The sequence below is a fragment of the Sitophilus oryzae genome, unplaced genomic scaffold (assembly GCF_002938485.1).
Source record: "Sitophilus oryzae breed Bouriz unplaced genomic scaffold, Soryzae_2.0 scaffold_1179_pilon_pilon, whole genome shotgun sequence".
Taxonomy (NCBI): Eukaryota; Metazoa; Arthropoda; class Insecta; order Coleoptera; family Curculionidae; genus Sitophilus; species Sitophilus oryzae.
Genome location: NW_022145814.1, coordinates 1,952,285 through 2,240,642, shown reverse-complemented (window position 1 = coordinate 2,240,642; position 288,358 = coordinate 1,952,285). Strand labels below are relative to the sequence as shown.

At 32.6% G+C, this 288,358-nt stretch overlaps 7 protein-coding genes across 8 annotated transcripts; 4 read left to right on the top strand and 3 right to left on the bottom strand.

Moving 5' to 3' along the window:
* Positions 1-11,348: 11,348 nt before the first annotated feature.
* LOC115891334 (structural maintenance of chromosomes protein 3-like) lies at positions 11,349-47,711 on the bottom strand. Its single transcript, XM_030911783.1, has 18 exons — positions 47,599-47,711; positions 47,425-47,539; positions 47,173-47,312; positions 46,842-47,000; positions 39,823-40,116; positions 38,217-38,445; positions 37,115-37,340; positions 36,835-37,065; positions 35,860-36,011; positions 35,312-35,565; positions 32,944-33,094; positions 32,641-32,883; positions 30,190-30,524; positions 29,988-30,122; positions 23,692-23,907; positions 23,495-23,631; positions 17,124-17,332; positions 11,349-13,261 (listed from the first exon to the last, which is right to left on the bottom strand). Exons 1-18 carry the CDS (start codon positions 47,611-47,613, stop codon positions 12,891-12,893), a joined length of 3,612 nt encoding a protein of 1,203 aa, XP_030767643.1. The 5' UTR covers positions 47,614-47,711; the 3' UTR covers positions 11,349-12,890.
* Positions 47,712-52,018: 4,307 nt separating this feature from the next.
* Positions 52,019-53,113, top strand: LOC115891004 (cytochrome c oxidase subunit NDUFA4). Its single transcript, XM_030911391.1, has 3 exons — positions 52,019-52,176; positions 52,746-52,889; positions 52,989-53,113. Exons 1-3 carry the CDS (start codon positions 52,135-52,137, stop codon positions 53,037-53,039), a joined length of 237 nt encoding a protein of 78 aa, XP_030767251.1. The 5' UTR covers positions 52,019-52,134; the 3' UTR covers positions 53,040-53,113.
* A 490-nt stretch (positions 53,114-53,603) lies between these two features.
* LOC115891324 (phosphopantothenate--cysteine ligase) lies at positions 53,604-72,499 on the top strand. Its single transcript, XM_030911772.1, has 5 exons — positions 53,604-53,931; positions 54,166-54,394; positions 54,608-54,822; positions 54,893-55,078; positions 71,662-72,499. Exons 1-5 carry the CDS (start codon positions 53,803-53,805, stop codon positions 71,839-71,841), a joined length of 939 nt encoding a protein of 312 aa, XP_030767632.1. The 5' UTR covers positions 53,604-53,802; the 3' UTR covers positions 71,842-72,499.
* A 12,052-nt stretch (positions 72,500-84,551) lies between these two features.
* Positions 84,552-97,756, top strand: LOC115891312. The gene is made up of 6 exons (XM_030911763.1): positions 84,552-86,040; positions 88,541-88,635; positions 90,389-90,584; positions 93,132-93,272; positions 96,155-96,327; positions 97,448-97,756. The coding sequence occupies exons 1-6, from the start codon at positions 85,009-85,011 to the stop codon at positions 97,590-97,592; spliced, it is 1,782 nt and encodes a 593-aa protein (XP_030767623.1). The 5' UTR covers positions 84,552-85,008; the 3' UTR covers positions 97,593-97,756.
* A 3,537-nt stretch (positions 97,757-101,293) lies between these two features.
* Positions 101,294-270,917, top strand: LOC115891281 (tyrosine-protein kinase Fer). 2 transcript variants are annotated; one of them, XM_030911731.1, is made up of 15 exons: positions 101,294-101,944; positions 134,343-134,533; positions 217,763-217,859; positions 224,554-224,749; positions 228,299-228,436; positions 239,639-239,881; positions 240,280-240,469; positions 245,114-245,299; positions 248,671-248,868; positions 254,181-254,357; positions 259,900-260,113; positions 260,512-260,664; positions 260,729-260,851; positions 267,349-267,471; positions 270,401-270,917. In XM_030911731.1, exons 1-15 carry the CDS (start codon positions 101,749-101,751, stop codon positions 270,553-270,555), a joined length of 2,580 nt encoding a protein of 859 aa, XP_030767591.1. In that variant the 5' UTR covers positions 101,294-101,748; the 3' UTR covers positions 270,556-270,917. The 2 variants fall into 2 exon arrangements, with proteins under 2 accessions (XP_030767591.1, XP_030767595.1); XM_030911735.1 differs by lacking the exon at positions 245,114-245,299 and having other exon boundaries at positions 101,296-101,944.
* LOC115891305 lies at positions 117,951-119,864 on the bottom strand. The gene is made up of 2 exons (XM_030911753.1): positions 119,830-119,864; positions 117,951-119,521 (listed from the first exon to the last, which is right to left on the bottom strand). Exon 2 carries the CDS (start codon positions 119,519-119,521, stop codon positions 118,706-118,708), a length of 816 nt encoding a protein of 271 aa, XP_030767613.1. The 5' UTR covers positions 119,830-119,864; the 3' UTR covers positions 117,951-118,705.
* A 1,887-nt stretch (positions 270,918-272,804) lies between the features above and the next one.
* Positions 272,805-287,696, bottom strand: LOC115891295 (translation initiation factor eIF-2B subunit alpha). The gene is made up of 8 exons (XM_030911744.1): positions 287,484-287,696; positions 287,325-287,426; positions 286,952-287,094; positions 286,612-286,728; positions 273,402-273,514; positions 273,200-273,344; positions 273,014-273,139; positions 272,805-272,960 (listed from the first exon to the last, which is right to left on the bottom strand). The coding sequence occupies exons 1-8, from the start codon at positions 287,494-287,496 to the stop codon at positions 272,808-272,810; spliced, it is 912 nt and encodes a 303-aa protein (XP_030767604.1). The 5' UTR covers positions 287,497-287,696; the 3' UTR covers positions 272,805-272,807.
* Positions 287,697-288,358: the final 662 nt, after the last annotated feature.

The following is a 288,358-nucleotide window of genomic DNA, read 5'->3' as shown; positions in this document are numbered from 1 at the left end:
ACGAATTACGCCGAGATCTTTTCGTGTCCTTATTTACTGGATTATAATAAATCTGTAATAAATGTAATAATTTTATTGAGAAAGAGAGATATATAGTACCGGATTTAAATTAAATGTATTTTCATACAGTTATAAACAGCAGTTGATAATTGCTAGCTAGAAAAATGTTGTTAGAAGATGATAATCTATCGAGAGCCTCAGTCTTTCACAAATGTTATTTTTAGATCTAGGTGTATCATCAAATAAACTATATATAATGTATTTGTATATCATATACCCAGATAAGATTATACACAGTGTGCTACAAATTCGAGGTACAAGCACTGGTATCTCGGAAACCGTAATAGATACGAAAACGGTTAAATTGGGGCAAACTTGCGCTTTGGGATGTTCACCAAGATCAGTGCCGGCGGAAGGGCCGGGCGACTGCCCGGGGCGCCGAATGTGAGGAGCGCCGCACCAGCAACTAAAATATTAAAAAAAAATGTTCGTGGTATTTTACTTATAACTGAAAAGCTATCAACTTTTTGTAAATAACGTTTCTTTCTATAATTCTTGTTTTTATAAAATTTCTCTAAACAAACTGTTTTGGGTCAAGAGCCAGCAAAATTGACAGTTTTAGACTGCTTGTTGCTCAAAATTGCACTTTGTCTACTACCCACACCTATATTTGTTAATGGGTGATCTGCCCTAAAATTATATGAGACAAATAATCATTCGCAAGAAGCTAAATAGGATCCCGATATCCTTAATATCAATAAAAGCTTGTAAGTTTGCCTCATTAATTTATTAACAGTAGTGGGAAAAACGTCAATCTTTTGGTGATTTTGATTGTTCTGGATTGAATATGTAGTAATACATGGTAAATGGTAGCAGAATCGTAGAAATTTCTCATTAGAGCAAGACAAATAAATGCATCTCAAATCTGAAACACTGGCTGATCCTCATTTTGAAGCCGACAGAACCGTATACTGATTTTGCACGAAATAATTGATTGGAAAAAGAAAAAAAAATTCTTAAATTTTTATAGAAAAATAATGCTATTGCTTGCAACTAAATAGTAATGTTTTCAAAGATCACTTATACTTATCATTTATATACCGGGTGCGTCTCAAAACTGGCTCACTCCTATAACTTGTTTATTTTTTCAGATGGAAAAACGAGATTTGGTATGTTAGTATACGACATAAATTAGGATTAATTGACGTATTCAATTGTTTTTGATCACTTCCTCTTTCACCGGAAATTAATAAAACTTTTGATTTTTAAATGTCAACCTCGGTATATTTCTACTTTATACGATAGAAAATGACAATCTGAAAAGAATGACATATCGTATGTCAACTTTTGATATTTTCGCATATGGATTATTTGAAATTGTAACATACGGTTCATAACGACAATTTGACTCGAAATATCAAGTGTGTGGTACAAAATTATTCGTAAAAAATTCTTTTTCCAAAAATGCAAATGAGCCACTTGTTCCATTTGAAAAATTGGCATATGATTAAAAATACGATTTGGGCATTTTTTAACCGACCAGGACAAGACACGAAAAACATTAGACGATCAAATCTATTTTTCCAAGGCTCCTTGTTTAAAAATTAGTGTTTTTAACACAGCCATGGCACTCTAGATTGAAAGGTAGGTAGGGTATTCGCCCGGTCTCAATATTCCCTTCCGCCGGCCCTGACCAAGATGCCATAAAAAAAGCTTTAAAAATTCAAGCATTGCTGAGTTTTTTTGAAAAAACGGATTTTTTTGAAAATTAATTTTATTTTTTCCTGTAGTTACTTTTTTAGAAAATCAAAAAACTAATTGCACATTCTCATAGCCACTTTATCGCGGCTATCTGATAGTATTTTTAGATTTTCAAATTAGCTGATAATATGTGAGATAAATAGGCCAACCTAATTTTTAGCCGACCATACCAATAGGTATGGTAGGCTATTAAGATTATTTAATTATTAAGATTAAGCTTTTTTAATTTCACTCAAAATGAGTTATTTGGGTCATAAATGACCTAAATACAAAATATTTTCATGGTGTCTGTCTGTCTGTCCGTCTGTAACACGATAACTCAAAAACCGCTAAACCAATTTTAACCAAATTTGGCACAAAAATACTGTGGCACTCGAGAATCTGGCCATTAGTTTTTGGTTGGGGTGGGGGGTTGGTAAGGGGGTATGGCAGGGGGTTAAAAATTTTTAAAAATCGTAATTCCAAAATTACAGTAGCTAGCGAAACGCGGTTTTCAATTTAAGATTAGGAATAATATTTACAACAAAATTTGTAATAACATCAAAATCAGTCAGTCGCAGTTTTTGAGATAAAAAAATTGGAAAAATTCCTTTACTTTGAAACTAAAAGAACTGCCTACCAACTTTTTGTTAACATATTTTAGTATGGGCGGTTAGGTGCCCCCCGGCGCCATTTTTTTTTAAATACGGACCAGCATTTTTATTTCAGATTTTGAAAGAATTCGATCTACTGAGTACAATAATATGCCACATTGTCTATGATGACTTAATAGGGTAGTATCTTAATCTAAAGGTAGTATGATCGAAAAGATTTTCAGCTTCATATTTTTTTTATTGTACAGTACCTAATTCAAGTGAGAGGAAAAATAGAAATTAGTCGAATTGCGGAAAACAGTAAACTTTGAGATAATTAATATGGAAGAATGACAAATTCATTTTGGCATCCTACGGGAACATGGATTAGGAAAGGACATGTTGAAGTTGACAAGCGACTGTGGCGAGCTGACTTACTGCGGGCTTCACTGTCACAAAGCTGTGACTACTCACGCCTTAATTTTGTGTAATTAAAAGAGTGGCTGCAATATAACCAGACAGCTCCACTTTTTTACGAAAATTATTTTTTTACTGAATTACCCTTTAAAAATAGGCCGATCGTACATATACATAGTTATACCAGGTGCGTCTCAAAAGTGGCTCGCCCCTATAACTTTTTTATTTTTTCAGATAAAAAAACGAGATTTGGTATGTTAGTATATGACATAAATTAGGATTGATTGACGTATTCAGTTGTTTTTGGTCACTTCCTGTTTCACCGGAAATGACTACAACTTTTGATTTCTAAATGGGACCCTCGGTATTTTTTTACTTTATTCGATAGAAAATGACACTCTGAATAGAATGACATATCATATGTCAATTTTTGCATTCGCATATGGTTTATTTAAAATTGTAACATGCGGTTCATAACGACAATTTGACTCGAAATACCAAGTACATATGTGGTATCAAATTATTCATAAAAAAATGCTTTTTCTAAATATGCCAATGAGCCACCCTCGTTCCATTTGAAAAAAATTAGATATGATTAAAAATACGATTTGGACATCTTTTAACCGGCCAGGACAAGACACTAAAAACATTAGAAAATGAAATCTATTTTTTCAAGGCTCCTTGAATAAACATTAGTATTTTTAACAGAACCATGGCACTCTAGACTGAAATTTAAAATACAATTTTGTTTTAAACGAAAATGTCAAAAATTGTCAATCTATTCAGAGTGTCATTTTCTATCAAAGTAAAAAAACACCGAGGGTGCCATTTAAAAATCAAAAGTCGTAGTTATTTCCGGTGAAACAGGAAGTGACCAAAAACAATTGAATACGTCAATGAATCCTAATTTCTGTCATATACTAACATACCAAATCTCGTTTTTATATCCGAAAAAATAACAAAGTTATAGGGGGTGAGCCACTTTTTCTACACCCGGTATAGTATAGGTACTATACCGAAAAGGAAGCTTTAAATCTTACAAGTTGATATGAACTTTTTGTTTTATTTTTGCAAGTTCTATCGTCTATTAAATTTTCCCCATTAAAATCTGAGACACCCTGTATAACCTATACCGATTTGGTCATTTTAGAAGTGTGGTCTGGATTTTAACGTGTAAGACACTGATGTAGGCAGCTTATTGGAAAATCAAATGTATTAAAAAAAGATAAAAGTTGGGTTGATACATTTCTTCTATGCGGTATTGCCGGACTGTGCATTTTTTTTTCCTTTTGGTTCAAAAAGAGGATTTTTTCCATCACTCCATAGAATTGGTGTTAAATCATTTGATGCAGAGTTGCAGCATCTCGAGGTAAAAGCAAACATCCCAAGAGGTTTGCAAAATCTCATTAGGAATATAATTAATAGGAAAATGGGAGTTTCATATTCACATTCAGTTGATGGCATCTAGAGAGAAAAATCAACTATTATTTCTTCTTAACCGAGGCAGACAGGCTGATCGGCAACTCGTCAAAAGGTGTTTGGTCAAGGGAGTTTCAATAATCGGTGACGGTTAATTTTTGTGAAATATATACTCATAGCAGCCGATATTTTATACAGGGTGTTTCAAAAAACATGTGCCCTCTCTCGTGGTGAGATTCCTCATGTAAAAATAAGATACCATATATAGTCTCGCAACACAATTCTACTATAAAAATTGTAAGATCTCATGTAAAACCAAATTTATTTTATTTAATATCTAAGCACCTATTCAACAATTTTACTTATAAATTGTTAGTATTAATATTTAACATCTTTACTTCTGTAATAACTTAGCAATTGCACGGCGCCATAATTATAAAAAATAATCTACCACGATGACCTTCTATTACTAAGTAAATCTAAAGAGTGCAAGTGCCAGTGGCGGCTCGTCAGGGTAGGCAAGGTAGGCGGCACCTACCCTAAGATTTTGGCAGAATTTAAGCGATTTATTACATTACATTATTTACTATTAATGTTGCCAATACATAAAAATACTGTAATACACGGAAGTGTGTTTTAATAATCAATATTATTTTAATATGTGTGGTCTTGTATATTAACATATTCACTACCGCTGGCGTACGCTGACGCTGACTATACCGCTGCGTTAGAAAACAAAATAATTTTGACCGTTGGAGTTGGACCTTTGTTCGGCAATTTCTACATCGCCTACTATCAGAGTCGATGCACGACGTACGGCAGTCTTCTGTCTCTGTCTAACTCATCGTGCGGTAGCGACGCGACGTAAGTCGGAGTTGTATCGTATTAAGGCGGGGCTTAGGCGAAATCTCCGGTCGCCTTCGCATGAAATCGTGAAGACTCGGTAGGCTTAGAAGTTAAGGGGATATTACCGATATTTCATAAGGAGATATATCACATTTGTTAAGGCGATATTTCATATGATTCATTATACGTAGCATTTAAAACTTTTATATGAAAATTCAAAAAACGTTTAATGCAAATTGGAAACATTTTTCGGGCTTGTCCGAGATTATTAAAAATGATATAACCGGTTGTATTTAACACGCCACAGAAATAAAATAATCCGAAAAAAAAGCGCGTTATTTTATTCGGTGCAAGAAGACGATACAACAGATATTACAGAAAAGTCTCTGTGCTATTTCAATTCGATATGTTAATAAAAGCAGCTAAGTCAAATATCTTTGCGAATTTTATTTTATGAAATATTAGATCTAGAAAATTGTTATACATTTAGAAATAAGGTTTGCAGATAGGTACTCGTATGTCTCAATTATTTTTATTTATCTCTTGCGGATCCGAAATTTAAAGAATCCTATAAAAAATTTCCAACGCATTTAACATCTGATTTAACAAACTTGTTATATTGATACATTTCCAACGCATTTAATAGTACAATAAAAACACTAAATCACCACAATACACGAAAACACTTTTACTTTTATACTGGACGCGTGTTTCGCTAACCATGTTAGCATCATCAGCAGATGATTATAAACTAAAAACTTTTTTAGTTTATAATCAAAAAATTTTTAGTTTATAATCATCTGCTGATGATGCTAACATGGTTAGCGAAACGCGCGTCCAGTGTAAAAGTAAAAGTGTTTTGGTGTATTGTGGTGATTTAGTGTTTTTATTTTGCTGTGTAACACTAAAGGTTCCAACCCTCAACTGTAAGCATTTAATAGTGATTTAACAAACAAAAAATGTTATTGACCAACATAAATTAATCAATAAATTGCAGGTGTTAATAATAGATATGATAATTATTTCGATTATAAAATTATTTAAGGACAATAATCCTGGAAATACAGGGTGTCTCAGATTTTAATCGGGAAAATTTAATAGACGATAGAACTTGCAAAAATAAAACAAAAAGTTCATATCAACTTGTAAGATTTAAAGCTTCCTTTTCGAGATACAGGGTGTTAAAGTTACTTAAAAAAGAAAAAAAAATTAAGATATTTGAAAAACTATTTAATCGATTTTGATATAACTTGACCCGTTTATAATACTGTGGGACTTAATTTGATGTAATTAGATTTTAAGTTTAATGGCCAGGGTCGGCGGTGGAACATCACTGTTAAACTATTTTAAAGGAAAAAATAGGCACGCCACTGCTTTTTTAGAAGTTTAATATTATTTTTAGATTTAGTAATTAAAAATATTATTTTTTTATCTCCTGACTTTTTTTGTCTATCTTGCTTACCTCTTGTGAAAAAAATTAAATTCTAATTGGTAATTAATGTTATAATTGGTATTTTAATGGTACCCTGTATCTCGAAAAGGAAGCTTTAAATCTTACAAGTTGATATGAACTTTTGTTTTATTTTTGCAAGTTCTATCGTCTATTAAATTTTCCCGATTAAAATCTGAGACACCCTGTATATTCCCAGAGGCTTTCAAATTGTTTGTTTTGTTTGTTACTACACCATTTACAAATACTTGGATTGAGAAACAATTTTCATGTTTGAAATGCATTAAAATTTATAGTAGAGGTTCCATGAAAAATAAACGTTTATCGCCACTTGCCTTATACAGGGCGTTTCAAAACAAATGCCAAACACTTCAGGGGGTGATTCCTTGTTCAAAATAAAGGGTTGTTTGCTTTATAAACGTTGGGTCAAAAGTCAACCATTAGGGAGATATCGGTACAAAGATGGCGGAAAAATAATGTTTTTATTCTTTATCTTGAAAACGAAAAACGATAGACTAATGAAATTTTATGGAAGCATTACTATTATGAAAACATACTTTCTGGTAATTTTCTCACTTTTTTAAAATGAGTGGAAGGTGTTGAAATAAACTACCCCTATCATTGTTAACGAAATTAAAAAAAAAGCTTATCAAACACATGCAAAAAAATTAATTTGGATAGTTTAGTTTGTTTAGAAACTTTTTTATCTCTTGTGTTTTTTTGATAAAACTCACCAATTTGAAATTAAAAAATAAAATGTAAAGCATTACATATCAGGACAAAAAATATTTTTAGATAAAGAATCTAGTGGGCTGCTCTTTGGCTGCTCTAATTCTTTTAGGAAAAAATCTAGTCGGCCGCTGTCACTTTTTAGGATGTTTCTAATATTATTTTATTGACATTACTCTACTGCAATACGTTATTATCTAGATTCTTATTATTATCGTTATTATCACTAGATTCTTTATCTAAAAATGATTTGATCCTGACATGTAATGCTTTACATGTTATTTTTTAATTTCAAATCGGCGAGTTTTATCAAAGAAACACAAGAGATAAAAAAGTTTCTAAATAAACCAAGCTATCCAAATCAATTTTTTTGCATGTGTTTGATAAGATTTTTCTTTAAATGTCGTTAACAAGAATGATAAGGGTAGTTTATTTCAACCCCTTCCACTCATTTTAAAAAAGTGAAAAAATTACCAGAAAGTGTGTTTTCGTAACAGTAATGCTCCCATAAAATTTCATTAGACTATCTCTTTTCGTTTTCAAGATAAAAAATAAAAACATTATTTTTCCGCCATCTTTGTACCGCGATATCTCCCTAATGGTTGACTTTTGACCCAACGTTTATGAAGCAAACTACCCTTTATTTTGAACAAGGAATCGCCCCCTGAAGTTTTTCGCATTTGTTTTGAAACACCCTGTATATAATAATAAATAACTTTTCTTTATTAAGAGACCGACTTATCAATTTAATATACAGGGATGTTCACCACATACGACACGGAGTATTGTAGCTAAACGATTAGATTTTTACAAATTGTAAGTTTTGGGTTCGTTGAAGGACTATTAGAGCTACAATTTAAAAATATTTTTACAAGATACAGAGTGTCCCAAATAAATAAAAAATATCAAAGTTGTATTTTTTTTAATGGAACACCCTATATATTATTGCATTTTTAGTTTCTACGATTAAAATAAAGTAAATTTAATTAAGGTTTATTACACTTAAACCTTACCGTTTTTTAAATATTTTCAATATTGTAAAATTGCAATATAAATTTTAAGGCTTCATTTCTCCGAGGGTATCAAAGTTTTTAATATTAAATATTTACTGAAGTTTATTTATTGATCAGTTATTGTGTTGCCATAATAAAAATTATACTACCTTATACAGAGTGTCTAAAAATTTATTTTAAATAATTACTAGCTTTAAACGGCAATAACTTGTTTAATTTAAATGGAATACCCTGTATATTTTATGAGAATCAGATGCACAATTTGCACTTTTTGCCTATCCCTTCAAGTTTTCGTAGATAATGCATTTTCTTATAATTTAGACCTCATTTATCAATATACCCATGGAATATTATGGCATTTTAGATTGTTTTTAAAACAACAAATGTACGAAATGTACATGCTAGTAATATTATCGTTTTTAGTAAAACTATGATATTACTAGCCCATTTGTATGCAAAAAGAAAACTATTTAAATTTTTATAAAAGAGTATTCCATTAATTAAATATACCACCAGTATTTCCGCCAAAATACGAACAATTAATTAAATACTTGATTGTGTTCGTTAATAAATTATTCTAAATAAATGTGGATTTGAATCAGAAATCAATATAATAATAAGTTATGAAAATGAACGTCTCTGTCGTTATAAATAAGTATTTGTCAAAAAATGAAATATCATTTTTAAGGTGTTTTAGGTTTTTTTTAGGTTAGTTTTTTTTACCACACTATCTAATACACATAAATAATTCAGTTTTTTAGTATTTGGAGCAATTATTATTAATCAACGCAAACAGTCAATTAATGTAGTTTGAATACTGGAATCATATTAACTGGTCCTCTTTAACAAATATTTAAACAGTTTTTTTTTATATTTTTAATGAAATAAATGAACTATATTGAGAATATTAGGATCTGTACTCTTTAAAAATTTGGTACATCTTTAAAAATAATCTAAAATGTTAGTATTCCATGGGTTTATTGATAAATGCGTTCTAAATTACCAGAAAATGCATTTTCTACGGAAGCTTGAAGAGATAGGTAAAAAATGGTATAATACAATTTGATAGACAATTAAATTGTGCATCTCATTTTCATAAAATATACAGGGTGTTCCATTTAAATTAAAGAAGTTATTGCCGTTTAAAGCTAATAATTATTTAAAATAAATATTTAGACACTCTGTATAAGGTAGTAAAATTTTTATTATTGCAACACAATAACTGACCAATAAATAAACTTCAGTAAATATTTAGTATTAAAAACTTTGATACCCTCGGAGAAATGAAGCCTTAAAATTTATACTGCAATTTCACAAAATTGAAAATATTTCAAAAACGGTAAGGTTTAAGTGTAATAAATCTTAATCAAATTTACCTTTATTTTAATCGTAGAAACTAAAAATGTGATAATATACAGGGTGTTCCATTTAAAAAAATACAACTTTGATATTTTTTATTTATTTGGGACACTCGTAAAAATACTCGTATAATTTTTACACTAACTTGTAAAAATATTTTTAAATTGTAGCTCTAATAGTCCTTCACCGAACCCAAAACTTAAAATTTGTAAAAATCTAATCGTTTAGCTACAATATTCCGTGTCGTATGTGGTGAACAACCCTGTATAAAACATAATTATTATTCTTTCTCTCAATAGTACCAATTTTTAAGTTTGCTATACTACTAGAATTTTATTTATTTAATAAAAATAAAATAAAATTCTATGATGTAGTCCATGTAGAATGTAGAATGTTTAGGAGAGGAGTTAATCACCGCGACCTTATAGATCTATTGTGTGTTCCCCTTTCTTGAGTTATTACGAGTTATAACTCATCATACACTCTAAGAGCTTTAACAAAAGCCAAGTCTCCATCCTCGACATCAGACGTACCAAGGTTCATGGCACGAATGGTCGTCGTCTCGGCGCACTCAGTGATAGATGTACTCCATAGTGAATCCATAGTAATAGATAAAAAAATAATAGATAAAATAGATTAATAAAAACTAAAAAAATATTTTTGCTTTAGTTTTGTCAAAATATTTTTGAGCTATGTTTTTAACCCAGAGATAACATATATTTACAAACTTTGCTAGGGTATTATGTAAATTAAGGGAGGCAAATAGACGCAACTAAAATTTTGTCGCCTACCCAGTCACACGAGTCACGAGCCGCCACTGGCAAGTGCAGAGGCAGACAGGCTGGTCGACAACTCGCCAAAAGGTGTTCGGTGAAGGGAGTTATTCTTAAGTAAGAATAAAGTTTTTTAATTAGTAGAATATCATATTATGCAATTGCCAAGTCATAAGTATTACAAAAATAAAAATGTCTAATATTGATACTAACAATTTATAATAAAACTGTTAACTAGATGCTTAAGTGGAAACTAAATAAAATAAACTGACATGGTTTAACTTTTTATAGTGGAAGAATTATTGTGTTGCGACATTTGGCATTTTTTACATTCTATGTTTTTGATTGGCAACTTTTGATCCGCATTAAATAGCCTACACAATTTTGCTCACAAAAGAAAAGTCAGTGGCGCACATATTTTTTTACCAAAATATTTCAATATTAATAATTCCTTATATTACTAATGATATCCCATATGCACGTACCTGGCGAATTTATCGACACTTTTTAGCATTAAAATATACATATATGTCGCACTTATATAACTTTTACCCTCAAAATTTCATTCGAATAGCTAAAAGCACTTGAACGAAAATTATAATCAAAAAAAATTGAGACTTTATCCACCTGTATCTACTAAACAATGCAAAATCAGAACTATATCGATCTAAAAAATAAATTTTTTGGGTAAATATTACTACTAACAATTTATAAGAAAAATTAAAATAAATTTGGTTTTACAGGAGATCTTACAATTTTCTATAGTGGAAGAATTGTGTTGCGAGACTTGATGGCACACGTTTTCTGAAACACACTGTATAAGTAGAACGTGGCAAGTAGGGTTGCGGGATAAGCTCTAAATATATCGACTTACTTGCCTATCTCACGCCTTATGTTGCATCCTAGAAAATAATGTAGAATACTATGGACAAAAGCAAGGTATTCGTAAAACAAACCATTTGAAGATCTGCAATAACTTGTCATTTTTCAGTAAAACACCTTCAATTTCATAAAATCTTATTTATTTAAATGTTCATGAAACCTCTAAATAATACCGTATGATCGAAAAAAAATGGCGTCCAGTTGGCTTGGAAGTGACGATCTATGACATTTCCCATATACATTTACATTATAAAATGACAGCGATCTTCATTCCATCGCTGACGCCGTTTTTATTCGATCATACGGTATAACTAAACCTATACTAGCGGAGTACATTTGTGCGCTTAAGCATTTTTATTTGAGTAAAAAACTCGTTTTAAACTTTTAAGTTTTTCTACAGATGGATACTGAATTATACAGGGTATCCCAATATTCCTTGGACATAGAACTACTACGTTTTTTGGAAAGAAAATAAGTTCATTGGTCAATTTACCTCGATACAAAAGTGCTTCGTTACTAGAGGGCATCAAACTTTAAAAAAATAAACACATTTTTCAGATATTTTAAGAACCATTATTGCGATTTGAATGAGATTTTGGGTGTCTATGTTTTGCTAAGGTCACATTTGACATTTAAAAAACCAAGAAAATGTACGGGAAATATAAATATTTTCCAACTCCACCGACGGCGTCGGCGCTGGAATTTATGCTATTGAAGCCTATGTGCACCTGCTGGTAGAGCGCCAATACAACGGGAAACAATAAACATATTTTCGCATAGTCAAGCCGCGTTGAAACCGCCTGAAGCAACAAAATGCACGTCCATGACGATTCTTTATTGTAAAACTACTCAATTTTCTATGAGATAGGAAGAAAGTGTCGTTGATATGGATGCCAGGACAAGTCGGCCTAAAGAGAAACGAATGTGCTGACTCCCTCGCCAAAACAAGTACAAGCATGTCATTCGTGGGTCCAGAACAGACATTTAACGTTCCAAAAAATTTCGCAAGAGACCGGCTCTGTGAATTTGTTAGGTGCAGAACGTTTCAAAACTGTAATGACAGTCCCAGAATGGAACATACTGAATCTCTCTCTTGTATGGAAAGTGACGAAACTATGAAGCACGTTATGTGTACCTGCCCCGCTGCTGGGAGCAGGTCCAGGTTTCATTTGTTTGGCAAAATCATGCTAGACTTATTAGATTTTGGGGACATATACTCCTCTCTGACCTAAAAACCATATTAAAAGGTTGGGTCTTACGGGTAAATTTTAATATTTTTTTAAGTTTGTAAACTGAGCTACAATAGACCCTAGCGGCCGCAGTGGAACCTGGGACCCACTCTTAATAAATACAATACTTACTAGAGTGGGCTCTATTTCTCTTATAGAATATCTATTGATTTATTGGATACCTTTTGAGCTTATATCTATATATGTATAGGTGCCCGCTGGTGAAGAGGTACAGCTCTGATCAGGAATGATCGTGTACACGATTTTATATATGTAAATAGTTAATACATGTGACTTATTTTTCTTCAATCAGTACCCATCTTGATTATGAAACCTATTTATCTCATCTGACCTTAAAAATTTACTACATAACGATATCTACTAACTTATAAAAAATTACCTAAAACCGATATTATACAATCTATAAAATAAATTACTCTCTAACAATGCGTCTGGTCGTCTTCGACGAAATCTCTAGCTATATCTCGAGTAACGCATTCGACGTGACTGACTTTATTTCGGAATTTAACACCATAGAATTTGTGCGCATGTTCCAACAGTTCGGGTCGGAAGGTAGTGGTGATAAACTGGGCATCCTTGGACAGTTCGTGGATCATATTAGCTACCGCTTTACGATGCTGGGCATCTAATGCTTGATCGATTTCGTCGAACAAATAGAATGGTGCGGGATCGCATTTTTGAATGGCGAATATGAGAGCTAAGGCGACTAGAGATTTCTGGCCTCCTGAAAGTTGGTTCATTTCCTTCATTTCCACATCCGCGTCAGTAAATGATATTCTGACCCCAATACCTATACAGAAATTAAAATATAAGTTTCTTGTATTAATCACTTAAGTTCAGATTACCAAGATTTCTACATCCGCTATAACCGAGTACTCTGAATATTTTTTCAACCTTTCATAAGGCTATCGCATATCGCTGCTTTCCGACAAAAGCGGCACAACTCAAAATTAATAAACTTTACAGTAGAGGCAATAGAAAATTTTTGAATCATGTTATGCTTTCTTCCACAATCATTTTTTAACTAATCTTTAAAATTGGGTAATAGTAAATAAGTATAGTTTTAAGTTTTAAGTACATTTTTAATACATATTGCCTTTAAAAAGTTAAGTATTGAATATTAAAAAAAATTGTGTGTGCACTATGTGCGCATATTTGAAGCGAAACTTCTTACTAATAGCTATTAAATTGAAGGATATATTTTTTATAAATGCTTTTTATAAACTTCAAAAAAATTAGAGTAACCGTATACTATTCTAGCGTTATAATTATATAATGTTTTTTTAATCAAAAAACGATAATTCTATAACTCGGCAGGATATCCTGGCAGCTGCGGCCATTAAACCGAAAAACTACATTGGCGTCTACCCGTACCGTGCAACTCTTCAACTTCAACCCATGGTTCCAGCGCATGCTTATTGGAACGGCAGAAGAAAGTAATGCTTCATATAGTCTGGTTTCGAAAGCAGCGTGTAGCTTCGTGGTTGAGGCTGCCGCTTCGGGAGCAACGGTACGGTGGATCGATCCCCGGCAGAGGTAGAACTCTTTTATTTTTTTACAGCTGTTTTTATTTTTTAAAGCTGTTTTTATTTTTTTATTTATTTAGATCTGTCGGTAAGAGCTACTAAAATACGCCGTAGGTGTATTTTAATTGCGTTGGTTAGGCGTATTTTGATTGTGTGGGTTAGTCTCTGATGTAAGTTTTTTTTGTTTATAGATTGCTCGCGAAATACCCGATCGATTTTATAGAAGTGTTTTTTGAAATTTAGGTTAAATTATGCTACTATTACTTAAGAACTTACTCTCGAAAATTACAAGGTTATAATAAAAGACAAGAAAATAGCCTACGATTTAAATTTGGCGGGAACTGTGGGTTGGAGTTGAAAAGTTGCACGGTACGGCTAGACACAAGTAAAATACTACTACGTCTATATCTCTGACTACTACTAAATACTTTGAATAAGAACACTAAGGAAGGAGCATATCAAAAATATTAGGGCCATCCGCGATGGGACTCAAATATGGCCGACTTAAATTCCGGTTTATCAGTGCCGTTCTAATTTTATTTAAAAAATGTAAAACTATGATGTAGGGTAGACGTGTGGTGGACTATTTTTCTTTTACGTTGTGAATAAATGTTGGTAGTTATTAAAATTGTTATAATAACATATTATTATAATAAAAACAGATAAGTTTTAATATTGGCTGAAAAATTCATCTGTCAGAAATTTTATCTGTCAAAAATTGCAGCCAATAGAATTACTGGAAATCGATTTAAGGTCGTTACGCCGTTACGCCTATACGCCGTTTTTAGGAGTAGTGTGGATGCACCCTAATAAGTCAAATTGAGGTATCTACATTTTTTGACATCTAGTCTTTGACAAGTAGTAAATAAAAGCAAAAATGCAAGAAAAAATATATAATTAGTTAATTTAAGTGAATTTCATAAATGATCGGTTTACTACACGTATGTATATTATATAGTCACTTACTAGCGAAAAATTGTTCGATTATTTCACTCGATTTTTGCCGAGATCTACCGCATGCTACACAACCAACTATTTTAGAGTCTTTTTCGATAAATCGCGATAGTGTCACTGTTAATTTAAGTTCTGCCACAATTTCCATCTAGATTTACTACCTTTATACAACTATCAGTAGTAGAATAAATAATAAATAGCATAAAATAAGCTCCGTAAAGACTGACAAATCCACAAAATTTCAAATCAAATTCAAATGTGTCAAATGAATCGTCAAACAGAACTGTCAAGGATCCCCACCCCAGAGTCCTTTTTCCGCCCACCATGCATGAATACATGGATAGCATTATGCTCCTTCCTTAGTCTTCTTATTCAAAGACTAAATGCTACTAACCAACAATTTGTTTTGTGTGGTCTGTGGGATTGCGTTGGTTAGTCAAACAGAACTGTCAAGGATCCCCACCCCAGAGTCCTTTTTCCGCCCACCATGCATGAATACATGGATAGCATTATGCTCCTTCCTTAGTCTTCTTATTCAAAGACTAAATGCTACTAACCAACAATTTGTTTTGTGTGGTCTGTGGGATTGCGTTGGTTAGGCATATTTTGATTGCGTGAGTTAGTCTCTGGTGTAAGTTTTTTTTTGTTTGCACGCGAAATACCCGATCTATTTTGTAGAACTGTTATATATTATTATAATTTGTACGTTTTTGAAATTTAGGTTAAATAATGCTACTATTACTTAAAAACTTACTCTCGAAAATTACAAGGTAATAAAAGACAAGAAAATAGCCTACGATTTAAATTTGGCGGGAACTGTGGGTTGGAGTTGAAAAGTTGCAGAGTACGGCTAGACGCAAGTAAAATACTACTACCTCTATATCTCTGAATACTACTAAATGCTACTAACCAACAATTTGTTTTGTGTGGTCTGTGGTCTGTTTTTGTTTAAATGTTTTGTTCATTTTTCATGTTGGGGATTTATTTTTAAATTAATTTTAAAAATAAATCCCCAAAAGTTAATCGTTAGGCAAACTCATAGAATATGTATTTCTTTTGTATAATCAAAATTGTCACTCGAAATCGCTGTTTTTTTTAGACAGATGTCACTTGTCTTGTCATTATTCGAATGAACTGATTATTCGAGTTAAGAAAAGTTTCATCTTAAAATAAAATTGTATTCAATCACAATTGTTTTTCTCCATCATTTGCCGGATTAAAAATACAGAAATTACAGTTCAGCTACAAACAATTCATTATTTATAGTGATTTACAGTAATTTTATTAAATTATACGAATATTCTCGTTGATTATTGGTTTGAAATAAATATGACAGTGTCCTCCAATGAAAATGCGAGTTACTAAATTCTAATTCTGAGCTGGCAAATGAGCTAGATACTTTACCTAAATCGTTATTCAGAAGCTACAAACCTATCGATGAAAATATGCATGAAAATTTACTTCCTAGCACACAAGGTTGGTACAATATCAAGTTTATTATAGTGATTTTCTTAGCCGCATATGGCACAGATCGTTACCCAATGTTGCCACAAGCTTATTTTTCATCGGGATAGATTATCACGAGATAGCGGGGTTAAACTGTTTTACCACAAAAAATATGATCAAATATGCACAAATGTCACGACACAACCATAACGCAACTAAATTAATAGTCTTCCATGTTAATCTTATTCCAATAATCAAAAAGTGACATTTAGTCTGGATGACACCTAGCGGTGACTTATTTCATTTTAAATTAGGACGGTTTTACTCATTAAAAAGGCGATTTTTTATTACTATGGGTTAGAAAAACCCAAAATCACAAAATTTTGATTTGTGTCACTTTTGTCGGAAAGCAGCGATATACAAATCTAAGAAAAAAAATGTCCATTGTGGACTTAAAGATAAAATCCAGACCACCAATTTAGAATAAAAAGGTATATATAGGTACTAAAAATGTGTCGTTCCAACCAGATTAAGTACAAAAAGACGAATCAAGGGTTGAATCGATTCGGAACTATATATCAAAAGCAAAAGTATCACAATGTGATATTTCTTAAAATAGCTTTACCTTTTATTACTTGATATACTTTAAAATTAACCTTCACTGGAAATCGGTTAATTTACCTTTAATTCTCTCTTAGAAGATGAAAACTTTAAACTAAAATATACCTTGGAAAATATCGGAATTTGTATCTTCGGGAGTGATATCGCGACCCTCATCACTATCAACTGTTCTCATAACCAATTTAGCTTTGCCTGCAGGAACCAACTTTTTAAATACTTCTGCAAAAAACTTTGATACTTGTTTGAAAGTAAACTGAATGGCTTCAAATTTCCTCGACTCTAAAACTTCTATGAGTTCTTGAATTCTTTTACCACTAAAAACGATAAAAAAATCATGTTAATAAATGTGTTGGTAATATCTGTATGGCTAATATAAACTTTAACTGGCGATCTTGTAATACGTTCTATTTATCATAGAGAAATATATAAAGTAAATAAAAACATGACAGTTTATGTAGATTATAGATGTTGGTTAAATTAACTATTTTAATTCAATTTTTCTCTTTTCTCTTTGGTTAGGTGATTATAAATTAGTTGCGTTATATGTATTCGTTAATCAATTAAATTATCACATTATACCATAGTGCGTTAAATATCAGTATGCCATATACATATATAGGGTGTCCCAATATTCCGTGGACATAGAACTACTACGTATTTTTGGAATCAAAACAAGTTCATTGGACAGAATTTACTTCAATATAAAAGTGCTTTGTTTGTTAGCTAAGGGGCATCAAGTTTTAAAAAAATAAATACATTCTTTTATTTTAAGAACAGTTATTCCGAATTGAATGAGATTTGAGGTGCCTATGTTTTGCTAAGTGACACATTTGACTTTTCCAAAAATCAAGAAAAACTACGCGAAGGGCGAAAGCTACCCCCATCCCTACATAAATTTTAGTAGAAGTATTTTCAAACCCCACCGGCGACTGATTTTCTTTTCGCAAAATGGTCCTTAGTATTTACATTTTTTGTCTCTTGAAAAAAAAACGCTACCGCGCATACTTTTTCAAAATATGGAATTTTATGTTAATATCACAAATGATACTGACAATATAAGCTTCATAAATTTTAAATTAATTAACGTTCGGATTCATTTTTGATTGCTGTCCCTAACGGATAAACGAAGCACTTTTGTAAGAGGTAAATTGTGTCCAATGAACTTAGTTTAAATCTTAAGATATGCTGTAGTTCAACGCCAACGCGATATTGCAACAGCCTGTATTTATACAGATGGAGAATTTTCTTTATAATTTTATATTGTATGGGGTTATAATACTTAGGGCTGGCAAACGTTAATCTTGGGTCGAGATTTCTGTATGTAAGAAGAGTATAATGCGTTTATAATGTACCGAACAAAGAGAGAACAGTAAACACGTTGCCAAACGTATGAAATAAACTAAGAAATTGTGCGCATTGCTAAGAGACGTGGAAGGGGATATAGCAGATTTGTCGCAGTCGACCGGTCAACCGGGTCAACCCAATCAGTACCTCTGTCAGTACTTAGAGTTCTAGGGAAAGGTGTACATCATGCGTTCAGCTTCACGATTTAATTACGTCTCGTGATACTTTATTTGTTTATTTATTAACAAGTCGTTGTAATTTTCTCTATAGCTTAAAAACTTTTAAGTGCAAGTTAGAAACTCTTGCATTTTTGGTAAGTGGAATCGAGTTGGTGTTCGACAGTGGTCGCGCTATTAGAACTCTAAATTCCAAAGTCGATTTCTCGAAATCTATTAGAAATAATTGATTGTAGTTTTTTCAAAAACTTTCGTATCATTTCTGCTATATTTTCTTCTCAGACAGTATGTGAAAATCTTTATAAATAAAAAGTTACACGATTGCTAAAAATTGCTATTCACTAAAAGTAAATGGATGGGTTGTTTAAAATTTTTAAATGGAAAAAACAACCTTATCGAATTTTTCTGATAAACATATTGTAAAAGATGCGGCCTTCAAAATAAAAAAAAGTTTCAATATCTAAGCCATGGCGGGTTAAGACGACACTAAAACTCACGATACAAAAAGCACTTTAAAGAAGATTTACGATTTGTGTTGTTTCACTTAATTTTGTGAAAAACACTATAATAAGAAGAAACGTATTATTTGCCCACTGTGTACTCTAAATATGGTAGTCTGTATAGTTTCTGGAAGTTGCAGTATATTGCAACAACCATGAAGTAAAATTGTTAATGGAAACGCATATCTTTGCCTATGACTTTGCTACAAAGGAAAGTTAAACTGTGTTACGAAAAACAGAAGATCAAGATAAATTATGCATTCGCCAAGTCAAGAAAATATAATGACTATGTGGAAAAAACTTACAAATATTATTGTTGCGGACCCGTGCCGTGTGAACTCAGCCTTAGGCTTGGCCACTCGCCTATGACTCATACGCCCAGCGATGCCGACGTTCTAGAACGAATAAGAATTGACTAGATAAATCTGGATTGTCTGTTTCTCTCCTATATAAGCAGACGCCTGGGGCCTAAGGAGGACAGAGATAAATAACCAATCGACGCGTACAGTTACACAATCGCCGCGCTAATTCAAAATAAATTTCTGTTAGATAAATAATTAGATAAATTGTAAATAAGTTATAAATAGTTCTTTAAGTATTTTAATCGTTATTGTTTTTGTTAATTAGTGTTAAATAAATTGTGTTTAAATAAATTGTGACTTTCTATCCACACGGAACCGACAAAAAAACGTAACATTATTGTAATCATAGTAAATCAGCAAGGTAGGTAAAATAGAAATGATAAAAAAACACTATGCCAAATAGTCTCTTTTTATTTTTAGGAGACATCAGCAATTATTGTTCTAAATGAACAGAGAAGGCCAGTAGTTCTATAAAAAGACCATATAAATAAGCCATAAAATAAAAGGAAAATGGATAAGCAAGAATTATTCCCAACAAAGTGAAAGAGGTTATTGGTCTAAGGCTTTATTTATTTTGTTTTTGGTCTTACTAAGTAAATATGTATTGACTGTTGGTTAAGGGTTTTATATATATTTTGTACTACTTACTACTTACTATAGTCTGTGAAACGAATAACTTTGAATTTGACAGTTCCCGCGGGCTTTTCTAGTGTTAATTTTATTAGGTTAGCAACCTGCGGCCATGCTGACGCAATGCCGTCTCTAGTAGAACAGCCACGAAGCGAGATTTATGACGTCACGCTAACATAATTATTCCTTATATTTGACTATGGCTGAAATCATTACTCCATAGTCAATGTAGATAGTTTTAGTGTTAAGAATAATAATTTTAAAAAAATATGTGGTCATCTTTTGACAAGTTTATATTAGTTTATTAATTGCAGTAAACATTATGTGGTTTGTGGTGTGAATATTTTATATGCAATTTTTGGATTATATTCGACACTATTTTTTTTATATGACACAACACTGATGAGAGGCTATAATGTTAGCCGAAACGTTTTTAAAAAAAAAAATAATGAAAAACCAAATGAAAACTTAATCAGCGTTTTTCCCGAACCTAAATCCCAAGAAAATCAAAAATTTTATAGAATAATTTTACATTATAAAATGACAGCGATCTTTATTTCATAGCCATCGCTGACGCATTTTTTATATGATATTGTATTATTTGCAAATATAATTTTTCGAACATTGATACTTACAAAATATATGTACATATAAATTTTGTGAATGCAAATAATAATACATCACTATTAGTAGATATTGAATGTTTTTTGTTAAATTTGGTCGATTTTCAAACCTCGAAATTTAAAATATATTTTACATTTTCCCCATTATCTTATGTACCTACCTATTCATTATTTGTATATTATAAAACATTTGCTGAATTTGTATGGTTCATAGTTTATTTGCCAAAGTATTTATTACTATAAATAGGTATATATTATATTTATTAACTGTATATTTCATGTAAACTATATCATTTTTAAAATACAAACCAAAAATACGAGGAATAATTATGTTTTCCATGTATTCTACAACATCCTACTACAACAATCCGTATCTAATTAGCGTGACGTCATATATCTCGCTCGAGGCTGTTCTATTAGAGACGGCATTGGTCTGATATTTAGAAATGTCAAAAGCTGATGACATTTTACTTCTGACAATTATGCGATTTCGTGTTGATTTTTGCAAGAAGAGGAAGAACTGTCACTTGTTTTATTATTTTCCTTTTCTATTTCACGAAAGTAAAAAGAGTTACCTATCTGATTCGTTCAGGCACTCAATTTAAAGAATACTTAAAGAATATCAGTAACTTTTTTGACAGAGGGATTTTATATTTGTCATGTTGGTAAAAAATAACGGTCAAAATTCAAAGTTATTCATTTTATAGACTATACCTGTACCATGTGGTATTGTTTATTGTTAAAATTATTGTATTGTAATGTTGTAATTATTGTATTTTCTTGACATAGAACACCCATAAGTTTCTTTTTAGTCGGCGCTCTGCAGCGCCACGAAATTCTATGCTGCTCGAAGCAATTCCAAAAAACAACTAGTATGGATGGAAAACATGTTATTTCGTCAACCATCGATACAGGCGGCGAGACAACGGACAACGGAATGGGGAATGCGCTACGGCGAACGTATCTGCTTCGGTCGATGCCGTCGATGGTCGTATTGGGTTTGCAACAGCTTAAAAATAATAGGATATAAAAGAAGCAGGTTTTTTGAAACAGTTGCGGGCATAACGCCTGGCGGTCGAGATAACAGGAGTGGGAAAGGAACGCTGCTGCATCGGTCGATTGTCGATGGAGGCTCGCAACGGGTTGGAGAATAACGCATCAGTTGTTTTAGATACATTGTTTTTCAACCTGTTAGGAGCATAACGGGCGGAGGTCGAGATATTATGGCGCTGTATGTCTCAGTACTTACTTATTAAGTTTCAATATTTAGGTATTTATTTATTCTGAAAAATTTTCAGAATAATATTTTAAGATTTTTTAAAAATGTATACAGGATGTTTTGAAAAATCTGGTCATTGATTAATCACGATCCTGCTTAAAGCCCTTGACGTAAAAAGCTGATTTTTGGAAAACGGATTGACTTTAGGGTGTAGAGGTTCAATAAGAAAGGATTTTTCGAAACTCGAATTGTAAGGGGGCGAAACTACCCTCAAATATTAGAATATTTTTTATTTAAAAACCGGTGAGTTTTTCGGAAAAACTCTTAAAACACGTATATTTTATTATGTTGTTTTACATATTTTAAGATTGTTTAAAAATATATACAGGGTGTTTCATAAAATATGACCATTGAGTAATCACTATTCTGCTTAAACTGCTTGACGTTTAAAGCTGATTTTTGTCAAACGGATTGACTGTGGGGTTGAGGTTCGATAAGGAGGGGTTTCTCGAATCTCAAATTACAACAGGGTGAAAACGCCCCTCAAATATTACAATATTTGTTATTTAAAAAACGGTTAGTCTTTCGGGAAAACGCCTGGACACGCATAATTTATTTTGTTTTTTACATATTTTGAATTTTTTTAAAAAATCATACAGCTTATTTTTGGCAAATGTGAGAAAATTTTATCCAGTTTGTATGTTAATGGAAATTCTTGTTTTGCTTTATCATCACCATTAGAAATTATTAATTCGACGCGAACGAAGTCGCGGGTACACGCTAGTTTAAGTGTAAAATTAATTCGAACTCTGGTGTGTAGTTGGTTTACTTATGAAGAATATACTACACATTTTCTTATATTGCTATTTTTTGACCGCAAATGGTAAAATCATAACTAAGAGCTTCTCGCCCGTCGAGTGAGATGCACCCTGTACACTGCTACGCAATTCAGGATCTACGCGGATCGAGGGGCAGGGCGTAGGTATGACCGCCTCATACTCTTTCAGATATTTAGCAGTAAAATAAAGAAACCTGTTATTTTTAAGCTGTTATTTTAAGCTGTTTTTTATAAATAACTATAACAGTTTCAACTGTTATCTAAAAATAACAGTTTTGCCCATCACTAATCCGAATGCTTCCGAGGTTTTCGTGAGTTTTAGTGTCGTTGTGTTAAAATGTTTTGAAATGTGTTTTTAAATTATCGCGATTAAAAAAATGGACACCCTAACGATATCCTTATAATTCCATTTCAGATGCTCAGAAACATATCTAATGATTTTATCTAGTTATCATTTAACTTATTTTTTTTTAAATAAGCGGTTTGCCATCGTGACTTTACTTTACTTGATAGGGAAAGGCGTATCGGCAACGCCGCAACATCACACCGTCGCATTTCTCTCACTCTGACTTAATAAGATCCCTATGCGATTTACTTCCGCACATGTAACTACCGACCCAAAAGAAACAGATTCCAGCACGGTATATCACTAAAGGGTCGTTAAAACGTGGTTAGAGCAACGTACATTTAGTCAATAGAATATTTTTGAACAAATTTTTACTTATCCGCCCTAGATAACAGCAAAGAGCAGCAACACAAGTTTAATATTGAAAAAAACACTTACCCCCTCTCTAGTTCCTCCATTCTTTTCTGAAGTTTTTCCTTTTGATCTGAAAAACTCATAAATTGATCCAAAGCTTTCTTATTGACGTGGCTGAACTTCTTCAATTGATTGTTAGTTTTTTCCAATTCTTTGAATAACTGTGCAAAAGAAATTGATTTAGACAAATTGCATTTAGATTATGAAATATAGTAGCTTACTGCTCTAGAAGACATTTTAACATATTGGCCATAAAGATCCTGTGCAGGTAATGCGCCTAGTTGATTGATCTTCTCCACACTTTCTTGAATTTTTGTCTCTAGCAAGTTTTGCTTAGATGCAAACTTTTCTAAATGTTTTGCGTCCTCATCTATTTTGTCTTGAGCCTCTTTTTCTTTAGCTTTCCAACTTTCAAATTCAGTTTGTTCACGTTTCAACTATTTTTTAAAAATTATTTTATTAAAATATACATGGTATACAGAAGCGTAAAAATTATTTTATTCGCTGTCTTTGTCGGATTTGTCCGTTATTATTGAAGATAAAGAATGATTATTTTCGCAAACTTTTTCGTAAAACTAATCCCGTAATCATAAATATCATACTCTGCTTCATTTATAAAATACAGGGAGAAATTGAAAATATTTTTTTTATGGGATCCTCCATCTCGGTTATCCTTTGACATACTGAATAGCTACCAACAGATTGTTAAATATTACTCATAATAAGTTGTGCTTTGTTTAAATGAGACAGCCTGTATATTTTCTGGCACATTAAAAAAAAACTTGCTTTACTCTCCTATTATTACCCTATACACTAGGGTGGGTGAAAAAAATCGACCATTTTTTTTTCGTTTTATACTTTGAAAAAAAGGTTAGTAGACATCTCAAAAAATTCTCTCCATGTATGAGCTCTTAATTTTAATAGGAAGGTCCTCCGCCTTTCAGTTTTCGATTTTTCCTTATTATTAGAAAGAAAAAATCATATCTCGGTATCTACCAGAGCTGCAGGCTCACAGAAAACTTAAGTCTTTTTTTGACTTAAATCATTTTAATGACTTAAATCATTTGATTTTAAGTCATATTTCGAGAGCCGACTTGAGACTTAAAATTTAAGTCATTTTCAAAATGACTTGTGATTTAAGTCTTTATTCCAAAATAGAAAAAGATTTAAGTCATTAAAAAAAGATTTAAGTCTTTTAAAAGATTTAAGTCTTTTTAGAAAAGATTTAAGTCATTAAAACATATTTAAATCTTTTTTTAATGACTTAAGTCATTTTACATAAGATTTAAGTCTTTTTAGAAAAGATTTAAGTCTTTTTAGAAAAGATTTAAGTCTTTTTAGAAAAGATTTAAGTCTTTTTTTAATATGTTTTTACCATAAAATTTTAACAGCTGCATCAAATATGTTTTTTATCAAATATCTTTAGTTTCATAAAAAAGTAGCAACTGGGAAAACCGTATCTTTGTACCGCTGCTCATAAACGAGAAACATTGTAAAAAACACAAAAATGGGACAACCTGTACAAAGAACCACGAAATTTATTTTTATTTAAGTTGTTGATGTTTTTATGTCCTTGATGCGTTTATTTTTTTATTGTTTATTATAGTTGTTTATCTAATATTTTATCCTAATCTGTATCTACCATAAATTAATATACCGGGTGCGTATCAAAAGTGGCTCATCCCCTATAACTTTTTTATTTTTTCAGATAAATAAACGAGATTTGGTACGTTAGTACATGACATAAATTAGGATTGATTGACGTATTCAATTATTTTTGGTCACTTCCTGTTTCACCGGAAATGGCTAGAACTTTTGATTTTTAAATGGCACCTTCGGTATTTTTTTACTTTATTCGATAGAAAATGACATTCTGAATAACTTTTGACATTCTCGCTTAAGAAAAAATTGTATTTTAAAATTCAATCTAGAGTGCCATGGCTATGTTAAAAACATTCTTCATCAAGGAGCCCTGGAAAAATAGATTTGATAATGTTTTAGTGTCTTGTCCTGGCCATGTCAGTTAGAAAATGCTCAAATCGTATTTTTAATCATATCTCAATTTTTTCAAATGGACCGAGGGTGGCTCATTAGCATATTTGGAAAAAGCATTTTTTTACAAATAATTTGATACCACACACTTGGTATTTCAAGTCAAATTTTCGTTATGAACCGCAAGTTATAATTTCAAATAAACCATATGCGAAAATGCCAAAAGTTTACATATGATATGTCATTCTATTCGGAGTGACATTCTTTATAGAATAAAGTAAAAAAATACCTGGGGTGCCATTTAAAAATCAAAAGTTGTAGTCATTTCCGGTGAAACCGGAAGTGACCGAAAACAATTGAATACGCCAATCAATCCTGATTTATGTCATATACTAACATACCAAATCTCGTTTTTTTAAATAAAATAATAAAAAAGTTGTAGGGTTGAGCCGCTTTTGAGACGCACCCGGTAGATAATAAAAAAATCGGTAATGGGTAATACCTTTGAATAAAAAGATTAGGCAATAGAAAGTTAATATTAACATTTAAAAATTCTGGTTGTCTTGACTTGAGGGAAATTATATTGATTTAAGTCATTTTACTGATTTAATTTGCAGATTATCATAATTTAAGTAAAAAAAAGACCTAAGTAAAAAAAACTTAAGTCAAAAAAAGACTTAAATAACGTTATATTGATTTAAGTCTTTACAAAAATGACTTGACATGAAAGAAAATAACTTAAGTCAAAGACTTAAAACTTAAGTCATTTGGACTTTATATTGAAATTGACTTAAGACTTAAATCATTTTGATTTTAGAAATGACTTTAGACTTAAGACCTTTTAAAATTGTCTTGTAGCAGCTCTGGTATCTACTATCTGGAAAAAATAGCTCGTCTCATATATTTGTAGGAAATTTATTATTATATTGTAAACCTCACCATGCGAAAGTTATTAAAGGTTGAAATTTGATTATTTTAAATCAGTTTTCTAATTTCTTATGAATTTTATAACTCGTTAACAAAAAAAATCATTATGATGCGCGTATCCAAACGCGTTCAAAAACTCACGGTTTTGAAAGAAATTCACTGCTCTACAAAAATGATTTCTTATTATTAGTCAATTAAATTAACCGTTTAAAAGATATTCCGAACTGCAATAAAGACAATTTTTTGCAGTAGAAATGTACGATTATATTAAAAATGTTAAAAATTATATCTCAATTGATATTAAATAAAAAAAAAACTTTTTGATAAAAATTGAAATTTTTTTTCTTCTTCTAGATCAGGGTTTCTTAAAGTGGGGTCTTAGGGGTCCATAGAATGTGTATCAGGGGTCCCCCCCGCGGTTCGCATTACGTCAGTTAACTGTAAACATATTTATTTAGAAAAGAAATAGTGTAGGGCGGCGAATTCAGTAGGTATTTTTTTATTTTCAGTAGGTATTTTTTTATTTTTTTTTGATCACTTAGCACTACGCGATGCGCGTAAGAATCAAAAAAACAAAGTTGAACCTGTTCCCTTATCAAACGATGTTATTAATTCTAGAATTGTTGAAATGTCGTCAAATGTTTTACAAGTTGTTGAAGAATTGATTGATTCACCGTTTCCATTCAGCATTCAATTAGATGAAAGCACAGATGTGTCACAATGTAGCTAACTCTTGCTATTTGTCCGTTACGTACAACAAGACACACGTAGTATTAAAGAAGATTTTCTTTTTTGTAATTCACTTTTGGATTTCACTTTTTTGTAATTCACTTTTTTTACAAAGGCTTCAGATGTTTTTGAAACGACAAAAAGGATTTTCAACAAACAAAATATAGACTGGAAGACTAAACTTGGTAGTATCTGCACCGATGGAGCTCCCGCAGTGCTTGGTAATACGTCTGGTTTCGCGGCTTTGGTCAAGAAAGAGATCCCTCATGTCACAATAACTCATTGTGTCTTACATCGACATGCCTTGGCTTCGCGGACTTTACCTACATTTCTGAAGGAAGTTATGTCTATATGTGTCAAAATAATTAACTTCATCAGAGCAAGAGCCTTAAACCACCGCGGCACCGCCTGTTTAAAAGACTTTGTCAAGAAATGGGGTCAGGACAAGGTCAGAACATGAAGTACTCCTTTAATACACAGAAGTTCGTTGGATGTCAAGGGGACAGGTCTTAAAGCGATTGTTTGAGTTGAGGACAGAAGTGTTCATTTTTCTAAAAGATAAAGGAAATTCACTGTCTGAATATCTTGAGAGTGAAGATTTGCGCAGATATTTGGCGTATTTGGCAGATATATTTACTCAATTGAATGAAATTAGCTTGTCTCTTCAGAGCTCTGCGGTAACCATCGTGGATGCCACTTTGGAAAAGGAGGGTGAAATCTGGTAACTTTACAAATTTTCCGATGTTTGAAGAGTTAATAGCACAATGTGACGGCAACACGATATCAAAAATGCTACAGAAAGAGGTGTCTAAGCATTCGGATACATTGCAAACTTCTTTTGAAGGCTACTTTAACTTGGAATCGTTTCAAAATGAAACGTGGGTGCGGGGTCCATTTATAATCGACAAGGATAATATCTATATATAATATAATAAAATAATATATATTAAAGATGACTTAATTGACATGAGATCAAAAGAAGTTTTGAAAGCTGAATTCCATGCAAAAGATCTTAGCGAGTTTTGGTGTTCTTTAAGTCAAGCTTACCCTCTCCTCGCTTGAAGCTCTACTTCAACCGAGCTATGTCCGTTCTGATACCATTTGCTACTACGTACATTTGCCTCCCGAGGTAGGGTTCTCGGTTCTTTCTGATATCAATAAAAACAAAAAGTCGCAACCGATTGAACGTCGCAGATGATATGCGCCTTGCCTTGTCGAAGATAACACCACAATTTAACGTTCTCATTGAGGCTAAACAGCAGCATCCTTCTCACTAATTTACTAGTGTGCGTGTAATAAATCTACTAATAAACCTTTTCTTTTTATGTAAATAAGGCTTTTTTAAATTTTCTTCTATTATTTCTGATAGGGGTCCGTGGAATTGTACAAATTGCGAAAGTGGTCCGTGACTGCAAAAAGTTTAAGAAACCCTGTTCTAGATCAATACTTTTTATATTAAATTTGTGACAAAAACGTTATTTACTCGAAGTTTAATGAATCAATGGGCCTGATGAATAAAGAGAAGCAATTGCTTTTTCTATAGAACTATCTTTGTTGGTTGTTTACAAATTGTATAAGTCTATTTCAAGAAATTTAAGTGAAAGCATTTGCTTAACTTTTATTCATAAGACCCATTGACTCTAAGTTAGAAAAAACGCAAGCATTTTTTGTTTCAATGTACCCAAACATGCTTCGGACTAAAAAAAATAAAAAAAAGTTTAAAACATTTCTTTGTTCATAGAAACTCAAATTTGTACAAATTTTCCCGAAACTCCCTTCGAATCAAAAACTGTTAAAAAATCTTTTCAACGGTTAATTTAATCGTCTAATAATGGTACGTATACATCGCCGCTCTGCGCCGCAAACGCGCGGCGCGCGCTCACCAATTCGCCTGTATTTGTACGTGTTTTCAAGCGAATCATCTTCTGTCGGTTTTTCGACACTCCGCTTTCTATGTTCGTTGTTCAATTGGGACGGCCGTCGAAAACAGCGCGCGCATGCCGCCCGCATTTATCGGCTACTTTGTGTGTTTTATTTGAAAAAATTGTCTCTATGTTTTCTTTGAATATTGTATGTTAATTTGGTGATCAAAGAGCCGCACTACTCTTCACTAAAATTGCTTAGTTCTCAGACGGTCTCTATCGTATGATTAACGACTAAACACATGTTCGCGGGATTTCTATGGATAGCGGGATGTTCGTTAAAACAATAAAAGTAACGCGCGGCCAAAGCTCGGCGCGCAGCGCACCTATGTATACGTACCATAAGAAACCAGTTTTGTAGAGCAGTGAATTGCCTACCAAACCATGAGTTGCGCCTATCATAATATTTTTTGTTAACGAGTTCTAAAATTCATAAGAAAAAAGAAATCTACATTAAAATAATCAAATTTCAACCTTTAATAACTTTCGAACGATGAGGTTTAAAAAAAAATTGTAAGGGACCTTTTTTTGTGAAGAATTCAAGTTCCCACAAATATATGAGACGAGATATTTTTTTCCAGATAGTAGATACCGAGATATGAATTTTTCTTTCTAATAATAAGGAAAACATCGAAAACTGAAAGACAGAGGACCTTCCTATTAAAATTAAGAGCTCATACGAAGAAAATTTTTTGAGGTATCTACCAACCTTTTTTTCAGAGTATAAAGTGAAAAAAAAATAGTCGACTTTTTTGACCAACCCTAGTATACACAACACTTACACAATATTTTAGGCATTAGCCCAGTATTTTTGTATTTACAGTTTTTTAGTAATGTTTTTACTAGTATAGGTTTTATCTTCAACAACGGAGATATTTGATAATGACGACGAAAATGGAACACTGTGTACAGTTGTCAGTATGCCTATAATGAAGAAAAGAACTTACCTTTTTAGTCATATCCTTAATTTTGGTTTCTATGGAACTCAATTCTTTATTAACTTTATCGATTTTTTTATCAATTTCCTCAAATTCTGATTTACAATTTGTTAATTGTCGTTTACGGTCTTCCAACGATATTTCCTAAGAAACAATAACAAAAAAGTTAAAAAAGTGTGTTTATATCAACACTATCTACTAATAAAAATACCTGAAGAGCATGTAAAAGTTCATCTCTCCTACGAATTAAATTATTTGTTAACAAATTCTCCAGTTTGTTCTTTTCTGCTTCTAATTTCATCCTGGTACTGAAAGCCTCTTTATTTTCCCGTTGCAGTCTCTGTATATCATCATTTAATGAATCAACCTGTTGCTGATCAGCAACTGATAAGGATGAAAGTAGTTCTTGGTGTAATTCAGATTCCAATCCTTCTCTGGTTGCTTGCATAGCTTCCAAATTAGATTTGCACTGAGCCAAGGAACGTTCTTTCGGACCTCTGAACTTTTCTATATTTGAAAGTTCTTCTTTCATAAGTCTCAATTCGCCTGGTAAAAAAAAAATATTATTAAAAAAATCATCAAATGTGTGCAATGCAAGATGTAACAAATGGAAATTTATTTTATTGAATTATTGAAAAAAGTTTATGTGGAATTTCTTCAGCATAACCCAATAACAAAAACAAATCATTATCACACACACGGTTATGCAACGTCCAGTTCTGGTGCCGATTTGAGTGTGTACGAAAAGTACTACAGTCAATGTGTTCAGTACAATAAAATGTAGTAAACAAAGAGAGAAAAGCAAGTATTTTCCCAAGCGCATGAAATAAACCGCCGGATTAAGTGGTTATGTAATAAACACTTCGCATTTTTCTCTCTCCAACTTACAAGATCCTCATAGCGATTCACTCCTAGGCATGTAAATACCCATATACGTATAAATAAAATATACTCAGTGTTCCCTATTTAACCCCGTGTTTCCGTTAGGTTAGGACAAAGAAAACGACAACATAACTCAGCTCCATATTAATGCTGCATAAGTCTATTTCACTCGGATATCGATAGAACTGCGATTGCGCCAAACTCCGATTGATTGTTGTTTTGGTTCTGTTTAGATTACTTTTTATTTGTGCGTGTAAAAAGTGATTTTGTTTAGTTTATTGTTTCTAACTATTTTTTTGATATGTTTCCAACTCCATGATAATGTGTTATAAATATTAAATAAAATAAATAAAATTGAAGGTTAGGTGAAATGTCAGTCAACCACTTCCCTTTTTTTTTCCTGTCCAGGAGTACGAACGTTCCACGCTGCAAACGTAAAACACTGACGCTGCTTAGTTCTCCGATGATACGCTCGAGTAGGCACCCCCTCCGGACGATGATTTTGTCCCACTCGAATGTTCCATCTTTGATGAGTGTTAGATGCGTAAAAGGGTTCAACTGTGACGGTTACGCTGCTGCACAGTTTGGCTGCAACTGTAGCAAGGGATGGCTATGGCACAGTGAGGACTGAGACAATAGTTCCCCTGTGCTACGTTCTCAGCCGAGTAGAAGTAGTCTACTTCTCCTCTTCCCCAGAAAGATGACAGGTCTGGGGGTTGTATAAGGTTATACGGCCTATACGAGCCTCGTTTGTGTAAACAGGGTGTACCACGTGAAAGTAAGGTTGACTTTTGGGTAAGTTAGGCTATATGTATATATATATATATATTATTATTATATATATATTATAGCATATATATTATTATTGCTGGCAACAACCATTATTAATAGCACATATTATTACATATATATATACATATTATTACATACATACATATTATATTATTATTATTATATTAGTTATTATACACTCTGCTATTATATATATATATATATATATATATATATATATATACAGCTCACTATATATATATATATATATATATATATATTATTATATATATTATTATATATATATATATATATATATACATATATATATATATATATATATATATATATATATATATATATATATATATATATATATATATATATATATATATATTATATATTATATATATATATATATATATATATATATATATATATATATATATATATATATATATATATATATATATATATATATATATATATATATATATATATATATATATATATATATATATTATATATATATATATATATATATATATATATATATATATATATATATATATATATATATATATATATATATATATATATATATATATATATATATATATATATATATATATATATATATATATCGCTTAAATACCCCTTCCCTTTAAAAACACCAACCAATGTAATTAATTTAATGTAAATTTCTTTAGGTGAGGCATGCGCAATTAAATGAATATCTGGAGTATATTTTATTTATACGTAAATGTAAGTACCGACCCAAGACTCTCGGTTGCCTATGATAGTATGATAAATGTCAAAATGATTTTTTCTGTTACTAAGGTCATATGGTGTATTTAATATTATAGACTGCCCAACGAGTTAGGGAATATTTCAGCAGATATCTAAAAAATGACAGAAAATACAAATTATGTGACAAAAACAACTGTCAGTATGTTTGGCTGTATCCCCTAGTTGGACAGACTATAGATAATTTTGTTATATAGCTTACCTTTAACTTTGTCATATATACCCTTAGCTTTACTATTCTTAGTCTCAATTTTTTGCATGTCGGATACGATTGTATTAATTGAAGCTTCTGTCTTTGTCAATTCACTTTTCAAATTTTTTAATTCTTGTTCACACTGTTGAATTTGAGAAATAGTTTCCGTTCTGTTCTTTTGCATTTCTAGACGTGACCTAGATGTATTAAAGTATCCTCCGGTCAAAGATCCTTTAGAGGAAACTTGATCACCTAAAGTTAATAAAAGGCGTATATTTTAAAGTTCTACTAGCGTATATTTGATATATTTACCGTCTAATGTAACACAGTCCAAACCAGTACTTCTAGCTAATTTCGTAGCGGCGTCCAAGTGTCGACAAATTAAAGTTTTTCCAAACAAGTATCTCATTGCTTTGTCATATTTTCGGTCATAGTCTAACTTAGAAACCATTGCAATGGCATCCTAAAACATTAACTTGTTCATTCTATAGAATATAGGAAATAATAAGAAAGAGAAAATTTTACACAAACTTTACTTTATGTCAGTTTAATACCTAATATATTTTTCTTACTTTTGTGTTTAGGCGTAAAAGTGCTTTACTTTTATGCCTCGGCGTTAAAATTACTTTTTTATATTGTCAATCACGTCGCAAAAATTAATACTTTTGTGACATTTGAAAAAAAAAATATTACAAAATCATAAACTAGAAATAAGCATTTATATTTAGAATGGAGAAGGTAAACATAATATATTATATAAAACTATTGTATACAGGATGTTTCTTAAAGAATTGCAATTATTTTGACTGATGATTTTGATGTTTTAACTGAAAGATTTTAAAGCTGCAGATTCATTATCCTATAACATATTTTGACGCTTATAGAAGCTTTGCAATGTTGCCAACCTACGTTACCCAAGTATTGAATACAGGGGGGTGACAGTGAAATAGGAAAATTTGAAACAGTCATTAGTGTCAATCCTGTCATCTCCTGACGACAAGTATGGCCGCCTAGACAAGGACAGCAATGTTTCTGTCTAACTATTGTCTAACTTCACAGTTTAAAATTGACAGATTTCAGAGACAACTTCAGATTTGTTCTAGAACAAATTTCAACGCCATTTTAATTCTCTCCGGTTAGTTTTGTTTTGTAAATTCAATTTGATATTTCGGCAGAAATTTATAAATATAAAGGTAGTAAAGCATATAAAATACATTATTACATGAACAATCCTGGAGAAAAAGACGTTTCTGCAGTACTAGGTATGTCCCATGTATATTAAAAATAGGTAGTAAATAAACACTATTTCTGTATTTTTTAGATGCAAGAAAATTTTGTTATGTTTATGATCGGCGATTTTTTTTTGAAAATGGAAACAATTTACAGCAAGGTAAGATCATTTTAACTATAGCCAACATTAGTTATCTCCAGTATGTGCGATTTATTGTCAATAACGCAGTAAATCTGACTGATACAATCTGATTGTTATCCGACTAAAAGTCTCTTTTGCTTCTTTTGATTTACAAACCAGGTCTCTTTGGGAATAATGGACGCTTTTTTAAAAACAGTATATTTATATTTTATACCTTGATATTTTTACATTGTTAATTTTAGTATAAAAATTTGTTTTTCTGTTTTCAGATTTTTGTATAAGGCTCCCGTTTTCATGTCTGCCCCCGTTTTCTATCCTTGATGGCTGTGAATACGCGTATTTATTTACAAATTACTGTAAGTCATGCTTATACCTTACTAATTTACGTTAAAATTGCATATAATTAAGTAATTGCTGTAGAAATAATTCAATTCTTTATTTTTTATATTTATTTAGTCCCGTTGTCTCATATTTCAAATAAATATGTTTGAATAAAATTTTGTTTTGTTTTATTTATGATAAGAAAGAGTACAAAATACATTTAAACTGAAAGAGGGCCCGCCATTGAATAACCGGAAACGGAAATAAAAATGAAGCCATCATGTCAACCTGTCAATTGGTTTGGTTTGGAGTTGACACTTCTTTCTAGTTAATTATTTTATGATTGAATATATAACGGGACCAGTGGCGTGCAGTACAAATTTTAACAAAGTAGGCAAAAATTGGCAAAATAATAAAACAAAAATATACTGTTATTTTACGACTCAGGGAAGATTTCGACTATAAAATAAATACTAATTATTTTTTTCTTTAAACACCACCACATTGAATCCAAACGGACACCAGCTTTTCAGTAGTTTTTTACTGGTCAAACAAATTTTCTTAACTGACTAAAAATGTTTAAGGTTTTAGGAGGTATGTCTTCCTCCCGACATCAGAAAAAAAAGAAAAGACTATTTAAAATGTTTAAAAACAGCTCTTCAAGAACAGTTTAGTTTTTAGCAGATACGCCTATTATAAACCAGTGACATTCTGTTCAAATGACACTATGTGAAGTCTTGAAGTTTGACTACATGTAGTGTCATCAACTGTCTAAAAAATTAGTAATTGTTAATTTGAAGTTTATTAACAATTACTATCGTTATTGTCGGTTAGGCAAATTTATTTTACTAGTAATAAGCCACTGACAATCTGGTTTCCGTTTGAATTCAACTCAGTGGTGATTACAAATTTCAAAATAACTGCAAAATTGCAAAATAACTTTTTATTTTGAAGATTTACCTTCCTATAAAGGGATAAATAACTTACCGCGTCATTTGGGTAGTCCATTTCTCTTACATTTAATCTGTTCAATGGCATAAAAGTAACTTCTCCTGGCAAAGTCTGCCTATTCATTTCTTTAAGAATCATTGTTCCTACTTTATCATTATCAATAACGTGATGAAATAATCTGTTACCGGCTGTTACTTCTACTGCTATGTAAATACTTTTTTCACATTCAAAATTCTCAATTACAGGACCATAATAACATTTAGCTATATCGGCTTCTCGTCCTCCGCGAGCTAGAATATTTATTTTAAGTGAAAAAGAATAAACGAAGGTTAAGAGGAAAAACTGACGATGTCACAAAACTGACTTGCACAGAGAAAACTGATTTAATGTTGTCAAATACCATGTTAAAGATACAAAAAATATGACTGTATGCATTATTATTTGGATATCCTTTACAATTTAGCATGTGTTTAAGATTTGGGATTCTCAAACAGATTAAGTTGATTACTTAAAAATTCCTATAAAATGGACATCGTCGGTTTTTTCCCTTACCCTTCACAAATGTCAAATAAAAATAATTATACCTATGAACGTATCTAATACTTTACGAACACTGTCTCGACCATTCAATATTGGCTTACCAACCATTGATCTCAATTGCTGATCAGCTTTAGCCAATTCTTCTTTAAGCGATGTCAAATTTGCTTGAACGTTATTTTCTTTACGCCACAATTCCCTGTTAATTAAATTATATTCACTAACTATTGCTAAGTAATAATATATATTGAGTATGTTAAATTGAGAATTAAATTTAGAAGCATTAAAGCACACTTCTACATATTCTAGAAGACCTCAACCGCCTTATTTGATATAAACTTCTTGGTTCGAAAATCCGACATTCAACGGCGAATGATCCTCCACCAAGGCAATGTATATTCCCACGTAGCTCGAAAAACAATTAACTTTTAAAACAAGAAAATATCAAATCGTTGAACCATCCTCCATATTATAGTCCCAACCTATGTCCTAACGACTTTTTACTTTTCTAAAAATTAAGAATGAACTGCGTGGTCAAATGTTCCACTGCCCTGAAGATGCACTCAGCACCTTCAAAAACGCGATTTTGAAGCTACCAACAAGCGAGTGGAATAACTAATAATGACCATAGGAACTTCTAAACTAAAACAAGATAAACCTACCGTGTTTGGGCGCATTTGATTTGCCGCTGCGCATGCCAATTATGTTGCCTTTAGTCGAATAAGAAAGCTTAAAAGGAAAAAAAAAAGTTTTTGACAGCAGATGATGACTTAGCCCTTCTAAGAGAATTATTATATTTCTTTCTGCAGACCTAAGTGTTTGTATGTTTGTTTGTAAAATTATTAATAAAATATGTTAACTTAAGTATTGATATGTATTATTTGTATTCTAATATTGATATATTAGATATGCAAAATCCGGATTATCCGAGCCGCCAATTATCCGAGCTACGGTACTGCCCACGTTAGCTCAGATAATCGAGAGTCTACTGTACTTCATCATGTTTGTTTATAGGAACTTACTTTCTGGTTGTCTGAAATTGATCCTTGTTTTTCTTTAGTTCATAACACTGCTTATTATATTCATCAATATAATTTTTCTGTCTTTCCAATTCTTGAGATTGTTCTTCAATTTTCTTTTGTAAATCAATGGTCTTTTGGGCATCCCTTTTAAGATCGGCTTCTAATTTATCTCTGTGGTCCCTTTTATCCTTTAATTGTTTACTCAGTGATTTTAGTTCATTTTGGATCCACCTAAAAAATCTCAATAGTAAAAAATAGAAACAGTGTTTAATTAAATTACCTATCGCGGTCTTCCTTAGATGCAAACTGACTTCCCCTACCTTGCTTTGCATACAGTTCTTTCCTTTTTTGTTCCTTCAATGCAAGTTCTCTTGTACACTCTTCTTCTCTTGCTTTCTTTTCTTCATATAAAGGTTTAATTTTTTCTAATTCTGTTTCTTTTTCTTTGATGGTTTGTGTTAAACGAGCTAACTCATTTTCGGCTCGCTCTTTTGATTTGTTATCTCCTACGAAATGTCAAAATTCAAGTAACATATTCTCAGTACACCGAGTGTGTCTCAAAAGTAGCTCATCCTGATAACTTTTTTCAGATAAAAAAATGAGATTTGGTATGTCAGTATATGACATAAATTAGGATTGATTGACGTATTCAATTGTTTTTGGTCACTTCCTGTTTCACCAGAAATGACTACAACTTTTGATTTTTAAATAGCACCCTTGGTATATTTTTACTTTATTCAATAGAAAATAACACTCTGAATAGAATGACAATCGTATTATATGTCAACTTTTGACATTTCCGCTTAAAAAAATTGTATTTTCAATTTCAATCTAGAGTACCATGGCTGTGTTAAAAACACTAATTTTTAATCAAGGAGACTTGGTAAAATAGATTTGATCGTTTAATGTTTTTCGCGTCTTCTCTTGGACGGTTAAAAGATGCCCAAATCGTATTTTTTATCATATCTCAATTTTCGTTCAAATAGAACAAGGATGGCTCATTATCAAATTTGGAAAAAGCATTTTTTACGAATAATTTGGTATCACACACTTGGTATTTCGAGTCAAATTGTCGTTATGAACTGCATGCTACAATTTCAAATAAACCATAATATGCGAAAATGTCGAAAGTTGACATATGATATGTCATTCTTTTTAGAGTGTCATTTTCTATAGAATAAAGTAAAGAAATACCGAGGTTTTCATTTAAAAATCGAAAGTTGTAGATAATTCCGGTGAAACAGAAATTGACCAAAAAAATTGAATACGTCAATCAATCCTAATTTATGTCATATACTGATGTACCAAATCTCGATTTTTTTTATGTTATTTATAGGGGTGAACTACTTTTGAGACGCACCCGGTACAGTAGAAATTTTTACCTTGCACATCATCTGATAAGTCTTTAATTGTTAATTCTAGTTTTGCCCTTTCTGTGATTAAATGTTGGTGATCACTGTTTAAAATTTTCTTTTCATCTTTAATTGAAATAAGCTCCTTATTCAAATCCTTGCTCTTTTTGGCCAAAACTTTAATATTATCTTGAGCTTTTTTCAGCTCCTGAGCTAAAATTTTTTGCTCGGAACCTGACTCATCTCGCTGTTTTTCTAACTATAATAAAATATCAGTTAAATGGTTATTTAAAATACGTTATAATGGCGCATTCTCACGACTGGTGTACTTGACAAACATTTGTTATTGGAATATACTTGCCATGTCGTGAGAACGGTTCCTTGGTCACTCGTCGCGTCCCCACTCTCTGTCAGTAAATATAGGCCGAGTCAAAGGATCACAATAATTATTCGTACACTTGCCAAGTGTACTTGGCCAGCCTTGTCTATACTGGCCGAGGCGCAAAAAAACAACTGCGCAAATAATTGTACTGTTATAGAGTATGTCCCGTTTATTTCCGGATCGTATAGTGTTTTTCGATTTAATTGCGGATAATTTAAAACGTTAAAACAATAATAGATTATATAATATCAAATTTACATTATAACTTCAATATTGGCGACATACCTAAATTGTTCTCACAGCAATAAATAGAGTGGACAAATGAAGACTACACGAAAAAAACCCAGATATGTCACATTTTCATAGAAATTAAGATAGCGATACAACTTTATAGGAAATGTTAGCGTCATTCGAGAAAAAATAAAGCAATAATACGCTTAGTCCCAGAGATATTACAACTTGGTTATTTTGCCGTACAAGGAAAAAACCAGAGTAGTCCACGCATAAATGGCAAAAATTAGAAGTGTCCCTACGCATGGTCGACAAGCATGCATCTTGCAATTAGTATTATATGTTATAAATTTATGTATTGTAATAAAAAGCGACTTAAATATTAATTTTCTTCCTACAACAAAAAAATAATAGTTCAGATTTAGGTTTTATACAACCTTTAATTGGACATCCCTGTTTTGTTTTGCATTTTGACATTTTTATTTCGGTACCTATAAGGTAGAATATGGCGATAATTCACAATATTAATAATTCAGAATTGGTAGTAATATATATTTTTCTAATTATTCAACAGAAAATAACATATTTCTTTAAAAACACTAAATTGCATTTTTCTCGGCTCCAATTAAAATGGACAAAACTGTTTTTTCCCGTGTAGTCTTCAAATGATATTGTTTTGGAATTTATGGATTTATACGAAAATGAGGCCTTCATATGGATGGCCAAACATAAAGAACATATAAATAGTATTGCAGGGTACAGTAAAAGAACTTAAAAAGAAAAAAAAAGAATCACTAGCAACGATAATTTCGGGACGACCGGTATCTATCGATGCGACTATAGTGTTTACTGGCCAAGGATTTAAACGTTTGTGCTGGCGTACTTGTTGAAATGGACACGTCGCGCGTCGCGTCGTGTGAGCGCCTCACTTGCCGATGTTGTGAGAATGTCACCAGTCGTGAGAATGCGCCTTAAGATCAATTATATGATTATTTAAAGTAATCAGTTTTTTAATAATAATACCTCTGATAATTTCTTTTTGTTTTCATTCAATTCCACCTCATGAATAATATATTCCAACGCCCTTCTGATTTTATCATAATGCTGGTATTGCCTTAATTCTTCTTTTTCCTCTTCCAATGTTGATAATCTCTCTTCAATTGTAGTTAAAAATTCATGAATTTTTTCAATTTTGCCCTCTGTCTCTTTCAAAATAGTCACAGATTCTGCCTTACGTTCATCATAAACTCTAGTACCAGCTACTTCACGCAATAGTTTCAAACGGTGAGTGTCTGGAGCTGTGGCCATTTGTAAAATCTACAATATTGTTAACATTTTGTCTTTTTAGCAGAACAAAAATTTTCAGAGAATTTAATTCAAAAAAGATTCAGAGAATTTAAATTTGAAGTAAGAATTTATAAAATCAATTCTTATGTAATTTATTTATGTTTTACTTATATTCGAATGTCTTCAACCCCATCAGCGTCGAATTTTCAATGTTCGAAGCGTGCATATAAAGGGTGTCCCAGGCTGTGCGTGCATTATGAGTTTCTAGAGAACTACAACATCTAGATCGGATATTTTTTGCACATCGTTGTTTTACAACGAGATCTATCGATTAAAAATCATTTCAATATGATGGCATCTTCGGAACTACCGAAAGTTGACAGCAACTTTCTTAGTTTAAATGGGTATTCATTTAAAATATTTTATTTTTAATTGCATACTTAAATTCTCCGTAAAATTTTATCATTTTTCATAACTTGCCGTACACTCATACAAAAAAATATTTTAAATTTTTGAACGAAAAAAGCTGCCTGTCAAAAAAATGTGTATAGCTTAAACCACAAATTTAGTGATTACTACTGTTACTACAGCCCCTGTAACATAAAGAGAAGACATGTGGCTATCTACTGCAAAAATTAAATTGTTCTAATGTCAGATAATATCCTAAATAATTTTTTTTTAAATAGAAACCTACTTTTTTATTTCACTGGTAACAAGGTTTTTCAATTCGTTTCTTTTTATTACGCATCCTATACCTAAAATAAATCGTTTGTAAGTTATTTAAGATATAGTTTGACATTAAGTGCCAAACAATCAGACAATTTATTTTCATTTGTCAAAAAATTAATTATTAGAATTTCGTATATTATAAATACTGCTGCCCTAAAACTTTATAAAGTGTATATATAAAAATATATCTCGTACTTCCGCTCTTTATTTATATCTAATAATAATAATAATAATAATAATAGCTCCCGTGTATAGCGTCTAACGCCTTGGGAGTAGCAAGGTACAGCTTACCATACTAGAGCCGTTCGGTATACAAGGAAGGTAATGTGGCTACCACTACGCTTCAACCGCCTATTATTACATCAAGATTGTGAAAATCCCAAGTACTACTCATTTAAGGCTGAGTCGACGTAGGTACCCAAACTATTTTTATTTTAATAAAAATAGTCGGCTGATGAAATGCCGGGTGTGGGATTCGAACCCACTACCTTCAAATTGGTAGACAAGATCCTGTACCTCTACGCCACCGGGCACCATATATTTATATCTAATAGTTGATATTATTAATAATACACTATATGAGACGGAAAAAAAACGGCCCAAAGTTGTCTTGGAAATGACGATCGATCATATGCTTATTTTTTAACAAAGTGTTACAAAATGAAATGGTTGGATATACCGGGTGAGTCTCAAATGTGGCTCACCCCTATAAGATTTTAGGTAAAAAACGAGATTTAGTATGTTAGTCTATGACATAAATTAGGATTGATTGACGTATTCAATAATTGTTTTCAGTCACTTCCGGTTGAAAACACCGGAAATGACTACAACTTTTGATTTTTAAATGACACCCCCGGCATTTTTTTACTTTATTCGATAGAAAATGTCACTCTGAATAAAATTACATATAATATGTCAACTTTTGACATTTTCGCATATGGTTTATTTGAAATTATAACTTGCGGTTCGTAACGAAAATTTGACTCGAAATATCAAGTGTGTGGTATCAAATTATTCGTAAAAAAATGCTTTTTCCAAATATGCTAATGAGCCACCCTCGTTCCATGTGAAAAAATTGAGATATGATTAAAAATACGATTTGAGTATTTTCTAAACTGGCCAGGACAAGACACTAAAAAAATTAGACGATCAAATCTATTTTTCCAAGGCTCCTTGATGAAGAATTAGTGTTTTTAACATAGCCATGGTACTCTAGATTGAATTTTAAAATACAATTTTTTATTTGACATATGATATGTCATTCTATTCAGAATGTCATTTTCTATCGAATAAAGTAAACAAATACCGAGGGTGCCTTTTAAAAATCAAAAGTTGTAGTTATTTCCGGTGAAACAGGAAGTGACCAAAAACAATTGAATACACCAATCAATCCTAATTTATATCATATACTAACATACCAAATCTCGTTTTTTTATCTGAAAAAATAAAAAAGTTATAGGGGGTGAGCCACTTTTGAGACGAACCCGGTATAGTTTTCCATCGCTTGACGTTTAAAGTTATAGCTAATGGTTAGAATCAAGAAAAATATAAGCTTTAAAACTAAATCTTAAATAACTTAAAGATTATTTATTTTAGGTATAGGAACATGTATAATCAAAAAGCAACAAACTAAAAAACGTTTTCACTAGTTAAATAAAAAAGTACGTTTCTATTGGATAAAAATGATTTATGATAACTTTATAATCGCTTAATTCCACGACAGTTACGGCCAATATTATATGACATTCAAACAATTTAATTTTTGAAATAGATCGTTACATGTCTTCTCTTTATTTCACAGTGGCTGTGGTGATCACTAAATTTGACGTTTAGACTATACATATTTTTTTGACAAGCAGTTTTTTCCTCCAAAAATTTTAACTATATTTTACAGTTAATGTTAAGTATAGAGTGTTTTTGTTTTTGTATTATTAAAAAATCAAAAAAAAAACGTATGGCAAGATCTTGTAAATAAAATTAATATTGAATATGTCGATATTAATGAAATTGCTATTCTAAAATTTGTATCTTTTGTTCGTAATTTTTGGTGTTATTAAATTTTGTAAATATTCAAAGTCGGGTTTAGTCATTCTTGTAAAGATTTTGAACTGATCATAGCCCTCCTCAGACACTAAGTTGTTGCAGTAAATTATATCGATTTCTAAAAATTTGGGTTTGCCACCAGCGACGATGTTTTCGATTTTTCTCCTTGTTAATAATTAAGCTGTGCATAACAATGACTGCAGCCTCGACTATTTCTTTGCCGTCCATTATTTTCGCCAACACAACTCTGCCGTGCGCGCACAAATGGATTTTCATTCATTTCATTCGTCGAAAAATAAGTTTTTAATTTGAACGGAGCCGAGAGCGCGAACGAATGCCGTGCGCGCACGCTCAGCTCGTGCGTGCTCAAGTCTAAACGCACCATAAGACTAAGACAAAGAGAAAGAATTGACTTACATCATAGTAAGGTGACAGAGACAGAAAAAAATGCTGCGTTGCTGGTTCATGTATGTGCGGTAAGGAAAATTAATGACAAGTAAAAATTGAATAAAAAAAATTTTTTTAGAAAGAGATTTTTGTGTCTCAAAACGTTCTATTATCCTTTCTTAACCTCTATATAATTAGTGTTAATTTTGACAAGTTTTAAAAGTATATTGAATTATAGTACAATATGATCGAAAATAAAACGGCGTCGTCGATGACTATGTAATGAAGATCGTTGTCATTTTATATTTATGTAAAATTATATAGAGAATGTCATCAGAAATAGTCATTTCCAAGCCAACTGACTTTCTTCTCTTGTTAGCAAAATTTTGTAAATTGGCCGTTAATTCCGATAAAAAGTTGTATCTTGATATTTTGTTGAATTCGATCTCCTCTCTTGAATTCGATATTTAAGATAATTACAAAAGACCTATTTTTTAAAACTTTAACATCCTGTAACTTTAATTAAAATTATGCATTTCCGCACTCATCTTTATAGGAACTTGTTTTTCATATTATTTGATGAGGGACCAATGAGTACTTACTTAACACTTTGGCCGGTTAACAGCATTAAATTTTTTTAAGGTTGCTATTAGCACAGATTAGGTATACTATATGTATACAGATAAAAATCTTATCCCTAATTCGTGGTACGAAAGTTGTTTTTTATGACGATGTGCAAACGTGTTACGCACATTTTGTGTGCGCAAAAATAAACTCGCGTAAAATATCAATAAACAGCGTAATAGAGAGATATCGCTAAACCGAATAGCGTGCATGGACGTTAATAAGGCCAGATGTTATTTCCTTTGCGTGAGGTGGTATTAACTCTCTTCATTTATAGTTATCGGATCGGAAAGAATTCTGTTCGCTTCGCGTCCGCTATTTATACTTAACCTAACTTTGAATTTAAAACTTTGAAATTGTTTTGTGTATTATGTATTTTAAAACTAAAGGGCTAAAGTGCTTATTTCCAGTGCTTTATTGTTCAACGTCTGCCAGTGGGTTTAGGGCAACAAGCAACAAATTCTCTTAGAAGGGCTAAGTCGTCATCTGCTGTAAGCCTAAGCCTCTTTATAGGTTCTTTAATATTGGAAGAGGTGGAATCCATATTTTGGGCCATATTTATTTAATTATAACTAATCCCAGCTACTTAAATATTAAATTATCTAATAAAACTAAAGTAATAATTCAAAACAATTCAAACATAACTTAAAATAAAAGATCTCGCCGGCCGGCTCCGGTTGTCAAATACCCGCACATGCCCATTTAAGCAATTTTTAAACGTTATTTAGAAATAGCACTTAGTGTAATTGATCTGCAAATTACGTCAGACGGTAACGTTATTAGCGGGTGTTGCGTTAAAAATTGACTCGCGCATATCGTAACCATGATAAGGTACGCGTAAATACTGCATGACGCTATTCGGTTTTCCGATATCTCTCTAATAACTGTGCCGGTCAGGAGCAAGAACAGTTAACCTAATAGGACTGCTCATTCAGCCTATAGTGTCCGCCAGGTGCATGCGAAAACTACTCGCATTGTTACGTCATTGTAGTCCTTGTCATGGTTATTAGTCCTTATCCGGCAACCAATAATACAAACACGTGCATTATTGGTTGCCGAATGCAAAACGTTCATTATTTAGTTTATTTATTTAAACACCTTATATGTATGCAGTATAGAAAATTAACTGTATAAATCGTATTAAATACTCGGATAATGCATTTTTTAAGAACAGCAGTTCCCAGCATCACCTTTTTTATATTTTTTTGGTATGTAGTGTCTTGTTCTTGTTTGTTTTGTATTAACACATACCGTTTTTATTGAATAAAATAACTCGATTACATTTTTTCAGTTTTATACAGTTTTTTTCACAATATTTTGAAGTAATCACTTGTCATCTTGTCAATCAAATTTTAAATATATCGCTATGCATTCCAGTTGTACCAACTTATTTCTTTGTAAAATAAAATAAACTACTTTGAAATTAAAATGACAGACACATCTATCACTGTCAAGGATCTTCTCGTTGGACAGACTATAATAATACACACTATCATGACAAGGCCAACAAGGCTTTGACAAGGACTACAATGACGTCTTATGAGGAGGAGCTGAACGGACGTCTTATGAGGATGAGCAATCCTATTAGTTTACCGTTCTTGGGTCAGGCGCTGTGCATAATTTTAGAGGCCATAAGTGGGCGTGCTATGTGCGCAAACTAGTAACCTAACTAGTGCCCGATTCCGAAAATTGGAACCACGAAAAACAATAAAGAAAAAACAAAGTTTATATAATCTGTATAATATGTGCTATTAGTCTTGGATCAAGGCAAATTAATAAAATTGTGTTTATCTTATCAAGAAGACTGAAATTGACAAAATATCTATTAAGCGCCATTAAATAATGGCCTACACAATTATTGTACTATCAAGAGAAAAAAGTCAGTGGCGACTGTTTTTTTTTACAAAAATATTCCCATGATAAGCCATATGCATGTCCCTGGTAAATTTGTCGACATTTTTTAACATTAAAATATGTTGCACTTATAGTAACTTTTACCCCCCGAATTTCATTTGAATCGCTTAAAGCATTAAGAAAATTACATTAAATTGAAAAAAAAATGAAGATTTTAAATCCCTGTAGCTAGAAAAAAAGCAGAATCGGTTTGGTTTGGTGTGATGATATATGTCTTTTCTTATTTAATCCAATTATCTTTTTATTATTTGTAATAATAGTGAATCTTCTGGACATGTGCTACACCTCCCAGGGTATTTGTATGTCACAATTATGACATAATCACAATCATTGTGACACAAACCAGATTAAATCACCGTAATGTGACATAGTGTAACAAGCGGCAGGGGGGCCAAAAGTTTTGTGACGTAACATGTTAAAATTTAAAATAGTAAAGCACGAAATTTATATATTATGTAAAAAAAGCTTTAAAAAGTTGCTACTTTGATCTATATTTATTAATAATTAAGCACTTTCGCTATGAGGTTATCTCACGCAACAAAGTTTAGTCTTTATTATTTAGGTCTTTAAATTCTACCAATAAAATTAATATTGTATCAACGTATCGTCGAACAACGGATGCATGAAAATCAAGCTTTAGTCGTAAAAATAAGAAAAATAAAATAAAATAACTGTTTTGTTTTAATGATTTTTTAATACATGCATAAATTTGAAAAATATGTGACGTCACATAAGCGGGGAGGGGGTTCTAAAAATGTGACAACCTGTGACAAGGACCGGGGAAGGGGTTCAAAAGTCCTAAAGTTTCATGTGACATAATTTATGGATGGCCCCCTACTTCAAACTTAGTCACTAGCTACTTTGTAACAAGCCAATATCATGATCAAACCATAAATAATGGTAATTCAAGCATTTAATAAACAGGCATGAACGTCTAGCTACCTTAGGCCAGGTGGGGCACTTGCCCATACCTCTAGAAAAAAGTATGTATATATTGAGTTGAGCCAACACTAAAGACACCCTAGAGAAAATTGTAAATAGGCAAAATAGAAGCATACCTTTCCTTGTTTTACAATGTAATATGGGTTAGAACTTGAAAACCCAGCGGATTCCAAAAGATTCATAACTTCACTTCTTGGCACAACTTTCTTATTTAAAAAATATTGATCTTTCTTAGCACCAATAACACGCCGGAGATAAATTTCTTCATGTTCAATCTATAAAGAGAAATTTAAATATGATTTATGTTTGATAAAAACAAAAATTACAAATTTAAAATAAGACAGTGTAGTACCTACTACAAATCTAAAATATCAAAATTTATGTGTACTGCGAGGGATGTAGTTATAGTAGTCATAATAGGTATGTTATTATACATAAACTACTTACTGGTACTCTTGCATCAGAATTATCAAATATTATTTCAACATAAGCTGTTACAATTCGTGGGCCAGTTCCTTCATGTAATAAAGACTGCCGCTGTTCAGGTTTTAAATGAGAATATTCATCACTTAGGACAAACTGTATAGCTGAAATATTAGATACAAATTACTAGAGGCAATATTATGGCAACCACACACTAGCAAATAGATTGCAAACGAAAATTATTATATCCATAACATATAAACATAGAGGACCTACCATAAAAGAAGTTACTTTTTCCTGATCCATTACGACCTACAACTACATTGTGGCGTTTATCAAAAGGCTCAACAACAGTTTGATCTCGGTAACTTTTGAAGCCTTGTATGATCACCTATTTACGTAGAAAAATAAAATTAATTTTGTTATTATTCCAAATAAAAATTTACAAACCTGTTTAATATACATCTTACAATGTTGTAATTAGAAATGCACTGTTTTTGGTATTTTTATTTTTAAAACTCTAATCCAAACATTTTTATTTGTTTTTCTTAGTGACAGTTGTACTGTCACTTGTCAGTCTTCTCTTCTTTTTGATTGGTTTTACGGCCTAAGCTGCCCGGATTATTCGGCCGTCACAATGACACAATGTAATATCCTTCTACATAGTTACTGGACACGCCGCAGTAAATACGTATACATTCGGTAACTATCCCACATCCCATATTACTTCACTTTAGCAGTAACGAGCACGAAGAGAGATATCAGAGGATTAACAGCCTTTATCGCGAGTGGAATAAGTATTCGAACAAAGTATACTTTGGTGTACTGCATGGGGGTGGCACTTGTATGGGAAAACGGGCAACAGTCAAATTTAAACGTGCCAGGATAAACGACAAAGAAAGCAACATCTGCCAGCTTTAAACAGGGGGGTGACAGTGAAATAGGAAAATTGGAAACAGTCATTAGTGTCATTCCTGTCATTCTCTTCACGACAAGTATGGCCGCCTAGACAAGGACAGCATTGTTTTTGTCTAACTATTGTCTAACTTCACAGTTTAGAATTGACAGATTTCAGTTTCAGAGACAACTTCAGATTTGTTCTAGAACAAATTCGAAAATATTCGACGCCATTTTAATTCATTCCGTTTACTTTCTTTTGGAAGTTCAATTTAATATTTCGGCTGAAATTTATAAATATAATGGTAATAAAGTATATAAAATATATATTACATGAAGAATCCTGGAGAAAACGACGTTTCTGCAGTAGTAGGTATGTCCCATGTATATGAAAAATAGGTAGTAAATAAACACTGTTTTTACATTTTTTAGATGCAAGAAAAGGGTATTATAATATCTTTGATCGGCGATTTTTCTGAAAATGGAAGCAATTTACAGCAAGGTAAGATCATTGTTAACTATAGCCAACATTAGTTATCTCCAGTATGTGCGATTTATTGTCAATAATGCAATAAATCGGACTGATAATCTGATTATGTTATCCGACTAAAAGTCTCTTTTTGCTTCTTTTTGATTTATAAGCCAGGCCTCTTTGGGAATAATGGACGCTTTTTTAAACAGTATATTTATATTTTATACCTATTGATATTTTTACATTGTTAATTTTAGTATAAAAGTCATGCTTATACCTTAACTAATTTACGTTAAAAGTACATGTAATTAACTAATTGGTATTGAAACAATACAATCCTCTATATTTTTATATTTATTTAGTCACGTTGTTCCATATTTCAAATAAATATATGTGAATAAATTATTTTTTGGTTTTATTTATGAAAAGAAAAAATACAAAATACATTTGAACTGAAATAGGGTCCGCCATTGAATAACCGGAAACGGAAATGAAAATTTAGCCATCATGTCCTTATCATGTCAACCTGTCAATTGGAAAATTAGTTCTCCAGACGACAACGAAGGCTTTCGGTGGCGTATCGTGTTTCCACGATTTAACACAGTAGTTAATTATTTTATGGCTTTAAATAAGAAGACTAGGAAGGAGCATAATGCTATCCCAAGTAGAGATGGGCGGTTATTGGTAAAAAACCGGTTATAGGCTAACCGGAATTATCTTTAAAAAATAATAACTTGACAAAATTAACCGACACATATTAACCGGTTATTCAAATAACCTAACCTAGCAAAACTAAATATTTAGTTTTCCTATAGGTTTACTTACCTCTACACTCCATAGGTCTACTTCAAATTTAGATAATAAACTTAGTTAAATCGCATGATTAAATAGAGATTGTAGCAATGTAAGTATGTATATGTACAAAATGAATTTAAATAAAATGCTAACCTCACTTTTTGAGTAGACATGGATATGATATTAAAACTAGTAATTACTTAACGTTCAAATAAACCACACAACTCCACAAGTTCTACAATCTACAACCAAGTTATTTTAATCAAATACCAAAAGAAAAATAAGGAGACTGAATGAATAGTTAATGAAATATTATCTTCATTCATTACTTGAACTTCAATTTTGTATTCTTTAGTCTAAGCTTCAAGAGAGACTTCAAACTACAAATAAAATATATTTACGGCGAAACGTGGGTGAAACTGGGCGAAACCATGGAAAACTTTTGAAGAATCGTTGAAAATCCGTTAAAGTCGGTTAAAATTTAAATATAGAATTTAGAGAATCTATTTGAAGTTAGGTTCGTATCATGATACAAAGAATAAAAGGTATGATATTGCGCAGGTTGGTCACTACGTCACAGGTGATAAACGGTACCATTGGTCGGCAAGCTCCGCGCGCCAATTTCAAATTGTCAAACAGATGACACAAAAAATGTGAAAATAATTTTTCAAATGTCAAGCTCAATGATTTGACATAACTTTTGGGGTTATGTCCTAATTCTTCCCCCTATTTTAGGTTTTTTTTTTTATTAGTGGCAATTGAACAATACGGATATTTTTTTTGTATGGCGTATGACGTCACAGGTGGTATGCGCAAACTTAACGAAATTGGAGCCGCTATCGATCATACCTTGTTTTCTTTGTACCATGGGTTCGTATCACTTGGCTAGCTGGTGGCTAGTAGTAGTCTATGCCATTAGTACTTTGTTTTACGGCCTGACCTGTCAGGGCCATTCGGCCGTTGTTTTGATTATTATCATCAGGGTTCGCCTGATGCCTGATTTAATTTTGACATTTGATGTTTGATATAGATATTATATTTTCGTTTTGGGAGTGGGAGCGGGATCTCCCGTTATCGTCGTAATATCTGGAAGATCCGTGCCGTTCGCTTCTTCGAAATTTACGATTCAAACAGTTAATATTTAATGGTTACTTGTTTTAAACAAGTACGATTTTTTAAAAAATAACCGGCTATAGGTTATTGAACGTAATGCAAGGTTATTAGGTTAACTGGTGAAAAAAAAACTACCTTTAAATAACCGGTTATTTTAGAGGAAAATACCGGTTATTCAAAAAACCGGTTACTTTTGCCCATTTCTAATCCCAAGGACTGTATACATATATATGTATATTCTACCGTATGGTACCGTTCTAAAGCCCCGTTCTCAGAACAGCGACTGTCGCCAGCGACACGTCAAGAGGACCAATGAGATTTGTACAAAATTCAAACAGCTGTCAATTTTAAATTTAGTACAGCTCCCATTGGTCGTTTGAAGTGTCAATCAGTGTCGCTGTCGACACGACGCAGTTCTGAGAACGGGGCTTAAGCCTTTGGTTCTAAACAGAGATATAGAGATCTATATCTCTGGTATATCCTTGTTGCTGCCAGGGCTAATCTGGACAGGGCTTACTTTGTTTACGCGGAATCCGAACAGCGGTCTTCGGCCATTTCATGGTCAATGGCCTAATGACTTGGTGAGTGTCTAAAAATCGACTCTTACTCACGAGATATCCGATCTCAATTCGTCTTCAAACCGGCGTGAATGAGCAGTGTGTGTCCTGTGTGCGTGTCAAAAAAATTTTACAGACAGAGACTATTTCATTTTCTGCCGGGCACCATTCATAACAGAACCGTAGCAGGTCATAGTTGGGCTACAAAATATTTTGCAAAACCGCCAGAGTACCAAGCCAAAAAAAAATTGGAAGAAGAGAATTTACTTATACAAGACCAGGGTTCGGAAGTAGTTAATTAAGACGTAATTTACCTGATTAATTACTTGTAGTTTTTCTTCAAAAACTACGTCTTTTCCCGTTCATTAACTACATGAAAAGGTAAAAACTACGTTAATAAATTATGTATTGATATTATGAATAATTTTCCTTTGTATGAGGTGTAATCGAGATAATATGATGTAAATATTATATTTAAAGCCATATTTCTTCTGTTTTCTTAAACACATAATGTGTTTTTAAAGCTGCAACTTATTATAACCTCACTTCAAACCTTTGATATTTGAGGGTGCAGCCACACTTGAGCCACACTATCCTAAAAACGGCGTATCGGCGTAACGGCGTAACTACCTTGAATCGATTTCCAGAAATTCTATTGGCTGAAATTTTTGACAGATGAATTTGACAGATAAAATTTCTGACAGATGAATGTTTCAGCCAATAGAATTACTGGAAATCTATTCAAGGTCATTACGCCGTTACGCCGATACACCGTTTTTAGGATAGTGTGGCTGCACCCTCAAAGTTACCTACATAGGTGACATAAACTACACCCTCTACATAAACTACATTAACTACATGTAATGTAGTTTATGTAGTTTTTAAAAGTAACATTGTAGTTTTCCGAACCCTGTACAACTGCTGTACAAGACTATTACACAGGCCCAAAACACAGGCCGGCTTTTATTCAATGGGCCGGATAGTCCTGGTAGCTTGGGCTTTTAAGATAGTTAAAAAAATTACTGTCAAAATTTTGACTTTATGATTTTGACTTTGTGATTTTGACATTCAATGATAAGTGACTGTCGATTGCCCGATTACTTAATCATTTTTATTAAATTCTTCAAAAGAAATTTATAAAAGGCAGACAACATGCAGGGAATGTCTTTTCAATCCCTTAAAAAGCACAAAGCTGTAAGTATCTATGGATAAAATTAGGAAATCGGTTACAGATTATTATGTGGTTGCTATTTTCATCATAAGTACATACTCATGTACCTAAATATCTATGTAGCTAATAATACTCTTCTCCTTCAAATCATTGATTGCCAGTTCATATCGAATGTATTCGAAATTATTAGCACTGAACTATTATTAATGTATGCTATATTATATTTATAATATATATCTATATTATACAATTATTAATGTATGCTATATATATATATATAATATATATATATATATATATATATATATATATATATATATATATATATATATATATATATATATATATATATATATATATATATATATATATATATATATATATATATATATATATATATAATAATATATATATATATATATATATATATATATATATATATATATATATATATATATATATATATATATATATATATATATATATATATATATATATATATATATATATATATATATATATATATATATATATATATATATATATATATATATATATTGTATAACCATGTTCATATTTTATCTATTAATAGTTGATCCCTCTGTATGTTTGTGTTGGACTTGGATGTGGCGGTGCTCTCCTATACACAGCCAGGCTAGCTCTTCGTAACCCAGATGTCCAGTGGAACAGAACTGGTGAAGTATCCAACGAACAATATAGAGCTAAACAGTATAAGGTGTGTATGTTCATATATTTACCAATATTAACTCTAAGAACGTTAAATGTATTTGAATATGCCTAAAGTTTAAAGTATACCTACAACTTTTTGTTTCAGTTTTATGTTCCTAGTGGAAGTGCACCAGAAACACCAGCACCAAAATATTAGATGGGAGAATTTTCAATATAATTTGTATAGTTTATTATAGAATACTTATTTAAAATAAAATTGTAAAAGTGTAATTTGCTGTTTCTTATAACTAGGCTATAACTTATTGTATCTTATTTTACTCAATTTTTTGGCTAATTAAAAAAAAATGTATTTCTAAGACAACCAAAAAAGTGTTGTACCGTTGTACCTAAGAGAGAGGTACTATAGACTTGTAGACTAACTTATTAGATTGATTGAGATATACTGAAACTGTATTTTAACTAAGTTTGAATAGGATTATATACCTATTATTATACCTTGTATATGAATTTTTAATGGAAAGTACTAGTTATTCAGATATTTTAAAATTAGTAAATACCAATTACTACTATAATAGTAATAATACCCTTGATAATAGGTATAAATTAAAATTAAACGTTGTAAACTTTGTTGTAATCCAAAGTTTCCAAAGGTCATTGATTTTTCTTATATTGGTGTTAAATAAGGATTTTTCATTAAGCAGTCTGGCATCGTCGCTGCGTATTATCTATTTTTGAATTGGAACATCAAATTCAATAACTTAATGGACAACGTTGTCATTGTTGTCATTTGGTTACAGAATATACCGAAATTGTATTTGGGATGTGAAATGTGAACCATAGATGTGAACTATTGACTATTGACCATACCATAGCTATTGACTATGATGCGAACAGGTGAATGTGCAGGCATGTAAAAGATTACTGAAGAAACTTTAATTATCCCATTTTTTATTTGGAAAATGTCTTCACACTGGGAAGAGTTCTATGCTACTCATTTACCTCCAACTGATTTTGAAGATAACAGGAAATTACTTCAAGAATTTTGCGAAAGGCATAATAGAAACAACGAAAGAATAGTTCTAATAACTGTAAGTTGATAGGTTATGCCTTTATTTTTCTATTAAAAATTGCTACATTCACTTATTTTATAGTTAATATGAAAGATTTCAGAAGTGATTTTGTGTTAGAAATGCATTCAGATATAACATAAGAAACTTTGCTATAGAATTTATTTAGTCATAAAATTTCATGTTTTCTCCAATCTTTATAGCTTTCTTGAATTAAAATATTCTTTATGTTAAGAAACGTGTATTCGTTTTCAGTCTGGAGGCACAACTGTACCACTCGAACACAATACTGTAAGATTTGTGGACAATTTCAGTGCAGGGACAAGGGGAGCCGCTAGTGCAGAATATTACTTGGAACATGGATATGTTGTTATCTTTATGCATCGTCTTAAAAGCCTCGAACCTTTTACCAGACATTTTAATGGACAAAAGTTTATGGATATGTTGGAATTACATGAAAGAGGACCTAATACCACTATTACTGGTACGTTATATATACTTAGGTAGTTAATATACCTATTTTATTTTAATATACATTTTATTAAGTTTATGATTGAAAAAAAAGGCGTCCAGTTGGCTTGGAAATGACGATTGATGACAGTCTCCATATAATTTTACATATAAAATGACAGCAATCTTCATTTCATAGCCATCTATGATTCCGTTTTTTTTCGATTATATTGTATATTTGTTTTAGTTAAACCAGACAGTGTAGATGTTCTGGCACCTATTCTAGCCAGTTACAAAGCTGCACAAGAAAATGGCAGAATTTTGTATGTTAGCTTTACTACCGTGTCAGATTATTTCTGGTTGTTAAGGGCAGCTTCAGAAAGTTTAGCTCAGTTTGGATCCAGGGCTTTACTCTTTCTAGTTGCTGCGGTTTCAGATTTTTATGTTCCAGCAAATCAAATGGTAACTAACTTAACTAACAGTTTTAAAAACATGCATTCATATTTTATGTTGTCAACATTCTAAATTTTAGCCAACACACAAAATTCAGTCAGGTGGAACAGCTCCAAATATTCAATTACAGCTTGTTCCAAAACTTTTGGCTCCCCTAGTAAATTTATGGGTTCCTCATGCATTTGTCGTTTCTTTTAAATTGGAAACTGACGAGAGTATATTAATTACAAAATGTAGGGAAGCCTTAAATAAATATAAGCATAAGGTGAGTGTGTTTTTTTGTATCTACATGTTTTCTTAGATAAGTAAATTATGGCCGTTTTCCCAGCACTTATTAAGGTTACTTCAAGTTAAGTATAGCTTTGAATGTGATTTCATTTGTGACTTTTTAAATTTGCTTGTCATTGGTTCCAATCAATTTAAAGTAACCTTAATAAGTGCTGGGAAAACGGCCATTAGATAACTACCAAACGATAAAAAAAACGGCGTCACCGATGGTTATGGAACGAAGAGCGATGTCATTTTATATGGTCAGTTATATGGGGAATGTCATCGATCGTCATTTCCAAGTAGTGGTGGGAAAAACCGTTATTTTTAAATAACAGTTGCAACTGTTACTGTTATTTATAAATAACAGCTTAAAATAACAGGTTTCTGTTATTTTTTGACTTTAACGTTAAACACCTAAAGTAACCATAAAATCTTCATATTTATTTCTTAATAAAAAATAATATACTTAAAATTCATAAGCAAATTAAACTCTGTTCTAATTTTTAGAATATGTTTATTATATTATTAATAATTAAGAAAATAATTATTAAAAAAATCAATATTACTAATATTAAAAAAAATAGCTTAGACAGTCTTTATTTATTTAAGTAGTTGAAAAGCACTTAATATTTCTAATCACAAAAGTTCTAATTCATTTAATAGAGAACAACGGCATACGGTCGAATCGGCCTACAAACACGTAAACGTTTACGTACGCATGCGCATTTCCTATATTTTCTATTTTTTTATACACGTAAAGGATTCTTTACGTCTACGTATACGTGCCAGGAGCGGCCGACTCGACCGTATGCCGTTGTTCTCTAATAACTAAATTTCTAATCACCATTAACAATTTGTTGATATCATTATTGGTCTAGTAAAATTTGTCATTGAAGAGTTTTTAAACGTAGCAAAAACATATTTTAAAATTTTAATAAAAATAACCAAGTATCTTAATAACAAACTTAATAACTATATAGGAGTACTGAAACCTCGACTGAAACTTACAAAACAAAAACTTTAAAATGTGAATAAATATATAGAAATAAGTTTGCAGAAAGCAAAATAGTAAAATAAACTTGCTCAAAACGATTCTAATAACAGAAGCTTAATCAAGACAATTTTCTTTAATTCAGTTATAATTAATAATTATTTTTATTTACCATGCATTATTGATACCAAAAAATAGCCAGAAATCCGATAAAATAAAACCACTTTCAAACTATTTTACGAAAAAAAAAATTATTAAATATTAAATAATTAAATTCTAACGCCACCGTACACCGCGATCGACCTACACAGGCGAAAAAGCTATTATTTTCCAGGTCCGCTTATCTCAGCCGCCGCCCGTTATGCTCGTAACAGGTTAAAAAACAATGTATTTAAAACAACTGTTTATTTTCTATACGTTATTCTCCAATCTGTTGCGGGCCCAACAACTGATGCAGCAGCGTTACTTCCCCACTCCGGTTATCACGACCGCCATCACCGCCACGCGTTATGCCCGCAACTGTTTAAAAAAAGCTGCTTATTTTATATACTGTTATTTTTAAGCTGTTGCGAGCCCAACAGGACCATCGACCGATGCCGCAACGTTTGCCGTAGCGCATTCCCCACTCCGTTGTATCTCGACTGTCGGCGCGCCGTCCGTTATCGATGGTTGTCGAAATAACAGATTTCATACTAGTTATTTTTTGGAATTGCTTCGAGTCGCATAGGATTTCGTGGCGATGCAGAGCGCCGACTTCGTTTCGCGAGCGGTCGATCTCTACGTGTCGTTATTTTATATCTGTTATTTTTTAGAAGTAGCAACGGTTGCGTTATGTTATTTCTAAATATCTGTTTCACTTACCAAGCCAACTGGACTCTGATTTTTTTCTATCATACAGTATTAGTAGATATTAAATCTGATTTTTAAATTACCTTGGAAATTTACACAGGTGGGATTGACTTGATTGAATTGACACTGCAAAGAATGTTTATTTGAATTAAAAAATGCTAAAAGTGCTGTATGATCTAAGAAAAAAATGTAGATCAAAACAAAACATTCTACAATTCTAAACACACCATATTTGGTTCGCGCCTGACAACAACTAAAGGCAGAGAACTAGCTAATGCCATTCACGAAAAAAACTACTCTTTTCTTTCAACCGGTACCCCTACTTATTGGCCAACTGATCATGATAAAATTCCAGACGTCTTAAATTTTTTCATCACAAACGGTATATCCTCTAATTACATGGAAGTTGTTTCAAGCTCAAGATTCAACATTGGATGATGGCGCTGTTAAGTCGATGACCGCGTGCTTGTGCAGCTCCAAATATTTTCTAAATTTACTAGAGTCATACCTTTAAATAGTTAATATAATTCGGTGTTTTCTGTGCCAGTTAAGTTAAAGTGCCGTTTGGTTAATCGTTGGTACAATGAATGCCCGTGGAAGAATAACTAGAGCAAGTGAAGCAACGCATGTGGCAATGGCGGGTGAAAATCTCAGTACGAGAGTCGAAAAACTAGCAGTGGAATTTAATCAAGGATTAAAGCTTTTACATGAAGAGTTCACGAAATTTAAAGGTACTCAAAATTTCATATCTACCTCAGAAACTGAAAGCAGTGGCTCCACATTTGAAAACCAACTTAAAACATTCCAAGATAGTTTGAATGTTTCGATGCAATCATTAATCAAGGACATCACAGAGGTAAAAGCAAACGTTAAGAACATCCAACAGCAGATTAACAAAATGCAATTAGAGAATAATAATTATTATTTACTTATTCATGGTATCGAAGAAAACACTCCTGATGTATATGCAACCATCATTGATTTATTTATAAACAAATTAAATATTCAGATAAATAAATTGGATATATCAAATATTTATAGAATTGGAAAAAGGGACGCAACAAAAAAGAATTCCAGGCCAATTGGTGTTCAGTTTTGTCGTCGATGGACGCGCGACCTTGTTTTTCGTGAAAAGAAGCGTTTAAAGGGCTCTGGTAAAGTTATAACCGAGATGTTAACGCCACAAAATATGCATCTCTTCAAACTAACTAGAAATATTCATTCTAAATCGGCGTGGACATATAGTGGTTTGGTGTACGCGGAGGTTTCCGGAGTAAAAATGAAAATTAAAAGTGAGGCGGATCTTACTAATTAATCACAATATCCCCAGGTTTGTGAATCCGAATGCAAGGTTAGTGATACTGGCTAAAAACTGATAATAACATAGTAACAACTTTAATAGTGAATTTAAACAGGTCTTTAATTATCATCATGTTTGATAAAAATAGAAAATTATATTTATTTTGTAACTCATCTCTATGTGCAATTATCTTGAAAATCAATTCCTCAAATTTTTTTTTTTGGATGTATGATAAAGAATAATGCCTATTATTTGGATTTATTATTGTTCTATTGTTGGTATAAAACTTTATTTGGATAGTGTGTTGTTTACACTATATGTTGTGTTGCAGCCAAATGAATAATTTTAATTCTTAATTAAACTCTAAATCGGACTCAAATTATATTATCCTCATACGAAATGAAAATTTGGTGTAATAATTTAGAAAATTTTTGTTTGAGTAACAGTATAATAAAATGAAATCCAACAATTTGTTAATAATTTTTTAAGTATGGGAAAATGCTGTTTTATGCCCATTGTTATGGTTTGTTTGCTGTGTAGAATTGTATTCAAAAATAGGCTGTTCTGTGTCAACTACGTAGTGGGGAAGAATAGCATATTTTTTCATTCTGGTTAAATTCTAATTGCAATAAATATAAATTTGTTACGTAAAAGATGGAAATGTGGTATAAAAAAAATTAGTTCTTTTTGATTGATTCAGGACTCTTATGTTTTTTTTAATTATAATTTTTTGGTACATTGGACTGCAGAATAAGCTGTGGGTGGACTTCCGTATATTGTGCTGATCTTTTGATCATTTTTTGCACATTTTTATTGAATAAAATTTATTTTAAGGCCAAATTACATTAACTTGTTTTTAAGATTTGTTAACTTGGAATTGAGTGGGGACTCTTGATTGTGGGGCGATCTTTATAGTGCGCGGATATTTCTATTTCTTTTTAATATAAAATATATAATAATTTAAAAAACTTTTTTTTCTATTGCTTCAATTGTTTCTTTGTTCTGAGGGTGTCTTGTCATTTACTATATATCTCTCATTTGATTTAAATTTTATTTTTCTTTAGTATTAACATCTTATCACTCACTCTATGCTACTCTAATAAATAAGATATATACTTTGATATTGTAATGGTTACAGAGACGTGGTTGTCGGCTAGCGATGATATCGGATTGATATTTATTCCCGGTTATACAATTTTTAGGAGAGATAGGCTGCGAAGAGGAGGTGGTGTTGCGGCATATGTGAAGTCGCACTTGGGCGGTGAGGATGTTTTGTTGGATTTTATTGATAATAGTACTCTTGAGTGTTTGTTTTTGAAAGTAAAATTATTTTCCAGAACTCTAATATTAGCGGTCTTTTATAGACCACCAAATACAAATATTAATAGTTATATTCAAGATTATGACAATATTTTATCAAATTTAACACCTACTTGTGACGTATTTGTTTGCCTGGGTGATTTTAATGTAAATTTTTTAAGTCTTAATAATCCCATATCAAATTGTTTTGAATCTTATGGCCTAACACAACTGTTAAATGAACCTACTCGAGTTACGGACAGGACAAGTACTCTGATCCTATTTTTATTAACGATATTAATTTTGTTGCCTCTTTTGGAACCATGCCCACAGAGGATATATCAGGCCATAAATTAGTATATGTAGTGTTGAATTTAAAAACAATCAAACCACCTCCAAAAATTATTACGTTTCCGAGTTTTCGTAATTTTAATTTAGACCATTTTAGACAGGACCTGCAAAGTATATCTTGGCACCATTTATATAACGAACAAGTTGTAGATAATAAGATAATTATATTCAATAATATCATCACAACATTATTTAACAAACATATACCAAAACGAACCGTTAGAATTACTAAACCACTAGGTTTAGTAGTTTGATCAAATTTGGTTGACAAATGATCAAAAGATCAGCACAATATACGGAAGTCCACCCACAGCTTATTCTGCAGTCCAATGTACCAAAAAATTATAATTAAAAAAAAACATGAGTCCTGAATCAAGCAAAAAGAACTAATTTTTTTTTATACCACATTTCCATCTTTTACGTAACAAATTTATATTTATCGCAATTAGAATTTAACCAGAATGAAAAAATATGCTATTCTTCTACTAAAGGAGTACTAACTCCATGGCTTACTAATGAAATAAAACATTTCAAAAATATTAGGAGGAAAGCATTGCAAAAACACAATCTGTAGCAGACCGTGATTATTACAAAGCATTAAGAAATCGAGTAGTTTCAATGGTAAGAGCGTCTAAAAAAGCATACGTGGAGTCACTTTGTAATCAAAACAATCCGCGGAAAACTTGGGCTGCTCTGAGAGATCTAAATGTACGGAGTTGTAAGACAAATGTTCTACCAGCCAATCTATCTAATCCTGATAATATTAACAATTACTTTGCAGATTTTCTACAAAATACTAATGATAAATGTAAAAATCAAATTTTATTTTGTAACACAAATTCTTTTAACATTAATTTCAAATTTAGTTTTTCCCTAGCTACAATTGAAGATATACGTAACGGGTTACATAACATAAAAACCAGTGCGTACGGGACTGACGGTATATCAGCGCATATGTTGAAACTTTGTATGCCAACTATAGATATTGTAATATTACACATTATAAAGTGTTGCATTGAGAAAAGTTATTTTCCTGATGCATGGAAGACTGCTATTGGCTTGCCGCTCCCTAAAATTAAAAATCCAAACAAAACTTCCGACCTGTGTATAATTAGCATTCTGCCAGCTATTTCAAAAATATTAGAGAGTATTCTCCACAGCCAAATGTTTGAGTACTTTAACTCAAACGGCTTAATACCAAACAATCAGTGTGGCTTCAGAAAAAATTATAGTACTGCAACAGCTCTTACCACCGTTCTTGATAATATTATTTGCTCCTTTGATCAGGGTCTATCCAGCGTACTGGTTTGCTATACGCAAAACTCAAATATTATGGATTTAACGAAAACTCAGCTTCACTGATAAAATCTTTTCTCTCCGACAGATATCAGAAAGTTCTCTATAATAACAATGAATCAAAGACTATTCGAATCCTCTCAGGAGTACCGCAGGGCTCAGTGCTGTCACCGCTACTTTTTATAATGTATACAGCTAAAATCTTAACCTCTTTGATACATAGTAAAATACAGGCGTATGCAGACGACACACAATTATTTCTTTCATTTGATGAAACAGAACATTTGCAGGTGTCAACTAAAATTAATACTGATTTAGAAAATATCAGATCTCTTTCAGACGAACACAACTTAAATCTTAATGCTGCCAAGTCCAAAGTTATGTGTTTTGCTTCTAAAAATAAGCGCACCTATATTAAAAATAATTTAGATATTAAAATTAGTAACACTTCTCTTCAATTCACTGAATCTGCAAAAAATTTGGGCCTCACATTTGATGAAGACTTGCGCTTCACATCATACATCAAAGAACTTGTAAAAAAAGCATTTGGGTCTCTAAAACTTATTTACAATAATAGATTTATATTAAATCGCAAATTTAAAAAAATGCTTTGTGAGAGTCTCGTGTTGTCCCACTTCACGTATTGTGATTTTCTCTATGGTCCCTGCATACTTCAACACGATGCTTATCGTATACAGAAAATTCAAAACGCATACTGCAGACTCATTTTCTCGATTGGTAAATATGAACACATTTCGGAGAGGATTAACGAAATTAATTGGTTGACCATGAAAAATCGCCGTCTGCATCATCTTGGTAATTTTGTTCATGCGCTCCTTCAAACTAATAATTTTTCTCATTTATTAAAAAATAAGTTCAGTCGTAGAAGAAGTAGACATGACCGAAACATTCGATTTAAAAATAAATTATCTCTGCCACGTTATCGGACAGCCATGTTTAAACGAGGATTTTCCTATAATACTATCAAATTATATAATTCACTGCCGGACGAATTTAAGTTATATAATATCAACAAATTTAAGTATAAGTATCGTTCATTGCTGCTTAGTCAACAGGTTAATGCCTGAAACGAGTATTGGTTGGGCTTAGTTGGAGCCTTTGATAAAACGATAAGAAGGCAATAATTGACAGCCCTCTGAACAAAATTTACAGTACCTCTGCTTCTTCCCCTCAATCCCGAGTAACTTATTTTTCATATTGTATTTTATAATTTGGCCGCATATTTCAGCGTTTCTAAAAGCATTGTCTTTTCGTTCTTGAGGATCAAGATTGCCCGAGCGTTGAGTAAGAGTAGCCATTTAGGCTAGACTTCGCGCAGCCGGGTGATCCAACCCCTCAACAATTTTATGTTTTGTATAATATGATATAAATTGTAATATTTTTTTCTTCTTTTAAATAAAGACTTTTTATTATTATTATATTATTATTATTTATCCTCCGACCGTTCTCCAATAATTGCTACAGTCAGTAGCTGTGTCATTCATAAGGACGCTACTCCTAGACTACACAATCGAAGAACAAACTGGGATGATTACCGCAGTAAAATTGAAAACAAAGTTAATCTTAAAGAAAGTCTTAAAACAACTAACGAAATAGACGAAGCAGTTGCGACCTTAGTCAGTGTCCTTCAGGAAGCAGCTCAGCTATCCACTCCACTTTCAAAAACACAAAGCAGTGTTTTTCATATTCCACTTGAAATAAAAAAACTAGTAGCAGAAAAAAGGAAGGCCAGGGCAATATGGCACCGAACGCATGCACCAACAGACAAAACTGCTTTAAACAGAATTAGTAATCAATTGAAGACAAAAATCAAAGAAGCCAAAGAGAGGTCTTTTGCAGAGTACGTAAAAAAATTAAACCATTATGACAACTCCATATGGAAACCAATTAAACGTTCAAAGAAACCTAAAACTCAATCACCTCCCCTTCGTAACGAGCTAGACCTGAATCTGCCGTGGGCCAGAAGTGATAAAGAAAAAGCACACCTTTTTGCAGAACACCTCGCAAAAGTATTCTCACCGCATAACAATGACTTAAATCATGAAATAAAAAGAAGTGTGTCAGTTCTCCCATTAAACTTATCAGCAATCAAGTTTTTAACAGTTAAAGAAATTCAGCACGAAATTAACAACCTAAACCCTCGTAAGGCACCAGGAGTGGATAAGATAACGTCAAAAATGTTAAAAGAACTACCAAGGAAGGTCTTAGTACTTATCACATATATATTTAATGCCATCATAAGATTGAACTACTGGCCGCGTATGGCATACAGGACTACTTTACAAAATTAAAAATTATCTTCCCATGTCCTACTTTCCGATATTGAAATCCTACCTAAATGGTAGAGTGTTTAGAGTCAGAATAGGTGAGGATATATCTGAAAATTACAGCATAAATGCAGGTGTTCCACAAGGTAGTGTCTTAGGACCACTACTCTATGTCCTTTTTACAGCAGACTTTCCCACAAACAACGAAACAACAACGGCTACTTTTGCAGATGACACAGTAATTATGGCTGTCAACAAAAAGCCGGAAACAGCTTCCTTGATATTACAAAGACATCTAAATGTAATAGAGGCATGGTTACGTGATTGGAAAATAAAAATTAATTCATCAAAATCGCCCCAAGTAACTTTTACTTTAAATAGAGACCAGTGCCCTCCAGTATATTTAAACAACACACTAATTCCGCAGTCTTCCTCTACCAAGTATTTAGGCATGCACTTGGACACTAAGCTTACCTGGAAAGAACACATAGTAAAGAAACGTAAGCAAATAGATTTAAAAATAAAATACTTATATTGGTTAATGGGAAGAAGATCCAAACTATCGCTAGAGAATAAACTTCTTTTATACAAAACCATAATAATACCTGTTTAAATATATATACCTGTAAATCAGATATAGCCATAATACAAAGGAGCCAATCTAAAATTCTACGGATGATAACTGACGCACCATGGTATGTCTCCAATCACACTATTCATGAAGATTTAAAAATTCCGTACGTCAAAGAAGTCATCCAAACTCGGAGTAAAAAACATTTCATTAGACTACACGATCACACCAATACCTTACTTCAGCCTCTACTTGAACCAGTACCTGCAAGAAGACTTAAAAGACAATGACCATCTGATTTGAAAGAATATTAGGAGGATTTTTCACTGGAGAAGACCTCATCAAGTTAACTGGAGCGTCATTGCTCTCAAGTCATTAAATTAGCCCATAGAATTTCCTTGCAAATATTCTGATTGCTAATAAATCATAATAAAAAAAACAAAACATGACACATAGATCAAAACACGCGAAGTTGTGCAGCTGAGTAAAGTGTGTCATTTGTGCAATGAACTATTAAAATTCAATTATTATACTTTAATAAAAATTTGATAGTGATAAACAGAATAAACCGTCAAAAAATTCTTAACATTTGAAGGGTCCAGTGGAAAAACATGATAAGCGCCATTTTACCAATTTTACTGGACTACTTGTGGTTATCTAGTTCTTTCCTTGTATGTATATTTTTCCTTTGCACATATCATAGGATTTAACAGCTTATCGCTGTGATGGGATAACTCGAGCAAAAATTCGCTCGAGTACTCGATTATTGAAATATATAACTATTGCCCTGCGGAGTTTAAACATTTTGTAGAGACCAGTTAAACGTACTAGAATATTGAAAAACTCTAAAATTAAGAAATTGGCGCTTATCATGTCTTTTCCCTGAGCATTTCAGGAGGTATATATATATATATATATATATATATATATATATATATATATATATATATATATATATATATATATATATATATATATATATCCCTCCCTTTGCTTCTATCTCTTGGTTGAGTCTGCTCTTCAATAGATGTTCGAAGACTTTCCCGAAGCAGTTCAGCAGACACAATGGCCGGTATGTAGTGGTCGATTGGTCAGTTTTGCGGTGTTTCTCAAGTAGTACTAGCCGAGCTACTTTCCAGATTTTCGGAAACTCACCCAACTGTAATTGGTAGTTTAGGGTCTCAAGACATTTTTCCGGTATACTTCCTATTGCGCATTTCACAATTTTGGGAGGGATGTTGTCTGGGCCAGGTGCCTTCTTGGTCTTAAGTATGGTCTTAAGCTGTTTGACGGCGACATCTAGTTCTTCTCTAGTCAAGAGTGGAAAGCGCTAGACTTCGATATCCGACCAGACTATTCTTTGGTGTTTGAGGAAGAGCTTATTTGCTTCCCGCATCATGACTTCCTCAGGCACTGTGGTCTGCGCTCTTCCAATATGAGCTCTTCAATCTTCAGTTTCAGTCCTTTCGTTACAATTTGAAACCCCATGCCCCACACATCATTTTCAACGTCCCGCGTGACACGCTCCCAAGCCTCTCGTTTCACTCTTCTTCTTTTGAGATCACTTCTTTTATGTTTATATGCATTCTGCACGGCTTCTCTGTCGTCTGTCGTATTTTCGGCTCTCCTAGTTACTGTTCTTTTTATGGCTAGACACTCTTTCCTGATTGCATCAATCTCTGGTGTCCACCAATATACTGCTTTTCTATTTTCCCTAGGTTTGGACCTCTTCTGAAGAGTTGCATTGCATGCGTCAGTGACATGTTTTGTTAGGTCTTCTGGTCTGAGTTATGATTATAAATAGTAATTTATTAAATGATATAAATAAAAGAGACAAAAAAATTTTAACATTTCAGGAGGTATACCTCCTCCCGTCGTCAGAAGCACAAAACAATCCTGGAAAATTAACAGGTTCCGACTTGAAAAGGCTTCCTAAAAAATTTGAAACCAAGTAAACAAAATAAAATTAGTACTCTTATTGATAACAAAGACTCGCAGTTTGCTGGAGTGTATCATCATCCCGTCCACTGCTGAAAGTAAAAAGTCTCTCTTACATCTAGCCAACTCTTTCTATTTTGTGTCACTTGAATCAAATTTTCAGCCTCTCTTTATATCCCTGTCCATCAACTAGGAGGTCGTCCTCTGCTTCTATAGACCTCGTGTCTTGGTCCCCATTCCACAAGTTTCTGTGTCCACCGTTCATATCTCGCTTAGCCACATGTTCTGCCTAGTTCCATTTAAGATGTAAAATAGAGATCACCGTATATATACCCTTACTCCTTTTCGATTTCTTACGCTATGATCGTGTATTTTATCTCTAAGAGTAACTCCCAACAACGGATCTTTCCAATGTTGCATGACATGTATTCTATATTTGCTCTTTTTTGTCAAAGTAATAAGTGTCTTACCTCTACAGACAGCAAGACACATTGGTTAAAGATCTTTATTTTTAAGTATACTGGAAGATCAGATCTCAGTATATGCTTTAATTTACCGAATGCTGCCCACGACAAACCTATTCTTCCTTGGATTTCGTTTGTCTGATTATCCCTTCTAATACCGATCTCATGTCCTAAGAATTTATATACAGGGTGGTCCAAACGGTATTCCAGAAACTTTGGCAGCATATTCTGCAGATAAAAATAAGTAAAAAAGTTTGTATAAATGGGTGTAGAAGTTTCATTTTTATTTCGATTTTTTCCAAATAATTTCTGAAATCCCGTCAATATTTGGATGAAAATTGGTATCTGGGGGTTTTTTGATATGAAAAATTTTATTTTGATGTCAATATGACTCCTATTTGTAGGGGGAGCCACCTACATGTGTTTTAACTGTTTGTAAGAAGTAATAACTTTTTGTCCGTACCTGTACAAAACTACTGGGTGGAAAAATGTACATTTTCCTGACTTTTTACCTAAAAAATGTCTCTTGATAAAAATCGCTACGAGCAACCGTTCTCAAGATATTTAGAATGGAATTAGTCAATATATGTCATTATTGACAAAAAAATAAACACGTTGAGTAGATAGTTATTTGACTAAAATAATAAATTTGGAAAATTTTTATTTTTTTAAGTTAATCATAATTTTTTCTACGAAAAAATGACGATAAAACAGTTTCTGTTGAACTTTTGGCACAAAAACATTTCAAATTTATGATTTCAGTTTAATAACTGTTGTCAACATGTTTGATTTATGTCAATGATGATAGGTCTGGATAATTTCGATTCCAAATATCTCGAGAACCATTCCTTGTAGCGATTTTTTTCAAGAGATCTTTTTTACGTAAAAAAGTCGTAAATGTATATTTTTTTACTCAGTAGTTTTATACAGGTACGAACGAAAAGTTATTATAGTCTAACCAGTTAAAAAATATATAGGTGGCGCCCTCTACAAGTAGGAGTCATATTGACATCAAAATCAAATTTCTCATGTCAAAAAACTCCCAGACACCAATTTTCATCCAAATATTGAAGTCACTTCAGAAATTATTTGGAAAAAATAAAAATGAAACTTCAACACCCTGTATCTCCGCAACTAAGCATTTTAGGGCATATATTTATACGAACTTTTTTATTTATTTTTATCTGCAGAATATATAGCCGAAGTTTCCGGAATACAGTTCGTACCACTCCCTGTATATGCACTTGTTCTGAAAGTATTGCAAACAGAAACCAATTTGTCAGTGGTATTTTACTAATAAAAAAAATTAGCGTAAGCGACAAACAATCTTAACATTTCAGGAGGTATACCTCCTCCTACTGTAAGAAGTAAAAAAAAACACAAAGAATAGAGAAAAAAAATGTGTGGGCATATTTGTAGTGAAACTTCTTACTAACAGCTATTGAATTGAAGAATTTGAAGGACATGTTTGAGAAAGTGTAGTTTGAAATGTTGAAAAATTAATAAATAATTTGATTCACTTTAGTGTGTCACCATATGTGTCACGGCTTTGAATTTTTATCCCCAACGCGCGTAAAGAAGTTTTACTTCAAAAAGTAAAATAACTAATTAAAATATCTAAATACAACTATTCGAAGAACACTTTTGTTTTTGAAGTGAAACTTCTTTACGCGCGCTGGAAGTAAAAATTCAAAGCCGTGATACGACACGCGAACCAACGAGAGGTCACAACAAAGCGAGAGGAAAAGTTGTAAGGACAGCCTACGGTTTAGAAAAATCTTTCGGTTTAAATGCAATTTGGTATGTCGATAGATTGGACCAAGCACTGGGATTCTGTAAGCTCCGTAACAAGAAATTTCCTGTCTAGCCTATGCTATTTTAGAGGTGTGTAGTTCGTGAACGAACTAGTTCCAATGAACTATTCCGACTCCGGAATGAAAGGAACTAGTTCCTGGTTTCTCAAAAACTAGTTCCTCAGGACCTGTTCCGGGATCGAAACTGTGACCGATATAGAATAATATGCGACGGCGACGCACAGTGCATCGTCCCATGTACAAAAATCAAAAAATAAGTTAAAATTTACTAATATCTGAATATATAATTTTATACTTATAGCAATGTTCAACCATCCTGTATATTATTTTTCATAAACAGCGTTTTTGTTAGCAAATATTTTCACTAAAAATAAATTTTGCGATCATTATCTCATCAGTGAAAAGAATAACATTCATAGGATGCGGACCTAAAGAAACTGGAGGAACTAAATAAAAGACTAGTTTACGTATGGATCAGCCAGCGCGATTGATGCTAGCCTCCGCTAAAGTTGTGTTTAAAAAATTTGATATTTAAGAGTTTTGAGCATGCGGATTTGAATATCAATATTAGCGCTGTTGTCAGACTTCCCAGTTTGCCGCTACACATAGCAACTTTAATAAAACTTATAAATTCAAGATAACATTCGCCTACTAGAGTGTTATTTCTTTTTTTTTAAGAACAGACATTTTGATAATATATCGCAGCATCTCTAATTGGTAAAAGGTGTCACCAAAAATCGTGTCTCAACGCCTGCCGAATGATCTTTTTTGTACAGAAATTTGCTGTACCTCAGCTACGCCTATAATCACATCTAAAGTGGCATAATGCGTACACCTAGAAAACATAATTGAGAAACATATTGAGGAAAACTGTTTAATAATAAATATTGGGATTCGGCCAAAAAGATCAGTTTAAGGCCTTGGTATATGCACAAATAACTATCCTCAATAGCTAAGTTTTTAACACTAATTAGGATACCATAAGTTTTAGATTCAAGTGCATCAAAAATGAGGTAGACCTGCGTTATAAAAATAATATTTCTTAAAGTTGCAGCTAGTTGCAGCTAATTTTCATTTAGTAAGTTACTGTAAGGTAAAATCTTTATATCATAGATGATGCCGTGAATTACATCTGGTTACATTTTTTTATAGTCGAAAAAATTTTTTTTTACTTTTCTTGCAGTAATAAAGTTAAATAAACACTTCATCACTGAGATACATTCTTTCTTGACTGTTCATTGTTTAATTGTATCCTAAGAAGTCATTTTACTATCCACTTTACAGAAAATAGATATTCATTTTCGTTTCTATTTTTAAATCACAACCAAAGTTCATGTAAAATCGGCCTTGTTTAAACGTTTTTTTATTTTCTACCAAAATCGTTGTCCCGCTTTCAACGTGGTAGTAGCAAAAAGCGTATTATAATGTTTTACTAGAAGATCAGTATGTCTTAAAACAAAAAGTGTTGTAAAACGCTAGAAATTTCGAACTTTTTAAAACAGCCAATGTCCACTCTTTAGCATTGAGTCGTTCCAGTGTGAACCGGCGCGGCGTAATTACCACAGAAAATTGTCGTGGATACTGTTTTTGATTTTTACTTTGTTTTTTAAATATTTTATGGGAATGTTTCATTTTAGGTCCCTAAAATTAAGAAATATCTTATAAAACGAAGTAGATATTCTGAATTTTTGGATAAAAACAAAAAGCTTGTAGTGAGGAAAAATACATTTTTTCGTAAATTTTTCGTATTATTTCCTCCAATTGATTTGTGATATAGTTTTTAAATTCTGATTTGAGTTTCTTTAATTTTTTTATCTGCTATAAAACTTACCTATATGTTTTTAACATATGCAATTACACGTCTCCTTATATTTCGTACATTATAAAAATTATAATGATCTGTATAATTTTGAATAGTAAACTGGGGGTGAATAGTTCTGACTGAAAACGAAATCCATTAGCAAGCAACGGTGATGTCAATGTCAGTCGGGAACTATTGTGACCTAAGGACCTAGTTCAAGGAACTATTCCTCTGGAGGAACTAGAACTAAGGAACTAGAATTACCACCTCTATGCTATTTGTATACAATTGATGAGTCACTAGACAGAAAATATGTTTACAGAATCGCTAGCAAGGCCAACTTGACCGTGTACAGTGCCCTACTCCCGCGACAATTTCTTGTCAATCTGCAGGGTACAATTTGCTGGCACCCTGCAGATTGCTTTGTGTGTAGAGTAATTGTGACAATAATAAGGGACAATTTGCAAATTGGCGATTGGCTCGGCTGGCCAAACAATTTTATTTCCGATTCCTGCAAGTTGGGACGTGTGTAGAGCGCGCAAGGCAATTCCACAAAAACCGATTGGCGCGGCGCGGTGTATCGTTTCGTTTTAAGTATTAGTAGCACCTCTTTTAAAGTGAACAAGATGTTGGCCCTAGAGAAAGAAATGGACGCAAATTATTGACCTTTATAAGGACATGCCTTTCCTTTGGGATAAGCAAGATGCCCTTTCCTTTGCCTTAAACAGTTTTTGATCCACCACCTTCTTTTATTATGACTTGGAATTACAGACATTGCTAATTGCATCGTATGGAGAAGAGCGCCATTTTGATACGACACACAGTCTCTTGAGTCCTGCTAATTGTTCTCTCTGATTGAAATAAAAATTGCCGCCATGATTGCCGCGTGAGTAGGGCACATATGACATGTGTCACTATGACAATTAGTTTTGACGTAAGAACCGTCAAAAGTTGATGTCGTCCGATCGCGACCAAATTTGGTGGATAGGCTATGTGTGCACACGGTCCCACCCTGCAAGGTTGGATACGTTTCGTTTACACCTTCATCAGGGTGGAATTGATATTGAAGAAAAATGTGGGTCGATTTCGGCATAATTGGAGACGGGCTACAGGATGACGTCCTCGACGTTTCGCACCGATCGATGCCTCTAAATGGAGGAAATCCTTAGGATGTTTCTTAATTATGGGTCGATTGGGACCAAACTCGGCACATGGATAGAGGTACCCGAGTGGAGTCCTCAGACGGACATTTTAATACAAATTTTGTGAAAGTGAATCAAATTATTTATCAATTTTTAATTTATTACATTTCAAACTACACTTTTTCAAACATGTCCTTCAATCCTTTGATTTAATAGCTGTTAGTAAGAAATTTCAGTTCAAATATGCGCACATGGTGCACACACAATTTTTCTTTACTTTTTAACCATGGACTATAGTATCTGTAAGACCTTTTAGACTAAATTATGTAATTGATAAGAATTAAACAAAAAATATTTTAGCCAGTACCTTTTTGTACTGTAATGATTTAATATGTATAATACAATTTATAAAGTAAAGCTATGTTAGCAATTTATTTTTTTATTAAAAAACAAACTTTTTTATTATTTTTACAGTTAGTCATTGGCAACATGCTTCAAACAAGAAGAACAAGGGTTGTTTTTGTCACCCCCGAAAATAACTATGAGTTGGTACTATCTCAGCAGCAAGTACATAATGGAATGGAAATAGAGGAAATAATAGTATCAAACGTTGTGGCTAATCACAATGATTACATAAAAATCCAGAAATATTAATAAGTAATTTCTCATATTGATGGTAAATGTCTAGGAAATAATTTTATCAGGGTAATCCTTAAATGTCTTTAAAAATTAATGGTAAAGATGTATTACATGTGTAATATGTGTAATGGTGAAGGTAAGATCGAATATTTAGTGTGGACTATAGTTATTGAGTAGTAGTACATACTGGTAGCAAAAAACGCCTAAATCTGTTAAGGCACACATATCTAAAAATGGGATCATGTGCTATTCCTAAGACTGCAACATTTAAGACAGATTAGAACAAAATAAAATTTTATTCTTTGAAATTTTTAAGGTGCCAAAATTTCAGTCAGACTCCTGAAGAGTATTAAAATAGGACATATTGGTTTATTATACCCTTTTACGTGTTTCCACTTAGTTTTTTAAAACACTTTTCCTAGTAAATAACACTGGTAGTTTACAATCTCTTTAAAAAAGACCTCTGAGTTTTTTGCCGCTACAAGAAAATCTACAAAATAAAATTGTTATTTTTTTGTAAACACGAATGCGTTGATCCAACGAAGACCAATTTGTTAGCGGTATTTTACTAATAAGACAAATTTGCTTAGCAGACCAAAAATGCTTAATGTTTCAGGAGGTAGGTATATCTCCTCCTGTCGTCGGAAGCAAAAAAAAATACAAAGAACAAAAAAACTATTTAAAATATCTAAATAAAAGTATTCAAAAACACTTTGACGTTGACTTTGAACACTCTGACTTGAACACTAGAATACTAGAACCGTTGACGTTCTGTTTAAATGTTTCTAGCTTAGAATTGTTTGAATATTATGCTTGAATTACTTTTTCCGTGTACAGAAACGACTGCTAATGGATATTTGCAAATCAAATGTGTCAATACATTGAACTACAACACACTACATTTTGCGTTGTTTTACTTTTAAAAAAATATTGTATTTGGACTTATACAGGGTGGCGCACCTCATTCGCCTCTGTTGATTATACGAAAACGGAAAGATGTACAAACATAATTTTTTATGGGTATGTGTAGACAGGCAATATGCATAATTTAAAATTATTTTCAAATGTACAGGGCGTGTCAGAACTAAGGTCTATACCAAAGTTATATTTTTCTTATGGAACACCCGGTATTTTATTTCATTTTTGGATTCTTGGGCATAAAATAAGGCATTTATTATAGGGGTTTAATATGTTTAAATGCTTTGGTTTTTGAGATATTTAAAGATATTTAAATATGCATGCTATACTAAAAAAGTTTGTAAACACCCTGTACATTACTTTTCAGAGTTAATTCTAGTGCTGACTTTGAAGCCAAGGAAATAAACTTTACTAAAAAATGTATTACTTCCTCAAATGTATACAGGGGTATCAAAAATTGCTGGTCTATTTTAAATATTTATTTTACATAAAAACTTTGTTATTTCAAATACAACACCCTGTATTTTTTTAAATATATCGAAGCAGATTTAAATGCTCTTTTAAACTGTATTAGGGTTTCCTATACCTATGTGGCTCAGATTTTGAATAAAAAGCGATTTTTCAATAAAATTCTAATCAAGATGGCTGATGTCGCCATGATAATTTTCTAGTGACACTTACTAGCTATTTTCAAAATCGACATTAGTTTATGGATTTTATTTAAATTTATAACAGTTTACTTTTATTTAATTTTTCTACAATAGTTTAATAAGGAAGTATTCATTACTTTATCAAGAAAAATAAAGAAGTAGTTCTTTTTTATTTATATTACGTTGACTTGTAGAAATATTGGATTTTCTATAAAAGAACCAATTAAGGCAAATTCATTTTCTTCACTTCCAACGACAGGTTTCTGCCTAATAGGTCTTTCGTATAACACACTATCAGCTCTGCGAAATAGGAAAAGTTGTTTTTCAAAGGTACGCTTGCCAAGAAAATTCCTATTTGGATATCTTTGAGCATAAACCCTTCAGGCTAATCTCCCCCCTCCCAAACAATTGTCCTCTCAAAATAAAATCACTAGTAACACATCCATTCCTTCGACCAGCAGATACTGCTTCATTTTTCTTGATAAAATAATAAATACTTACTTATTAACCTTATTGTAGATAAATTAAATGAAAATAAACTGTTATAAATTTAAATAAAGTCCATAAACTAATGTCGATTTTGAAAATACTACTACTAGTGTCACTAGAAAATTGCCATTGCGACACCAGCCATCTTGATTACAATTTTATTGAAAAATCGTTTTTTATTCAAAATCTGAGCCACGTAGGTATAGGAAACCCTAATACAGTTTGAAAGAGCATTTAAATCTGCTTCGACTTAAAAAAGTACAGGGTGTTGTATTTGAAATAACGAAGTTTTTATGTAAAATAAATATTTAAAATAGACCAGCAATTTTTGATACCCCTGTATACATTTAAGGAAGCAATCAAGTTTTTTAGTATCAAGTTAGTTTATTTCTCTGGCTTGAAAGTCAGCACAAGAATTAATTCGTAAAAGTAATGTACGAGGTGTTGACAAACTTTTTTATTATCATGCATATTTAAATATCTTTAAATATCTCAAAAACCAAAGCATTTAAACATATTAAACCCTTATAATAAATGCCTTATTTTATGCCCAAAAATCCAAAAATGAAATAAAATACCGGGTGTTCCATAACAAAAAACATAACTTTGGTGTGGATCTTAGTTCTGACACACCCTGTACATTTCAAAATAATTTTAAATTATGCACATTGCCTTCCCACATGTACCCATAAAATATTTTGTTTCTACATCTTTCCGTTTTCGTATAATCAACCGAGGCGAATGAGGTGCGCCACCCTGTACATATTTTCAAAACACTTTCGTGATAAAAAAAATATTTTCATGTAGTGTGAACTTTCCAAATTTAATGAATGTGTTGAGTTTTTCTTTGCTATATTGTCTTGCAGAGTATTTTTATAACCTATTGACAATAAAATTAAAAGAGATCTACTAGGAGAGAAGTTAAACCGGGTGCGTCTCAAAAGTGGCTCACCCTTATTACTTTTTTATTCGCTCAGATAAAAAATCGAAATTTGGGATATTAATATATGACATAAATTAGGATTGATTGACGTATTGAATTGTTTTCTGTCACTTCCTGTTTTACCGGAAATGACTACAACTTTTGATTTCTAAATGGCACCCCCGGTATATTTCTACTTTATTCGATAGAAAATGACATGTGATTCTGAATAGAATGACATATCATATGTCAGCTTTTGACATTTTCGATTATGGTTATTTGAAATTTCAACATGCGATTCATAAATGGTACCAACTGGTACCAAATTATTCGCAAAAAAATGCTTTTTCGAAATATGCTAATGAGCCACACTCGTTCCATTTGAAAAAATTGAGATATGATTAAAAATACGATTTGGGTATCTTTTAACCGACCTGGCCAAGATACGAATAACATTAAACGAGCAAATATATTTTTCCAAGGCTCCTTGATCAAAAATTAGTGTTTTTAACACAGCCATGGCACTCTGGATTGAAATTTAAAATACAATTATTTTGTTTTAAGCAAAAATGTCAAAAATTGACGTATGATATGCCATTCTATTTAGAATGTCATTTTCTACCATATAAAGTAAAAAAATACCGAGGGTGCCATTTAAAAATCAAAAGTTGTAGTAATTTCCGGTGAAATAGGAAGTGACAGAAAACAATTGAATACGTCAATCAATCCTAATTTATGTCATATACTAACATACCAAATCTCGTTTTTTTATCTGATAAAATAAAAAAGCTATAGGGGTGTGCCACTTTTGAGACGCACCCGGTTACACATAGCTACAATCAAGAAAAAAATACATTTTTTCATTTTCAGTAGTAGATACTGGTAAAAATATATAAAAACTGTACTGACTTATGTAGAAACAAGCGATTTGTGAAAGCACTGTAACTTTTTTCTTTTGAAATTTATTTTCACTTTGGCAATGAGGCACACGAACTATTCAAATTAAAAATGCGCTTTTATTTCACTGTCGCAAATTAATATTTCTGATCAAACAATCTACAATTCTAAATTAATTTTTGTATACTTCCACTTAAATAACAATTAAACCTAGATGATTTATTGTGATTTAAGGAAATTATATCCCATCTTTTGTAATTTTGAATTGAAATTAGATTGAGTTCTGTGATAATAAAATTTTAATTTTGTTTTAATTTTTAACTGTGAGAAAACATCTGTAGTTATAAAATATAGAATTATTTTATATACAGGGTGAAAAGTGCGAAAACGATTGGGAAGTAATGGTAATACGAGACGTTTTTCACATATATTTTTTTTCGATTTGGACTTCCCTTGCAGTTATTTGCTTCTACAGGATAAACCAAAATCACACTATTATCATCTTTTTTCAAAAACAGTTTTTACTAAAAAAGTTACATTTGGCGCGTGGAAGATAAATAAATCAAGGCGCGATTTAGATCAAATGTCTATTTGGTATGTCATATACAGGGTACACTAGAAATATTTTACTATAATTTTTAATATAAATTTATATTATACTAGTTATATTTTACTATAAATTTAGATGTATTTTGCCATTTTACAAGGAAAAAGATAAAAATAAAGTTTTGGTGGCCCCAAAATTGATAAAGATTTATTTTGACACACATACAAACAAAAACAATTTCATTGGAACTACACACTTTGTCTAGTGAACGTGTTTGTCCAAATTGGGATTGAGATGTACCTATAGCTAGATTTTGGGTGACCCTGTATAATCCAAATAGTAACTTTGGAAAGAAAGGCCAAGGCGAAAAATTGTATTATCAAAAACACTTTAACTTTCAAAAATCCTTTCTGTTGAAACCTGTCGAATTTTTTCGCACTTATTCATTTACACTTTCTATAGTCTTAATTCACATTTTGTTGAGCGTTTATATCTCTTATAAAAAAATTTATATTATGTTGTAAGAGCTTAATTTTATCAAATAAGTATATGCTATAACTAAACAGGGTAAAATGACTTTACAATACAGGTATTAATGCTGATTGGTTTGTTTATGTTAAGAACTGTATGGATATGTTTATATATAATAGATACAAAAACTTCATCATGCTGAAGATTGTGTATTCGTTAAAACAACATTACCCCCAAAACTAAAAGTATTTCTAAAAACAGAATATTATTAGATATATGTTTATTGAACAGAATCATACACCGTATGATCGAAAAAAAAATGGCGTCAGCGATGGCTATGAAATGAATTCCCAGCCAACTGAACGCCGTTTTTTCGATCATACGGTATCTTTTATATTTTAATTGAGACCTTAATGTATTTTGCGCTTGTATAATTATACCTATAAGTTCACAATTATGGTAATGTACCAGCAGTTTTTTTTGCTAATAGCATATACAGGGTGTTTGAAAAAACATATGCCATCTCTCGTGAGGAGATTCCTCACGTAAAAATAAGATTTATTTTTCATATCAACATAGGTCCGATTCTGCTTTGTTTCGTAGCTACAGGGTGTTAAAGTCTAATAATTTTACGATTTATTAGTAATTTGTAATTTTCTTCCGAGTACTTTTAGTGATTCGAATGAAATTTTGAGGGTAAAAGTTACTATTAGTGCTGTATATTTTAGTGCTAAAAACGTGTCGATAAATTCATCTGGGACGTGCATATGGGTTATCACTGAAGCATGTGCATATGGGTTATCTCATCAAGGAGGCCGAAATCGACAAAATATCAAGAGACAACTTTTAATCGGCATTAAGATGCTTACACTATTCCGCTAACAAGAGAAAAAAAAGTCAGTGGCGTACATGCTTTTTTAGAAAAATATTCCAGTGATATAGTGATGACGCTTTGGAACAGGATCTGTTATTTTCGAAACAGGTTTGTTTTGGAACTGGCTTGAAACAGGTTTATGTGCTATCCTATACCAGTTCCAGTTCCAACTGTTCCAGCTGTTTCAAAGCACTGCAACTTAAATTAAATACTTAAAGAAATAAATTCTTGGAATTGTTTAAATTATGTAATCTACTATATTTGTGATACTAGATAGTGTATTTTTCAAAATGAGGTAATTATAAATTATATTGCATTTGGCAACATCGCCAGTACGTTTTTTTGATGGTAAGAAATTCTCTTCACCTATTCTGTTTACATTAAAAAAAAAGCTCTGCATGAAAAATGTATACATACCGACAAAGGAGCCGCTTATTATGATAAATGCTACGACTTTTTTATAGGCATGATAATTTTCGAAATAAGTATAAGGAATTCACTTTAATTTTTTTTGTTTTGGCTAATTCGTGCTACCTAATTATTATCTAGAGTTACTTGGTGCAGTACACAACAATCATCATAATTAAGCGGGAATTGTTTTAACCGATCGCCGAAGAAGACTGAGTGCAAACAAATTAAAACAATTGTTATTTATAAACGTTAACAATTCCTTCCAATATTCTTCGTGTTAATTTGTAATTAGACGTTATAATACTATTTTGGTTGTCGGTACTCTTTAAGCAAACCAAAATATTTTAGTCTATCTCTGTTATTATTTGTATAGTTGTTTAATTTAGAGTATAAATATTTATAGGTCTGTTGAATTTTTATTATTACAAGAATAGATTTTGATTTGTGTACTATCTAGGACTTTAAGTTTAGTATCTAGGAATGTAAGTTGTTTTTATTTTTTATATGTATTTTACTATTTTACATATATAAAATAGTAAATATTAGATATTCTTTTCTTTCTGTATTTTTAAATATTGATTTCCTATCTTAAATTTATAACAAAAATTTAGTTGAATTTTAATTAAATATATCAACTATCGGCAACGCTGCGAAAACCGTCACCCTTGTTTTTTTACGTCTATGCACTATATTAGGGCACTCGCACTCAATCTCGATAATATAACGCCAAGAGACCGCGTCGCTAAAGCGATATACTACCTCGATTCTCAACCCGAAACTAGTTCTTTTTACTTAACTGTTCCAAATCCCAAACTGTTCCAAGTCCCAAACAGTTCCAAGTCCCTAACTGTTCCAAGCTCTAAACTGTTCCAAGCCCTAAACTGTTTCAAGTCCTAACCTGAACAGTGTGACTTGGAACAGTTTGAGACTTGGAACAGTTTGGGACTTGGAACAGTTTAGGGCTTGGAACAGTTAGGAACTTGGAACTGTTTGAAACAGTTACGTAAAAAGAACTGGTTTGAGTTGATAATCGAGGTATTTAAAATATTTAATTAAAATTCAACTAAATTTTTATTATAAATTTTAAATTTATAATATTTTTTTTAAATATTTTTATATAATACAGAAACAGAATAGGTAAGGAACATTTTTTATTATAAAAAAAATGCTGGCGATGTTGCCAAATGCAATATAATTATCGCATTATAGTTTTTTTTTGAAAAATACAGTGTAAGAACAAGAACAGTCGGTTATTGTTTTGTATTATAAATATAGTAGATATTAAAAAAAATTAAACTCGTCCAAGAATTTACTTTTTAAGTATATAACAAAATTATAAATCTATATTTATTCATTAGTGCTTATTACAGGGTGGGTCTTAAATAAGTGCATATATTTTTAGGGATGGTATATTTCGATTCTCATGAGTTTTTTCTGTAAAACATGTTTTTGAAAAGTTTATATTTTTCGAAAATTTGATAGTTTTTTTTTTATTTTTAGTTAAAAAAATCATTATATCTTGGTAATATAGCAACGTAGATAGTATATTCAATTTAGAGAAAACACAAAAATTTCCAGTAGTTCTCATTATTTAAGCAAAAAATATTCTTTTATATAAATTTAAAAAGAAAAATAACAACCGAACCAGAATGACGCAAGTACGGTATTAATTTTCGTTTTGGAACAGTTTGGAACTGGAACAGGTTTTTTGGAACAGGTATCTTTTACAACTGGAACAGCTTGTACCTGTTACCATATGCACGTCCCTGATGAATATGGCGACTTTTTTTAGTTTTAAAATATGCCGCATTTATAGTAACTTTTACCCTCAAAATTTAAGCTCTAAAAGTACTTGGAAGAAAATTATAATAAATCGAAAAATTATTAAGACTTTAACACCCTGTAGCTAGGAAACAAAGCAGAATCAGACCTATGTTGATATGAAAAATAAATCGTATTTTTACGTGAGGACCCCCCGAGAGATGGCACATGTTTTTTGAAACACCCTGTATAATTAAATTTTTCTAGTTTTACATATTATATCAGGCGTGGGAAATTTGTTTCTTATAAGGTAGGTGAGTCGATCTATGATAAATAATAATATGGATGTATAATAGCATAGAATTACATGTTTGAAAGTGGAAGACGATGAATTATGACATTGTAATTTTGAAATATTTACACAATGTTTCGATCAGCTGTATCCATACAGTTAAGCTGTATCTTTATCAAGTGTAAACTAATCTAAATTATAAATAGTATACATGGTGTCACAGAAATAAGTGCAAGCATTGAACTACAGAAGACAAATTATATACGAGGGGCGAAGTATAGGTCGATGTAATATGTCTAATAGACAGTATTGAGTGATCTTAATAATTCAGACCAAGCACAATAACGTTAAGCTCTAAATCTGGTGGTCCAGTAACATTAAGACTTTATTTTAAATGCACAGTTCTAAAGCCATTCAACATTGGAATGAAGCCAACGTTCTCTACATTATCAATTCTTCATACTTTGTTTCAACAAATTTGCTGGTTTTTGGTACTCAATTAAAGTATTATAGGTGGTTTTTATAAATGTGCTGCAAAATAAATGGAACAAATAAATAAGCTAATTATTAAGTAACTTATTCAGTTTTAAGAATCATTTATTATATGAAAACATATCTTTACAGTTCAAGTTTTACATTTTTTATGAAACATGTTTTTTTTAATTATACTTTTTCATTGGCAATTTTCTATAAAATTTATACATGGTACTAAAAAATTGTGCCTGATTTATTATTTTAGGTTTTTTTTTAATGTTTTTTTTTATGTTATATTAAACATATAATATATAAAATAGTTTCAATCATTCTTATAAAAGAGTTTATTTTATATCTTAAGGTACATTTCGTATTTTCTTGTACCTACGTTTATAGAAAAAAATGTTTATTTATAGTTGATAAATATTTGTTTATTACATATTTTGTTTTACTAATGTTATTTTGAAGTAATTTAATATACAAATTTTTATTTTATATACTATATAGTCTATTTATACTCCACAAATTGTATGTTTTAGCTATAGATTCTGACTATTCATTCTTGTTGAACTAAAACAAGACGTTCAAAGTCTTTTATATATGGCATTTTAAAATACTGATGTAGATTTCTTAAGGATGTTAAATGTTCATGTGATGATATAAAGTACTTTTAATCTATTTATACCTGTTTCTTTATTTTTGTAAAGTTTTCTACGTAGTTTGGGTTTACTTGTAAATGGGCAATTGTTGTATCGCACACGAGATACTTTTATGTCCAGCATATCGATGTGCTATGTGTAATAGATCTCTAAATAAATGATGTGAATTTTCAGCAGAGCTTAATTTTAGATTTATATATTTTACCTGCTTATAAAGATATAGAACAACTAAGAGACGATTTGCGTTTAAACATTTACTTGTCGTTATAAATTGTGTGGGTCATTATACAGGGTGGTCGGAATTGTATTCGGGAAACTTCGGGAGCATATTCTGCAGATAAAAATAAGGACATTAGACCTACGTGGGTATTTGGAGGGGGGAACATCTACAACATCTGATCTGATAATATCTGATCTTATTCGACCTCTAACAGGCGTGAATGAGATCAGATATCTTTAGAAGTAAAAGTCAATTTAGACACTTGCTATGTCGGTAGGCTGAGTACTGCAGAAAAAAAGGTACCAGTATAGTCTAGATTCTATATTAGCCCTAGCCCTAACAAGAAAAAGGAGATGTTAACTTAAACTCATTTACTTCTATAATTTGCGTAGGGTGTGACTTTAGTATACCCCTGGGGATTAGACATAAGCTTTCAAGACAATAATTATATCCCAATCACACTGAAAAGACAAGCAAACACGTGTCCTGTCTGTACTCACTGCTACGAAGAACTAATAAAGATATTATGCATATTTGTAAAGATACAAATACATTGACGTGCAAACTACAAACAAAGTTTTGTGTCCCATATGAAATTAAGTCATTTGAAAAAATCAAGTGCAGACAATATTCTAGAACGAATAGTAAGGGCCGAGGTAAGAGCAAAAAGGCTGGACATATTGCAGGACAAATGATAAGAGTATTATAAGAAAATTCTATAGATTCTGCGACAAAAACCAGATAAACGTATTTGAGGTTAACGGGTCCTTCTTGCTGCCAGGGCTAATCTGGAGAAGCCAGAAAGTAATCATGTTCTATTATTTTAGTATATTTAACAACTAGAGGCGTGTGGACCACGAGTGTTGGTTTAATCGGATAAATTTAAGCTCATTTCTAAGGGACAACACTATACTGTTCTGGAATCAGATATTATCGAATATGTTTAAGTAATTGAATGTACCTACTAGATAATAGCAATTTTTGTCTCGAAATTTGGTGAGGTACTTGGATGCTGAAGAAATTTCGAAGTTATAAGATGAAAACTAATTTATGAAAACTATCTTCAAAGCCTCCTTCATGGACCTCTGAGAATATCATTAACGACTGGAAGGATGGCCTCATAATTAAGATCCCAAAGAAAGGTGACCTCTCGGAATGTCAAAATTGGAGAGGCATTACTTTATTGAACACTATAAATAAAATCTAAGCTAGGACTATCTTTGAAAGGTTATCGAAACATATAGAACGTCGTTTGCGAGCGTTTGATAGCCTAGCACCAATCCTTTTGGTTAGCCCTCAGCAGAGCTGGTATTCCTAACAAAATTCTAAGAATAATAAAGGCGCTCTATTGTGTGACTCAAACTGCAGTCTTGCATAAGGATCAACGGAGTGAATAGAAGAAAAAGAGTGAACAGAAAAGAATCAACTTTTGGAATGGGGTGAGGCAGGTTTGCGTCCTGTCGCTGTTTCTTTTTAATATTCCAAAGAGAACAATTTCCAGGAATCATCGTGGAATATGGTGGACTCCCTTCAGCATATTAGAAGATATCTGTTATGCAGATAATATCTGTCTCCTTTCTCATAGTCACGCGGATATGACATCAAAACTACTTGACTTGACAAAGGAAGCTCGAATTGCAGGTCTTAAGATCAATTTTGTATCAACAACGTCGCTACTTCTATCATTGGAACAACACCTGTAGAGGAGGTAAATAATTTTACTTACTTAGGTAGTATAATCTCAACCAACGGAGGCACAGAGCAAGATATAAATATAATAAACGAGGCCAGAATAACATTTGGAATGCTCAACAATATTTGGAGATCTAGACAGTACTCTCAACTTACTAAACCTAAAATTTTCAATTCGAATTTCAAGTGAGTATTGCTGTATGGTGCAGAGATCGGGAAAATTACATCGCCATTAATTATCAAACTCTAAGTTTTCATAAACCGCTGTCTGCGAAAAATTGTAGGAATATTCTGCCCAAATACTATCAGAAATGAGGATTTATAGAGCTCGACCAACCAGAGGCAGGTGTATAACGAGATCAAACTTAGGAAATGGAGGTGGACACGTTAAGGGGGCGAAGCGGTAACAACATCGCTAGCAGAGCTATTGAGTGGAATCCATAAGGCAGTCGAAGAACTGGTCGTCTAAGACACACATGACAGAGGACAATTAAAAACGAGATCGAAGTAGTAAACCGATCATGGCGAGATGTCAAATCAATTGCCAACAATCGAACCCGCTGGGGAGCCTCTATTGAAGTAGTATTAGTACGAGAGCTAGCAACGTCTGAAAAACAAGTATTTTAAGAAAGCTGGCTCTTTGATATATCTTTTACTATGCTCTCTGAAACAGCGGGCAGGCCGTCAGGCTGCCGATAGACGTTGCGTTCACTACTGCGCATTGAAAGAAGTTCCTATATTTTTATTTAGTCCTTTAAATACTAGTATTGAATATAAATCGAACAAGTCTCCATAGCGCTGCGCGAAAAATATTCAGCCTATAAAGCGGAAAGTTCAGAGTTCAATAATACCGGCTCGGGATAAACTTTTTTTTATTTTATTTTTGTTTATATTCTAATAGTAAAGTATTAAATAATTTTGGTGATTTTAAAAAAATATTTTAATACTTTACTATCAGAATATAAACGATATATTCAATACTAGAATTTACCGGACTAAATAAAAAAGGATATAGGATATAGGATATAAAATATAGGATCTTCTCTCTATACGCAGTAATGAACGCAACTTCTATCAGCAGCCAGACGACACGCACGCTGTTCCAGAAAATGATATATTAAAGAGCCAGCTTTCTTAAAATACTTTCTCGAAAACGTTGCTAAGTCTAGATTATATGCTCCACGTAGGATTAAAGGGACATCTTCAAAGCACTTTCGCTCCCCGAGGAACTGTTTTAGGATCCATATGTTCATATGATTTTTTTTCTTATTTTATCTGTACCGCAAGTAAGATAGTCAGATTGAAAAAACAATCTGATGATTATTAGGTAATGTTTCTCTTAAAGTTTTTTTAAGATATAGGATATAAAATATAGGATCTTCTCTCTATACGCAGTAATGAACGCAACTTCTATCAGCAGCCAGACGACACGCACGCTGTTCCAGAAAATGATATATTAAAGAGCCAGCTTTCTTAAAATACTTTCTCGAAAACGTTGCTAAGTCTAGATTATATGCTCCACGTAGGATTAAAGGGACATCTTCAAAGCACTTTCGCTCCCCGAGGAACTGTTTTAGGATCCATATGTTCATATGATTTTTTTTCTTATTTTATCTGTACCGCAAGTAAGATAGTCAGATTGAAAAAACAATCTGATGATTATTAGGTAATGTTTCTCTTAAAGTTTTTTTAACTATGTAATTTTGACTTACCTTTAAGTGATTATCGTAATTCTTCTTAGACGTTTTTAATTGCCTTTCTCAATTAAAACGAAAATTTTGAGATCGAGATTGCAAAATGACAGGATAAAATGTGATCATAAAAGTCACAGTCAATCTGACAAATCAATTTGTCATTTGTTCTATACATATTTTTTACAATATTCCGAAAACATAAGAATGCTCAATGAATCTCGCATTAAAGATTATGCAAAGAAGTAAATCGAACCTAACAAGACCATCTGGCGTTCCTTATATTAAGCAAGTGTTTAATACGAACCCGAATGTTCCACGAAATATATTTGAATCCACTTCTTTCGTGTGGCCATCGCATAGAAATAGGAATTGTTCCTATCGTTCGAACTCGGAAAGTCTTCGAAATTCCAGCACTCAGACTAGCAAAACCGTCATAGCTCTTCCTGTAAGTGATAGTCCTCGAATGTCTCCAGATAGCTTAAGTCCAAAAACCGAATACAATCCCGATATTCTCTGCCATCAACCAGTTTGTGCCAGTAAATCGACCTTCATTGAGGGCGGGGATGTTAGTTTTAGCAGAAAAAATTGCGTTTTAAGGTATCTACATAATAGGGATGACGAAAGTAAGGAGCCCGACTCAACTATTGAACTTGCTGGTGATTCACTTACGAAGGTATATTTAGAGAAAAATCGATTGAAACAATTCGATAGCGGTGCTAATAGACTAAATTCAACGAGATCGAGATTTTTGCAACAAACATCTCCTCTGCGTAACCTGACATCGAAATTTCCCTTAGAGCTTAAAAATCAGTCTACCAGCCTGGAGAACACTAAAGCTATTATCCCAATTCTTCCATCGATGACAAGATTTAAAGTAAAGAATGTGAAAGAGAAACCTATCGTTCCTAATCCGGTCAAACCGGTGAAATATTTTTGCGAGAAAGATTTTTCGCTAAATTTGAACAGTAACAAAATTACTCCAAGAAATAAGCCGTGTTCGTTTATGTCACCGACTTTTTCCAGCGAGCAAAAAAACAAAATGAGGGACATTAAAACCGTTACCAAACTGATATCGCCTACTAGAAGAGGAAGGAGCGCAAGTCCTAAGGCTAATTTGCAAAGGGCTCCGTCTGTTATTAAGAAGGTGCCGTACATAGATAAAAGTTCTTCGTCTATATTTCAGTGCGCACGCGATGAGCCCGTTTTTACGCTGGACTTGAACAATCTGAAGACAGCTCGAACAGTAAGTACTTAATTATTATTTTCATATTTTTTTATACTCGTACTAAGATACTGGCGTTAAACTATTTATTCGGTGTTATTTAATTACTCCAAACCAAACTACATTACTAATTGATTGTAGGCACAAATGAGACTAAAACCACATAAAATAAAAGTGTTAATTTTCAGAACAACTGCAAACACAAAAATATACAGGGTGGTCCGAACTGTATTCCGGAAACTTTGGCAGCATATTCTGCAGATAAAAATCAGTAAAAAAGTTCGTATAAATGTATGTCCTAAAATGCTTAGTTTCGGAGATACAGGGTGTAAAGTTTCATTTTTATTTCGATTTTTTCCAAATAATTTCTGAAGTATCCTCAATATTTGGATGAAAATTGGTGCCTGGGAGTTTTTTAACATGAGAAATTTGATTTTGATGTCAATATGACTTCTACTTGTAGAGGGCGCCACCTACACATTGTTTAACTGGTTTGAAGAGTTTTTCGTCCGTACCTGTATAAAACTACTGAGTAAAGAAATATACATTTACTACGTTTTTTACGTAAAAAAGGTCTCTTGGTAAAAATCGCTACGAGTAATAGTTCTCTAGATATTTGGAATCGAAATTATCAAAACCTGTCACGATTAACATAAATTAAACATGTTGACTAAATAGTTATTAGACTGAAATCATAAATTTGAAATAACAAAAACTGTTTTATCATCAATTTTTCGCAGAAAAATTTATGATCAATTTTAAAAAAAATATTATTTCAAAGAGCTATCTACTCAACGTGTTTATATTTTGTCAATAATGACATGAATTAACTATTTCCATTCTAAATATCTTGAGAACGGTTGCTCGTAGCGATTTTTACCAAAAGACATTTTTTACGTAAAAAATCACGGAAATTAATTTTTCACTCAGTAGTTTTATACAGGTACGGAAGAGAGAATAGTTATTACTTTTCAAAACAGTTAAAACGTATGTAGGGGGCGTCATATATTGACATCAAAATCAATTTTCTCGTGTCAAAAACTCCCAGACACCAATTTTCATCCAAATAATGACGTTACTTCAGAAATTATCTGGAAAAAATCGAAATAAAAATGAAACTTCTACACCCTGTATCTCCGAAACTAAGCATTTTAGAACACATATTTATATGAACTTTTTTACTTATTTTTATCTGCGAAATATGCTGTCGAAGTTTCCGGAATAAAATTCGGACCACCCTGTATATTTTTGTGTTTGCAGTTGTTCTGAAAATGAACACTTTTATTTTATGTGGTTTTAGTCTATAAATCTATAATTTATAATCTATAAAAAATATATAAAAATCTGACTTAAGTCTTTTATAAAAAGTCATGATACGTTCCACAGTTTTTTATATTTTCTCACGAAATGGCTCAAAAACATAAAATATGACATTTTATGTATTTGAGCCATTATTTCGTGATACGATATGATAGTTTATGTTTATGAGCCAATATTTCGTGATAGGATATAAAAAATTGTGGAAGTTATCGTATACGATTTGAAGTTGAACTTTAACCTTGAATAACTTTCAAGCGAGTCGATTAAATGAAAATTCATACAGACCTGTTTTAAAGGCCGTTCAATTTCCTACAAGAATATGTATTGATTTTTACAAAATGCTGATTTGTTACAACGCAATAAAATTCCAAAATAAAATAATTTGTTTCCCCATGAGACACCCCTTAATATTAATACTCAGAGCTCAAACTTTATCAGATTTCTTTTTAATCATCCTGAATGATATTTTCACGGTAACTAAAAAGAAAAAAAACTTTGTGCACCCTAGTGTATGGGTATATTCACACTGTATCTATAGGTACATTAAAGGACCGCCAATGCTCAGTGGCAAGTGTATCTGCTGCTGTGCTGAGAATATTGGGTTCTGCAGCATGATACGGTCGCTTTAACTGATTAAATAAAAATATTTATTTAAATAAAGCCGCCATTATTCATATTATACAGGGTGAGTCTTAAATAAATGTAAATATTTTTAGGGATGGTATATATTTCGACCCCAGGAACACGTCTATGAGTTTTTTTGCAAAAAAAAAGATGTTGAAAATCGTGCATTTTCTTTTAAATTTCCCTGTATATTTTTCGAAAACTTTTTAGAACTGTCTGTTCAGTGCAAATTTGTCCACGGTCTAATTTCTTATAATCTCTGATATTACCATAGTTACAGCTTTACTCTATGGTTACGGCACTAAAAGGAATGCAAATACATAAAAAAGCCGGTGGCTCTCAAAATTTTTCCAAAAAAAAATCATTTTTTTTTAATTTTCAAACTTAAATAACTCGGTTATTTTGTACTTATTTCAAAAATGGTAAAGAGAAAATATGTTTCTTTTAAAGAGATATACCAGTCCTGAAAATATTTGCACTTATTTAAGACTCACCCTGTATAAGGAACTTATATCTAAAAGAGTTCTTTATTGTTTTGTGTTATTTAAAGCTTCAACATTTTTATAATTGTTTTCAGGCTATATCTTCTGAAACTATCTTAGAAAATTGTAGTAATAGTGACGCTGAGCGCGACTTAGTACAGGCTATATTAAAATTAAAAGATAGTGACTGGTAAGTATTGCATATAACTGTTGATTGAAAGAATCAGGAAGATACGCAACCTAATGGGCGAATTCTTGACAAAGCTAATTTGATTTCCCATTACGTCTCAAGTGCTGTACGGAGGAGCCTCTACTCGTTCTGCAGTCAACGCATAAAACTCTTTTTTTTCTAAAATTTTCTCTAAATCGGCTAGCGAAGGCATATCGAAGACGGTGTGCAACTGAAAGTGACAGTGTTGCCGTATTAAAATGTGTAATATCTGTAATACGTTTGACGAAAATATCTTTTGATGAAAAATCCGCGTTGATGTATTGAAAATTTATTCTTTTATTTTAATTTATTTATTAGTGTTAAACATAGAATAAACAACAAAAATAAAAATTCTTTTATATGTACTGAATAGTTCTTATGATCGAAAAAAGTCGTTTACTTGGCTTGGAAATGACGGTTATTGACATATAATATTTTACATATGAAATAACAGCATTCTTCATTTCCAAGCAAACTCTGATGCCGTTCTTTGTTTAATCACATAATATTATATCAAATTGTTTAATGATAGAAAATCTGTTTTATTAACGTGCTGTACCCAAAATCCGTAAATATACGGATTAATCCGTAGTTCTGGCAACACTGTCTCCGGCAACCACCCACTTTGTCGACTGAGGGTGCATCATCCTAGACACACATCATCCTCGAAAGAGCGGAACGGCGTCGACGCGGCGTATCGGCGTAACGACCTTGAATCGATTTCCAGCAATTCTATTGGCCGAAATTTTTGACAGATGAATTTTTTAGCCAATAGAATTGCTGGAATCAAGGTCGTTACGCCGATATGCCGTTCCACTTTTTCTAGGATGGTGTGGATGCACCTTGAAAGCAGAACTACAGTACAGTATTCTTTAGTCGCTGTATTGTAAACGACTATCAGCGCGCAGCGCCGCAAAACTAATCTCGGATAGGTGGACTAACGGCGACGATATCGCCAGATACATCTCGGACAGGTTTTGTGCCACGAAATCGCCCATAATGGTGCGCATGTTCTTATTTCTACAATTAACGATATAACTATTTTTTCTTGAAGTGGTTCAGCTAGTATTTTGTCATATTTGAGTTCTTGTAGCTCTAAAAGAATCGAACTAAACTATTAAACTATTTTTATTGTCTTAACGTACTAAAAGCAAATTAAATTTGTTACATACTTAATAAAAGTGCTCATTTTCGAATAAAAACATATTATTTGTAATATTAGTTATTTTTTTTGTTTTATATATTATAGTTTTAAAATTTTACGTAAATTTATAGATATTCTTATAAACTCATACATGTTTGAACACTTATAAGCAGTGAAGGATGGGGGGGGGGGCGGCACAGGGCCCCCCCCCAAAAACCCTGTAAATTGGGTTAAATGTTAGGCTTTTGGGTTAAAAATGGCGGCACTAAAAAGCATATTCTACATTACTTTTTATTTGGACCTCATTAAAATAAATTTCTGTATCCGCCCCTACTTGTAAGCTATAGGTTTGCTATGCTGTCCCTAGCAGAAGTAGTTTTTGCTTAAAAATAAATTTAAATAATAATAAATATGTCTTTACCAAAAACCAACTTTCCTAAAGTTCTCTCTCGAAAAAGTTGCTAGCTCTTAGACTAGAATATTGTATGCAACACTTGTTAAGTGGTAGCCTAAATTAAATAGAGTTCATAATGGAACTAAAATAGACATATTAAGCTATTTTTCTTAAAATATTAAAGACCATTTTAGGAACGTCGCCTTGAGAGGTTTGGCGGAAATTGTGGAGATAAGTAGAACCAGAGAAACTCAATTTGTCTATCCGCACATGACCATTATCAATCAAAGAATAATAGAACTACTGAAAAGTTCCAGATCCCACGTTTGTCGTACAACTTGTCAAGCTGTAGGTCATCTGTTTGAGTATGTTAAAGATACAAGACGACCGGTAAGTTTATATGCTGCTATATATTGTTTCTTTAATATTTTAAACGAGCAAGTTATTTTACTTACAATTTATTATTTTATTAGCGAAATGAATGATAAAAAACACTGCTTATAGATTTGTTGAAAAAGTTTTGTTAAACAAAGAGTTGTGAATCATAAGTCTAAGTATTATGATAACTCTCTGTATTTTTTAAATTAGAAAAAATTAATAAATATATATGAGGAGAAGATCTATATTATTTGATATCAAATAAACTTTAAGTTACGTAATCGAGGGCGCGATTTCTAAATTCATTATTGCGAACTATGAATATATTCGGCGCCGGGCCGACTAACTGGAATTTAAATTTTGCGCTGGGCATTCAGGTGGTAGCTCTGCTGTAAAAATTTGCTGCATTTATTTATTTATTTCCTGACATTGTCATTCGTTTTGACACTTTAATTTTGTATTACTTGGTTTAAATAAATAGAATACACATAAAATACAATAAAATTAAATACATGATGTGGTATTTACGTTAGAATAATCAGAAGAATGTAACATGAGAGATTAAATTTCTGATCCGGTCCTTAGCTATTTCTGCTGTAACCAGTTTGGGTTCTTTTTTACTTAATTTTTACTAAGCATGTCTGTTAAGTCTTTCCTATTTTAAAAGTTATTGTTGTATTTTATATTAAGCGACGTTGGATATGCTTTTATTGTATATAGTAGTACAAAATTATGTTTTGTGAATCTACATAAACAGTTTTGATTTTGAATTCCAGTATGTTATCAAGTATGTTACTCATATTTGTTGTAAATTTATGTTACGTTTATAATAGGGTTAGTTTTGGAAAGTATGTATATGTATGAAAGTAGCCTTTTTTAACATGAAATGTCTTTATTCCAAATATATGTGTCCTATAATATTATACAATAAGATATTGTATAAGTCATTTACTTAATACGTAGAGATATTAGATGTGCATAATTCTGATAGATATGATAATCAAATAACTTTCGTACACTACCTTGTTATTAGAAGAGATGGGTTGATATTTAACTCTTAATCATATTTTACAACGGATATTTAGAAATAACTTAATACATCAGTTCATACTTCTAAAAAATAACAGGTAAAAAATAACGGCACGTTGAGTTGAAGTTTTATACTGCTCAAACCAGTTCTAAAAAATAACAGGTATGAAAAAAGCAGTTATGTGAAACTACAACGCGAGAAATACTAAGCATTAATTTTTCTCCTCTTTGTACTACAGTATTTTTCCTTAAGCGACCCGTACATTATCAAACAAATTGCGCAACAAAGCGATGCGCAACGTTGCGTTGCGCAACTGATTCAGCATTGTTCGAGAAACAATCATGTCCTCAATTGCCATTGCGTCAATTATTATCATATATATCCTAGATGATGTCGATGATACCAAAAAACGAAAAAGAAACCATATAATTTTGATGAAAGAACTAAAATATTGCACAACGAAGCTCAACACACACATAACTACACAACGCGTTGCGCAAAGTCCTGTTGCACAAACGCATTCAAACATTTTTGAAACTTATCAAACAATTGCGCAACGCATCAAACGTTACCATACATTGGCAACTCATTGCGCAACACCCCCTGTTGCGCAATTTGTTTGATAATGTATGGGCCGCTTTATGGTTGACTATTTACCCAACATTTATAAAAGAAATTACCTTTTATTTTTAACAAGGAATCACCTCTTACAATTTATCGCATTTGTTTTGAGACACCAGTATAGCGAAATATACATGCGATCGTATAGTATACATACTCTAATACATATAGATCATACCAAATAAACTTTTAAACGCGTGATTAAGCTTGACCGACACAGGGTTGCCCATTTTTACATATTTTCTTTTAATCAAAATATTTTAGGAACCAAAAATAATTTAATTATAAATATATAAACAGTTATTATTTACATCAACACAACTCACTTCCTTAAAGCACTTAAGGGACATAAAAGGGCTATTACTACAGCTTTCCCGTTCAAAATATTCTAATAAGGTTGTGATGAGTTTTTTACAACGGCAATGCCGCTTAATAAAACGTCATCTTGTACACTTCGCACTAAAAGAGGTTCTAAGAAGAACAATGTTCCACTGCAAGGTCTGCTAGTAAAAAAATTTAAGCTTAAAATATCACAACAGAATTCATTTAAACCAAAAATTCGTAATATAAAAGTCTCAAAACGAATGTGTCAAAACGAATGACAATGTCAGGAAATAAATAAATAAATGTGGCAACTTGACATTTTTTACAGCAGAGCTACCACCTGAATCGCCAGCGGGAAATTTAAATTCGAGCTAGTCAGCCCGGCGCTGAATATGTCCATGATTGACAACAATGAATTTAAAAATCTCGTCCTCGATGACGTAACTAAAAGTTTAATTGGTAGCGCTTATATATTTTTTATTTTTACCGGTTTAATTATTTTGAAAAACATAATATAGGTATTTTCTCTGTTTTCCAAATGAATAGAGAAAACTGTTTGTATTTATAACTCTGTATTATTTTAGGAGTTTGATGAAATAGTGGATAGTTTATTATGCAGAACGGCTGACTCTAACAAATTCATTAGGCACGATGCAAATTTGGCTTTAGATTGTATGGTGACTCACATTCCAGCTTTGCATGCGGTTAGAGCTATCTGTACAAAAGTAACTATACATTTTTATTAAACTTATTTAGTTAATCATCGCGACCTTAAAGATCTATTGTGCCCCCTTTCTTGAGTTATAGCTCATCAGTTTATAACTTATCATACATGGGGATCTGCCTGTTGTAGGGGGGACAGGATATTTCCGATTCTTCTCTGTCAACAGATGTTCATCCTCCGAGGAGTGGGTATCTACCTCCTACGAGGGTATACACCCTTGTTAAAACTGTGAAAGGGTCAACAACTAAACTGCAAACAGCGATGATATTCAGAACTAGACAAATAAGCGGAGAATTAAACAATGAGTTTAAATCTGTTAATAATAATTTTTGCATATTCTAGAATAGAAATATTTTATTAAAAGTTTAACTTTATTTTGTCCAACTAGTCAGGGAAGTTTTGAACAAACGACATCATAAAATGGCAGAAAATACAACTTACCTGTGAATTTAAATGGCAGATACAACTGTCACTGTCATGTATCCTGTCGTTGGACAGACTATACCTCTTCTGTGTAATTATCTCCCACGCTTACAATACCTCTGCATGACTTTGGGTGTTAAGTTGGAATGGAACGAGCATATAAAGAAGAATCGTGAAGAGCTCGATATATAAATTTTCTATACACAAATTAATTATATATGTTACAGTGAAATTCAGTGATTGTTAACATTCACTAGAAAATGCTAGCAATTACGCATTAGACCAGTGAATGTGGTATTTTAAAGAGATTTGTTGACTTTTCCTAGTAATTTCTAACATTCACTAAAGATTGGCAGTAAAAGTTATTCTATTGTACAGGGCGAGTGTGGTGAGGAAGAATGTTGGTGGAAGTTAGAACAAATAAAACTTTTAAGAATATTGTATCACTTTAATATTCAAGCTGATCCATTTATCTTAAAATTACAATTTACTTAGCGTACAAAATAATTAAAAGTTCTTCATCGTGGACAAAACAAAGTTTGCCCTAATTTTCTTCAACAGAGTTATTCGCTTTTTCAAACCGGCTACTTCAAGCATATCAAAACGTTTAATAAGTTCGTAGTCACTAGGTTCTTTAATAACTTTTTCTCCTGCACGCTTAACTTTTGTTATGACTTCATCATATTGCAAAAATAGAAAACAAGCACTATTACATTCTGGCGAGTGCCTAGTTTACCTTAATTTTTCACAGAAAATTTCGTCTATAGGAAAAATACCACACAGCACCTTTTATAACCAAACCAAAACAAAACAATAATTTATTATACATAACCACAACAAACGAAGCGAATTTACGCCTGATATCTACCAACGTTGCCAACGCTTAGCCTAATTTAATGTTATCCTTATATTGCCTATTATTCAACTTATCCTTATTTATCATTATATTTTACAACATGTGGCAATCGCGCTAATTGAATTTTTCAAACTCACTGCTATCGTCCAGGGAATGCTAGCATTCACTAGTAAAAGTTGGTTTCAAAAATAGCTGTTGAACTTTTACTGGCGTAGTCTTAGCAAATCAGCGAATGTGAGCTTTTACTAGTAATTGTTAACAATCACTGATTTCCAACTTTTACTATAACATATACCGTGCTGGCAACTGTTATTTTTGGGTCAGCATTTACATGTGTGGAAGTAAATCGCATAGGGATCTTATTAAGTCGGAGTGAAATGCGACGCGCGACGGTGTGCTGTTGCGGCGTTGCCGATACGCCTTTCCCTATCAAGTAAAGTAAAATCACGATCGCAAACCGCTTATTTTTAAAAGACTTTTTTTTCAAGAGATAACTAGATAAAATCATTAGACATGTTACTGAGCATTTGAAATGGAATTATAAGAATATCGTTAGGGTATCATTTTCTTATAACGAGAAAACGTCAGTAATCGCGATAATTTAAAAACTCAACTTTTTAACACATAACAGGCCATAACTGAAGAACCACTTTAGATATTGAAACTTTTTTTTATTTTCAAGATCGGATATTTTACAATATGTTTACATAAGAAAAATTCGATAAGGTTGTTTTTTCCATTCAAAAATTGTAAACAATCCATCCATTTACTTTTAGAGCATAGCAATTTTCAGCAATCGTGTATTTTTTTATTGATAAATATTTTCACATACTGTCTACAAAGAAAATACAGCAGAAATATTAACAAAGTTCTTGAAAAAACTACAATCTATTATTTCTAATAGATTTCAAAATATCGATTTTTGAATTCAGAGTTTTAATAGCGCGACCACTATCGAACACCCACTCAATTCCACTTATTTTTACCAAAAATGCAAGTGTTTCTAGCTTGCACTTAAAAAAAATCAAGCTATAGGGAAAATTACAACGACTCGTTAATAAATAAACAAATTAAGTATCACGAGACGTAATTAAATAGTGAAGCTGAACGCATGACGTACACCTTTCCCTAGAACTTTAAGTACTGACAGGTATTAATTGGGTCGACCGGTCAACTGCGACAAATCTGCTATATCCCCTTCCACGTCTCTTAGCGATGTGCACAGTTTCTCGGTTTATTTCATATGTTTGGCAACGTGCGTACTGTCCTCTCTTTATTCAGTACATTATAAACGCATTGTACTCTTCTTACATACGGAAATCTCGACCCAAGGCTAACCTTTGCCAGCCCTTAGTATAATGAGACCAGCAAATAAGTCTAAGGACTGACGGCATTCAATTATAGGGATGTGCGACTGAAAGCAATGACAAAATAATTTGAATTGTAGAATCTTTTATTTATCTCTAAGATCTCTTTTACTCATCTACAAAATATTAAAAAGTTATAGGGGTGAGCCACTTTGAGACGCATCCGATATATTGATCCGGGTGTTTAATTGAGATATTAAAATTGACTTTATGTAAATTATGTATAAATTTATTTAGGGCCCAGATCATAAAAATGCATTGGTGAGATCAGCATCAGCACGACTTGTTGTTTGTGCGGTTGTTATAGCTGGATCGACTAACGTTTTGAATCCTAACAGTAACGATTACACACGAAGAAGAGTAATTTTGAATATGGTCAGATTTCTTAATGACAAAACCATGGAAACTAGGTATAATAAATCTTAATTCGCGCATTTAAGCCTCATTTGCTGCAATAATGACATAATTACTAAAAAAATCAACATCTACAGTCTAATGTCCCCGGATTCTCTTCACAAGAGGAAAAACTTTTTTATTATCGACATTTTGTGAAAAATACATTCCTCATAAAAAAATTTGCTTGTTCTAAAATTGATAATTTCGTTTATACTTTTCCATACCGTTTAATTAATATTAAGTAAATTAGAAAAACATGAAAATATAGTTGAATTTTATCCGAAAGTCCTAAAAGTAAAAACGCTTTTCTATGGTAAGATAATTTTGTTTTCATTCTTTGATAGATTGTTGTTGATAGAATTTTAATTAACGTCATATTTTTGCTTTGCGTTTTAAAATGTTAAAGAAGCACAAAGTTTATTTAGTTCAATGCAACGGCAATGGTGACAGTCGATAACTATCGGATATGATACTTTAACAAAAGCAAAAAATATGACTTTATTCAAAATTAATAATAACCATCTATCAAAGAATGAAATCGAAATTATATTACCATAGAGACGCCTTTTTTTAGGACTAAAAAATTCAACCATATTTTCATGTTTTTTTTAATTTTCTCTAAAACGGTATGGAAATTTGGAGAAGTATAAACGGGATTAATCATTTTAGAACAAGCAAATATTTTTATGAAGAATGCATTTTTCTCAAATTTTAACAATAAAAAAGGTTTTCCTCTTATAAAGACAATCTGGGGACACTGTAGAAAGGAAAAAAAGTAAAACGAATAATGTATATTTTTGTTTAACACCTTAAAGTGCTGAAATATTGATGTCGTTATTGGAGTCTGTGAGAGGTTGTGTAATATAATACCTACTCGTAAAAATCTAAAATTAAAATTTATACACTTAATGACTTCTGAATAATTAAAAAATAAACATTAAATCAAAATTCCATTTAAGGAATTTAAACAAGCGACTAAACTTATGGCGTCACTTTAAAGCAAGTTTACAGGATAAGCAACAGAGGGCGACACTAAAGAATAATTTCAGCATTTCTAAATTTTGCGTTAACATTTTACTTATATTTTAATTAAATTTACTTAATACAACTTTTTAATAACTTTTTTATTTTTAGAAAATATGGTGAAAGGCTGTATAAACTTCTTGCTACAGACAAAATGTTCGATCTATATATAAGAAGGTACCTAGAAAAAGATACGGTGCAGAAACTCAAAATTGCATTTAAGAAATATCACGGTAAAAATCTTACCGTTCCGTGATAGATAAGTATGCATCGGCTCTTTAACATAACGTTAGATAGTTGAATATTGAGAAGTAAACAGTTCATGGATTCAAACACACAATGTAGTCTAGCTACTTAAAAAATAGAATTGAATATATATTTGTGACTAATTGTTAAAAATAAAAAAGGAAAAAGTAAAAATAGAGTCTTAATTTCCAATTTACCGTAATACATTTCATTCTCATAGATAAAAACCTATTAGGACAAAAAATAAGTAAACTATTATTATTTGGAATATCTAACTGAGATTAAGATTTAGGAGAAGTTTGAGAAAGTAGATACGTATATTTTTGATATCAATTAAACTTTTAGTTGCGTAATCGAGGGCGCGATTTTTAAATTCGTTGTTGCCAACCATGGACATATTCTGCACCAGGCTAACCAACTGGAATTTAAATTTCGCGCTGGGGATTCAGATGTTAGCTCTGCTGTAAAAAATGTCAAGTTATTTATTTCTTGACGTTTTCATTCGCTTTAACACTAGTTTTGTATTACAAGTTTTTGGTTTAAATAAATAGTGTTGTGATACTTTAAGCTTAAAAATGTTTACTAGCTTGCAGTCGAATATTTTTTCTTTTAGAACCTCTTTTAGCGCGAAGTGAGGGTACAAGATATCTTAATTGCCGTAAAAAACTTATTGCAACTTTATTAGAATATTTTAAACGGGAAAGTGGTAGTAATGGCCCTTTATGTCCCTTAAGTGCTGTTAAGAAGCTCTGAGTTTTGTTGATGATGTAAATAATAGATGTTTATATACTTATTTGTAATTAATTTATTTTTGTTTCCTAAAATATTTTGATTAAAAGAAAATATGTAAAAGTGGGCAAGGCTGTGCCGGTCACGCTTAATCACGTGACTAAAAGTTTATTTGGTATGAATTATTGTGGATAGTAATGATCAGATGAAACCACAGAATATACTAACGAAAAGATGAAACTAATTTGACTATTTTTTAGATGGTTGTATTTCTGGTTACATCAAAACTAAATGTTATTTTGGTTCATTATTTTAACAAAATGACATTAAATGTCGCATGGTAAACTACACGCTCAATTTTAAATGTTTTATATAGAATGTACTACCTAGGGTAGTAATAGGATAGTAGTAGTAAATAAACGCAAATATTTTCAGGGCTGGTAGATATTGAAAAAAGAAACATATTTTCTCTTTACCGTTTTTTAATATAATAGCTCCCGTATATAGCGTTTAACGCCTTGGGAGTAGCAAGGTACAGTTTGCCATAACCAATTTACCGTTTTTTAAATAAGTCCAAAACAAACGAGATTTTTTTACTTTCAAAATTTCACAAAAAAAATGTTTTTTGCTTAAATTTTGAGAACCACTGGATCTTTTCGGGGTTTTCTTTCTTGTAAATTTAATCTACTACATATGATGCCATATTATCAAGAAATTGTTTTTAAGTAAAAAGTAAAAAAATTTCCAATTTTTTTTTCAAAAAATTCCTTATTTTCAAAATTCGCGAAAAAAACCTCATAATTTATTTCTGCGGTCGAAATATACCACCCCTAAAATATTTGCACTTATTTAAGACTCATTGCTTATTCAACATTGTTTATTGTATCATGGCGTACTTCGGATATCGGGGGCCGTCAAGCACAAGGTGAGCATCCTAAAACCGGTCCCACACGATGTGTCAAATACCGTATGATCGAAAAAAAACGGCGTCCAGTTGGCCGGGAAATGAGCATCAATGACATTTCCCATATAAATTTACATATAAAATGACAGCGATCTTCATTCCATAGCCATCGCTGACGCCGTTTTTTCTCGATCATACGGTACCTTCCAACATTGGATACAGGAACATTTGCCACATCGTGTAGGAGACACACTTGTGATTTTTGTGACGCAAATGATGCGTCCAACGTTGGAAGCGTTGGAAGCGTTGAATTGAAAAGTGTGAATTAAAAATGTCCGCGGAAACGCGAATTTTTATGAATAGTTACAATAATAACTAACCTAACTAAACAATGCTTTATTATACAAAAAGCCAAAATAGCTTCATCGACAAAGCATTTACAAAACAAACAAAAGCACAAAAAATATACAAATAATAAAAAATATCATACAATCAATCAATCAATTCCAAAAAATTTACGTCATTAAAATTACAAATAAAACATAGGTATGGACATTGGATATTGCAGAACACAAAAAGGCGTATCAATAAAATTTTACAATAGGAAAATTGTAAATAGATATAATCATGTAAGAGTTATAAAATATTAAATATTAAGTACTAGACCGTTAACCAGTGTGTGAGATGATCAAAATTTTAAAATTCAAAATTGTTCATGATTAAACATCAACAAAAAAGTCGTTCACCATAGCTCTCCAGTAAGTATGATTTCAGAGCTTTGCGAAATGCGGGAAAGAATGAAAGTGACTTGAGCCTTTAACTAGTTCTGAGCTCGGGGAGTTGGCAGATAAAGATCGTGCTCCGCATTCCTAAGCGGATAGTTCTGAGATGGCCTTTCGGGAATAGCAGATATGTGCTTGCGGATTAAGTTAACGGATTTAAAAATGAATAAGGAAGGGTCAGTATTTTTCAGAAATTCTGGCAGTGAGTTCTACTGTTCAGTCCCAATAAATATCGAACTTGCTCTCTTTTGAAGTTTGAAAATACGAATTTTTTTCAAATTTTGTCGCGCAGCAAGTGCCCCAGAATGGAAGGGCATAACGAAGATGCGACTCAAAAAAGGCATAATAGACTATTCTAGAGGTTAATAAGTTAAGTTCCTTAGAAACTGATCTTAGCGCAAAACAGGCAGCGCTTGATAAAGCTTCGATGTGCAAGTCCCATTTTAAAGAGTTGTCTACAACAAGTCATAAGAATTTCACGGAGTCCACGACATCAATAGTGGTGTTATTAAGTACAAAATGTTGTATAGTACATTTATATAACAAAACTTTAGTTTTTGAAAGGTTGAGGCATAGGAGATTAGAATCGCACCAAGATTTAATGGTGCGTAAGTCACTGAATATAGTATTATATAGTGCTGGAACCTCTCGACCGCTCCAAGTGAAACTAGTATAGAATCGCACCAAGATTTAATGGTGCGTAAGTCACTGAATATAGTATTATATAGTGCTGGAACATCTGGGCCGCTCCAAGTGACACTAGTATCGTCCGCAAAGAGGCAGATTTTACCGCTAATGTCTAGAATTGCAATGTCGTTAATAAACACCAGAAACAAAATAGGGCCAAGTACTGAACCCTGAGGGACACCACATTCTATAGGCTTACAAGAAGACATAAACGTATCAATCCTCACAAGCTGCCTTCTGTTGCCCAGATATGACTTAAGCCATTCGAGCGGCACTCCTCTGAATCCATAGCATTGCAATTTGTTAATTAAGATATTATGATTTACACAGTCGAAAGTCTTAGAGAAATCACAGAAAATTATAGCTATATTAATTAAAATTCCTGTTCTTTTTTAAAATGTCTTCGTACCTTTGATTTAAATTTGTCGAATTAATAACGCGGAAATGGCGGTGCTGCGGAAAACGAATTTGTGGTCACCCGGTTAGCTAGTTACAAACAAAAATATACCGTTACAATTATCCTAGCACGTGATATTCTTATCAGTAAACGACAAAATATATTCTGATTCTAACGAGCGACGCGACGGACGGCTCGACAAGTCGTACAGAAAGGTAGGTAGGTAGTATTACGGTACTCTCCATTTCGGCCAGTTACCTGTAACTAGTTACCTGGGTAGCGCCAAAGATGCCGCCAAAGTTCGTTTTTCAGGGTCCGGTGAGCACATTAAAATTAGAAAGACACGTTTAACAAGTGTGTGTGTGTATCTCGGAGGAAAATACCGCTCGCCGCTCAACGCAACGGGTTCGTCTGGTTAAGCGGAGTCGCTTTCAGGATTTCAGAGCGGATTCGTCGCGGTCAACGTCTGTAAGAAACGGTTCGTGCGGACAGTTCTATTCTTTGTCTGACACTTCTTCGGTTCGGAAATTAAAACATCACGCGAAATAATACGGACTTTAGTGGCGTTGCGGTGCTTAACACGAAAATGTGAATCATGTGTTGTGTGCTCTATTTATTCAGTTCATCGTAAAGGTAAAAAATAGAAAGAAAAACAAAACCAACCACCATGGGCTTTTCCACGAACCTACAGGGCAAAGTTGCTCATGAAGCGCTTTTGTCTCGTCAAGAGGCAGAGCTGAGACTGCTCGAAACGATGAAGAGGTGTATAAATATTAAAGTTAAGTGCGAGAAGGATTACGCTGCCGCTTTGAGTGCTGTCGCAAGCCAGGGGATGAAGATTGATCGAGGGGATGATTTAACAGGTATGTCATTAAGTTTCATTCTATTATTTTGGATATAATGTCTACCTTTCATAATAATAAACATTTCAAACGATCAAGGTGGTTTTAAAGTGTTGTTGGTAAATGATGTTGGGGGTGATCTGAATTATTTTATGGTGATTCTTCTAATTTCACATAATGTTAACGATACCTCATAAGTAATATAGGGTAATATAGTAGGTACATAACATACATTTTCAAAATGTTTATACAGGGTGAGTCTTAAATAAGTGCAAATATTTTTAGGTGTAGTATATTTCGACCCCAGAAACACCTCTAAGTTTTTTTCGAATTTTCCTAAAAAAATTTCGAGTTTCTTTATTTTTTTTGGGGGAATTTTTTTAATAGTTAAAAAACAAAATATCTTTATAATATGGCAACATAGGTAGTAGATTAAATTTACAAGAAAGAAAATCCAGAAGAGATCCAGCGGTTCTCAAAATTGAAGGAAAAAAATCATTTTTTATTTAAATTTTTGATGTAAAATATCCGGGTTATTTTGGTCTTATTTGAAAAACAATAAAGAGAAAATATGTTCTCTTTATCGAATCAATATAAGGGAATCATTACTGAATTATTTTTTTTTGTTTTAATTTTGCGCTATAATGTACTTATATTTGTTTATTAATTAAATAGTAACAATTATAGTTTTTACCTGCATATTCTCACATACTATTTACATAGATACTTACATGCTTATTTTACAGTTATAATGTTATTGAAAGTAACTTCGTATAAAGAAATTTGACAAATTCGATTTTTTTTTGTTTTTTAATGCCTTAACTTTATACAGGGTGAGTTTTAAATAAGTGCAAATATTTTCAGGGCTGGTAGATCTCGATAAAAGAAATATATTTTCTCTTTACAGTTTTCAAATAAGACCAAAATAGCCGAGTTATTTTACTTCGAAAATTCCCTAAAAAAATATTTTTGCTTAAATTTTGAGAACCACTGGATCTTTTCTGGGTCATCTTTCTTGTAAATTTAATCTACTACCTATGTTGCCATGGAGGTTGCCATATTATCAAGAAATTATTGTTTTTAACTAAAAATTAAAAAAAGATCCAAAATATTCCAAATTTTCAATTTTTTTTTTCGTGAACAAACCTCATAATCGTGTTTCTGGGGTCGAAATGTACTAGCCCTAAAATATTTGCACTTATTTAAGACTCACTACTTTTATTTTTTGAAGGTTATATAAAAAAAGATTCAGCATAGTTATGAAATATTCATTGTTACCTCACTGAAATCTAAAAATTATTAGTGCCACGCTCCAGTGGTACGAATAAACGTTAAATCGAATTTAACAAAATTTATTGAAGAATATAAAATAGTGATTGATTTCCTTAATCGTATAATGTTCCAAAATTTAAATTAAATTTAAATTTTTTACATAAAAACAGGGGAAAAGGGTGTATGGCGTATTATAAACTAATCTACTTATAGTTCATATCAAGTAAACATTTAATCATGTGATTAAGCTTTACCGGCACAGCATTTAGAGCATTACCGGTATATCCACATAAAGGGCCATTACTACCTCGTTCCCGTTCAAAATATTCTAATAAAGTTGCGATGAGTTATTTACGGCTATTAATCTATCCTGCACACTTTGCACTAAAGGAGGTTCTAAAAAGAACAGTCTTGCAAGGTCTGCTAGTAAACATTTTTAGGCTTAAAGTATCATAACACTATTTATTTAAACCATAAACTCGTAATACAAAACTAAAGTGTCAAAACGAATGACAATGTCAGGAAATAAATGAATAAATGTGGCAACTTGACATTTTTTACAGCAGAGCTACCACCTGAATCCCCAGCGGGAAATTTAAATTCTAGTTAGTCAGTCTGGCGCCGAGATGTCCATAGTTGGCAACAATGAATTTAAAAATAGCGCCCTCGATTACGTAGAATTTAGAATTTAGAATGAGTGGGAGGGGGGTTAATCACTTCGACCTTACAGATCCATTGTGTCCCCCTTTCTTGAATCATAACTCATCATACAGTCCCAGGGCTTTGACAAAAGCCAGTATCTGGGACGGTTTTATAGAGGGTAGTTCTCCATCTCCAATATCAGTCGTACCAAAATTCATGGCACGAATGGTTGTCGTCTCGGCGCACTCAGTGATGAGGTGTACTGGTGTTTCACCATCTTCCCCACAGAATCTGCATTCGCCGTTTCTTCTTAGTTTCAATCTACAGTGGTGTTCATTGAGGAGACAGTGTCCTGTTAAAAACCCCGTGACAATCCGAAGATTGTTCTTACTCACACCCAGGAAGATCTGTGATTTTTCTTGATCATAAGCCCTCAGAAACTTCTTCGAGTGTCCTAGACCATTGCAAGATTTCCATTCCAGGTTGCGGATGGAATCTTCCAAGTTCTTGAGTTCCGCCTTGAGTTGGTTACCACTTGGAAAGCAGAACGGTTCTGGTCCAGTTAGTGGAGTGTTCGCTCCTTTCCTAGCTAGATTATTTGCTTTTTCATTGCCTTCTATCCCTTGGTGAGCAGGCACCCAGTGTAGGAGGACTTTGTTTCTCGATTACGTAACTAAAAGTTTAATTGGTATCAAATATATGTAAAGGGAAATCAAAACAACTTTCGTTGCACGTCATCAATGACACCATGCGTCGTCTTATGGAGTTTGCTGCTGGTCGTATTATGATGTGCAAGCAAAGTTATTTTAATTTCCCCATATATAGTTTTTTTGTATTCTATGTACATGTCTTCTGTTTGGAAATAAAAATATCGCACAACGCAACAGATTTTAATGACGTAAAGGTGCTTAAAACGAAAATGTATAACATGCGTCTAGTGCTTTATTCAAATAGTTTGTTGTTAAGCTATAAAATCAAAAGAAAAACAAAATCAACAACTACCTATAGGCTTTTCCACGAACCTACAGAGAACAAAGCTGCTCATGAAGCGCTTTTGTCTCGTCAAGAGCCAGAGTGAAGAGATGCATAAATATTAAAGCTAAAAAAAGGTTGCGGGAAGGATTACGCTACCTCTTCGAGTACTGTCGCAAGCATATTGTAAGCAAGATGAAGGTTGATAGAGGAGGTGATTTAATAAGTATTTCCTTAAATGTTATACCATTATTTTAGATCTAATGTAAAATTTAAATAACAGTAAACATTTAAAACTATGAAGGTCGTGTTGTAACGTATTTATATATATATATTTTTTAAATAATTTTCGCTTTACATACATACTCTATCTCTCATACACATGCTGTTTATATATCGGGTGTTGCGTCGTCGAGCGGGACATAGGAAATCCCATGTAAATTTTAATGGGGTCAATTATTGACTTCCCTAATTATTTTAGAGAATAATTCTATTTAGGTTTATTAAAGAGCACTAAAACCCACATTCAAAAGAATAACTTTAGATATTTTTGATTAGCCCGTTTACGAGTTATCGCCGATTTCTTTTTAAATATTTCTCCTTTCTTATGGCCCTGCATTTACTTATGAGCACCAGTTAAGATAAAAGATAACTGTCAAATGAAGTTGCCATTTCAGAAATTTATCTATTTAGTGCTTTATTATTATTATTAATGATTAAAAACTCATACCTACATCGAAAATATTAGCCATGAATTACACTACCGAAGAAAAAGTATTAATGATTAAATGGTATTATCAAGGAAATAGTTATCAAAAGGTGTATCCGAATAGACCGATACCTGGAAAAGCTACAATCGCAAGGAATATCCAGAGATTTGAGACCAAAGGTACCCTAATAAATAACTGCAGATGTGAAGCAAGGCAGGAACAAAGAGAAGATGCAAGAAATGATACCGGCTTGGAAGTTTTATTGTGCGTGGAAGAGAATGATGAAAAGATCAGCACAAGGAAACTTGAGGATGAAATAGGAATAGATCACACTACAGCGTTTCGAATTTTGAAACGACATAAATACTATTCCTTCAAATATGAAAAGCACCAAGAGCTACGAGATGGGGACGAAATACGGCGGCAGGCGTTTTGTTTTGATATGATGGAAAGAGCAAACACGGATTTTTAAAAAAACATATGTTTCACTGACGAATGCCCGTTTACCTGAAATAATGAATCAATGTTCAAAATTATCGATATTGGAACAAAGAAAACCAACACAGGTTTGTCGAAACAAGGACGCAATATCCACAGAAAGTAAATGTTTGGGCAGGGATATTCGGACACAATATTATCGGGACATTATTTCTTACGCGAAATTTAAATGCAGAATATTATTTGGAACTACTCGAAAATCATATTTTACGTGCTTTACATGATGCCGCTAGGGAAAATCAGGAAGTTTGGTACCAAATGGATGGCTGCCCGGCACATAGTACCCTGGCTGTTTCGGGAATATTTAGGCAATAGTTTTAACGGAAACGTTATTGGCCTAAATCATACAGTAAATTGGCCAGCAAGGTCTCATGATATTTCGCCAAATGATTTCTTCCTCTTGGGCCTTTTAAAAAATAGGATATACAAGGATAAAATATACCCAAATCTAGACGAGTAAAAAAAAAAAAAAATGCTATTTCTGCCGAATGCAATAGAATTTCAGTTTACCAACTAGCGAATGTAAGAAGAGAATTTTATGATCGCCTGGGTTATTGTCTAGCAGTCGATGGAGGAATATTTGAACATCTTCTTAAATCCTAAAGTTCTAACAATTTAATAATATTAATAAGTTATTGAATATTGTAATAATACTATAATTAACCTTATAATTGATTGCTTTATTTTACTTTAATTCATATTAATTTGTATTTATAAATACATCTTTAAGTTTTCCGATGTAGGAATGAGTTTTCAATTATAATAAAGCACTAAATAGGTAAATTTCTGAAATGACAACTTCATTTGATAGTTATCTTTTACCTTGACTGGCGCTCATAAGTAAATACAGGGCCATAAGAAAGGAGAAATATTTAAAAAGAAATCGGCGATAACTCGTAAACGAGCTAATCAAAAATATCTAAAGTTAATCTTTTGAATGTTGGTTTCAGTGCTCTTCAATAAACCTAAATAGAATTATTCTTTAAAATAATTAGGGAAGTCAATAATTGACCCCATTAAAATTTACATGGGATTTCCTATGTCCCGTCCGAAGATGAAACACCCGGTATAGTTTATATGAAATAAACTTTTAGTCACGTGGTTAAGCTTGACCGGCACACCGTTGCCCACTTTTATGTATTTTCTTTTAATCAAAATATTGTAGGAAACAAGAATAAATTAATTATAAATTTATAAACAGTTATTATTTACATTAACAAAACTCACCTTAAGTGACATAAAGGGCCATAACTAGATACAGCTTTCCCGTTCAAAATATTCGAATAAAGTTGCGATGAGTTTTTTACGGCTATTAAGCTATCTTGTACACTTCGCACTACAAGAGGCTCTAAAAAGAACAATGTTCCACTACAAGGTCTGCTAGTAAATATTTTTAAGTTAAAGTATCATACCACTATTTATTTAAATCAAAAACTCGTAATACTATTCAAAACGAATGATAATGTCAGGAAATAAATAATTAAATGTGGCAACTTGACATTTTTTACAGCGGAGCACGCGAATTCCCAGCGCGATTTTTGAATTCCAGTTAGTCAGCACGGCGCCGAATATGTCCATAGTTGGCAACAATGAATTTAAAAATCGCGCCCTCGATTCCGTAACTAAAGTAATATGAAATATAGTATAGATCGGGTATAGATACTTACATCCTTATTTTAAATTCAGTGTTATAACTGTTATAACACAGATAAGATAATGTATATTATCTGTTGTTAAAAGTAAAAATAATTTGAAATATTTTGGGAAAGTATGAATTACCTAATTGTCTTTATATTAAATAAACCTAAAATAGTGGCAATAGATTTAAAATAATGAATATATGTGATTGTTTAACGGAACTGTAGACATTTACCCAAAAAAAAACGTAAATTAAATTATAATAAGTCATTCATTCTTGTTATCATAATTTATCTACGAATGTTTAATGTTATAATATACCGTTTAAAAAGCGTGTCTCAGGTATGAATAACGGAAATTGAATAAGGTTATCTGGTTGATTTAAATGCAAGAGTAATTAGTTTTTTTTTCAAATTAAATTCATTCATTTCACTGTCTACATACAGCCAAGTTACTAGCTTTTTTCGTTTTCCTGTTATTACCGATTCTGGACCGTCCTAGAACTCTGCAGCGCATGCGCAAATGAAATAATGTCTTCATATTTCCTTCTGCGCATACGCATCACAGTTCTAGGACGGTTCAGAATCGGTAATAACAGGAAAACGAAAAATCTACTGACTGCGTCATCTAGGTGAAAATTTTTGGGAATGTTCTAATTCTAATTAAATATACTCACCGGCACGAAAAACGGGCACCCTAAAGTTTTGATATATTTTGAAGTTTTATATATTGTGTTCTAGTGGATCGATTTTGATGATCTTTTAAGTAATTTGTAGCTAAATTATTTGAATTTTAGTACCTTTTTCTGAAACGCTAAGCATTTTTTGTCAGTTATGCAAATTTGTTTTACTGGTTAAATATCACAGACAAGCTGCCTTCCGTTTGAATCGAGGTTTGAATTCAACGCAATGGTGTTTACAAATAATACTTTTTTATAGTGTAGATTTTCTTCAAGTGCAGTGGCGAAAACCCTCGAATTATTTTCAAGATACATATATGACTTATGGATTAAAAAATAAAAGAGCATTGATATTTATTTATTTTTAAAGACCTTGAAATAGTTGGTTTGAGGACTGTTTATATATAATTTTTATATAATTTTGGAACTTTGTATGTATCTTACTTGCCAAATTCTATATTTAAACGAACTTACCCGAAAACTAATTCATCTTGATCTCCCTGCGCCTGATTTTTTACTACTAATGCCGTATTATAGTTCTAGACGTTTTGTGTAGCGATGGTCGAATGTGAAATGTCTCCAAAAAGGAAAATACTCTAAATTCTTTACACGATATCAAAATATTTAATGGTACAACAAAACTTCTGTATTTTTATAAAATACTTATACCGGGTGCGTCTCAAAAGTGGCTCACCCGTTCACCCCTATACCTTTTTTATTTTTTCAGATAAAAAAACGAGATTTCGTATGTTAATATATGACATAAATTGGGATTGATTGACGCATTCAATTGTTTTTCGTCACTTCCTGTTTCACCGGAAATGACTACAACTTTTGATTTTTAAATAGCACCCTCAGTATTTTTCTATTTTATTCGATAGTAGCGTAACTTTTGACATTTTCGCATATGGTTTCGATGTTTTCTAAAGTGAATATGTCAAAAGTTGACGTCATTTCCGGTGAAACAGGAAGTAGTGACGACGAAACTATATTTTTACTTTACTATAAAAAGAGTCTGGCTAAAGGATTATTTATAATAACAGTTGTTAATTCTAAGAATTTACTAATTCCTTTTTTTTTTCGCTTGCATTTTTACTTTTATTTACAACGTCAAAAATAATTAGTTGATTTTTAATTATTATTTTCATTTAATCAGATTTTTTTTAATATCCTTAGTTCTGTTAGTGTTACTAATACTTATTAAAACCAAGCCTGTGTCGTTACTTTTTAAACTTTTTTAAATTTTAATATAGAGTTCTAATCAGTGTCGATATGATATGACAATAGTCACCAAAGCCACCTCGTGATATTAAAACATACCTAATATCATATAGTAATATGATAGTAGAGAAAATTGCAAATTGGTGGTGGCAAGTTCATTTCGTTCTTAAAAATTAATGAAGGAATGTGTTGACATGGTTCTGACCGAAAAATAATGTTTTAGGAAAAGTTACTCACGAAATTATTGCAGAGGGAGTTTTAAAATTAGGATAAAAAACAACCCTTTAATTAACCCTGTATAATAAGCCAAATACTAAAGTTTATAAAAAACTGGGTTTATGAATTAAAGTTGGTGGATTTATATACAGTTTGCTAAAAAAAATCATGAACATAGAAATAAAAATAAAAAATAAATATAACACTTTAAACTTTTTAAACGAAAAAATTCTCCGTTGCGGTTTTTTTTTGCATCTTGCATCTGAGTGTTAATACGGTATATTTAATGTGTTAATACGGTATATTTTTACTTTATTCGATAGAAAATGATATTCTGAATAGAATGACGTATCATAATTATGTCAACTTTTGACATTCTCGCTTAATAAAATATTGTTTTTTAAACTTCAATTTAGAGTGCCATGACTATGTCAAAAACTAATTCTTAATCAAGGAGCCTTAGAAAAATATATTTGATTGTCTAATGTTTTTAGTTTCTTGTCCTGGCCGGTTAAAATATGCTCAGATCGTATTTTTAATCATATCTCAATTTTTTCAAATGGAACGAGGGTGGCTCGTTAGCATATTTAGAAAAAGCATTTTTTTACGAATAATTTGATACCACATACTTGGTATTTCGAGTCAAATTTTCGTTACGAACCGCAAGTTATAATTTCAAATAAAGCATATGCGAAAATGTCAAAAGTTGACATATGACATGTCATTATATTCAGAGTGTTATTTTCTATCGAATAAAGTAAAAAAATAATGAGGGTGCCATTTAAAAATCAAAAATTCTAGTCTTTTCCGGTGAAACAGGAAGTGGCCGAAAACAATTAATACGTCAATCAATCATAATTTATGTCATATACTAACACACCAAATCTCGTTTTTTTAACTGAAAAAATAAAAAAGTTATATGGGTGAGCCACTTTTGAGACGCACCCGGTATAGTACTAAAATTATTGTGTATTTCAAGAAACTAACATTTTAAAAAAATTATATTTTATGTTTTTAAATATGTTTGCTGTGTTAATAAATTATTAATCTCTACGGCATATCACCTATTATATCTAGTAATCTAGTATTACTTATTAATTACAATATAGTTATAAGCAATTATGAAATTGCTGATCTTTATACTAAATATTAATAAATTAAAAATTAAATAAATACATTTATCTATAATACAGTAAATTTTACAGATGTTCAATGTTTTGTTCTTCAGTAACGACCTTTATCTAAATCTATACTGATATATAAAATCCTTAAGTGACTGACATACTGATTAATCACGATCCTGCTCAAACCACTCAACGTAAGTAGCTCAATTTTGGCATACAGGTTGATTCTAGGGTGTAGAGGTTCGATAAGAAGGGATTTTTCGAAATTCCAGTTCCAAGAGGGTGAAACCACCCCTCAAATATTACAATATTTTTTATATAAAAAACGGTCAAGTTTCCGAAAAAACGCTTAAACACATATATTTTATTTTGTTTTTTTACATATTTTGAGATTTTTTAAAAATGTATACAGCGTGTTTCGAAAAATCTGGTCATTGATTAATCACGATCCTGCTTTAAGCGCTTGACGTAAAAAGCTGATTTTTGGAAAACAGATTGACTTTAGGGTGTAGAGGTTCGATAAGAAGGGATTTTTCGAAACGCGAATTCTAAGGGGGTGAAACTATCCTTCAAATATTAAAATATTTTTTATTTAAAAACCGGTGAGTTTTTCGGAAAAACTTTTAAACACGTATATTTTATTTTGTTGTTTTACATATTTTAAGATTTTTTATAAATTTATATAGGGTGTTTCATAAAATATGACCATTGAGTAATCACGATTCTGCTTCAACTGCTTGACGTTTAAAGCTGATTTTTGGCAAACGTATTGACTGTGGGGTGTAGAGGTTCGATAAGGAGGGGTTTCTCGAATCTCAAATTCCAAGAGGGTGAAAACGCCCCTCAAATATTACAATATTTCTTATCTAAAAAACGGTTAGTCTTTCGGGAAAACGCTTGGACAAGCTTAATTTATTTGGTTTTTTTACATATTTTGAAATTTTTTAAAAAATCATGCAGGGTGTTCCAAAAAGTTGGGTAATTTCTTAACCACGATTCTGCTTAAACTGCTTGACGTAAAAAGCTTATTTTTTGCAAATAGATTTTTCGAAAGTCAAATTCCAACGAGATTAAACTACCCCTCAATATTACCAAGTTATATAATAATATCGCCATATTGTTTTTTCTCATGCTGACATAAATGTGAGAAAATTTTATCCAGTTTGTATGTTAATGGAAATTCTTGCTTTGCTTTATCATCACTTACAAATGATTAATTTGAGGCGAACGAAGTCGCTGGTTCACGCTAGTATAAAATATAAATCTTCATTCTTAAATATCATATGTTATAAAAACTTTCTACTGAAAATTAATTTATCCGGAATAAACACCGGATGTTATACAAATAAAATTAAAATTAGAAAAATCGACATTGGCTCACAAAGTCTCTGCGAAATGAAATTTTAATTTTTATTTCACAAAAACACGATTTGATTATTTTGGTATTTTGAACTATGCATGTTGTAATATTTTGGTTAAGAGTAGCATTAGCGTTAAATTTTAGACTATATTTTAAAATGCAATTTTTAAAAATCTTTTATAATAAAAATTTTATTATAAATATTTTCTGGATCTGATCATTGAACAATATTACGCGATGTTAGTCGAATTTTATTCATTAATCATTCATAGCGCATCAAATCTAACGCTTCCAGTAGAGAAAACTTGTCTTTTAAAAGTTAATAGTAGTAAACCATCATCATCATTCATCATTGCCATTATTCGCTGACGAGTATTTGACATGTATCAAAAGATTGTTACGCAAGGCGTTTTCTTTCATGAGCTTTTCTATGACTGAAAAGCCCCATACGTGATGTTATCTCCCCTTCGCACTCCGGGCATTCAAAAATCTCATTACTTTGAGTTGCCTCTTTACTTTTTGGTTATCGTTGTTAACCGAGTTTACAATTCGTCTCCTATCCTCTTTAAGTTTACATGGAAAATATCTTTGTATCTCTTGAGTTGTCCACCCAGTTTCCTCTTACCGCCTACAAGCTCACCGTAAAGAAATTTCGGTAGGCGGTTTTCTTGTATCCTGCATACGTGGCCAGCCCATCTTAAGTGGGATTTAGTAATCATGATTTCAGCGCTCTCGCAGCTAGCTTTTTCAAGGACCGATACGTTTTAGACATGGTGATACCATTCAGTTTTTAACAGTTGTCCAAGGTGTCTGTGTTGCAACTTGTTCAATGCGTGTTCAATGTGCCGCCGCGTCGGTAGGTTTCACTTCCATATAACATGGCGGGGAATATTATTCCTCGGTGCACTACAAGTTTCGTTTTTGTGCTCAAGTCATTATTGTAGAAAACCCTGTCTTTTAATTTCCAGAATGCTCTTGAGGCGCTGCTAATTCTGTGCTGAATTTCAGAGTCGAAATTAGTCTTTTCCGAAATCAAACTGCCGAAGTAATTGAATTCTGCTACATATTCCAATAGTTCTTCTCCGTTTTTTACAGCATTATTATGATTTTCCGGGGGAGTACACATGATTTTAGTTTTATTGATGCTCAGCTTATGGCCCAAAGCTTCGTATGCCCAGGTATATGTGTTCAGCAAAAGTAGTAAATCAGAATGTCAGTGGCGGAATATTTTATTGTGTTATATTTACCTTAGGTATTATAAAGTTCATGGTAGAAAATATACCGTTTAACCTGAACATTTCTGCTTAGTTAACAGTACATATTATAATTGCATATGTCAACAACAAAATTCTTTTATGCTCTATGTATTGATTTTTTGTTATATTTTACACCTTTTCCGTATATGCTTGGCAAGTTCAATGAATTGTTTGTTTTTGTACATTTTACTATAAAGCTATTTTATATTAATTTGGTGGAAAAGTTATACCGGGTGGTGCATCGTTGTCGTTGGAAACATAGGAAATCCCATGCAAATTTTGAACTGTCCATATACTGGCTCCCCTATCAATTTTACAGCTAAGTCGTAAATAGGGGTTTTAAAGGTCCGTCTATACTAAATACACATTTCAAATTTGAACAATTTTAAACAAGTCGATTATTAAATAATTTAAGAAAAACTGCATCTATTTTTATATTAAAACTGCAATAAACGGTAACAATGCAATGCTGACTCTATTTACAAATTCTGGTAGATATAACAGAAAAAAATTCACAGTATTATGCAAAAGAAAATCCTTATTTAATTAGAGAAACCAGACCACAGTAATACCGTATGATCGAAAAAAAATGGCGTCCAGTTGGCTTGGAAATGATGATCGATGACATTTCCCATATAATTTTACATATAAAATGACAGCGGTCTTCATTTCATAGCCATCGCTGACACCGTTTTTATTCGATCATACGGTATATTCTTTGAACGTCTGGGCTGGCATTCTTGACACTCGATGTCCCTGCATTGGAGTTCTGAGCCTGGATAAGTCTCAGCAGGTAAGTGGTGTCTTTCCCCTTGCTCCTTGGTAGAAAGAAGTACTGGTCGCCCTTTTTGGGATGTTTTCTCCCTTCACTGCAACCAGTCCCGGCCCTTATCAGTTCTTAAGCTTAGGTGCCATTTCCAACAACCAATCCGCTGATTTTTTAAATACACACTCTATGAGGAGCATGTTCACCCGAAAGTGTAGCCCCGCAAAACGCAGCTGGCCAGCTCGCTATTACTTCGTGCAGTATCGCCTCTTCTAGAGCCGTTTGCTGGTCAGTGGTCAGTGCAACCTCTGGGTAAACCTTTGGCAGCACCGTCATTTTCACTGGTTTAGCAAAAGCGGCAAAGCTGGTGATACGTCTCTACTTGCCTCCCGGTGGTGGACGGCTTTCCATCCTGGCTTTTTTCTCTCTTAGCCGGAGCAGAGGTAAGAGGTTCTCGCTCCCTCTCTTGCTCTTTGGTGGAAATACGTACAGGATGTTTCTTGGTTCCTACCCTCCCCTTTTTCGAGGAGTCTTTTTGCTTTTGCTTTCTCTGGAGAAAATCCTTCGTGGAGCAATCGGAGGTATCTCCGTACTTCTGCCCCGCTACGACCTACACACAACAGCGGTCCATAGCCAATTATCTACCGACTCAGCTTACCTACCGACTTAGCCAAGTCCAAATCGACTCTAGCTCACAAGGTATCTCATCAATAGTTCCAATGGATGTCTCAATGCGGATTTCCTTCAAACAGACAAAACAGCGACATAAAAGAGACTGTCGTTTTCAACTAAACAGCAACTAGAGTTTACAAAATAAGAAACATTTTGGAGATTTTGGTTCGTCGACGACTCTTCACCTACAACAATAGGTGCCGTCGCTAGGGAGAAAGATCAAAGCATGCATTTTTGGAAAAGTTAGAGTTACTTTGGTGGAAACGACTCCATTAGCCAGTGGGTTTGTCTGTATTTCGTGTGTGAATCTAATCAATTTCAAAAATTAGCAAGTTTAGTTTACAAATTCATTACTGGACATTTTTATAACATTGCGAAAGAAAGTTATAGTTCTCTATATATTTCTATGTGATTATTTATCGAGTCGGCCATTGTTTTACCAGTTTCAGAGTCTGATCGTAACTTTTAATGACCTCTGTCAATACCTTTATTTCTTCTTCCGAGTTTGCTTTATGAACTCATTACCTTGCTTTATTAAAAACCCACCCAACGTAATAAATACCGGGTGCGTCTCAAAAGTGGCTCACCCCTATAACTTTTTTATTTTTTCAGTTAAAAAAACGTGATTTGGTATGTTAGTATATGGCAAAAATTAGAATTGATTGACGTATTCAATTGTTTTCGATCACTTCCTGTTTCACCGGAAATGACTACAACTTTTGATTTTTAAATGGCACCCTCGGTATTTTTTTACTTTATTCGATAAAAAATAACACTCTGAATAGAATTACATATCACTTGTCAACTTTTGACATTTTCCCATATGGTTTATTTGAAATTATAACTTGCGGTACGTAACGAAAATTTTACTCGAAATACCAAGTGTGTGGTATCAAATTATTCGTAAAAAATGCCTTTTCCAAATATGCTAATGAGATATTGAGATATGATTAAAAATACGATTTGAGCATTTTCTAACTGGTCAGGATAAGACACTAAAAACATTAGACGATCCAATCTATTTTTCCAAGGCTCCTTGAATAAGAATTAGTGTTTTTAACATAGTTATGGCACTCTAGATTGAAATTTAAAATGAAAATTTTTATTAAACGAGAATGTCAAAAGTTGACATATGATATGTCATTCTATTCAGAATGTCATTTTCTATCGACTAAAGTAAAAAAATAGCGAGGGTACCATTTAAAAATCAAAAGTTGTAGTCATTTCCGGTGAAACAGGAAGTGGCCAAAAACAATTGAATACGTCAATCAATCCTGATTTATGTCATATGCTAACGTACCAAGTCTCGTTATTTTATCTGAAAAAATAAAAAAGTTATAGGGGTGAGCACCCGGTAATATCGTCAGTCTACCAGACTTGTAGAAACAACAGATAGATAATATTTTCCGATTAAAATACGCGGTTTCGGAAACTCGATTTCGAATTAGATGTCGAAACTGAAAACATGTTTTTGTTTTTGTAAACAAAACTAGTTGTACTTCATACCGTTTGATGGTGAGCTCTTAGTATTGGGAGAAAATTACTATGCAGTTTTTAGACTGTTGTATATGCACTATTGAAACTTGTATATGCCTCAAATAATATAATTAGAAAATGAATTAATTTAAACATAAATATGGAGAAAATACCCCAAAGATTTTTTAAATGTCTTGATTTTTACATAAATTTATATTTTTTTAATGTTTAATTAATTTGATATTCATAGCTTCAAACTAAATCATTTGCCAGTTGCCAGACTTATGTTAATTAGGTATATTATTTCTAGGTCACTACTTTGTCAACATATTTAGCAGATATTTGTGACTTGATGTAGGTATTTCGTATTTAACTAGAAACCTAAATTAAATTTAAAAGACTATTAATTAACACAGATAAAGCTCAACTAATGATACATAGTTTATTGAAATGTTGCCTTTCACTCAACGATATTTTTCATAAGCGGTTTTGGCAGTAATATACAGGGTCCGGCAATAGTGCGTCGAGCGTCTGTAGCTTCCAGAATAAAAAACATGGGAATGAGAATTTTGTTTAAGTGCAAACCTAAAGTATGTACGAGGATGTACTTCAGGAAAATATTTTAACTTCTACAGGATGGCTCAAAAAAAGTGCGAGTGGATGGGGATAATTTTTTTTAAATTGAACACCCTGTATATTATTGCATTTTTAGTTTTCTTTACGATTACTTTACATAATTCTAAGATATGAGTAAATATATTTCGATAATGTCAGAAATATTAATAAATAGGGTAAAACCGGTAGAGATGGCGCACAGTTTTTTAAATATCTATAAAAAATTAGGATTTTATTTTTTAATGGGTTTTACCTTTCTATATATTAATACTGAATAAAATAAAAGTCAAAATACCAAAATACAAAAATTTATTTTATTTTAATGTGCAAAAAATAAACATTTCTAAATAACAGAAAAAACCATCTCACCCATCCCTAAGGGGGTGAGATGGTGCATATCAAAACTTTAACGAAAACATTAAAACTCGTTTTTATTTAACAAAGAACAACTAAACTTTACTATTTTCTCGTCGGCCACACCTCAACCAGTAGTTTGAAAACTTCGTGCAACTTTCATGAAGCCATTTGTGGTAAGATACGCACTGCAACCACTCTTCTCGACTTGTAGTGTTTATGTAGGCTCTCTCCACAGCCAACGCACTCAGTTTCGTCATCGTTGTCATGAATATTGCTGTTTGAATCGCTTTGTAAGTAAATAGATATGTCGCTATCTGAAGAAGAATGATTGTAATCTCTGAATTGGTTTGTCTTCCCTTTATTGCTGCGTTGCTTTTTTGTAGTAGTGTTATCATTTTCCAAATATCTTTTTTTATTTTGCAAAAACAGTTTATGTCTTACTTTTTCTAGAGGTTCGTCACTATCAGAAGAAGAGCTACAATTTTCTATTTTTTCTTGTTGAGTTTTCTTAGATGTTTTTTTTAACTGTGTTTTTGTATCCTCCTTTCTTTTCTGGCAAGATTTAGTTTGGCTTTCTGTTAGTGTTTTTCTTTTAAGAATGTTTTCTGGCGATGTTAATATTTCAGCAAGCTGACGACTGCGTTTGCGTACCACATCCACTTTAGAAGTACTAGGAACTGGACAAATAATGTCCAACGTTTTTCCAGGAGTTTCTTTTTTCTTTTCAGGTGTTTTATTCATATTTTTGTTTCTATAGTTTTCATTATTTTCAAAGTCGCTAATAACTTCAAAATTTGTCAGATTCTCTAGGTTATTATGGGTAAAGCTACCTTCTTGAGGAACTATGCGCTCATCGGTTGTTTTGCTATTATTTTCTTTTTCAGTTTTATCATTTTTGACATGGCTACCATTTTCACTCTCGTTTAAAAAACCGTAGTCTGGAATAGCTTCTTTATTAAACGGTATAATACCGGTGGCACGAAAAGATGACGTGCCGTTATTTACCGTAGCTGATTTTGTCCACGCTTCCGCTAACCGTTTACCAAATTGTAGTCTATTTAGAGCTCTCGTGGGATTTGTTCTAATAAAATTATTGCACGCAGCATAGTAATAAGTTTTGAATGCTTTAAAGAATCCACGGTCTAAAGGTTGCAGGAATTGTGTTGTGTGGCTTGGAAGGCATAATAAAGTAATATCGTTTGCTTCAGCGTACTCTAGAACCTCTATTGAACTGCAATGCGACGCATGGCCATCTAAAATAAGAATAACGTGGCCTTGAGGCTTTCTAGGAACAAATTGTGTCTGTAATCATGTTAGAAAGATGGATGTATTAATGTATGCTGATTTTCGAGACATATAAACAACGGATCCAGGGGGCATCTCGTCTTCGTATTCTTTTTTTTTGTTTTTGCCCTTAAATATGCAAGCTGGTGGTATAAATGTCCCTTCTCCGTTACAACAACAGATTACAGTTATTGTTACACCTTTTTCACCGGATGTTATTGCAGCTATGTTCTTGGACCCTTTTTCAGCAATAACATGTTCAGGTCTATTATTCAGTTGAAGCCCGGTCTCGTCCATGTTAAATACATTGCCGGGCTTATCGAAGAGACTATGTTCTTCCAAAGTCTTTCCTAGCAAATCAAAATAGGCGTCCACATCTTTTTTGTTCATTCCCCGAGCACGAGCAAGAGATACACCTTCTGACTTTTTTACAGATAAGTCGGAATTCCGCCGCAAAAATGATCTAAGCCAATCATCTCCGGCCAATTTACTTTCTTTATTGAAGGTATGTTTAATTTGAAGCTTTTCAGCAAGGTGGTATGCCATATGACAAACAATTTTCCTCGTTGGGGAGAACCCTCGTTTTTGTAATTTTTTAATATGAAATACTATTTTCCTCTCATTTTCTAATCCTAGAACAGATGGCGGGCCCAGACCTTTCTTTTTAGTATCACCTCTGACCAGTCTTCTACGAAGTGTCGTGCAAGGAACCTTAAATTCCCTGGATGCCTGATTCACTCCCATATTTCCTGACCGCACAGCCAGCATTGCCATTTTTAACATTTCTTCGGTCCATGCTGCCCTGGAACAATTTCCTTTTCGTCTATAGTTAGTTGGCATCTAAAAAAGAAAAACAGATTTCAGGTAAGTATTTTGGCAAAATTGGGTGAGATGGCGCGAAACTCGTAGGGTGAGATGGCGTGCGCCATCTAACCCAACTGTGTTGAGTAAGATGGCTTAGTCACGTGCTCTCCAACAAATAACTTGTCCGTAATTTTGAGGTTAGAAAGCAATAAATGCCTTTATTTCAAAGCGATAATTTTACAACTAGTAAAAACTTTAGCCAGTTTCACCTCTATATAATTAAATAACTTATTGTCTAGAAAAAAACGCGGTATGGTAATATATAAAATTAATAATTTACTTACCTTTACTCCGAATGATCAACGCGAGATAAACGGGACATGTTATTTCAGACAAATGAAGGTTGTTAGCGATGGCGACGTTGCCGGTTTACATTTCGTTAAGGAAATATTGCACTGCGCCATCTAACCCGCTGCGCCATCTCTACCGGTTTTACCCTAAATAAAAAATATATATTTTCAACCCTCCTTAAAAAAATTGTTACAAATACAAGAACTGTCCTGAAATCAAACCTATATTAGGTATTTACTTTTAGATGGTCTGTAATTACTTTGCTATAAATATCGTAATGCTAAATCATATAGGGTATTCAAAATTCTCTGCCAAACTTTCTAAAATATAAAATAATTGATCAATTTTTTATATGGAACACCCTGTATATTATTTTTTTTATTAAATGGAGGGTTAAAACTCTTCTGACGCTGTAACGTTTTTGCAATTAGAGCGCAGTCATCAGCGTATTGAAGTTCTGTGATGAATATTATACGTGTTTTTATTTTTTATACGTATTTTGTGAGTCTAAGAATAAGCCCGTATTTATACGTATTTTGTGAGTATTTTTTATGTAGAACAGACCGCTATAATACCTGTAGCACCTGTAGCCTGTAGCTAACACTCATTCCTCTTTCCTGCAGTTTGCTGTCCACTATAATAGAGAGTGCTGCCATGAATATGTTGAATAGGAGAGGAGCTAAGACACATCCCTGCCTAACCCCTGTATTTGTCTTTGTCAGGAAGAATGTATTGCCGATTTGCTAGCCCGAAAATAATTTTCTTTTGGGTGTGGTTAAGTTAATTTTTTTCCAAGGCTATGCTACACCCATTACATTGGAATACGTGCTGCCACTGCCTTTATATATTCACAAAATTGCCCTGCAAATAGAATTTCCAGAAGTGGGAATGGGTACGACTTTATTTTTGTAGTAAGTAAGTAAGTTTAAAAATCAAGCTAGAAATTAATGATTATTAAAAACGAATTTTAGACTGTGCTTGACTTTTATTATTATTTTATTACTGTATTACTGTGAGTACATGTAAATCTTTTCTAATTATATTTTTTATTGAATGCTTCTGGCGTATGTGAAATAAATAATAAAATAATTATAATGTATTAATTATTAATTGGGGTAAAATTAAAATTAAAATCATTTGTTATAAGGATATATTAATATAAGTAGTTTTATATTAGACTGCGCAACATTTTAAAGCAAATTTGCATTCAGCTGTTTATTAGCAGAACCTGTAATACATAGAAGGACGCAGGCTATTGACCTAGGTTTTTCAGTTTGAAAATAATACCGATAATAAATATTCGGTTTCCGTTAAAGCTTCTACCATTATTCAGTTGTAACCATAATAATGTAAGATTAAAGTTTTGAATTTATAGAGTGAATAAACTATTGAACCAAGTCGATTTAAATGGATTGTACTGAAATTTGTTGAAAAAATAAGGGGCATTTATATAATGCAGTTATAGTTGGCTGTAAGGCAATAAGTGCCTCAGTGGCTCTTTATGGAACTTTTATTGCAACTTAATGGAAATTTCATAAAAAAATAGAATGCAGCTGAGTGTAATGGGTATTATGCTTCTTCATTAGCATTAGTTGATAAAATAATTGGAAAACGTAGGTATAAGTTTGCGATTTCTGAAAATTCGACTTTTCAAGTGAAGAAAGATACGCCAAAATATTTTTCAATACCGTTGATATAGAGTTATCCCGTGGTTTAAAAAAAAATAAGAATGTCAATTATAAACTTGTGAATAACGCTATTAATAAATTGCAGCAATTATTAGGTAATCCTAAAGATAAAACACTTCCACTGGAAAGGTCGGGTATTTATTAAATTTCATGTAAAGATTGTAATCAAAAATATGTTGGGCAAACTAGGAGATCAATATTAACTAGATTTACAGAACATATAGCTCAGATAAGATATGATAGACCGGATAAATCTTGCGTTGCTGAACATATTGTTGATACAGCACATTGTATAGATATTTATAAGTTAAAATTAATTAAACAAGTCTCAAATTACAGGCAATTAGATGCATATGAGAGCATCAGAATTAATAAATGTAAAGATAGTATGAACTAGACTGCTCTAGTTTCTTGCCACGCCTACTTGGAGCCAATTGAAAGAGTATATAAACGCTCAATTTGTATGTATTAGTTTAGTTTTTATCATCTGCTGATGATACTAACATGGTTAGCGAAAGGCGCGTCCCATAAAAGTTGAAATATTAGCACTACTAGTATATCTGTATATAAAAAACCCACACATACGGGACAGTATTCTCAGTTGAACTATTCTGAAGCAACCAAAAGAGGTATAGACAGTAGTGACTAAGAATCTCTTGATTCTGAACTAAACAATTTTAAAACAAACATTTGCTTCAGAATGGTTACTTGACAAGATTATATCCAATTGCAAAACCGACTCATTGGTGCTCCAACCTGAGGAGGATCCTCTATTTCTCTTGACGATCCTATATTTGAAAGGAACATCAGAAAACATTGTAATGTTTTTTTAATAAAGCGATAACATACAGCCTACCGGATTAGTTCTTACTAATTTCGGATACTCTGTTGATCGTACTTGCCATTGTCGGCGCAGAACTAGAGCATCTTTTTGACTATCGGAAGTCACCATTTTTGATTCAGATTTCGTGGCTTAAACATCAATTATACTTATCTGAAGTCATCCGAAAAAGTTTCAACATTTTTATAATTTTAAATATTGGAATGTAGTCCTAATGGTTCCTGGCATTTGGGGAAGGAATCAATATTAAGTTTTCATGGGTATTTTTGTGGTAAGTTTGATCTTCATCACATTTTTATTCTTTTGGTTCAACCTTATCTCTTTACAGATTTTCTAAACGTGGTTTTGGTTGTCCTGTCAACAATTTAATTTTTGAGTAAACCCTCAGCATCATGAGGATTTTACCGTCCAGTTACATGGCGAGTAATATGTCGTGATTGGTGGTTTGAGGTACGAGAGCCTGTATCTATGATCCATGTTTGATTTCCACATGGCTGGTGGTATTGTAAGGGGCTGTTCGAGGCTGTGGTAGATTGGGGATCCCACCCCTAACGTCCACATACCATCCAGAAGGACGAGCGAAAGCCTAGAATTGCACCGGATAATCAGGCCAGATTTCATACATATTTATTTTTATTAACTCATTTCAAACCTATTTACTTACTGTTGATAAATTGCATAATTAATTATGTAATTATTAGATATTTTTTAATTTCATTATTAAAATATATTTTTCTTAATTTTAAATATACAATTTTTTATATATATATATATATATATATATATATATATATATATATATATATATATATATATATATATATATATATATATATATATATATATATATATATATATATATATATATATATATATATATATATATATATATATATATATATATATATATTAATATCTTGTCAAATATTTTGTGATGGTGTCACTTGACATATTTATTTAATTAACTTTTATAATAATAAATTAACATACAACAAGGTTCATGAACTGCGTTAGTTTGAGGTACTTATTTAATTTTATTTGGCGTAATTTAATATTAATATGTCACTGATTTTTGATCAACAAAACAAGTGATACTATTTTTTTTTGTCATACATTTAAATTTGGATTACTTATTATTCTTAAGTATTAATTCATTTTAAAAACCTAGAATGTAGAATGTTTAGGATGGGAGTTAATCACCGCGAGCTTATAGATCTCTATTGTGTGTTCCCGTTTCTTGAGTTATAACGAGTTATAACTCATCATACAGTCTCAGGGCTTTAACAAAAGCCAGTACTTCATCCATCAATTACTCTCCTTGTCTGTTTTTAAAAACCTAACTTCATCCATCAATTACTGTCCTTGTCTAATTTTTTTTTTAATTATAAATAAATTTAAGTTGGAGTAAAGAGATCTATTAATTTCTGAGTGAAGGTCCTGGCGCCCAATAATTATTGTTTTATTGATTAATTATAACACCTAATAAAAAAATAAATAACGAACCTACGACTGCTCGCAAAGACGAAAAGCTGCCGTTTGCATTGTGTCAAGAAAACGTTACAACATCAGGCGAATTGCCAAGCAGTATAAGATTAAAACTACTCTAATCGTACTCTACTTTTAACCAACAACCCAACGACACAATAAAAACAAAAAAAAAATGATCGAGTTTATAATGTTTATTAATAAGTTTGAGACAATGACGTAGTTTCATATGTAGAATTTGAGACTTTAATACATATTTTATTAAAAAAATTAAATTATTTAAACATATGATATAATGATTCGGCTAGAGAACATTTCATTTATCGCTACTATCCGATTGTATCTTACTAAATTGGGGTTTCTCAACATCCTTTTAGCCCATCGTATCTGAAAACTGCAGGATGCTGCGGTGTTGTGAGGTTACCATGGCAGAAACGCATTTGTATGGACTCACGCATTAAAAGGTTGCTTTCTTATTATTTCCGGTTGACCGATATGGTGAGAAGTAAGTCAAGTAAATGCGATTTTTATCTTTATATGACAGAATTATAAATCATTGGATCGAAGAATTATAAAGCATAAAAGTGGGAAAGTTGCTTCTTAGATAAAGTTTATTGAAATGTTTAGATATACTTCAGGAAGGTTTAAGCATTCACTTTTGAATTTGAGCTCTCTGTACCAATTTAAAACAAGCATTTCATAACATCACTTTCCTGTTCTTAACTGCAAACTCTCAGTGTATAGGCCTGAAACAGAAGAAAAATAATTAATTATTAAATGTTTTAATATTTTTAACACATACTTACTAAGCTAAAATTGAAAATTACATTGCTTTTTTTACACCAGTGTCAAATGTAAAATGACATTTTAGTCACCGAAGTAGAGATATAAAAGCTTTACTTTTCATTACGTTTGTAGAAAAAAAATACTTTTTGATATTATACGAAAATTCCAATTTGTTTCGAGGACACCTGATGGTATGTGTTACACTGAGACACACCTAGACAGTTTTTATTACAGTGACTTTCTTCAATACGAGATCGGAATATGTTAACATGATATTCTTGAAATTTCTCTTATTTTCTTGAAAAAATACATGAAAATTTTCTTAAAATAATTTTTCCTAACAATATAATTAGTCAATCCCGTAGACCATAATAAATTAAAAACCTAAGATAATTGATCATTTTTTTATAAATTATTCTTGACCAAAGTCTTCTTGGTGCTAGATGTAGCCTTTAAAATAATATATGTATACTAAGCAGCAGGTTTACGAAATAAAATAAACGATATATTTAATAAAGATGAAGATAACAAAAATTATAATTATACTTATATATCGTGTAAGTATATTAAAGCGGTTAACCGTATTTTAGTGCATAAAAATTTACAGGAAAACCCAACAATAGTCGATTGTTTCATTTAATTTATTTTATTGATAAAATAGGTACGACACGTTTCAAGTAGGCACACATTTCAAATTGTTTACATGATATACCTTCTGTGTTATTATTTATTTGTTATAGTTACGATGGTTATAGTATATTTATCTAATAATGAAAATAGGAATAAATAATTTAAAAGGAGAAGGAAATGAATATCAGTGTTACTTTATATTTATGTAAAATTTTATAGGAAATCGGTCGTTATTTCAGAAACTACTTGAGGCCGTTATTTTTTGGTTTACACAGTATATAAGTTCAATAGGTCAAGTAGTGTAGTGGGCAATTTAAAAAAACACAGCTCAAATGATATTTAGAACTTTTTTTAATGTGTAACTTTATTAATATAACAAATTCTCGTTAATATAATAAATACTACTAAATCTTAAAACTGAAATTTGTATCCATTCGTTTTCCTAATACTTATAAATGACACATCAGAAATTATCGAAGTTGAATACTAATTTTTTTGCCCGTAATTTTAGAAACTAAATGTATGGGTGGCCAATTTTAAAAACGTAGAAGATGTTTCCTTAACATTGTCATTGACCACGAAGTTTTTACAATTTTTGTTACTCAAAGAAAATGTTACTGTTACACATTATACGATAAAAAAAAACTTATACCCTACACCACATTGGCTTTCTTTACAGAATTTTATTAAATTTCTTCAGTCATGATCATAGTAATCATACACTGTTGCTGAAATTTGCTATGTTGTATTATTTAGTTCTATTAGAAATCAATATTATTTACCTCATTCAATCAATGATAAATAATAATTTATTATAAAATTGATCTAAGAGCTTAAAAGGCTCATGGCTTGATTAGTTATATTTTTCTTTTTTGTATTTATATGTCCTTCGTCTTTATTCTCCACTCATTAATTGATATCCTTCTCAAGTTACCTTCAATATTCCTTTTCCATCTGGTTCTCGGTCAAACCTCCTTCTCTTTCCACCTATTTCACGTCCTATTATCATTTTAAGAACTCTTGTTTCAGTTTCAGCCAATATGTCCTGGTCATCTCAGTCTTTGTGCTCTTGCTACTCTCGATATACTCGGTGCACGATATAATTGTTATAGTACATTTGTTCTTCTGGTCCATATGTTGTCTATTTTCTTTCCTTCAAAAATCTACCTCAGTATTTTCCTAAATCTCCAGCTTTCAATTTTCCGTTGCATTGAACGTTCACGTTACACATGCATATGGTACTATTGGTCGTATCATTGTTTTGTACATTTTGACTTTTAAGCATCTATAGGAGTTCTTGGTTTAATAATTCGCTGTAGTGCGTTTACACATTTATTTGTTGTCATTATTCTTGACATAATTTCCTGAGTCACATTTGGTGTCCTTATAAATACCGTTCCTAGATATGTGAATGTATCTACTTCTTCAAACTTGTTTCATTTCAGAATTTATTTGTAGACGTCTTCGGCGTCCTCCTTTCTCAAAATCCCTATTTCACCACTCTATAACTAAGTTTTCATCTCATTAAATACTAAGCTTATTTTTGCGTTCGATCTTACAGTCTCTTTACTAGGATAACTAAATCGTTTGCAAAGGCTAGGCATTGTCTTGCATTGTTTCTTTTTGTAACAGAAGGTCTCTTTAATTCCCGCATCTCATAATCAATAATAATTTTTTCAATTACAGGGTGAGATTTAAATAAGTGCAAATATTTTTAGGGGTAGTATATTTCGACCCTAGAAACACGTCTTTTTTCGCTAAAAAAAATGTGAAAATTTGGATTTATTTTAAATTTGTTTTTTTTTTAAATAAAAAATATAAATTCTTGATAATATGGCAATATAAGTAGTATATTAAATTCACAAGAAGGAAAATCCGGAAAACATCCTCTGGTTCTGAAAATTTAAGCAAAAAATAACTCGGTTATTTTCGACTTATATGAAAAACGCTAAAGAGAAAATATGTTTCTTTTATCGAGATCTAATAATACCCTGAAAATATTTGCACTTATTCAAGCTTCACCCGTGTATATTAATAATAATTATTTCCATAATATGTAAATAAAGATAGTAAAAAACCTGTCTTAAGAAGTTTCAAAATACTTTCAATTCCAAATACATTGTGGATAGAATTAGAATTTAGAATAAGTGGGAGGGGGGTTAATCTCTGCGACCTTAGAGATCTATTGTGTCCCCCTTTCTTGAGTTATAACTCATCATACAGTCCCAGGACTTCCTACGGAGACCCGTGTCCCTCACAGTCGAGGAGCTACGACCCAGGCCGGGTAGACGAAACGGTAGCTTGTGTCGCCTGTTGGGTTTAGAGGTAGGAGGTAGGCTCCCGACCCTTGGAGGAGGTGGTAGCTTGTATGCCACTTGCGGAGGATGGTCTCACGCAAGTGTCAGCCACCTCTCCTGTAGTTCTCTTTGGGTTTGGTCCCTTGGAACTTTCATTGTTACTGTTCCCAGTGTCGCTAAGGGGTTTCCTCACAGCTTCACCGGTGATGTTTTTATTACTATTATTATCAGATCTCATAGTGTTCCTATGAGTCGCTAGGGACAGTCGGTCCACTTCTACAGAGCCCCGCATGTAGAAGTAAGGGGTAAAATACAATGGGGTGCCCCCCGATGCCCCAAGGTTGAGGCTGTCCGTAGCCCCGCCCGGTATCGTTATATGTCTTGGTGCAATTCCCTGGCCACGACACTACAGTCAGGGACAAGACGATGAGTGAGATACTTCTTAGACCAAGCCAAGTGCTAGAGGGGATTCCCCCCAGCACCTGACCAGGAGCTTCCCCACCAACGACAAGGTCTTGCATCTCCTAGGGGAAGTACATTGTGGATAAGATTTTTATCCATTTTCAAATATTATTTTAACCCGTTATTTAAATACCTTCAGAAAGCAGCTTTTTTAATCTTGACAATTGCTAATTATTACTACTTATGCTGCTTGATTTTTCTGTTGTTGAATAACAGGGAAAATAGCCAAAAAGTAAAGAGGCAACAAAGCAATGAGATTTTTGAATGTCCGGAGTGCGGAAGAGAGGTAACATTACGTATCGGGCTTTTCAGTCACAGAAAAGCTCATGAAAGAAAACGCCTTGCGTAACCATCTTCTGATGCGTGTCAAATACTCGTCAGCGAGTAATGGCCGTAGTATGTATGTAAAATAACCATTTGTTACAATAATTATCAGATCAAATATAGTAAAATTTTGATCTTAGTTCTATTTTAGGATTAAATAAAAATTCTATTTATTTATACCTCTGTTAAAAAAGCCAATATACAGTGTGGTTCATTAAGTATGCAACGTATGGGATTTTTTTTATTAGAAGTCTTATCAAAATGGGAATACTATCAACAGGTAGTGCATGTTCGATAACCATATCAGCGATATACTATATACTATAGGTATATATATATATATATATATATATAATTCTAACCGACGACGGCCTAATAACCCGAAAAACCAAAATTCTTCAAACGATGGCCGCGAAAGCCTAAACTACTATATATATATATATATATATATATATATATATATATATATATATATATATTTTGAATGATTCCGAGTCAAACAACCTACAGGGTAGGCCAAAAAACTTACATCCGGGTAAAAACGAACGTACTGGAAGTTTTGTATTTATGGAAGTAACTATTTTTCACATATTGAGCTTGAATTCGTGAATAGGGAATATGATAAAAAATTGTAACTTGGAAAACATATTAAAATAAAAAGAAAATTGATTTTCAGTCGTATTTATGAATTTTTCTGATTTATTAATCTTTAAAGATAAAGGTATTATAACCAATTAAAATATACTACTAAAATATTTGTTGAAAATACAATTTTACTTCGATTGGCCTTAGGAACAACCAGTACTTTTACATCTTAAACTGACCTCGCCAGCAGGTAGAATCTTCAAGTTATATCAATGTACCGGTCCTTTGAGACCACCTGAGAGAGACATTGCGTCATTGATTGCCTTTATCCGACGTCATACCAAAAATGCTGCTTAGTCATCCCGATTCTAAACGGTTTCTTATTATGGGCTGCGTCGTTCAAAACTTTCTGCAAATATTGAAAAAAAAATTTTTAAATTTATGGAAATTTCTCAAACATCTGTAAAATCCTTATAATAAATTGACATAGCAAAATGAGATAAGAGATTGGATTTCCCTGTCGACACATTATATTTGTAAAATAAACAACAAACGGTAATTTTTTCTGTGTTTAGTACCTACTTGAAAACATAAGTTTCATATTCCGTTATCATGTAGTTTTATTGACACTGAAAGATTTATTAATAAATAAATAAAATATATGAACAAGAAAGAAATAGTGAGGGAAATGTATAAAAAAGAAGGAAAAGATTAAACGGATTAGCCCTCAACAATTAATTCTGCAAAATAGGAACTTACTCCATCTCAAGCAATTTCTTGAAAACCGTTGAGGTAAAGGTGTTTTACCAAAAGCTAACCCTCTAATGACATTCCTGAGGATAGATATGATAACTACATCGACGACCTTTCGATTGATGCAGAGGCTTCAGAAGAAGTAGTTTCATCACTTTCATCGATGTTTTGATAGTTTCATTAGTATTTTTTGATTGTATTTCTTAGGGTTGAATTTGTAGTGAAGGTGGACCAAATAAAAACTCAAATATAAATTTCTTGGCAACGTTTCGGTCTCTGTTGACTCAATATTCAAGGTACCTAGGGCACTCCACAGTGCGAAAGGTACAGGGTGGGTCAAATTCGACGCTTTTAAATGGAAACACCCTTTTCTATAGGAGATAGACAAAAACTAATATCGGTGTCTGGAGCTCAATTTTTGTCAGAAACATGATGGTGAAAACCGCATATCGATATCTGTTACCGTTTTGGAGTTACGGGATGTTTTTCAAAAATATGCACTATTAACAAATCCCTGTAACTTCTTTGCTATGGAAAATTTTGTATTTTTATGAAAACATTTCCAAAGCACCTTTTTACATAGAATTTAATAGTATAAGTATAATTTTTTTAAAATTAATAATTTAAGAATTATCAAGAGAAAATTTGATTTTTTATATGGGACACCCTGTATATTTTTACTTATTGAAAATAATTTAAAATTACCTTTCCAAAAATATAACATACTTGATATTTTGCTCGATTCCTCTTCGAGATAAAGAGTATATAAAAATTCGCCCGCTTTAAATAAGTAGGCTTTGAACGGCACCGGCTGTAATGCAAAAAAAATCTAGCTATGAGCATCAATTAAAACTAAAATAATATTTGCTATGAGAGATGCAGAATTTTATAACAATTCAAAATATATTTAACCAACATCCACACATTTAAACTATATCTAATAACAGGGCCGTATCTAGACCAAGATTTCGGGGGTACAAAAGCTGCTAGAAAAAAGCATAATAAAAAAATCGCTTTGGGTTACACTCAAATCTTAATTGAAAATAAAATTTTAAAAAGTAACAGGTAAAATTATTAATCTTAAAGGATAAACTGGTCTTTTCCCTGGAAAAACGATTGACTACCTCTTCGATATCGATATTTATTTCTCTATGTACGCTTAATAGAGGAAGTCCTGTCAATCGCTCCTGACCTGTAGAGTTACGTAGGAAGTCCTTAATCGTCTTATACCGCAACCGCACATGCGGCATTTAGCGAACTCCGAGCGCTCGTCAACTACCGAACGCTCGTGATCGGACTTCGCCTTTCCATCCACACATGCGGGCTCTGATAGCAACAACATAGAGATGAGCGCTCGTTCTCGTCGCCGATCGGGTCGCCGAACTCCGACTTCTTCATCCACACACATAGGAAATCGGCGAAGCCCCGATCGGAGATCGCCGAATACCGCATGTGCGGTTGCGGCATTAGGGTTGAAAAAGACCTTTCTGGTGTAGACCACTGGTTACACTCCGATTATCGTTTCGATGGCGTTTTTAGGTCGGTCGACTGCAGGTAGCTGCTTCCATTTTTACCGCCACAAGTCTAGTTCTGCCGCTAAAGTGTCATAGTCCAAGAATTCTTTGTCTAATAGCAGAACAATAACAAACGTTAATCACGTTAATGACCAGCAAAACACACAACATTCAAAATCTTGTCCTTGTCAAACTTTTGCTGTTTTAAACACTTGAATGTTGAAAGTCGAAAATTGAAATGACATTTGCTTTCAAAGTGGAAAAGTGAGGTTAGGATGTATAATGTATATTCATCAATGATTAAAGAATACAAGGACAAATAGCACCCGAAACCAAACTGTGACCATTCTTCCAAACAGTGTCGTAGCACATATTTTACTTAACATTGCCGCTTGAAGGGATATTTATATTTTTGATATTATATGTTTTCACCATGGTACAAAGAAAACAAGGTATGATCGATAGCGGCTCCAATTTCGTTAAGTTTGCGCATACCACCTGTGACGTCATACGCCATACAAAAAAATATCCATATTGTTCAATTGTCTAATTGTCACTAATAAAAAAAGACCTAAAATAGGGAAGAATTAGGACATAACCCCAAGTTATGTTTTGACATCGAGCTTGACATTTGAAAAATTATTTTCACATTTTGACACAATCAAATTTCACAGATGACACAATCTCTTTGACAATTTGAAATTGGCGCGCAGAGCTTGCCGACCAATGGTGCCGTTTATCACCTGTGACGTAGTAACCAACCTGCGCAATATCATACCTTGTATTCTTTGTATCATGTGTTTTCACTACGCCTATGGTGTATCGGGTGGTATCATACTAATTAATTACGAAAAAAACGTATTAAAATGTTAACAAAAGGTACATAACTAGTATCGACGTATAGTACATATCAAGTACATATAATATCAGAAAAATAATTATCGAATTCAATAAAAAACGCTAAAAAGGTGTAGGGGACTGTTTATTTCCCTATAAAACGTAACTTCTGGCTCTTTCTTATCATTGCGCCTTTTACACTTGACAGCTGAACAAATTACCTTTGTAATATTGTAATAAAGTTTATACAAAGTTCACTACACACAACCAACTATTAAAAATCGCTAAAATTGTCGCTGATGACCAGCTGATGATTCATTCGTTATGTCTAAAAAGTTAGCGTCTAAGGTCACAAATTCTGCTGCAGCCCGTATATGGGCGTTACATGTCCTTGTATTCTTTAGTCATAGATATTCATCCATCTTGTTCTTTTTTTGTTTCGTTCTTACTTACTCAATGATCATTACTTTTTAAAAATTTTCGGCCATAATTTCGGGGGGGGTTTGAACCCCCAAAACACCCCCCCAGATACGGCCCTGTCTAATAACAATAAAAATAAATAGCAAACCAAGACATGATATTTGGCTACAGGTGTTCGACATATCGACCGTCTTCTGTTATGGACAGACGGGGCAGTTTTTGAACAATTCTCGCGGAATTCATTAACTCAGTGGGTGTGAAAGATACCTTCTTATAACTGCTAAGTATTTCTAATTCTTGTTTATATTATATAGAAGAATAAGGAACCTTTATTCTTCCGCAAATATATCCATAGGATTAGATTCATGGGCACTAAGTCATGCGGCCTCGACGGCCAAAGGCTGGGATCTTGGTTAGCTATTCAATTATTCTTGGAATTGGCTGATAACTTCAACGTTTAGAGGCGGTGCGTCGTCTTGCTTGAAAAATATGTTTTCGAGTTCCATTAAGGACATATCATCAATAAGGAGTCCAAAGCCTACTAGTTAAAAGTGGCAAACTTTTAAAAATTCTGTATTTCGAAGGGGATTATAACAAAATATCAAGTGTGCTACATTTTTGGAAAGGTAATTTTAAATTCTTTTCAGTTAATTAAAAATATAGAGGGTGCCCCAAATAAAAAATCAATCATTCTGTTGATAACTCTTAAATTCTACATAAAAAGTTGCTTTGGAAATGTTTTCATAAAAATACAAAATTTTCCATAGCAAAAAAGTTACAGCCATTTGTTAAAAATGCATATTTTTGAAAAACACCCCGTAACTCCGAAACGGTTACAGATATCGATATGCGGTTTTCACCATCATGTTTTTGATAAAAATGGAGCTCCAGACACCGATATTAGTTTTTGTCTATCTCCTATAGAAAAGGGTGTCTCCATTTAAAAGCGTCGAATTTGACCCACCCTGTACACAGCACTCGGCACTGTGAAATTTTACGCCACTGCCACTGACCACTTTAAATCACTTCCTCTAAGAGATGCGAGACTTTGTCGTTGATGGGGAAGCTCCTAGTCAGGTGCTTGGGGGGATCCCCTCTGGCACTTTGGCTGGGACTAAGGAGCATCTCATTGTCTTGCCTCCGGCTGTAGTGTCGTGACCAGGGAATTGAACCAAGACGTATAATGATGTCGAAGGGACTACCCTGTCCATCATACCTGGCACCCTCTACTGTCTCTGGTCATGTATCATGGGTTGAGGGTGTAGGGGGGTCTTAGGTTAACCGCCCGGACCAAGGGAAGACAACCTCACAAAAAACGCAAATCCTATGATGGCGGGACCAAGTCAAAGAGATGCGTGGGTAAATAGAAGACTAGCCTCTACTGGTATCAACCGTGGGGGACCTAGCCTCCTAGCCTCCTTAGTTCCTAAAATACAGGGTGAATTTATGATGGGCAGTAGTGAACAGATGTTGAATACAGATATGGATGCGAAGTAATGAACGCAACATCTACTCTGTTCAGGAGAGCATATCAAAAGATATATTAATAAGAAAACCAGCTTTCTTAAAATTATCTATTGAAAACGTTGTTAGCTTTTAGACTATAAGTAAAACAGCAAAATCGTTATGAAAATGAAAGTATAAAATAACACCAATCTAGCAAAAAATCTAAAAACTGCGTAATTTTCTAACCAATCGAAGTCTTTAAATTCAACCACTAAATTTAATATCGTATCCTCAGCCGGAGACAAGCTTTTTGACTGTGAAGGGCACGTAGGGCTAAACCCCAACCTTGGAAGGGTGTATAAATAAACTCATGTTTATTAAATAAATAAACTCATGTTTGTTCTATTTTAATCTGAATGTATTTCTATGTTGTTTCAGGAAGTGTTGTATGTGCCACATGGAAGACGATGATGGAAGAGTTAGACAATACCGCAAAACTTATAAGACACAACGCGGACAACGTAGAAAATAAAGTAGTAGATGCCTTAAATGCTCTCTGTGCCGAAAAAAGGAAAGTTAGAAAGGCATACCAAGAAGAACACAATCGCATTTCTCATCAATTTAGTCAAGTAAGTGTCAATATTTATATTTCATACATGTTTCGCCTATTTCGAATATCGAAAATTGTTTAGCATTAGTGATGAGCGACATTGATTTTGGTCTTGAGATCTTAGTCTTGGCCTGGGTCTTGCTTTTTATGCGGTCTTGCACGGGTCGGTATTGGTGTTGTTCTTGGAGGAATACAGCTAGTCTTGGTATTGGTCTTTTATCGAATATACCGGGTGTGTGTCTCAAAATTAGTTCACCCCCTGCAACTTTTTTATATTTTCAGATAAAAATCGAGATTTGGTATGTTAGTATATGACATAAATTAGGATTGATTGACGTATTCAATTGTTTTCGCTCACTTCCTGTTTTACCGGAAATGACTATAACTTTTGATTTTTGAATAGCACCCTCGGTATTTTGTTACTTTATTCCATAGAAAATGACACTCAGAATAGAACGACATATCAGATGTCAACTTTTGACATTTTCGAATATGATTTATTTGCAATTGCAACATGCGATTCGTAACGACAATTTGACACGCAATACCAAGTCTGTGGCACCAAATTATTCGTATAATGTAAATGCTTTTTCCAAATATGCCAATGAGCCACCTTCGTTCCATTTGAAAAAATGAGATATGATTAAAAATACAATTTGTGAGGCAACGGCCTAGCTACGTTGAAATACCGGTTCCCATTAGAACACCGAAGTTAAGCGACGTAAGGCGATACTAGTGGATGGACGGGTGACCGGTTCGAAACTCTGTATCGTGCTGTTGTCCAAAAAAAGGCAAAAGTCTCTATTGACACACACTGTTCATTCACGCCGGTTCGAGGCCGGATGAGATCGGATATCTCGTGAGTAAGAGTCGATTTAGACACTTGCCAAGTCGGTAGGCCATTGACCATGATATGGCCGAGGACCGCGGTTCGGATTCCGCGTAAACAAAGTAGGCCCCGTCCAGATTAGCCCTGGCACCAAAAAGGAGACGTTAACTGAAATCTTTACTTTACTTTTAAAAGATGATTAAATCTATTTTTTCAAAGCTCCTAGATTATAAATTAGTGTTTTTAACACGGTCATTGCACTCTAAATTGAAATATAAAATACAATTTTGTCACGAACGAAAATAGTTATCTAATAAAGTAAACAAATACCGAGGGTGCCATTCTCGGTGCCATTTAAAAAATCAAAATATGTAGTCATTTCTGGTGAAACAGGAAGTGAGCGAAAACAATTGAATACGTTAAATCAATCTAATTTATGTCATATACCATTATACCAACATCAAAATCCAATTTGTTTCTTTATCTGAAAGAATTATTATAGGGGTGATCCACTTTTGAGACGCATCCGGTATATCGACTTATTTATCGACTGTTATGGACTTGCGAGAGTCTTGTAGCAATAGCAATCAAGACTGGACCCTGAAATACCAAGACTCAGATTATTAGTTTGCAAGACCAAAGCTAACAGGGTCTTGCAATTGCTCATCACTATTTAACTTTGGTAAGCACAACTTTAAATAAATTATTATAATTATTTATATTTTTTGTATCATAAGTTATCCAATTAAATAACTGAGAATGCACGTCAGCTTATCTGATGATTTCATATGCCTATTTACAAGAGTATAATAAGAGTGATGATGCTAACAATGTTAGCAAAGTGTACGTCTAGAAATTATTGTTTCTCTACTAAACCACTACTATGGTTGATTTATGTAAATTTCTGTAAGGGAATGTCATTGATTCCATTTTAATATTTTTTTAATAAGAAAACATTAAGGACAATAAAATAACATCTACTCAAATTACATGCAATTTTACTTACTTCATAAAAAAGTGAAAAAGAAAGTAATTATAGCTCGGAACCATTTATGCTGGCAAATCACGTTTAGAATGTATAAAATATATCGTTTGTATAAATTATTTCCCACAGAAAGTAGGTTAAGAGTTAACTAAACGCTTGCAAAAAGCCGATACACGTCAATTGAATATGTTGTAATATTATTGATAATCGTCTAGTAATATTAATGGCCATAGAAATGCTGATGTACATTGTCATGTCACAGTGTAACTATATAAGGATGATTTAATGTTTTTTTTTCGATGTATCTTCATGTAATTTGAAAATTACTATTAAATAATTTGAAATGGAATTTGAGTTTACTCTTCGGTTGAAATAAGACAGTAAAATAATATTTGTTCGTTTAAATACAAAATTCAAATTTTAATCGTAATTTTCTTCATTTTTAAATGAATGTGTTAACTGAATTGAACTAGAACTTATACAAATAATTATTTATGCTTTCTTTATATATTGACTAATTTTGATTGTAAAGCGCCTTTTTGAATTTTTTTCTGTTTATAATTGGAATTAATTTTGATTTATCATCATCATCATTTTCAGCTTATTCAACCATCTCCAATTATGGTACAGCCTTCCTCACATATTTAGATGTTCCCTTCTCAGTTGGGGCCATTGTTGTCTATTGTTGGCTATGCGGGCCCATGTTATCCCTGCTAATTTCCTAATATCATGGTCCCATCTCAGGTTTGGTCTTCTTCTAGGTCTTTTAATTCCTCGTAGATACATGTTGTCATTTTTGTGGCTGTAATATCTGTTGTCCGTCCTTCTTGCTAGGTGGCCTGCACATTCTCACTTGAGGGATTTGATTCTGTGGATGACATCTATTACCTCGGTCTTTTATCGTATCCGCTCTATTCTTTTACGGTCCTTTTTGGTTATTACCAGCATATTTCGTTCCATTGAGCGTTGTGCGATCTGCAGCTTCTTTTTAATCTCCATTTTAAGTGTCCAGGTTTCGCATGCTTATGTAGGGCCACGTTAAGGTGATTGGGTACCCCATGCACCATTTATTTTATCGCCCTCTTCAACTAATAAAAATTCAAGTAAAATTTGTTATTTAAAAAAATGCCGCCCCTATCAGCCTGCCGCCCTAGGCAGCTGCCTATCTTGCCTAATGGATAACGCGGCACTGTGCATAGATCATGGCTGGTAGTACACATTGGCCGAATGCTTTCTTCTTTAGATAAAATGGTTCATTTTAGATTTGAATATGATTGAGTTTCTTCCATAAGTACTCCATGCTAACTTAATCCTTCTGTTGATTTCTGGTAGTAGATCTCCCGAGCTGTGTATTAGTTGTTGTAATAATTTGATCTATACTATCATTTAATCAAGAGATTTTCGATACTCATGCTTTTTCATGCTTTTTAGAACCTGAGCTGGAGTCTATAATTATATGAGAAAGAAGAACCATTAGAACTTTAGTTTTTACTATAAAACTCCCTATTTTTTAAATATACAGGGTGTCATTGAAATAGTGTAAAAAAGGGCGGAAAATGCATATTAAGGGAGTTAGGGGCAATGAAAAGGTGAATTTAAAAAACGGTTGTTTTGAAATTGTAGGCTTGAAAAACGAGATAAAATTTCGAAAAAAAATGCTTTGCCATAAATTTTTACCCTAAATCAAATGGTGATACTGAAAAATTATTTGGAAAAGCGGAAAGGGTAGTTTTTGCCAGGGTAGGGGGTTGTTTCGTGAATAACTTCTTAGAGGTTATTTTTTTGCAACGTGGGTTCATTTTTTGAAAACTACATACTTTTTCCTACAAAAAAGGTACTCTTGTTGCAAATCGCCCAGAGTGACGGTTTTCGAAAAAATTGAAGGCAAAGAGTTTGCTCTGATGGGTTGCTAACTCAACATAAACTTATGAAAGTTATGGCGATTCAAAAGTAACCAAGTAGTTATTAAATAATTAATTGGAAAATCAAAATTTTATGATTTTTAAAACATCTTATTGCTTTAAAAACGAAATAAACCAATTACCAAAATTCTTTATTAAAATAATGCATTCCTTAATTCATTCATAGTAAATGTTTAAAGTGACCACCATTTATTTCAATGCAGACATCTGCTCTTCTTTTTCAAGATCTGCGTACCCTGTGGAATATCCTTGGTGTTTGTCCGAATTTGATTGGAACAGTCAATAATGCGTTGTCGTAGTTGCTCTTCAGTATTAATCGGCACTGAGTAAACCAAAGCTTTCAAAGTGGCCCCAGAAGTAGAAATCTAGTGGATTTTTTGTTTTTTAAAGCAATAAGATATTTTAAAAATCATAAAATTTTGATTGTTCAATTAATTATTTGATAACTCGTGACAGGATAATTAAAATGTTTTAAAGTATTATATTGTCAGGAAAACAAATATATAATAAATCACAGACTCACCAAATAATCCCTGAAGTATTGACCCTGAGCGGAGGCGTACTTTAATACCTGTCACAATTAAAAGTAAGGATAAGTGTCCAGTTCATAATTCCGACCTACTTAACTGCTATATGCCGATATTGTTTTGCCCTAACTACCTATTATTTATTTCCTATTTATCTTACTAGATGGACTAATTTATCTCTGTCTCTCTCAATACAAGATTTACAAACATATCTATGCAAATGCACTGCTTGGCCTTCCGCCCACGCACCCCCTGATGGCGCGGACTCCAGAGTAATCAGCCGCACGGGCAACAGAATAAACACAACATATCGATCCCGAGATTCGAGGACCCTGGGGGCCTGTTCCCGCCGCTGAAGACCCGGAGGTACCGTCCCAGACATAATAATAATGTCCGTTGTCACACGGCGTACGGAATCCCAGATCCCTGCCGTGTGCGACGTTGCGACATTACGAGGATTCGCGTCCCTGCTACTATGACATTACGGGATCCCAGATCCTGCCAAGCAACATTAACGGGCCTATCCTTGCGCTTCCTCAAGCTAAGCAGTACTAACTCTACTGAGAACAGAAATTCACTAATCCACCTAAAGCTTACGTGGCTATCATATTAACTAATTAGGTACTTTATAAAAGAACTATCCAATCTCTCTCTCTCTCTTGATTACAAATTTACTTATCTCATCAAATACTAACGTACTGTCTTGCCCCCGTCCACGCCCCCCCGTGGCACGGTCTAGACGAACCAGAAGACCCGGATACAGCGGCTGAATCTCTCGGGGTCCCGCTCCCGCATCTGGTTACGCCCAGAGGCACAATATAAAAACCGGTGATAACCAGGATTTTACTCCCTACACCGTTGCGACATTACGAGGAATCGCGTCCCTGCTACTATGACATTACGGGATCCCAGATCCTGCCAAGCAACATTAACGGGCCTATCCTTGCGCTCCTCCTGACTAGACAGCACCGACTCTACAGAGTAAAGAGATTCAATAGCCTATCTAAACAAAGCTCACGTAGCTGCCGCATCGGTATACCGCCGCATTATTTAATTACTAACCCTATCTAACTTTCATATTCTATATTTTGACCTAGCATGTATACGGCGCAGTTATTTAATGTAATATTTAATAATATGTGTACGCAAATGATATCTAACAAAACGTATCAATATATTTATCAAAATATTCATGATCTAATTAATTAATAAACTACGACACTTAGTGAGATGTACTCACCCTGCTTTCTGCTTATATCACTGCACTAACTAACTAATTAACTTTACTTTAACTGACACACTATTCACGCCACCGCACTCAAAACTATACTGTGCGTCGGAATATGTGTATTTTTCTGCATTAGGTAATATTCTCAGACTTTCTTTTCGAAACAGAATTGTTTCGACCAATCATCGTTCGATTTTGAACGCTTTTCTAGGAATACTTTTACCCCTAAATCGGAGCGCAGGACGCCCATAAAAATCAGATATGGCGTGACATGCTTGAGACGCAGAAATACTTAGCAGGCACAAACTCTTAATATGTGTCGTTTTAAAACCTATGTTAAAAGAAATATTATTGGGAAAATAAACTCACGTTATATAATTATTTATACTTTCTTTATATATTGACTAATTTTGATTGTAAAGCGCCTTTTTCTGTTTAGAATTGGATTTAATTTTCTCATCATCATCATTTTCAGCTTATTCAACCATCCCCAATTATGGTATAGCCTTCCTCACATATTTAGATGCTCCCTTTTCAGTTGGGGCCGTTGTTGTCTATTGTTGGCTATGCGGGCCCATGTTATCCCTGCTAATTTCCTAATATCATGGTCCCATCTCAGGTTTGGTCTTCTTCTAGGTCTTTTAATTCCTCGTAGGTACCATGTTGTCATTTTTGTGGCTGTAATATCTGTTGTCCGTCCTTCTTGCTAGGTGGCCTGCCCATTGTCACTTGAGGGATTTGATTCTGTGGATGACATCTATTACCTAGGTCTTTTATCGTACCCACTTGCAAAAATTACCCTTTCCGCTTTTCCAAATAATTTTTCAGTACCACTATTTGATTTAGGGTCAAAATTTAATGCAAAGCGTTTTTTTTTTCGAAATTTTATCTCGTTTTTTAAGCCTACAATTTCAAAACAACAGTTTTTTAAATTCACCCTTTCAGTGCCTCTAACTCCCTTAATATGCATTTTCCGCCCTATACTTATACGAACTTTTTTTACTATTTTTAGGAGTACTATCACCCCCTGATTTTTATTACACCATTTCAATGACACCCTCTATTTTGTTCGTCATGAAAATTAATCATTGTCAGCGTATCACTTACGATAACAATTATTGAATAATTTTGTACACTTGTTTTGGACTCAGTAAATACTTATACAGTTTTATCACACTATAATCGACTAATAATCATAGATTAGATAACATCCACTATTGATCTAAGAAAAATAACTCATTAAAATACTGTGTCTACAGTATGTCCCCGGATTGTCTTTACAAGAGGAAAAAAAAACTTTTTTATTATTGACATTTTGTGTAAAATGCTTTCTTTATTAAAAAAAATTGCTTGCTCTAAAATGGTTAATCCCGTTTATACTTTTCTAAATTTCCATACTGTTATAGAGAAAATTAAAGATACATGAAAATATAATTGATCTTTTTCTAATTTCTAAAAATCCAAATTAGTTTCAATGGTAATATAATTTCGTTATCATGCTTTGATAGATTGTTATTGATAGAATTTGAATTATCGTCATATTTTTTTGCTGCTTTAAAATGTTACAGAAGCCCAAATTTATTTAGTTCAATGCTACAGAAAGGGTGACAATAGTTATCGGAAAATGTGGTTAAAGTACCACATTTTCCTATAACTATTGTCAATAGCAAAAAATATGATGTGATATGACGTTGATCAAAATTAATATGAAATTAATAAGTCATCGATCAAAGAATGAAATCGAAATTATATTGCCATAGAAACGCCTTTTCATTTTTAGGAGTGAGAAAAAAATCAACCATATTTTCATTCTTTTTAATAAATAAGTTTTTTTTTCTCTTGTAAAGACAATCCGGGGACATACTGTTAGGCCAGGGCAGATAGGTGAAATAATGCCCTTTAGGAGAAGTTTTTGCAATCAAGCTAATCTTTTCACAGATGATAGTACCCATCAATAGTACTCTGTAAAAAAAAGTTACACCTTCTAGGAGGCTTGCTTTTTCCGTCACGTTGAATTAAAGATGGCCGACACAATATTTTTTTAAATACTGTAACTTTCTTATTCTTTAACCGATTTATTTCAAACAAACTCCATATTAAGAAGGAAGAGAAGCTATTTTTATAACAAAGTTTGTCAAAAAGTCGTATACAGGGCGAGAAAAAAAATAAAAACCGATTTTTTAATTCTCGGGAATTTTTTAAAATAAATGATAATGCAAATAAAGATAAAAATGCCATTAATATTCATATTTTAACGCACTTTACACGTTTCAGGTGAAAAAAGTACAAAAAATTGAAAAATTCGAAAATCGATTTTTTTCGGAGGGGAAATCGACAATTGAAAACTTTTATTCGAAATATCTCAAAAACTATTCGTTTTAGATGGGTTCATTCACAGTTTAAATGGGGCAATTGTAGGGCTCCACAAGGTCTACCCACACAGGGGTCAACAATCATTTTACAATAATTTATCATTTTCGAGATTTTTAGGATTTTTAGATTTTGCAAGTTTTTGACTTTGGATCGATTTCTACAACACTCTGTACAATATTAAGAAGTAAAAAAATTCGCGTTAATGAGCACCACCTATGCCCTATCCAACAATGTATAACTAGTTACAGACAAATGAAGGATATGGGAGATATTTGAAAAAAAAGGGCAAAAAAGGAAAATTTCCAAAAGAATTTGAGGCTAAAATTGAACTTTGAGAACACAAGGTTTGGGATCTAATTTTGATTTGACAAATCTTCCTCCCACAGAAGACTCCAGTAATCAACACGTTTTTAGAGTATATTTACAGGTACAAGGAGAGGAAACAAGTTAGATCCACTTTAGTGGGGGTGGTTTGCCAGTGGCAATGAGCTTTTCCCAGTGACTTACACCAAACCTCCAGGGTCCCAACACCTATAATGGCAACTTTTTTTTGCAAATGCAAAGATCTTTGCACAGCAAACTGTGTTTGTGCTTCTTATAATCGGAAATGCAGCATTTTGTGTAAAAAATGCAATCAAGCCTGTCTAAATGCATCCAGAGTCGATTATGAAAAAGTTATTATTTGTAGTTAAAAGTTATTAAAAGTTGAATTTATACTTTTCTGTTGGAATAAAAAGAATTTCAGTGTTTATTATTATCTATTATTAAGGAAAACAATTTTTTCTTTTTTTAAATTAATTTTTAATGGTTTTTTTAATTCATATGTTTAACCTAAAACCAAAGGCAACTGTTTTTATTTTATGTCAATCGAGCAAAAAATAAAGTATTTTTACATCCTGCATAAGTTTTATTATTTTTGTTTGTATCCTTAAGGATACACTATACACTATATCTCCCGCACTACTCAATCTGTCATAAACTCAAGGACTGTTTCAAAATCAAAACAAAAGAGCGCATATTCTTTAACCTTTTTTGCTACGGAGTACGGTTCAAAAAAAAAATGAAGAAAAGCAAGTCGATTCCTTTAATTATTTTCCTTTTTTTATTTTTGACAGAAAAACAACCTGTCAAAATAGTTTTGTATATTTATTTCATTCTTTAGCCCAAAACAAAGGTAATGCTTTTTACTTAACGAAAATCGGTTGATAATAATAAGAAAGTTACGATTTTTTAAAGAATAGGATCAGGCGCCATCTTTAATTCAACATGGCGGCGTAAGCAAGCGCTCTAGGAGGTGTAACTTTTTTTTACAGAGTACTGTTAATGAGTACTATCATCTGTAAAAAAAATCAGCTTGATTGCAAAAACTTCCCCTGTTTTTGCTAACTGCCCTGGCGTATGTATGTGTTAGATTAAATTCATATTATCGCCTCTTTTTTTTTATCAGTATGAATTTTTTGACCAGTGAATACGATTTTCCAACAAATTTTGTTAAAATTTAGGTTGCCTTTAAATTAATATAAATAGTAGGCGATGTTTTGAATGGCGCAACCTCTAATAGTTTTCTAGTGTGGCATCCAGAAATAACTTTGCTACGTTAGTATTCTACATTGAGTACAACAGTGCAGAAAATGTCGGATCATTGGCTGTTTCATTATGAGATTGTTTTCATGTCGAATTAATGTTATAATGATATCTATTATTATACATACAGAAAAAAGAACATAAAAAGCAATGCCTATATAAATACATTACACGTATAATCACAGATTATACAGATTATAATCTTTGTTTTTTCTTTATTGTTTTTCGTGGTTCCAATTTTCGGAATCGGGCACTAGTTAGGTGACTAGTTTGCGCACATAGCACGCCCACTTATGGCCTCTAAAATTGTGCACAGCGCCTGACCGGCACAGTTATTAGAGAGATATCGGAAAACCGAATAGCGTCATCCAGTATTTACGCTTACCTTATCATGGTCTGTCATGGTTACGATATGCGCGAGTCAACGCAACACCCGCTAATAACGTTACCGCCTGACGTAATTTGCGGATCAATTACACCAAGCGCTCTTTCTAAGTAACCTCTGATAACGTTTAAAAATTGCTTAAATGGGCATGTGCGGGTATTTGACAACCGGAGCCGTCCGGCGAGATCTTTTATTTTAGCACAGAATATCTAGCTACGCAACTAGATATTCTGTGATTTTAGGTTATGTTTGAATTTTTTTGAATTATTGCTTTAGTTTTATTAGGTAATTTGATATTTAAGTACCTGGGATTAGTTTTAATTAAATAAATATGGCCCAAAATATGGATTCCACCTCTTCCAATACTAAAGAACCTATAAAGAGTCTTAGGTTTACAGCAGATGACGACTTAGCCCTTCTAAGAGAATTTGTTGCTTGTTGTCCTAAACCAGGCAGACGTTGAACAATAAAGCACTGGAAATAAGCACTTTAGCCCTTTAGTTTTAAAATACCTAGCAAACAAAACAATTTCAAAGTTTTAAATTCAAAGTTAGGTTAAGTTTAAATAGCGGACGCGATGCCAACAGAATTCTTTCCGAACCGATAACTATAAATGAAGAGAGTTAATACCACCTCACGTAAAGGAAATAACACCTGGCCTTATTAACGTCCATGCACGCTATTCGTTTTAGCGATATCTCTCTATTACGCTGTTTATTGTTATTTTAGGCGAGTTTATTTTTGCGCACAGGAAATTTGACTCGTTTGCACATCGTCATAAAAAACAATTTTCGTACCACGAATTAGGGACAAGATTTTTATCTGTATACTTATAGGATACCTGATCTGTGGTATAATAATTATATTTGTACCACAGATTATGTATAATGACAATGCGATGGCAGCAGAATAAAATATTAATTCTCCGCTGATGATTTAAGATGATGGTTATCCAAAAATTTTATATTACCTGCTAAATGTGCGTCTAGTGTTAATAGTAAAGTGTTTTTATTTTGCTAGAACCAGGAGACTGATTGTATATCTGTGAATGGACAAAGGAACGGACTACTTTTTTGAGTAACGTTCAGAAACAACTATCTAGGTAGAGTCATTTTATATGGTGATTTTGTTGCGAATTTATCATTTCCTCTAATATTATCGCGTCGTCCATTTTTCTTTATCGTGTCTCTAGGGCATCGATTTGTTTTTAATTTTGTCGTAATATGTAGGTACTGATTATATTAAGCTTTCTAAAAAGGGCGAATAGCTGATATACAGTTTTATAATCTTAATTAAAAATTGTTAGTAGGCTTCTACCGAAAGTCAATATCAAACAAAATAAAATAGATTATGTTTAGTTCTCGGTTTAGTTAGAGTACAGATACAAAGTCGACATTAATAAATAAATAAATAATTGCTAATTGGGGCCCAACAGGTTGTAAATATCCCAAATAAGAAAAAAGACAATTAAAAATAAAATGCAAATTCAAAGGTATAACAATAAAAACGAACAAATAGTTATTTTTTGAAACTAAATAAAATAAAAACATTAAATAAACGGAATCTTAATAATACATTATCGAAAATTAAAATATATGTCGAGGATTTTTTATCGGCAGTCTAGGGGATGGCTGACTCTCCAAGGACCAGATAGGATCTTCTCCAACTCACGCCTAACTCCTTTGATGTTTCGGTGGAGTAAATCTAGATCACCCATATGCGGTAACTCAACATTAAATGATGAGGAGGTCGGTAGATTGCTGACTTTGTGGCAGTGTAAGTTCGTGGCGTGTTCAGGTAGAATAGGTATTTCGTTCTAGGTGCTTTCGGGGGAACATGCAGGTTTAGAGACTCTAATAACAAAGGACAATTAATTGTGGAGTTACATAAATTATATACAAATATAATGGAAGACATTACTCGAGTCTCCTCCAGTGACAGAAAATTCCATCTTGTTAAAACATCAACAGGCTCACTACCTCGTGGAGGACCGTCATGGTCAGTCCTAAAAGAAAGAAACTTCAAAAAACGTCTCTGAACACGTTGTAAATGTGTGATTGTAAATGTGCCCATGATATATTGGAGACCTCGTATCTGTCGCATATTGGTGTTTAGAGTTTATAAAACTGTTATACCGTGCTGGCAAGTGTTACTTTTGGGTCGGCATTTACATGTGTGGAAGTAAATCGCATAGGGATCTTATTAAGTCGGAATGAGAGAAATGCGAACGACTGACGCGACGCGCGACGGTGTGCTGTTGCGGCGTTGCCGATACGCATTTCCCTATCAAGTAAAGTAAAATCACGATCGCAAACCGCTCATTTTGAAAAGACTTTTTTTTCAAGAGATAACTAGATAAAATCATTAGACATGTTTCTGAGCATCTGAAATGGAATTATAAGGATATCGTTAGGGTGTCATTTTTTTATAACGAACGTCAGTTCAACGTAAGAAAACGTCAGTAATCGCGATAATTTAAAACCCCAACTTTTTAACACATAACAGGCCATAACTCAAGAACCACTTTAGATATTGAAACTTTTTTTTATTTTCAAGATCGTTTTACATCATGTTTACATAAGAAAAATTCGATAAGGTTGTTTTTTCCATTCAAAAATCCAATCCAAACAATCCACCCATTTACTTTTAGAGCATAGCAATTTTCCGCAATCGTGTAATTTTTTTGTTGATAAAGATTTTGACATACTGTCTACAAAGAAAATACAGCAGAAATATTAACAAAGTTTTTGAAAAAACTACTACATAGACTACGTCTATTATTTCTAATAGATTTCGAGATATCGATTTTTGAATTCAGAGTTCTAATAGCGCGACCACTATCGAACACCCACACAATTCCACTTATTTTTACAAAAATGCAAGTGTTTCTAGCTTGCATTTAAAAAAATTCAAGCTATAGGGAAAATTAAAACGACCCGTTAATAAATAAACAAATTAAGTATCACGATACGTAATTAAATCGTGAAGCTGAACACCTTTCCCTAGAACTTTAAGTACTGACCACGTACTGACAGAGGAATTGATTGGGTCGACCGGTCAACTGCGACAAATCTGCTATATCCCCTTCCACGTCTCTTAGCGATGTGCACAGTTTCTCGGTTTATTTCATATGTTTGGCAACGTGTTTACTGTCCTCTCTTCAGTACAAAGTTCAGTACATTATAAACGCATTGTACTCTTCTTACATACGGAAATCTCGACCCAAGACTAACCTTTGCCAGCCCTTAGTATAGTGTAAGATAAAATACTTTTGTGAATAAGCAGTTTTTCAATTTTTATATGAAATATTATTATTGACCACAAACTGGCCATTTTACTATGAAAAACGCTTGTAGATTTCTAAAGATTTTTGTTGTGAAGAAAATTTTTGATACGAATACACGAACGTGGTCATAAATACATGCGAGGTGCTACTGAGCTTCGTAAATTTATTCTATCAATGGACTCATACGTCATATTCCTATTTAGAATTCGGTGCTCTCATACTTATGATTTGCTGTGGAACAGGCAATCAATGTTTTGCTTCCTCGCAGCGGACAGACACCAGCAGAATGCAAGTTTGGTTTCAAAAATAGCACACTATAAAAATATCAGAGATGGTCTCCTCGTAATAAAGAATATTCAGTTCACTAAAGGATAAATAAAAGTATCTATAGGTCCTCTGCATTATTACTATTAGCTACATTTAAGTATAGAAATGTAATAGTAAGAATTATTATAACAATTATCATATTGATATTAAATTGTTAATTTACTACTTATATCAAACATGCAATCAGTATGTGTGTCGTGATAGAATGAAAAGTGATTTATAAATTTTAAAACCACAATGTCTACAATACAAAATAATGCGTATCTTTTCCTTTTCTTTCATTTTTTTTGTTATAACAACAATAGCTTTTTTGAAGAGGCGTTAAAGTTTTACTGTTGCATAGAATTTCGTTTTATTTGGTATGGGCATTTAAATGTTATTTGCAAAAATCTACATTCAAAATACTAAAATTTATAATATGGCTCAGAGAAATCTACAATTAAAATTCCTGCAAAAATATGATTTTGCCATTGTCCAATTCTGATGATTAAATTACTTTTTGGTGGAAATAGTCAATTTTTTCGAAGAAAATTTTATGATTAATTTAAAAAAATGAAAAGTTCCTAAATTTATTATTTCAGTCAAATAACTCTCTACTCAACATGATTATTTTTTTTGTCAATAATGACATGACCATTTCCAGTCTAAATATCTTGAGAACAGTTGCTGATAACAGTTGCTGAGCAGTTGATCGTAGCGATTTTTACCAAGAGACATTTTTTACGTAAAAAACGTCGTAAATACCGCGTGCGTCTCAAAAGTGGCTCACCCATATAACTTTTTTATTTTTTCAATTAAAAAAACGAGATTTGGTGTGTTAGTATATGACATAATTTAGGATTGATTTTTAAATGGCACCCTCAGTATTTTTTTACTTTATTCGATAGAAAATAACACTCTGAATAGAATGACATGTCATATGTCAACTTTTGACATTTTCGCATATGGTTTATTTGAAATTATAACTTGCGGTTCGTAACGAAAATTTAACTCGAAATACCAAGTTTGTGGTATCAAATTATTCGTAAAAAAATGCTTTTTCCATTTGAAAAAATTGAGATATGATTAAAAATACGATTTGGGCATTTTTAAGGCCAGGACAAGACACTAAAAACATTAAACGATTAAATCTATTTTCCCAAGACTCCTTGATTAAGAATTAGTGTTTTTAACATAGCCATGGCACTCTAGATTGAAATTTAAAATACAATTTGTTTTTGAGTCTTTCACTATGTCAAAAGTTGACATATGATATGTCATTCGATTGAGAGTGTTATTTTCTATCGAATAAAGTAAAAAAATACCGAGGGTACCATTTAAAAATCAAAAGTTGTAGTCATTTCCGGTGAAACAGGAAGAGACCAAAAACAATTGAATACGTCAATCAATCTCAATTTATGTCATATACTAATATACGAAATCTCGTTCTTTTATCTGAAAAATTAAAAAAGTTATAGGGGGTGAGCCACTTTTGAGACACACCCGGTATATATTATCTTTTTACTCAGTAGTTTTATGGTAACGGACGAAAAGTTGTCACTCTTCAAAACAGTTAAAACAACATGTATAGGTGGCGCTTTCTACAAGTAGGAGTCATATTGACATCGAAATCTCATATGAGGAGTCATATTGATTTCTCATGTCAAAAAACATCCAGAAACAATTTTTATCCAAATATCGACTAGAGTTCAGCAATTATTTTGAAAAAAACTGAAATAAAAATGAAACTTCTACACCCTGTATCTCCGAAACGGAGCATTTTAGGGCATAAATTTATACGAACTTTTTTACTTATTTTTATCTGCAGAATATGCTGCCGAAGTTTGCCGGCTACAGTTCGGACCATCCTGTATATTCTTATAAGTAGTGAGTAGTTTTAAATTATTTCCCTCTGTATCCAATGTTTTGTTAATTTATGAGATATTTTTACAACCTTCATTTTATATTTTCCATCTTCAGACTGCTAGTTTTTTTGCTAATCGTAAAGTTAATATAAGGTTGTCATTTTATAACTATTTGAAAATATTTTTAGTAATCTCGTTAAAATTTAAGTGTAAGTGTGTAATATTCTTCCTTTAATACCCGAACAAATTTAATTTTAGCTTATTATTACTGGAAAATATTAATAACGCAGGTTATAAAAGACAAAATAGCTCGCTTGACCTAGAATGGAGTCATAAAACTGTATAGAAAGCTTCTTTAATATTATTTCAGTTAAATTTCAAAGTTATTCGTGGGAATATATCCAGTTAAAAATACAGTTTAAAGTTTATTTTACATTATGAAAACTAAAAATAATCTCAAGATTGGAGTTTAAAGGGGTGGGGGTGGGTCTAATCTAGGGCTGCCAACTTTCAAAATAAAAAATAGAGGACGAGAGGGTAAAAAAGAGGCACAGGCGAATTTTTTTTTGAAACCTCGTCCAAATGTCTAGAATTTACCAAAAAGTTATGTAAAGGTATGCGATTGATGGTCTTTATAACTTTCTTAAAAATGTTTATACTCAAAACCATTTTCAACCAAACTTGTTTTTCAAAACAGTAAGTAAACATAAAATAGTTAAACATGTTAACCGCCTCTTATACATAAATATTTGTTCATTTCCTTTTCTGTGTGAGTGGGAGTAGCGAAAGAGACAGATTAACAATTTTTTAAAGCATTGTATCGTAGACAAATATTTCGTAGATTTTGAGTTTGCTATGTAAAAAAGAGGAATTTTTCAATACGTGAGAGAAAAGAGGACAGTGAGATCAAAAAGAGGACTGTCCTCTGGAATAGAGGATGGTTGGCAACCCTAGTCTAATCTCCAGGACACACTAGATTATTACTATATTAACCGTTGTTTTGTATATTATTATATTACTTATTGTATTTTACCGTTGAAAACCCCATAATATGAGTATGTAATACAGGGTGGCGCACCTCATTCGCCTCGGTTGATTATACGAAAACGGAAAGATGTAGAAACAAAATATTTTATAAGTGTATATGGGAAGGCAATGTGCACAATTTAAAATTATTTTGAAATGTACAGGGTGTTTCAGAACTAAGTTCCATACCAAAGTTATATTTTTTCTTATGGAACACCCTGTATTTTATTTCATTTTTGGATTCTTAGACCCAAAAAAGGTATTTATTATAAGGGTTAATATATGTTTAAAATATTTGGTTTTTGAGATATTTAAAGATATTTAAAAATGCATGCTCCAATAGAATAGATTATTAACACCCTGTACATTACTTTTCAGAATTAATTTTTGTGCTGACTTTTAAGCCAACTTTACTGAAAAATTTAATTACTTAGTTTAATGTATACAGGGGTATCAAAAATTGCTGGTCTATTTTAAATATTTATTTTACATAAAAACTTTGTTATTTCAAATACCCTGTATTTTAATAACACCCTGTATTTTTTAAATAAACCTAAACAGATTTAAATGCTATTTCAAACTATATTTGGGTTCCATATACCTATCTAGCTCAGATTTTGAATAAAGAGCCATTTTTCAATAAAATGGGAACCAAGATGGCTCATGTCAAATTTCTAGTGACAGTCAGTAGCATTTTCAAAATCGAAATTAGTTTATGGACTTTAATTAAATTTATAGCAGTTTACTTTTATTTAATTTGCCTACAGTAGTTTAATAAATAATATTTATTATTTATTAAATATGTATTTATTATTCTTTCAAGAAAAACGAAGAAGTAGTTCTCTCATATATTTTACGATCACTTGTAGATATATGGATTTTCTATAAAAGATCCAATTACGGCAAATTCATTTTCTTTAGTTCCAGCGACAGGTTTCTGCCTAATAGGTTTTTTATAAACCACACTACCATAGCTCTGCAAAATAGAAAAGTATGTTTTCAAGGAACGCTTATCAGAAAGATTCCTATTTGGATATTTTTGAGCATAGGCTCTTGAGGCCAAGAAGCAATTTTCCTCACAAAATAAAATCACTAGTAACAAAACATATCCATTCGTTCCGCCAGCAGATACTGCTTTATTTTTCTTGATAAAATAATGAATAATGAAGTTTAATAAGTATTAAGCCATTGTAACTAAATTTAAGTAAACTGGTATAAAACTAAATAACAATGTCCATAAACTAATGTCGATTTTGAAAAGAGTTACTAACTTTAAATAGAAAATTGCCATGGCGACACCAGCCATCTTGATTGCCATTTTATTGAAAAATCGTTTTTTTTTTCAAAATCTGAGCTAGATAGGTATAGGAATCCCTAATATAGTTTTAAAGAACATTTGAATCTGCTTCGATTTATTTCAAAAAATTCAGGGTGTTGAATTTTAAATATCGAAGTTTTTATGTACAATAAATATTTAAAATAGACCAGCAATTTTTGATACCCCTGTATACATTAATCAAAGCAATTCAATTTTTCAGTAAAGTTTATTTCTCTGGCTTAAAAGTCAGCACAGGAATTAGTTCTGAAAAGCAATGTACAGGGTGTTAATAATCTATTCTAATGTAGCATGTATTTTTAAATACCCTTAAATATCTCAAAAACCAAAGATTTTAAACATATTTTACCCTTATAATAAATACCTTTTTTTGGGCCCAAAAATCCAAAAATGAAATAAAATACCGGGATGGATCTTAGTTCTGAAAAACCCTGGACGTTTAAAAATAATTTTAAATTGTGCACATTTTCTCTCCACATATACCCATAAAATATTTTGTTTCTACATCTTTCCATTTTCGTATAATCAACCAAGGCGAATGAGGTGCGCCACCCTGTATAATACCGCGAATATCTGCAAAACCATTAAAAATCTAGGAACACTTTATACGAAAATGTTCATTATTTAAACGTCTGCATCTAAATGAAAAATAATATACGGTGTGTTGCGTTTAAAAAAATAGAGATAGAGCATTTTAAATATTCCGATTTTAGTAACGCAATAAAAAATGATTTTTTTTTTCTCAAATTTATTCCGTTATCCTTGGTGCTTAGGAATAAAGTGATACTCACTCCAGTTTTTAACCATTTTTATGATACAGGTAGTGTTTTTAATCAAAGTTTTAATAAATCAGAAATAGAAAGACAACACCGCATAAGACTTCAAATAAAAATATGTACTATATGCAGAATTTTATGCTGAATCTAATAATTATCTACAGAAAAATGGGGGGTGTAATTAAAAAAAAACTTAAAACCTTATCATAACTTTTTTTTGTGACACCCTGTATACAAAAAAATATTTTTGGGATATGCACCATTTTAAACCATGTAACATACATACATAAGTTGTTCAATAACAGTTGTTTGTTAAGTTGTAAGTGTTTAACATACATATAAAACTTTTTTTTTCATATCTTCGACAACAACGACGATATTGGACTTCCTCGCATTAATGGGCTACCCTGTATATATACTTATTATTCGCATCAACAAGCTATATAGAGTTTCTTTAATAGTTTTCTCCGGAGTAAATAAAAGCCTATAGCAGCGATGTCTGCAAGACCCAAAATCTAAATTTATATCCACCTAAAAATACAATGAATGATCTCACAACATATGTGTTGGTTTTAACATTCCATGTAATTTCATGACTGTAAATATTTCCAAAATTATTGCTCAATAAATTATTAGTTAACGGCTATTTTTGCAACAGTGTTTTGATACACTGTGTCTTAATCAAATCTGTCAATAACAAGTACATGCTTTCAGTCAGTTATTTTGAATTCATAACAAATTCTCTATAAATGAAAGTGGTGACTCTAAATTATTTTAATTATTTGCGGTATTGGTAAATTCTGAACACATTCTGAATTGTTAATTTCAGTACAGGATAATAAATGTTATATGAATTTGCAAAATTTATAAAACAGCTTTTCGTATACTTCGAAATATACAGTAGGTCCCCGGTTTCCTGGTTCTAAAATGGTTAATGCCGTTTTTGCTATTCCAAATTTCCATACCGTTTTAGAGGAAATTAGAGAAAACACGATATTATGGTCCTAAAAATCTAAAGGCGTTTCTATGGTAATGTAATTTCGTTTTTATTCTTTGATAGATTGTTAGTGACAAAATTTTAATTAACGTCATATTTTTTGCTATTTAAAGAGTTAAAGAAGTACAAATTTTATTTAGTTCAACTCTACGGAAATGATGATAATAGTTGTCGGAAAATGTGATACTTTAACAACAAAAAATACGACGTTAATAAAAATTAATAATAACCATCTATCAAAGAATGATATCGAAATAATATTACCATTACCACAGTAACGCCTTTTGATATTTAGGACTTCAGGTAAAAATTTAACCACATATTTTTCAACCATGCCGTTTTTTTTTCGATCATATTGTATAAGTTAATTTTTAAGATATTTAAGCTTGGAAATGTAAATCTTAGCAATCCTAGCTTCACATATTGTTTAAACTCCCCATATCAAAGTAATATATAAAACACAAGTTGGCAACATAATTATTTACAAGCCATAGACACAAGCAAATTGTTAATTGCTCTCTATTTCATTAAGAAAATTCCATTTATTCTATCGATTGTTAATATAAAAAATGTACCGATAAAGGTGCTGCACCCATGTAGAAAGTTTAACTTGTATTTTGTCTCACTTTCAACGCAACAGAATCGTTTGGTTTTTTTGATCGTATTTTACAATCAGTCAGTGGTAGCACATTAAAAAATATGTTTGAAAAATCGTTTTATATTTATAAATATTTTAAAGTTTATATGGGATCACTGTACAACATTTACATTCCAGATTATAATAATGTAATAATAATAATTAGTGCCTATAGTGATTGGCTCAACTGGAGGAATTCCCAAGCAGCTCCTTCACAATTTAAAAAAACTGGAACCAGAATCTTCGTATACAACTCTAGAAATCAGTTATCCCCACAATCTGCACCATAATGAGAAAAGTATTATTGTTTGTGGTAAAAGTACTGTCCGAAAACAATTACCCGAAGGAGAATTACCCGAAAACAATTGACCGAAAAGAAAAATACCCGAATAGATAGTTGCCCGAAAAGAAATGTTACCGAACTACAATTGGCAGACATAAAAAATCCCCGAAATGTTGCTAAAAGACTGATAATGACCTGACAATTGCTCTTTTCGGGCAACTTTCTGGTTCAATAAAGATGTTGTTAGGGGTAGATGTTGTCCTTTGGGGCAATTTTCCGGATACAGATATAACAAAGATTCGTATGCGTGAGGAATCATTTGTCTACTATGTTTTATGGATAATTTGTTTCTGTTCAATAATTTAAGTTGACGGTTTCTATGAGGTTGCAAAAAAATAAATATTGTTATAAAGAATACTGTAATTATTTTTTCTTTTACAGTTATTTATTAAATCCTTGACTAACACAATATTTTATTTACTATGCTATTTCAATTATATATACAAGTTTTAATAGGAGTATGCAAATATTTAGTTAATTATTATTATCAGAGCTTAATATTATTTGAATCGGAAAGTATATTTTTTTATGTTTTGTTTCTAATTGCATTGGAATGCACCTAATATTCAGCTTGATTTTTCGCGCCAGTGTGTTGCTTTTCAAAAAAAATACATTGATGCTGAAAAGTAATTATCTTTCAATCTGTAAATGCCATTTTCGACATAAAATTGTAATTATTTCAAAAACGGCTATTTAGAATTTCAAAAAAATAAGAAAATATACTAGTAAATAAACGGTATAACTTTTTTATTTTTTCAGATAAAAACACGAGATTTGGTATGTTAGTATATGACATAAATTAGGATTGACTGGACGTATTCAGTTGTTTTTGGTCACTTCCTGTTTCACCGGAAATGACTGCAACTTTTGATTTTTAAATGGTATCCTCGCTATATTTCGACTTTATTTGAAATGACACTCTGAATAGAATACCATATCATATGTCAACTTTTTTTCGCATATGGTTTATTTGAAATTGTAACATGCGGTTCATAACGAAAATTTGACTCGAAATACCAAGTGTGTGGTACCAGATTATTTGTAGAAAAATGCTTTTTCAAATATGCTAATGAGCCACCCTTGTTCCATTTGAAAATACCATTTGGACATTTTTTAGCCGGTCAGGACATGACACGAAAAACATTAGACGAATTAGACGGTTAAAACTATTTTTCCAAGGCTCCTTGATTACAAATTAGTGTTTTTCACAGTCATGGCACCCTAGATTGAAATTTAAATTGCATTTTTTTTAAACGAAAATGTCAAAAGTTGGTATTCTATTCACAACCAAACCAAACTGTCATTCTATTCAGAATGTAATTTTCTATCGAATAAAGTAAAAGTATACCGATGGTGCCATTTAAAAATCAAAAGTAGTAGTAATTTCCGGAACAGGAATAATAAGTAATTCTGAAACAGGAAGTGACCAAAATCAATTGAATACGACAATCAATCCTAATTTCTGTAATATACTAACATACCAAATCTTTTTTTTATCTGAAAAAATAAAAAAGTTATAGGAGTGATAGAGGGTTTTCTAATTAAAAAAAAGTGACATTCACTTACGGTTAAATCGGAAATGTCAAAAAGTGAAAAATGTTTTAAAGATAAGTACAGGGTGTCCCATTTTCGTGTATTTTATTGGGTTTCTCGTTTATAAATAGAGATACAAAGATGCGGTTTTCACAGATTTCCTCTAGGATTCATAGTTCCTCAAATATAGGGCTAATTTGAAAATGTTGCATTTTTCTATCCTCTTTGTATCTTAGAAATCTTGAAAATGTAAAAAGAATCCATGATGGAAACTAGAATCCAGTGGCGTAACTAGTTTCCAGTCATTTTCGAATGGCGAATCGAAATATGGCTCAAACTTATGTTTTTTTTAAATGGGACACCATATACCTTATTTTTTATTTTATTTGCCTTATTATGAGCTTTATAAAAATATAATATACTTATTTCCCCATAAATAAGGTAAAAAATGTATTGTTTATCATTTTAACATAAATCAACCTAGTTTAAAAAAGTATTATTATTTTATTTAACTTAATTTATATCCAGACAACTTTTTTATTTCCATCGTATTATCTGCCTATAAACTGCACTGAAAATGAAATTGTGCTGTTCTTAGATCACGCACTGTCAATCAGAGTTATAGATATTTTTGATGTACTTGTGCAATAATTTCACACCCAGAAACAAGCGTAGAATAGCGACTAACAAAAATTTGACATCAAATAAATTATTTTTTGTTCATTACGTAATTTAAACCGGCCACCTATGCTAAAAAGTTAAATAATGCATTTGTTTACCTTTTTATGAAAATAAACATAGATTATATTATATTTCTAGAAAGCTCGTAACAAGGCAAATAAAAAAATAATATACAGGGTATCCCTTTTAAAAAACATAAGTTTGGGTCATATTACAAGAATAACAGCTGGCAGCGAAGAACAAGTTTTTTTGGTATTACAACGAAAGGCTTCCCTCTTGAAAAGTTATACAATTTGTAATTACAATGAGAATGAGAGAGATATGTGAATGTTAACAACTCTAACTAGTTTTATTTCTTCCGAGTGGTGGTACTTCCTAGGTTGACGTTTGTCTTTCTGGGCCTGATGATGGGAATTGTTTAAGTCCCGAAACATGTCGCCCCCCTGCTTTTTGTGAAGCATTTAAATTTAAATAAACATCTTAAAGATTGTGAGTTATTTGTCCCCTTATCCGCCTTCAGAGGTTTTACTTTGATAATATGTACTCACATTGGGTTAGAGAACGTTTAGTTAAAGATCTATTACTTCTCTGATCTATTATTATATACCTCATCATACATGAGGATTTTCCTGTTATATGGGGGACAGGGTATTCCCATCCTCCTCTAAAAACAGATGTTCTTCCTCCGAGGGTACACACCCTTCCACAGTTGAGGTTTGGTCCGCCGTGCCCTTCACAGTTGAGGAGCTTTTCTCCGGCTGAGGTACTTGTGAGATGGAAGTTGGAGGATTTATCTCCATTTTCTCCATTTCTTTAACTTGGACTCTCCTTAGACCTGATACCGGTGTTGTCCCCAATCTATAATAGAGGAAATATCCTTAACTAACACAGATTCTAAAAACCGTTTAATTAATCCAGTTGCCTGAAAAACCCTGTATAGTTTTTAAGTAGATATTTAATTTAAAGAAAGATTTTGTTTTTTCAGTCGTGAACGTCCACTAATATCTCTATGAAACAATTTTGATTAATTTAACCAATTGACTTCTGGCTTTTTATGGCGTCTGGTTGACTTCAGCTTAACCTACGCTAAATTGGTAATTTTTCAGATCGTGAAACAGTTATTTTTGACTTAATGGCATATGTTGTACAATGAGAGACAAAAAAATACACCAAGGTCTACTTTTGAGACATATATAAATATCACTGCATTTTTGCCATTCCAAAACGCAAAGTAAGAAGTTAATGTTTTACTTATTTATTCAAATAAACGTTTGTGTGAATTGGGATTTAATAAAAATAGCATTTTAATAATTCTTAAGGATATAAGGTAAAATAACAACATAACAACCAAATTATCAAATTTGAAAACATTTATTTAATGCTTAGCAATTTAATCACATGGTAACCAATTTTTACCTAGCTTTTGTTACTGGTATGTAAATACATAACAATTCCAATTTCCCATGGACAGTTAGAATGCATACCACATATTTATATACGCACTCTGTGTATAAATAAGGCCTAAGATATTTTTTATTGTGTTTTCCTTGGAATTTAATATTTTCTTAACTGTAAATAATATTACTGGAACATGATTGTATTTAATTTAAATCCTTCCAGTTAACATGAAAATATGTATGGACTTTCTATGAAATCTAACTACTGTAATATAATTAATATACAGGGTGGTTCCATTGCCCATTAGTGCGAGGAAGTTCAATATCGTCGTTGTTGACAAAGATATGAAAAAAAGTTTTATACGGATGTTGATAATGGTGAATATCCTAAAAATATTTTGTTGTGTACAGGGTGTCCCAAAAAAAAGGTTATCAGCTTATATAAGGTTCCTTTTAGATGCAGAATTAAATTCGAACATTTCTTGTATCGAAAGTTTTCCTATACCTATACCCGTTTCGCATTCGCAAATATTTGCAGGATTATATTGCATATGGTTCTGTAGTAGTAACATATAAGACAAAAAAATCATGTGAGGTGCTTTTGATAGAAATTTACTGTTGAAAGAGCTGTATTTAATACTAAGGGTCGGCATTTCTGGTCTTGGGTGCCGATTTTCGTGTGTACGAAGAGTACGGTCAACACGCTTAGTAAAATAAGATGTACTGAATAAAGACAGAGAAAGTAAGTATTTTTTGAAGCGCATGGAATCTAGTGTCAAATTAAGTGATTACTTATGTAATAAATACTTCGTATTTTTGCTCTCTCCGACTTACTAGATTGCCATAGCGATTCGCTTGCCAGCCGGGTATAATAACAATAACGTGAATAACTGCTAAACCGTTAAAAATTTAGGAACACTTTAAATACAGAAAATGTATTTTTTTTAATTCTGCATCTAAAAGAAATTTAATATACAGAGGGTTGCATTCAAAAAAATTGAGACATAGAATTTTAAATATATATACCTACCATTGTTGGCCCGACGCCATGAAATTAAACGGTATAAAATAATGTAAAATTTCCTTTGGGGATTTTTTCTGTTATCTTTAGCAAACTATATAAGTATTAATAAAATTAAATTTATTCTAGTTTTTAAACACTTTTCGGATATAGTATATTACCAAAGTTTTAGTAAATATGAAATAAAATGTCAACACTGTACGAGTATATTGCTGGAAATAAAAATAGCGTACTCTTTGCAGAATTTTATGCTGAATCCAAATCTGTATAGAAAAATGGGTGAGCAATTTAAAAAAAAAACTTAAAACTATATCAAAGGTGTCTTTTTAGGACATCCCGTTTACAACAAAATATTTTTAGAATATGCCCTTTTATAAGCCACGCAACATCTGTACAAAACTTTTTTCATATCTTCGACAACGAAGACGATATTAGACTTCCTCGCACTAATGGGCCACCCGTATGTCTTTATCTTTATACTCAAGGTAGACCAGTGTTCTTTTATTAGCATAAAATTAGATGTACATATTAGAACCCAAAATATTTATTTGTGATGTTTTAAAATCTCTTTGAAAATTCTATTCATCGGTTGCCTCTTTAGAATATACCTTGTGGAATCTAATAATTTCTTTTTATTGGTTATTACTCCTTGATTCATTCAGATTTAGTACCTGCCTAATGAAATTTTAATATATTATAAATTAAAGTAATACCTCTGACGAGGGGTAGGGGACAAAAAACTCACAATCTTTTAAGATGTTTATTTAAATTTAATTTGCTTCAAAAAAAGAAGGGGGGCGGCATGTTTCGGGACTTAACAATTCCCATCTTGTTTCATCCCTAAGAATGTTTCTGTGATAATGAATTGACTGTGACTGTGTGATCATTATCACATAAACATTCTTATACGACGATAGTCGCCAAAAAATGAAAAATATAAAATAAAATAAGATTGTCTGAGAATTATGGTATAGGCCTTTATTAAGAATAACAAGGAAAGGTTTTTCTTTTTGAGAAATTATATATTTTGCAATTACAATGAGAGAAATTGTTACATGAATTTTAACAACCCAACAATTTTAATTCTTCCGAGTAGTGTTACTTCCTAGGTTGACGTTTGTCTTTCTGGGTCTGAAGATGGGGATTGTTAAGTCCCGATACATGTTGCCCCCCTTGTTTTTTTGAAGCAAATTAAATTTAAATAAACATCTTAGAAGATTGTGAGTCTTTTGTCCCCTACCCCTCGTCAGAGGTTTTACTTTGATATGTACTCACACTGGGTTGGAGAACGTTTAATATTATAAATTGTTTTAGTTTTCAGTCGTAGTTATAAGACGTAAATAAATATGAAAAGTAATAATTGACCATAAGTTCTTAAAGAGGAAATGACTAATTAAAGTTTATATTGTGGCAATAATTAAATGTCAGGTTTAAAATACATTCAAAGCTGTTTCCCATTTTTCTTCGCTGATTTAAATTAAAAATTTTATGCTAATTGCACAGCATATGCATTTTCTTTGTGATATTTTCTACGTTTATACTGTTTTTTTTTGTTACATGATATATGAAAAATTCCATCACTACTGTTTCCTGTTTAACAGTAAAGAATATAGGTAATATCATTTAATAACAAGTATTGCAAATAATATAAAGTTATTCGTGTGATATAGAATACATAAATGAGATGTGTATACTTGTATTGAATGGCTATGAAAAATGACTTGGTCAAGGTTGTGGTTTGTGGATGATCATAATCAAAAATAAAGTTGCTTGACATTATTTATGTGAATTGATAATAATAAGGCTTTTGGCAATTCTTTAACAATTAATATTTTTTTATAATATACCATATGTATTAATGTGCATCGTAACACAGAACTTTTAAATGCCTATTCCAAATGAAACGGAATTCTAGACAAAAGTACAACTTAACATTTCTTAAAAAAAATAATACAACTTTTGCATAAAATTATCTAGGTAGATAATATTTGACCTCAAAATTTACATGGTATTTCCTATGTCCCCAAACCATGCAAACGCTATAGCGAGTGGTGCATCCAAACACGGGAGAGGAAATCACATGTAAATTTTGAAAGAGTCAACTATTATCTCCCCAGATAATTTTATGAAAAAGTAGTATTAGACTTTTTTGAAGAGGCGTTCCTTTGGAGTATTGTTTGCCTGTGAATGGGGGATTACGTAAACAACTTATTAATTCTTCTTCTTCTTCTTTCTCAGCCTAGTTCCATCCAGTGTTGTATATAGGCCTCTTCTAGGTTTTTCCATGCTTCGCGATCTCTAGCCAAACTTATCCATTTAGGCCAGTAAGCGAGGATAAAAATACGGTATTATCTCCGAATTCTTGACACCCGCACCGATTGACGTGAAATTTTAACAGTGAATAGAAATATATGTAAGAAACAAAAGTTACATAGTAGCGATGTGTGCTTTCACCCTGGGGGTGAGTGTCACCCCTTCTTGGGGGTGAAAAATAAATCAGCCATTTTAATTGCAAAAATCAATAAAGGGATGAATTCTAAGTAAAAAATATTCTATAACATTTTTTTAGAAAATTGATATTTTCTCAGTTATTTAGGATTGAAAATGTTGATTTTTCATCAACAGCTGCATATGTTCTGCCATTTTGTATAAATAACTCGAAACTCTTAAGCAAAACTCTATAAAGCAAAAAAAATCTATAAAGCTTTTGGAATAGCGAATCGATTCGTTTTTTGTTGATTATCGTAGGTGTAATAGTAGCCAAGTTATCACTCTGTAAAGGTGATTTTTTATTTTTCGAAAACTAAATTGCAACCCTTTTACCGTAAAATAATGGCAAAAGAACATATTTTTCCAAGAAAATAAATATGACCGTTTTTAAAGTGTTTGGAAAGACCTTTTTCATGCTTTTTTAAAAGGTCTTTTTAAGTTTGTAGCTCAAAAACTCGCGGAGTTATGATAAAAATAAAATGGTCACCTCATTTTTCCGGAAAAAAATTAACAACAAAATCTATGACTAAAATCATAAAAATAAAAATTATCAATTTGTAGGAAATTACACGAGCTACAAATTAACCCCTATTGTTGAACAGTCCTGAACTCTTCATTTTTACGAGATTTTTGTGTTTTAAGGGCACAAACAAGGTGGTCCTTACACGCAAGTCAAACTAAAAAACGTAATATCTACGAAATAGAGAGATCTACAGAAAAATTGGAAGAGCGCAAAAATATTGCAAAAAAGGACCTTCAATTTTACACTGCTGCATTTTTTACGTATCTTGCTTACTTTTTAAGATATGTAAAAAAATGAAATTTTTTAGAAAATAAAAAATAAAATTTTCATTATTTTCAACTTTTTTCCAAATTTAGGCATTCTACCCCGCTCGAACTTGCAGAGCCCATTGTTAGTACCTAAATATAGCCAACTGTATAATATGTATTACGCTTAGTCTTTATTTTTATAATTTTGGTCATAGATTTGGTTGATAATTTTTTTCAGAAAAAATAAGGTGACCATTTTATCTTTATCATCACTCCGCGATTTTTTGAGTCACGAACTCTTTTAAAAAAGCATTTAAAAGGTCTTTTCAAGCACTTTAAAAACGGTAAAATTCATTTTCTTCTAAAAATGTGTTCTTCCGCCATTATTTTACGGTAAAATATTGCAATTTAGTTTTCGAAAAATAAAAAATCACCTTTACAGAGTGATAACTCGGTTATTATTATACCTACGGTAATTAGCAAAAAATAGATCGTTTAGTTATTCTAAAAGCTTCATTTTTGCTTTGTATGAGTTTTGCGATAAAACGCAAGGTTTTCGAGTTGTTAATAAAAAATGGCAGAAAAATATGCAGTTTTTAAGTGAAAAATCAACATATTCAATCCTAAATAACTAGGAAAATATTAATTTTCTGAAAAAATGTCATAGAACATTTTTTGCTTAGAATTCATCCCTTTATTGATTTTTGCAATTAAAATGGGTGATTTATTTTTCACCCCCGAGAAGAAGTGACACTCACCCCCAGAGTGAAAGCACACATCGCTACTATGTAACTTTGGTTTCTTACATATATCTCTATTCACTGTTAACATTTCACGTCAATCGGTACAGGTGTTCAGAATTCGGACCCTAAATCCCTCGGTTACTGGCCTAATTGTCTTCCTGCCACTGTTCTGACGTCATCGATCCATCTGTTTTTTGGTCGGCCCACACTTCTTGTTGTTTTCTAGGCCTTCATAGAATTACTTTTTGGGGCCATCGCATCGGTCTGGATCCTGTCTTGCCACATGTCCTATCCATTGCCACTTCAGACTTGCCACTCTTTTAACAACATCTATTAGTTTTTTTTTAGACGTATGTGGGTGTTCCGTATTTTTCCCTAATGGTGACTTCTAACATGATTCTTTCCATGGCTCTTTGTGCTACTCGTAGTTGTTCTGCTGTTTTTCGGTTAATTGCCATAGTCTCTAAGCCATGCGTAAGCACATGTAAGCCTTTTTCTTTAGGTTATTGGGCACCTTTTTATCCTTGAAAATATCGCTCATATTTTCAAATTCTACCCATGCCGTATGGATCCTGCGTTTGATCCCCGTATTTTGGTCCTCTTTACCCAGCTTGATTTTATGACCTAAATATATATATAATGGTCTACGTTTTCAATAACAACGTTGTCTACGGTAATGTAATGGATATTGTTGCTCATTATCTTGGTCTTCTTTTAGTTCATTTTAAGGCCAATTTTCTGGGATTGCTCATTTAGCTCCTTTAGCTATTTTATTAATTTGTATAGTTTAATAAAGTTACTTTAGTGACAAATATTTGTTATATTCAATTATTGTGGATGTATGTGGTATGGGCTAGGCCTGCGAGTGATTGAGTCTCATTACTCTTACAACCTAACCTAACCAAACAAGTCATACACCGCGAATACTATTCTAAGTTAAAATAATTTTTTGTAGATGATCATTCTAATTCAGAAAAACATTAACAACTCTATTCAAACCACATAAATTCTTGTAAACAAAAAAAAATGTGACATTGAATTTGACAATGACAACACAATATTTTTTGCTGGTATTTTAATTGTAGTTTTCTCTGGGCCGTGTTATAAATTTTTAATAATTTGAAGGTATATTTTTGCAAATAACTTTTAGATGCCTATTCCAAATAAGACGAAATTTTAGACGACATTGCAGTACAACTTAACGCCTCTTCAAACGCCTTTGATTTAGTGAACAACATCCCCCTATAGAGACGGAGAAGAAGCAGTAATAATATACCACAAGTAGTTCCCATACCGTAATACTAGGAAGTAAAATGTCTTATAAGCTGGAAATTTACGATTTACTGAGATATCAAGACAAATGACATTGCGGAACTTTTTAAAGTTTTTTTTTCATCGAATAACTGTTAAATAGTCGGAGGGACATTAACATTCACATTTAATGATCTGTCGAGCGTACTAATATTGGTATACCATTATAGCAGATACTCGTTAATGTATATGTATATTATTATCGGAAGAAGAGCCTTTGTTAGCGTATGGTTTATGAATAAACATATAGAATGGGTCATAAACAAAATGAAGAATGTGGTTCGCGATCGTATCTAGAAACCGATGTTTAATGTTAATGTCCAAAGAAAATGACGGTCAACTTTCGTATTTATCGATTGAAATAATTATGTCTTCGTTCCATTGTGTAAAGTAAATGTAGTGAAGGCGTGGAAACCTGAACTACAAAGGAAAATACTTTGGAAGAACCAAGGAGGGTATTGTTTCAGTCAAGTCAAAAATTAAATATTTTGCTGACATGGACTCAAATAAAAAATATCTTTAATATGTATAAAATTAATATCAGATTATACCATGTAGAAATACTTTCATGATATGCAGAAGACTGGCGAGAAATAGATGAGGCTGCGCCCGTAACATTTTACACTACATGTATACCATGATATAGATGTAGACCCATGACACAATGTAGACCCATGTATACAAAACTAGAGCAACGTACAGCAAGGCAAAACCTGTGCAAATTACAGAGACTGGCATGTATCTGCATCACAGGTGTCAAGAGAACATGTCCAACAATAGCAATGGAGTGTTAGGTCTTAGACCTAACACCACTGCACATTGTCGTCGGTAGTTATGCCAATGCGACAATGATTAGAATGGTCATTGACGGAAACATTACTGGGAGAATTTTTAGGTCAGGTGCTTAGAACACCCTCAAAAATAAAATTCCACTTCTCCAACTTCCAGTGGATGACATACCAAGAATTTACAACTTTGAGAAACACCTCACTGTATTGAGTTATAAAAAGGATTAGAAGGAAGAAACGTTTGCTCAGCATGTAAAAGATCATATCATAACGCCAAAACCAAACCAGGGACAGGAGTATTTGGGCCGAAAACTAAATACTCCGAATCAATGGGCACTATCGAACGATGCGTACAATTTATCTTAGATAGGAACTATTGAAAACAGGAAATAACTATCTTATCCAATAGTCAAGCAGCACTAAACGCGATCAACTCAGTAACCATCAATTCGAAGTTGGCCAAAGAATGCCTAGAGAAGCTCAACAAATTAGGCAAAGAAAATCTTTGGGTGCCTGCTCACCAAGGGATAGAACGCAATGAAAAAGCAAATGATCTAGCTAGAAAAGGAGCGAACACTCCACTAACTGGATCAGAACCGTTCTGTTTTCCAAGCGGGAACCAACTGAAAGCAGAACTGAAGAATCTGGAAGACTCCATTCGTAACCTGGAATAGGTGTCCTCCAACGAAAAAGTTTGTCAGAACTTCCGACCGAAAAAAATCAAATATTTTTCTTGATTTAAGTAAAAACAATATTCGGATTGTTACGGGGTTTCTAATAGGACACTGTCCTCAACGAACACCTCAGTAGGCGGAAGCTGAGAAACAACAGCGAATGCAGATTCTGTGGGGAAAATGGGGAAACACTAGAACACCTTATCACGGCTGATGTTGAGGATGGAGAGCTGGCCTCTGTGGAGCCGTCTCAGATACTGACTTTTGTTAAGGCCCTGAGACTGTATGATGAGTTATAACTCGTTATAACTGAAGAAAGGGGAACACACAATAGATCTGTAAGGTAGCGGTGATTAACTCCCCTCCTAAACATTCTACATTCTATCATGTATATATTAAAAAGTATATTCAAACAATTTATGTACATAAATAATACGAATACGTATCCGTATTGATTTCTATACAAGGTCTACATTTTTAGCGCCGCTCGGATTTTGGATGTGCTTGAATTTGGAGCGGCTGTTCGGCTTGAATTTGAGGTGACCGCTCGGACCTTTGATCCCATTTTAATGGTTGTACACGTGTCAAAGAAAAAGTAGCGTACATTATCTGCCGCGATAATGACATCTTCTATCACAAATATTGAAGATTACAAGTTCAGGGTACAGCTGTTAAAATTATTCATTAAGAAAACGATTTTTGCTCATTTCATGAATATCTTCTCGATTTTTTCGTATTTCTAAGCATAAGCCATTTTAGGCGTAACTTTTTTATGATCAAATTCTTCTTAACTAACGTAATTTTCTTGTAATGGCTAAGAAACAACTGAAACAATGCAAGGTACCGCTTGTTCAATATGAACACCACAACGCTGATATTATTATATTTTTTGTACTACATATTTTGTTTATATTTTATGTTTTGTATTATATTTTCGTATTTTTTGGCTTTACTCTTTAGCGAGGATTTTACAATCCTGAACGACCCTGGTTTTATGTCGCAAATTAATTTCTTAGCCTCATTTTTGTTTTTTTTTTCTCTGCATGTTGTCTATTTTATAATAGTTTATTATTCACTCAGACTACACTGATTACGACTATACGACATAAGCGTAATATCAGAAATCATGACTGATCGAAAACATGGTGCAGTCTGAACCACAGGCAGTCTGCAGCATTTTTAACAAAACCTACACTTTGATTATTTGTGTCAAGAGGTACTACACCTCTGTATGGTTAAAACACTAAATCGTCAGCGAAATGTGTTAACCTGCTAAACTCCATTTTTGACTTTAATCAAATAATTCGTTTAATACATAATTTTTACGTTAAATTTTTACCGAGATATTGGGTTTAATTGTTTCTCAACAAATAGTATTGTTATCTCTTTATCATATAATGCATGAATATCCGTGCTACATGTATACATATTTTTTTGTAGCGTTTCTTTTCTCTCCTGTAAAATTAGGAGTAATGGATTTAGCAGTTTAACACATTTCACCCACGAAAAATGAGTATATCATTGTCTAAATTTGACAATTTGTCAATTGTAAATTCTAGAATACTGTAAAAAACTACAATACCGAATTGTCTTTAGTTAATTCAGAATGTACTTAATAAACCTGTTTAATAAAACAGCTTGAAATACTTGATCGTAAAACAAGCTGTTTTTCTTAAAAACATATTCAACGAGAATAATGTAACATTAGAATATATTTTATATTTTAAAGCTACTTTTATTTTCTATTGACATGAAATTATGCTAAGCATTAACTTGCTAATAAAATCCCTTAAAATTTTTCAGAAACATTTTGACTTTCTACTGGGGTAGTGTTTGATACAATGAAATTAACATTTTTATTATTCTAATACTAATTTATGTAATTTTTAAATTTTTAATTCTAATACTCATTTTACGTAATTTTTGACGAAAAGAGAAAAATTGTTGACACATTTAATATTCCATACAAAGCTCGCTGATTATTTATGGTCTTTTGTGTATTTAAGGTATACAGTATACACCGCTTTGAATGTGATGTGGACATCAACATGATATATTATTTGTTTAATTCTGAAAGCTGTATCAACAAATATTTAAAGGAATGTAAATAAAGTGTTTAAAAATAAAAATAGACAATATATTAGACTATAGATATTATCTTAGATTATCATGTTTATTTTCTATGCTTATCTTTCTTTCTAGGGAAATGCAGTGTGAAATATATAAATATTTATATCTTAGAAATTGGAACTGTTTCATGGAAAAGAATTTAATGATGCAGTAGTTCTTCTTTGACAAAGATACTTACTGTTTGACAGTTTACTCAAATATTTAGGTTATTATATCAAAAATTATTTAAAATTTAATATAAATAAGGATGACAAACTTTGTTGGACATCATTTTTTAGTATATTATGAAAATAACTACAATTTTACTGTAAGTAGGGAAAAATTTATATACAAATATATTTTGACGATCGAACTACACTATACTGACGATTTGACAGCGATTGTCATTTCCAAGTCATCTATCTCTGACGCCGTTTCTTCGAGTCGTATGGTAGTCGGTAGAGATGAGCAAAAAATCGCAAACTGCGATTCAATCGCAGCCATTTTAAAATCGCAACCGCAACCTGCGATTGGCTCTCATAGGAAACTGCGATTACGATTTCTTCTATTTGCGAGTTTCAATTTAGGCAACCAATATTATTATAGTTGCGTCTTGCGATTTTTCGATTTTCTGCGATTTGCGATTTTGCTGCGATTGTGATTTTGTAAACTACGATTGTGATTATAGTTGCCTCTTGCGATTTTTACGATTTTCTGCGATTTGCGATTTTGCTGCGATTGTGATTTTGTAAACTGCGATTGTGATGGTGTTTCTTAAGAGTAGGAGTGGGGGGTTTATAACTTTTTTATTTTTTCTGATAAAAAACGAGATTTGGTTTGTTAGTACATGACATAAATTAGGATTGATTGACGTATTCAATTGTTTTTGGCCACTTCCTGTTTCACCGAAAATGACTACAACTTTTGATGTTTAAATGGCACCCTCGGTATTTTTTTTACTTTATTCAATAGAAAATGACACTCTGAATAGAATTACATATCACTTGTCAACTTTTGACATTTCCCATATGGTTTATTTGAAATTATAACTTGCGGTTCGTAACGAAATATATTAAAATGGAATATGGTATGGCAACTTTTGACATTTTCGCTTAAAAATCGTATTTTAAATCTTAATCTAGAATGTCACGGCTATGTTAAAAATACTAATTTTTAATAAAGATGCTTTGGAAAAATAGATTTGATCGTCTATGGTTTTTCGGGTCTTCTGGCCAGTTAAAAGATGCCTAAATCGTATTTTTAATCATATCTCATTTTTTTCAAATGGAACGAGGGTGGCTCCTGGGCATATTTAGAAAAAGCATTTATTTACGAAAGGGTGGGGGGTGAGCCAACTTAAAGATTCTTTTAGATTTTTTTGGCTTTGGTGTCTCCGGCCTCCCCACCTCTTTGATATCAGTCAAGCAATACGATATTATTAATTTATTTTGTCACAAACGACTCTGGAGTATGTACAGGGTGTCCCATTTTGGTTGAAATCATACGGTATCTCTGTTATTAGTGAAGATAGAAGGGTGCGGTTTGCACAAACCTGTCTCACTTTTTTGTCAAACGTAAGATGCCGTAAACAAAATTTTCATAGCCCTCTTCGTTTCCGAGCTACAGGGTCTTTTTGAAAGTTTTGCAATTTGAGACACCCCCCGTATCTCTGTTATGGTTAAAAATATCGAGAAGGTGAAAACTGTTTATTGTAGAACTTTTTACATAGAATACAGTGGCGTAGTCTGGTTTTCTACCAAAAAAATATTTTTAAAAATATGAACTAAAGTTATGTTTTTTTAAATGGAACACCCTGTATATTTATAAATCATATGATGTGTGTTGCCATAAGCTTCTCAAAAATATATATTACTCTATATTTATTTTCACTATTTACTGCAATATTTAAAAGTTATTAGTAGGCCATCATATTTATTAGTAGGCCATGATTGATAATAAAAGAAACTAAAGAATTATTAAAAGTGTACTGCTATCTGTCTCTTGTTTTATTTTGGGAGCCGCTAATAAATTCTTTATATATTAGGGAAACTTAACTCCCTACCGCTATTTGTAAATCTTGGAATACGTGTATACGTACGAATAATCTATCGTATCGGAAATTTTAGATATTCCTTTAGCTAATTTACGTGCAATATACTTTCAACAAGATGGGGAACATAACTCATGAAAATATTAGAATACTGTTAAATTATTATTTTTCAAATCAATGAATTGGAACCAATGAACACATATTTATAGCCTCCTCGATTCCCGGATTTTGCCGTTCTCGATTTCTGATTTTGAAGATTTTTGAAATACGAAATATATCGTGGGCACTACAACAATGTCGAACACCTGAAAAATGCTTTAATAATTCAAGCTTTTAGATATTTGCAAACCCATTCCGTTATAAAAAAAAAGAAAAATATATTCGCAGGTTCAGTGGTAACAGTTATTTCAAAAGTAAAATATATCAATCCCAAATAAATTTTAATATGACTATTTTAGTAAATATCATTTTGATTTTTTGTTATTTATCACGGCCTACTAATAAGAAAATGATATATTTTAAATATTGCAGTAAATAGTGAAAATAAATATAGAGTGATATATATTTTTGAGAAGCTCATAGCAAGACAGATCATATGATTTATAAATATATAGGGTGTTCCATTTGAAAAAACATAACTTTAGTTCATATTTTCAAAAATATTTTTTTGGTAGAAAAACAGACTACGCCACTGTATTCCACGTAAAAAATTCTACAATAAGCAGTTTTCGCCTTCTCGATACCTTTAACAATAACAGGGATACGGGGGGTGCCCCAAATTGCAACATTTTCGAAAAGACCCTGTAGCTCAGAAACTAAGAGGGCTACGAAAATTTTGTTTGCAGCATTTTCCGTTTCACGAAAAAGTGGGACAGGTTTGTGCAAACCACACCCTTCTATCTTCACTAATAACGGAGATACCCTATGATTTCAACCAAAATGGGACACACTGTACTTTGAGTAAAGTTTTGAGTCTAGCCTCCGTCCTTTCCCGAATCCTGGATTCGCCCCTGGTTGCAGATGTTAAAAAACTAAACTACTGATTATTATTAACTTTTTTGAACTGTTAAGCTATAAATACATACATAGACAATTATATACCTAGTACAATATTTAAATATTAAAATCGCAATCGCAATCGCAGTTTTGATCACCTCTAGTAGTCGGTATAGACTTAGAATACCTGCATGACCCTACTACTAGATTTTTATAAATTACCATATAAAAACAATTAAGGCCATTATAATGTGAGCATCCCGATTTTTCTTTGTGCTTTTTGGTAGTTCCTGCAAAATGTTTGCTCGTTGTTAACAAATGATTTGAAATTTGTGTTAAAAAAACTTTGCCTTGACTTTTGTGTTATGTCTACGGATCCGCTTACCTATAAGATGTTCGGCGTCGGTTAACAGGTAGAGTTTCTATTTTTAGCGACTGGCCACCGCTACTTAAAGCGCGGCTTAATTTAAAAGAGATTTTAGAAAAAAGCACCGTCGAAAAATGACCACTCTTTGTTCTGCGTTATGGGAATCGAGCTTTTGGGTAAGAATGTGTGCTCTGTATCGATATATTTTGGTTAAAATAAATCATTTCTATATACACTCTCTATTCGTTAACAATAAATTTCTTCTACAATGCTGGGGCATGTATATAGGGTCCGGCAATAGTGCGTCGGGTCAATAAAAAGTTAGGAATTTTGTTTAAGTGCCCACCTATAGTATGTATTAGAATACAGTTCAGGAAAATATTTTAACTTCTAGAGTGACTCAAAAATGTGTATATACGGGTGGCGCACCTCATTCGCCTCGGTTGATTACACCAAAATGGAAAGATGTAGAAACAAAATATTTTATGGATATATGTAGAGAGGCAATGTGCATAATTTAAAATTATTTTCAAATGTACAGGGTGTGTCAGAATTAAGATCCACACCAAAGTTATATTTTTTCTTATGGAACATCCGGTATTTTAATTCATTTTTGAATTTTTGGGTATTAAATAAGGCATGTATTATAAGGGTTTAATATGTTTAAAAGCTTTGGTTTTTGAGATATTTAATAGATATTTACGATACAAGTGAGTTAACAGCATCATTAAGATACGTGTGCGAAAATTGCACGAGTGCGGAGCACGAGTTGTGTAACCACACAAGTATCTTAATGGAGTTAACTCTCGTGTATTGTACAATATTTTATCTACGTCTAACTATAAAAACACACAATGAATTTTAAAAATTATTGTACTTAACTATATACCTATCCTAAAAATCAATTACCTACCTTAATACCTTTATTCAAATAACACCATGCATGGCAATATCAATATGACAGTAAATAATATTGATGTCACTAGTTTAAAAAATGAGCGATTCGGAAAGTATTCCCTCTGACATTGAAGAAGGGGCATTTAGAGCCATTCCTGCATGTGCACCGAAAAAAAAAGTAGACGACTATGGAAATTTAGTGCAAAATAAATGTTTTACAAAATACTTTTTTCTCTTTGGTAGTCACCAAAACAAGGAATGCGGTAATGAAAATGCGTGAAGAAGATCTTAACTCACTCAAAATGCGTTAGTTAACAGCTTCTTAACTCTACTTCTGAAAATTAATTCTTGTGCTGACTTTGAAGCCAGAGAAATAAACTTTACTAAAAAATTTGATTGCTTCCTTACAGGGGTATCAAAAAGAGCTGGTCTATTTTTAATATTTATTTTACATAAAAACTTTGTAATTTCAAACACTACACTATGCATTTTCTTAAATAAGTCGAAGCAGATTTAAATGCTCTTTCAAACTATTTTAGGGTTTCCTATACCTATCTGGCTCAGATTTTGAATAAAAAGCGTTTTTTCAATAAAATGGCAATCAAGATGGCTGGTGTCGCCATGGGAATTTGCTCGTGACAGTTAGTAGCTATTTTTAAAATCGACATTGACAAAACTGACACTTTATGTCAGTGTAATAATGTATTTTCGTACTTTTATGTTTAGGCGTAAAAGTGCTTTACATGCCTAGGCGTTAAAATGGCGTTTTTATATTGTCAATCACGTCACAAAAATTAATAGTTTATGTTGACGTTTGAAAAAAAGATTTTAGTTTCACTACAGTGTGTGACAAAAATGGAATACTTTGTTGCTACTCCACTGTTAAATACCAGTTTGAAGACACTTAATCAAAAACTAATAATCACGAATTTAATAGAATTTCTCTTGTTCTTGGTTTACAGGTTGTCTCAGCAGAATGTCACAGGTTAATCGATTTATTACTTTGTATCAAAATATCACGATACTGCTGTAATAATAACGGACTGTATGATATTACGGCATCAAACCATTACCTGACCTTTAGTTTATTACATTTATATTAAGTGTTAGATATAACATTAAAAACAGGAAATTTAACATTTAGTATTTAGCAAGTTACGCAGAAGCTCGTTTTTGGTGTTCTTCAGATTCATGTTGGACGTAAATCATTTCGACTGTTTATAAAAGATTTTTGAAGAATTTATTTTTCCAAACCAGGTTGACAAACTATACAGGGAGGTCCAATATTCCGTGGACATCGAACTACTACGTATTTGTGGAATCAAAATAAGTTCATTGGACATAATTTACTTTTTTTACTTTAAAAAAAATAAACACATCAATCAGCAATACAATCATTCTTTAAAACTGTTCACGTATGTTTATCATGATTCCATGATTTTAATACACAAAACCCAAAAATGATAGAAAAGGCAATGCACTTTTCAATTAAAATGACATGACAACGACTGTTATTTTCATATTTTCCGGTGGATATAATATATACAGGGTGAGTCTTAATAAATATTAAAAAAACTAAAAATAAATAAATTTATTCAAAAAATTCCAAAGTTTCATTTTTTTTGCGAAAAAGTCCTTACAGACGTTCTTTCTGGGGTCGAAATATATTACCCCTAAAATATTTGCACTGAAAACTCACTGTATATACAATATGATAAAGAAACGGTGTCGGCGATAGAATGAATACCGATGTTATTTTATATGTAAAATTATATAAGGTATGTCATCGATCGTCATTTCCCAGTCAACTGGATGACGTTTTTTTACGATAAGTATTTGAAGTATTTGAAGAAAATTTGAGAAATGGGGAAACAATGGCAATATATTGCAATTATAATAATGTTTTTAACAATTCGGTCTATAAATTTCTTATCGAAGGAACCTTGAGTTTCGAGTTTTTGGATAACCATAAAATGTATTTGTTCCTACTGCACTTTCATTAAAAACTTGCTATATCATTGTCCTGCTTTGCTTAGCTGAAGATAAGATTATAGATAAGCAGAATTTTTAAATTTAAGTAAACATAATTTTAGGAAGTTCCAAAGATTCTAAACTGAAACACATTTTTTAGAAATAAAATAAATTAACATTATTTATTTTTACCATTTATGTATTAATAATATAATTAATTAATGAATGCTTGGCTAAGTAGGAATTGGCTGTGTATTATAATTACGAGTAAATGACATGCACCGGTATAAACACGATTCCAGAAAATAAACCTGTTTAAAGTAGATCTTACATGTTTGTAAGGCTCTATCAATGTGTGAGGCGTTGACGATTATATTCTCTATAGATATATAGATAATTGTTTATTAAATTCAAGTAGGACTATATGCTCACCAAACATGATTTTGGAGAAAAGATAAGGATTCGCATCCCGACAAGAGAAGAATGGGAAAGCAACCGAGTAATGAACACTCAAGAGACAGCAGTCTACACAGATGCTTCCGCAAATTCAAGGGGCACAGGTATAGGCATGTTCTCAGAGAAACTAGACATCCGACGATCTTTGAGGCTATAGGATGGCTGTAATGTTCCACAAGCAGAGGTTTACGCCATAAAGGAAGCGACTAGTTGTATACGAGAGAAAATTGCTGATAGACAAATAGGGGATATAGTGATATACTCTGACAGCTTGGCCGCTTTAAGAAGCATCACCATGCAATCAGTGAGATCGAAAACTGTGATGGAATGCCGAGAAGCACTGTCCTGGCTGCATCGGGGCGGGGCTACTCTCTGCTGGGTGCCAGGCCACAGCAATGTGGTGGGCAATCAGGAAGCAGACAGACTCGCCAAAGACGGGGCCAGGGGAGAGGCCGTGGCAGATGACCCACCACTTGTGACGATCAACTCACTGAAGGAGACTATAGGAACTGCCATCAAAGCCAAGCAGCAAGAGACGTGGCAACACCGTGAGGACTGCGCTACAGCTCGAAGACTATGGCCAGTGGTAGATAGCAAAAAAGACAAAACAACTACTAGAGCACAAAAAGGACCTAGTACGCATAATTGTAGGTGTCGTCACTGGAAACTGTCCCACGAGGGTAAACCTCGTAAGATGGAAAGTTTCCGACGAGGACTACAGCAGAAATGCGGAGAGGAAGAAGAAATCATAGAGCACCTGCTGTGCCACTGTCCGGCACTGGAATACCGACGCTTTAAAACTTTAGGGCAAAGGTTTTTGAGGGACTAGAGGAAGCAGCAGAAGCCAAGATCAGCGACATCGGGAACTTTGCAAAGAGCTGGAAGTGATTTAACGCAAAGAAAATGAGAGGAAGGTTTGGTAAAACAATACAGGGGTATCGCAATGGGCCCAAGGCCTCCAGTGAGGGATCAAATATGATCCCAAACCCCAGCAACCTAACCTAACGTAACCTAGTATAATATTTCTAAATGTATTAGTTATATTGTGTTATGTTTTTTATAGGCATTTGCATCTTTAATTGAAAATGTTAAGTTTTTTTTTCAAATTTAGTTAAGTTGGTTGATTTGGTTTTTTTCGCTTGTGTTCATTATTTGTGTTCATGTTTACTTTCTCTTGACTTAATAACTTGATATCATTTTCATCTAAAACTCAATTTTTTATCGTTTTTATTTTTTGAGAACCACTCCTTGCTTGCTAATTGACGAACTCCACATTCATTGAACAAAATATTTTAGTACGGTTCCGGAAACTCTAATTAATACTACCAGGTTCGTTCTATTAGGGTTCAGATCTAATCCAAACCAAACCAGAACCGCGCCTCGGTTACAATAATTAAAAACTATTTTTTTGTTACGTGAGAAAGTCCTTTGATACTTTCTAGCAGTCGAAATCAAATTCTTCCAAAGTAATGATGCTATTTCTTATTGTTCTTCGTTCTTTTCTCTTCTGAAGTTCCTATAGTATTTATTATGTTATTTTCTAATACATATTTGCATTTTTAATTCAATTTTTTAGGGCTCTTGTCTCAAATTCAATTAAGTTGGTTTATGCTGTTTGATGTGAAATTTAAGTTACCTACCTATACTTCTTTCTTTACTGTTGTTCATGTTTGTGTTCATGTTATTTTTTTTATGACTGATTATTTAATAATTTGAAAAAATCATTGAAAAACCATCCCTTGCTTTCTGATTGATGGTACTGCACCACCATTGAACAAAAATTAGTCAGTACCGAAAGTACCGAAAAAAAAAAAAACAGAAAATCCCAGTTCCCAAGAGGCGCGGTACCGAAATTCTCGGTTCCGCAAAACAGCTCCGGTTACGGAAACCCTAGTTGGCAACAATGAATTTAAAAATCGCGCACTCAATTACGTAACTAAAAGTTTAATTGATATGAAATATAAAAGTAAAATGAAAGGAAGCGTGTCTTGTGTAGATACACTTCCATGTATAAAAATGTCTATATCTATGTGGCGGATTCATCTCTCCAAAAAATCCTATATGGGTATTTCGCCACTGCACTACAAGGTGTTATAAAAAGTTTATATGATAGGGCAAAATAATATGTTCAGACGACATTTCACTAAACAGAGATATAAACCACATAAAAAAATACATTAATAAAAACAAATATCGACCATATTTTATTGACAAAACATTAAACGAAATACAAACCCCAAATCAACACAATGATAACAATACACAATATATACAACTTACAATTCCATACATACGAGGCGTTTCGGAAAAAATAAGAAGGATAGGAAAACAATATAACATACGAACATCTTTCAAAACACAAAATACACTTAGATCCATTTTATCACATACTAAACCAATGAATACAGAACAACAAACAAAAAATGTAATATACCAAATACCATGTGAATGCGATAAATTTTAAATTCGTGAAACATCTAGACCCCTAAATGTTACAATTAAAGAACATAAAGATTATTTAAGAAAGGGAGATTTTCACAAATCTATGATTTGTCAGAATTCAAGGGACACAGGGCACAGAATAAATTTTAATAATGCCAACGTAATTATAATGAAAGAAGCGAAAACCTCTAAAAGAAAAATAATAAGGCTTTTTTAATACAATCTAATAAAAATAAATGTATTGCTCATTCATCTGTAGATGTTAGTAATGTATGGCAATCGTTTCTTTGATTTTAAAGAACATAACATAAATAAACATAACATACGTAAAATTTAAAAATAATCATACAGAAAGTTTGGGGCTTTTGGTTTTACCTTTTAACCCATTAAGGCCCAAATGCAAATTAATAATAAAATACCCAATTTTATTAGAAAAAGTAACTCAGTTGGGTGTAAGTAATAGTTAGAAATATAAAAAAATGGCAATCTGGGCTTTTAGGAATGCAATATGGCGCCGTACTCAAATAAGTACACTGGGCTAATGGGTGTATAAAAATACTACTCCTTTAATACTACAAAACTATATCTATTTAAAGTATTTTTAACAAAATAAGTGAAAATATACTAGTTATTTTTGTTATACCTATACAAATAAAAAACTTAGGTCATAAATAAAATATTTTTAAGTATGATATTTCTCAAAACACTCTCTTTCTACGCAAAGTGTAACAATGCACTTTTTACAACGCCATCTAATACGCAAATGGCACACGCTACATCTAAGCTGTTTCTCAATCTTCTCTGGGAAGTGACCAACATTGTCATATCTCACAGCACCAGGAACTTGACATGGTCGATTAGTTTTACGAGTTTTATTGTTCAAGCGGAGATAATACCGAGCAACATATCTTGTAAAGTCAAGAAGGCTAATTTTTTCTTCCGGCGAGGCACAAATTTGATGTAACTTCCAGGAATTTGTCATGGTTACATTGACCATATGAGTGAATAAACACCACCACCATTTCTTGCCCCTTATGCTTATTCTGTAAGTATTTGTTGCCTGGTCATTCAAGTCAACGCCGCCCATTCCAGCATTATAATTTTGAAAAACCAAAGGTTGTTGGACCGTAGTTATCTCCTTTTTGGCTCGCGACCATCGCTTGACGTAGTTGAGAGGTTCAATAAAATCGTGATTACTAGCCATTGAGCAAACACTATTGTCTTTCCATTTCACAATCAGTAAGTTATTCTCACAGTTAAATCTATAGTCGTATGTGCCCCTTTCCTCTTTGTCCATCATTTTAGAAGACTGAATGTTACAATTCTTCTGCCGATTTTCACGAATAGTGCCTGTAGCACGTATACCTTTAGCTGTCAATTGGTTCATGAGACGAAGAGTGGTAAAAAAATTGTCAAAGTACACTATGTGGTCAGCTGGGTTGTCTAGATGTTCTAGCAATGAAATTACCACATCAGCACCAAGACCAAGTGATTGCCCCTTCTTCTCACTGTTTTTGCCACAATAGGTGTCAAACGCGTAGCAATACCCGGTTGAACTGCACAACATCCAATCCTTGAATCCGAAGCGGACTGGTTTTCCGCGGATAAATTGTTTGGCGGAGTGGTGCCCAAAATATTTCACCATTGCTTCATCCACGCTCAGAGATTTATGAAAAAATCCCCACTGTCTAAAATTTTTGTTCAAAATGTCCATAAGGGGCCGTAACTTGAACATTTTATCATTTTTATTTATTTTATCATTATCTGCAAAATGTAGGTATCTTTTTATTTCTAGAAATCTATTGCGTGAGATAGATCCCGAAACAATTTTGACACCTAAATCTTCATCTAAAGACCAATACATCCTCTGTTGTGGCAATTTGTGATACCCAGAGAGCAACAAAATTCCAATGAAAATTTTCATTTCTTCCATGGTAGCAAAAAAATCATGATTATTTTTCTGTCGAGAGTAAATAATTGATTGCTCTATCATAAGTTGGAACACATTATCGTCAAACAGTTTCTCAAAAATTTGCACTGGATTATAGCCACGTAAACTTTCCTTTACTTTTTCTAAACGATCATTAGCGCCATTTTCTGTGTCACGTGAGAAAACATAAACCGGCTCAATTTTCTCCCATACAGGATTTCTCTCTTCGGCACGAGGACGCTTGCTGACAAATATTGATAATGGCTCGTCGTCACTGTCACTCCATTCGTCTGTATTGCCAAAATTTACTTCAATATATCCGGGCACATCGTTTGGAATATGGCTTTCCATAATATTATCATCATCAAACTCTTCTTGATCGGTGAGAACATCCGGTTCTGGTGGCAGGACTATTACATCAGCCTCGTCTTCGTGACTCTCAATTGCATCCGCAGCTTCTTGCAATGTAGAAAATATTTTTCGACCATAAAAACTTGTGGTCGTTATTGGTTGAAAGTCGTCATCCATTTCTGAAACAAAACGTAGCTTGAAATTAAAAATTCATACTTGAGCCCACTGTACTCATTTGAGTACATCCGTGTTTGGCGCTGATTCACGTTTCAGGAAATGAGGTTATGAATCTATGGCTAATTTTTACCACTTGTTTAATACATATAAAATAGATATTTGGCGTAATTTGTCAATAATTATACAAATAGCCTCCTAAATATATTATATTCACTTTACTTACCAGGTTCAAAAATAAGTCATATTTTAAAACTGTAACTAATCTTTTCAAAACACACCAATACCTGTCAACTATCAGTAAACACTGCCCAGAGATTAATAAAATATGGCGCGATAGCTAACAACTTAATATATTGCCCATCAGATGGCAGAGTTTGTCCAAAATAACTGTACTCATTTGAGTACGGCGGGCGTTAATGGGTTAAGTAATTTTTATCAGTCATTTTAAGAGAACGTCAACGGTTTCTTGTAGACGTATCTGTTTTAAAAAACTAAAGTGTTCTCGAATAGTTGAGTTTAAATATTTTAAATAGTTTTTTTCTTTATTCTTTGTATTTTTTTGCTTACGACGACGGAAAGAGATAAACTTTCGGAAACGTTAAGCATTTTTTTCTTTGTTAGGCAAATTTGTATAACTGTAAACATAACTTCTGACAGTGTTTACAAAAAATAACTATTTTATTTTGTAGATTTTCTTGCAGTGCAGTGGCGAAATACCCATATAGGACCACCAAACCAAAATCATATGATATTTCCGGCATTAGTGAATGAACTGCCACAAATATGTTGCCTATTAGTAGAACAAAAATTATTTCAAATAAGATGATATAATTATGGTATATTTTTAAATATGACATATGAATAGATATTAAATTATAAATTAAATTAATTTTTGGATTCCCAATTCATGTCACCGTTAAATTTAAACCTATAAGTTATGAGTTCAGCATGTTGTTTTTAGTGTTAGATTGAACGCCAAATTTCTGTAGGCTATTGGCTCGCCATTTACAACATAAAATTATAGCGGAATACTATTTGTTTGTTTCAATTAGTAGCTTCAGAAAGCGCGGGATTTAGAGCATCGGTAAAAATAAAACGCATAAATCCACATCATTCTAGTTCATCACTGGTATGCTGGAGTCAATAAAACCTTTATTTAAATTAAAATTTACGTGTCGGATTTTTTACATGAGTAGTTACAAATAATATAGTTTACATAAAATATTGACAATTACTGTCCTTAATTTAGGTAAGTGTCCTAGCAATGGTACAAGTAGTAAGATGATTTCACATTTATTTAGGGGGGAGGGAATATAAATCAAAAGTTCGTTATTTTTTTAATAATAATAAAAAATTATATGTAAATAAAACACTTCACACATATTAGTAATATTAGTTGTAGAATATAATTTGTTTTATTGAAGTAAAACTTCTTTACGCGCGATGGGAGTAAACATTGAAGGTCGTGACACACGAGACGCGAGAGAAAAGAGTGGTAACGATCTTGGAGCATCGTAACTTGGGCCCTATGTGAGCTAGGGGGTTACAACTCGGAATGTAAAAATAAATAAAATCAAAAAAAAAATAATAAATTAACAAATATTTTCATGATATTTTGACGACGCTTCGCGCACTATGAAACTCCATCATCAATGTCGAAAAAATCGTCCGATTTAATGAGTTTTTGGAGCGTCGTAACTCGGGCCCTATGTGAGGTAGGGAGCTGAAACTCGGAATGTAGATGGGACTCGAAGATCCCCATCTTTTCATGATATTTTGACGATGTTTCGTACAGTACGAAACCACATCATCAATGAATCAAATCAAAAAAGCGTCCGATCTAAATGAAATTTGGTATGTCGATAGATTGGACCAAGGCCAACTTGACCGTGTATGACAGGTGTCACTGTGACAGTTTTAACATAAGAAACGCCAAAAGTTGATATCTTTCGATAGCAACCAAATTTGGGTAGTCTATGCAAGCGATGGTGCACATGGTTCCGAAGTTGGATACGACGTTTCGTTTACATCTTCGTCAGGGTTGGACTAAGGATTTGATATCGAAGAAAAATGAAAGACGAAATCATCAGTATTTTTCTTAATACCTACTGGGTCGATTGGAACCAAACTCGGCACGTGGAGAGAGGTACCCGTATGGAGTCCTCAGACGGAGAGACGGTCATGCGAATCAAATTATTTATTACTTTTTAATTTATTACTTTTTCAACATTTCCAAACTGTGGAAATGTGTACCCGAATGGAAGCTTCAGACGGACAGACGAACAAACAGACGGAAGTAACAAGAAGTTTTACTTAAAATATGCGCACATAGTGCACACACAATTGAATGCATTTTTAATTATTTATAATTGAATATGTATCAATTAGAAAAATTTTAATTAATTGGTATTTTCGATTTTATTTTATTCTTACGCCTCCTAATTATCAACTTTCAAATTTGAAAATAATTTACACCGATTTCCCTTAGCCGATCTCCATAATATTTTTCCAATAAACTGTCATTAAGGCTTTCTGAGTAATATCGCAAGTTTTATCATTGGGCCACCTTGATCTTTATCAAATTTAAATTAAACTATTAAAAGAAGAAAGAAGCATAATATGTGATATACCGTATGATAAAAAAAACGGTGTCCAGTTGGCTGGGAAATGACGATCGATGACATTCGCCATATAATTTTACATATAAAATTTACAGCGACCTTCATTTCATAGCCGTTTTTCATTCATTCTGGCGCCGTTTTTTTTCGATCATACGTTGTGAAACTAGAAGTCAAATATTCTATCTACCTACACATTGTACCATTCGCAATACGTACAATATGTTATATTGCAATATAAGTAAACTGTCCAAATATTGGCTCTACTGTTGATTTTAATGTGAAGCCGTTAATATTTTTTTAAAGATCTGTGTATATTGAATACACATGCACAATTTGAACAATATTGGATTAACTAATTCAAGAAAAACTGCATCTATTTTTAAATTAAAAAAACTGGTCACAATGCAAAACCAGACAAATATCAACATACCTTAAGTCCTCAACCTCTGATTTTACCAATTTGTTGTGCTGTCTACGCTACTACTAACGTAGTAGCGTAGACAGTAGCGTAACGCAGTACTATAATTAGTACTTTAAAATTAGAAACACTAGCTAGTGTTTCCGAAATGCATTTTTGTAATTTAAAACTTATTTCAAACAGGCAAAAGCCTAACGTTTAGGTAATACAATTTGACATTGACCACATCATAGATGACAACTTAAGGTATGGTGGAATTTGTCAGGTTTTGCATTTGTTACCTGTTCAGTTTTAATTTAAAAACAGTTGCAGTTTTTCTTAAATTACTTAAAATCGGCTTGTCCAAAATTGTTCAAAGTTGGCACGTGTATTCAGCATACGCAGACCTTTAAAACCCTATTTACGTCTTTGCTGTAAATTAATAGGGGAGCAAATATTTGGACAGTTCAAAATTTCATGGGATTTCCTATATTTTCAACGACAATGCACTACCCGGTAGACATCTAATATTGTGTCCCACATTTAGTTTAAAAAATATATAATATGTAGTTCATACCAATAACTTTGACATTTGATAGCTGATGATATTTTTGGTATTACATTATTAAAATTTGATTAAACACTCTATAATTTATTTAATATAATGTCATAATTCCAAGAACGAAACACATAAAATATGTTAAACGTGGGATTAAATAAAATACCTCGTAAAATACAAATAATATACATCGGTACTTTTTAATATGCCTATGCGATATCACATTGCATTCTATTTTTCAATGAATGAAATGTGAAGGGGGTGGTTAGGATTTTGTGTAGGTTACAATGAATTTTACGGCTCAGGTAGACATCCAAGAATGTTCGTTCAATTTGTCAAGAGGCTTCTAAAATATGTACCGCTTCTTCGACTACATTGTAAAGCGATACCCTTACAACGCCCATAAACTAACCGAACAAATAAAGATAACAGAAATTTTATAAGTAGTGGCGTTTAGAAAATTTAAAGTGCACAATTTTAAGAACTCTCAACTGGGGTGGTCAATAGAAAAGTTGAGTTCTCATTTAACAATAATTATTACACCATTAGAGGAAAGAAAATCAATGTACGAGTCTATTTAAGCGTTATTTAACGAGTTGGATATCTGAAAATTGATATAGAGATATTTAGATAGAGTGAGCTGTATTTTTTTAGAATTTACTTCTTCTATTCGTAGCGTCTCCATTAATGGAGGGAGGTTGACGACCGCTCTCTTAAAGGGGCCCATCTCTGTCTCTAGCAACATAAAACAGCTCTTCCACTGCCATACCTTCCATTCCCGGATATTCTTCATCCATGACTTTTCTTCCTTCCGATTTCTTTTCTTCCGTATACTCTCCCCCGTAATTACCTGAAATATGAAGTACTTATTGTGTATTATAATAATATGACCAATGTTATCTTGCGTTTTTTGATTATTTTCAGTACTTTTCGTTCACAACCAATTCTCCTCTTTCAAATAGTTGAGAACAATAATAAAAAAATTGATTTTGAACCACCCTGTAAATATCAAGAAACATTAAACATTTTAGTAGGCTACACTTTGAACTTTGACAAGGTGCACTACTTCTGGTTAAACAGAATAGATCAGGCCAAATAAACTTTTAGTCACGTGGTTAAGCTTGACCGGCACAGCTTTGCCCACTTTTACATATTTTCTTTTAATCAAAGTATTTTGGGAAACAAAAATGAATTAATTATAAATATATGAAGTTATGTTTTCATCAACAAAACTCACCTCCTTAACAGCAATTAAGGGGCATAACGGGTCATTATTACCGCTGTCCAATTCCTTCTGATATTCTCTGATATTCTAATAAGGTTGCGATGAGTTTTTTGCAATAGATGTTAAGCTGTTTCGGTATTTTGTACACATTGCACTACAAGCGGTTCTAAAAAGAACAATTTTTGACTGCAAGATCTGCTAGTAAAAAATTTTAAGCTTACAGTCTCTAAAACTAAAAAAACTAAAGTGTCAAAACGAATCAAAATGTCAGGAAATAAATAAAAATGGTAAAATTTTAACAATCAAATGGTGTGGTATATGACTTTTGATGATAGTTTTGGAATGGAAATTAAAGTTTTAGTTTTGAAAATTATAGAGGGCATCTCATTTAAAAATATACAATTATTTTAGTTTGATATGTTTGCAGTATCCTGTACATTGACAAAAATATTTTTAAAATATACGCTGGCTTTAGCTGCATATTTTAGAAATCTGATACAAAATTTTGCAACGTTCGGCCACCCTGTATAAAACAGTGATGGTAGAATCTGACATAATAAATAAACTCTAATTCAAGTCGCTTTAGTACTAAATTCAATATTATTACACTGAATATATTACATTAATCGTTTACTAGGCAGTAAAGAAAAACGTGTTGGCTGGAGTTTTAGGAATTGCCTTACATAGACTACGAGTATACCACCCACTTTTTCATTTAGGCCAAAACTTAAGCTTGGAGGACTATAGTAGGTTCAAAACAATAGTTAAACTGATAATTAAATCACTAAATAAAATAATAGAATCTATATGTATAGTAGAAGTATGTTAAGTAATATTAGAAAACAAATAAAAGTAAGCATATCCAATTTATAACAGTTAATAGATACTTCCAAATTTCTATTTAACAGCTAGGTGTATATTTTGCTATTTTGTATCAAATTAAACATATAAAAAGAGTAAATAGAGAATTATGTGTGAAAAATATCACTTTAATACGCAAAAATACTATAACAAATTGGCAATATGTGATCATCATTGATTATACCTACATCATCTTATTAACTTCAACGAACTACACTGCGTTATTAAATAACTGTATGAAGATACTTACAAACTTTAGGTAAAAGCACAATCAAGAACAATTATTACTTACCTACTTAATAATTACTAGTATTAGATTTTTTTTGTTTGTGGTAATTTAGTGTTTTATGATTAAAATCTAGTGTTAATCATCCGCTGATGATGTTAACATGGTTAGCGAAACGCGCGTCCAGTGCAAAAATAAAATTGTTTTGGTGTATTGTGGAGATTTAGTGTTTTATTTTATTTTGCTGTTGTAACACCAAAGGTTCCAACCCCCAACTGTAATTAAGACTTTATATCATTTTGACTGATTCGTTCTGCGAATAAATATGCATAATTAAATTTAAATATTATACTTGTAGATATTCTGCAACGATATAATATTTCTCCCCATGACGTGTAATTTTTGAAAAGAATAAGATGAAGAATCAGTCCCCAAATGATTAGCATAACAATAGGTAACGCCCTATATTTTTGACACGATTCTGTACTGACAAAACATCAGACGGAAGACAAAGAAACAATCATTGTAAAAGTGGTTATTGTTGTGTACCTTCGATATTTAAAAGTGCAATTATGACATGTAACTTTAGTTAAAATAAAATATTAATTGAAAAAAACTATAATAGTGTGGCATGGTATTTTTATTCTTGATCATTTACTCTTCTTTATAATTTAGAGTGTTTGAGATGAATGCAAAAATTAAAAAACATCTACTACTACATCTTCTACGGTTAGAAGACATTAATGTAAGAATTCTAAATGCAATTTGACCCCCTTTTTAGGTTATGCGGTATTTTGTAATATAATAATAATGTTTTTATAATAAGTGAAAAAAGCTTTAAATGGGGCGATTATAGGGCTCCACTAGCTCTATTCATAGAGGCCTCACTGGTCGTTTAGTTACTGACTTACTACTTTTTGAGATATTTGCGTTTTTCGATACTGGCAAAATTTCAACTTTAAATCGCTTTCTACGAGTCCTTATGAAACTCTAAGAAACGAAAAATAGACCATGGGAGGGCGCCATCAGTCATCTATCCGGCGGTGCATAAATGGTTTCTTAGAATTGAAGGGTTTGGTAGATATTCTAAAAAATTTGAAAAAAGCAAAATTTCCAAAAATTTTCTCGGAAAAAATGAGCTTTTTCATTTATCCCGATTTAAAATCTTTAAAAGGTTTTTGGGCGTGGATCGATGCAGATTGATTAAGTTAATTTTTTTAGTATACTCAGTTTGTAAAAAAGTACATAAAGGCAAAGAAAAAAAAAAGAAAAACCGATTTGCGGTTGCTTCATTTTCGGCAATTTTTTTAAAACACAACACAACCTAAAAAAATGGTCAAATTGCATTTAGAATCCCTACATTAACGTTTTAAACCGTACCAGGTGAGAAAAGTGGAAAGAGTTACTAAATAAAAAAAATTCACAGATTTTGCAACATGCGCAACCATCATATATACAGATACAAGTCGGCGGTTGTCGGCAATCACCTGTTTTTTTACATTTTATATTAATTTGTGACGTCATTTGGAAGAGCTCAATAGAAATATAAAGAACTAAACCTTGTTTGGAAAGCAATTTGACATTCACCATTCCGGCAGTTTATGGTGCGTCCCATTCCGGCAGTTTATGGTGCGTCCAGACCTGACGAGCCGAGCGCGACACGAGAGCAAGACAAGAGCGAGACAAAAGCGAGACGAGAGCGAGACATTTTCTATCCATATTTTACGCCAACCTGCCACGAGACAAGCCGAGTGGGATCATAGTGAAAGAAAGCCAAACACATATTAAATTGCAATTGAATATAACAAAAACCAAATTGGCCAAAGATGGCCAAATAATAACGCATACAGTAATAAATTTATTAAAATATGATATTCGGTCTTTAACATGGTATTCATCGTCGGTTTTCCCTCTTTTGGCTGTTTTCCCCTTTATCCCTTACACGACGTTTTTTACATAATACGTTTTTTAACGTTTTTAGAACAAAATGTTAAATAAAAAAGTTATTGGTAAGGTTAAGAAGCACATTTTAACATTACTATAGAGTATAGAGTATACAGGGTAATTCAAAAACGTGCTGCGGATATAACATATTTTCTAATGGGGATACCCTATTTTTTATTTTATTATTGGGTTATACATACGTACAATTCGGTAACTTTTCTTGCCATTTTTTGATATTATATATCTAAAATTAATAGATGTTGTAATAATTCAATTTCTTTAAAGAAATGTTGGATTTCGGTAGGGTAAAAATTATCAGTGACATAAAATTTGTAAATTCTATCAGAAAAAATGATAATACATACGGTGTACGATTTAAAAATTTGAGATTACATAATTTTAAATGGTCGAAATTTATAAATCAGAGCTAATATCTCGCAGTCGGGCGGGCCTACCAAAAACACGTCCCGACTTTCGAGCTTTCTTTGATCGGCCGTTGGAAAACCGACAGGGGACGGATAGCAACGAGGCTCCGTGGGTTGACTCGCGACGCTCTCGCGAGACTCGTCCACACAGCGAATTTGGGATGTCTCGCGCTCGTCTCCCCAGGTTTGGACGCACCATCGCACAGTGCTTCGAACATATGGCTCTAGAGGACAAAAATGCAAAACTTCCCTTTTATTGTAGGCAATTTATTCAAACTAGGTTTATTTGACACAAATGATGAGTACTCTCATTGTACTAAATGATGATGTTCTTAGTCCCACGTTTATGAAAAAAAATCTTATAAATAATAAAAAATGTTGGAGCTGTGTTCCATCTAAGGAAATAATAATTTATAGTATGAAAACGGTGTAAGTATTAAATAAATCCCTGTGATAAAAAAGAATTGGAATAACATTAGAACATGATACCTACAATATAAACCTAATATAAGATAAAAAATATTTTTCTTTTAATGAAAAACTATATTTAATTAAAAAAAAAACTTAAGATCTATAAATTTACTTTAGGACAACAAAATGCATAGATCGTAACTATTCTGATTCAGAAGAATCATTGCTGACAGAATCTTCCAAATTTATAGTATACAAATTACAGGTAGATGAAATATCCTCACATATAAGATATTTCTGTACATCATTTTCTAATATGTTACTTTTTCGCGTTGTTACTGTTCTTTTTGTTGGTATGAGGGGTTCGGATGTTAATAGTTACCTCTCTAATAGACCATATCCATATATTATTTTTTCGTTTTCTTGGGTATGAGGTTTTATAATAAATTGAAAGATGGACACATTTTTTATGCCACGTTTCGCTCCAACATAGTGGGCTCAGGCACAAGTGGTTATCTCATTGGACTGGAATGTTCATCAATATCTAATAAAGAACACATTTTTTCAAATATAAATAATTTTGAGTTCTTGTCCTTATGATGAAGCCAAGTATTAACCAGATCGGCATTGCTTATCAATTTTACTCCATCTGAAAAGTATTATAAAATAAAGTTCGTCGCAAGCAGACGCAGATGAACTATACAAAAATTAAAAGTGTATAAATATGGCAACAAAAATATTCAATAAATACGATATGTTTTGATATGTTTTTTTTTAATGCCTTTTTGAAGTTTGAAAATGTAAAATTTTTATACCCATTTAAGAATCATCTTAAAAAATAAATAAAAACTAAACAATAACGAACTTGTTCAGAAATAAACTTAAAGTACATACCTTGTTTAACAATATCCATAGTGGCTTTCAATTAAGTACGTACCGTTTAACTCCATATACAGAACTACTATGAATGTTATTCTTTTCACTGATATAAGATAATGATCGCAAAATTTATTTTTAGTGAAAATATTTGCTAACAAAAAACGTGAAAAAAAATGTATTTTTGTGAAAAATAATATACAGGATGGTTGAACATTGCTATAAGTATAAAATTACATATTCAGATATTAGTAAATTTTAACTTTTTTTTCGATTTTTGTCCATGGGACGAAGCACTGTGTATCGTATCGCTGATCGCCATTCGCAAATATATTCCAGATACGTATAGTGAACAAGTGAACCGTTCGCAACGTTAAATAGTTTTGATATTTAATTTTTATCGTGATGGCTTTTTATGAAAGTGTATACATAGAATTAATTGCATTAATTTGCAATAGCACTTCGAACCCACAGTTTTGTTATGGAGCCAGATTAAACCAATCAGAATGAGTATTATGTTACCGTAAAAGCCCGAATATTGGTTAAACGTAGAGTTGCCCACGTAGGAGCTCGAAATATACCAAAAAGTGGGTCAGTTTCGGTTAAGTTTAGATTAGGTCTATATTTTTATTAATTCAAAACCAACTAAAACCTAATTCTAATCTAACCTAAACTCACCCCTTCTTTTGCATATTTCCGGCTATTACCTGGGTATTCCTAGGTTTAACTAATATTCGAACTTACGGTGTAAATTTATGGAGGGCCCATAAATTTAAATTCGCCGTACAACAAAATTTCACCAATTTTCTCAATAAAAATTAAAAGTTATAAATATAAATCATACTTTTTATAGAAATGATGGAATAAGGATGAATGGGGTGCCGGTAGACCAAGAAGATACTTGGAATGTAAGTGTTAATTTATACTCGAATTGAGTTGCCTCACAGTATAGGCATATTTTGAACCCTTACCGTGCATAGTTACTGTAGATAAAAATAAATTAAAATATAGTTGGCTCCAACGATAATTTAGTTTGCAGCTTCTGTTCATCATATCTAATTAAAAAACCGTAACAACCACTACTTATAGTATGTACCTACATATGTATTTTTAAACATCATTAAGAGATTTAAGTATAAAAAGGTGCCCATAATGTGAGTAGCGGTATTGACGGTTTTTTGTTATGAGGAAAATAAGCAGCAAAATATATTATCGACTGCAGCAACTATGTATTCCTAGTTTACATTCAGTATGTCCAATTAATATGGAATATTATACCTATACATGCTTTTAAACATTTTCTACCATTATATTTTGATAGTTGAGTTTATGAAATTATTTGTTAGCTTCTTAAACAAAATAGACCCATAATAATTCAAATCTTTATCATCCAAGACTTGTGCTCAACTCGTACCTAAAATAGGCTTCCAAAGTTATGTCTTAACAACTAAAATTAGTTCTAACATCAGATCAATTAAAACAAGTTTATTTTGCGAATGTCGATGATATGGTGTCTGTTTTTGGGATTGGTCAACTCTCTCTCGAGATGTCTTCATTGCATAAAAGAGGTGTATACGGTCTCTGGCAGGTATAGCACCCTCACAGAGTTGTAAGGACTATTTTAACAAATTTAGTATTTTAATCCTTCCATCTTTTAAGTCCATAAGCATTTGTAAATCTAAGGTGGCTTATCGATCACCACACAATATAGGAGACCTTATATGTTTAATAATCTTCCTATTATAATTAAATCCTGTAATACACAAAATAAATTTAAATTAAATTTAAAAAATTATTTCTTGGGAATGAACTTTTATAATGTGGAGGAATACCTGTGAAAATTGTAGTATGAGACCTATCTTTCTATTTTATAATAATTTTATTATGATCTGTTGTGTTTGTTTTTGTATATTTTGTTTTATATATTTGTGTTAGCTTTAAGAATTTATTGACTATTCTTATTACTATATTATTCCTGTACATTGTTTTATGGAAGTAAATAAAGTATTGATTGATTGATTGATTTCAACGTTGACACCTTAAAAATCATTTAGAATCATACAAAAAGGCTCCCTAAAAAACTCACGGGATTTAATATCTCGACCGGACTATTATTCTTTTTATTCAAAGTGTAAGACCAGAAAGGTTTGCAATAATGTCTAAAATTAGTATTTCATTTTTACTAAATATCCAGTCTAAAGAATTTACATGAAAATATCCGTTATTGGACCGACATAAACGGACATTTACCGATTTACAAAGTTGTCTGGTCTCGTTGGCGTAGCTTCTCCATCGAGAATTACGTCGCTCTCTCTGGTTACAAAGACCATTTCCGAGAAAGATGCGCGATCGAGTCGAGCCTCGTTCCTGACCCGTATAATTATCAAGTCGGAGAAATATTGGTGCTCTTAAATCTTCGCTTAAAAGCGGTGCTTAACATTTTTCTTCTTCGTTAAAATAATAATGAATGAACGACGGCGCATTTTAATGAGATCGCGGAATTGGAGGAAACTGAAATAATTTTAAGGTGGTCTGGTCTATATATAGGTTTTTGGTAGCATTAGCAGCATTTCTATTTCTACATTTTTTTAACAATACACTCAGATGCAAAAAACGCAATGGAAAATTTTTGGGCAAGTTTAAAATGTTATTTTTTTTATTTTTAGCCCTACCTACTTCCTTATTTTTTTTAGCAAACTGTATATAAATATATAAACTTTAATTCGTAAACTCAGTTTATTATAAACTTTAGTATTTGATTTATTATACAGGGTTAATCGAAGAGTTAATTTTTACCCTATCTTTAAAACACCCTGTCTACTAATTTCGTGAAAAAATTTTCCTGGCATGTGTTGACATGAGTCAAAAAACAAAATGCTCTGAAGACATTGTTATGACAGAAAAATGATGTTTTAGGAAAAGTCACTCACGAAATTATTGCACAGGGTCTTTTAATGTTTAGGTAAAAAACGACCCTTCAATTAACCTTATAAGCTAAATAATACTAAAGTTTATAAAAAGTTCATGAATTAAAGTTGATAGATTTGTATACAATTTGCTAAAAAAATTATGAAAATAGCATAATAACACTTTAAATTTGATGAAAAAATGCGTTTCATTTTTTTTGCATCTGAGTGTAAATTCAAATTAAAAATATTCAGCACATCTAATTTGTGCCGACAGAGATATATTTTTATGTCTTAAAGTTTGTAAATAACGAATAAGGTCCTGCCAATCTCATTAAACTGATTACAGTTGGGGGTTGGAACCTTTGGTTATATTCTGTATTCTGTGCTTTGGTGTTACATCAACAAACTAATTCACTAAACCAAGGCCCGTATTTATAGTCGCGTCTCAAAACTGGGTCTCGGAAAAGACCGACAAAAAAGCAGGCTTACTTACAGTAAAGTGTTGTATTGTGGTGAATTAGTGTGTATATATCAAATCAAATCAAATCAAAAAGTCTTTATTAGGCGGGGCTCAGCCAAGGCTGCTTAGGCCCAACCTGAAAAATATTACAAATGTATGTATAATAAATCCTATTATTCTATTACTAAACAAATATGTAACAAAAATTATTATGAAGGTATGTATTATGTATTCAAAAACTAAAACTAACAAAAGAGAAAACAATAATCACAAAAACATAGAGGAGGAAAAATCGAGAGCAATACAGATCTTTGAGGTAATCTTTTACCTTCCGTTTGAAGGTAGTTCTATTTGTTATAGTCTTTAAGTTATTAGGGAGAGAATTAAAAAGTAAACTGGCGTAATAAGCGAAAGACCCCTCAAAAGCAGAGGTGGCGTGCGGTGGCACATTCAGAAGAAGTGAAATCCTCCTGGGACGCTCACTAATGTTAGTGGCAAATTGCAATCTTTGATATAAATAGTCCGGCCGCCCAGAGTTAACAATTTGATGTAAGAAACACGCAAAATGTACCTCTCTCCTCTTATTCATTTTTAGCCAACCATATTGTAAGTATGATGGCTTATATGTTCTCTACGTTTAACGCCGGTGGCGAATCTCATGCAAGTATTTTGCATGATCTGTATTCTGTTTTGGTTTATACCTGAAAGGCAACGACCATACACAGTATCGCAATAATCAAAGAGTGACAGAATAGTTAGCCTTAACTTTGTTTTAGCATCCAGCACAAACTTATACCTGTAAATTGACTTCAGCCTTCCATAGGCTGCTCTTAAAATATTAGTTACATGAGTATTAAATGTTAGATTACTATCAAAAGTGAGACCAAGGTTTTTACATGAGTTTTCAACACGTATGTGTTAATGAAAAAGGTTCAAACAAGGTATTTAAGAATTTGAATTCTGCAGTTGATGTATCAAGATAGTTTACGTTAAAGTCTCCTAAACAGAAATCGGTATCTGAGGACACCAAGCAATCAGCTAAGATATTTTCTAAAAATTGCAGTGATTGATAATTAACCCTAGGCGGACGATAAATACACCCTACACTTACTTTCATGTTGTTAAACAAAGCCCTAATCCATATGGTTTCAATTCCCTGACAAGATTCACTGTGTAAGAGTTCAACGTTTTTTATGTAGGAACACCTTATGTAAACCACCACACCACCTCCTCTCCCCAAAAAGCGATCCTGCCTAAAAAACAAATAACCTGGTATATTTAAAGCCTTGTCTGGTACATCATTATTTAACCAAGTTTCTGAAATACATAACATATCTAACTGATTAATAAGCATTAAATCTTTTAATTTGTCTAGTTTGTTTAGTATTGAACGGACATTAAGATGAGAGATGATCACCCCAGACAGAGTGCTATCAATTCCATTCCCTATCATGTCGTAATCTTGCAAAGAACACATGCCAAAAAAGTAGATTCAAAACTTTCTGTATGTTCGCTATCCCAAATAAATAATTACAAAAACCAAATCTGAAATCGACCAAAGATAAGAATATATTCGTATTATTACTTTATTGTAATTTATAATGAAGATTAAACATAAACGTATCTTAAACATTCTTTAAGCAAATAAAAAAAGAAAAAAAATACAAATTTATTTCGTTTACCCGTGCAAGTACAATAATAGATATGAACATAGTTGGTACAGTACGATAAAATCGCAATCTTTATATATCATCGGAACCTGCCACACAAACTTTGTTGTTATTTTTTAGAATGAACACTTTACCATTTACGGTCCAAACATTTGTGACACCATATTTATCGATGGCTTCCTTAACAAGTTTAATCTTGTTCCCAGTTAAATCTTCACGTATGACGAAACCAGTTTTCTTTAAGAGTTTCTTATTTTGATAAACCTCAGATCTTACCAAGAAGGAGACGAACCTCACCAATACTGGACGATCACCGGCCTTTCCGGTTCCGGAAACGCCGACTCTGTGACACTTATCAAGATCTTCCTTTGTTACAGTAATATTCAGCTTATTTTTGAGCAACGAAGTGACAGTTTTTAGCAAAACTTCCTGGTTTTCGCCTGGAGACTCATTGATGCCGTATATGCTGAGGTTGTTAAGTCTATTATATTGTTCATTTTTATCGACCTTATTTTCTATGGTTCTTATAGCTTCACTATTGTTATTTACTTGCTTCATGAAGCTACCCAGTTTATCGTCCATCTTAGCCAGACGATCATCCAGCTTCTGGAAAATGTGGTCTGCTATCCTGGTAACCAACTCATCAGGAAAATTATCATTATCCTTAGTAGTGGATTGACTTCTACTTCTAGTCATTTTATCCAATTTTATCGTTGTGGTAGGACTATATCGAGTAATTTAGTTGATTGAATAGGTACTTGTAACCAAAACTTAAAATTCAAAAGTTTTTTTGCACAAAAACTCACTGAGGGTGCTGTATAATAATGGTTGACCAAAAATTCACCAACAATTCTGCCGATTTACCACCAAAAACACCGAAAACTTCGGGAGCGAACAAAACACGTGTGTTTACAGACCGGACATTCTATACAAATCCGGACATTTTCTATGGTTCTACAGGTCTACAGGGTGAGTCCTAAATAAATGTAAATATTTTTAGGGGTACTATATTTCGATTCCAGAAACACGATTATGAGGTCTTTTTGCGAAAAATAAATTGTAAATTCGGAATTTTTTGGAAATTTTTTGATTTTTTTTTGTAAATTCTTTTAGTTTTCAGTGAAAACATATAATTTCTTAATAATATGGCAACATAGGTAGTAGATTAAATTTACAAGAAAGAAACCCCAAAAAAGATCCAGTGGTTTTTAAGATTTAAGCAAAAAATATTGAAAATAACTCGGTTATTTTAGACTCACTTGAAAAATGTAAAGAGATAATATGTTTCTTTTATCGAGATCTACCAGCTCTGAAAATATTTACACTTATTTAAGACTCACCCTGTATAAGATATTCTATTTGAGAGTTGTAGTTGTAGGTATAAAAAGTGTGACACATATCTAATATACAGGGTTCAACCTTTACAGGTTCAAGAGATGCTCCATCCTATTCTTATTGTATGTGCTCCAAACTATCTTATTGTGAAAAAAAAGTTTATTTAAAAATTACACAAATGTCATGAATCTTATAGACAATAAAATACTTCATATACAGATATTTTATAGACTTTTGACCATAACTATAAGTAGTATTATAGGTTAAACCTAAAGGGGCGGCCATCACAGTCTTTCTGCCGAGGAGCCAGGGGAAAGATACCACCTGCCTGCGGAGCCTTATTCAAGCTCAGAACTCCAATGTGAGGACATCGAGTTGGCGAGTCATCAACTCGAGGGGTCAGGTCCTCACAAGTTGGCGAGTCATCAACTCGAGGGGTCAGGTCCTCACAATAGGAATTGACCTCAAATCTAAGGAGGCAATAGAGAAAGAGGGACATATCCTCTATTATAGATACGGGACAATACCGGTATCTATATCTAAGGAGAGACCAAGTCAAAAAGGTGGAGAAAATGGGGACAGATCCCTCTAGTCTCTACCTCACGGGTACCTCAGCCGGAGTCAAGCTACTCGACTGTGGAGGACACGGAGCGCCAAACACCAACCGTAGAAGGGTGTGTACTGTGTAGGACGAAGAACATCTGTTGTCAGAGTAGGATGGGAAATACTCTGTCCCCCTACAACAGGAAAATGTATGATGGGTTATAGACTGTGTGATGAGTTATAACTCAAGAAAGGGGGCACAATAGATCTTTAAGGTCGCAGTGAATACACCCCCCCCCCTGGCTCACTCATTCTACATTATACGTTACAGGTTAAATAGACGTTACTATGAACAAAAGGGTAACGAGAGAGTGTAGTTCAAAAATGTCTACTCGGCATACATAACCATAGATACCTGTGACTAAATTAAAAAAAAAACTAATCAATTTTTTATCTGTTAAAACTTAACGAACCATGATACTTGCAATAACATGCATAAATCGATTAATAAAACGGTCAAGTACTATTCATCCAATACCATCATTATTAACATATTATTAACAAAAAAACATGTAATATGTGAAATGTATGCATAATATTTAAACTACTCGAGCAAGCAACCGTAAAGAGTCGCGTACCTATTGCTCGCTCAGTGAAAATTTATTACGTTTTCTATTTTATTTAATAACGGTACCCTCAACACAGCCCAGCATTTATCTATGCTGTGCTCACACAACATACAGAGTGATACTCTAATTTGGAATAATCTCAATAAATTAGATAATCTCAATAAAGAGATATTTGCTTTTCGGGAATACATGTAGATTAGTAAAATACTAATTTTACTAATTTAAAAAAATGGCTCTATTTATGTAAGAAAATTTTGAGATATAACAGTCCGTTGTTGTTTTTTCATCTCACTTTAATCTGGCATCAACTATATACCACTGATTCATATTTTACTCTATGTTTACTGTAAAATTTTGGCTTGTGTATTCAGTGTATTCAGGATACATTGACCTTTAAAAAGCCTATGTACGTATTCGATGTAAAATCAATAAGGGAGCAACTATTTAGGTAGTTTAAAATTTGCTTGAGATTTCCTGTTTCCAACGCTGCGCCGATGCACCACCCAGTATAGTGTTTGTATTGATTTTAGTGTTTGTTTGCTTTGATTTTGGTTTTAGAAATACGCAGTATTGCGTCTGAATATTCATCTATCAATCGAGGACAATGATTATTTTTTGGGTAGTTTATGATTGAGAAAAGTACTACTACTGAAAGACTAAGACTATTTAGTCTAGGGTTCATTCTTTTAACTCTCTGAAGTTCTTCTAAAGTAAGTTTCCGTAAAAACCTACCAAGTTAGTACTCGCCTTAAAAGCCGTTTTTGGCGTGGTATAACTTAACATATATCAATTATGTTAATCTGCAACTTATCTGGTACATTATCAATATCCACTGCAAATGGAATTTTGAAAATCTCCAGTCCATGAGAAATTTTTTTGAAATCGATTTTCAATCTCAGATTGTTGGTTGGTTGATTCAAGTGGTGAATACGATCGCTTGTCGAACTTCAATTACCAGAATTGCCGATTTGATACCACTCATTCTGAGGGATTGTTAAGTGTTTATTTGATATTGGGTGGCATTGAGGAAACGGATGACTTCCTTTATGCTCTTCTCTGCAACATCCTCAAGATCTACGAAGCCGTAGCCTCAGTGGAAACGATTTCGGGTCCCACACAGAACCGAAAACTCAGATTATAGTTTATTTATATATATATATATATATATATATATATATATATATATATATATATATATATATATATATATATATATATATATAGCATATATATATAAATATATATATATATATATATATATATATATATTATATATATATATATATATATATATATATATATATATATATATATATATATATATATATATATATATATATATATATATATATATATATATATATATATATATAAATAAAGTAAACTTTCGGTTAGTTTGTATAAATTTTTATATATATATATATATTTTTATATATTATATATATTCTATATATATATAAGTTTATATTATATATATATATATATATATATATATATATATATATATATATATATATATATATATATATATATATATATATATATATATATATAATTAGCTTTCAATTTAAATATTTTGGCAATATTGATCCAAAATGTATTCTAGCTTCTGCCACAGTCATGCAGTAAATTGTGCCGGTACTAGTTTTTTGGTGTTTTTTTTTTCACTGGTATTATTTCGCGGGCCATAAAACTTGTCCCGAGTTGGCGACCGCTTTGCTTTAATCGCTTTACACGCTTTCTGTATTGCTATGGGCTTAGATTTGCCACGGGCGGGTTTCGTTTCTTCTGTCTGGTATGTATGTGAGTGGTATTTGGCAGCAGAAATTGGACACTCCAAATTTTAACTTCCTTCAACTTCTAGAAGTATTTACGAAAAATTTCGCCAGTAATAGAGGTTTAAGCGCCTATTGAAGAAGTATTTAGACTGTTAATTGAAATGAATAAACTGATTTGTCACTTTAAAAATAATCATAACAAATTAGGGTTTCCGTTTAAATAGAAGTAACTGACAATGATATGTATGAAAATTTTCTTACATCAATAAGAGCGAAAGCAATTTAAAATACTATTCAGTGCCTGCTCCGTGTCTATTTCTAAAGTTCAAATATATTTGATTTACTAAATTTATGCCACCGTAAGAGACTCATCCTGTATACTTTTACGACAGCCGACAGCCCAGAGAGATAAAGCGACCGCGTCGAGTCTCAACAAAAACAGTAAAATTACGTAAATTTAAACACCTGACAGCGAAACGCTGAAAGTAAATGCCCAACCTGAATTTTCAATATTACCGTTGTTCGCATAATTTTAATTTATAACATTATTTAAAATAATCTCCCTTTTTGTATATAGTTGATAGGTAAGCCTCATTCCATTCTTGTGGTACATCCGTTCCGTTTATGCAGTCCTGGAATATTTTCCTTAAGTGTTCGTACAGTTTTTTCAGTCCTGATTTAATTAACTCTGCCGGTATATTTCCCGGTCCGGATGCTTTACGATTTTTTAGTGAGGTACATGCCTTAATTACTTCGTCCATTGATATTCTAATCGGGGATCCCATTGTTCTTGTATTTGTCGTCACGTCAGGGCAGTCCATAAATTCGACTCTATTTTCCGTCATAAGATTTTCCATGTATTCTTCCCATTTTTGTGGTGTAATCGGGGAGATGATTTCTTTGCCTTTTCCCTTTCTGACATTTTTTATAAATTTCCAACTTTCTGTGCTTCTTCTACCTCCTATATATGTGTTTAGTTGATTACACTTCTTTTCCCATATCAGATTTTTCTTCTGGCATATTTCTCTTCGTACTGTAGCTTGGGCTTTTTTATATATTAGTTTGTCTTCGATCTTCTTGGTGCTCAAGTATTTTGTATATTTGCGTCTTTTATCCTCTATAATATCCTGTATATCCGTGTCCAACCAGTAAGGCTTCCTTTTCCTTTCATTATTGTCGATTGTACCCAGGACCTCAGAAGCTGCTTTGTGTATGCATTCCTTGATATAATAATAATGTTTTTCCCGAGTTTCGAAACGTTGTTGTTGTAATTTTTCCTCTAATCTTTTTCTGTATAACATTTGCACGCTGGGCTGTCTATTCATACCTTATTTAAAAAAAAAACAAAGAATCACGAAAAAAGAGTTTTAACTAAAGCAATAAAAACTAACTCACTCGTTTAACTAAAATAGCGGGAAAATTTCATGGCACGCCCTGAAACTGAACAGAAGTCGAGAACAACAAAACAATTAGTTGCATGAATAAAGTTTAATTGCTTATTTGGTTTCAACCATTTTTTGTGATTCTTTATTTTTTTAATTAATAAATAATAAATATAATAATTCTTCAACATATGACCAAAGAGCGATTTAACATTTCAGGACCTGTCCAAATTGAGTTAGCCACATGCCGAATTGTACCACTATTTCAGCGTTTGTCATTTATGCTAGACATATATGGCGATATGTCTCAATATACATAAAATCTGACTCTAACATATACATACCGGGTGGCACATAGTCGTTGGAAAAATGGAAAATCCCATGCAAATTTTCAACTGTTCAAATATTGGCTCTCCTATTAATTTTACAGCTAAGTCGTAAATAAATAGATTTTTTAAAGGTCTTCTTATGTTGAAAACACTTGCCAAATTTGAACAACTTTGAACAAGCCGACTTAAGTAATTTAAGAAAAACTGAATCTGTTATCTGAAAGATCTATCGGCAGGTTTTTGTATCCATAGAAACAAATATATATAATCATTGGACCCGTTGTGAGTATTCGAATTTGATAAGATTCGATATATGATCGAATACACGGTATTCCATTCTAAAATTTATCTGATTGTCAACTCACTATGGCAGTGTTCATTCTGAAGCTCGCACATCAGATTACCACTTGTACTTGGGTATAGCAAATTCAAGGAATATGACCATTATGCCTTTACCAACTTTTCAAAAAAATATTTTTACCATAGTTAAAAAAAGTAACTTCCTAATATATCCGGATATTTACACATATCTTATCTTATTACAGTCACGATAAGATTAAATTTAGTACGTAGTATATTGCCAAAACGCTTACCATAAACTGTTTTACGTACTATTTTATTGTTACCAGCACAACTGGCTCTTTTACCTTAAAATACGTTTTATAATGTATGTGTAATGGTGGAATGATATAAAATTTTACTATACTCTTAAGACTATCCTCGGTACTATCACAGTATGTGTAGGTAGTAAAAGGTAAAAAAATACTGTCAACCAATTAATAATAATAAGCTTTATTCACAACTATATGGAGATACATTATGAAAGGGCGAAAGTGCAGTCTTGCTAGTAAATCTAACAGATATTAATAAGTATATCAATAAGGTGAAAAATCGTGATTATTCTGAATACATATCTAATCATTTCTCCAAGTATCTTTTGTTATAAGATTGTGCATTACGTACGTACATGATGTACATTTTTCGTTAGAGCCATTTATACCAAAAATAATGTACCTACAACACTTATAGGAGTTAGAATCTAAATGGAAATAAATGTTTCTACGTAACGTAGTAAAATTTAGTAACAACGACATAACATGTGTGGGTCGTACCGCGTTTTGTTTACAATTGCAAGGTTAGATTATTTCGATTAAATATGTTAAAAATAAAAATCACGTAACTTGATATAATTTATGGAGACATTGTAAATATATTTGAAAATTGATCCAATGAACAATACTCGTCAACGTATGCAATCCCGACATATCGTGTGATCGAATTAAAACAAAGACGTTACAATAAACGTAAAGTCAGTATCATGCAGTCGCCAACGAAATATTCGATTTTATTTTTTTTATTGACTGATAATACTGGCATGGCATCTGCGTCACAGCAGTCATGAGAACCTGTCAACAGCAGAAACGGAGGTCATTCTAGACTTGCTGTTCACTGGTAGATATGCCAATGCGACAATGATTAGAATGGTCATTGACGGAAACAGTACTGGGAGATATTTGTCAGCTCAGGAGTTGTGAACTTTGAGAACCACCTTACTGTAGTATTGAGCAACAAAAATAAATGGAAGAGAGAAACGTTTGCTCAGTAGTTAAAAGATCGAGTCGAAGTCCGAATACTATAACGTAGTATACTGATGTTTTCTAAATCAAAGCAGGAACAGGAATAGGAGTATTTGGTTTGAATTATGGAGTTACATCCTTTAGGTAGAAATCTACGGTAAGCTAAAGCGAGTACAACTTATCTTGATAGGAACTGTCGGAAACAAGAAATATCCATCATATTCGATAGTCGAGCAGCCTTATGAGGGATCAACTCATTAACCATCAATTCGAAGTTGGTCAAAGAATGCCTATTGAAGCTGAATAAATGTGGTAAAGAAAATAAGGCCCTCCTACTCCGGGTGCCAGCACACCAAGGGATAGAGGATAATGACAAAGCAAACGATCTAGCTAGAAAAGGAGCGATCTGTTTCCCAAGTGGAAACAAACAGGCAGAACTTAAAAACCTTGAAGATCCGTCCGTCACCTGGAACCCTGCTACGGCCTAAGACACTCAAAAATTTTTCTCTGTACTTACGACCGAGAAAAATTAAGGCTTTTCTATAATTTAAATAAGAATAATGTTCCGATTGTCACGGGGTTTTTAACAGGATACCGATAATTCCTTCTATCTCTATAGTTTTCTTTCTATGGAATATTTTAGTCATTACTACACAAATGTTATAGTATGGTATAGTATCATCCGTAATCCATATAAAAAAAACGAGATTTGGTATGTTGGTATGTGACATAAATTAGGATTGATTGATGTTTTGAATTGTTTTGTGTATCTTCCTATGTATTCCTGTATTTGATAGAAAACTACACTCTGAATAGAATGACATATCGTATGTCAACTTTGAAATTTTCGCATATGGTTTATTTGAAATTGTAACATACGTTTCATAACGACAAATTGACTCGAAATACCAAGTGTGTGGTACCAAATTATTCGTAAAAAAATACTTTTTCCAAATATGCTAATGAGCCACCCTAGTTTCATTTGAAAAAATTGAGATACAATGAAAAATACCATTTGAGCATCTTTTAACCGGTCAGGACAACACACGAAAAATATTAGACGATCAAATTTATTTTCCAAGGCTCTTCGATTAAAAATTAGTGTTTTTAACAAAGACATGGCACTCTAGATTGCAATTTAAAATACAATTTTTTTAAAAGAAAATGTCAAAAGTTGACATATGATATGTCTTTCTACTCAGAGTGTCATTTTCTATCGAATTGAGTAAAAAAATACCGAGATTGCCGAGATTTAAAAATCAATAGTTGTTGTCATTTCCGGTGAAACAGGAAGTGACCAAAAACAATTGAATACGTCAATCAATCCTAATTTATACCATATACTAATATACTTACCAAATATCGTTTTTTATCTGAAAAAATAAAAAAGTTATAGGGGGTGAGCCACTTTTGAGAAGCACGCGGTATTGAGTTAATTAAATAGCATATTGCATTTTAGCTGTTTATAAGTTCAGTCTAAATCCGAAATGCTTATTATGTGTATATTATGAAATATAATCTACAATCAACTATCTGTTATCAAAGTAATTCATTATTTTATTAATTGAATTATTCTAAATTTGTTATGAATTGATCTATTTTACTAGATGCAAACTCCAGGTAACATGTACTAATACCTAACACATTGCATAGTTGTTCTGACAACATAAAGTTTAGTTGATTATGTTATACTTCATTATTAATATTCTACAAAAGTGAGTTTAAATGAGCACAGTAGAACAATGTATTTTTTATGCAATCTGTACCTCAAAGAAACAACAAATTTACAGTTTTAAAATCCAATTCCCACAATAAAATATGCAGATGTTAAGTATTTGACATCGACATAGCTTCATGAAAATTAATTGATATTTCTAGTTAAATCCCATAAAAAAGAGAAAAGCCATTCGAAATTTGAAACGTCGATTTGTATTCTTCACGTTAAAACCATAAAATAATTAACATGCTAGTGCTGGACGTTAATCGTATGGTATCCTCATTGCATAGAAAATTACAGATATTCTGTTTTATTAGATATATTTTTTCTTTAGTATGTTTCGGCTGCCATAAGCTGTGGATGTTTCAATGCAATTAACAAGACATAATATACACATTAATTAATAAAATAATGGGTGGTCCGACCTGTATTCCGAAAACTTCGGCGGCATATTCTGCAGATAAAAATAAGCAAAAAAGTTCGTATAAATGTATGTTTTAAAATGCTTTGTACTGAGTTGTGCATTATTTTTATTTCGATTTTTTCCAAATAATTTCTGAAGTAACGTCAATATTTGGATGAAAATGGGTGTGTGGGAGTTTTTTGACACAAGAAATCTTATTTTGATGTTAATATGACTCCTATTTGTAGGGGGCGCCACCTACATGTGTTTTAACTGTTTTGAAGAGTAATAACTTTTCGCCCATACCTGTATAACACTACTGAGTGAAAAAATATACAGTTTCGTGATTTTTACGTAAAAAATGTTTCTTGGTAAAAATCGTTACGAGCAACCGTTCTCAAGATATTTAGAATGGAAATAGTCAATACATTATGTCATTATTGGCAAAAAAATAAACACGTGAGGAGATAGTCAAAAATTTTCTGCGGGGGGAAATTTTTATTTCTTTAAATAATCAAAAATTTTTTGCGAAAAAATGACGATAAAACAGTTTCTGTTGGACTTTTGACACAAAACATTTCAAATATATGATTTCAGTTTGATAACTATTCGGTCAATATGTTTAATTTATGTTAATGATGACAGGAACCATTACTCGTAACGATTTTTACCAAGAGATCTTTTTTACACAGAAAACGTCGCAATAGTATATTTTTTTACTCAGTAGTTTTATAAAGGTACAGACGAAAAGTTATTACTCTTCAAACCAGTTAAAAATATGTAGGTGGCGCCATCTACAAGTAGGAGTCATATTGACATCAAAATCCAAATTTTCATGTCAAAAAAAACTCCCAGACACCAAATTTCATCCAAATATTGGCTTTACTTCAGAAAATATTTGAGAAAAATCGAAATAAATATGGAACTTCTACACTTTGTATCTCCGAATCTAATCATTTTAGGACATACAATACAATTTATATGAACTTTTTTACTTATTTTTTATCTGCAGAATATGCTGCCGAATATCGGGCCACCCTGTATATTAATTAGTAAATTTGAGAGCTACCGAGAGCTACTCTCTATCACATAAAGTTTTTTTAAATATAATTAGCGAATGAACACGTTATAGATATAAGAAAGTTTTAAAGTAATAAAATATGAAAGAGTTAATTACAAAATAGTTAATAATATTTATACAAAAAGAAATGATAAATTTGTTACTTGAAATTAAGTATTACTTTAATAAAACCAGATACAATATATTTTATTCTTTACTTCATAATTTCAGTATTTTTGGATAATTTTAGATAACATTATTTTAGACTTTTTTAAACATATATTTGGTGGGTCCCTATAAAAAACGGCATCAAGTACCCTTGTAGAATATAGAATGTGTCGGAGGGAGGGTTTTTCACCGCGACCTTAGAGATCTATTGCGTGTCCCCCTTTTCTTGAATTATAACGAGTTTACACTGGCGTCTTAGATACTGGCTCTGGCAAAAGCCAGTATCTGTGACGGCTTTACAGAGGCTAGTACGAATGGTTGTCGTGTCGGAGCACTCAATGATGAGGTGTTCTGGTTTTTCCCAACTTTTCCGACAGAATCTGCATTCGCCTTTATTTCTTAGCTTCAGTCTACTGAGGTGTTTGTTGACGAGACAGTGTTCTGTTAAAAACCCCGTGACAATCCGAAGATTGTTCTTATACTTAAATCAAGGAAAATCTTTGATTTTTCTCCGTCGTAAGTTCTGATAAATTTCTTCGAGCTCCGTCCAGATTAACCTTGGATTAAAACAGCAAAAAGCAAAAAGGAGACGTTATCTCAACTTTAAAAAGTTAGACACCCCAGAACATAGATAAAGGAAATAAATTTAGATTGGACGGCTTCCCGCTAAAACGTATAATTGTTTTGGGTAGCATACGTTGTACGGGATCTGGCGCTGCTATAGCGGTTGCTAAGCACAACCGCAAACAAGAACATAAAGAATTTTCTCTTGTCAAAGTCAGAATCTTCAAAAATTATAAAATCTTTCAAAATATAGCGTCAATTTTCAAAGTAATTATTGCTATCTTGTAACTTTAATTTAAATTAATTTACTCGAACCTCTGAAAACACTACTTAAAAATTTCAAAATTTTTAAATTATCTGAGGTCTTACTATGTAATTATTATTTCTTACTATTAACTTAATAAAAATATATAAATAAAAGTTTTCCATCACATCACAGTTTCTAGATAATATGGCAGGTCAAAAATCACAATTTTTCTGGAAACTAAAGTACCTAGTTCTTATCTTCACTAGTGTTTTGACTGGAAAGGCAAGGTTTTTTTGGTCTGATTGGCTTTTCTCTTATACTGAGATGGAGAGGTATCTCTTATGAATCTCCAACAGTAATAGGCTAGCATAGTAGGTTCCCATCTTCCCTGGTAACGCCTCTCAATTGTGGCAATATCTTGATGAAAACGTTCTCCTTGTTCATTGCTAACTGAGCCCATATTTTCGGGGAAAACTCAAATGGGAATGAAGGAAATGCAGTTTTAAAGACATATTGCATCCCATTTTATAATAGCAGTCTAACATCACTTTTATTTTGTCACGAAAGTCGGCGGATTTGTTGTTACCAAGAAAGTATTTTACCACACCTATAAAAGCGTTCCATGCTTCTTTTTTAGTTTGGTTAAGAGTAGATGTGAAAGATGAATCTTCAATTAGCTTTTTAATGTCCGGACCAACGAATACGCCTTTTTTGATTTTTGCTTCGCTAAGCTTCGAAAACTTTTGCTTGCGAAATTGAAAATCAGGACAGTCTTTGTTTAAGCGTTTTACAAAATGTTTTATGAGACCCAATTTGATAGGTAGTGGTGGCAAAACTAGATGTGATATGAAATTAAAATTGCTTACAAATATTTTTATTAACCGACCTGATTATGAAATAATATAAGCCGATTCAGATAATTTTTTAGTATTGTGAAAAAGTGGCATTAAAAAAACTTAAGCTGTGTGAACTGTGAACTGCAAACATCATCGTGGTATAACGTTGGTTTCCAATGTTCCATAGGTTTTTCATACATGCTTTTATATAAAATAAAGTTTCTTATATGCAACACACTGTGTTTTATTTATAAAATTAAATGAAAACAATAATAAATTTGAATAAATAGTATATTTGGTGACATAATTTCGGAAAAAGGCGCTACTAACCGCTTCGAAATTATCAAAAGCTTTGGGTCGCGACCGTTGCAAGAATAGCGCCAAATAGTATTTACATTAGTCCTTATGGGCACTTTCCAATCTAAACTTTGTTTCATTTATCTATGCATATCTAGACATACATATTGACGTTGACGTGTATTTGTCAAAAATAGCTTAAGCCGTTCTGAAGCTTATACAACATTTTTTATGTTCAATTATACCGTATGATCGAAAAAAAATGGCGTCCAGTTGGCTTGGAAATGACGATCGATGACATTTCCCATATAAATTTACATATAAAATGACAGCCATTCATTTCATAGCCATCGTTGACGCCGTTTTTTCTTGATCATACGGTATTATTTCATAATATAGTTGTAGCGATGTAAGTACCGTGTAGACATAGTAATAATAATATATACATCGGTCGAAGTCGGAGCAGCTGACCGGCAAAAGAGGACGGACAATTACCTCCATTCAAAAGCGCGACATCTTGTGTCAATGAACCAATACTAGATCGCAAGTAGGTACTGCCGCCGCTCGCGCTCGTTGCTGGCAGTACCACCTCACACTACCACTACGATTCAGTTTATGGAAATAAGAAAACACGCTTTATTGTGTTGTTTGTTTTTATGCGGCAAGGGAAATCGTGACATACACAATTCTACTAATTACAAATAGATGTATATAGAGATAATACCGTTGGTTTTCCGATGTAGAAAAACAGTTGTGTAGCTTTCGAGATTGTATTATTTACGTTTAAATGTTACTTTAATTATTGTTATATAAATTTATTTTCGAATCAATTACTACTGTAGTTGATTCTTCTGGGAATATAACTACAAACCAGACACTTATGTGTGTGTGTACTAAATTGTCAATTATATTTAATCACAGATAAGATACACATAGACACTGGAACACAAACCTGCTTAAACAGGAAAGCACTACAGGTGATGTGAGTTTCATTTACTGCTACTTATTTTACACCTTCAAAAGTATTAAGGTAACAGTAGCTTTTCTACTGGACTTCATACTAACCTTGAACGTAACTTAGATTCGGGGATGTTAGATCTCCGCCAAAATAAGTATATTTTCTACATCAATTTTTCAAAGAAGCTTAAAATATCAATAGTTATTTTAGTTAAAAATTTTAAAAAATATTTATATTTTTTATAGATTTATTCTTCATTTTTTATTTCCGATATTAAATCGACTGCTTATTTTGCCACATCAATACGAAATTATATTTGATATCAATTAAACTTTTAGTTACGTAATCGAGGGCGCGATTTTTAAATTCATTGTTGCCACCCATGGAATATTCGGCACCGGGCTTCCTAACTGGAATTTAAATTTCGCGCTGGGGATTCAGGTGGTAGCTCTGCTGTAAACGGTGGTAGCTCTGCTGTAAAAATGTCAAGTTGCCGCATTTATTTATTTATTTCCTGACATTGTCATTCGTTTTGATACTTTAGTTTTGTATTACGAGTGTTTGGTTTAAATAAATAGTGTTGTGATCCTTTAAGCTTAAAAATGTTTACTAGCAGACCTTGCATTGTTCTTTTTAGAACCTCTTTTAGTGCGAAATATACAGGATATCTTAAAAGCCGTAAAAAGTTCACCGCAACGTTATTAGAACATTTTGAACGGGAAAGCGGTAGTAATGGCCCTTTATGTCCCTTAAGTGCTGTTAAGAAGCTGAGTTTTATTGATGTAAATAATAACTGTTTATATATTTATAATTAATTAATTTTTGTTTCCAAAAATATTTAGATTAAATGAAAAAAAATAAAAGTGGGCAACGCTATGCTGGTCAAGCTTAATCTTGTTACTAAAAGTTTATTTGGTATGAACTGTATTCTTATTATATTATTTAAAATTTAACCCAAATAAAATTGTTTATTATAGAGGTTTCGTGATGACACGTTACTTTTTTAGTAGATGTGGGTGTAGGTGGGCCAGTATAACCCCGTTATATCATAAAACTACTGCCAATATAATCTGTTTACTTCTATTGAGTATTGATTCATTAAAATCGATTTTTAAATAATTTTAGTTTTTAATGGAAAGCGTTTTTTGCATTCTTTATCATCCGCGACCGATGAGCGTCAATCAGAAATATTGGCCATATAAAGTAGCATTTCCTTAACGGACCTGCATCTTTAAGAATGTTTTTTCTTTCTAATAAATTTTGTAAACTGCGAAGAAATGGTGACAATGGATCGTAGATCTGTTTAGGAGTAGTATTTTTAACTACAAATAGTTAATAATATTTATAATATCCATGACAATTTTTTTATAGATACAGGAAGAAAATTAAATAAAATATTTCTTTATAAAATTGGTTTAAAACATCATTTCTTCATGAATACAATCGGCAACTACAATTGAAATTATCTATTAATTCACAAGACATAACAATAGTGATATCTAGGTCAATTAGAAATGGGATAGTCCTTACATACGTAAATCGAACTTAGCCCGAAAGTCACGATCCAATTATAAAGCTTCAACATAAGTTTGCAATTTTGTCAGATTTTGTACAGTGAATAATTTTATGTTATATTCTGTCTTTAATCTTGATAGTGGTTTTCTGTTCCGTTTCCATGAGTTGACTGATTTTTTTACGGATTGCGATTCCTGTAAATTGAAGATATCTATAATTATTGTCACCAACGTGTGTGAAAAGATTGGGTTTTCTGGTTCATATACAGGGTGGTCCGAAGTATATTCCGGAAACTTCGGCAACATATTTTGCAGATAAAAATAAGTAAAAAAGTTCCTATAAATGTATGGCCTAAAATACCTAGTTTCGGAGATACAGGGTGTAGAAGTTTCATTTTTATTTCGACTTTTTCCAAATAATTTCTGAAGTAACGTCAATATTTGGATAAAAATTGGTGTCTGGGGAGTTTTTTGACATGAGAAATTTGATTTTGATGTCAATATGCCTCCTAAATGCCTTGGGAAATGCTTGGCAGGAGGGTTAGAGGTTGCGAAGCGTTACCAGCTTCATTAAATGAACATCGCTTGGTCCTTAAAGAAGAATGGGAAAACATAACGCAATCTGATATATGCAGCCTCAATGACAGTATGAATAAACGTATACAGGCAGTTAAAGCAGTCAGGGGAGTCAATACAAAGTATTAGGGTATTTTTTACATTTTTTTTCTGTTTGTATACTTCAGTATCACAGATGTTTTCCTTAATATCGTTAGTTCTGATATCGTTATTAATGTTTATTAAAACCAGGACTGTATGGTTAGTCTAACTTTTTTTTTAAATTTAGTTTAGAGTATCCGATGCAGCGTAATATGACGTTACGACAATAGTTACCAAAACCATCTCGTCCTTTTAACAAATTACATCAAAAGTAATGATAACTGAAAAAATTGCAAATTGATTGTGATCAGTTCATTTCGCTCTTAAAAATTAAGCAAAGCATGCATTGACGTGATCCAAAAACAAAATGCTCAGGAGACATGGTTCTTACCGTAAAATTATATTTTAGGGAAATTTACACACGAAATTATTGCACAGGGCGCTTTAAAGTTAGAATAAAAAAACAACCCCTCGATTAACCCTGTATAATATGCAATTTACTAAAGTTTGCAAAAAACTGAGTTTACGAATTAAAGCTGATATAATTATGTACTATTTGCTAAAATCAATGCAAATAGGGATAAAAATAACAAAAATATAACACTTTAAATATGACCAAAAATTTCTCTGTTGCGTTTTTTTTGCATCTGAGTGTATTTGGGACAACTAACGCACAGGTCGGGATCTCTACTACCATAAATCAACAGAAGAATTAAAGTAGCATGGGATACTTATGGAAGAAACTCAATCGTATTCAAATCTAGAATGCCACTTTATCTAAAAAAGGAAACATTTGGCCAATGTGTACTACCAGTCATGACCTATGCATGCGAAACCTGGACACTTAAAACGGACATTATAAGGAAATTGCAGATCGTACAACGCTCAATGGAACGAAATATGCTGAGAATGAACCAAAAAAGACCCTAAAAGAATAGAGTAGATACGACAAAAGATTCAGGTAATAGACGTCATCCACAGAGTCAAATCCTCCAAAGCGCAATGGGCAAGACACCTGGCAAGGAGAACGGACAACAGATGGACCACAAAAATTACAGCATGGTAACCACGAGGAATTAAGAGACCTGGAATAAGACCGAACCTTGAGATGGGACCATTATTAGGAAATTAGCAGGGATAACTTGGGCCCACACAGCCAACAATAGACATCAATGGGCTACAAAGAGTGTATATGAATACGTGAGGAAGGCTACCTCATAATTGGAAATGGTTGAATAAGCTGAAAATAATGATAAAATAAGTTATTAATCAAAATGATGATAGTCAAGTGAGATTTCTCTATTTCGTACCATAAAGAATATTTGGAATTAAATTTGATATTCTATAATGAAGAAGTACAGTACACTTAATCTTACAGAAAGTTAATCTGAAATAAGTTTACGAAAATGTTCTATCATTTCAGTAGAGGATATAGAGTTTCCTTTCTATAGAAGAATTTACTTTAAATGAGAATGTGTTTGAGTTTAGTTGGGTGTCATTAAAAAGTACTTTTATTTTCTAATAGATTAACAATTGATGATGTTACAGTAATAAAATCATGAATAATTATACATTACATTTAATTAATTAACCTTGGACACTGAAAACGGTACCACTTTCACGATAAATCAAGTCACCGGGGAAAAGTACTTCAAGCTAAACATTAAAAGTAAATTAAAATTTCTTTTTGAATAGAAAACGAGTTCTTTGATGTTGCCGAATGTTATAAATTGACAAGTGAAATTTCTCGTCGGAGTGAAAGAGGTTAGCGAGTTGTATAGCCTCCAGTAAAAACCGTCTACTACCAATCATTCATCGTGATAACCTGCTTTATAAGAAATACTGAATGGTTTAAGAAAAAGTAGGACATACATAAATCTAAGACTTGATTTTTGGATATAAAGACGATTAATGTTTAAATTAACGTTAGGATTGTACAGGGTGTCCCATTTTGGTTGAAATCATACGGTATCTCCGTTATTAATGAAGATAGAAGGGTGCGGTTTGCACAAACCTGTCCCACTTTTTTGTCAAACGAAAGATGCCGTAAACAAAATTTTCATAGCCCTCTTCGTTTCCGAGCTACAGGGTCTTTTTGAAAATTTTGCAATTTGGGACACCCCCTGTATCTCTGTTATTGTTAAAGCTATCGAGAAGGTGAAAACTGCTTATTGTAGAACTTTTTATGTAGAATACAGTGGCGTATTCTGTTTTTCTACCAAAATATTATTTTTGAAAATATGAACTAAAGTTATGTTTTTTCAAATGGAACATTCTGTATATTTATAAATCATATGATCTGTCTTGCCATAAGCTTCCCAGAAATATATATCACTCTATATTTATTTTCTTTATTTACTGCAATATTTAAAAGTTTTTATTATAAGATCATATTTATTAGTAGGCCATGATTGATAATAAAAGAAACTAAAGAATTTTTAAAAGTATACTGCTATCTGTCTCTTTTTTTTTATTTTGGGAGCCGCTAATAAAATTCTTTATATATTAGGAAAACTTAACTCACTACCGCAATTTATAAATCTTGGAATATGTGTATACGTACGAATAATCTATCGTATCGGAAATTTTGATATTCCTTTAGCTAATTTACGTGAAATACATTTTCAGCAAGATGGGAAACATTCCCCCTCATAACTATTAAAATATTAGAATTTTGTTAAATTATTATTTTTCAAATCAATGAATTGGAACTAATGAACACATATCCCCGATTCCCGGATTTCGCCGTTCTCGATTTCCGATTTTGGGGATTTTTGAAATACGAAATATATCGTGGGCACTGCAACAATGTCGAACACCTGAAAAATGCTTTAATAATTCAAGCTTTTAGAAATTTGCAAACCCATCCTGTTATAAAAAAAGAAAGATATATTCATAGATTCAGTGGTAACAGTTATTTCAAAAGTAAAATATATCAATCCCAAATAAAATTTCAATATTTGTATGACTATTTTAGTAAATACCATTTTGATTTTTTCTTATTTATCACGGCCTACTAATAACCAAATGATATATTTTAAATATTGCAGTAAATAGTCAAAATAAATATAGAGTGATATATATTTTTGAGAAGCTCATAGCAAGACAGATCATATGATTTATAAATATACAGGGTGTTCCATTTTAAAAAACATAACTTTAGTTCATATTTTCAAAAATATTTTTTTGGTAGAAAAACAGACTACGCCACTGTATTCTACATAAAAAGTTCTACAATAAGCAGTTTTTGCCTTATCGATACCTTTAACAATAACAGAGATACAGGGGGTGCTCCAAATTGCAAAATTTTCGAAACTGTACAATATTTTGAGATATACGGAATATCGATGTACGAACTAAAACATTAATTTTATCATTGATATTTCATATTTTAGTTTTTGCTTAGACTAGCTTAGGCTAGCTTTTGCTAGCTATTAAGTTAATTTGTATTTTTACCTTTCATTAATAAACTGTTTTGTCGTTATCGTTGATGGTTGTCATTCACATGGAAAGTAATATACCCGTAAAATTTCAAAAAACCACTCTTTCTAACTTTTTTATTTTTCCAGATAAAAAATCGAGATTTAGCATGTCAGTAAATGACATAAATTAGGATTGATTGACGTATTCAATTGTTTTCGGTCACTTCCTGTTTCACCGGAAATGATTACAACTTTTGATATTTAAATGGCACCCTCGGTATTTTGTTAGTTTATTCGATAGAAAATGACAATCTGAATAGAATGACATATCATGATGATGATGATTCATAACGACAATTTAGCTGGAAATACCAAGTGTGTGGTACCAAATTATTCGTAAAAAATGCCTTTTCCAAATATGCTAATGAACCACACTCGTTCCATTTGAAAAAATTAAAATATGACTAAAAATAAGATTTGGGCATCTTTTAACCGGCCAGGACACTAAAAACATTAGATGATAAAATCTGTTTTTCCCAGGTTCCTTTATTAAAAATTAGTTAACTCAGCCATGGCACTCTAGCTTGAAATTTAAAATACAATTTAGTTTTAAGCGAAAATGTCAAAAGTTGACTGACGCTATGTCATTCTATTTAGAGTATTATTTTCTATCTAATAAAGTAAAAAAATACCGAGGGTGCAATTTAAAAATCAAAAGTTGTAGTCATTTCCTGTGAAACAGGAAGTGACCGAAATGAATTGAATACGTCAACCAATTCTAATTTATGTCATATACTAAAACATCATATACTATACATACCAAAAAACTTTTGAGACGCATAAGATGGACAATAATAATTGTATTCAATTAGTTTCGGTCACTTCCTGTTTTACCGGAAATGACTACAATTTTTGATTTTTAAATGGTACCCAGGGTAATTTTTTACTTTTTCCATAGAAAATTACATTTTGAATTGAATTACATATCATATATGTCACTTTTTGACATTTTCAATTAAAAAAGTAATTTAAATTTAATAGCAGCTATCGGAATAAAAATATCTGCATGCACATATGAATTGTAAATATATTAGTTTTAAGAAATTCAACGTTGGATTAGTCGTGTCACAAGATATTAATTCCCTATAATTAATAATCAAATTACAGTTAACAAGTATTATATATCGTCTTTGACATACGTATTTTCAATATTAATTTACTTTGGCCTTTCAAGGAGTGAAAGACAACGATTACTTAAACGAGCAATCACTGCAGAAATAATGGCAAACAATATTAGCGATTTGTGATAATAAACTATCAAGATATTAAACAAAGAGAAATAAAGGGGACCATGGACAATATTTGTTTCGGGTTATGTTACCTTCGAGAAAAGAGAAAAAGACCAGGGTACCTATTCTTGACCACTCTCATCTTCAAATATCGCTCCTATCTAGTGTTGGGAAAATTCGAATTAAATAATACGACTAATTCGATAGTAAATTAAAACTAACTAATTCGAATTATCTTTTTCGATATAATCGAGATAAAAATTAGTAGTATTTTATATTATATTTGTGGTAACCGAATTACAAATGAACATAAAACATAACCTCTTATGGACGAATACGAATATTAGTAATTAGTATAGTACTATTAGTAGTATTCTTTCGTTCGGAACGAACTGAAAATTTTCACTTAAACTGATTTATAAAGAGAATCCACAAAGAAAGGAACGATCCGATATAGAAAAATCGAGAAATCATTGTTATTTCCTATACCACGTAGGAATAAATCAGTTTGAGTGAAAATTTTCATTTCGTTCAGAACGAAAGAATACTGCTATTATTTGGTTCATTTCCATCTCACCCAAATTTCACCGAATACCTGCCGAACACTAAAATTAATTTTCTTCTTTTATCTAAATAATTATTGATTGCAACTGATAAAATAAAAAGAAATACGAACCGCACGTAAACAAGGACATACTTATATCGTTTTAGAAGAAGCTTTTATTTTAGATATGAGCTTTTCAATAGGAATTGAAACAATCATAAACTCGGCATTTTTAAATTTAAAACTTTAAATTATGGTTTAATTTATTAAACGGCTTCGGCACAATAGAATACATTGAATAAAGAATATTTTTTTTTATCTTTTATTCAGTGATAGAATATAGGTATGGCAATGGTTCAGAATTTGTTTAAAATAGCCCCTAGACGAGCACTAGCTGGGACGAATTTATTTTTAGGTTAAATTTATAATACTACCATACTACTAAATAATTCGGCTTATTAATTCGATTGTGAAATATGAATTATTACTAATTATTCGATGGTGAAAATAATTCGATTATTCCCATCACTACTCCCATCTCCGAAAAATCCATATAACAATCCACGTGATGCATATACGCAAAGTTGCTAACGATGTCAAGAATAGGTACCCTGATGGCTTGTGATGTCGCCCAATGAATGAAACAATTAATAACAATAATAATAATAAATCGTCTTTATTGTACTATAAAAAAAAGATAGTTACAATTTGTGGGCGAAGTTTAGCTGTAAGCTATTCTACCACTTAACCCAATTAGACATTGAAACATTAATTTTGATATTAGGTTTGGCAGTAAGCATTTGCGTCAAAAAATCACCGTTTCATCTAAAGCATCAAGTGCCATTCAGCACCAGCAAAAGTTAAGACGTCCTTGAATAAGGTCTTCGCAACATTTGAAGGAGCTCAAGTCATTATTCGATCATTTTTCTTCGCAGAAAATAAATACAGAAAAAATACACCGAAAAAAAAAATTGTATGTGTGTACTAGGTGCGCATCTTTGAAATGAAACTTCTTACTAACAGCTATTAAATTGAAGGATTTGAAGGACATGTTTGAAAAAGTATAGTTTGAAATATTGAAAAAGTAATAAATTAAAAATTAATAAATAATTTGATTCACTTTTACAAAAATTGTATTAAAACGTCCATCTGTCCGTTTGATGACTCTATTCGGGTATACCTATCCACGTGCCGAGTTTGGTTCCAATCGACCCATAATTAAGAAAAATCCTGACGATTTCGTCCTTTTAGAGGCATCGGTTTGAAACGTCTAGGGCGTCATCCTGTAGACCATCCCAATTATGCCGAAATCGGCCCACATTTTTCTTCAATATCATATACTTAGTCCCAGTCTGATGAAGATGTAAACGAAACGTCGTATCCAACTTTGCAGGGTGGGGCCGTGTGCACCGTCCCTTACATAGCCTACCCACAAAATTTGATCGCGATCGGACATCAATTTTTGACGTCTCTTACATCAGAACTAATGTCACAGTGACACGTGTTGTACACGGTCAAGTTGGGCTTGGTCAAGTCTATCGACATACCAAATTTCATTTAAATCGAACGATTTTTTCTAAGCCCTACACTGTCCTTACCACTTTTCCTCTCGCTTGTTGTGTAGCGTGTCGTGTGTCGTGTCACGGTTTTGATTTTTTACTTCCAGCGCACGTAAAGAAGATTTAAACTTAAAATAAAGTTTTTGCATATGTTTTACAGAAAGCTTGATATACTTGTAGTATTTAGACATTTCATATCCAGAATTTGTTCACTATAATAATAGGAGTATTGTAAACTCGAATTCATTTGAAACTGGTTTAGAAAAATTATTAAAATATTTTTTTTTTGGTTTCAGTTATCTGAGGAGGTTAATAGGAAGAAGGTTGATTATCAGAAGTACCTAGATCTGTATAAGCTGATGAGGTGTAAATTCGAAGAAATATATATAAAAGGTAAGTGTCAAGGTATATAAAATCTATACAGATTAAAAGTATTTAATTAAAATAAATATGTAGTAGAATGTGCAATGTAGAATGAGTGGGAGGGAGGTTTATCACTGCGAAGCTTAAAGATCTATTGATCCCCTTTTCTTGAGTTATAACTCATCATACAGTCTATAACTCATCATACATGAGGATTTGCCTGTTGTAGGGAGGACAGGGTATTTCCCATGCTCCTCTGACAGCAAATGTTCTTCCTCCGAGGGTATATACCCTTCCACGGTTGGGGTTTGGCCCTCCATGCCATTCACAATCAAATGAATAGTAGTAAAAAATATGTTGCAAGTTAAAAATGAATATAAATAAAATAATTAATACAAAAAAATTAGTTAATTAGTATAATTTACATTAATTTATAAAGGGTCGAACTGTATTCCTAATACAATATTCTACAGTGTGAATTGATTGAAATTCTTCAGAAATTCAGTACGGTATTTATAAAATATAAAATATTTGGAAATACATTTGTGTGTCTGGAAACATTCTATCTTTTATTAATCTTTCTATAAATTAGTGTTAATTTTTGATGAAGTTTTATATCAATTTTTAGTAAAAGAAGTCTAGGGATTGAGCTCGCCAAAATTATCATCGAGTGTCATTCCCCAGCCGTCTTTGATGCAGTTTTTTTTTACCATACGGTATAAAATACATTGTTATGTATAGTATCAATGTTAAAATTTTCCGCGTTAAATTTTTCGCATATGTTCATTATTTCCGATTAAACCGGAAATTACATTTAACTGGTTTTGTTGTCACCCGGCATGCATCTGCATCATAGGTACTATGAGAACATGCCCAACAGCAGTAATGGAGGTCATCCTAGACCTAACACCACTGCACATTGCCGTCGGTACCTGTGCCAATACTACAATGATTAGAATGGTCATTGACGGATTTAGTACTAGGAGAATTTTCAAGAGAGTGGTTTGGAACACCCTCAAAAAAAAATTCCTAACCAACTCAGTGGATGACATACCAAGAATTTAAAACTTTGAGAAACACCTCACGATAGTATTGAGTAATAAAAAGGATTGGAAGAGAGAAACGTTTGCTCAGCATGTAAAAGACAATACCATAGCGTGGTATACTGATGCTTCCAAAACTAAAAGCATGGACAGGTATAGGAGTATTTGGGTCGAAAAATAAATACTCCGAACTAATGGGCACCTACCCCAGCATCCTTCAGGCAGAAATCTACGCTATCGAAAGATGCGTACAATTTATCTTAGATAGAAACTATATCGAAAACAGGAACTAGCCGATAGTCAAGCAGCACTGAAAGCGATCAGCTCAATAACCATCAATTCGAAGTTGGTTAAAGAATGCATAGAGAAGCTGAACAAATTAGGCTAAAGAAAATAAAGTCCTTCTACTCTGGGTGCCCGCTCACCATGGGATAGAAGGCAATGAAAAAGCAAACGATCTAGCTAGAAAAGGAACGAACACTCCCACTAACTGGACCAGAACCGTTCTGCTTTTCAAGCGGAAACCAGCTTAAAGCGGAACTGAAGAACCTGGAGGACTCCATACGCAACCTAGAATGGGAATCCTCCAATGGTCTAAGGCACTCGAAAATGTTCCTCAGAACTTATGACCGAGAAAAATCAAAAATTTTCCTGGATTTAAGTAAGAACAATCTTCGGATTGTCACGGGGTTTGTAACAGGACACTGTGTCTTCAACGAACACCTTCAATCTACTGATTGAAGCTGAGAAACAACGGCTAATGCAGATTCTTTGGGGAAAATGGAGAAACACTAGAACATCTTATCACTGAGTGCGCCGAGACGACAACCGTTCGTGCCATAAACTTTGGTACGGCTGATGTCGAAGATGGAGAGGTAGCCTCTGTGGAGCCGTCTCAGATACTGGCTTTAGTCAAAGCCTTGAGACTGTATGATGAGTTATAACCTGTTATAACTGAAGAAAGGGGAACACACAATAGATCTGTAAGATCGCGGTGATTAACCCCTGTCCTATAAACATTCTACATTCGCTGTCACCCTGTATACTTCTATCTACGAAACCAATGACAAAATTTTCTTTTTTTCAAAAAGTTTAGGTCTACAACTTTGTGGTAATCATAACGAGTTAGACTGTATTACTGTATTTGGTTTATAAATACAATTAACTTTTAAAATATTTTCACATATTTCAAGGAAAAGATAAAAGTTTGACAGTTGATTACACAGCCTTACGAAATTTAGCTAAACCAACGTAAACTCGAAAGTCGAAAATAGACTTGGCAAAAATATTGCTAAGGTATAGAATCGCAGCGAATGAAGCTAGTGATTCGTTCGACTTGTTGAGAAACAGGTTTCGGAGATGCTTAATCGGCTTTGGATATTATAATTTAGTTTTTATCGGCCAAAATCTATAGTATACATGTTTTAATTACCGGAATTGTAAGTAAGCCCATACACTGTAATCTATCCGATAAAGTTATAAAGCCTCGCCTCCATAGTAAATATTTATTATTAATAAAAGTTTACAGTTAATTCGCCATTAACTAATTATAAATCATGTATTAAAAATAATAATTTCCTTCACTATTCAATAAATAAACAAAATGAACATTAAATCACTATTAAGTATACTTAATAAATAAAAGTTAATATAATGCGTGGAATTTTAGTATTAATGAAGTACAATATTTTATTGTTAAGTGCCATAAAGCTAACACCTAGATGGAATGGGTCAACAACATTTAAAATGCTATTAGATATTTGAAATGTTAATAGATATTGGTGGTCAGTATATTAGTGGAAGGCATCTCTTTCACACTAATAAGAATTTTTTCAATTTAGTTTTTAGAATAGTTTTTCATATCGTTCTGTATATTTGTTAGCCTTACTATATTTTATTTGGCACAACAGTTATTTTTTAAGACAACATTAGATTTTTTAATTCGTTATTTATTATATTTACAAAAAATATTAGTTTCTAATCAGATATAGAATAATTTTAGAACAAATTTAGGTTAGTCTTAGGCAAGTTTATTTCAGGTTAGGTTAACTTCCTTTTAAAATGTTTTCCAAATTTGATCACTTCCTGTTTAACTAGAAATGTCTGCCAATTTTCGTATTTGAAACAGTAAATTCTTATGCCTACGTTAATTCTATTGTACGGGCTTAGTCAACGATAAAGTTTATTATTTTATTTATTTTGAAAATTATGAAAAAATGGTAAATAGAAAAGTTTTATACCGGGTGCGTCTCAAAAGTGGCTCACCCCTATAACTTTTTTATTTTTTTAAATAAAAAATTGAGATTTGGTATGTTAGTATATGGCATAAATTAGGATTGATTGAAGTATTCAATCGTTTTCGGTCACTTCCTGTTTCACCGGAAATGACTACAACTTTTGATTTTTAAATGGTACCCTCGATATTTTGTTACTCTATTCGATAGAAAATGACACTCCGAATAGAATGACACATAATATGTCACTTTTGACATTTTGGAATATGGCTTATTTGAAATTGCAGCATGAGATTCATAACGATAATTTGACTCGAAATACCAAGTGTATGGTACCAAATTATTCGTAAAGAAATGCTTTTTTGAAATACGCTAATGAGCCACTCTCGTTCCATTTGAAAAAATTGAGATATAGTTAAAAATACGATTTGGGCATCTTTTAACCGGCCAGGAAAAGATACTAAAACATTATATGATCAAACTTATTTTTCCAAAGCTCTTTGATTAAAAATTAGTGTTTTTAACACACCCATGGCACTCAAGCTAAAATGTCAAAAGTGGACATATATGTCATTATATACAGGGTGTCATTTTCTATTGAGTAAAATAAAAAATTACCGAAGGTGCCATTTAAAAATCAAAAGTTGTAGTAATTTCTGGTGAAACAGGAAGTGGCCGAAAAGAATTGAATACGTCAATCGATCCTAATTTATGTCATATACTAACATACCGAATCTCGTTTTTTTAGTTGAAAAAATAAAAAAGCAATAGAGGTGAGCCACTTTTGAGCCGCACCTGGTATATCCGCCATACTTTTTTGAAGCCCCTTTTATATACAAAAATAATTCTAATTCTGTATTTTAATTTAGAATTGTTTTTGAATATACAGAGTACTTGTGGCAGGAAAAGGATATGTAAGAAAAACATAATATGTTTTTCTCTCATGTAACACCTCTATAATTTTTTTATTTTTTCAGATAAAAAATATAGATCTTGTATGTTAGTATATGATATAAATGAGAATTGATTGGCGTATTCAATTATTTGATTTCCTTTTGATTTTTAAATGACAATTTTTTTACTTTATTTGTAAATTGTGTTTTTTTAGAAATTTGTTATATGTGTTTTTTTAGAAATTGACATTCTGAAGAGTGTAACATAGTCAGCTTTTGACATTTGCCATTATAGAAAAATATTATTTATAATCTAGAGTAGATGTCTAGATCCATGGATGGTGTTTTTCTTCTAACAGTGCCATGCTCTATACAGAGCGTAGACTACCTCTAGCACGAGGCGTGTCTTACTAGTGGAATTACATGTACATTTTATTGGCAGTCGCTGGCAGTCATTGGCAGTATTACGGCAATCGTCTATAATAATTATATCTCATTACATAGGCAGTCTTGTTCGCCGTCATTGGCAGTCGCTTGACAGTAAAATGATATTTTGACAGTACATGTACATTTTTTACCCAACTGAGACACCCCTCGCTCTCGCATGTACTTGTGACGCGTGTCATCAGTGTTTTACAAGTACACGGGACCTACAGTTTGTTGCCGAATACGAACGGCACTATTTGAGGGGCTGGATAAGGCATATATAACTACCAATATACAAGGTATTTCAAAAATCATGTGCATCTCTTCTGCGGAGATTCCTCACGTAAAAATAAGATTTGTTTTTCATATCAACATAATATGTAGGTCCGATTCTGCTTTGTTTCCTAGCTACAGGGTGTTAAAATCTTAATATATTTTCGATTTATTATAATTTTTTTCAAGTACTTTTTGCGTTTCGAATGAATTTTTGAGGGTAAAAATTGCTATAAATACGACATATTTTATGGCGAAAAGATGTCGCCATATTCACCAGGGACGTGCATATGGGTTATCACTGGAATATTTTCCTAAAAAAGCATGTACGCCACTGACTTTTTTTATCTTGTAAGCGAAATAGTGTAAGCAATTTAAGGCCGATTAAAAGTTGTTTCTGATATTTTGTCGATTTCGGCCTCCTTGATGAGATAAACGCAATTTGCCTTGGTCCAAGTTTAATAGCAACCTTTAAAAAATTTTAATAGCATTAAGTTGCGAAAGTTATAAATAAGTACTCATTGATTCCACATCAAAAAATATGAAAGAAGTTCCTATAAACACGGGTATGGAAATGCATAGTTTTAGAGTTACAGGATATTAAAACTTTTTAAAATTAGGTTTTTTGTAATTTTCTTAAATACCATAATTTTTTATTTGAAATTGCTATATGTTTGACTAATAGTAATAATATTTAATAGTAAATTACCTAAAATATACAATTTATTAATTTCATTTTTAATTTAATTTTATTAATTGTGATTAATAAAATTGCGTTTATCTTATCAAGGAGGCAGAATTCTACAAAATATCAAGAGATAACTTTTAATTGACATTAAACGGCCTACACAATTTTGATATCAAAAGAAAAAAGTCAGTGGCGCACATGTTTTTTTTTTGAAAAATATTCCAGTGATAATCCATGTACACGTCCCTGATTAATTTATCGACACTTTTATAGCATTAAACTATGTAGTACTTATTGTAACTTATACCCTCAAAATTTCATTCAAATCACTAAAAGTATTTGGAAGAAAATTATTATAAATCGAAAAATTATTAAGATTTTAACATCCGGTAGGTACGAAACAAAGCAGAATCGGACCTATATTGATATAAAAAATAAATCTTATTTTTACGTGAGGAATCTCCCCATGAGAGATGGCACATGTTTTTTGAAACACCCTGTATAACTGAGATGGTTTGCCATTGCCTTCTTTGAGGGTGCATCCATACCATCCTCGAAAAAGCGAAACGGCGCTGGCGCAGCGTATCGGCGTAACGACCTTGAATAGAATTGCTGGAAATCGATTCAAGGGTGATGTGGATGCACCCTGAAGAGGCGGCCCGCTGGCTGGAAGCTCTATTTAGAAAAAATAAACATTTTTATTTAAATAAATAAAGCGACCGTACTGGCTGTAGATCGAACCCAGTATCTCTCGCCCAACAGGCGGCACACTACCGCTAGACACACCACGGCCAGCCAAGGATGTATTAAAACCTAATTTTTGGTCAAGGAGTTTTGGAAAAATAGATTTGATCATCTAGTATTTTTCGTGACTTTTCCTAGTCGATTAAAAATTACCCAAATCGTATTTTTACTCATAAGCATTTCTTTTGCGAATAATTTGGCACACAGTACCTATTTGTCTAGATTTACATTTCAAATAATATTTTTAAGCGAAAATATCAAAAGTAGACATATTCAGCCATTCTATTCAGTTAGTCATCAAAAGTACGTACTTTTATAATCCGTGCTTGCGTAGCCCGCATATAGCAAAACAATTTTATTATTTTTAATTATGTATTATGTCAAACTGTCAGATGATGTTTATATACCGTGTATTTTTTCTAGGTGGTCGCGGTGGTAGAAAACTTGACGAAGTCAGAGATAAATATCAGAAGGCCTGCAGGAAACTCCATCTGACTCATAACGAATACGTGTTGCTTTTATGCGAAGCGGCCGAATTCGAAAAAGATTATCGAACAGTGCTTTTACCGGGGCTATTGGAACACCAGCAGTCATTACAAGAGGCGTTTGTAGCTACATGGTAAGAAATTTCATAAGAATATAAACAAAATATACAATTTAATCATTATTAGGAAGTTAAACAGTCAAATATAACAAAATAAACTTTATCTAATTACTTTTATCTACGTCAGTGAGTTAAGAAGCTCCTAACTCACGCATTTTGAATGAGTTAAGAGCTTCTTAACTCACACATTTTCAGTGCCGCACTCCTTGTTTAGACGACTACCAAAGAGAAAAAAATATTTTGTAAAACATTTATTTTGCACTAAATTGGAAAAATATGTTATGAGTACCTTTTCATTTCCATAGTTGTGTACTTTTTTTTCGGTACACCATTTTTCATTCTTAGAGTATGTATAATCATACTTCTGTTTTGATCTTGCTGGAAGCAATCGAGAATTGGCTCTGAATACCTCTTCTTCAATGTCAGAGGGAATACTTTCCGAATCGCTCATTTTTTAAACTTGTGACATCAATATTATATACTGTCATATTGACATTACCATGGATGGTGTTATTTGAATAAAGGTATTAAGGTCAAAATTTAAGTTTACGTTTCCGCATTATCATTTCAGTCAAATGTTCAATCAATACATGTCATCATTGATATGAGATTGATATTTCGATTCCATATATCTCGAGAACAAATGTACGAGTGAGAATAAAATTTTATACCATGTTTCTTCGAACGAAGCATTTTAGGACATGAATTTATACGAACTTGTTTACTTATTTTTATCTGCAGAATATATTATCGAAGTTACAATTCGGACCACCCTGTATTAAGTGTTCAGGAACCGATGACTAACTTTTAATCTTTGTCATGGACCACCCACTTTATCATGGACCACCCCTTGTTTTTTTTAATAATTTTAATAAAAATATTGTATAAATGCTGTTGAATCACTAAAATATTTATTTATTCAGATATAAAACCGGTTTAAATTTATTCGAAACCAAAAGTATTATAAATAATGTCTTTGCCTTTGTGTCTTGAAATGTTAAGCACTTTTGTTAGGTTAGGTTAGCCAGAGACAAGGTGGTTTCTGTTTGGATTTTCGCAGTGCTATTTTGTAAAAAATAACTTTTCGAATTTTTTGGATTTTTCGTTCAGTGGCGAAGTATTAAATTACTTGCAAAACATTTAAATTAATTATGTTGGTTTTGTCGCTGTTATAATTAGAAACTTTATTTTAATTAAAGCTCTAAAATCAGACGTGGAAATTGAAAGCTAAAAAAAGAAATAAAAGAGATTTGGTTTCGTACATTATTTATCCAAAGATATGTCAATCGTAACCATAACAATTGTGTGTGAACTATGTGCGCGTATTTTAAGTGAAACTTTTGTTCGTCTGTCTGTCCATCCCACCCTAATGAAGATGTAAACGAAACGTCGGCGTCGTATCCAACTTTGCAGGATGGAACCGTGTGCACCCGTCATCGCTCAGATAGCCTACCAACCAAAAATTTGGTCGCAATCGGACGACTTCAACTTTTGACGTTTCTTAAATCAAAATTAGCTGTCACAGTGACACGTGTCATACACGGTCAAGTTGGTCTTGGTCCAATCTATAGACATGCCAAATTTCATTTAAATCGGACGATGTTTTTGCCATTAATGATGGGGTTCCATAGCGTATGAAACGTCGTCAAAATATCATGAAAAGATTCACATTCCTAGTTTCAGCCCCCTAACTCACATAGAGCCCAAGTTACGACGCTCCAAAGACTTAGCTCAACTTCCTCATTGGCTTACCGCTTTTTCGATCGTTACCAAATTTGTGACGCGTGGCGTGACGCTAGCTCGTGTGTAGCACTGTAAATCACCATAAATAATAAATAATAAACAAAACATTTAAACAAAAACAGACCACACAAAACAAATTATTGGTTAGTAGTAGTTAGAGATATAGATGTAGTAACATTTTGGTTTAATGCTCACAGCCGCCAGGACTATCCGGCCGGGTGATAGAATTATCGTTTTTTAATAAAAATTAAAAAACATTATAAAATAATTATAAACCTCGAATAGTATACGGTTTTATATTAACCTCGATATTACCTCTATTTTTTGAAGTTTATAAAAAGCATTCATACAAAATTATATATCTTTCAAATCCTTCAATTTAATAGCTGTTAGTAAAAAAATATAAATAACTGATAGTAGTTTCACTTCAAATAGTGCACACACTGTTTTTTTTATTTTATTAATTTTCATTACTAAACTTAAGCCAACTTAAGCTTATCTGGCACGTCTGTCAAAACACTGTTGTGTTAAATGCTTTAATATAGAAAATGTTAAACTTACGCTTACGTTACTTACATGTTGCCGGGAATTATTAAATTCCTTTATCAAATCCCTACACAAACGCAATAAGCTAATAATATGTTAAAAATATTATTTATTGCTTAAACGGTAAGTTTATCTTTACGTTATTTATTATGATTTCCAGGTAATAATGTTACATTGAATTTAACTAGTTTGGAGACAAATCCTAAGATATTTTATCTAAAATTGAAATCAAATCAGATAACAAAACGAAAAACAGTCATTAAAAAAAAGTTTGTTGGTGGCGTTATACAAATTATCTCTCTTTAATTTCTTAATTTAAAACATACAATAAAAACACTTAAACTAATTTATTCTACAACTATAAACACAGTAACTAATTAACTATAACACTAAAATATTCCTTTGTCCGATTTTCTAATTTTTTCGCCAATTATTCGACAATTCACTTATTTCAAAAACTGTCTATTTAAAACAAACCCATTTCGAGCTATTCCCGCTTTAAATAATGTATTTAAAGCGGATATTCTTTTAACTTTCATTCAAGATTTTTTTTAATTCTGGAAATTTCCATTACATATTAAGTCTGCGATCTTACCATGGCGTCCAAGAGATGGCGCGCAATTCGAATCTCGCAGTCGTAATAAGCAGAACGCTATAGCGGTCGTTCTTCTCCGAAAGATGTCGCCACGCTCCTTGAACATATAAGCAGCAAGTAATCAGGTGCAATGCCACTTTTAAACCTTTTTCATAACTTTTTTGCAACAGAAACCAGTATGACACTATTGCAATTATTATGAGTGTAATACTGCATTATGGCCTTGCATTAAGGGTTATTTGCTTAAAATTAATATCTGATTTTTATACTACTATACAAACCAAACCAAACATTTTCTATTAGTCTCAATGAATATTTTTTTCTCTTCATTCAGATCTTCATCTCAATTTTCTACTAAATTTGAAACACTACCAAATAATATATTACCTATAACATGTGTAACAGTATCCACAATCTTATAATAAAAAAACATTAAATAAAATCTCCATCAAAACTACAAAAGTTTGATAATTGAGCAAAATATATTATTAAAATATAACCCGTCCACACCAATAGGTTAAATATTTAAGATTACTGGTCAAATAGAAATAAATTAATTTTTGATATTGCTTGAAAATTATAAAAACCGGAATTTACAAAAAATGTTACCCTTTGGTTGAATAAAATAAGTAATATTTCATCCAATAATATATATTTTTCTCACTAAAGTTTTGTTACAGGAAACAAATTCTTCAAGATATCGTCAGCAATTCAGACTTAACTTCGGAGAAACACTGTGAAATCCAAAAAAGGATAAATTCTAGTTTGGAGTCCATAAAGCCAGCGGAAGAGTACAAAGACTTTACTGAAAAATATAAGTAAGTATTACATTATTATTAATAACCAAATTAAATTATTCACATGTTTTCAGTTTCGTTTGGAAAACTTGGTTTCAAACAAGTAATGTTGGTAGATTCTGTAAATTATAGAGCGTATTATAGTGCTTAATTTGTGATTTAGCTTTAAAAAGTTTGTTACAAGCACGGTTGACGTGAAATGTATGACAAGCATGCTTCCTCGTCTTCCTTTTAGAGATGCGAGACCTTGTCGTTGGTGGGGAAGCTCCCAGTCAAATGCTAGAGGGAATCCCCTTTAGCACTTTGGCTGCCTGGCTGCACTCACTGCCTGGCTGTAGCGTCGTGGCCAGGGAATTGCACCAGGACGTATAACAATGCCGTATGGAACTATCATGTCCGTCATACAAAGCACTCTTTACTCTCTGTGGTTATTAGGGTGTCCGTTATTTACAAAGTTGGTCATTTCTCTCACGACACCCTCTAAATTTTTAGTTTATTGCCTAAAAAAAATAACAAACCATCGTAAACCCTTAATATTCACAATAAGCCTTACCCCAAAGACGATTCATTTCCCATTTAAATTACATAGGAATTTGCCACTTTTTGCAATTTTTTTTATCATGTTCTCTCGCAGCCATGACAATAACATATTCATTTCATTACATATATATATATACAGAATTGAATGCTCTACAAAAAAGGCCTCTTGCAATTTTTCGATAAACCTACTTCTTCAAAAGCTATTCCTACGATTTAAGTATATTTAACTGATTTATTTTAATAAACAATGTTTATTAAAATAAATCAGCTATACTTAAATCAGCTTAAATGATTTAAGCTTCATTAGACTTGAAGATTTCTTAATTCTCAACCTTAGCACCATCAGAATTGTATATTTTTAGAGTAGTAGATTAAATTTTTCAAAGATAATTATAGAATAAAGGAATTTAGGAATTTTGAGTGGTTAACTTTAACCGTGAATAACTTTTGAAGGAGTAGGTTTGTTGAAAAATTGGAAGAGATCTTTTTTGTAGAGCGTTCAATTCTGTATAAGAATATGTAATTTTCATGGCTGCGAGAGAACAAAATCGAGAGAAAAAAAATATTTGTAGTGGCAAATTTCCATGTAATTTAAACGGGAAATGCATCGTTTTTGGGGCAAGGTTTATTGTGAATATTAAGGGTTTACAATGGTCTGTTATTGTTTTTTAGACAATAAACTAAAAAATTAGAGAGCGTCGTGAGAGAAATTGTCAACTTCGTAAATAACGGACACCCTAATGGTTATGTATCACAGGCAGCGGGTATGGGTGGTCTTGATTTAACCGCCCGGACCAAGACGAGACAACCTCACCAAGTCCTGATGATGACGGCGATGTAGCATCTACTGGTCTCAAGCTTGGGGCACCAGGACGCAACCCATTGCATTCTCGTCAGCTCTGTAGAACTGGGCCGACTAGCCCTTCAGCAAGAGAGACCAAGTTAAAGAGGTGAAGATAATAAAGAGACTAATCCTCCAGTCTTCACTTCAAGGGCACCTCAGCCGGAGACAAGGTCTTCGACTGTGAAAGGCTCGGAGGGCTAAACCCCAACTGTGGAAGGGTATATACCCTCGTAGGAGATAAATTTTCACTCATCAGATGATGAACAGCTGTTGTCACAGGAGAATAGGAAATATGTCCCGCCACACCACAGGAAGACCTCCATGTATGATGAGTTATAGACTGTATCATGAGTTATAACTCAGGAATATATATATATATATATATATATATATATATATATATATATATATATATATATATATATATATATATATATATATATATATATATATATATATATATATATATATATATATATATATATATATATATATATATATATATATATATATATATATATATATATATATATATATATATATATATATATATATATATATATATATATATATAATATATATATATATATATATATATATATATATATATATATATATATATATATATATATATTGTAAGATGAAGCAGGTCGGTTTTGAAATATGCATATTTACGAAATTATTTTCCCAGATCCAAAACGAACTTTCCTCCAATCAGCATGGTTTCTTCCCAAAAAGGTCTACTGTAACAACAACAATTACAACAAATCTTACTACATTCATCATTTATAGAATACACATATAAAGCTATTGAAGAACACCAGCAGGTAGATGCAATTTTTATGGACTTCTCGAAAGCATTCGACAAGTTGAGTCACTCACGACTGCTTCATAAATTTTGGTTTTACAGAAAAACTCGTAGCATTCTTTTCGTCATATCTTTCTTACCGATCGCAATACGTTGAATATAATGGCCACCGTTCTTTCAGATTTACACCAACAAGTGGCGCTCCTCAGGGTAGCAACCTCGCACCTCTATTATTCTCCATTTGCATCAATGATATATTCAACGTAATTGACTGTCCATCCTTATTATTCGCCTACGATCTAAAATTGTTCTCTGTTGTGACCGACTCAGAAGATTGCATACGAGTTCAGAATTCATTAAACTCCATCTTTGCCTGGACTGTTCGCAACCATCTATCACTCAACATACAGAAATGTAAGAAAATGTCAATAGCACTAAAGCACGGAGAAATCATATACAACTACAAAATAGACAACATTACAATGGAAAACTGCGATATGGTAAAAGACCTTGGCGTCTATATCGACAAGCGTCTCAGTTTTAACTATCACGTTGAGGAAATCTGTAAAGCGTCACTGAAGGCACTAGGTTTTATATCATGCACAACTAAGAAATTCCACAATATTCCGTGTCTTATTGCTCTCTACAACGCATTTGTAAGGCCAAGGCTGGATTATGCTGCATTGGTGTGGTCTCCATTATATAGTAGCCACGAGCAACGTCTGGAAAAACGTTCAACGTCGTTTTTTTAAAATTATTATTTTTAAAGAGGATGGGATATATCCTCCTTAAGGTTATGATCACGGCCGATTGTTGATTAGATGGAATTTCCTTTCTTTAAAGGATAATAGACTTCGTTCGTCTATCATATTCCTATAAGTTGTGTAATTATCTATTGGATTCTCCTTCTCTTCTCGGTGCACTTTGCTGGCATGTACCGTCCGTAAATACTAGAATGAAAACGACGTTTTATACAAAAACACCAAGTACCGTCCTTGCAAGCAGAGCTCCACTACATCGCGCCTGTTGAACTTTCAACGACATCAGCAGACATACAGATTTGGATCTCTTCCACAACTCTCTCCAAAGTTTTAAAGGGCATCTGGACACTCGTTCCTTCAAACATTAATTTTTATCTATTTTTTTCATCTATCTTTTGTTTCATATATATATATATATATATATATATATATATATATATATATATATATATATATATATATATATATATATATATATATACTTTTTTTTCTGTATTTTTTATATTTTATTAATTATTACTATATTTGCATATTATTATGTCTAATTTGTCTTTTGTATGGGTTAATTAATACCTGTTAGGCAATAAAGTTATTATTATAAAAAATTAATCTTATTTTTACGTAAGGAATCTCCCCACAAGAGACGGCACATGTTTTTTGAAACAACCCGTATAGTTTTCGACATATTTTGTGGATCATTGGATTGTTTGGAACAAAACAGATTTGGTAGCGACTTGAAGGTATATTTTTAGCGATACTAACTACGCTAAATAGTCACTTGATCAATTAGTTCTTCGAATTACTATTTAATATTTGGACAACTGAATATAACTAGGTCGCCAGCTAACCGCAGAAATTGCCGCAGACAGATATTGTTAACCTCAGTATGACATCACGTTCTATATATTTTACGTTAGTAAGGTATTTAAACAATATTGGTTAATGAATTAATATAATTCAAAAGTAAATATATAAAATATTTATAGGTTTACTATTGTTAATTACACCATAGGAGATATGCCAGCGATGATACCGGATGACAACGAAATCGTTACACAAACCGTCATTTAGTTATTTTCTTAACCAATAAATTGAAACTTACTTTCAAGATAAAGTTTATAAAAACTATCATTTACTATTTAAAAATAACTTATAACTTCCAGTTTAATTCGTAATGACTAAGCGAAGAATTTTAAATGGCGCTCAGTAAAGTCAAACCATCCACTGAAGTGCGAATTAAAATGGATTATTTTGTTGATGTTTTATTGAATTACCATAATAACTAACTTATCATTAAGTTAAAGGACACAATATTAAATTAAATCATTTTCTAAAATTAATATCATTTTTATCTATACAAGATGTCCCGGAAATAAGTGCAAGTATTTAACTGGTAGTATAGTTCAACCCCAGAAATACGCCTATGAGTTTTCTTTCGCGAAAATTTTTTAAAAATATTTTGAATTTTTTTAGTTTTTAGCTAAAAAACATAGTTTCTTGATAATATGGCAACATAGGTAATAGATTAAATTAACAAGGAAGAAAATCCGAAAAGTTCCAGTGGTTAGCAAAAATCATTTTTTTTGAAAATTTTCAAAGTAAAATAACTCCGTTATTTTGGACTTCTTTGAAAACGATAAAGAAAAAAATATGTTTCTTTTATCGAGATCTACCACTTAAAATACTTGCACTTATTTCTGGGACACCCTGTATAAGAACATAATAATATATAATATATATTATTTTTAATTGATAATTATATGAAGTGTTGTGGAAAAATTGCTATGAATTGAATATGTCAACCTGTACAAAAAATGTTTAATATAATGGTTTAATATTTATTGTGTTTAACCCAAAAGAACATTAGTTTGTGTCTATTATACTACTACGAGAATTTTATTACCTTCTAAAACCATTACATTACATACGATGTAGAATTTATAATGAGGGGAAGGGGGGTTAAACACCGTGATATTAAAGATCTATTGTGTCCCCCTTTCCTGAGTTATATTATATATATATATATATATATATATATATATATATATATATATATATATATATATATATATATATATATATATATATATATATATATATATATATATATATATATATATATATATATATATATTGTTTTTGGCAGTTGTTTTTGCTTCCTTCCATGTTGGCCCTACTTGTTGAAGCTCATCCAGTATGGAACGTCTCCATGTTTGAGCAGGTCGTCCTTGCTTTCTTTTTCCTTGGGGATTCCACTCCAACGCCGATTTCGCTATATTTCTATCAGGTTTCCGCAAAGTGTGACCTATCCAACCCCATTTTCTTTTGCGGATTTCAATGCCTACTTCTTGTTGGTTTGTAAGATGAAGCAGGTCGGTGTTACGTATAGTCTGGCCAAAAGATTTTAAGTATTTTCCGCAAGCAGCGATTGATAAATACCTGTGGACGGTTGATGGATATATTTGTCACTCTCCATGTCTCGCAGCCATATAATAAAACTGGTATGACGTTAGAATTGAATATTCTTAATTTTGTTTGTACGGAGAGTTGCCGGGAGGTCCAAACTGATTTTAGTTGGCCAAAGGCTCGCTGCGCTTTCCTGATCCTGCTGACAATATCCGCGTCTGCGCCACGTTATATATATATATATATATATATATATATATATATATATATATATATATATATATATATATATATATATATATATATATATATATATATATATATATATATATATATATAATATAACTCAGAAAGGGGGACACAATAGATCTTTAATATCACGGTGTTTAACCCCCTCCCTCATTATAAATTCTACATCGTATGTAATGTAATGGTTTTAGAAGGTAATAAAATTCTCGTAGTAGTATAATAGACACAAACTAATGTTCTTTTGGGTTAAACACAATAAATATTAAACCATTATATTAAACATTTTTTGTACAGGTTGACATATTCAATTCATAGCAATTTTTCCACAACACTTCATATAATTATCAATTAAAAATAATATATATTATATATTATTATGTTCTTATACAGGGTGTCCCAGAAATAAGTGCAAGTATTTTAAGTGGTAGATCTCGATAAAAGAAACATATTTTTTTCTTTATCGTTTTTCAAATAAGTCCAAAATAACGGAGTTATTTTACTTTGAAAATTTTCAAAAAAAAATGATTTTTTGCTAACCACTGGAACTTTTTCGGATTTTCTTCCTTGTTAATTTAATCTATTACCTATGTTGCCATATTATCAAGAAACTATGTTTTTTAGCTAAAAACTAAAAAAAATTCCAAAATATTTTTAAAAAAAAATTTTCGCGAAAGAAAACTCATAGGCGTATTTCTGGGGTTGAACTATACTACCAGTTAAATACTTGCACTTATTTCCGGGACATCTTGTATAGATAAAAATGATATTAATTTTAGAAAATGATTTAATTTAATATTGTGTCCTTTAACTTAATGATAAGTTAGTTATTATGGTAATTCAATAAAACATCAACAAAATAATCCATTTTAATTCGCACTTCAGTGGATGGTTTGACTTTACTGAGCGCCATTTAAAATTCTTCGCTTAGTCATTACGAATTAAACTGGAAGTTATAAGTTATTTTTAAATAGTAAATGATAGTTTTTATAAACTTTATCTTGAAAGTAAGTTTCAATTTATTGGTTAAGAAAATAACTAAATGACGGTTTGTGTAACGATTTCGTTGTCATCCGGTATCATCGCTGGCATATCTCCTATGGTGTAATTAACAATAGTAAACCTATAAATATTTTATATATTTACTTTTGAATTATATTAATTCATTAACCAATATTGTTTAAATACCTTACTAACGTAAAATATATAGAACGTGATGTCATACTGAGGTTAACAATATCTGTCTGCGGCAATTTCTGCGGTTAGCTGGCGACCTAGTTATATTCAGTTGTCCAAATATTAAATAGTAATTCGAAGAACTAATTGATCAAGTAGTGATGGGCAAAACTGTTATTTTTAGATAACAGTTGAAACTGTTATAGTTATTTATAAAAAACAGCTTAAAATAACAGCTTAAAAATAACAGGTTTCTTTATTTTATTGCTAAATATCTGAAAGAGTATGAAGCGGTCGCCGCCAGGCGTATTAACGCAGTTGCAAGTTGCTACAATGACATGCTCGGTGGTAGTATTTCCAGGGTGTCTAAAAATTTCTAAATATCGATTGTTATCTAAAATACCTCTCTAAAAACGGTCGTTGTTTACAAATAAGCGCTGTTTACAAATTGCGATATAAAAAAGCCAAAATTCCGCCACTCGTCTATACGTATACATTCCGATCTACCTACGCCTTGCCCCTCGATCGGCGTAGATCCTGAATTGCGTAGCAGTGTACAGGGTGCATCTCACTCGACGGGCAAGAAGCTCTTAGTTATAATTTTACCATTTGTGGTCAAAAAATAGCAATATAAGAAAATGTGTAGTATATTCTTCATAAGTAAACCAACTATACACTAGAGTTCGAATTAATTTTACACTTAAACTAGCGTGTACCCGCGACTTCGTTCGCGTCGAATTAATAATTTGTAATGGTGATGATAAAGCAAAGCAAGAATTTCTATTGACATACAAACTGGATAAAATTTTCTCACATTTGCCAAAAATAAGCTTTAAACGTCGAGCAGTTTAAGCAGAATCGTGGTTAATCAATTACTCAACTTTTTGGAACACCCTGTATTATTTTTTAAAAAATTTCAAAATATGTAAAAAAACAAAATAAATTATGCGTGTCCAAGCGTTTTCCCGAAAGACTAACCGTTTTTTAAATAACAAATATTGTAATATTTGAGGGGCGTTTTCACCCTCTTGGAATTTAAGATTCGAGAAACCCCTCCTTATCGAACCTCAACCCCACAGTCAATCCGTTTGCCAAAAATCAGCTTTAAACGTCAAGCAGTTTAAGCAGAATCGTGATTACTCAATGGTCACATTTTATGAAACACCCTGTATATATTTTTAAAAAATCTTAAAATATGTAAAACAACGAAATAAAATATACGTGTTTAAGAGTTTTTCCGGAAAACTCACCGGTTTTTAAATAAAAAATATTCTAATATTTGAGGGTGGTTTCACCCCCTTTGAATTCGAGTTTCGAAAAATCCCTTCTTATCGAACCTCTACACCCTAAAGTCAATCCGTTTTCCAAAAATCAGCTTTTTACGTCAAGGGCTTTAAGCAGGATCGTGATTAATCAATGACCAGATTTTTCAAAACACCCTGTATACATTTTTAAAAAATCTTAAAATATTATTCTGAAAATTTTTCAGAATAAATAAATACCTAAATATTGAAACTTAATAACGTACTGAAACATACAGCGCCATAATATCTCGACCTCCGCCCGTTATGCTCGTAACAGGTTGAAAAACAATATATCTAAAACAACTGATGCGTTATTCTCCAACCTGTTTCGAACTTCCATCGACAATCGACCGATGCAGCAGCCTTCCTTTCCCACTCCTGTTATCTCGACCGCCAGGCGTTATGCCCGCAACTGTTTCAAAAAACCTGCTTCTTTTATATCCTATTATTTTTAAGCTGTTATAAGCGCAATACGACCGTCGACGGGATCGACCGAAGCAGCTACGTTCGCCGTAGCGCATTCCCCACTCCGTTGTCCGTTGTCTCGCCGCCTGTATCGATGGTTGACGAAATAACAGGTTTTCCATCCATACTAGTTGTTTTTTGGAATTGCTTCGAGCAGCATAGAATTTCGGGGCGGTGCAGAGCGCCGACTTCGTTTTTCGTTTCACGAGCGGCCGATCTCTACGTGTCGTTATTTTATATCTGTTATTTTTTAGAAGTAGTAACGGTTGCGTTATGTTATTTCTAAATAATTGTTATAAAATAACAGATAGTTAAATAACAACCCATCACTATGATCAAGTGACTATTTAGCGTAGTTAGTATCGCTAAAAATATACCTTCAAGTCGCTACCAAATCTGTTTTGTTCCAAACAATCCAATGATCCACAAAATATGTCGAAAACTATACGGGTTGTTTCAAAAAACATGTGCCGTCTCTTGTGGGGAGATTCCTTACGTAAAAATAAGATTATTTTTTTATAATAATAACTTTATTGCCTAACAGGTATTAATTAACCCATACAAAAGACAAATTAGACATAATAATATGCAAATATAGTAATAATTAATAAAATATAAAAAAAAATACAGAAAAGTATATATATATATATATATATATATATATATATATATATATATATATATATATATATATATATATATATATATATATATATATATATATATATATATATATATATATATATATATATATATATATATGAAACAAATCAAAATACATATATATATGAAACAAAAGATAGATGAAAAAAATAGATAAAAATTAATGTTTGAAGGAACGAGTGTCCAGATGCCCTTTAAAACTTTGGAGAGAGTTGTGGAAGAGATCCAAATCTGTATGTCTGCTGATGTCGTTGAAAGTTCAACAGGCGCGATGTAGTGGAGCTCTGCTTGCAAGGACGGTACTTGGTGTTTTTGTATAAAACGTCGTTTTCATTCTAGTATTTACGGACGGTACATGCCAGCAAAGTGCACCGAGAAGAGAAGGAGAATCCAATAGATAATTACACAACTTATATAGGGATATGATAGACGAACGAAGTCTATTATCCTTTAAAGAAAGGAAATTCCATCTAATCAACAATCGGCCGTGATCATAACCTTAAGGAGGATATATCCCATCCTCTTTAAAAAATAATAATTTTAAAAAACGACGTTGAACGTTTTCCAGACGTTGCTCGTGGCTACTATATAATGGAGACCACACCAATGCAGCATAATCCAGCCTTGGCCTTACAAATGCGTTGTAGAGAGCAATAAGACACGGAATATTGTGGAATTTCTTAGTTGTGCATGATATAAAACCTAGTGCCTTCAGTGACGCTTTACAGATTTCCTCAACGTGATAGTTAAAACTGAGACGCTTGTCGATATAGACGCCAAGGTCTTTTACCATATCGCAGTTTTCCATTGTAATGTTGTCTATTTTGTAGTTGTATATGATTTCTCCGTGCTTTAGTGCTATTGACATTTTCTTACATTTCTGTATGTTGAGTGATAGATGGTTGCGAACAGTCCAGGCAAAGATGGAGTTTAATGAATTCTGAACTCGTATGCAATCTTCTGAGTCGGTCACAACAGAGAACAATTTTAGATCGTAGGCGAATAATAAGGATGGACAGTCAATTACGTTGAATATATCATTGATGCAAATGGAGAATAATAGAGGTGCGAGGTTGCTACCCTGAGGAGCGCCACTTGTTGGTGTAAATCTGAAAGAACGGTGGCCATTATATTCAACGTATTGCGATCGGTAAGAAAGATATGACGAAAAGAATGCTACGAGTTTTTCTGTAAAACCAAAATTTATGAAGCAGTCGTGAGTGACTCAACTTGTCGAATGCTTTCGAGAAGTCCATAAAAATTGCATCTACCTGCTGGTGTTCTTCAATAGCTTTATATGTGTATTCTATAAATGATGAATGTAGTAAGATTTGTTGTAATTGTTGTTGTTACAGTAGACCTTTTTGGGAAGAAACCATGCTGATTGGGGGAAAGTTCGTTTTGGATCTGGGAAAATAATTTCGTAAATATGCATATTTCAAAAGCCTTGGTAAAGTTTGATAAAATGGCAATCGGTCTGTAATGACCAATGACGTTGACATTATACCGGACTTGAATACTGGACAAACCTACACATTCTTCCAGGCCTCCGGGAAAGTGTTTGTACGTAGAGCCAAGTTGAAAATCTTAGTAAGTGGTTTAGGGAAAACCGCTGCACAGTCTCTAACAAATTTATATCAACATAGGTCCGATTCAGCTTTGTTACGTAGATAGTGAAGGTTTCATTTTTTATTTTCAATTTATTATAATTTTATACTAAAGTGCTTTTAACGATTTGAATTAAATTTCGAGAATAAAAGTTACTACCTTAGGATAAGGTTCTTTAGATAAAAAATATAGATATAGATTGTATTTTTTCTAATCAACAGTATATATAGCTATTTTTTTAGCACCTGTACCTGTGACCTGTACTGTGGAAATATGGATTTTTTGAAAATATTAAAATATGTTTAAATTGTCCACCCTATCTGGGCTGAATACTTTTTAGAACTTATATTATTAAGTTTATATTATTTTTAATTAAATTCCATAATATATGCTTTATTGCAGGACTACACCTACTGAACCTGTAAAATTTACATTCGACGAGAGTTTGGTGGAAGATTCAGCCGGAAAACTTCTGCCCAACCAACTTACAGTGGACAATTTGACAGTCGAATGGTTGAGGAATAAACTTACCGAATTAGAAGCTAGTAATAAGGAAAATCAAGAGAAACGAATTGTACTGGTCAATGGACATAATAGTGATAGTTTAGTTAATGGAAAACCTCTTTCCAACGAAATTAATAATAGGTAAATAAAAAAACGAAGATGTTATTCCTATTACAAATATATAAAAAAATATAAAATAAATATAATAGTTTAAAAACCAATAGACACATTTTATAGCAGATCGAGATAGATGTTATATCTCTAGTTATTATAGCAAATCTTTCAAGTTCATTAAGATTTGATACATTTGATAAGTATTCATTTATATTTACTAAACCTTTTTCAGATTTTATGTTTTAATTTTTATGCATTTACTTTCTCGTAATACTGTGTAGTATATTATTGCATTTTATTTGATTATTTAGAAATGTGCTTTTGATTTCAGCAGATTAATTTAGCTGTTCGAATCATTTAGTGTTATTACTTCAATCTAATTATATTCAAAATTAGTAAAACTTATTTTTAAATTATTTCTTTAGGTTATCAGTTATAAGTTTGGAGTCATCGAAAAAAGAAGTAAACGAATTAAAATGTCAGGAGCGGAAAATGTTAAAGCAAATCGAACTCATCAAAAGTGCCTTAAATGAGTTAGGTTGTGAAGAAGTGCCATCGGGTTGTGATATATCTATTGATAATCAACCTGCTTTTATAGAAAGTCCAAGAGAACAGGTAATTATTAATTCATTAAAATAACTTGATGTGTAAAGTAGTTTAAGTTTTACGATATAGTTAAATTAAACTTCTATGCGTATATTTATTTCATTATAGTTTTTAGTTTCAATTAATTAACTTTAATGTTATATTTTATATTATAGCCTTGTATTACAGCATTCGTAATTTTAGATCAAATTCGGAATCACAATCTTAACCCATGATTTTGTTATGGGAATTATTTGATAACTTCGGTTTGCATATTTTTAACTGAAAAAGGTACTTGATTTGTCATTTTTAAATAGACGATTTGGTAAAAACGAATAATTATTGCTTTTCATGTAGCAACAGCTTAAAAATTATGATAGTAATGTTATTTTTTCAATTTGAAATAATTTCTAATAAAGATCAGTAATACCTTTAAGCGTCGAATTTCTAGAGATGGCAGTTCTTAAAAAATGTATAATCATATACAGGGTGAGTTTCCTACGATGTTCTCTATGGGCATCTCGGAAACTACTAGAGATAGAGAGTCGGTTAAATGGGGAAAGAATTGCAGTTTTGTGAGGTCATAAATATACGCCTTTCAGATTTTTGAAAAAGTTCATGGCTTACTAGATATTTCGAAAAAAACAAATTTTGGCTATTTTAAAAATAGTCCCTAATTCCATTATAATCTATTTTAGACAAAAAGTGTTCAGATAAAAGTTGTAGATAATCTCGTTTCTAATGAGATTGTGTTCTCCGATTTTTTCTAAAGCCTGTCATTTTTAACATATGACACAAACATATGTTTTTTTAAATGGAAACCATAACTGGCCATAAGTTGGCCATGACTTCATAAAAAGCGCCATTTTTAAGCTTTTCAGCGATATAAGCTATAATATGTTTCTTTTACAAAATTAATGAGTTATAGCCAATTCTTATCTTTCTGGACTAATTTCGCTTAGTTAGCCATGGGAACAAGTTCAATCGTCGTTGCTCTCAGAAATGTGAAATTGTCACATTCAATCTTTGTGAATTAAAATAAACAAAAATTATAAATAATTTTTTTTAAATGACGAAAAGCGTGTAGGATTATTGGTTCAACTTTTCTTGACCATACAAGATACGTTGACCAGTGAAAGTTACTTACGTTTTTTAGAGAACGGTTTCCAATGGTGTTCGAATTTTGTTATGATTTATAATTTATAAAAAGAAAAAATATATTATTAAACGGCTCTTTACAATTTACATTACACAAACTAAAACTTAAAAAAATAATCAATACATACACTTTAAGTTATTTTAGAAAATATTCAAAAAATCCGCAATTGTTTTGAGTACATAAATGCATCTTTTTAAAACTGAATTTCTAGCTATTCTCGCCGAACAACCGGTCAACTTAATTAAACTTCTCCTGTTCCGCCTGTTCGAGTGCCTCTCATAAGTTCATAAGTTCTTTTGTAAACCTTGTTGTTAACGATACCGCATAAAAAAAATCTAAAATGGATAGGTCAGGTGACCGAGAGACCAATGCAATTAGTCCAACTCTTTCTATCCTTGAGTCTAGATAATTATGATAATGAAATAATTTTTAACATTTCTTACATTGTGGGGGGGTTTGGTGTGTCATAATGGAAGTCATGTTGGAACCACTCTATTAATGCGCGAGTATCAATATTTAACTTTTCTAACATGTCTTAAAAACCGTTCTCTGAAAAACATAAGTAACGTTCACCGGTAAACGTATTCTCGAAACTGTATGGCCAAGAAAAGTTGAACCAATAATCCTACACGCTTTTATTCATTTGAAAAACTCGTATTTACAATTTTTGTTTATTTTAATTTGCAAAGATTGGATGTGACAATTTCACATTTTTGAGAGCAGCAACGATTGAACTTGTTTATAACTATGCTAACTATAGGGAAATTAAAATAACCTTCGTTGTACATCATAATACGACCACCAGCAAACTCCATAAGACGACGCATGGTGTCATTGATGACGTGCAACGAAGGTTGTTCCAATTTCCCTATAAGTGAAATTAGTCAAGGAAGATAAGAATTGGCTAATAGCCAATGATGAAGATAAGAATGGCTAATAACTCAGTAATTTTGTGAAAGAAACATAATATAGCTTATATCGCTGAAAAGCTTACAAATGGCGCTATTTATGAAGTCATGGCCAACTATGGTTTCCATTTAAAAAAAACATATGTTTGTGTCATATGTCAAAAATGACAGGCTTTAGAAAAAATCGGAGAACACAGTCTCATTAGGGATGTGATTATCTACAACTTTTATCTGAAAACTTTTTGTCTAAAATAGATTATAATGGAATTAGGGAAAAATTTTAAAATAGCCAAAATTTGTTTTTTTCGAAATATCTAGTAAGCCATGAACTTTTTCGAAAATCTGAAAAGCGCATATTTATGACCCCGCAACACATTTCCCCATTTAACTGACTCTCTATCTCCAGTAGTTTCCGAGATACCCATAGAGAATATCCTAGGAAACTCACCCTGCACCCTGTATATAAAAAGTGTAAATAGTCGTATTATCTACATTCATAATTATTAATATCATACATATAACCTATTTGTCGAAAAGTGCAAGTTACAAGCGCAAAACGCAAAACGAAACATGCAATTCAAGATGGTAAACCATAACAAAATCGGTAAGATTGTGAATTGTCTATCAAATAGTCAAATATTAAAGATGTCCATAAATGTGTTTATATAAATATTCCTTGTGTAGTTTATGTACTAATCGAAAATTAAAATATCCTTATTAGTACCTTTGAATATTAGTACCTACACATCCATAGTTACGATAGCTCATGTTGGAAAGTAAAAATCGGTAATATCTCTTCAAAAAAATGTATTAAGAAAACACACTAAAATCTCAAATGCCTATCTTAAATACCTACCACATCAGGAGATAACTAAGTATCTACTTTTTAACTAAACCCGCCTCACCATGAGCGCAGCTAGGTTTTGATGTAGGATGGGACAAAAAAATGTCAAAGTAGGTTTCAAAATATGTCTTTTTACCTTTACCTATCAACAAAACAGTAATTTGAGGTGGACTAAATCTTGACAAAATTTTTATTTCAAATGTAATTTTCACTTCTTGAACCAATCTGAATTTCATCTGTAATACTTTGGTCATGATACTCATGATTGTTGGTGTTGGTGTATTATGAAACCGGAAATTTTTTGTTATCTTAAGCTTGATTTTCATGCATCCGTTATCGCATAGTTTCATGCCTCCGTTCATCGTATGTACCATTTGTTTGTGATTGATGTCATTTTATATTTTCATTTCCATAACGATTTCGCTGTTTTACTTATCTTATAGTCTAAGAGCTAGCAACATTTTCGAGAGAAAATTTTAAGAAAGCTGGTTCTTTAATATATCTTTTGTTATGCTCTCCTGAACAAAGTGCGTACCGTTTGGCTGCCGGTAGACGTTGCGTTCACTACTGCGCATCATATCTGTATTCAACATCTGTTCACTACTGCGCATTACAAATTCGGCCTGTATTTCAGGAACTAAGGAGGCTAGGACAAACATATGTGTACCATATTTAATTTCATAAAAAAAGTAGCGAAGTAATGAGAAAATCTGTACAGATGTGATGCGCAGTAGTGAACAGCACCAGTCTACCGGCAGCCAGATTTCCCGCACTTTGGCCAGGATAGCACAGGAGAGCATAGCAAAAGACATATTTAAGAACCAACATTCTTAAAATTCTTGTTTTCCCGACATTGCTAGCCCTTGTACTACACCTCTTATTACGGAACTGCTCTCGCATTACTTCATAAACTTAGCTAGCCCTTGTACTAATACATTTTTATTAAGGTTAGATTAAATTTGTCTTTTTGAAGTGTCAAAACGTCCGTTGTCGTACGATCTTTCTCCGTTGACGGGCTGGAGTAAGAAATTTACGGATTAAAAGTGGTGCGAAAACGACCAATCAGAGCGCCGTCGGACCATCGCATCGTACCAACGGATATCGGATGCATGAAAATCAAGCTTATGAAATCGACATTCTTATGAAAGAACACACATGCATATCCGGCTTTCTTATCGTAAACAAAATAAAACGAGCGTATTCGGAAAAATATTCGCATACGTCAGGCAATCGGTCATTTTATTCAAAGGATCATTTGAATAGCTGCATTTGAAAACCATGTGCCACAGTAGCATTCGATATTTTTATCGGTTTGACAAAACAATCAAAACTGTACCGTATGAACGGTTTGTAAGAGATATTCCCGATTACCACTTTTGTAATTATTGTCTCTCTAAACCTTATATGTTATTATCTAGCTTATGGATATGAGTAAATCTTGATTACATCATCATTTGCAGTATACAGAACTTAAAAATGAGATTTAGCAATTATTATTTATCTAGGTATTATTAAAGAAAATACATTAATTTATATATCCTTTTCAAAATTGCTTGTTTCGTCTTATTCATCAGATTTCAAAACTATTTTATTCAATTATGATATTAATTACAAACCCTTATCATGAAATATTCAAAGTAGGTACCGACCAGAAATAAAGGTTTAGTACCTTTGAATAATTGATCATAAAAAAGCATTTCGGATATTTTAATTCAGCAAATATTGGTGGAGGCTTAGTTTAAATAACAATTAACACTTTACAGGGTGACGGTTCTCAGAGTACACTAAACAAACATTTGTCGGCCTTCGACTCTCATCGCCTGGTAAAAATGTTGCCCAATGTCCTTAGAAAGCCTTTTAGGCGGAGAAGTGCTCCTTCTTCGCCTATAGCTCCCCCTAGGACTAAAGGTCGGAGGGAGTCGGTGCCTCGTAGTGAAGGAGGCGATCCAGTAGGTGACAGTCTTTCTATTAGATTAAATATAAAGGTTTAGAAAAGATGCAGCAAATCTGGATTTAAACATCTCAAAGGTTCACATGGTGAGTCTGAAATAAGTGCAAATTAGGGGTGGGAATTCTAGTTCCTTTAGAGAAAATAAAATCAGAGTTTAAAACTGTATCACAAATCAATTGGAGCAAATAATAAAATATTTAATATTGACACATGTGTAGGTGAAGCTAAATGATAAATATGAAGGTAAAGTTTTCTCTCTTATTTTAGGAAAAATTGCATTTTTCGTCACGTCAAGCTTCTTGTTTTTGTCTAAAAAGTTTACTTCTATCTACTTCATTTTATAAGATATTTCTTAATTTTAGGGACCTAAATTAAGAAATTCCCATAAAATATTCAAAGAACAAACTTAAAATTCAAAAAACAGTATCCACGACAATTTTCTGTGGTAATTGCGCCGGCCTCGGCAATAGACATGACCAGATCCATCGTCGTCGCCTTGTATTATATCTCGGATCTGCGGATTGAATAGATTCCCGTGAACTAGTCTTTTAACACTTGCGTCTAGCTGTACCGTGCAACTCTCCAACTCCAACCCACAGTTCCCGCCAAATTTAAATCGTGGGTTATTTTCTTGTCTTTTATTATAAACTTGTAACTTTCGAGAGTAAGTTCTTAAGTAATAATACCTACCAACCTACCAACCAACCCAATCAAAATACGCCTAATCAACGCAATCAAAATATACCTACGTCGTATTTTGATCGTTGTTACCAACAACTCTAAACAGTTTTAAAAAAATAAAAATAGCTGTAAAAAAAATCTACCTCTGTCGCGAATCGATCCAACGACCCGTTGCTCCCGAAGCGGCAGCCTCAACCACGGAGATAAACGCTACTTTCATAACCAGGGTATATTGAAGTAAACTTCGCTTTGAAGTAAGTTTCAAGTGCGATTGTAAATCGCAGTTTTCCTCATCTCTATATTGAAGCATTACTTTGTTCTGCCGTTCCAATACGCATGCACCGGAATTATGGGTTGGAGGTTGAAGAGTTGTACGGTACGGCTAAACGGTAAATGCCTTTTAACTAGTTCCTCTCAGTTCTTTCGGTCCGAGACCGGTAATATACGGCTAGCACTCCCCACTTCCGCATAGCCTCGGGATACGATCGCGCTGACCGATCCGTACGTGAACTAGTCTTTTATTTAGTTCCTCTTGTTACTCTCGGGCCGGGACCGATAACATACGGTGGGCACTCCCCACTCCCGCCTAGCATCGAGCTACGATCGCGCTGGCCGATCCGCTGCCGTCACATATTATTATATATCGGTTCCCGAAATAGGTCCTTAGGAACTTTCTAGAAACTAGAGTTCCTTTCATTCCAGAGTCGGAATAGTTCATTGGAACTGGTTCGTTTATGAACTGCACACATCTAGTGTATTGGCTAATCAACCTCTCCGAGATTTAGTTTAGCTCTACGCCGCTGCTCGCTGATCGTCGTTTACAGCGCAGCGGGTAAAAAATACTGCACCGTAGTGCAAATATCTTCAGGACTGGTAGATCTCGATAAAAGAAACAAATTTTCTCTTTACCGTTTAAATAAGTCCAAAATCGCTGAGTTATTTTACTTTGAAAATTTTAAAGAAATGTACTTAAATTTTGAGATCCATTGGATTTTTTCTGGATTTTCTTTCCTCTAAATTTCATCTACTACCTATGATGGCATATTATCAAGTTATTATATTTTTAACTGATTATTAAAGCAATTTCCAAAAATTTTCTAGAAAAATTAAAAATTTTCATTATTCATATCATCAGACATGTTCCTGGGATCGAAATATACCAAACCAAACCTAAAAATATACGCACTTTTTTATGACTTACCCTGTACAGGCTTGGCAAGAGAGTTTTGTATCAGTAAAAATAAGTTTGATTGTTTTAAAAATAAAAATATTATAGTATTTTGTGTTTACTAAGCGGACAAAAAACTTTTAGTGCTATTCTAGTAGCGTGCTGTATCTTTTAGTACCTATATTTGATCTAAAGTTCACATTTTGCTTTATTTTTTTGTTTTGTATTGCTTCATGTTGCTTTTTTTTTGTTAAAACCATTTCTAATCATGCTTTATCTACAGGGTGGTCAACAATATATGATAATTCCACTTCTCATTTTGAAGAAAGGCCCTCAATTGTGTTGTTTTGAAAATACAGAGTGGATCGTTTAAAAAAAAATAGGTTTTTAGAAAAAGGATGGAATTTATTTTTATATATCCACTAACAAAAAATACTTTCAAAATCTGCTCTAATATTTGTTTAGATTAGGTGATTTGCTTTCAAATTATAACTAATATTCTTATTTCTAAAAATCATTGTATTTTCTATTTCTAAAAATCATTGTATTTTCTATCATGTCTGTCCAAAGGCTCAAGAACTATTTCGACATCCAAAAAAATATTTTTTTCGGTGAGTTAAAATGAGTCACTGTCGGAGATCTTCTCTATGGACAACCTATATAGTACTTATAGTACTTTCGTTAAACTACATATAACTTCATGTTGCTAATATAAATTTAGCGTTATTAATAAAAAAATTATAAAATCTTAACCAAAACCTAAAAATAACATAAATTATGGGGTGTTTTGTTTAAAAATTATATATGTTAAATCCGTCATACTTTTTTGAAACATTGAGTATACTTAAAAGAAAACCATAACTTAACTAAAAAATTATTTTAATTGTGTAGTACAGTTTTTCAACAATTTGTAACTTGATCATTGATTCACCCTGTAACTAACTATAATGCGCCAGTTATTCAAGTAGATTATCTAAATATATACAAAATAAAACATTTATTTTGTATATAAAGAAAACTAATATAAAACTATGTAAAAAAGATATAAAGTCCTAAAATTATTGTCAAGATAATATGTGTTTAAAATGACTATAAATCTGTGTATAAATTAACAATATAAAGATTGGATTAGGGCATAAAAAATATTAATGCACAGTAGACCCTAATATCTGTTAATGTACGTTAGCATTCATATTTTGCACATATAACATAATAATAACAATTAATGAATTAATGCATGAAGCAGCTTGTGTATTTTTTTTGCAGTGTTTAGTGATGTCTAGTACCCACCAGTATAGTACCTATGCATGCTATGCATACTAACTGACAATATTAAAACTAATTAGTTCTTTTACGCAATAAAATATTTTTAAAATAAATAATATTATGTAATGAAGTGTATAGTAATAATTAAGTATCATAATTTACTGTTATAAACTTTATTATTCTCTGAACTACATATTCCTCATTACTTTTAATGGTTCGTGGTTAGTTTTTAAATTATTTATATCAACTTGTAGGTTTCTCTTACAACTAATAAGTCCTTGGTAGATGAGGAATGGTTCCACGGAGTCCTTCCTCGTGAAGAAGTGGTTAGGCTCCTTACGACGGATGGAGATTTTCTTGTTAGAGAGACAACGAGAAACGACGAGTGCCAAACAGTCCTTTCAGTTTGCTGGGGTGGACATAAACATTTTATAGTACAAACGACTGCCGAGGTAAGATAAAAAGACGATGCGCAACCTTATGGGCGATTTCGTGGCACAAAACCTGTCCGAGATGTAGTTGGCGATACCGTCGCGGCTAGTCAACATGTCCGAGATTTAGTCTAGTACTGCGCCGCTGCGCGCCGATAGTCATTTACAGCGCAGCGGATAAAGAATACTGTACCGTAGTTCTGCTTTCAATCGACAGAGTGGGTGGTTGCCGGAGACAGTGTTGCCAGAACTACGGATTAATCCGTAGATTTACGGATTGGGTACAGTACGTTAATGATACGAATTTTCTATCATTAAACAATTTAATATATTAGTATTATTAAACAAAGTATATAATATATAATATGATTAAACAAAGAACGGCGTCAGAGTTGGCTTGGAAATAAATATCATATGTAAAATATTATGGTAAATGTCAATAGGTCGTCATTTCCAAGCCAACTAAACGATTTTTTTCAATCATTCGAAATATTCAGTACCTCTAAAAGAATCTTTATTTTTTTATTGTTTATTGTTACTTGTATGTTTAACACGAATAAATTTTCAATACATAAACGTAAATTTTTCATCCAAAGATATTTTCAAATCAAAATCAAACGTATTACAGATATGACACATTTTAATATAGCAACACTGTCGCTTTCAGCTGCACACCGTCTTCGATATGCCTTCGCTAGCCGAATTAGAGAAAATGAGTGTTTTATGCGTTGGCCGCAAAACGAGTAGAGGCTCCACCGTACAGCACTTGAGGCGTAAGGGGAAATCAAATCAGCCTTGTCACGAATTTGTCCATTAGGTTGCGTATCTTCCCTATTCTTTGAATCAACGCTACAACTATTATGCAAAACGGGCAATAATGCACAATCTATACAAAGTCGGCATTTCTGGCTTTGGGTGCCGATTATACGAAGAGTACAGGGTATCCAATTTTCATGTGCTTTATGTTGTTTCTCGTTTATGAATAGTGATACAAAGATGCTGTTTTCACATCACTGCTAAACTTGCTTGTGCTACTTTTTGATGGAATTAATGATGCTACACACAGATTTGTCCTAGTTGATCCCTCTTGGTTCCTGAAATACAGGGCGAAGTTGAAAATGATGTATCTTATGATATATTATCTTATAACTTATTGAAAAGATGAAAATTGAGTCCAGTTTCAGTTTCAGAGTTTTTGATGGAAATCTCGATTTTGAGTGCAATAATTTTTGGAAATTTTCGAAACACCGATAAATAAGGCGATTGTAGAGCTCCACTAGTTCTATCCGTAGAGGCTCCACTGGGCGTTTAGATATTTACCGTTTCCAAGATATTTGCGTTTTTCGATACTGGCAAAATTTCAGCTTTAAATCGTTTTCTACGAGTCCTTATGAAAATTTAATAAACGAAAAATAGGCCATGGGAGGGCGCCATCAGTCGTCTAATATATAGTTTGTGCGTGCATAAATGTTTCTTAGATTTGAAGGGTTTGGTCGATATTCAAAAAAAAGTTGAAAAAATCAAAATTTCGCAAAATTTTCATGGCAAAAATCGAGCTTTTTTCGCTTATTCCGATTTGAAAGATTTTTCGGCGTGGATCGATGTAGATCGATTAGTTAAATTTTTTAGTTGCCACAGTTTCTCAAAAAATACATACAGGGTGAGAAAAAAAAAATAAAAACGCATTGTTTCATTTTCGGCAATTTTTTTAAAATACAACATAACCTAAAAGGGGGTCAAATTGCATTTAGAACTTATATTAACGTCTTTTTTAATAACTTCGATTTCACCGTTATGACACAACCGAGATACGAGGGTATTCGACAGACAAATTAAACAATTTTAAATTTGCTTTCTATTTCAGAAACGATGAAGGCTAGAACAAATCTCTGTGTAGTATCTTTAGTTTCCCAAAAAAGTAGCAAAATAATGTGAAAAAAAACCGCATCTTTGTACCACTTCTCTCGAAAACATACGAAAATGGGACACCCTGTACCCTTAAATGGTTTTCAAAATATTATTGTAAACCCTAGATCATAAGTATACAGGGTGGCGCACCTCATTCGCCTCGGTTGATTATACGAAGACGGAAAGATACAGAAACAAAATATTTTCTGGGTATATGTGGCTAGGCAATGTGCACAATTTAAAATTATTTTGAAATATACAGGGCGATTCAGAACACATCCATACCAAAATTATATTTTTTCTTATGGAACACCCGGTATTTTATATCATTTTTGGATTCTTGATCCCAAAAAAAGACATTTATTATAAGTGTTAAATATGTTTAAAATCTTTGGTTTTTGAGATATTTAAAGATATTTAAATTTGCATGCTACAATAGAATAGATTATTAACACCCTGTACATTACTTTTCATAATTAATTCTTGTGCTGAGTTTAAAGGTAGAGAAATAAACTTTACAGAAAAATGTTATTGCTTCCTTAAATTTATACAGGGGTATCAAAAATTGCTGATCTATTTTAAGAATTTATTTTACATAAAAACTTCGTTATTTCAAAAACACCCTGTATTTATTAAAATAAATCGAAGCAGATTCAAATTCTCTTTCAAACTATGTTAGGGTTTCTTATACCTATCTAGTTCAGATTTTGACTAAAGAGCAATTTTTCAATAAAACAAATTATTAATTATTTATGATCTAGGCGTTATAATAATATTTTGGCAACCAAGAGGGCTAGTGTTGTCATGGCAAGTTTCTAGTGACAGTTAGTAGCTATTTTCAAAATCGAAATTAGTTTATGGACTTATTTAAATTTATACCAGTCTACTTTTACTTAATTTACCTACAATAGTTTAATAAATAATATTTATTAAATATGTATTTATTATTTTATCAACAAAAACGAAGAAGTAGTTCTTTGATTTATTTTACGATGACTTGTAGATATATGGATTTTCCATAAAAGAGCCAACTACGGCAATTAATTTTCTTCACTTTCAATGACAGGTTTCTACCTAGGTTATTTTTAAACCACACTATGTGAATAGGACAAAAACAAATTTTTCAAAGGAACGCTTATCAGGAAGATTCTTATATGGATATCTTTGAGCATAAGTCCTTGAGGTCAAGAAGCAATTTTCCTCACAAAATAAAATCACTAGTAAAACATATCTATTCGTTCCGCCTGCAGATACTGTTTGACCAGCGGATCTGAAGCTACGGAAGGAATGCGAGAAAAAAAAATCGATATTGCCACGTTTATCTATAAAATTGCAAAATTGCCAGACATGAACTATAAATTTAATATATTTTTATTATATATAATCTGTTTAGCATATATTCTGACGAATATTACTAAGGAATTTTAACGTAGTTCATATTGTTTGATATGTTTTATTTAATAACTTATTTCTTTCATTCTGTATAATCCGCATATTATGAAAGTTGAAGATTTTTCAACGATATCATTGGCAAACCGGCATCGCCGCGCATGGCCGCCTATTCGTCGAACATGATTGGCGAGACTACGTCACAGGATTTGTTACCACGCGGTTGCCATGGCTTTTACGCCTTTCCTATTCGCTTGCTTTATCCCCAACTTCACGGTCTCTTCTGAAAATAGTAGGAATATTGAATACTATTGAAATATCCAGTGGCGGTGTCATTTTTTTGATCATTATTACTTTATTTCATTATTTTATACCGGTTATCCTAAACTTTATTCCTATATTTTTCGTATATTTGATAGTTAAATTGTGTTTTATTGTGTTGTTATCTTGTTATAATGTTTTTCGTTCGTAGTTTTTAATTATTAATATCAAGTTTGATCGTATATTTGTGTTTTAAAACGAACAAATGTGTTAAGGGCAAGACGCTACATAGTCAGACAAGAGAAATAATAGCTAATTTATATAGGTAAGTGAATAATAACGTGGATGAAATCTCATTTGTTTTATTTCCTTGTGTTCATAATAGGGTTTGCGATGAAGAAGCTACAGAGAGTTCGCTTAAGTTGCCGCTTAAACGTAAACATGAGCGGATATTTCTTTATACCGGAGTTAGCGTATGGGCTATAAAAAAATTCACACAGAAGATAAAAAAAGGCTGAAAACTAACCCCGATAAAATGATATCCAGCTCTGGAAAGAAACGACCACGTGAGACCGCTGTCGAAAAGCTCGACGACTTTTTCGAAGTGGTCAGGAATTTGATAAATAGATTTTATCTCGAATTCAAACTCGTCCCCACAATTAGAAAGCTTTTGCAAAAATTGCAGGAAGAATCGAATTTTCCTTTTGCAGGGAAATGCTTAGGGGGTTATTAAAATCAAATGAATTTTTTTGGCGTAAATATCAAAATAACAGATAATTATTAATGGAGCGGCCCATTATATTGCAGAGAGAGATTGCATTGCAAAAATATATACGCGAAATTCGAAAATATAGCCAAGTATTATCTATTTGGATGAAACATATGGGTAGACAATGACCTAACCTTTAAAAACTGCTGGCGGAGCGATACCATATCTGGTGTAATAGGCAATATTGGATCTACTAGTGAGTAAAATTATGTTTTGTTTGCGCTTCCAAAGTTAACTATTTTCAAGATTTTTTTGCTGGAAATAGTTATATCTAGAATTATGTATTATAGAAAAAAATATAGTTAGTACAGATATATAAATAAATATACCTCAAGACTCAGTCTTGATCATCTGCTGATGGCACACATGGTTAGCGAAACGTGCGTCCAGTGTAAAATTAAAAGTGTTTTGGTGGATTGTACTGATTTAGTGTTTTATTTTGCTGTGTAACACCAAAGGGTCCAACCCTCAGCTGTAATTATTTCTTCTATTATATTAACAACACAATAATAAAATGATTCAAAATACTTAAGGGAGCTTTAATAAAAGCTTTTAGTGTTTATCTGCTAACTCAACAGTAACGATTCAAACAGCATAAAGTTTTTTGAAAAAAATTATTAATCTGAGTATTATATTTATGATACACATTATTTTCATATAACACCGTACGCCCATGCCTATTTTATGAATGAAATTGGGCGTGTTTTGTTTACAACTGCGTTCCCCTGCCGATACCCAGTAGCTACAGATCCGTTGGTCACACTATACTGCTTTATTTTTCTTGGTAAAATAATGAATACTTACTTATTAAACTACTGTAGGTACATCTAAGTAAATTGTTATAAGTTATAAATAATAATGTCCATAAACTAATGTCGACTCTGAAAATAGCTACAACTGTCACTAGAAAATTGCCATGGCGACACCAGCCATCTTGATTGCAATTTTATTTAACGTCGTATTGACATCATCTAGTCATTTTATTTAACATTTTTTCCTTCTTTAGGGTCATTATAGATTTGAAGGACCCGCATTTCCTAGTATACGAGACTTAATCCTGTATCAATTCAACAGCGGCCTACCAGTGACCCAACGATCAGGTGCCATTTTATACAAGCCCATTCCACGAGAAAGGTGGGAATTGAATAACGACGACGTCATCTTGCTGGATAAAATTGGACGGGTAATAATAGATAAATAAATATACATTAGTTCATTAAAGTTTATTTATAGAATTATACCGTTCAAAGTTATGTAAAGTAAGAAAAGCAAATAATTAATATCGATGGAAAGCTTAAAATAAATATTGTTTTAGTGTTGCTGTTTGTTAGATGTACAGTTGAGATTAATTATACAAATACTCAAACAGACGTTAAACTAACTTTAAAGATTTCTTTTTTTCGTCAATCAATTATTGACAAATTGCAAATATTATCAAATTTCTACACAAAATAATTACAATTGTCAGTGTATTACCTAATTGATTTTTTTTAATTAATGAATTTATTTATATAATAAATTTAAATTTATATAATTAATTAACGATAAAAGTGTTAACGTTTTAAGGTTTATTAAGGTACATTCAGGCTGAGAGCGTCGAGAGTAGCGTCCGCGTGTCGAAATGGAATCAATTCACTTAACTTAAATTAGACTGTTCAGGCAGACAGCGTCGCATTTGGCGTTGCGCTAGCGTCCGCTGAGCGTCGGGGTTCGAATGCAATGGGGCGGACGCGACGCTCGACGTTCTCAGCCTGAATGTACCTTTAGTGTTAGAACCGCTATTTAACTTTATAATTACTGGTTGGAGGTATAATCGCAAAACAGAGATTTAATCAGCTGTCGATGCTTCAACATTATCTTCGAAATACAGGGTGTCCCAATATTCCGTGGACATAGAACTACTACGTATTTTTGGAATCAAAATAAGTTCACTGGAAACAATTTACCTCTATACAAGAGTGCTTCGTTTGTCCGCTAGAGGGTATGAAACTTTAAAAAAATAAAACAGATTTTTTCAAGTATTTTAAGAACCGCTATTTCGATTTGAATGAGATTTTGGGTGTCTATGTTTTGCTAAGTGCTTTAACACTTGACTTTCTCAAAAATCAAGAAAAAGTACGGGAAGGGTGAAAACTACCCCCACCCTTACATAAATTTTAGTATAAATATTTTCCAACTCCACCGACAACAGATTTTCGTAAAATAGTCCCTCTAGTATTTACTACATTTTTTGTAAAAAAAACGCCACATCGCATAGTTTATGAGAAAAAATTTTTGGAGAATTTATTTTTCCAACCCAGGTTAACAAACTATACAGGGAGGTCCAATATTCTGTGGTAGAGATAAGCGATATTTTTGTACCGGCGACTTTTACCGGTGACTTACACGGTCACCGGTAATACCAGCGACCAATTTCTCCGGTAAGCAGCGACCAGCGACCTTGGTCGCTGTTTAAAATGTCGATGAGCAGAAACTGTCGACTGCTTGCGGCGACGGCGACTGTGGTATCGTCGATCACTATATCTGGGCGCATATGTAGTCCAACGGTAAAACGTGCGACATGCGATGTATTGCAAAATGGAGACGAGCGTCTATGCTATAATTAATATATATACTTATATTAATTATCTATATATTAACTAAGAAATTTAATTGTATAACTATGTAATAGTCATAAACCCCCGTAAAATTTTGTAAATTGAGATTGAGGGTAAATAAATAAAAATTATATTTTATAATGACGTTGAATAAAAAACAAAAACATTACTTTTTCTTTGTTCATATTGAATAAAAAAATCTGTGAATTATCTGTCAATATAGTTGAACATAGTCGTGTACAAAAAAATGTGTAACTTTTCGTAATTATAATTGACAGTGATGGGAGGAGGTCTATTAAAATCAACGTCTATTATGACAGAAACAAAAATATTTGTGCGGCTCTCGCATTGGGATAAAAATTGAAAATTATTCTAATATATAGTCATATTAAAATAAACTTCCTAAAAGAACATCTACATATATAAAATTCTAATGTTTATCTGTGTCGTCTCTACTGAAGTAACGACTTGCTCTAGAAAGTTGCTTTTTTTACTAAAAGATAGCTAATTGGCTCTTCTAAAAACTGTTGTCGCCGGATTTTTTGTTTTTAATTTAATTAAAATAAAAAGTATTTTTTTATGTCGTGGCGGATTTTTTATGTCGTGGCGGAAGGCTTCAACTAGTAGTATATATTTATTTAACTAGAAAAAAAGAAATGGTATCCAAAACGCTTTTTAATATTTATTTACTTAAGACCTTAACGTAAACAGCTGTAAATTATCGATTACGCTTGGGCCTAAGAAACATAGATTTAGGATATTTTTTAGGTATATAATTATAAACTGAGACAGTCGGTTAGTTTATTACAATTACATCCTCTTTTTGTTTACCACAATAATACACATCGCAGCCATTTAATAGACGTAGAGCGGCATATCGATTGAGCTTAAGCAGCGCCAGCGTCTGAAACAGACTTCGACGTTGCTGGTAGAAGTAAAAATGATCCATTCAGGGCCCAGTCACTCTTATGGAGCATTAAATTGCAAATTGACGATTCGGCCCACTATAGATGGTGCTAATTTACGTCGTGTATATATGGTTGCAGAACAGTTCGTCGTGTATGTATGGTTGCTTCAAACCTTGATTACGATTGGCTCAGTCTTTAAATTTTACTTATAAATTTTGATTGATTTCCCTCTTCCGTCCACACAGTGCTTCGTACTCCTTTACTTATGCTTCAAACTATATTTAAGCTGCCTTTATTTTTGTTTTAATACAAAATGCTTATTTCCTGATACTTTTGTTATTATTCCGACTCCAACTTTTTCCTTATCATGTTATTCCAAAGAGACCATATTTTACTTCTTAGTTATACAACTGTGATGAACTACCAACGAGATGAATTTACACCAAAGTATAAACGCTCTAGGTCGATTTTACATATCCGTTGTAGCAGGCTGAATTCGCCAATTTGTACCACAAGATAACTCTCGTCAAGTATGGTGGTGTGAGACAAGACTCTCGTCTATGTACGAAGGTGGTTTGGATCCATTGGTCGCCGTATAAAGTCGCTGGTTAATAAAATCATATCGATAGGCCGCGCCGCCCGGCGCCGCCGCCGCGCCGGTCACCGTCTCGACTCCCAGCGCAAGCTGCAAACAGGAACCAATGAAGCCGACGCGACGGTGAGTCCCGGTGCGGCAGTCCCGGTGACTTAAGTCGCTGCTAAGAGTAACCATAAAATAATAAATACAAGAAGAAATGTCAAGTCAATGTTAAATTATGGAAACAGCGTGGCTGCCTGGGTAACTAATTTTCAGATATGGCGGCTGGGACATTTGACATGACATAGACATGACAATTTCAATTTTATGAAATTTATTTCCGTTTCCGGTTTTTAATGGCGGGCTGTTCAGGAGGTTTAAATGAGGGTTAATATACTTTTTACCCTTTCTAGTAGTAAATAATACAACAAAATTACTCAAAAATATTTATTTGGAATTTAGAACAATGTAAATATGCAAATCAACACAATTAAAGAGCTATAAACCAATAAACTACTGTATCAATATCAAATATTTAAATAATATCAGAGATGCTGTGTTAAAGTGAATTAGTAAAGTAACAGTGCATTGACTTACAGAAACTTGAAGATACATAAATGTTTTCACAGCTTCACGGGCATAAAACTAAATAACTGGAAGCAGGAAAAAGGCAACCGGAACCCACACAAAACCTGGAATCAAAAAAAATATGTAAAAAACATAAATATAGGTACATAAGACTTTTATGAATTAAATCAAACAGGAATTGAATGAAAATAAAATGAATAAAAAATATGATACATATACATCTAATACCTCATTTGTATTTTAAAATAATCTACATACATAGATTTATAGCATTATTGCTATGAAAATACATGTGTGATATGTAATTACGCATTTCTGTTCATCTTGTAGAAAATTAATGTAGGCTAATAATAGTTCAATAATCATAATTTACCTTGTATAACTTGCTTTCAATTGCTCAAAATCACCGATCAGTCTTTAAAGTAGAGATACGGAAAAATCCTTGGCAAAGAATATCCCAAGATCCTTGGGTTTAAAGCTAAAAAAATATAAAAACAGTTAATATATTACCTATTTTTACAGATAATATGGCCCATACCTACTACACGCAGAAACGTCGATTTCATCATATATACTTTATTAAAGTGTTAACAAGGAACTTTATATCAAAAAACATCTTTGTACTTATAAATTTCAGCCGAAATATCAGAAACATAATCAGAAACAAACTTCCAATCAAATCTATACGGCAAAAATTAAAATGGCGCCCGACCTTGCCAGAGGCCTCGGGAGCTGACGCTGACACACAGACAAAAGACAAAAGAACAGGACGCCGACGTGCATAAAAATGTTCCGTAGCAGAAATTGACAGAAATCATATAGAAATATTCAGATTTTTGTCTAGGACAGTCTAGAAGGCCATGCTTTCTGCCTGGGTAGAACCGCGCCACAATTGTTTCCAATTTTCCGGTTTACTGTCACCCCCCTGAGAGTAACCAGCGACCGTCTGGTCGCTGTCACCGGTATACCGGTGACTTAAAAGTCGCTGTTAAGCTCATCTCTATTCTGTGGACATAGAACAACTACGTATTTTCTGAATCAAAATAAGTTAATTGCACATAATTTACCTTTATACAAAAGTGTTTGTTCGTTAGAGGGCATCAATCAAAAATAACCCCGAACGTTATTTAATTTAAAATGCAGCTTTTTATGAAACTTATTGTCAAATATAATTTGTAATACTAACATAAAATTACTTATTTTCGCCAATTAGATTATTAGAAAATAATACATTTATATGCGCCTCCATTGCTTGATGTTACAAAATACATTTTTTAGAAGTCAGTCAGATAGTTTTTTTTCCTCAAAAAGTATGCGTGGTGGCATTTGACAAGAGACAAAAAATGTAGTAAATTCTAGAAGGACCATTTTACGAAAAAAAACTGTCGTCGGTTGAGTTGGAAAATATTTAAACTAATTTATACTAAAATTTATGTAGGGATGGGGTAGTTTTACCCTTCCCATACTTTCCTTTTCTTAATTTTTGTGAAAGTCAAATAGAGACCCACCCAAAATCTTATACAAACCGGAATAACGGTTCATAAAATATCTGAAAAAATATTTTTATTTTTTTAAAGCTTGATGCCCTCTAGCGGACAAACAAAGCACTTTTGTATAGAGGTAAATTGTATACAATGTAGTATACAATGAACTTATTTTGATTCCAAATATACCTAGTAGCTATATGTCCACAGAATATTGGGACACCCTGTAGATTATTACTATAGGCGATACTTTAATAAATAATTTATCGAAAAATTTTTAGTAAAAAGTAAAATCCCTAAAATATTAAAAACCGGTGCACTATGGTATTATTTTTTATAATAGCGATTAAGTAGATCACAGTTAATTAAAAATCAAACAAAAAAATAATCAAGCTCGGTCCTATTATATTAGTATATAATGTACGTTTTTGTCGTTTATTTATATCACATCTTAAAAATTTTAATATATTTTTACCTTCTTGAAAAAGTATTGATAATAATTTGTATATATTAAACTGCAAAATATGCCAATCGCTGCAAAATATTCTCACATTGTGCCTTTCTGCTCCAGGGAAATTTTGGTGACGTGTACAGAGCTCAACTAAAAAATAGCAACGATATAGTAGCGGTGAAGACATGTAGGGTAACATTACCAGAAGAACATAAAAAGAAGTTCTTACAAGAAGGCAGAATACTCAAACAATACGACCATCCAAACATTGTTAAATTGATTGGAATATGTGTTCAGAAGCAACCAATCATGATTGTTATGGAATTAGTGCCTGGTAAGGATACTTTTTTTTCATCTTAAGATAATATACAGGGTGGACCGAACTTTATTCCGGAAACTTCGGCAGCATATGCTGCAGATAAAAATAATTAAAAAAGTTCGTATAAATGTACGTCCTAAAATGCTTAGTTTCGGAGATACGGGATGTAGAAGTTTTATTTCTATTTCGATTTTTTCCAAATAATTTCTGAAGTAACGTCAATACTTGGATGAAAATTAGTGTCTGGGAGTTTTTTGACATGAGAAATTTGGGATGTTGATACCAATATGACTCCTATTGGTAGGGGGCGCCATCTACATATGTGTTTTGACTGTTTTGAAGATGAATAACTTTTCGTCCGTAGCAAAAAAACAATGCTAAACTTTGAGAATTTAGTCTACTATTTATTCTAGGTGGATCATTATTAACATTCTTGAGAAAGTCTGCTTCAACATTAACAGAAAATCAATTAATGAAAATGTGCTTGGATGCGGCCGCTGGTATGAGGTATCTTGAATCGAAGAACTGCATACACAGAGACTTGGCAGCTCGCAACTGTTTAGTAGGTACGTACTTAATATGGTTTTATAAAAAAATAAAAGTATAACTTATGACGTATTTTGTTTTAAGGATATAACAATATTGTCAAAATATCAGACTTTGGGATGTCCAGAGAAGAAGAGGAATATATTGTTTCCGATGGGATGAAGCAGATTCCAATAAAGTGGACTGCCCCCGAAGCTTTAAATTTTGGTTAGTATATTTTTATAGCGCGTTCAGTTTACATTTTCGGCTTAAATTAGTTTAACAATCGGCTTAGTGAAGAAAACATTAGTACCCAGAATCGTAACTATTGCAAAATAATTCCGTAGCTTTATATTTTTGAAGTGAAACTTCTGTGCGCGCACTGTGAGTAAAAATTCAAGGCCATGACACACGAGCTAGTAGTAACGATCGAAAACGTGGTAAGCGAATGAGGAAGTTGAGATGGGTTTTTGGAGCGCCATGTGCCCTATATGTACCCTGAAAGTCGGAATGTAGATGGGGTCTTCAAGCTTCATGATATTTTGACGGCGTTTTGTGTACTATAAAATCCCATCATCAAAGGCGAAAAGATTGTCCGTTATTTTACATCTTCATCAGGGTGGGTCTAAGGATTTGATATTGAAGAAAAATGTGGGTCGATTTCGGCATAATTGGAGACGGGCTACAGGATGACGCTCTCCGCGCTTCGAAACGATGCCTCTAAATGGACGAAATCATCAGGATTTGTCTTAATTATGGGTCGATTGGAACCAGATTCGGCACGTGGATAAAGGTACCCGAATGAAATCCCCAGACGGACAGACGGTCATTGCATTAAGCAAATGTTGTGAAAGTGAATAAAATTATTTATTAATTTTTAATTCATTACTTTTTCAACATTTCAAACTAAACTTTTTCAAACATGTCCTTCAATCCTTCAACTAATAGCTGTTAGTAAGAAGTTTCACTTCAAATATGCGCACATAGTGTTGCACACACAATTTTTAAATAAATTATCTACGTAAACTATATTTAAAATCGTAAGTTCATATTATATAACTAAATATATAGTGTCCGCGCGGCAATAGTGCTGTAGCGACCGCCCTCAATTTTGGGCCCAGAAAATAATATTCACTTACTTTATTTTCGCCCAATTCCCCCATTGGCGTCTACAAAAAACACTCTTCTTCTTATCTTCCACCAGATGAGTCCATTATTGGGTTCCTGCTCTTCTACTAATTTGGCTTGTTAAAAAGGGAGCTTATTTATCAGGTATTTTATACCTCTTTGCTTATCACAGAAAAACCCTGGAGTATGTTTATACAAAATATTTATTAAACTAAACCACCAGTATTAAATGCCTTTTTTTAAATGTTATAGGTAATTTAAAATCGATTATTACATAAGTTCTTGGATCATTCAGTTATAGTTTCGTTTCCGAAAAAAAAAAAGAAATACAGTCACTTTTATAACACACAAGTATCATTTCTGCTTTCAGGTTTAATACTCGAAAAGCACTTAAATTTTTCTCGCGATGTTTTTCCCGATTAAACACTTTTATTAGTTGTCCAAGTCCCGACCTAATAGTTTATGTTTAATTTTTTTTGCTAAATTCCGACCGAATATTTTTAATAAGTGAATATTCAAGTCCCGACTTGAATATTCACTTATTAAAAATTAAAAAAATAAAAATAAAAACCGGTCAACATTTGGGCATTACGACGAGCTGCAACTGATATTGGCCAAAGACTACTTTTATGAACTTCTGGACCCGTATTTATATGCAAAATCTTGCCACTACTCTCGAAGAATGTATTGTCCCCACCGTTTTTTGTTTAATGACCTCGAAATGAGGCCAACATTCGACGGTTGCTGGGATTTTTCTCTCAGCGTGTGACGATTTTTTTACTTACTGGACTTGTATGTAATTAATTATTTTTAATCCTTGGCTGTAATGTTTTGTTTTTATTTTGTTCGAAACATTTGTTTTTCCTTTAAAAATGAAATAAAGATATGAAAAACCAAATGAAAACTTAATCAGTTTTCCCGAACCTAAATCCCAAGAAAATAAAAAAAAATATTTTTAATTATTTATTCCAACTTGCAAAAATATCGGTTCACCACATCACTCCCTATCCCACAAGACGAAATTATCTTTTAATATGTTCATTTCGGCTAGACTGAAGTGCGACAACAGTATTTGGTTGTTTCGATAAAATATAGGTGACAGTGTCATACCAGCGTATTGAAGAAAAATAATCGTTTTTTTATGTTGAGGAGAGTGGTTTTACATGAGTTGAAGTAAGAGTTTTCTAAATTAACATCAGTGTTAAACATTTATTTTAGTAAAAGTGTAATCAAGATAAAACACTCCAAGATAATATGAGTATATAATATATTAATTTACATAAACAAAATTACATAAACAAAATTCCAATATGCCTTACGTTAACAAACACATTATTATATATTTTTTTTAAGTTCCACTACATTTGAGATTATGATCTATAAACACTTTCTATAATACTAATAACTAACATAGATAACCGGCACTAACTCTTTTATTTGTTCGCCCGATTCACTACGGTCTTCGCACTATGGCTGCTCCTCGTCCTGCAGCAGCCCTTGCGGGTTTTCTATATAACGTCGAGGAGGCGTTCATCGACAAAATATAAAAAAAATATTAATGACTACGGACGGGATGTTTTTTTCGATATATCGGTAACATCGATATTATTGCGAATAACAATAGGTGACTTCAAAATTATCGATATATCGATAATTATCGACATATCGTTAACTAAAATATATTGATAGGGAATTACGATACTTATCGATAGGTAAAATCCATCATAGCCCTATTAATGACGCTCCTGGCCTTTTCTTTAATTGGGACCATTCTACCTATGATTTTGCGAAAAAAGTTTTTGAAAGACGTCTTTAAAAAATAGATAAAAAAAATCTTACTCGCACTCTCATATCGGCTCGCACTCGTGGCAATCGCATTCTATAATATTTGCGGACATCGGGCGCCGTCCGGGTCCGAGATACGCTCTGGCAATATCTCGGCAGAATATTTCGAACCGAGCCGCTCGACTGTCAACTTCGGATAAGTCGCTGGTCCTATACATCCACTCTCCGATGTAATCGTCGGCATATCTTATGCCCGATCCTCTTTTGAAAATGCTTTCTATGACTCGCCATTGGGAGAGCCCTTCGCCTCCTGACGCCGGATGGTCCAGGCTGCGGGAGATTCATTTCTGGTGCGTGACGCCCATGTCCGATAGGCCTGGACGCACGTGCGACCTCGGGTGTCGGTGGTCGGACGAATAATTCATTTGGGGCTGGCGTAGTGTTTGTAGAACGGCTGAGGCTGAGGGGACGGGGACGGGGGCATGGTGTGGGGGTTGTATTGGTATTTCATTCTACTCACAGCGCACGACGTGTTGTACGTGCGCCGCACGTACAACTAGGCACACCAATTGATTATAACAGGTTCCAGTAGAAGTAGGGTTGGTACAGCGAAGTGGGTGCCTGTTGGCATCTGGCACACGCGCAGGTGATTGGAAGGCGGCGTCCCTCCCACTGGGCCCACGATGCGGTAAAGGCCCGGTATTCGACATGCACCAAGTCTATAAAAAAGATTATTTTTCTTCAATACGCTGGTATGACACTGTCACCTATATTTTATCGAAACAACCAAATACTGTTATCGCACTTCAGTCTAGCCGAAATGAACTTATTAAAAGATAATTTCGTCTTGTGGGATAGGGAGTGATGTGGTGAACCGATATTTTTGCAAATAGGAATAAATAATTAAAAATAATTAATTACATACAAGTTCAACCTTCCTTTATAATCTGCAAAGTCCAGTAAGTAAAAAAATCGTCACACGCTGAGAGAAAAATCCCAGGAACCGTCGAACGTTGGCCTCATTTCGAGGTCAGTAAACAAAATTTCATATTAGAAAAAATGCTCCAGTTAAAACGCACGTAGCCATCCTAAAAAACGGTGGGGACAATAGATTCTTCGAGAGTAGTGGCAAAATTTTGCATATAAATACGGGTCCAGAAGTTCATAAAAGTAGTCTTTTGGCCAATATCAGTTGCAGCTCGTCGTAATGCCCAAATGTTGAGCGGTTTTTATTTTTAGATGGCTGGCCCTTAATTTTTCAAAAACATGACGTAACCGGTCTAAATGGCTCTTTATATCGCTAGAGAACACAATGACATCATCAAGGTATACGAGACATTCCTTGTAGGGGAGTTTTCCTAGTATGTGCGTCATCATGCGACTCCAGGTGGCAGGGGCGTTCTTTAGTCCCATAGCCATACGTTGAAACTGGTAATGATTATCCAGAGTTGAAAACGCAGTTTTCTCTTGGTCTTCTGGATGTAGTGGCACTTAGAAATATCCAGACGCTAAATCCATGGTGGAAAATAAACTGGATCCTGGCAATTTCTCGATGGTTTCTTGTATAGGGGAAAATAATCCGTTTTTATAATAGTATTTAAGTCTCTATAATTGATTACTAGCCTATATTGCGCTTGCTCTCCTGGGGGTCTTTTCTTTTCCAATAAAATTGCAGGAAAACTCCATGGAGATTGACTTTCCACTATGATTCCGTCATCTAGAAGTTTTTGAATTTCTTTTCTCATAATTTCTTGTCTTTGATATGGTACTCGATAGGGTCTTTTTAAAATAGGCGGCACTTCTTCTGTAATAACACGATGCATAACGTTTGTGGTGCAAATTAGTTTCTGATCAGGGGTTTGAATATATCAATATACTCCAAAATAAGATTCTGTAGCTGTTCTTCCTCTCGGTTTACGGGGTTTTCTAGTCGTAATGCCTGTAGAATTTCTCTTACATTCTTTATGTCTATATTTCGTATCTGGTGTTCTCCGTGACTTTCTGAGTCGTCCTCTTCGGCTTCAATAGCATTAGCAATGACAGATTTACGTTTTAATACAATACTTTCTTCAGTCAGATTCAATGTTCTAACAGGAACGGTTTGTCCTACTTTACACAAGCTTCTAGCCACTAACAATCCTTGCGGAGTATCGACACGTGGTTCGATAAATATGTGCTGAGTCGTAACCCTTGATACGTTTCGTAAGGTGGCTTTACACACAGCACTTTATCTCAGCAGTTAAGTGGCAAGAATACTTATATAATTTTATTATATACCTATACTGCAAGAAATTTGTTTTCTATTTTACACACAGCTTGACACATTGAGGGAATCGTTACGTCTTCGCTTAACGCAGCGCTGGATTTTTCTCTCAGCGTGTGACGAATTTTTTACTTACTGGACTTTGCAGATTATAAAGAAAGCTTGACCTTGTATGTAATTAATTATTTTTAATTATTTATTCCTATTTGCAAACATATCGGTTCACCACAGTGCGTTGGGCATAGCTCCTATAATAAAAAAACTTGAGAATATTGTTTAAGTGCAAACCTAAAATACGTACCAGAATGTATTTCAGGAAAATATTTTAACTTCTATAGGGTGGCTCAAAAAGTATGAGTGGATCTGGATGTTTTTTTTAATGAAATACCTTGTATATTATTGAATTTTTGGCTTCCTTTCAGATCACTTTACATAATCCTAAGATATGAGTAAATATATTTCAATAGTTTCAGAGATATTAACAAATAAATCAAGAATATATATTTTTCAGCCTTTCTTAAAAAAATTAAAAATACAAGAACTGTTTTGAAATCCATACTATATTAGTTATTTACTTTAGATGATCTGTTCTTTCTTTGCTATAAATATGGTAATCGTAAATCATACAGGATGTTCAATATTCTACGCCAAACTTTCTAAAATATAAAATAATTTTTCTTCATTTTTTTTAAATGGAACACCCTGTATATTACTTTTTTATTAGATGCAGAGTTTAAAAATAAACATTTTTTGTATTTCAAAATTTTTGACAGTTTTGCAGATACTCGCAGTAGTACTTCATATGGCGCTTTCAATGGTAAAATAGGAGAGAAAAATCATTAAGTGGCTGATCTGCGGAACAGTTAAAAATTTTGAAATACTCTAAATACAAAAAATGTTTATTTTTTAATTCTCCATCTATATATTGAAAAAGTCTCCATTTAAAAAACGAAGAAAACATATTTTATATTTTAGAAAGTTTGGGGTAGAATTTTGAACATCTCGTATGATTTACGATTTCCATATTTATAGCAAAGTAAGTACAGCTAACAAACAGTACCATCTAAAGCAAATACCTATAATATAGTTTTGATTTCAGGACAGTTCTTGTATTATTAATATTTTTTTAAGAAAGGCTGAAAATATATAATTCTTACTTATTTATTAATATCTCTGAATTTCTCGAAATATATTTACTCATGTCTTAGGATTACGTAAAAAGATCTGAAAGGAAGTCAAAAATGCAATAATATACCGGGTGTTCCATTAAAAAAAATCATCCAGATCCACTCACACTTTTTTGAGCCACCCTATAGAAGTTAAAATATTTTCCTGAAATACTTCCCAGTACATACTTTATGTTTGCACTTAAACAAAATTCCCAAGTTTTTTATTCTAGGAGCTACAGATGTCCTACGCACTATTGCCGATCCTTGTATGTGTATAAATGCATAAAAAACAATTTATTATATTCGCAGTTTATTCAATATATTTCAACTTCTATGATAAAAAAAACATAATAAATTATCTTAAAATAAAATGTTTTTAGGAAAATATACGTCTCTATGTGATGTTTGGAGTTATGGTATCCTATGTTGGGAAATATTTTCAAGAGGAGGAACTCCTTATAGCGGCATGAACAATTCGAAAGCCAGAGAAAAAATTGACGGCGGTAAGTAAAAAAAATTGTAGATTGTTGTGTTCTCTCTCGGCCATATCTGGGAAAATATTTACTTGCGGTAAAAACTTTACCAAAGACTAGGGCGGTCAAGCAGACCGCAAATTCGAAAATACTAATTATCTCATAGATTTTCCTAATTGAGGAATGTTGATACACATTTCTCAACCTATGACGCCCCTTCTGGATGCAGGCCACTTTTTTCTGTTGTCAAAAATAAAACGTTTAATATTTTATTTTTGACAAGATTTAGATTAAATATTGTTACATTCTTTTAATTTTTTTTAGATTAAATATTTTTACATTCAAAATGTTGATATCACTGTTTAACCGAGTGTAAAAAAGCTGTTTTTTCTCTACTCGTGGATCATATATAAATAAATAAAAAATCATGGATCATAAAATCATAATTGTACCATTGTACCATAATGATTTTGTTATAGTCTATTTGCTATAGTTTTTACCAACATGACAAATATAAAATCCCTCTATCAAAAAATTTACTGATATTCTTTAAATTGAGTGCCTGAACGAATCAGATAGGTAATTCTTTTTACTTTCGTGAAATAGAAAAGGAAAATAATAAAACAGTGACAGTTCTTCCTCTTCTTGCAAAAATCAACACGAAATGTCATAACTGTCAAAAGTAAAATGTCATCAGCTTTTGACATTTCTAAATATCAGACAACAAAGAAAAATGCATGGCCGCAAGTTGCTAACCTAATAAAATTAACACTAGAAAAGCCCGCGGGAACTGTCAAATTCAAAGTTATTCGTTTCACAGACTATAGTGGCTATGTTACGGTTAAAGTCCGATGTCCGGTTAATGTCGACATTAACATGTTAATGTTTGGGTTAGGATATGTTTTTGGTTGTTTTGTTGTGTGTTATTCTCGAGATTAACCGGGTAATGTCGACATTAACCGGACATCGGACCTTAACCGTAACAGCTATATTACATGGCGTTGTTTCGATATTTTCCAAGTGACCATGGTTGAATATACACATTTGAAATTAATAAACGAAGAAGGCTTTCTCTTAAGACGATAATCCTCCAATTTACCATGATTACCATGATATTCTGATTTTAATAACTCAAAACATTTTCCACTCCTAATGTAAATAAGTGTCCATTTAAAATAGTACACAGAAATGTCTAAAATCCATGAAAATATTTTGTTTTCTCCCTTATTAGACAAGACAGAACCCTACGGTTTTCACAAACTATAGCTAAAGTTTACCCAGATTGCTTGTTAATTAAAATGACAGACAACTGTCATAGTCATATGTATCTCTCATTAGACAGACTTTACTTTTTTATGATACCAAAGAGGCCACAAACAAAATTGTCATATGGCTGATTTAGTTTCCATGGTATCTATAGGGTGATTTAGAAAATGTTGCAACCCCTCCTAGCACTATCCGAATTGCAAGCAAAACGGGATAGTATATGAAATTCCATTAGATTTTTCTTAATTGTGAAAGTCAAAATCCACTTGATTAGTATCGATATAGATTAACCAACATTTTGATCAGTTGATGATTGTATTCATATAAGAAAAAAATCTCAATTATACTTATCGAAATTAGCTATCAATAAAAACATAGTTCTTCTCATATATCTGTTTTCAATATTGTAGAACAGCGTTTTTCAAATCAGTCAAAATTGGTAATTTTTTAATAAATAAAACGTATGAGTATATTTCAAAATTAATTCTTTGTTTTTTTGAATGGTTTAACAGAAAAAGTAAATAAAGTTTAACATACATATGAAATGACGTAGTAAATGAGGTTTAGGACTAAGAAATGAAAAATTAAATTATAACAAATAATAGAAAATTACTCGTTTTAAATATCAAAATAATGATCGGAATGTAGCGTGTACCACAAAACACATTTCTATCCACTACCTATTTATTAGCCGACCATACCAACAGGTATGGTAGGCTATTAAGATCGGCAAAAAGGCAAAAAATTAAAAAAAAGTTTTTTTAATTTCACTCAAAATTAGTTATTTGGGTCATAAATGACCAAATACATAATATTTTCATGGCGTCTGTCTGTCTGTCCGTTTGTAACACGATAACTCAAAAACCGCTAAACCGATTTTAACCAAATTTGGCACAAAAATACTGTGGCACCCGAGAATCTGACCATTAGTTTTTGGTGGGGGTGGGGGGATTGATAAGAGGGTATGGGATAGGGTTAACAATTTTAAAAAATAACTCCAAAATTACAGTAGCTAGCGAAACGCTGTTTTCAATTTAAGATTAGGAATAATATTTGCATTGCATTTGTAATAACATCAAAATCAGTCAGTTTTTGAGATAAAAAAATTGGAAAAATACTTTTATGGGCGGCTATACGTGCCTCCCGGCGCCAATTTTTTTTGTTTTATTAAAGCGGTAAAATCCGAGATATTATGCCGGGTCCAGACCAAGCAGACAAAACAGTGACAAGATAGAAACATTCATGTTTTATGACAAATCCAATACATTTCTGCGACATTTTTGTCTCCTTTTTTGTTTTGTTTCAAAATTTGGAGACTTTTCAATGTCCCGTCTCGAGTCGGTAAAGATCAAAGTGTCTATGTTTTGTCCGTATATTTTGCGACAAGTTGTCGGCGCAGTGTGGATGGCGTGTGCTGCCAACAGTAGGAGACCAGTGAAATCACACATGGTTAATAAAACTCATTCGCAATAACTAAACTTTTGACTTTTTTGTACTTTTGTCATTGCGGTGTGGACAATTTGTCTCAAGTTTGTCTTGTCAGAAGTTTCCATTTTTTGTGACAAATTTGTCTTGTTTTTGTCTCAAAATCGTGTTTATTTTTTGTCATCTTGGTCTGGACCCGGCATTTCACCAGAAAACAATCGTCATTGCTTAATGAACTTCTTTTAAAATAATTATTTTACATTTTTAGGTTACAGAATGCCAGCACCGGAAAATACACCCGACGAAATGTACCGATTAATGTTAAGATGTTGGGAATACAAGCCCGAAAATCGACCAAACTTCGAACAAGTTTATACGGTCGTCGAGACACTTTGCAGCGCATATCGGGCAACGTTTTGCTAAAATTGCTAAAATACAACTTTTATATAAATCTGTGATTTTTTGTCCATATAGTGAAGTAAGTCTAAAATGTAAAAAATAAATAAGAGTTAAATAAAAAAATAAATTGCCATGGGGTTCAGTGTCGTACTGTTCTTTATTATATTAAGTTTAAATACTAAGTTCGTTTATAGTCTGTTTATTTTTGACACAACTGACTCAATCAACCCCATGTGAGTATCTCAAGTTTGTTGTTACTGTTACAAATGTATCCATATTACTTTTTATATGTTTGGTGTAAAATAATAATTGTATGTTGAGTGCATGTCCAGTTGTTTTTACTGTGATTATTAATTACTTTATTTTAATAAACAATATTTCCACTATTTGCTTTGTATAATTTTAAATTTATTCCTTGGAACGAATTTAACCTAAACTAATCAAAACGAATTAGGGATCACTTTGATAAATTTCGTTTAAACAAAGAAATTATATTATTTATTTAAACATATAAACTTAGCAATATGTTCCTTAAGAATTAAGTTTGAATGTAGTGTATGCACCTTGGTGTTCATGATGAAAAAAGTTGTCAAACTACTGAAAATTGTATTTTTATAATGTTATGAATGACTACTATATGTATCGAAAACAATGCTAAACAATTTTATCTTAATTGTCAACAGAAATAATATTTTTCCTAATATGTGTGTCCTCCGCGATTTCTATGCACTTCTGCACAACGATTTGCCATAGAATAATCTCTTGAGGAAGAACGCTCCACCCCTCTCGAAGATTTTCTCCCAAAGTTTGAAGATCTGGTGCTTGTGGACGACTTTGTGGACGACTTTGTTGTCTTCTCTTTCTTAGGTCCAAAAGGTGCTCAATGGAATTGAGATCAGGGCTATTAGCAGGCCAATCCATAATTGAAGAGTGGAAATACCAAAGGAGCCAAATTTTTCAATATTAAGTTATTGTATTAGAAACGTAACAAATACTGTGCTGCATGTCCTAACAAAAGTTACAAGTGCCAAGCGAAAGCGTGTTTTATTAGCTTCAGTTCTACTGTGTTTTTCTCATTTATCTCGAAAAAAATAATTTTAGCACTTACCCCCGTTGGTATTTCCACTCTTAAATTGTGATATTGGACTCTTCAAGGTATCGAGTAACTACTCTTACAGTATGAGGTCTAGCATTATTCTGTTGTAAGATGAATTCTTGACCATGCAGATCTTGACCATTTCTTTCATTTGCTCTCATCTCTGTATCGTTCAGCATTAATTATGCCGTCTAGAAACACATGCAAGTCCGTACTCCCATTTAAAGTTATACCTCCCAATACCATGACGGAACCTCCACCAAAATGAATCGCTTCTCTGACTGCTGTGTCCAGATACCGTTCATTCGGTCTTCTCTATACCCTCCACCGGGCATTATTATGACTTAGTCGAAAACGGGACTCGTCCGTAAAAAGGACGGGCCTCCACCATCCTCAACTGATCCACGCCCCAGTGAAGATGTTCTTGAGCAAATATCGTTCGTGTCCTACGATGATTACCGGTTAAATTCGGCACAATATAATATCGTTAGTGCCCTACGATGTTAGCAGTTAAATGCGGCACAACAGATGCTCGCCTTCATCAAATGTCAACTTCACTCAGCCTATTTCTTACAGTATGAGTTGAAATTCGAGTTCCTGTGGCGATCGTAAGAAGATTTTGTAGATTTCTTGCTCTAAATGTTCTTTCACGAAAGCGGCTTGAACATGAAACCGATTTTCCCGCCTCGTTGTCCGCCTTACTCGTTGAGGATATGGTCTGAGGACAACAAAACCATATTCTCTGTGACGATTCAATACTCTGGAAATGACCGATTGTGTAAAATGAAAAAGTTGTGACCGACCCTCCTGCAATAAAGTTGTGGCTCTGATGACTTCTTCAGTATTTAAACACCTTATAACAACCTTTGGTCTTCCCAAAACATCAAAATTTGCCATATTTAACACCAATTTTGACGATCAAGAAGGCAAAATTACACTAATTAAGAAACTGATTTTATGGAATATAGGCATCTTCGAGTGCGTCTTTATTGTTATTTTTTTATGACGGGAAATAATTTTGCTTTTGTATCAATTTATGTATGAAAAAAAATTGTTCTGATGATATGCTGCTATAAATATACAGAGATCGGTCTATAAACATAGTAAATACAGATACACATAATGTGATCCCTAATTCGCTTTGATTAGTTTATTTAGGAAATAAAATATCCACACCTAATTATAAATACAAATTTATTAATTCGTCACTTACAGCAGATGGCGTCAAGATACCAATATCAGTAAAAAGTAAAGTGATATAGGAAGGAGGCGTGTAATCAACATAAGGATGTGCATTTTTAAGATCCACGGATTCTCTTACTTTGGTAGTATACTAAAAAAAAGTATAATTATTAAGACACAAATAAAACATTAAATACTGCTTACTTTATATTCAGCTGGCAAATCTTGCTGATTTAAAGGAAATAATCTAGTAAATTTAAAACTCTCAGTTAACACATAAAATGGTTTCTTCATTTCTTTCGCGCATACCGCCATAGTGTAACTTCCTATCTATAATCGAATTATACTTTGATTAATGAAGATAATAATGTAAACGTTATGAACAATCACCTTATTTACAATACCACCACTTTCTACAACTCCTTCTGCACCTACCATAATAAAATCTATCTGTTCCATTACGTAACCTATTGCAGAATCTAAAATGAGTGTACAGGGTATTCCTATGTTTTGAAGTTCTTTACACATTTGGCGACTAAAAGTATATGATTACTAACAAGATTAAATAAATATTACAAATGCTAAAACTCACCCTGAATTATCAGGCGCAGATGTTGTAACAAAAACTTCAAAACGTTTGTTCTGTTTATGAGCGTGATATAATGTTTGTAACACCACCCTAGACCGTGAATGTGTTAAGACTTTCTATAAAAAAAAGAAACTTTCAGTGTTATCTGATATTATACCGATTTAGCATTAAAATATGTGAAGAGTACCAAATTTCAAGAAAAACAGTTTACCAATGTTCTTAAAAATAAAAACATTATACCGTATAATCGAAAAAAAAACGGCGTCCAGTTGGCTGGGAAATGACGATCGATGACATTTCCCATATAAATTTACATATAAAATGACAGCGATCTTTATTTCAGAGCCATCGCTGACGCCGTTTTTATTCGATCATACGGTATAAAGTATACTATTATCTGACAAAAGGAAATTAAGCAGTCATAAAAAATTGATGTTATCATTTTAATAATACAAAAATAAAATCACTTGACACAGATATTACCTATGAACACCACAGATATTACCTATCACCCACAGATATTACCTATGAAATTTACCGTATATGCTATAATAAGTAAAAAATGTCTAATAAGTATTTTAACGTAGTTCTTGTTAGATATATCCAGGATGGTCCGAACTGTATTCCGGAAACTTCGGAAGCTTATTCTACAGATAAAAATAAGTGAACAAGTTCGTATAAATGTGTGTCCGAAAATACTTAGTTTCGAAGATACAGGGCGTAGAAGTTTTATTTTTATTTAATTTTTTTTCCAATAATCTCTGAAGTAACATCAATAATTGGATGAAAATTGGTATCTGGGAGTTTTTTGACATGAAAAATTTGATTTTGATGTCAATATGACTCGTACTTGTAGAGGGCACCACCTACATATTTATTAACCGGTTTGAAGAATAATAACTTTTCGTTCGTACCTGTATAGAACTAATGAGTATAAAAATATACATTTGCGACGTTTTTTACGCAAAAATGGTTTCTTGGTAAAATTCGCTACAAGCAACCGTTCTCAAGATATTTAGAATAAAAATAGTCAATACATGTCATTATTGACAAAAACTAAACATGTTGAGTAGATAGTTATTTGACTGAAATGATAGATTTGGAAACTTTTTATTTTTTTTTAATTAATCACAAATTTTTCTTCAAAAAATTATGATAAAACAGTTTCTGTCGGACTTTTGGACAAAAACATTTCATATTTATGATTTCAATCTAATAACTATTTAGTCAACATGTTTACTGTATGTCAATGATGACAGGTATTAATAATTTAGATTCCAAATATCTCGAGAACCATTATTCGTAGCGATTTTTACCAAGAGACATTTTTACGAAAAAAAACGTTGTAAATGTATATTTTTTACTCAGTAGTTTTATACAGGTATGGATGAAAAGTTATTGGTCTTCGAACCAGTTAAAAGATATGCAGGTGGCGCCCTCTACAAGTAAGAGTCATATTGACATCAAAATCAAATTTCTCATGTCAAAAAACTCCCAGATACCAATTTTCAATCAATTATTGACGTTACTTCAGGGAATTATTTAAAAAAAATTAAAATAAAAATGAAACTTCTACACCCTGTATCTCCGAAACTAAGCATTTTAGAACATGCATTTATACGAACTTTTTACTTATTTTTATCTGCAGAATATGCTGCCGAAGTTTCCGGAATACAATTCGGACCACCCTGTATTAACTAATTTCCTTCATTCTATCTGTTATAAAAGGTAAAAATATTGAAGTGAAACTTCTTTACGCGCGCTGACACATGAGCTAGCGAGATGACACGTGAGGCAAAAAGTGGTAACGATCGAAAAAGTGGTAAGAATCAACATCGTATGTGAGCTGGGTGGCTGAAACTTGGAGTGTAGATGAAATGGATCTTTTCATGATATTTTAACGATGTTTCATGCGCTATGAGGGTGCGTCCACATTACCCTAGAAAAAGCGGAACGGCGCGCGTATCGGCGTAACGACCTTGAATCGATTTCCAGCAATTCTATTGTCTGAAAAATGCATCTGTCAGAAATTTTATCTGTCAAATTCATCTGTCAAAAATTTCAGCCAATGGAATTACTGGAAATCGTTTCAAGGTCGTTAGTCGTTACGCCGATACGCCAATCCGCTTTTTCTAGGATAATGTGGATGCACCCTGAACCCCCATCATCAATGGCAAAAAATCTTCAGTTTTAAATAAACTGTAGTATGTTGCTAGATTGGACCAAGGCCAACTTGACCGTGTACGACACGTGTCACTGTGACAGTTAGTTTTGACGTAAGAAACGTCAAAAGTTGATGTCGTCCGATCGCAACCAAATTTGGTGGGTAGGCTATGTGAGCGAAGTTGCACACGGTCCCACCCTGCAAAGTTGGATACGACGTTTCGTTTACATCTTCATCAGGGTAGGACTAAGGATTTTATATTGAAGAAAAATGTGTGTCGATTTCGGCATAATTGGGGACGGGCTACAGGATCACGCCCTTGACGTTTGGAACCGATGCGATGTCTCTAAATGGACGAAAGCATCAGGATTTTTCTTAATTATGGGTCGATTGAAACCAAACTCGGCACGTGGAGTTTGGTACCCGAATGGAGTCCTCAGACGGAGAGACGGTCATGTGAATCAAATTATTTATTAATTTTTAATTTATTACTTTTTCAATATTTCAAACTACACTTTTTAAAAATATGTCCTTTCTAATCCTTCAATTTAATAGATGTTAATAAAAAGTTTCACTTCAAATATGCGCACATAGTGCACACACATTTTTTTCTACAGATATCATCGTCTTTAGGGAAGCTGGCAACGTTGAGAAACTTAATCATCCCGGATTGAATCAACCTGATTGGTGGCGATTCTTGCTCTTTTCGTTGTCACGCGCTAGCCATGCGCATAACGGCTTCTTATTGGCTAGTGCTATTTTTACGCGCCCATTTTGTTATACTTATCAGTATACGCTCTCTAACAAAGACTACTATATTTAGCAAATCACATAATAAAATGTAGATACTTTGCAGCTTCATTCAGTACCTCGCAATTAGAATAGATTAATGGCTTTAAGTACACTTTATACATTTTAGTTTAGGATCATTCACAATGTCTAAAAAACACAATTAAAATTAATAGAATATCCCAGCAATAACTTGCGGTGATCAGTTGTATCCATAGAGAAAACCTAATCCATTCAAAAACAAATGCCAAGTCTCGCAACATAATTCCTCCGCTATAAAACATTGTGAGATCTCATGTGAAACCAAGTCAGTTTATTTTATTTAGTCTCTCTTTAAGCACCTATTCAACAATTTTGTTATAAATTGTTAGTATCAATATTAGTCATCTTTATTTCTATAATAAGTATAATGACTTGGCAATTGCATGCACGGCGCCATAATTATAAAAAAGAATAATCTACTATTTCGATTACTAAGTAAATCTAAACGGTGCACTGAAGAATAAAGTTTTTTAATTACTATAGAATATCATACCGTGCAATTGCCAAGTCATTATAATTATTAAAGAAATAAAGATAACTAATATTGATACTAACAATTTATAACAAAATTGTTGAATATGTGCTAAAAGAGAAACTAAATAAAATAAATTGAAGTTTCGCACCGCGCTATCAAGCCTTGCTCGATATATGTTCAAGCCTGGCATTTAACATATTAAACTAAAAAAATAAATAGGGACTTCATTACAACTTAAAGTCTGACTAGAAAAAAATCATAATCCTTAAGTTGTTGTTGGTACATTGATTTATAAATAAAATCAGAAGAAACCGCTCCGATTAATTCTAGTTTTCTACCTTTTTCTCGATTGGAAAGCCAGTTACAGGTAGCGGCTAGACAGCGAACTTTTAATCCATAACGATATTTCGAGATTTTTCATTTTTTCCTTTGGTTATAAGTTTAAAGCTTCCCCTATGAGATGCGAGACCTTGACGTTGGTGGGGAAGCTCCCGGCCAGGGCACCCGAGGGGATCCCTCCTGCGCTCTGGCTAGGTCTAAGGAGCATCTGAATATCTTGTTCCTGGCTGTAGTGTCGTGGCCAGGGAACTGCACCAAGACATAAAACGATGCCGGACGGGACCTCCTTCGGGACTTAACGTCCGTTATACCGTAAGTCTTTCCTAGGAGAGACATAGGGGCTTTGGCTTTACTGTCTGAGCCGCGTGGATGAGATACCACTATAAAAACCTCCCCAAATCCTACGGTATAGTGCGCGCCAAAAAGATGGATGGTCAGGGGGTATCCTGACCACTAGCGACTAACCTGGGATACCGGGCGACCTCCCAGTTCATAAATGCCTAGTCACGGTACTGCGGGGCTCTGCCGTGATGGTCGTTTCTTCCCTTGCTACTCGTGGGATCATTATATGGACCAAGAAAATAAAAACCTTAATGACGAGGATGGATTAAACCGTCTCGATCCTTCTCCCAAGGAGGAGGAAACAAAGGAGCGTGGGACTATTCCTACCCCAGGCAACTCACCTCAGCCGGATCAGGAAAGAGAGGGGCCAAGATCCCCTTCGCCTAAGAAGGCAGATGGTGAACCTCCTTTCGGGGTCTCCAAGCAAATGGAGAAATTATCCCTGAAAAAGAAAAGGTTTGGAGTAGCGACAAGAAAGCTCCTCTCAAGACTTCTCAAGGGCGGAATGCTCTATGAGACCGCTCTGCAGTCGATTCTACAGCGGCAAGCGGAGAAGCAGAGGGCACAGACGAGTGGGAACCTCTTCCGGAGGGATACAAATCAACTCGGAGGAGAACAAACCTCACACTGGTGCACCTAGTGCTAGCAAGCGCATCCGCTCGGATGCAAGTACTCCCGAACAGAGCGCTAAGAAGCCTCGTAGGGAGGGCGCAAAAAGCTACGTGGAGGCTGCTGGGGAAATAAGAGTTGGAGTAATCCGACCTAACCACCCAGAGAACAGCCTATCCGCCGAGCAACTCCTGCTGCTGAAACTTGCCATTTTGAAGGCACTGGATGCAATTACTGAGGAGGGGCTACAAGTACGCTTCCAAGGCTGCTCGATTCGGCCTGGATGGCTGCTTGTGGTCTGTACCGATGAGACCAGCGCTGCGTGGTTAGAAAGGATGGTCAACGACCTTTCGCCATGGCAGGGCATGGAACTCAGGGCAGTAAGGGGACGGGATTTACCCAAACCCCATGTCTGTACAGTCTACATTCCAGATGATGAGCCGGGTGAACGGCTCAGCGGAGATGTGGTGCGGACCAGGCTTAGAAGGATGAATATCGGCCTGCTAACTCAGGAGTGGAGAATCCTCCACCAGAGTGATGCAGGGCCGGGACAAACCTGGACCTTTGCGGTCGACGAAAGATCCGTGGATCTCCTTCGCCGCAATGGATTCAGGGCCTACTTTGGGTTCGGGCAGATTACCTTCCGACCCAGAGATAAGGAGAACGAAGCCAATACGGAGCAGACCAAGGCGTCAACCTCGGGAGATGGTGGGAACAATCCAACAGCCTCCAGAGGAAAAACTGACGCCACAAGGTTTAGTAACACCCAGGAGGAGAAAGCTAGAGGCAGTGTAGTGGCACGGAAAAACCCGGCCATGAAAGGGCCTAAAGCTAAACCGTCCGGAAAGTAGAGAAGCCTGGCAACTCGGGTGGGAACAAACCCACCCGGAAAGGCAGGCGAAACGAAGGTAGGTTTCCCACCAAAAGGGGGCGTAGGCCACCTGATGGTGGGAGCAAAACCTAAATTTGACTGCTGCAGGGATGGCTGCAGCAGTTAAATGTATACAAATTAACCTGCAACATGCCAAGGCCGCCTCTAACGTCCTTGGCATAAGGTTCAAGAAGGAAGACGTGCATCTCGCCTTCATTCAAGAACCTTGGGTTAACTCAGGCCGCGTATGTGGCCTTGGGGACGCAGAGGGTAGGCTAATTACTGCCCCTGGAGTAACCAGACCTAGGGCATGCATTTTAGTAAAAAAGAGCGTGCACTCTTTTAACCTTTATAGGTTTTGCTGTCAGGATGTGGTGGCGGTACATATCAAGATCCCAGCGGGGAGGAGCGGTGGAGGAGTGGAGTTCATTGCCTGCTCAGCATATTTCCCGGGAGACAAGACAGCGGATTTACCTCCTCCAAAGAAAGCGAGAGAACTAATCTCCTTCTGCAAGAGGAAAAACCTACAGCTGGTGATAGGATGCAACGCCAACGGCCACAACGAGGCATGGGGAAGCACGGACACCACTTCAGAGGTGAGTTAATTCTTAATTAACTAACCAGTGAATGAGCTAGGGACGATACAGCGCCCCGACGGCAATTTCAGAGTCCAGGAAAGAAACGCTAGAGATTTTGGCCCAAAAACACTTCCCAGGCTGCTTGATACTAGGTGATGAAGAGCTACCCCCCCCGATACTCATGCGTCGTAAAAATCGGCCCAAAAAAGAGGATTGGGAGATAGCGAAGAAAGTAATCACCTATAGGGAGACTAAAGGGGCGATCGAAAGTTTCGACCCATTCAAATCCCCAGGAGAGGACGGGGTGTTTCCGGCCTTATTGCAGAAGGCTGAGAACATTATCGTCCCTCGCTTATTAAGAATTTTTAGGGCAAGTCTGGCATGGTCACACCTGCCAGCTGACTGGACGAGAGCAAAGGTGGTATACATACCGAAAGTGGGGAAACAAAACCTACAACCTGGCTCATATCGACCAATAAGCCTTACATCATTTCTGCTGAAGACTCTGGAGAAGATATTGGATGGACACATTAGGGGGAGGATTCTTACGTCTAATCCCCTGAATGTCCGACAATATGCTTATCAACAGGGAAAATCAACAGAACTGGCCCTCAACAATTTGGTAGGGGAAATTAAGAGTACCTTTGATCGCAAAGAAATTGCGGTAGGGATATTCCTAGATATTGAGGGAGCATTCAACAATGTCACCCCTCAATCGCTCCTAGGCGCTGTGAAAGCACGAGGAGTCGAAGCTACCATAACTGAATGGATTGAGCAAATGCTCAAAAATCGAGTAGCAACGACCTCGCTCAGTGGTGAGTCCGTTAGGTTTGTTCCGGGCAGGGGATGCCCGCAAGGAGGAGTTCTCTCTCCTCTTCTGTGGACCCTGTTAGCGGACGACCTGATGGCAATCATCGATGCATACGAGGTTGAAGCACAGGCATATGCGGACGACCTGGTGATCCTAGTAAAAGGACACAAAGAGGAGGACATCTCCTCAAAAATACAGGAAATCCTAGATGCAATTCACGGCTGGTGCACACTGGAACAATTAAGTGTAAACCCACAGAAAACCGTGATCATACCATTCACCAGAAGAAGGAAAACAGACAAACTGAAACCGCCCATTCTTCTTGGTGAGACAATTCCGTTTGCGGAGGAAGTTAAGTATCTGGGATTAAACCTGGACAAAAAACTTAGCTGGACCTCTCATCTGGAAAAAACATCAAAAAAGGCTTGCTATGCTCTATGGGCATGCCGCCGAATTTGTGGTAGAAACTGGGGATTAAACCCCAAAAATATGTACTGGCTATACGTGACGGCCATCAGACCTATTATCACGTATGGTGCAGTTGCCTGGTGGCAGAAAGCCAACCAAATAACGGCAAAGAATAAATTGTCGAAACTACAACGACAAGCATGCTTAGCGGTGACTGGTGCCTTCCATTCCACGCCGTCAAAAGCTATGGAAACCCTACTCGACCTACCTCCTCTTCAAATTCTTTTGGAAAGAGAGGCGAGATGGGCTACATATAAGTTTCTAAATATAGCACGAGGAAGCCAAGGAACAATTATGTTCATACAAAACCGGCTAGTAGAAGAACTACAGTCGGATGAGATTCTCGGAATGATCTCGGATCTTACACCACCAGTCCAACTCTTGACGCGCACCTACAACGTCCTGTTTCCGAATAGGGACGAGTGGGATAAGCCGGGAAACGGTTTACTACATGCGGAAATGTGTTGGTACACGGACGGATCCAAAAACGAAAAAGGATCTGGAGCAGGAATTTACTGCAGCAGTCCAAAGACTGAGATCTACTACAGTCTTGGAAAACACACCACGATCTTCCAAGCTGAGCTATATGCTATTGAAACCTGTGTGCAACTGCTGGTAGAACAGCAATACACCGGGAAAACAATATGCATATTTTCGGATAGTCAAGCCGCGCTGAAAGCACTTGAGGCAACGAAAAGCACGTCTATGACGATTCTTCATTGTAAGAAACTACTCAATATACTGGGAGATAGGAACAAAGTGTCGCTAATATGGATACCGGGACATGTCGGCCTAGAGGGAAATGAACGTGCTGATTCCCTCGCCAAAATTGGTGCAGGCTCGCCATTCGTGGGCCCAGAACCGACACTTAGCGTTCCTAAAAATCTCGCAAGAGACAGGCTCTGTGAATGGGTTAGGAGTGCGACGTTCCGGGACTGGAATGACAGTCCCGGAACGTCGCGTGGTCAAAAGTGCCGCTAATACCTTCGAGAAAAGGATGGTACGGCTGTGCTCGACTTGGGGAGATAGTCTAAGAGCTAGCAACGTATTCGAGAAAGTATTTTACGAAAGCTGGCTCTTTAATATATCATTTTTTGCTATGCTCTCTGGAACAGCGTGCGAGTCGTCTGGTTGCCGATCAGGGGTGGATGGGGAAGTGGAAACCGGCCCGGGAAAAACAGGCAACCGGCCCAAATCCACAAAAACAAAATGACCATAACGAAGAAACATATTTTATTTATTAATATTAGTAGTAGGGTGTTTTTCGCTCGTGCAAAAAATATCTTTTGACTCCGGTTTCTTAAAAAAAATTAAATTGTTTTGATCAAAATTTTCGTAAAGACCAATGTTTACACTACTTCTACTACACCCGGTGTAGAAAAAACAATAACCGTATAGACTAAGATTGAACGAAGAGAAGAATTTTGAAGTATCTTTAAGTAAAAATTTGTTGTTAAAGTAGCATAAATATGCTTAGTTGTAATTAAAGTATAGTATTGAAGGAAAGAGAGAGTTATAATAACTATTAGGGGGGGAAGGGGCGCCAGACATGGTACTCGCCCGGTCTCAATATTTTCCTTCCGCCGGCCCTGATTATCGATAACGGTAATTTGATCTTGAATAGGCTACGATTTTGAGTCACGATTTTGAGAAACTTTAAGACTTCCTGATTCATTCAGTTCAGCTGACCCAATCCTCTGTGAAATACATTACTTTTAGCTTTTCGGATATATACTTTCTTACACATTGTAGAAAGAAATTCTTTCTTTTCTGCTACAGCAGCAGCCTCCTCGTGTACACGTGTTTTTAACTGACTAAACCGCGGTTCTTATTTCTTATCATGAAACTTTTCCTCTATTCTTTTTTATATTTGGCATCTTGTATGATAATGCCATGACTCAAACGAAAAAAATCTAGGCAATACCTAGGCAGTGGATATAAATATGTTCTGATGTAAAGCTATCTTATAGTCTATAATAAGAATATTTGGATTTTCGAGACATATTAATATTTTATTATCTAATCTAGTTTGAACCTTATTTAACTCTTCTCTGCTGTCTCAGTAATTTTTAGCAACATTTTCAACAACAATTTACACTTGGCTTTTAGTTCTCAGACTTAGCTTTTAATCCGTCCCCAATTCATGCCAAGCATAGATATGTTTTCTCCGCCAACCGCAGAAATCGCGTCAAATTCGTCTACCTTTTTATAAAGGGCAGCTCGAAAATATTGCACCGAGGCCCCCAGTTGTCAATCTACTCTACCGTATTTTACCGTATATTTTTTATTTAGTCCGTTAAATTCTAGTATTGAATATAAGTCGAACAAGTCCCCATAGCGCGGCGCGAAAACGTTCAGCCTATAAAGCGAGAAGTCCAGAGTTCAATACCGGCGCGGGGTAAACTTTTATTATTTTATTTTCGTTTATATTCTGATAGTAAAGTATTAAATAATTGTTTTGGTTTGGTTTGGTTAATCATCAATATTATTTAATACTTTACTATTAGAATATAAACGAAAATAAAATAAAAAAAAGTTTGCTCCGAGCCAGTATTGAACTCTGGACTTCTCACGACTTCGATTTTTATTCAATACTAGTATTTAAAGAACTAAATAAACATATAGGAACTTCTTTCAATGTGTAGTAGTGAACGCAACGCAACGCAGCCAGACGGCCTGCCCAGTGCCTTCTATTAAAAGATCAGCCTACGGGCGGACTTTTGTTTACTTCATCAGCTGTACATACTTAGATATTGGGTTAGATTCCGTTTCATATTTTGTCGGTTGATTTTTGGTTTTAACTCTTTGATTTTTGGTATTATTTATTATTGTAGTGCAAAAAACTAATTATTTTGGTGTTGAAGTGACATAAACTACTACCAGATATATGGTCACTCTCGGTTTCGCACAAAAAAATAGAAATTTTAAAAATTACACGTTGTGCAAGTGATTTAACCTAAAAGTGCCCATACATTTTTTACTTATCGTGATTTTTGTGTGTGTTTTTAAGACTCTAACAATTCATCAATAAAGCTTAAGTGGAGTGTGTTATTGGTGCTATGCCTCATCTTTGTTGTGTTCCTGGTGGAAAGGATGGTTACTAAGGATAGTTATTATACTAGGCAGCCTAAAGTGTCCGGAAGAGCAAGAAAAGTGGGTACGAGTTATAAATCAAGAGAATTTTATTGAAAATATCTTTAATAAATTTAAAAATAATATTCTCCCATGATGGTATTAATGAAAACTGGACAATTATGTTTATTTTATTCATATTGTGGAATCTCCACTCCAAGTGTTGCTGGTTCAGCTTCGATAGATTCAAACACGTAAGTAGGTATTATGATCTAGGGAAAAATAAAGAATATGTGTATTAGAGATCATGAAAAAAGATTATTATTTTGAGTTCAAATTTTAAAAAGATTTTGTAAAGACAAGACTGATACAGTTTAAAAGAAGAATGTGTTTTTGTTTGATAATATATAATGTATGTTAAGCATAACATATATTTGTTCAGTAATTTTTAATGAATAGTATTGATTATTTATAATACCAAATTAAAATCAAATATTTAAGTGATGGCTGAATACAATATGAATAAAATAACAATAAAATTGGTATATTTGCATAATACAAAATTAAGTTTTAAGAATAAAGGTGTTACTAAAAATACTAAGAAATTCATATTTCTTTGTTTTAATTGGTCTAATGTTATTTACATTTTACGTAAGAATTATACCGTATCATCGAAAAAAATCGGCGTCTAGTTGGCTTGGAAATGAACATCGATGCCATTCCCTAAATAACTGTACACATAAAATAATTAACTAGAATTTTACAATCTTGGAAAATTTGATATTCTTGAACCTTGATTCTAAATATTCTAAATTTTTTGATTTTCTTGTAATTTAGGTTCGGAAAAAACGCTGATTGATTTTTCATTTGGTTTTTCATTATTTTTATTTGGTTTAAAAAAAAACGGTTCGGCTAACATTATAGCCTCCATCAGTGTTGTGTCATATGAAAAAATAGTGTCGAATATAATTCAAAAATTGCATATAAAATATTCACACCACGCACATAATGTTTACTGCGTACTCCATAGTCAATGTAGATAATTTTAGTGTTAAGAATAATAATTTTAAAAAATATGTGGTCATCTTTTGATAAGTTTATATTAGTTTATTAATTGCAGTAAACATTATGAGGTGTGAATTATATTGTATATGTAATTTTTGGATTATATTCGACACTATTTTTCTCATATGACACAACACTGTGAAGGCTATAGTTAGCCGAAACGTTTTTTTTAAACCAAATAAAAATAATGAAAACCCAAATGAAAACTTAATCAGCGTTTTTCCCGAACCTAAAAATCCAAAGAAAATCAAAAATTTTAGAATAATTTAACATATAAAATGCCAGCGATCTTCATTTCATAGCCATCGCTGACGCCTTTTTTTAGATAATATTGTATTATTTGTAAATATAATTTTTCGAACATTGATACTTGCAAAATATACATATAAATTTTGTGAATGCAAATAATAATACATCACTATTAGTAGATATTAAATGTTTTTTGTTAAATTAGATCGATTTTCAAACCCCAAAATTTAAAATATATTTACATTTTACCCATTATCTTATGTACCTATACATTATTTGTACATTGTAAAACATTTGCTGCATTTGTATGGTTCATAGTTTATTTGCCAAAGTATTTATTACTATAAATAGGTATATATGTTGTAGTTATTAACTGTATATTATGTATATTTCATTTAAACTATATCATTTTTAAAATACAAACCAAAAATCTGAGGAATAATTATGTTTTCCATGTATTCTACAACATATTTATTAATCCGTTATATCTAACTAGCGTGACGTCATAAATCTCGCCCGTAGGCTGATCTTTTAATAGAAGGCATTGGCCTGCCTGCTGTTCCAGAGATCATAGTAAAAGATATAAGAAAGAGTTAGATTTCTTAAAGTAGTTGTTTTTCAGACGTTGCTAGCTCTCGTACTATAATATTTAACTTATAAAACAATAAACTTTTGATTTCTAACCACATTTTTTTCTTGACAGATGATAAAAAGGGCAAGGGCCAAAATGACAATCCTCGTAAAAGTAAAATACTCTCTTGAAGTATAATTAGTGGAAAAGTTGAGAGTTTGTTAACTTTTTTCACTAATTGAAAATTTCTATCATTAATTTTGACATTCTGAATGCTTACATTCAAATAAACTTCTTCGCTAATTGAAACCACTAATTTACTCCACTAATTGCAAGGTTCTGAATGAAGCTTTAGAAAAAAATCAACCATATTTTCATGCTTTTTTTAATTTTCTCTAAATCGGTATGGAAATTTGGAAAAGTATAAACGGGATTAAGAACAGAAGATTTAGAACAAGCAAACGTTTTTATGAAGAATGCTTTTTTCTCAAAAAGTCAATAAAAAAAAGTTTTTCCTCTTGTAAAGACAATCCGGGGGACATACTGTATACAGAGTGAGTAAAGTCAAAATTAAACGTAATGCTTTTCTACATCATTCGCTAAAAAGTATATATTTTTAGCTTTTATGATAGACAAAAATTAAAATGAAGTATTACAAATGTCACTCTCAAAATTCATTGGAGAAATATAGATCAGTCTGTACTTTGAGTCTGTATATATATTATATTTGAAAAAATTGATAAAAAAAGTGAGTAGTTGAGAACTTACAGATCCATCAATTAGAAATTTAGATGCTAATTTGGAGATTTTTCCTCTGGCTTCATCAAATTTCTTTAAGCAAATATTACCACGGTCTAACATAAGTTGTTTGCAATCTCGAAAGCTCTAAAACAAATAAGCAGTTAGGAAGAATATAAACAACATACTGAACAGGACAATAAATTTAATACAAAAAATCACAAACTAAGAGAAACTAAACACTAATTTTGTAAAATAAAATTCTTAAATAACACTAGGTACATGAAATATTATAATAAGCATATTTTATATTTTCTGCATAATTTAATTCAAATTAAAAAAATGTAAAATGTACTAATGGAATACATACCCCTACTGTATCCATACCAACCAGAGTAATAAATCTCAGAAATAACTCACATCCTGATGTAATGGCTGCGACTGGTACATTACAATTTTTGATGTTATGAATTGCATCCTTTAAGTTAGTTTCTAATTCTTGAACTGTTTCAGCTGTAAAACATATAAACTATAATATTTTTATTATATTCGTTTAACTACAATAAACTGTTTGCTGTAGTGCGATGAAATTTGTGATTTCTCTATTTATATTTTTTAACTCATTCTACACATATTCCAACTCCATAGATTATGTAAAAAGGCTACTACTAGCGTATTCAAGTAGTAATATTGTAATCTTTATAAATTTACCCAATAAAAAATAATTGGCAATTAATAATTACATTGAGACAGCTTAATAACTTCCATAAGAGTTCTTATAGCAGCTACGCCAGCAGATACATCCGTTTCTTCATTTGTAATTTTTTGGAAATATTCTTGAACTTCTGTAAATTATATTACTAACGTACAAATATACAAATATTATAGGAAAAAAATCATACTTTCACCCTCCATACTAGCTTTAAAAATATTAGCCCAAAGCAAAAATTGTCCAAATAAGAAAAAATAAGAAATCAAGTTAAAAACTGACTTGAATATGCAATAAGAAACACTATTTCCTAATATACTAAAAAATACTAAATTTTAATAGAAATATTTAAAAATAAATATAACCTCCAAACAAAACCAACAAGACAAATGACATGCAACTGGAAATATGGAAATGACCACAGAACATACATAATATAAATGACATTATGTTTGATATATAATCAATGGCATACTTGACTAGTTGTTTTGTTTTTTACTACTTATACCTATAAATTTTATTAGGTGCCTAAAGAGGTGCCTTAATAAATAAAACAGTTATAAAAAATCACCCAGATGTTCATTGTGTTCTTACACCATTTAAATTAATCCTTGTTAAATATTTGTCTGTTTATTGACAGTTCTATATGTTGGCTAAACTCAGAGATATGGAAGTGGGAGAATGAGCTTCGACGAGTGCGCACAGGTGGATGACACTTCTTATGGGAGAACTGGAAATGGTTGAAAACTTGACTACAAGCGATTTTCTAGGAATCTTCCTTACCGATAAATTATTGACAAGAGTGACAGATAAAGCCTTGACGTTCTTTCAGTATTCCAGTTCATCTCTTTTTCTTTCGAAAGTGTGCGTTGAAAGGAGACAAAAACAATTTTTTGTGACCCATAATTTGTTATTCGAACCAGGGGGGTGACAGTGAAATAGGAAAATTGGAAACAGTCATTAGTGTCATTCTTGTCATTCTCCTCACGACAAGTATGGCCGCCTAGACAAGGACAGCATTGTTTTTGTCTAACTATTGTCTAACTTCACAGTTTAGAATTGACAGAT

Bases quoted from the DNA above. Each gene is read 5' to 3' on its own strand.
- LOC115891281 (XM_030911731.1), top strand. From the start codon at position 101,749: ATGGGCTTTTCCACGAACCTACAGGGCAAAGTTGCTCATGAAGCGCTT. The intron at 217,860-224,553 runs GTAAGTGTCAAG...TATTTTTTCTAG, and splicing joins CGAAGAAATATATATAAAAG to GTGGTCGCGGTGGTAGAAAA. The intron at 239,882-240,279 runs GTAAATAAAAAA...TTATTTCTTTAG, and splicing joins TCCAACGAAATTAATAATAG to GTTATCAGTTATAAGTTTGG.
- LOC115891295 (XM_030911744.1), bottom strand. The intron at 286,729-286,951 runs GTATGTATTCCA...TATTTGTTTTAG, and splicing joins TTGGTATGGATACAGTAGGG to AGCTTTCGAGATTGCAAACA. The intron at 272,961-273,013 runs GTAAGCAGTATT...ACTTTTTTTTAG, and splicing joins ATTTGCCAGCTGAATATAAA to TATACTACCAAAGTAAGAGA.
- LOC115891334 (XM_030911783.1), bottom strand. The intron at 30,525-32,640 runs GTAAGCTATATA...TTTTTTTACCAG, and splicing joins TATATATGACAAAGTTAAAG to GCGAATTGAGACTTATGAAA. The intron at 23,632-23,691 runs GTAAGCTACTAT...TCTTTTGCACAG, and splicing joins TTAAAATGTCTTCTAGAGCA to TTATTCAAAGAATTGGAAAA.
- LOC115891305 (XM_030911753.1), bottom strand. From the start codon at position 119,521: ATGCCAACTAACTATAGACGAAAAGGAAATTGTTCCAGGGCAGCATGG.
- LOC115891324 (XM_030911772.1), top strand. From the start codon at position 53,803: ATGTCTTCACACTGGGAAGAGTTCTATGCTACTCATTTACCTCCAACT. The intron at 53,932-54,165 runs GTAAGTTGATAG...ATTCGTTTTCAG, and splicing joins AAAGAATAGTTCTAATAACT to TCTGGAGGCACAACTGTACC. The intron at 55,079-71,661 runs GTGAGTGTGTTT...TTATTTTTACAG, and splicing joins TAAATAAATATAAGCATAAG to TTAGTCATTGGCAACATGCT.
- LOC115891004 (XM_030911391.1), top strand. From the start codon at position 52,135: ATGCAGGGAATGTCTTTTCAATCCCTTAAAAAGCACAAAGCT. The intron at 52,177-52,745 runs GTAAGTATCTAT...ATCTATTAATAG, and splicing joins CCCTTAAAAAGCACAAAGCT to TTGATCCCTCTGTATGTTTG. The intron at 52,890-52,988 runs GTGTGTATGTTC...TTTTTGTTTCAG, and splicing joins ATAGAGCTAAACAGTATAAG to TTTTATGTTCCTAGTGGAAG.
- LOC115891312 (XM_030911763.1), top strand. From the start codon at position 85,009: ATGAATCTCGCATTAAAGATTATGCAAAGAAGTAAATCGAACCTAACA. The intron at 88,636-90,388 runs GTAAGTATTGCA...AGACCATTTTAG, and splicing joins AAATTAAAAGATAGTGACTG to GAACGTCGCCTTGAGAGGTT. The intron at 90,585-93,131 runs GTAAGTTTATAT...GTATTATTTTAG, and splicing joins TTAAAGATACAAGACGACCG to GAGTTTGATGAAATAGTGGA.